The sequence below is a fragment of the Sarcophilus harrisii genome, chromosome 3 (genome assembly GCF_902635505.1).
Source record: "Sarcophilus harrisii chromosome 3, mSarHar1.11, whole genome shotgun sequence".
NCBI classification, from domain to species: Eukaryota; Metazoa; Chordata; class Mammalia; order Dasyuromorphia; family Dasyuridae; genus Sarcophilus; species Sarcophilus harrisii.
The window spans coordinates 301,142,455-301,376,730 of NC_045428.1; the positions used below are offsets into that span (position 1 = coordinate 301,142,455).

Here is a 234,276-nt window from a genome sequence, read left to right on the forward strand (position 1 = left end):
AAAGTAAGGGTATTGGACTAAATGACAGTTTTCTTCTACCTCTAAAATCCCATGAACTGGCATTTGCTTTCGAATATTTTCACGAATTGTAAACTCATTGCCTCATAACAGGACCCACTCCATTTTTCAATAGTTCTAATTGCTAAAAAAAATTCTCTTTCCTATCAAGTTGAAATTTGCTGTCCAGTGCTTTCCTCCCATGATCTTAGTTTTGCCCTCTAGAGTTACAAAGAATAAGTCTGCTTGCTTTTAGTTGTCATTCTTTCAACTGGTTGAAGACAGCTCTCATATTCCTTCTTTGTCTTTTCTCCATGATAAAAATCCCCAGTTCCTTCTACTGTTCCTCATATGTACTCCTCCAAATTCACTGTAATTTGCTATCATTCCTTTCAGAATGTTCTATTTAGATCTCAAATAATATTTGAATATATACATACACATATAATATTATATATGTAATTTGTTGAACTGAATGCTAATTTCAATTAGTGAAACCTGAGATGGCATTTATTGTTGCAGCTATATCATGCTATTAAATTTTATTGGCTCACAAAATTTAGAGCTAGACAGATCATCTAGTTAAAATTCTTCCTTTTACCAATATGGAAACAGAGACCCAGACAAGTTAAGTGACATGTTCTAGATTACACAGGTAGAAAATGGGAAAGCTAGAATTTGAATTCAGCTCTTCTGATTCTACAGTGTTTTCCATATTGCCCAGTTCTTCATTAAACTTTTGATTAACTAAAATTCTTATTTCTCTTCCTCATGAAAAGTCCTGTCTCCTTCATTCCTGGATTATTATAGTTGAATTTTTGAAACTAATTATAATTTATCCCCATTACATTTCATTTTGTTCTTAAGTTGTTTTTCAGTTGTGTCTGACTCTTTGTGAACCAGTTTAAGGTTTTCTTGGCAAAGATCCTGAAGTGATTTGCCATGTCCTTCTCCAGCTCACTTTACAAATGAGGAAACTAAGCCAAACAAGTTTAAGTGACTTACTTAGGGTCATACAGCTAGTGTCTGAGATCAGATTTGAACTCAAGAAGAGGAAGCTTTCCAACTTCAGCTTTATGCTTTACTGAGCTCATCAGTTCTTATAGCACACTAGCATTGCATCATGAATGTATACCATAACTTGTTCAGGAATCCCTTAATTGATGGTCATCCCCACAATTTCCAGTTGTCACTACAAAAAGATCTCCTATAAATATTTTAGAACATATAGCTTCCTTTCCTTTTTCCCTAATCACCTCTGGAATTAGAACTAGTAGTGGTATTGCTGAGTATTTTATGCATTTAAAAACATAATTATAAGAAGGGGATTATAGCTGTCAAAGGGTTTCATGACACAAAAAGAATAGATCTCCCACTCTGTCATGCTACTCACCAATTGCTTACTATTCATCTATGGGACACGAGGGTCCCAGGCTTTATTTATAGCTAAGGTCTGACTCCCTTCCCTCCAAATGTTGATTTTGTAATGAACACACATAGTAAGTAACAAAAATCCATTCATCTAATTCAAGTGAAATACAAATGAGAGAAAGTATACAAAGGAAAATATTTATCAGACAATTCAGTGAAGGAATTCTCCCATTAGGAGTGATTTAAATTGAATCACATCCCATTCAAGAGAGAATCCTAGATCTCATGAACAGGAAAATTCCCCAAACTCTCAAGTGTAACAATCTGGGAATAGTAATATGATAGATACTGCCTGCTTCTGTCATATCAGCTTCTTCCCAGAGTCTTATTCTCCCTTCAGCAACCTGAAGAGGAGTTAGCATTGTCCATCTTCCCTCTTGAAAGTGGATACTAGGGAGAGATCTAAGATGGTGGAGAAAAACCAGGAAGTTGCCTGACCTCTCCCCAGTTTCCCTCAGAAACAACCTTAAATTAAGCCCCTAAACAGATTCTGAAGTAGCAGAACCTAGAAAGAAACAGACTGAAATAATTTTCCAGCTTAAGATAGCTTTCAAGGACTTCAGGAAACATCAATCTCACTCGGTTGGCTATAGAAATTCATTTTATCCTATAGGAAAGTAAGAGGAGAAAGGGGAAAGAAAAGGAAGTGGATAAGTACAAGAGAGAGAAGAAGGAGAAGGGGAAAGGGGGGGGGGGGAGAAAAGAAGGTGGTAGCAAGAAGGGCAGATTAAGGGTGGGGTGAGTCAGAAAGCAAAATACTGGTGAGAAAGAACAAGATGAAAAGAGAAAAAAGTGTAAACAGTCGAGAAAATAGGATAGAGGGAAATACATAATTGGTAACCATAACTGTGATGTGAATGGGATGAACTGTCCACATTTGAAACAGAATGATTCTACATACAGACTAAAGGTAGACGACTGGAGCAGAATATATTATGCTTCAGCTGAAGTAAAAAAAAAAAAAAAAAATCAGGGATAGCAATCCTGATCTCAGGCAAAGGAGAAACAAAAATAGATCTAATTAAAAGAGAGGAAGGAAATTACATCTTCTTAAAAAAGGCCATAGATGAATTAATATCAATACAACTAATATCAATAAATATATATGCACAAAATGATATAGCATCCAAATTTTTAGAGACGTTAAGCATTCCAGGAAGAAATAAGACAGCAAAATTATACTAGTGGGAGACTTCAATTTCCCTGTCTCAGAACTAGATAAATCAAAATAAACAAAACTGAAGTTAAGGAGGTAAATAGAATTTTTTGAAAAGTTAGATATGATGGACTTGACAAAATTGAATATTATACAAACGAATATACCTTTTCTCAATAATAGATAGTACCTACACAAAAATTGGCCATTATTAGGGCAGAAAAATGTCACTATCAAATGCAGAAAGGCAGAAATATTAAATGCTTTCTTTTCAGATCCCAATGGAATAAAAATTACATGTAATAAAGGATCAGGGAGAGATACTAAAAACTAATTGGAAATTTAAAAACAGAATCTTAAAGAATGAGTGCATCAAGTAACAAATCAGAAACAATCAAAAATTTCATTCAAGAGAATGACAGTAATAAGACAATGTACCAAAAACAGTCAAAGCTGTTCTTAGGGGAAATCTTATATTGTTAAATGCTTATATGAACAAAACAGAGAAGGAAATAAATAAATTGGGTATACAACTTTAAAAAGCTAGGAAAAAAAAGAAATTAAAAACCCTTAATTACATACCTAATTAGAAATTCTGAAAATCAGAGGAAATAAGTAAAATTGAAAGTAAGAAAATTGAATTAATAATATTTTTTAAAAACCAAGCTGGTTTTATAAGAAAAAAAACAACCTCAATAAAATGAATATATCTTTGGCTAATTAGATTTTTAAAAGAAAGAAGAAAACCCAAATTATCAATACCACAAATGAAAAGAGTAATTTCATCACCAATGAAGAAAAAATTAAAACAATAATTAAGAGCTATTTTTCCCAATTGTATGCCAACAAATCTGACAACCTGAGCAAAATAGAGGAATAGAAATAATATTTACATATTACAAAAATACAAATCACCCAGATTAATAGAAGAGGAAATAAAATATTTAAATAATTATTTTTTAAAAAAAGAAACTTTGATGGCTTGTTAAATAGAAATTACATGCAATAAAGGGCTATAGAAAAATAGACTAAAAACTAATTGAAAATTAATCTATATGTAATGATCAATTCTGATGGACATAGCTCTTTTTAACAATGAGGTGATTCAGGCCAATACTAATAGACTTGTGATGAGAGATGCATCTGCATCCAGAAGGAGGATTGTAGAGACTGAATGTGAATCATAGCATAGCATTTTCACCTATATTGTTGTTTGCTTGATTTTTTTCCCACTCTCTCATTTTTTTCCTTTTTGGTCTGGGATTTTTTGTTTGTTTGTACGTGGGAGATGTGGAGGTGTGTGTGGAGAAGTTGCATGTGTTTGGCATGTATCGGATTGATTACTCTCTGGGGGAAGAGATGAGGGAAGTAGAGGGAAAAGAAGTTTGGAGCACAGGGTTTTGCAGGGGTGAGTGTTGAAAACTATCTTTGCATGTGTTTTGAAGATAAAAAACTATTATTAAAAAAGAAGAAAATTAAACAATCTAATCCTAAAGAATGAGTGTGTCAAACAACAAATCACAAACAATCACTAATTTCATCCAAGAGAATAACAATAATGAGACAACATATCAAAATCTATGAAAGCCAAAGCAGTTCTTAAGGATAATCTCTTTGATAATATTTTATTTACAATTTTTATCAATATTCATTAGAGAGATTGGTACGTAGTTTTATTTTTATATTTTGGCTTTTCCTGGTATAGATATCAGCATTATATTTGTGTAATGATATAATTTGGTAAGACTCCTTCACCTATTTTTTCAAATCGTTTATATTTCCTCTTCTTTTATATATAATGGGGATAAGCTAGTATCTTCCTAGTAAGATAAGGGGTGAAGCAAGAATTCTCATTATCATCACTATTATTCAATATAATATTAGAAATGTTAGCTTTAATATGAAAAGAAAATGGAATTTGAATAGGCAATGAGGAAATAAAACTTTTGCAGATGACATGATAGTATACTTAGAGAATTTTAGAGAATCAACTAAAAAACTATTTGAAATAATTAACAACTTTAGCAAAGTTTCAGAATATAAAATAAATCCACATAAATCATGAGCATTTCTATATGTTACTGACAAGTCCAGCAGTAAGAGAAAGAAAGAGAAATTCCATTTAAAATAAATATAGACAATATAAATTATTTGGGAATCTACCTGCCAAGACAAAGTCAGGAACTATATGAATACTATTACAAAACACCTTCTACTCAAATAAAGTTAGATCTAATCAATTGGAAAAATATCATGTGCTGATGGGGAGGCTGAACTAATATAATAAAATGACAATACTACCTAAATTAATCTACTTATTCAGTGACATACCAATCAAACTCCCTAGAAATTATTTTACAGATCTAGAAAAAAATAATAATAAAATTCATCTGGAAGTACAAAAGGTCAAGAATTTCAAGGGAATTAATAGAAATAATGCAAATGAAGTTGCCTAGGTATGCCAGATTTAAAATTATATTATAAAGCAGTGATCATCAAAACCATTTGGTACAGGCTAAGAAACAGAGTAGTCGATCAGTGGAATAGGTTAGGCTCACAGGATAAAATAGTCAATGATTATAGAAATCTAGTATTTGACAAACCCAAAGATCCCAGCTTTTGGGAGAAGAACTCTCTATTTGACAAAAACCGCTGGGAAAATTGGAAATTAATATATCAGAAACTAGGAATGGACTCACCAAACACCATATACCAAGATAAGGTTGAAATGGGTTCATGACTACACATAAAGGGTGATACTATAAGCAAATTAGAAGAACAAAGGATTGTCTATCTCTCAGATCTGTGGAAAATAGGAATTTAAGGCCAGAGAAGAAATAGAGTACATTATGAAATGCAAAATGGATAACTTTGATAATATTAAGTTAAAAAGTTTTTATACAAACAAAATCAATGTAGACAAGATTAGAAGGGAAGCAGAAAACTGGGAAGGAAATTTAACATCCAAGAGTTTTGATAAAGGACTCATTTCTAAAATATATAGAGAATTGACTCAAATTTGTAAGAATACAAGGCATTCTCCAATTGATAAATGGTCAAAGGATATGAATAGACAATTTTCAGATGACGCTATTAAGTCATTTCTAATCATATGGAACATGCTCTAAATCACTATTGATTAGGGAAATGCAAATTAAAATAATTCTGAAGTACCACTAAACAACTATCAGATTAATTAAGTTGACTGAAAAAGATAATGATCATTGTTGTAGAGGATGTGGGAAAATTGGGACACTAATAGATTATTGGTGGAGTTGTGAAATGATCTAGCCATTCTGAAGCAGTTTGGAACTATACTTAAAGGGTTATCAAATTGTGCATACCCTTTGATCCAGCAGTCTTACTACAGCAGTCTGTATCCCAGATAAATTGTAAAGGAGGGAAAAGGACCACCTGTCCAAAAATGTTTGTACAGCTCTTTTTGTGGTGGCAGGGAATTGGAAATTGAGTGAATACAATTTTGGAGAATGGCTGAATAAGTTATGATATATGAAGGTAATGGAACATTATTATTCTATAAGAAATGATGAACAGTCTGACTTCAGAAAAGCCTGGGAAGACTAAGATGAAAATGATACTAAGTGAAGCGACTAGAACCAAGAGAATATTGTACAATGTTATGTGATATTCAGCTGTGATGGACTTGGCTCTTTTCAACAATGAGGTGATTCAAGGCAATTCCAATAGACGTGATGGAAAGAGCCATCCACATCCTGAGAGAGGACTATGGAGACTGAATGTGGATCAAAGCCCAGTATTTTCACTTTTTGTTATTTGTTTTCTTGGGTTTTTTCCTTTCTCATATTTTTTCCTCTTTTGATCTGATTTTTTTTTTTTGCTCAACATGACAAATATGGATATATATTTAGAAGAATTTCACATTAAAGCTATATCAGATTGTTTGCTGTCTTGGGAATTGGAGAGGGGGAGGAGGGGAAGAAAATTTTGGAACATAAGGTTTTGCAAAGGCAAATGTTGAAAACTATCTTTGCATATATTTGGAAAAATAAAATACTGTTGGGTTTTTTTTCAAGAAAAGAAATGAGAAACAGGCCAATTTCAGAAAAATCCCCAAAACATTACGTGAAATGATGCTGAGTGAAGTAAGCAGAATCAACGGAACATTAAACATAGTAAAAGTAATGTTGATGATCAAGGTTGATATACTTTATTTTTCTTGGCAACAGAGTGATTTAAGACTCATACTGGAAAATGGTATCCACATCTGGAAAAAAAAAAGACTATGAAGTCTAAATGCTGATTGAAAAACATTATTTTCACTTTTTTGTTGCTTTTTTCTTTCTCTTGGTTTTCCCCTTTTGTTTTGATTCTTCTTTCACAACGTGACTATGGACATGTGTATACCTATATTAGATTGCTTACAGTCTTGAGGGGGAGGGAAAGGAGGAAAAAGTAGAAATAAAAATATTATAAAAGTAAATGTTGATAACTATCCTTACATATAATTAGAAAAATAAAATATTTAAAGTAATTTACTGTAAGTAAAATGCTGTAAAAGGAGGGAAGGGAGGAAAGAAAATGGAATCCAGAAGTCTAAAAGCAGGTGAACAAATCAAAGAGACTCCAGAGACTCCAAAAAAGTCAAAGAGATTGAACATCTCCTCTCTCCCATGCTTGCTAACTCCAACTCTCACCTTACAGCAATGTGAGCATTGATTTCCACCAATGTGAAGAGTCCAATGGTCTTTGGAACTCATATTACAATAGGAAACCGTAACTACCTATGAATTTTTCACAACTCTGTTTTCTGGGCTTAACTCTTTCTGATCCTGTTCTTTTATTTTTCAATCCAAACCCCTTATTTTATTTCAACATTCATTTTTTATGAGAGTTTTTGTTCCAAATTTTATCAAACACTAGATTACTATAGTCATTGACTACTGTATCTTTTTTAAAAAACATGTTAAAATACATAATTAAATCCAATATATATATATATATACAATTTATTTATAATATTATATCTATATAATTATCATGCTGCACAAGAAAAATCTGATCAAAAAGGAAAAAAAATGAGAAAGAAAACAACTTGCAAGCAAACAACAAAAAGAGTGAAAATGCTATGTTATGATTCACACTCAGTTCCCACAGTCCCTTCTCTGGGTGTAGATGGTTCTCTTCATCACAAAATCATTGGAACTGGCCTGAATCACCTCATTGTTGAAAAGAGCCACGTCCAACAGAATTGATCTTCATATAATCTTGTTGCCCTTTTCAATGATCTCTGGGTTCTACTCATTTCACTCAACATCAATTCATGTAAGTCTCTCCAGGCCTCTCTGAAATCTTCCTGCTGATATTTTCTTATAGAACAATAATGTTCTATAACATTCATAACATAACTTATTTTGGCACTACCTTTTAGAGCAAACAGAAGCTAACAATAGCATTTTTTCCCACCTGGTTACCAAAATTACATCACTTCTCCCGTAATTTTATGCATCTTGGGCTTTTCTCCATTATTTCCCCCACACTCCTACTCTGTGATCATACAGTGGTTTGTAGGGTTATTTCCAGGTTCTAGATGGTCAAGGGTCTGAGCATCTTCTTTTGATTCACAGTTTCTACTAACTTCTCTTGTTTTCTCAGCTTTCCTCTTCCACAAAAGAGATGTATATTTCCCTTTAGTCTATTACTCCCTGAGATCTTCACAGTCCATTAGTTTTTTCTTCTTCAGATCAATTAATAAGCATTTATTAATACATACTATGCACTAAGAATTATCTTGGTTTAGGGTATTAGGAGTTGGTCAATGCCTAGTTTCTGCCATACTATTTTCCAATTTCCCCAGCAATTTTTGTCAGATAGTGTGTTCTTATCCCAGAATCTGGGGTCCTTGGGTTTATCTTCCTCCTCAAGACAGCAAGCAGTCTGATATAGGTTAGACATGAGTAATCCTTTTAAACATATTTCCATAATCCAACATACTTCCAAAAAAGTAATGGATTGTGGAGATCACAGGGAATAACAGACTAAAGGGAAACATACATCTCCTTTGTGAAGATGGAAAACCAAGAAAACAAGAGAAGTTAGTAGAAACTGTGAATCAAAAGATGATCAGACCCTTGACCATCTGGAAACTGGAAATAACCCTACAAACCACTGCATGATCACAGAATAGGAGTAATGGGGAAATAGAGGAGAAAAGTCCAAGATGCATAAAATTATGGGAGAAGTGATGTAATTTTGCTGACCAGGGTTGGAAAAAATGCTATTGTTAGCTTCTGTTTGCTCTAAAAGATAGTGCCAAAACCAAGAAATGTGGAAGAAATGACAGAGAAAGGAGAGAAGACACCAGGAACAAGGAAGGAGGAAAGAATAAAAGAAGAGGAGAGGAAAGATGAGAGTAGTAAAAGTATTTTAAGTTGATAGCAAAGGTTTCAGACAGTAATAGTAATACCTAACATTTATATGGGCTTAAAAATTAGCAAAATACTTTACATAGATATCACATTGATCCTCACAACAACCCCAGGAGGTAGGTATTATTATAACCATCTACATTTAGCAGATGAGGAAATTGAGGCACTGAGAAACCACATAGCTAGTACGTTATCTGATACAAGGCTTGAACTTTTATCTTCCTAACTCTAAATCTGGCTCTCTATAAACAACACCAGCTAGATGCCTAGAAAGTAAAAGGAATGGCAGAGACTAGAGGCAGTCATGACACTGCCTCTTTTTTTGATAATAGTGATAATTAGCAGACAAATATAGGCAGACATATATTTAGGTTAAATTTATTATACAATGAATATTAAAGTATGGAAATATTTAATATAAGAATATATAATATCTATAAAGAACATGATATTTAAATAATATAAATGCTAGGCATTACTATCAGTGTCTGACACCTTTGTTACCACCTTAGAACACTTCTATTGCTCTCATCTCTTTCCTTTCCTCTCCATTTATTTTTCTCTCTTTTTCACCTCATACATGGGCACTCAGAAAAACTATCTCAGCATCAAGGCACTCTATGAGTTAGCACCTATTCAAAACCATAGCTAATAAGCTCTCACCAATGTGTTTACTTGTATCAATCAACCAGTGGTATATTAGTTAAAAACAAAAGTTAACTATTCAAATAACATAGCACATAAAGTGACAGGAAGAGATCACCCCACACATACACGGGATATACTTTCATATATGGGGAAAGGCAGGTGCATAGAGAACGTTTATGACTCAAGAACAAACACACATGGAGGAACATGTTTCCAAGGCACCTACATGGCTGAAGCATCATCCACTTCTGATACTGTCAGTGTTCTCTGACAATGTCATCATACTACCACCAACTGGATATCACATCTCTGCTTTCTCTGTTGAGTCCATGTCCCCAACTTTTACTTTTATGTCTACTAGGCATTGCATTGTCTCTACCGAGCATCTCTGGTCTGCAAGCTTCTATTTTCTGCTACCTAGAGGGTTTCAGCCCTTTTACACTATTATTAATTCTCTATGCTCCCAACTTCTAAGGTACAGAGGCTAGAAAGCCTCTCCCTGACAAAGGCAACTTGATCTCCTTTAGTATAAATATACCGAAAACCAAGCAGCCAACAAAAATTACTAGAGTATTTCAGGCTTAGATTGTGCTTTTAATTATGTGTTTCTGGCATTGATCCCTGGTACCAGACAAATGACATAGAAAATTCCTGGTAAGTACTCTTCAATCCTTCATGGGAATGTTGTACCCTTCCAATAAATAAATAAATAAATAAACCACAAAACTGATTTCAAAGTTTATGCCAAAAAAAAAAAATCCAACTTACAGGAGCTATGTAGAGACTGGTACTATAAACTCACTTCACTTTCAAGATTCTCTAAGCTTGTGATGCAAATGAAGTTGAGCACAAAGAAAAACTAAGTAAAAAAGGAATTGACCTCCACTTTCCTGTTCCACATTTCTTTGTCATAGATATCTTTGATTTTTACACTACCTGATTATCTCACACAAAACCTATTTGTATCTATATATTTAAACAATATTTTCAACTTTTTTTAAAATTAAAAATAAAACTAGTTCAAGGTTCTAATATGATGCTGTTTTTTCAAAAACTAAGTCACAGATTCTGACAAATCATACCAGGTCCCTCCAGCAATAACTTACTTCAAATACAATGCAACACTAGGTCCAAATCAGATCAAAAATTAATTGGGAAATATTTTTAAAAATAAAGAAAAATACAATAGATCACAAGTAATGTTAATATGTGGTTTTCTAAGTCAATATGTTATGTCAGGAATCCTTGTTTATAATGTTTCTTTTTAAGTCTGACACTACTGATTTAAATGTTTGCCATCCAAGGAAAAGTCTAATTAAACTCAGACAAGCTGATTTTCAGAACACTGGACACCAGATGATGATTTTGGATTTGGGGTCTTTTGTTTGTTTTGCAGTGGTATCTCATTGGGGTCAGGTAGATAGTGCAATGGATAAAACTCTGAGTCTGACACCAAAAAGACTTGAGTTCAAATATGACCTCAGATACTTATTAATGGGGTGACCCTGAACAAGTCATTTAAGCCTATTTGCCTCAGTGTCCTTATCTGCCAAATGAGCTAACCCCAAATGGGCTCATGAAGAGTCAGGCATGAGTGAAATGACTCAACAACAAAACTATTTCCATATCATTAAACTTTTTTTTAAGAATTGGGAAAGCTTTTGTGCTGTTAGTAGATCAAGTACACATACCAATAAAATCAGAAAGCTTCCAAGGCATTGGGTGATTAAAGGGTTAACTCCCAATCACACATGTCTTGTCCAGATGTTTCTTAATCATGCTGGATTTTTTTTTTCTTTTTTTCTTTTTGTTTGGACCTATAATTACATTGGTATACTGAGGTTTCAGGTGGAAATTCCCTCTGCCTAAGTAGATCTGAAATTTATGGTCTTACAGAATATCCTGGGGGCATTGAAAGGTTAAGTGACTTGCCCTAATTACACAGCCAATATGTATGAGAAGGGATTGAACCCTAGGTTGCCCTGACTACATAGTGATTTTTTTTTTTAAGGCAATTGGGGGTAAGAGTCTTGCCACCATCACATATCTTGGCTATATGAGCTCACTCTCCTTCCCTCCTTTCTTTCTTATCTCTATGCTTTATGTAGAATATAAGCACCATGAGGTCATGGACTATCTATCTTGCTTCTTCTTCTTCATTTTAGTATCTCCAATACATAGGACAATGCTTGTATACTTTTGGTGAAAGAATAATTGGATAAGCATAAATTCTCCAGCACTATGGGAAAAAATAACATGAAGCATAAAGAAAGATAGTAACATGCTCATGGGTACTTTGTAATGGAAAACCAACTTTGGAAATGATGAACTTGATGATCTTACAAAACATGGATAGACTGGCTGGAAATAATGAAAAACAAAATGAACTGAACCAAGGGAATGTTGTATATAGTAATAGCAATATTGTTTTAAGAACCACTTTGAACAATAAACCATTTCATTTTGTCTATTATCAATATTCAAATTAACTACAAAGGACCTAGGAAGGAAGATGCTATCTGCATCCAGAGAAAGAACTGATAAATAGAGGTTATTTACAGAATTTGTGTGTGTGTGTGTGTGTGTGTGTGTGTGTGTGCACATATATATTTGTATCTAATGGAAGCCATTTGGAGGAGAAAGAAAAAAAAGGGAAAAAATTTACAAGATAACTTTATTATATATTTTAAAAGGAATAGCAAGTTGTACATTATAGTTTTGCAGTTTCATGTGCAATAATTTTTTTTAATCACACTATGTTATGGGAAGGCATGTTTTATTCCACAAGTTACAAATAAAATAAAATAAACAAAAATTTAAAAAAAAATTTTGTTTGGCCCCAGTACTTCTGTTACTGTTGTCTTTTACCCACTTTGAAATTAAGTTCTGGAACTGTAAAATGGGCATAACAGTACTCTTGCTATCTGTTTCACTATTTGTCCTCAGAACTATTTTTAGATAGAAACACTTTTGGTAAACAGTGAAGCACCTAAAAATGAAATTTTTTTTTGAAATATCAAAAACAAAGAAAAGACAAACAGTAGAACGATGGTTTTTGTTGTTGTTGTTGTTGTTTTATAAATGAGTAAATTAGTGATGAATCCTTTTGTGAAGAGTCCTTTTAAAATGTTAAAAATCATTATCAGGCTTAACATCAATTTCAATTTTCTTAAAGTTTATTTTCTTAGCTTGAAGTACATCTATAAATTCTGCAGCTTATACATCATAACTCTCATTGATATATTTCAATCCTCCCCACTTCCTATGGGGGTAGATAGCAGAATTACAGAATCTCAGAAGTCATCTAGTGAAGTCCAGGCCTTTCCAGAATAGTAATCCCTTTCAAAACTTCCCCACTTGAAGGAGATGCTTTTAAGGTAGTCCATTCAACTTTGGGATGATTCAGACTGTTAAGAGAGGTTTTGTTTTTGTTTTTTTGACATATGTCTTGGCAATGTCTACCCATTGCTCCTCATTTTGCCTTCTGCAAGCAAGTTGAAAAGGTCTACTTTCTCTTCCAAATGGAGAGAAATACTGAAAATACTTGAAGATGACTATCTCCAAACAAAATATCCCCATTTTCTTCAACTGATCTCGATACGGTATGATCTTGAGTCCCCTTACCTATTGTCATAGTCATATCTAAAATGAGGGACCCAGAACCTAACTTTATATTCTAGACATTATTTAACTAGGGCAAAGTGCAAAGAACTGGACATCATGCTTCTCTTAATGTGGCCTAGGATTATAATGGCTTTTTTGGATGCTATAATCCATTACTGACTCCCCTAGAATGTTAAGTTTCAAACTCCATATTCCTTTCCCCAGAACTATTATCTGGGCTATGTCTCTAATCATTTGTACTTGTGAAAGTGTGTCTTTTTTTAACCCAAGGATGGGACTTTGAATTTATTCCTAATGCATTTCACTTTATTAGAAATCACCCATGGTTCTAGCATAGGGCAGGTAGGTGATGCAGTGGATAGAGTGCTGGTCCTAGAGTCAGGAAACCCTGAATTCAAACATGGCCTCAGATACTTAGTAGTTGTGTGACCCCAGACAAGTCACTTCACCCTGCTTGTCTCAATTCCCTCATCTGTAAAATGAGCTGGAGAAGGAAACAGCAAAGTACTAAAGTATCATTGCCAGGAAAACCCCAAATGGGGGGTCACCAAGACTTAGATGCAACTGAAATAATTCTACTTTCAAGAGGGAAGACAGACAATTCTAATTCCTCTTCTGGTTACTAAAGGGAAAATAAGATGTTGGGAAGAAGCTGACATGACAGGAGCAGGAAGTATTCATCATGTCACTATTCCCAGATTGCTACATTTGAGACTTTGGGGCATTTTCTGTCCCAAGTCTATTGGAATGAACCTGAATCACCTCATTGTTGAAAAGAGCCATGTCCAGCACAGTTCATCATCTCATAATCTTGTTGTTACTGTATGCAATATTTTTTAATTTCAGCTCACTTCACTTAGCATCAATTCATGTGAGTCTCTCCAAGCTTCTCTGAAATCATCCTGCTGATTGTTTCTTATAGAATAATAATATTCCATTATATTCATATACCATGACTCTAACCGATTGGCATCCACTCAATTTCTGCTTCCTTGCCATCACAAAAAGAACTGCTACAAACATTTTTGCACATGTGGGTTCTTTTCCCTCTTGTGTGATCTTTTTGGGAAACACACAGACCCAATAATGACACTGCTGGATCAAAGGATATGTGCAGTTTTATAGCAACTTGGGCATAGTTCAAATCCTATTATTACAAGCTTATGCCATACTTCTATTTGCCCAATACATCACTCTTTTTTATTTTAAATTTTATTTTTATTATAGCTTTTTATATACAAAACATATTCATGGGTAATTTTTCAACAATGACCTCTGCAAAACCTTCTCTTCCAACTTTTCCCTTCCTTCCCCCCATTCCCTCCCTTAGATGGCAGGTAGTCCCATACATGTTAAATATGTTAAAGTATATGTTAAATACAATATATGTATACATAGTTATACAGTTATCTTGTTGCACAGGAAAGATTGGATTTAGAAAGAAGGTAAAAATAACCTGAGAAGAAAAAAACAAAAATGCAAGCAAACATTAACAGAAAGAATGGAAATGTTATGTTGTGGGCCATACTCATTTCCCAGTGTTTTTTCTCTGGTTTTAGCTGGTTCTGTTCATTACAGATCAATTGGAACTGATTTGGATCCTCTCATTGTTGAAGAGCCGCGTCCATCAGAATTGATCATCATGTAGCCATACTTCACTCTTTCTGTATTTTGTATGGGCCCTATTAAAGTCTAGTTTCATTTGATAGCTAGCTCCCCGAAGTGCTTTCTTTAAATGTCCCATTCTTTCATTTCTCATTAGAGTAACTTGTATGACCAGAATACTATTCTAGAAAACTTCCCATCTCTCTTTTACCATTATCCTTTTAAGATTTACTTATCATGGGATCATACTTATCTCTGAAATCCCTTTGCAGCATAACATAAGGGAAAGCATACGAACCATGAGTCCTCACATCCAAATTCAGATCCAACTTTTGACATTAGCTATGTGATCATGGGGCAGGTAGTGAATAGCAGTGAATAGGGCTGGGCCTAGAGTCAGGAATTCAAAGGCTCAAATATGTAGTAGCTATGTAATGCTGGGCAACTCACTGTTTCTCTTCTGAAAAATAAACTGGAGAAGAAAATTACCACTCACCCCCCCCAAAAAAAGCAAAAAATAAAACAAAAAAAAAACACCCAAATGAGGTTACAAGGACTCTGAAAATGTCATGGGCAAGTCACCTAACCAATTTTTGAAATCTGTTCTTCTAAAGTTTAGGACTGATATCTATAACTAATATTTTTTTTTCTTGCCTATTTTGAACACTAAGATGACAAGACCATCTTCTGCCAAGATTCCTATCATTTCCCTTCAATACTAAGTTCTTTGTTGCTTAAAATTAAATCTAGATAAATAGATCCCATGCCCACCCTGATATGCTCTTCAAGCAGCACTGGGATGAAATGGCCAACAAGGTTCAAAGCAAATCAAAAATGTAGCAAGTACTCTGCTTTTAAATTTATTAAGTGCTCTGCTTTTAAAAGACCTTATGATACTTTGAGATCTGCATTAGAAAGCATCATAGATATAATACTTTATGGATAATTAGTCTGTGATATATCACTACAATGTCATTTCTATATCCCTCTCCAAATATTTATCATTCTTTTACCCTAGATTATAAGATCAAAGCATAATTTTGAATCGCAGATTTAGAGTTAGTCTAATCATTTTACTGAGGCCTAAAGGAGTTAAATGACTTCCCCAAGATCAAAGAGCTACTTGATTTGTGGGGCTACTTTGCTATTGCTTTTGCCAAACTTTTTTTTTAAACAGTACCTATTTTATTTTCAAAGGACTAACTAATTAGAGAATGGGATTCTTCATGATAGCCAGTTACAAAGATTTTCTCCAACACAGCTAACTATATATTATCTCCTTTCATGCTCTCTCTGACTATACTCCCTAATTCAGATCCTTTCTGCAGCTGGCCTTCTATGGTTGTACAGAACGTACTACAACTTGGGTAGCAACAGCACTGGGAAAATCTCCCACACCTGTCCAATAGATCATGTTGTGGCATGTGCCTCTCACTCCAATGCAGAGGCTGATGAAATCAAACTCCATCTCTCCCATTTGGTATTTGGTGGGACTGAGGGAGATGCCTTGGATGAGCAGATAAGGGTGGGTTTCACTCTGCCTACCAGATATTATATTATCTTTCTCTCTAAATTCATCACTATTCTGAATGTCTCTATTTCAGTCAAGGGCATCACTATTCTACCAAATTCCTTAGGTTCTCAATTTCCTTTTCAACACTGACTACTCAGTCAACTGAAACAATCTTCTTAAAGTTATTAATTATCTCTTTAATTTTTTCAAATTCAATTTAAATCTAATGGCCTTTTCTCAGTTCTCATCCTTTTAGACATCTATACATTTGATACTACTGACCACCTTCTTCTCTTGAAAATGATGTAAATATGACATTTATAAAAATATTCATTTCTGCAAATTAAAAAAAAAACCCTTGGAAACAGAATTTTCTAACCTGTTTTAAATTTTCCATTTGAAGTATTTTGGGGTTTGAGGCTATTTTTAAAAACATAAAGATGAAATGCCTTCTAATTAGTTTTCAAAAACACTTGTTTGGCATCTGGGAATATGAGGTATTAGAAAATGAGGATCAGAATGTAGTAAATACAATCAATAACTAATTACTTCTTTTAAGATCTACACATCTCTATGAAGTTTAGCTATCACAACCATTAAAACTACTATTAAAATAAACCATTAAAAAGAAGTATCCAAATAAACTGAATTTCAAAGCGGAGCTTCAAGTTACTACATCACAAAGTGCATCCATTGCCTTTTCCCTCTACTTTTATAACTGCCCCTTTTTTTCCATTGGTATGTTTCCCCAGAACTTCCATTTTTGAGGAATTGCCGAGGTCAGCCATCCCTTCTCCCTTCTCATCCATCACCACATTTTCCCCTTTTCCTGTCCCTTTTCTATGTTTTTTCTATGTTAGAAAGTGAGCAATTTAAGAGCAGAAATTGCCTTTCTTTTTATTTATATTTTTATCTCCAGGCTTAACAAAGTACTTAGTAGAGTAAGTGCTTAATAAATGCTTGTGGCTTGTTGACTTGACTTGTTCAACCTAGATTTTAAAAAATAATGAAGTATATCCAATTACATTGATTTTTTCACTAATATTATTATTAAGATTTATTGAGAGTTTTTATACTGTTTTGAGAAAATATTTTAAAGCATTATTTCATCTTTATCATATCTTTTTATGTTCTATTTTTGCATGTTTAATAATGCAAATAATTATTACTAAGTAGAATATATACATAGCTTCTAAATCAGTAAATATACAAACACATATGTATGTATGTATAATATTAGAGTGGATGCTCACAAATTCATTCGTTTATTGCTGATAGGAATACACGTTCAAAAACTTCTTTGCAGCCTACTGACTGATTTAATTAGACTCTTGGCCTTCTAGGTCCCTTCCCTACTCTTTCTATCCACTTATGAAACTCTGCCCACAAATCACTTTTTTCTATGTGAATCAAAAAATCTAATTATGCATTTAGAGTTAGAAGAGAATTTGAAGTTGATTTAATCCAAACCCTTCATCTAATAGATAAAGAAATGAAAGTCCAAAGAAGTAAGGTAACTAATTGGCCCAAAGTCACAGAGGTGGCAAGGATTAGGGTTCAATCCAAGTCTTCTAATTACAAATCCAACACTGTAAAGCAAGTATACAAAAGCATAAAGTGTAAGATTCTCCAAATTGCATGCAATTCCTCCCTGGATAAGATACCCATTCTTTTCTTAGCAGGCAAGCTACAATTCAGAGGGACATAGTTCAGTGCTCAATTCCATTATCTCCCACTGCTTCAGGGAAGGCATCAGCTACTCATGGAGTCTCATAGATACTCAAGATGCCCAAGGTCCTGGCTGCATCTTTTTCTATTATAGTTTTATTTTGCTTCCTATTCTGCTTATTTTACTCCAGACATTTTTCTTGAGTCTAACTTGGCTTTACATGAATTCCCTGTTTGCCCTTGGCTCTAACTCATGATCTTCCCACCATCCCTCTTATTTCCCTTTCCAAAACAACCTTCTCAGGTCAGTTCTCTCTTATACTTAGTATCTTTTCTTGTTAGAATGTTACATCCTTGAGATCAGGCTAATTTGTGTCCCCAGCACTTAGTGGGTGCCAAGTATATAGTATGCACTAAAGTAATGTTTTTTTAACATTAATTCATTTTTCAATTAACCAAAGGGTACTGGTTGGAGAGTAACTCTGGCTTCAAACTGAAATTTTGTTTCTCCCCTATTCATCTTAAAAAAGTCCTGGTGTTGACCACACCTTCTGCATAAGCATGTTCTGTCAGTTGGGGAAGTAGGGAGTGAGAGAGAGGAGAGGAGTCATTCTATACACTTGTAGTTCTTTGTATAAACTCTAATTAATAAAAGATGTCAAGTTCACTGGGAGAAAGATCCAGTATTCACTAAGAAATAAACTTTCTTTTCCTCCCTCCCTCCTTTCCTTCCTTCCTTTTTTCCTTCTTTCTCTTCCTTCCTTCCTTCCTCCCTTCCTCCCTCCCTCTTTTTTCTTTCTTTCTTTCTTCCTTTTCTTCCTTTTTTCTTTCTTTCTCTTTCCTTCCTTCCTTCTTTCCTTTCTTTCTTTCTTTTTTCTTCCTTCCTTCCTTTCTTTATCTCCTTGCATCTTTCTTTCTCTTTCCTTCTTTCTTTCTCTCCTTCCTTCTTCCCTTCCTTCCTCCCTCCCTTCCTCCCTTCCTTTTTCCCTCCTTTCCTCCCTCTATTCTTCCCGCCTCCCTCCGTCTCTCCCTTCCTCCTTCCTTCCTTTCTTCCTTCCTTCCTCCCTTCCTACCTCCCTCTCTCCTTCCTTCCTTCCTTCCTCTTCCTTCCTTTCTTCTTTCAGCATGAAGCACAGTGCCTGACCCATAGTAAATACTTTGTAAATGTTTTTTGATTGATTGACATATCTAAACATATCTGGCTCATCCATATCATAACTCATTCATGGAGTTGATCTGGGCCTTTGCCTTGTGATGTGAGGGTATAGAAATAATATTTATTTACCAGGGTCTTCCTTTCCATGTAGATATTAGTCCATATTTTCCCTAAAAGGCAAAGTAATTATCCCCTGAGGCTAAATTGGTCCAAAGGGCCTGAGCTATTGATCCTTCACTGATGAACAGATACATTGCCTTGTGGTAATGAAGAAGATGGAATTTATTTGAACCAATGCTGAATTCTTGCCGAGTACCCTTTCCAGCTATGGCTCAGTAAACATTTTGTTAACTGTTAAATGATCTATAAGCATCTCATTACATTCTAGCATTGAAACAAGCACCAGCTTGCCCCAAATCAGGCCTGATATAGAGATTTCTTTATTTTTCATTTTTGCATCCAGTTCCCTTTTACTAAGCCTTAATAAGAACAAGAAGGAAACTTTGCTCTTTGAAGAAGAATATGTCTGTAAACAATGCTAGTTTAAAAGCCAGCAATTTGTGATTGTAGAGAATTCTAAGGGATTCTTTTTAAAAACACTCAAAATCTCAGGGGTCTTTCAGGAGGAGAGCGTCACTTGGTTTTCAGGAGAAAAATAATAAAGACACTGCAATCTTTTCTGAACTCATCCCTTTTTAGAACTAAGCAAGAAGGAGAAGAGCTTTGAAAGCAGAAAATCTCTTACAGATCACATGGGGAGGGCAGGAGTTGGCAAGGCAAACATTGAGTAGTTTGTTATGAGAAAAAGTTTTGGGTGAATTGGTAGGGGGGGACAGTGGGAGAAAACATACATGTGTTTTCATCCTGTCCCTATCTCCAAGCTAAGAAAAGCTCTTTACTGTTCACTGATACATGTCATGAATATGGTCTTGGGAAGAGACTCCTGAGAAAATGTTTCTGGAATCACATAAAACTTCCCAGTAAAAGCCCTAGGGAGGACATAACTATTTAGCATTTACCAGTATGTACAACTCTTCTTTGAAGACTGTGGTTTTAAGTTAGAATACAAATAAGTATCTTTAAAGGGCAACAGAGAGGTGTATAGTGGCTGTGGGTAGGCTGCAACCCATAGCAAATAAGGAACTCTGGAGAAAAGCAAGAGTAAAGGATGTCATACAAGTAGTATATGATCTAAAAAGATGAGAAGTACTATGGTGATAAGAAGAAGTAATCAGTGGAGAATCTAAGAACTCCAATGATGTGCTTTTGCATCCAGTTCCAGTTTTTGATGTTGAAAAAAAAGGAAGCAGGCCCTCAGGATGTTGAATAGGCCATCTGTGGTAAATAAAATGGAAAGAAATATATTTGTTGTTTAGTATGTGCCAGGCTAAGCACTGGGAATACAAATATAAAAAAAAATAGCTCTTGCCCTCAAGGAGCTTACATTCTAATGTGAGGAAGGCTTGACATCACATATTCAGGAGTGGTGTCCAGGGAAGGATATTTGGTTTGGAAAGTCACAGGGCAGTTAATTAAGACATTCTTTCTGGAATAACTGCTATCAGAATACCAAGAAGGAAAGTAGAATGGAAGGTGTGGATAAGTATGACCCCTGGGAATTCAGAACCCAATAATTCAGTAGCCTGAGTGAAGAAGCATCAGACCTGAGTGATTTAGTTCCACAAAGACACCAGGTCTATTCTGGAAGGTAGAGCAACAGTAGTGAGATGACTGGTGAATAAATGGGAACATGGAAGAGACATAGGCTTATTAGGTTGCAATCTATCTTGTTGGAGAGAGTATCCACAATGATGTAATCACACATAGTTCCTTTTGTCATAGAATCATTTAGGGTTGTGCTTTTATGACTGCTCTTCAATTCTAGGAAGAAGTTTATAATACAAGTTTTCTTAGTGAGGAAGTTGAGTTCCCAATTGGTGATGGCCAAGGTCATAACTGATTAAAGAATTCAACCTATTGCTTAGTCCATTGAACCACAGATTTTCAAAAGAACATATCATAAAATGTTAGATATGGAAAGGGCCAGCAGAAACCATCTAGTCCAACCTCCTTATTTTATAGATGTGGAAACTGTGGCCCAGAGAGCTCAAGTACCTTCATGGTGAGCAAAAAGTTAATCAGTAGCAGAACCAGGATCTGAAGCCATGTTAAGGCTATTCAGATTTCCAGCTCTCACCATCTAACCAAAGCAAGTTATAGTCTTCATGCTTTTCTACCTGTGCAATATATCTCCTGACCTCTCATCAATTCCTTGCCTACCTTCTCCTTCCAACAAGTTCTTCCATTAGTTGGTGTTTATTGCAAAGGGACATCGAATCACCCAATCCACAATGTTACAATTACAAAAAAGTCATCAGCATAGAGAGTATATTCATAACCAAAAAGCAAGATTGGCTAAGCAGAAATAGAGAGGAAATTCGGTAAAGGAAGGGGGAGAAAGCAGGATAAAGGTGAAGCTAATGGTAGACAGAAATGGCCCCTATTGGTGCACAGAAATGTAGGACTTCCTGGTGTTCCTCTGGGACCTCCAGTTTCCCTTAGTTAGTGGCCCATAAACTGTGGTTTCAACACTTCAGCGATTAACTTCCCTCTAAGGACTGGGTTTGTCCTTCCCTCCCACCCACTGGCCCCTGATATATCTATATTTAATTTGCCATCTGAATGTGAATATCCTGACTGTGATTATCACTTGGTCTAACGTTGAACTTACATCTTTCAGGAGGCAGTTTTAAAATTGGGAATCTTTTTGAGCCACTCTGGGTCACTTCCACCATGAGTGAATTGTTTTCCCATCATGTAGTTCAGGTTTCACTTCTAAGACTCCTCTTTGGGTTTCTACCTGATACAGACAATATCTATCTCTTTCCTAGATTTTCTATGCCCTATTTGGGGGAAGTAGCAGGGGGAAAAAGGATAGGACTTCCTTCCTCCCCAAAAGTAAATAATTTCTTTCAAACTTTTGTTTGAAAAGAGTTTGTTACTGTCAAAGTATTTTGGAGATGCTCTGTTTCTGAGAGGCTGTGCCCTGAGTTTGACATAACAATAACCTTTTGCATCCTGGAATCATCTCTGGCAAAATATATTGCTTGAACCAGCACTAGATATTCACCAAGAAATTTAGCTACCCTTAGTAATTGATTAATACTTATTGATTGAAAGACTGAATGATATAGATCTTTGATTCATTTTGTACATATAAATGTTGTCTATAACTCTTAGAGGGAAGAATGTGAAATATATTTGTCAGAATATATAATGTCATAAATATATCTGTCTTATCAGAAGTCCCTTTTCATTCATATCTTCCTTGACTTTCAAAACTTGTAGTACCCTGTCTTTTACTTATCTCACATCCTAGGGGCATTTAATATCATGTCATCCTTTCCCTTTAATCAGAAAGTGTCTCCCTTCTTTTATTTCTGTCCCCTGTCATTTTGACAATAAATATCTTATACTTTCTAATATCAAATATGTGTGCTAATAGCACACATTGGGGTAAAAGGTAAAGGTGTGAGAGGCCAGAATTAGTAACTCTTAGCTGGTCTCCACCCTTAGACATGAGGTGCCCTATGATCCCAATACTTGCCTCCAGATAATGACTTTTTCTATGAATACTCCTGCTTCTGCTCCTTGAAAGGATAGGTTTCTTTAGCAAATGAATCAAATCTGTCTGGGGTAACTATCCTCAAAGCAAATGCTAGTTCTTCCCCCACAGAAACTATCATAAGGCTCAGTTACACCTAGATTTCTTTTGGTCTAGATCCAACTGATCTTTCTCAATGTTTGGAAGGTTATAAAATACTAATGAATAAAATCTCTTTTCAGGCCAGCTTTGAGGCCCCCTGTTTGAATGGAAAATTCTCAGCAATATGGAGGTTGTTGGGGAGCCCAACTTTCTACATGTACTCCAGCAAAATAAAACTGAAGACTAACATAAGTTCATCTGATCAGTTGAAATTGCATAAAATGATGGCCAGAACACAGAGGAATTTGGGAGAGAGTTTATGCTAGAGAATTTAGTCCAAGTCAAAGTAAAAGACTAAAAATGTTCTACTACCAAAAAGTAGTTATGCCTGGAGGGAAATGAATTAATCATAAGAAAACACTACCAACCAGAGACCAAATATGAGTTAAACATAAGAAATCACCACCAAAAGTAAAGAAAATGTATGGATTAAGAGAATTCCAGGTAATTCCAGAGAAGAATAACTAACTCCTTAGTAGATATGAGCAAAGTTGTGGAGAAAAACAAATTACTTAGTTTCAAGGACTTTAGGAGTGGCTGGGGAAAAAATGATGCAAGAGAAAATTATAATTAAGAACAATGGAAAAAAAATTAGGAGAATGATAACTTAAAATAACATGTTCTTTTTATAAGAAGCATAATCAAACCCAGGATTTATAAAGGATTAAAATAAGGGATGGACACAAAATTTATTATTTAGACCTATTTTTCAAAAGCTGGAGTTAGTAAAAGAAGCATTTTCAGGTGTCAATTATGTGCTAGGCTCTGCACTAAGTGTTAAGGATAAAAATTAAAAGACCTGCTTTCAAGGAACACACAATGAAATGGGGAAGAAAAATAAACAAACAAATATGTACAAACTAAACAGGAAATTATCAGTAGAAATTATTAGTAGAAGGAAAGAACTAGAATTAAGATGGGTTGAGAATGACTTCCTGTAGAGGGTGGGACTTTAGTTTAATTTAGAAGAGAAGTCAGGGAAAGTAGGAAGTTAGGGGTGGGGGGAGAAAGGGCATTCAGGCATGAAAAGACAACTGGAGAAAATGACCAAAACCAAGAATTGAAGTGTCCTTTCTTGTGGCAAGGTAAGGACACCAGTGTCACTGAATCAAAGAGTACATTCAGTTTTAGGGGTGATGTAAGGTTGATGCGATTAGTGGCAGTGTACAGAGTTAAGGTGTGAGAATCCCCTTCTGGTCGCCATAGGTTGAACGTGAAAGAATTCATGAACCCGAAATATTAGTGGCAAAAAAGGAAGTCTTTTTGGTACTGAGAAGTCAGACTTCTTAGTGCCAAGGTCCTGGCAGAGAAAAAACAAGGGTTATTGCTGAGAATTCTTCACAGCGGGCAGGAGTCCTGGCAGGCAGCTGTGCCAAGAACAGAAGTTCCTTGACAAGGCATAATCCTGCTTTGGACATTCTGCAAAGAAATGAGTTTAAAATTGCCCTTTAATAGGAAATCTAAGGCTGAAGTTCCCAGTTGAAAAGAAAGCCAATGCCCCCAGGCCTAGATACTTATTGATATCAGGCCCAGATCTCCCAAATGAATGAAAATCATTTTGAAGGCTTTTTCAGCCTCAATGAGGGATCTGGTTTCCCAAAAAGATCAATGGGTGGGGGGAGGAGGAGGGTGATTTATCTTAGAAAGGTCCACCCTAGAAAGTATGCTTTCTCCTTGATTCTTTGGAGCCTAGGAGACCCCAATCTCTCTTCTTTTGCAGCTCAAAGGGGACATAATTTAGCATTATTTTACACAATTTTTACAGTTCACCTACGTCATGGTGATACAGATCTACTAGAACCAGAGGCAATTAGACCTGAAAATATTTGTACCTTTGTCTTTATATCAGCTACATTTCCTGACTTGTTTTATTTTTTTTTTTAATAGAAGAGGACCCTAAACCCCAGAGAGAATCAGTGACTTTCAAAAGTCATATAGAGGTAGTAAGTATCAAAAAGTGAGTTTTGATCCCTAGCTCTCTATTCAGCACCAGTGTATCACACAGCCTGCTTCACACATTAGTATATTCAAAAGATGTCCAGATTTGTTTACCCATACATGAGTGCATTTGAAAAACTTAATCGTTTTGCTTCTTTTCTCTGAGCATGAGAACAGTTAACTAGACTGCAGTTGCCTGGAGCTCAAGGACTTTGCCTCTTTAGGTATCCCCAGTGCTTAGCATAATGCCTGGCACAAAGAAGGTACTTAATATTTATTGAATGTTTTATTGATTATCTCTAATCCTTGGGTTGCCCCTTAGACCCAGTCTGTAGTTTAGGACTGACCAGATTTTCTTGGAACTCCTACATGCACTGTTTTGTCTCTCAGGGACTAGAATATACATCTGAGAAACTAATAAAATTAAAGGTACCCTTACTGAAGTAGGGTATCTGCCACCCTTAAAAAAAAAACTTTTTTGGTGCTAATTTTGGTACTAGATTAAGGAGTATGGATTCTGTGTTTCTGTTCCATATGTCTAGAATTAGACTAACTCAATCTAACATATTTCCCTGCCTTAGCAAATAAATTATATTAAACAAATTTTCTACAAGGGGATCATTAGCTCAAGGAATTTACTTCACCCATACAGATGGACAAGTATTTTAAAATTTATTTATAGTCTTAAAAAATTTCTTTGGATGCTAAAATGCATCTGGATTAAAGCCACAATGTGTCAGAGACTGCACTTGAACCCAGTTCTGTCTGATTTTTAGGAGAGCCCTCAATCCATTTCTTCAAGTTGCCTCTCTTTTCCACTGTGAACCCAAATTATTGCTACTACAATCAGGGACTTACCATTGAGGTATTGAGGTTACCAAAGGTGGATGAGAAGTCTTCACACCAGAGGTGCTAGTCCTTAATGAACACTTCATACATCCCACTGAACTTCAATGACTCTGGAAAAGAGAAGTGGAATATTTTATGTAGCTCTGCCTCACTTAAATACAATTCACACAAGAGTCAAGACAACACCCATGATGTCACTGATTCTCTTCCAAGAAGGAACAATGTTGAGGTATTTAAGGCTCAATTTGCACTTGAACTCAATAGCTCTAGATTTAAGCAACATTCTAGGTACTGGCTCTTGTTCTTTCATCTCATCCATTGAGACCCTTTTGTCCTTCACTGTGAATTCTTGAGAATACTGAGGGGGTTCTGCTTCTCTCTCTCCCCTTCTCGGCCATTCATCTTCCATTATCCTGTTGTACTCTTGAGTAGAACTAAAGGTTCCCCGGGGAAAACAAATAGTCAAGTCTTAGTCTTAGGTGTAATATAATAGAAAGTCAAATTGGCACTTTGTAGGTGAAGAGAGGTGGCAGCTGTACTCCCTCCTCATAGAGCAGAAGGTTTGAGTTTTGTGACAGCTATATTTATCCCAGCTCACACTAGAATGGTCATTTTTTTTCTTACTTCCAGGATAAGTTTCTTTTCTAGATGGTTAAGGCGGCCAGATGCTTAATTTCTGGGTACATGAAATGTTACAATACATTTACACATAGATTTCTACTATCATTCAACTACATGTAATATTGCAACTGTTTCTGAACAACATCAATCAAGGAATAAACACACTATATTCCAAATATTGCACTAGCCTCTAGAGAAAAAGATAGATAACAGATAGAATAAGAGGCAGAGGGAGAGAGACAGAGAGAAACAGAGAGTCCTTGACTTCAAGGAGTTTACAGCCTATCAAGGGAAATAATATATTTGTGTTTTTGTGTGTGTATATACATATGAATATATACATACATGCATATAAATATATACATATATATGTGATATATAACTTTATGGGTACTGGGTAAATGGGCACTTGAAATTTCATTGCATAGAGAATTGATTTTTTTTCTATGTAATTTCATCATTTTATTAATAAGGTCAGCATATTATTAATAAAAGATGATCATTTGGCCCTCTCCCTTAAATCAACAACAATCACACTGATGGGCTCTGGGGTTATATGTTCTTTTGGAAGAGGAGTGGCAATTCAATTCTAATTGAGGTATGACCCTCCTACAATGGGAGGTGGGCTCTATTAAAATAAGGGCCCAAAACTGGACAGAGAAACTATCTTTTTTGTTTTGTTTTGTTTTGGTTTTTTTGTTTTGTTTGTTTGTTTGTTTTTGCTGAGGCAATTCAGGTTAAGTGACTTGCACAGGATCACACAGCTAGGAAGTGTTAAGTGTCTGAGGCTAGATTTGAACTCAGGTCCTCCTGACTTCAGGGCTGGTGCTCCATCTACTGTAGTACCACCTAGCTACCCCAGAGAAATTATCTTTAGTACAGAAAATTCTCTATGAGGAAATTTCTCCTTCCAAATTATTTGGAATAATTATTTTCTGGCTGTTCTATTATGTCCTACTCTTCCCAACACCATTTGGGGTTTTCTTGGTAAAGATATGAAGTACAGAAGCATAGATTTCCTTCTCTTCTCTTGTTCATTTTACAGATGAGAAAACTTAGGCAAATGAGATTAAGTGATTTATTCAATATCCCATAATTATCTGAAGCCATATTGGGACTCAGGCATTCCTGATTCCAAGTCCAGCACTCTAGCCACTGTGTTATGCCACAGTTCTCTTTTATTGTCCAGACTCAGTTTCCCTAATTGTTCTGCCTCAGTTTATAATTGTTCTGCTCAGTCCTGCAAAACCTCCCCTCCTTCTTAATCAGAATATTTGAGAAGGATAAAAGATCTTATATTTTAGAATATCAGAATGCCTTTCCCCATCCCAAGCTATTAGAATATCAGATACCATCTTATCAAGCTGCCTCTCCCCATCTCTGGGGTTCCTCCCCCATTATGTCATCCCCATTTCCAGAGGCTCACCCCATCCTGTCAGAGTCCCGTTCCCGCTCTCAGCACCCTGACTCCGCCCCTGACTCGATCTACCCCCTGTGTCTGAGCCACAGGTATATAAGTCATTGAGAACTTACATTGTTTGCTGGATTCTTGGAGATGATAGTCTCATTCAGCCCTGGGACCAAACCATGGATCCATTTGGTCCCAGTAAATCTTCCCCTTTCAAATAAATTATTAAATACTCTCTAATCTCTATCTTGCCTCAGTTTCACTGGCATTACAACTGTACCACATAGCTGGCCATTCTTACTCTCTTACAAATCATAACTTCTCTACAACTTATTATCTTACAGAGGTACCAGAGGATGCTAAGTAAGAGACTTAAGTCATATAGCTATGAATGAAGTGAGCTGTGAAAGCTGTCTCACATGATGGAGACAGTGTTCTAAAGCCTGAGTGAAGGTCAGCTGTGCCCCAGGACCAGGTTTCTTTCTTCAGAAATCATGTGGTTTACAGGGAGGGGGATCTTTTTCTTTGTGAGATTGAGTTAGGGCCACCTTGGCATTGAAACTCCCATAGAAGGTAATTTGTAATCCTAAAGATGAGGTGGGGCTAGAAGTTTTTCCTCATTTATGACTTCAAATGTGAGGTCATTTGTCCTGACTAATCGGGGCAAAGATCCAGCCTATAGGGAGTGTTAGTCCAGGCCCCTCTATAATTCTTGTCTGTTAACTGAGCCTTGCCTCTCCTTGTCTATCTGCTTATGTGGGGAAGGAAGCTCCCTTTCTCACGAGATCGTAATAAAATTCCTTTCTGCTTTTGCCTTGAGAAATCTCCTTGATTTATTTGAACTGGTGGTCTTGTCACATACAGTTAGTATATGTAAGAGGCAGAACTTGAATCCAGCTCCTACTGATTACTACGCTGACCTGCTTAGCATTTAAAACATATATAAAATAAATTTATTTTTGAAACATATGATTAAATAGCCAGTAACATAGTAAGAGTCAATCAGTAGTCTTCCGGCCTTTTGAGTCTAAATTAATCAGTATCTAAGAGGCCATGCATTTCACAGGTAGTTGGTTAATGCAATGCAAAGATTATTTATTGCAGATTCTTAGGTTTAGAAATGGAAGATCAGTCAGCCAATAAACATTTATTAAGTGACTACTGTATGCCAGACATTATACTAAGGAAGGAGGATACAAGGAGAGGCAAAAAATAACAGTACAACACCTTTGTTAGAATGAGGGAGGGACTAACATAGTTATGTTTTAGACAAATTAAAAATAGAAGGAGCCAGACAATAAGCATTTATTAAGTACCTAATTAAAGAGACAGAAATTTGGAGAGATTAAATTGAGTAGGTTACACAGGTAGCAAAGACCCCAAGAACCAACCAAATAGAATTTGAATCCAATTTTTACAGCACAACATTTACAACTTTTCCTACTGTACTATGATATTATTGATAGGCAAAGGGAAAATGTGATAGCAGTAAGCTGAAACCAGGGGAGTTAGAGAGACAGTGTTGATCCTTTATATAAGGCTGGCAGAAAGTGGGAGTTGGCTGCCTGGCTCTCTGTGCAGCTTGTCTCTTCCTGGGAACCTACTTCACCCAGAGAAGGAGGCTAAGTTCAATACTGCAGAGACAATGAAATCTTGCACCCAATTACTCAAGGAGGGCCCAATTGCCACAGCGGGTGACATGGGTGCAGACCTTATTTATGGTTCAGTGGAGTTGGTAGAAGCAACAGATCACACGAATGTGATGCTGCTGTGGCTTATACTTTCATCATTCTAGGGTTATTGTTTGAGTGAATATTCAGAAACCAATGACTTTGGCCCTTCTAATATCTCTGAAATAATTAATCTTGCTTTGTTTGAGTCCAATTTGAGTTCTATTTTCACTGATTAGGAAAGAAATGGGTATATTTATACAGGAAAAAAAATCTAATTAAAAACTATCAGATGATTTTGGCCATTGCTTCAACACCTCCCCCCATTTTTGTGTGTGAGGAGGGGGTGTTCTGCATAGTTTGCAAAACTGTTCTATTTGTTTATATCCTGGGGTGAGAATAACAGGAAGAAGTAAAGCACCTTGGGCAGAGTGCCCTTCAGTTGGCTGGTCTTTGACTTCCTCTCAGAAAAGGAAGGAATAGATATATGAGACCTTGATAAGTATCATCTTCTCCATACTGTTTTAGGTTCTGCTGGGAATACTCCCAGAAGTTCAAGGGAATCATATTTGAACATATATGTTCCTGATGGGAAGAGAAGCTGTGTGTCCTCTGCCCAGGGGTAGAAGGTTGGGAGGAGTGGGAATATCTGGTTTCCCAAACAGACTTGCCACTGAGAGATGAGCATGGTGGGGAAGGGGAAAGGCACAAAGTGGCTATAAAGGAAGCTGCTTGCCATAGGCTTGTTCTGGCTACAGGAAAAACTTGTAGGCATTTCTTGCATGGCAATCCAGTGAGGTGCCTGTCACTTATCTCTGAGTCACCTGTACTTTCTAAGCATATACCCCATAATTTCTAAGATTGATAACTCCGACAAGACACATTCACAATTATTCCCAGAATACAGGGTAGAAGAGGTGAGAACTATAGCAGAGCTCACTGTTTGGTCTGAAGACAGTTGTAGGCATGAAGTATGAAAGCTTATCCATTTGCAGATGGTTAGATGAACCATTTAGAAACAGTCAGAACATTTAATTCTGACTTAAGCCAGACAAAAATAAACAAACCACTGTTTTGTTTAAATATATATATAAAATTGAAATCTTTTGTTTTTACATCTTACCTTTTACAGAAAAGCCTTCCTCAACCCTTCTTAAATCTGGTGCCTCATGTTTAATATATATTGGATTACTTGCTATCTAGGGGAGGGAGTGGGGAGATAGGAGAGAAAAATTTTAGAACATAAGATTTTGTAAGCGTGAATGTTAAAAATTATCCATGTATATATTTTGAAAATCAAAAGCTCTAATTAAAAAAAAAACCTAGTACCTTCCCTCTGTTGATTATTTCCTATTTATCCTGCATATAGCTTGCTTTGTATAGATTTATTTGCATATTGTCTTCCCCATTATATCATGAGTTCCTTGTAGGACTCCTGTCTTTTGCCTCCTTTTATATCCCCAGTGCTTAACACAATACCCAGTATGTAGTTTATTGATTAATTGATATTACTTAAATTTCTCCCATATCTGTTCTCTTCTCTTTCCCAAAGAATCATCCCTTCTAATGAAATTGTTTTTCAACAGAGGAAGAGAAAAAAAATTCAGAAAAACTGACCAACATATTGAAAAATATATGATATATGCAATATTCCAGGCCTGTGACTTCATCCCCTGGAAAGGAGGGAAAGGGAAATTATCATTTCCTATCTCTTCCCTAGGAAGACTTTTTAGGGTTTGTTTGTTTGTTTGTTTTTAACAATTTCTAAAGATTCAGTTTTGATTGTCTTATGTTGGCTGTTCTTTCCATTTATAGTGTTGTCATTATTGACATATTGTTTTCCTGGTTCTGCTTTGCATCAGTCAGCTTTTGCCTTTCTGTGTTTCTCTCTAGTCATCACACACATAATTTCTTACAACACTGTAATATTCTATTACATTTGTGTATCACACTTTGTTTATCCAATGGGCATCTACTCTGCTTCCAGTTTTTTGTTAGTATAGAGAGTGCTCTTACAAACATTTTGCTGTATATGGGAATTTAAAAAGAAAAAAAAAATTTTTTGTCATTGACCTCTGTGGAGAACAAATTGTTGTTAGGCTATTTTAAAAAAAATCTTTCTCTAGTTTTATTTTTTTAATAATTAAAAAAAATTTTAAATAAATTTTTATGGATATCTTTTTTCCTATCCTCCCAGGGAACCATCCCTTATAATAGAGGATTTTTAAAAAGAGGAAGAAAAGGGGTAGGTACTTGATGAGAAAGCACAGGTCTTGGAGTCAGGAGGACCTGAGTTCAAAATCAACCTCAGCTACTTAATAAGTGTCCTGGGCAAATCACTTAAGCCCAATTGCCTCCAAAATTAAAAAAAAAAAATAGAAGAAAAAAGATTTTTTATCAGAGATTTGATACAGTACATTAGATACCTCTTTTACCTAGTTACACTGATTCTGTAACAGTAAGGGGTCTCAGTGGAAAGACAGCCAGACTTGGAGTCAGAAGGAACTCTCTGCCCTTCAAATTCTGCTTCAGACATTTATTAGTTCTGTGACCATGGGAAAAATCACAACCTTTCTGAATTTCCCCAGTTGTAAATTAGGGATAACAGCAGCACCTATGTTCCTTCGTTATTGAGAAAAATGAAATAACATATATAAAGAACGTTGTAAATCTTCAAGTATATTTAAGTACTAGCTCTTATTATTTTTTCTCACCCAGCCTATCCCTGAGGTCCTCTACTGAAGGGGGAACCCACTTCCTCAAATACAGGAAGAGATGGGTTAAAATCTTGCCTCTGTTGTATACTAGTGGCCCTGGAGTAGTCACTTAACCTCTAAAAGTTCTGTGCACCTCCCAAGACTATAAATTGCAGAGAATTCAGTCAATAAATATTTATCAAGCAGGCACTCAGCATCAATTCATGTCTTTCCAGACTTTTCTGAAATCAGCCTGCTCATCATTTTTTATGGAAAATAGTATTCCATTATATTCATATACCATAACTTATTCAACCATTCATTCCCCAGTTGATGGGCATCTTGCTCAATTTCCAATGCCTTGCCACCACAAAAAGAGTTCCTACAAACATTTGTGCATATGTGGATCCTTTTCCTTTTATAATCTCTTAAGAATGTAGACCCAGTAGTAATATTGGTAGATGAAAGAATATACACAATTTTATAGCCCTCTGTGCATAAGAATATTTTTAAATGCATAAAACAAACTTCATATGATTACAAAAAGAACCAAAGTTAATATAAAATAAAGATGTAATTTTTTTCCCCATCCAAGTTCATAGATACCCTGACATTTATCTGTGGACTCCCAGGTCAAGAATCTCTGCTTGTAAGGCCTGAGCCATCATTATCCAGTCCCCCATTAGAAAATATGAGGGAAGCCAATTTGCTTGTTTGAGATCACCCCAAAACAATGTTCTTTTCAATGCACCAAAATATCTTCTAAGCTGGTTTCATTCATCCCCGTATTTTACATATATTAGGAGTCTGTTTCAACCTAAGGCAAAGAACCACAGCTAGTATTCACAGGGTACCTGCTTAGCTCTAATTTATTGATATACAAAGGATATCAGGAAGATTTGTACAAATGTGTGAGATAGCCAACTACTTGGATTCCTCTTGTTCAGTGCTGTTGACATCTCATTGAATCTTGATTCTGCCATCCAGTGTATTGTTTCTCCCAGCTTTTTATTATCTACAAATCTGACAAACATTTCATCTAGACCTTTTTCCAATACACATTTTTGGGGGTTCATTCATTCAGTCACTTTCAAAATCCCATATTCTCACTATCTTTGCTCATGTCTCTCCATTTTGTCCTCAAATATAGAACTGGGGCCCCAGTCTAACCTTCACTACTCAGTGTCTCTGGGAACGTTGATTTCCTTATCTGTAAACACAGTAATTTCTTTGCTACCTATCTCTCAAGTAGGGAAAATCCTTGTGATCTATTAAAGGTGGCATAAATACAGATTTTATTATAGCTCAAAGAAACATTAGAAATAATCTTTTCTAAGCTCCTTATGTTAAAATCAAAGAAACTGAGGCATGGAGAAGTGGGATGAATTAGTGACAAAATTGGAGGTAGTCCTGGAACTTTTCAAGTTCAGTGTTCTTTCCATTAAATCAGGTTCCTCATTTATGACTTGATGGATTCTAAGGAAGAAAAATCAGACAATTTGGTATTTGTATCACTCATAATCCTTTTTCAAATGTATGTTAACAGTTTCACTGTTTTTTAAATAGGGAAATACAAGTAAATAATGGGGAGACATGGCTAGACAGCTGTTTTTCTGAGGAAAAAAAAAAGAAATTTGTGGTTTGTAAACTCAACTCAACTTTTTTTTTCTCTCCCATCACCCTGAATCAGCAGCTTGGTGTAGTAGGCAGAAAAAACTATGGAATCATGGGCTGTAGTAATGAGGATTTCACCTCTCAGGCTCCCAAGCAATGCCCCAAGACCATATGCTTCAGAGTAGGGGACAACCTGCAATGTTGGAGGGAGTTTCCTGATGGGGAATTCCCTGTGCCAATGAAACCAGTCAATAAGCATTGACTAAAGTCCTGCTCTCTTCCAGGAATTATACTAGTGCCTGGGGATAAAAAGACAAAATAACCAGTCCCAACTCTCCAAGAGTTTAAGTGGAGTTGAAGAAAAGAGCACACAAATATAAAGAAATAAAAGATAATTGGGGGTCATAAATCATTAGCAATTGTGGGGTGGAGGCTGAGGAAAACCCCATGTAGAAAGATAGTGGTACATGTACTCAGTTTTGAAAGAAACTAAAGATTTTTGAGCAGTTGAATTCAGTTTTAGGCACAATATTTCAAAAAGGATGTTGATAAGCTAAAAATGGAAGAAGAGGGATGGTAGAATAATGTATTTAGAACTAGAAGGAGAACTCAGAGGCATTCTAAATCCAATTCCCTTATCTCGCTTAGGTAAGCAAATAAAGAGATTTAGTGATTTACCCAGTCACATAGCATGGGATTTTAACTTAGATTCTCTCACTGTCCAAATCAATGTTCTTTCCACTTAAACTTTACTTGTACTCAAGGACCTTGAGTCTACATCATAGAAAGATTGGTCAAAGAACCTGGAGATGTTTAGATAAAGAAAAGACTTAGAAGGAACAGGTTATTAGATATATTATTGTAGATTCATTTCAGGTGAGATTTCTAGTAATGGTATACACAGGTCTGTCCCTAGGTGGTGTAGTGGATAGAGTACTGGGGTTAGGTAAGGAAAACCTGAGTTCAATCTAAATTTAGATACTTCCTAGCTCTGTCATTCTGTCTGCTTCATTTTCCTTAACTATAAAATGGAAATAACAATAGCACTAATCTCACAGGGCTGTTGTGAGGCTCAAATGAAATATTTGTAAAAGTGATGAGCTCATTGGTTGGTCTTGATAGACACCTAATAATTCTTATTCCTTCTTCTCCCTTCTAGCCATGGATATGCTGGAGCCAGCTTGTGAAAGCCAATTATTCAATTATCTGTATGAGTACTGACATCTCAGAAACTGGAAAACCCTACAAATCTGAATTTAATTTATTGCTTTGTTGACTGGCCAGACTTAAAGTGAAGAAGGAAATATTAACAATACAATGATACAGATTAAAATTGATTGTGTATACATACATTCCTCCTGACCCCAGAGCCAGCTGTTGAACATTTATCATCATGCTCCTATTTCCAATTCTAAAAATTCCTGTGATTGGGAATACTTGCTGCAAAGAAACTCCCTTCACCCAAGGCAGGACCAAGGCAGGTAGACCCCAACACTACAGAGTAAGTAAATAAGTCAGTCGTAGGCACATAGTAAATAAGTTATTTGAGTCATAAGAATAGTGAGCTATCAGAGGCTTGTCTTGAAGCCAAGTCTTTCTGACTCCATGTTTGGCATTCAATGCACATAATAATATATTTATTAATTTAATTTAAATTAATTTAATATTTTCAATTAACAAGCATTTTTTTTCTCTCCCATCACCCTTCCCTCAATCAAAAAAGAAAGAAAGAAAGAAAGAAAGAAAGAAAGAAAGAAAGAAAGAAAGAAAGAAAGAAATGAGAAAAACTCTTGTGACTCATATAACTAAGCCAAATCCATTTTTGGCCATGTTTAAAAATGTATGTTTTATCCCACAGTTCAAGTTTATTACTTTTCCTTTAGAAGATGGATAACATGCTTCATGATTAATTCCTTGAAATGGTAGTTGTCATTGCATTAAGTCTTTCAAAATTGCTTATGTTTACATTGTCATATAAATTGTTCCCCCAGTTCTGGTTACTTTACTCTGCATCAGTTTAGAGTCTTCCCAGGTTTCTCTGAAATTATTCCTTTTGGCACAAATGGTATTCCATTACATTCACTTCTTTTCTATTTTTTTTTTACAGTTCTAAATTTTACTCTTGCCTTAGATAGATCTTATCTAGCTTTCTGAACATAGGTGAGAGCTCTAGCTGCTGAAAATGGATAGATTTCTCTGAATTTGGGTAGAAACATATATAACACTACTCTTCTCAAGATCCTTCCCTGTGGTTTTCTGGCTCCCTCCTGAAACCCCCTGGGCCATTGACAGCCACTCTTTATACTGCCCCTGAATTTTATGTTAGTAAAAAGAACACAATCATTTTCAATAGCTGAAAAATATTACTATAAAAATCCTACTCAACTCAACACTCCTCAAAAAACCATTTTAAAATATTTACTATGTTTTAAGACACTGAACTCAAAAGGGTATGTGTATGCAAACCTCTATGACAACTTGTCATGGAAGATGAGAGGAAAGAGAAAAAGAACTTGGTAAATATCCTAGGCAAGCAAACCCTGGCATGCTAATAACCAATTGCAATGACACTGAAGATGGAATATCTTGAAAGGCTTAACTATGGGCTAGAGAGCCCCTGCTTCCCTCTTCCTTGCTCCCCTGGATTCTATGCTGTCATCATTCAAACTTCTCAACCCTCAGATACAGTACAGACCATTGCAGTATAGATCTTGGGTCCGTTTAAGCATGTCTAGCTCAAGGTCTAGCTCAAGGTCTAACCCAGAAAGCTCAGTGCTTTCAAGTAATACAGGGAAGTGGATAAAACTGTATAAAAACATGTCTACCCACTTCATAAAACTTCACTGAAACTCAATAACAAGAAATTGATATTAAGATACCAATGGAAAATTCTGAGCCAGAGTTTTTAACTTGGGAATATATGGAGAAATTTGGGGTTGGGTTGAGGAGAGGTGGTTCATGAATTTGAATGGGAAATAGTTTATATCTTTATTTTCACTAAAACTTCTAATTGAAATTTATCATTGCCTTCAATTATTTAAAATCATTTTTTCTGAGAAGGGCCCTTAGGTTTCATCAGACTTTGGCAGACTGCCAAAGACTCAGAGAGCTTAAGAACCTCTTGTCCTAAATTACATTCAACTCACTCTATCCACTCTATTCTCTCTGTTTACATTCTCAAATCACACTTAAAGTTGCAGAAGCTCCAGGGGACGGATAACTACCTTATACTTCAATTTGAGGATTGAAGATGGAGAGTGCTAATAATACCTGCTAACTTCTGGGGAAAAGCTAAAAGACAAAAGAGTTCTCTTTCTCTGTAGGCATGATGATTTCATTTTTTTTTTTTTACTTTACATGCCTCATGCCTAGCATAGTACCTGGGACATAGCAGGTACCTAATAAATGCTTATAGCATTTGACTGATTGTGATTCAAAAAGTAAAAGCTAAGAAAATTTTGTCCCTTCCTGCAAAAAACGTGGATAAAAAGAGACAATGTGAAATAAAGGATGATTAAAGAAGCAAACCAGCCAAACCCTGGGGCTGGTGAAAGAAATAAAGATATACTATAGGGAGAGAGAGTGGAAGCAAGAGATCTTTCTAGAGGTTTAAGAAATACTGGCAAGGAATCTCCACATGACTTTCTCCTTTCTATTTCTATTGTTTCCTAGGTAAAACTGGCCCATCTATTCTCATTTCAGAGCTATTATCTGCCGGGGCCAATATCAAGAATATCTTTTTTGGCTTGTGCCATGATGGAACATTCTAATGTTTTGAGACTCTATGCCCAAAATTACACATTTGCCCGTGTGTCATCTGGGAGCTACCAAAAACAAAAGAAAACTCTTCCCAAAACATATGTAGACTGGATTATAACTGACCTTATAAAATGGGTTTGAAATGTGTAGATTATTCCCAGTCACAATGACATGAGGGGATATGATGGGGGACTCTGGTTCACTTTTTTTTTTTTAAGGGCTGTGATTTCACTGATATGGGGAACTCCCAGTGTGGTAACTTCCTTTATCAAAGCAGATCAGCATGTGCTCTGCAAAATAGTTTTAGAGAATTTCATGCTTGCATCACTGAAAGGGTTAAGTGACTTGTCAAGGTTAATACAGCCAGTACACATCAAAAGGCAAGATTTGAATGCAAGTTTTCCTGGCTCTGATAGCGATTCTCTATGCTGGGCTTTCTTCAAGCAAATTGAGCTGAAACAATTTAGGAGAAAAGACAGAAGAGCTGTGGGGAGAGGAAAGGGGAGAGGAAAGGGAAGAGGAAGCTGGGAGGAAAATTGTCAAAATAAGAAGCAGAAAGTTGTTGAAGAGGAAAGAAGGGCTGTTTTGCAAAATATGTAAAAAAAAATTCTGTGCTCTATATTTAGGTAAAAGATAGACTGGATTAAGAAAATTTCTGTAAGAAAGTGGGACTGGCCTAGGGGCTGCCTGGAGTCCATCCTGGCTTGAATGGAGGGAGGCAGGAAGGCTGAGAGAAATGAGACAGAAAGGACCTAGTGACCAATAGTGCCAGAGTGAAAGGGAAAGTCCTGGCTTGAACTAAGGGAAAAAGGAAAAAGAGGAACTGGGAAGGAGAACTAAAGATGCCTGTAAAACCCTGTTTTGTGTCAAGTTGTTGCAAATGAGTCATGAGATACCTTGTTCCAGTAACTTACTAGGTGTGGTGCTCTGTACCCTGAGATGGAGGGAAAGTTGTTTTGTACTTAAGATGATTGAGCAGGGCCTTAAAGGGAAGAATATTGCAGAAGAAAAGACGAGAAAGATACCTTTGAGCACTTGAAAAGGGGACTCTGGAGAATAAATCCTCCACAAATAAATGTGTATATAGAATAGTTTATTTTCTTCAAATCATAGAATCTTGGTGATATGAATAGGTAAACTGCAGATATACCGTGTAGTGATAAGATCAATTTTTATTCAGTTTAATAATGTCTAATTAATATCTCTTTCTTCTCTTCCTTCTTCTCCTCTTCTTCCTCCTCCTCCTCCTCCTCCTTCTTCTCTCTCTCTCTCTCTTTCTTCCTTCTCTTTCTCTTCTTCTCTCTCCCTCTTTCCCTCACTCTCTATCTTTTTGTCTTCTCTCTCTTTTTGTCTTTCTCTGTCTCTGTCTTTCTGTCTCTCTTTGTCTCTGTCTCTTTCTGTCTTTCTCTGTCTCTCTCATTTGACCTCAACTTGCTTTATTACAATACAGTGTTCTTTCTGGGAGTCTGACCTGCAGAGAAATTAGGAGCAAGAGTGTCTGGTGTGCCCAATAAATGATATGTCATGGTTCCAACTTAGAACTGAAAAAAAAAGTAAAAGGCTGCAAGTTTGAATGGAGTTCACTTTTCCTAGTGTTCCTCAGTAATGATTGCATCTTTTTCTTAGCTGGTTGGTACTGTGGAACCCTGCAATGAAGCTTAAGTATCTCTTGTCTCTTTTGCCTTCACAATGTTGTGGCAGAGTAAACATAGTTCTAAACTTGGAATCAGGAGACCTGAGATCAAAGCCTATCTTAGACACTTAGCTAGCTCTGTGACAATGGGCAAATTGCTTCACTTTATCTTTAAAGTAAAAATAATAATTCCTGAAGTACCTACCTAGCTTTAATTATAATGAAGAAAGCACTTAGCAAACCTTAAAACACTGATTTATAAAATCTGACTTATTATTTTTCTTTGATGTTATCAATTGCTGGTACTAGAACCACTGATAGTCAACACTGAAAATTCTTTGCCTTAGTCAATGAAATCTCCGAGCTGTTATGACCAAAAAAAGAAGAAAAAATTCATTGCCTGTTGGCCACTGACTCCTTGTCCTCCGTCTGCAAATCTTTCCAAACAAAGCTAGGGTAACACTATAGACCAAGATGTTCCCATAAATCATTTCAAACATTCTCTAAATTCTGCATGTCCTGACTTTCCCTTCTCATTCTCTAATCTTTCTGGAAATTCTAGGGTCTCAAAAATGCTTTGCAGGTACAAATGAGAGATCCCCTGCTGGGATTTCTGCACAAGAACCAGCACCAGGATCTGGAGAGTCTTGATCTCTGGACATGGGGTCAACTTATCTCTCATTCCCCAAATGATAATAATTAATAATAGCTAGCACTTTCCTAGAACTTTAAAATTGATAAAATATTTTACAAATATTATCTTATTTCATCTCTCACCAACTCTGGGAGGTAGATGCTATTATTATCTCCATTTTACAGATGGGAGAACAGAGGCAGATAGGTTAAGTGTCTTGCCCAAAGTTACACAGCATGTAAGTGAGGATTTAAACTCTGGTTTTCTTGACTACAAATTCAACTACTCCATCTCCTAGTGCAACTTTGTTGCCAAACTCAAACCGAATTGAATACAAAGAACTAATCTCAGAGCCACTATGTTTATACCAATGACCAAAGTGGGTTCCATAGCAAGAGAGTCTTGCTTTCTTCTGACACTCACTATTATAAATGCATTCAACCCATGATTCACACCATTCACACTTTCCCTGTGTTTCCCTCTCCATGTCACCACTTGTATAACCACTTGGGTTGATTTGCCAGGCTCATCCAGCAGCTGAGAAATATCCTGACCACTCCTTAATAGCTAAAGTGAAAATAGTAGGATGCCTTTCTAAATTGGTAGAACAGGCCAGATATCTTGTTCTATTGATGTAACTTTTCAGAATACAGGATCACCCTCACATAAAGAGGAGCTAGAATTTTATGTTAGTAAAAAGAACACAATCATTTTCAATAGCTGAAAAATATTACTATAAAAATCCTACTTAACTCAACACTCCTCAAAAAACCATTTTAAAATATCTACTATGTTTTAAGACACGGAACTCAAATTAAAAGGGTATGTGTATACAAATCTCTACAACAGACATCCTATTTGCTAATAGCTGGAGAGTTTATTTGCTATTCTTCAGCCCTCTGGATACATGATGGACCCTATAGGAGGCAATGACACAAGTTAGAAAAAAGTAGACTCATAATTTGATTCATCTTTTACTTCCCCCTTTCTTCCACATTTAATCATATTCCTACAACTGTGGATTCTTAATAAGTCATTTTTATATAGTATTTTAAAGTTTACCCCCACAGTAGTCCTATGAAGTAGTTAATGCAAGTTTAATTATATCCATTTTATAACTGAGGGAACTGAGGCTCAGAGAGAATTAATTATTTGCTCATCATAGCCCACCTACAAAGTTTAAGAATCTGGAGATGAATCCAGGCCTTCTATTTCTAAGATTAGTTCTTTTTTAACTATATCACACCAATTTCACAGTGCATCCTGGATTGTTTCCTGCATTTTCATTCCTGTTGAAATCCTTCCTAGATCTTTTGGTCTCACTTCTGTAGCCTCATTATTAGTCCCCTAATTAGTTATCTTATCTTCACTTTCTTTTCCCTTTAATTAATACTAGATTTACTGGTGCAAACTTTTGAAAGTATCAGTTTAATCATGACACTTTATTGCTCAGAAGCCTTCAATGGCTCCCTATTATCTTCTCCCAATAATGTCAAACTTCTCACCCTTAATTATGGATACCACAAAATTATACCACCCTTTCTTTCCATCCTTATCTCCCTCTACTACCATATATGATTTCTATATTCCACCTAAATTGGACAACTTGTCATGCTCTGAAATATGCTATACTACTTTTAAGGTCTTTGATAATGTAATTTCCTGTCTCATCCTGCCCCATCTTTGACCATCAAACATTTTTCCTATACTTCAAGTCTCAACTCAAATGCCACCTTTTCCATAAAGATTTCCCTCACCAAAAAAAAAGAAAGAAAAAAATTATAGCCAGTATTTCCTATAAAGGTCTTATTTCTAAAATATATAAAGAACTGTGTCAAATTTATAAGAATACAAAACATTCTTAAATTGATTAATAGTCAGAGCCTATAAACAATTTTCAGATAAGGAAATTAAAGCCATCTATAGTCATATGAAAAATTACTTTAAATCACTATTGATTGGAGAAATGTAAATTAAAACACTTCATACCTCTCAGATTGGCTAAAATGATAGGAAAAGATAATGATAAATGTGGGAAAACTGAGATATTAATGCATTGCTGATGGAGTTGTGAACTGATTCAACTATTCTGGAGAGCAATTTGGAACTGTGCTCAAAGGACTAAAAAATTGTGCATATCCTTTGATTCATCAGTGCCACCCTTGGGCCTGTATCCCAAAGAATCAAAAAAGAGGGAAAAGGACCCACGTGCACAAAAAATATTTGTAGCAGCTCTTTTTGTGCTAGCAAAGAATTGGAAAATGAGTAGATGCCCATCAGTTGGGGAATGGCTGAATAAGTTATGATATATGAAAGTAATAGAATTTTATTGTTCTGTAAAAAATTATGAACAAGATGATTTTAGAAACACCTAGAAAGATTTACATGAATTAATGCTGAGCAAAACAAGCAGAACTAGAAAAACATTGTACACAGCAACAGCAAGATTGTGCGATGATCAATTATAATGGACTTGCTTCTTCTCAGAGGTTCAGTGATCCAATGCAATTCCAATAAACTTGGATTGGAAAACACCATCCAAATATAGAGAGAACTATGGAGACTGAACGTAACTCAACACATGCTATATTCACTTTTTTTTCCTTCTGTTTTTTTTCCTTCTCATGGTTTTTCCCTTTTCTTATGATTTTTCTCTCCCAACATGATTCATAAGGAAATATATTTTTAAAAAATGAATGTACATGAATAATTTTTAAATTGTTTCTATATATAACTGGGGAAAATTAAAAATTAAAAAAAATTTCCCTGACCATACCAGATGAAAATAATCCTCCCCTCCATTGAACACCTATATAACATCTTGTTTTTACCATTTATAAGATTCATCACATATGAACTCATACTAATCATTTGTGCTTATATTTGATGCTTCTCTAAAAGCTCTATTAAAGGTGATTCTTTCTATATTCTATAGTAGTTTGAATATAGGAAATTCTTAATATATGTCTATTAAATGGATGAACAATCAGCCAGTATTTGAATCAGATTTGGAATACATGTTTTGGGCATATATTGAAGAAATTCATATATATATATAACAATGGCTACCCACATGTGCTATGATCATTTCTGAAACCCAGGTTTGGCAAACATGTGACAAAAATAATACCAGTATGGCCAGACTGGGACATTATATGAAGCAGGGGGAGTTTTTCTTTGGTGTACTTTGTCTGCTCGTATATAACTGTGATTCCACTGTCCACAACCTTAATTACATCTCACCATCTTATTATAGAATCCCATTGTCTCACTTTAATTGGTGGCAGTGGTTTTAAGGGATGGACATATAAGTGAAGCCTTGAACTCTCTAATATGAGAGGGAAAGGACTAAGCAGCCTTGACCTTTTCCCACTATCCCTACTCTCTCCCTCTAGCAAGTTCAACACTTCTCTCTTCACTCCACTACAGGGCCCAATCTTTGATCAAGCTCGCCTTTCATTGTGAAGAATGTTCAGATTGTATTCCTGATAGCACCTGAAATTTATGACATCATAGATCAGTGCTTTCTTACTCTCCATCTGTCTTCTGACCAAAACTAAGCCACACAAATGGAACTTTGCCCCTAGGTGCCGAAATTTAGAGGACAGTTTCAGATCTTATACTGTTTAAAAACTAATTTTAACAAGTAGTTAACTTAGTTAACAAGAATAATTGGTTAAAATATGAAGCAATCCTGTTGGTAGCTTCTCCTCCTAGCAGATACACTTCACTTTAGTTCCTAACTAGCCTAATTCTGCTTCCTTATCAATGGAGGCCTCATTTTATGCTGCTCCTTTCTCCCTGACTCCTACCCTGAATTGTAGGTAGCGCATTAAATAGATTGCCAGGCCTGGAATTCAGAAAACCTAAATTTGAATGTAGTGTCAGATACTCCCTAGCTGTGCAACTCTGGCTAAGTAACTTAATCACTGCCTCAGTTTCATCAACTGTAAAATGAAGAAAATAAAATATGATTCCCTTCTAAAATATATTTAAGTCACTGAAGATTGCACTGTTTAATAACTAAAATGCAAAGGAAAAAAAAGGATTAAGAGGAGTACCCTAAAAAAGTGTATTCCTGCTGGAGTTTAAAATGTTCTGAGAATAAAATAAACAGTGAAATTTTTAAAAAAATAGCAGTTTCCTCCCAGGGGAAGATCAAATGATATAATATTTATAAAGCACTTTGCAAAGCATGTTGTGGTCATTCAGTCATATTTGACTTTTCATGACCCTGTTTAGTATTTTCTTGGCAAAGATACAGGAATGATTTGTCATTTCCTTCTCTAGTGGTAAGTTTACGTGACTTGCTCAGAATCATAACTAGTAAGTGTCTGAAGCTGGATTTGAATTCAAATCTTCCTGGCTTATCTTCATGCTCTAGCCACAGAGCCACCTAGCTGCTTCTATATAATGGTTGTTTATAAATGCTTATTTACCTTCTTCCATCCCTTTCTAAATCAAAAAATCATAACAGCTTAGACCTTACAGAGATCTTGGGGATAAACTTGTCCAAACCATTTGTTTTATTGTTTGGCCTGGAAAGATTAGGTGATTTGCACAAAGTTAGACAGCAAGACATAATGAATCAGGACTTCTTAGACAAATGAATTACATGGTAGCTTCTAGGCATTTTAATTAAATGACCCAGAGGGAATGAGTGGGAAAATACAAAATGGCACACGTCGAGATCACTGTGGTGTCACACAGGTGCAGAAGTCTTATGTGTCCCAAAGACAGGTGCTTGTGAGAAACCTGGTGCATGAGAATTCAGGAGATCAAGTTCATTGGAGGCCTCCTTGTGAATACAAGCTTGTGCAGAGTGGGACTGGTCATCGCAACAGGAGTTACCAGTTGATTCCTAAAGTTCAGGGGTGTGTGTTGGAGCCAAAGGAGCCTGTCCCTTTGAGCATTTGGCTTTAATGTAAGGATGACTGCTAAGAGGACTTCCAGAAGCTGGAGAGAGAGAGAGAGAGAGAGAAAGAGAGAGAGAGAGAGAGAGAGAGAGAATTCAGAATTCTTTTAATGCTATGAATACCCCATAAAAAAAAAAGAGAAAAAAAATTAGACTTTTCCGATGTGAAGGGAGGGGCATAAAAATTTACTTGGATTTTTCCAGATCTCAGGGTACCATGTCATAACCCCCATGATGTAGAATGAATAATTGTACTTGATTTAACTTTGCATAAATGATGCCTCTAGTTAGTAAAATGGCTCAAAAATAATAAACTAAAAGAATTAGTTTCAAATCCTATGGTACTGAGAATTTGTTGTTGTTCCTACTAAGGAATAGATATTTGGACTGCACAGTAAACTTGGGTTGTCTGAATGCTAATTATCCATTTTTAGCTTGCCTAGGTTTCTCACTTTTGCTTCTCCAATATTTTTGGCAAATTATCTACAGTAAAATGGAGTAGGGTGGCTAGATTTTCCAGTAACAACTCAGGCTTTTCCAAACTGAACTTCATCTTTCCCCTAAAAGTTTTTCTATCTGACTTCCCTATTTCAATTAATGGTACTATCATCTTCTTAACTAGGCTAGAAATCTTCAGAGTCATCTTTGATTTTTTTAATGTCACCTCTCCAATTAGCCATCAAATTCTCCAATTAGCCACAGGGGATATTCTATCCCCCCACCTCCCCTTTACTCATTATAGAAAGCATTGTGATCTGGGTTGGAACATAGGCTAGCAATTGGAAGCACTTATAGAATACTGGATGAACCATGAACCAGAAGCCTTGAAGTTCAAATCCAGTCTCAGATGCTTAATAATACTGTGACCCTGGACAAATCATTTAACTCCCCCAAGCCTCAATTTCCTCAACTTTAATAGCTGTATAATCCTAGTCAAGTAAATCCTCTATACTCGATGTCAGTTTCCTCATCTGTAAAATGGGAATAATAATAGCACATACCTTCCAGGATCGTTGTGACAATCAAATTAGATAACATTTGTAGAGCACTTTGCAAACCTTAAATAAATATTACATAAGTGCTATTATAGTTATTACTATGGGATAATGGGCATTCTTTTATATATATTTTCCCCCATGAAGATAGGCCAAATTTTTTTGACCTTATTTAGGATTGTACCGCAATATTCTGGGGCTGAAAGTAATTAATCTGATATCTGCATGTGCATGCATATACACACATATATATATATGAACAGATATAAATATATTATATCATATCATCTCATTAAATATACACACATATATATCTATATATGTATACATAGACATATATTGATAAATATATATCACAAATATAATACACACATAAATGTGTATATGTGTGTATATGTATGTATACAGCAATACATGCATTGATTAATGTATTAGTTATAGAATAATTACTATAATATAGAGACATGTATATATGTATATAATAGATATATTTTAACATATACATATCTTTGTGTTTGAGTCAAGATTGACTCAAATTGAATGTAAATAGCAATCATTTCTGCTTTGACCAGAAACCCTGAGGATCTTCCCCATCTAAATTTGTTTATTTATTTATTTAAATTGTGGGGTTTTTTTGGACTACATGAAAGAGATTTTTTGTTTCAATTGCTACCTAGCCTTAATCACTGAATGGGTGCTGCCTTAGTCTGAGACCTATTGAAGATCTTAGCTTAAGAAGGCCCAGGGCCTTCTTCAGAAGTCCTGATCTGGACCCAGATGTCTCTGGAAGGAAAAGGGGGGCAGATGACCATGTCCAGCTCCATTTTGCCCCAGTTGCATGCCATGGGATCACTTCCTGATGTCATGTTCTCTTTAAGAACAAACGACAAACAATAATACAAACACACACACATGCACAATATATCTTTTATGTATATCTTTGTCTTAAATTCAAAGAATATTAAAGTATATGGTGATTTAATTTGAAGAGTCTTATTGGTCTCCTTCTCACGGGTAGTGATTCACACTGGACTTCCCATATTTGTGTACTAACAAAGAAAGCTCAAAACTTGAATAAAATTGCCAAAAATACCATTAGCAGCTTGCTATTCAACTTCAGTTTCCTTAAATGTAACATGAAGGAATAAGACACTATGATTTCTGAAGTCCCTTCAAGTGCTGAAGTTCTGAATTTTGTTTTGTAGATACCAGAAGAATGTATATCATATAGCAGTGTATGTCCCTAGAGCTACATGTTGTAGATCTTCTTCTGAAGTTATTAAAAAAGATAAATAGGGAAGAGAAAATTTTATACAGGACAACATTAATGAGAGGGCAGGACTGGGGACTTTGAAGCTTTGTTTTAGAAACCTTAGTCGATGTCAGGGAGTCCTAAATATTCCTAAGTTTGAATCAACTGTAAAATGATCCTAACAGGTGCAGGATGATTGGGAATCCCAGTCACCAGGGGAGGGGGACATTCCAAGGTCACTAGATCATATTTAGTGACATGAAGAACAGCACGTAGTAATGGAGAAAAACCCTGTGCTAGCCCAAGTTCAGCCATTGAATGAATCACTATAAGAAACAGAAAAGTCACTTAATTATTCTGTGTATTTGCTCTTATAAAAATGAAGTAATTATAATAGTATGTTATATGAATAGTACATATCATATTAATAGTTTATAATATCACAGCAATAGTGATACATTATTTTAATAGCATATTAATAATATAATGTATTATGCTAATAACATATTAACATATAATATATTATGTTGCTAGCATATGAATAATATATAATATCATGTTAATGATTATAGTACTAATATTGTTGTGTTGATAGTATATCAATACTATATTAGTAGCACACTGATATATAATATTGTAATAAGAATATTATATATTATATCAATAGCATGTATTTAGTACTTTAAGGTTTATAAAGCACTTTATACATATAATCTCATTCGATTCCCTAAAGAAGCCTGTGAGATGAACTCTGTTATTATCCCCATTTTAAAGATAAGGAAATTAAGATTAAGAGTGATTAAATAATTTGCCTAATGTCATACAGCTGGTAAATGTCTGAGGTAGGATTTGAATTCACATCTTCCCAGTTCCAACATTCCATTACCCAGAAGTCTCTATGATCTCTATCCCTTACCACTTCAAAGGGATATTTGAATTTTAGAATTGAAGAAGTCTTGAGAAACTAACTAATTTGGCATCCTTATACTCAAAAGGAAAACCCTGAAACCTTAAGAAAGTATGACTCTTAAAAAAAAAAAATGGCAACAACTAGGTGGTATAATAGATAGAGGGCTAGCACTGGAATCAGGAAGAATGGGTCTAAATCAGCTGCAAACACTTGATACCTAGCTCTGTGATCCTGGGCAAGTCACTTAACTCTGATTTCCTTGCCCAAAGAGGAAAAAAAAATTAAAAATAAATAAAAGACTTGCTCAAATCCACATAGTTGGAATTGCCAGAGCTTTTCTTTTGTTTTCCTGATTCTAATTTAGTGTTCTTTCTATTTCATCTTTCTTGGTTTTAAAAACATGGTCACCACAGAAGGGTAATGGAGAAAAACAATAAGAAATATTGAGCATGAACAGAATGGGAGGATGAGAGAAAAAGCATCTGAGTGGGTTTCTAAGGTGGTCATCGAAGTAACATAAGCTTCAGGACTTGTTATTTAACTAAATCTATTGCATCTAGCTCTTTTGTAGTATATACTATTTTGATAAAGGCATTTTATATCAAAAAACAAAATTTGTCATTTTAAGGAACTTCAAAAATCACCTTGTCCAAAACCCTCATTTTGCCAATGAATCAAAAAGGTTAAGTTATTTGCCTGAGGTCTCACAGATATTAAGTAGCCAGATTGAGACTTGAATTCAAGCCCTACATCTCCAGACTTTATCCCAGTTTTTCACTCTGTCTCTCCTCTATAATTCTCCTGCTCATTCTACAATAATTAACTGTTACAGTGATCATTATGCAAAAAGTATCACATTGCTCTCATTTTGAAATCTTGCATCAAAGGAAACAGAGCAGAGACTTCTGAGCAGAAAAGCAGGGGGACAGAATTTTTATAACTGGAGGGGAGAGTATTTAAGTAAGGAGAAATGAGAGAGTGAAAGGACAGAAGTGAGATGGCCTTGACCATCCCACCCTGATCAGAGTGAAAGATGTATGCTGGCAATTGATGGAAAATGAGGTTGGAGGGGCAGGATGGAGTTAGCTAATGGAGAGCTTTTAGAGCTGGGTAGAGAAACTTATTTAGACAAGACAGTAGTAAGCAGTATTATGCTAGAGTGGGATGTGAGAGCTCAAAAGAGCTGACAAAGTTTCCACGTGAGCATTTTATACCTTAGAAATTGGTGAATGCTACCAATCAGGGCTTGATTTATTGTTTTGTGGATTTTATTGTCTGTTCTTAAGAAGGTGATGGAAAATGTTAGTAATGGCAATTAAACTTAAAAATATATCTTGCTTTCTGAGGTCCATTTCCTTCCTAGTTCTCCCCCAGCTGATTGTTAAACATTCACCAAGACACCCTTATCAATAGGCAATGAGGAGTGCTATGTGACCCTGGACCAATTTTAATAACCTCAGTTTCCTCATTATTAATATGAGAGGGCTGGACTAGATAGTCAGCAAAGTCTCCTCTAGCACTCTGTAATTCTACATTTGCTCAAAAATGCCTTCCCGGGAGATGTTCGTTCTCTGCATCAAATGCAATGGGATTTTCCTCAGGAGGAGCCAGGCAAGGTCTGGGCAAGATTAGGTAGAGTCCCTTAGGGAAGTATGGGAGTCTTGTGAGAGACCACTGTGGGAAAATATGCCAGCAAGTCTCTGGAATTCATTCATCAAGAGCTTTTTGGGCGCTGACCGACTAGGAGAAGAAATCCCATGAGCATCCCCAGGCACTAGGAGATTCATTTAAGGAAGTGCACTCGGGCCACCTTTTTAAGTGTGGTTTTCTGGGGGAATGCCGTCTTCTGGCATATCTCAATCAGCTAACTAGAGGATCTCATCAGGGGGATGTCTGCTTCCTTCCGGAGGGCAGAGCTCAGTCTTTGACAGTAAATTAGTCCAGCGTTTTGGATCCTTTGTGGGATGGGCATTTCCCAACTACAGAGAGCACCTACATCCTCCCAGCCCCAGGGGACTTTTAGCATATTTCCAGCCTCCTCTAACAGCCAATAACACAATCAGCCTAAAACTAATGTTGTCCCCTTTTTTGATGTGAACGCCACAAATGAAACAGCTAACGGCAGTATCTACTGTGTAGCACAACTTTGAAAGCCAGCCCACACAAGTGAACCCATAAACATAGGGCTGGGAGAACAGCACCAGTAATTTTAGTGGTGTAAAGATGAGGAAACCCCCTCTACCCATGCAGGTCAAAAATATAGTCTTGATGACCTAAAGAACTTGGAGGTTCTTGATTAGGTGACTTAATGAAGGTGACTTGATTAGGATCACAATTAGAGACAGGCCTTAAACCAGGTCTTCCTAGCTGCAGGACTTGATCTACTACATCACATTATAGATTACATACACATACATGTATATTTTACATGCAAATAACATGTGTGTACATGCATATAAATATACACATATACATGAATTATGTGCACATAATAATTATGCATGTGCACATAGAAATAGATTTATAATATTATACCATATAAATCATAAAGACATGCATATTTTACATACAAATAACATATAATTTAATATACATGTGTATGTGTGTGATAGATGATATAAATCACATGCATCTGCATGCATGCAAATTACTCAATACGGATTACATAAATTATGTATGTATACATAGAAACAGATTTACAACACTACATAACACTATAAATTACATACATATACACATGTTCTAGATACACACATAAATATTATACATATCTATAAATCAGAAACATAAGACTATGGAAAGTGTATTATAAATATGTATGTTTATAGATAAATGTGTACACTTGACATACTATCTACATTACACATATATATACATATTTGCATGCACACATTTACATGCATAAGCATACAAATTACACACATACAAAATATACAATGTGTTATGTATGTATATGTAAATAGATTTCGTTTTTTAAGGAAGACAAAGTTAGTGAATATCCACATAGCATACATTATGAGTATATTACTATATGCAAAATTGGGTTAGGGTCTCTTAATTAGGGTGTCTATTTTGAAACTGGCATCTCTAAGGAAAAGGACTTTTTTAGATCATTTGGGCTTGGTCCTTGAAAGCAAAATTAATGCTAAGCTCTTCATAGATGCATGCACCAGCCATCTGCAAACCACAGGCATGATTAGGAGTGCCCTCTTCCTTGGGCGGGCATGTACTTACACGGGGGTCTTAAACCAGATGGCTGTGCCCTTGTTAGAACTTCCCTCATCTCATATACTCCCCTTCACTCCCATAATCCATAAAGGATCCTGGCAACTCTGCAAAATCTTCCAACACAAGACTGGTAGAGTCCTCACCCAAGTTATCACTGCCAAGCCGAGACGCCCTGGCTGGGGCGGGAGGTGCAGTTGGGGCAGCAGAGACAGGAGAAGAGGGGAGGGAGGGAGCTTTCTGCACCCCCACAGACAGAGGGTGAGGAGGGAGGGCGGGCTCCTTGCTATCCTCGATCTCCTTCTCAGCTTCAGGCTCTGAGGAAGAGGAAGCAGGACCTAGGACATGATAGAGGCTGGGAAGGCGGATGTCAAAACGCAAGCCGAACTTGGCAAAGAGCTTGTCATTGAGGGCGTACAGCTTCTCTGAGATGTCGTAGCCAAGGAGGGCTGAAAACAGGCGGGAGATGTAGCGCTCTTTGTCCAAGAGGTGGTAGAGGGGCTTCCGTGGCCAGGAGACGTAGGTGCAGTCGTTCTCAGCAGTCAGAGTGACCTGAGGGAGGGTATTGCAAGAAGAGAACATTAGGCTGGGAATTTCCTGGTGCGACTGACAAATTATTTTAGATGAAGATGATGTGTGCTGAATTAATCTCCCCATTGTTTTAAAATTTATTAAGTGCCTACTATGTGACAGGAAGTATTCAAAGTAGTGGGGATGCAAAAGAGACAAGAGACAGGATCTGCCCTCAGAAAACTCATAATCTAATAGGAGAGGCAACATGTAAATAAATATATAGAATGTTTTCTGACACTATTGCAGTGACATCACACCTGGACTATTGCAATAGACTCCGGGTTGGTCTTCTTGCTACAAGTCTCTCCCCACTCCAATCCATCCTCCACTCAGCTGCCAAAGTGATCTTCCTAAAATGCAGGCCTGACCATGTCACTGCCCTATTCAATAACTCCAAAGGTTGCCTATTACCTCCAGGATCAACAAGAAAATTCTCTTTTAATATTTTTCATAAGTGATTCGTTCATATTTTTCCAGTCTTCTATCTTACTGCCCTCAAATTTCTCTGCAATTCAGTGATTCTAACTCCAGACTATTCTTCACAAACATATCATGCCACTTCCTGACTCCAGGTATTTTCCTTTTGTCCATTATGCTGTTCCCTTTTCATCTCTTCCTCCTACCTTGCTTTAAATGCCAGCTAAAATCCCACTTTCTACAAGAAGCCTTTCCTTAATCCCCCTTAATACTAGAGCCTTCCCTCCAATTACCACCTCTAATTAATCTTGTATGTAGATTATTTGTACAAAGTTGTTTGCATGGTGTCTCCCCAGGAGATTGTACTTTGTCTTTCTTTGTATTTCTAGCAATCAACTCTGCCTGGCACAGAATAGGCAATATATTCCTGGTGAAGTGGGGGGAATAATTAGTATTTATACAGTGCCTATTATGTGCCTGACTTGATTTTTAAAATCAAGTCACATGTATTAAAGTGAAAAAAATTCAAAGCTTTTACTGGGAAACTCAGTGGATTGAGCCTGATCCCAAGAGACTCATCTTTCTGAGTTCAAAACTGGCTTCAGACACTAAATGTGTAACCCTGGACAAGTTATTTAACCTTGTTTGCCCTTATTTCCTCATCTGTAAAATGAGCTGGAGAAGGAAATGAAAAACCACACCAATAATTTTGCCAAGGAAACCCCAAATGGGCTGAGTTGGACATGATAAAACGATTGAACAACAAAAACATTTTAAACCTTGTCTGGGGTACTAAACATTCTTTGTCCTAGGAACTGCCTGTAGTGCTTCTTAGTCTGTTTGCAAATATGTGTCATCATGGAAAGCAGAGGCATTGATCCAAGAACATAACTTTAGGCCATCTTCTAAAGCTTGAACTTACAAAAAAAAAACTTTTTAAACATCTTTTAAAAAATATTTTATCTTTCCCCAATTACACATAAAAACAATTTTTTATATTTTTTTGTTCTAAATTTTCTACTTCCTTCTTCTACCCCCAATATTGAGAAGGCAAGCAATTTGATATAGGTTATACATATACAGTCATGCAAAATATATTTTCATATTCCAAATTTGAAAATCTACATATAGTAGATATGTACATTTAAAATAGCTCATATGTTAGAATACTTCATGTTTTATAGAAGACTTTCTTAACAACAACAGCCTTAAGGCAAATAGCATGGAAATTATTTTCATTTTACAAATCAATCAACAGACATTTATAAAGAGTTTATTATGATTATGATTATACACTATGCTAGGTATTGGGGTCACAATGAGAAAAAAATAAACCCTGATTTCAAAGAGTTTATATTCTAAGGAGATAAGACATGTGTATGAAAACATGTATACTCTTCTATAATAGATAAAACAAGGTAGTTTGGGGGAGGAAGGCACTAGCAGGTGCATGGTTGGCAAGAGATCAGGAAAGACTTTATGTAGAATGTAAATTAATTTTAAAAAGAAACATGAAATAGATGCAGTAAAGATAAAAACAATGAAAGTTGGCAACTGATTGGGAATGTGGAAGGCCAGGATAACTATGAGATTGTGAATCTGCAGACTCTAAGGATAGCCTGGTACACCCCAATACAAAGGGGAAATTGGGCAACTCTGAGGCTCTATCTCACACCCATAATTCTAAATAATCTCACACTCTATACTCTAAAGACAAAGAAAGAAAATAGCATCAATATGGTAAGCCTTCCATAAGGGGGGAGGAGAGAGGGAAACAGCAGGCTGTTTAAAGAGAACCAAGTTACCTAGGCCATAAATAGACCATGTCAAACCAGTATTGGAATTAGGCCTGTGAGTAGCCATTGTTCTTTAAGCCTGGGTAAGATGAGAAATGAATTCTCTCTTTCTTTTTTTTAATATTTAAAATTTAAAAATTTAATTTTAAAAATTAAAAAAAATGTTTATTGCACAAACAGCTTGATTATATTTATTAAGGAGACAATATAAAAAAGTGTTGGAGAGAGTGCTTTCAGTTGAATTATACAACAGGAAAACATTTCACAAGGTGTTGGGAAAGAGAGAGTTGAGGGAGAAGAGAGGAAGGGAAGTAATGAGAATAACCAACTTTTTCTAGGAATTTAATTGTGAAAAGGAGAAACAAGATATTAATTTGATAGACAAGGAAATCATAATTTACGGAGATTAAGTGACTTAATCAGGGTTATATAGTATGAGAAAGCCAGGAGACTAAGCCAGGTCTTCTGACTGTAAGACCAGAGTATACCACACTTTTTCACTTATAAAATAATTTCCTCAAGCTATCTCCATCTGTTACCTCTACTCCTTTCACTTCTTTTTAAACCTTGTAAGGTCAGTAATACAAACACTGTCACCCCCATTTTACAGATAAGAAAACTAAGTTTCAGAGAGGCTAAACCCAGAATCATGGCAGAGTAAGGGGCAGATCTGGCACCCAAACTCAACTTTTTTTTATTCCAAGTCCAGTAAAACTTCCTCTATACATTGTTTCTTACATTCACAGAGTAAACATTAATACTTAATAAATGTTTGCTGAATGAGTGAGCTTTATGACAGTCAGTTATTGCTCATATAAACCCCACTCTTTTCCTACATGACAGGGACCTAGGGGTTATCTGTGAAGAAGATGGTTCCATGTCTGTCAATATCTCTGATGTCCACTGTGTTCCTCAGTTTCTTCAGCCAACCAACCCACTGTCCCCTTCACTGGTTTTGAAAGAACAAAAAAGTCTGCTCCAGCATCACTAGTCATAGGAGTTAGGTGGCAAGTAAATCGAGCACTAAATTGTAAGAAAGACCTGAGTTCAAATCTTTCTCACATCTGAGCAAGTCAGTTTATCTTACAGAACTCCATCTATAAAATGTAGATAATAATAGCTACTGCTTCCCAGACTTGTTGTGAAGACCAAATGAGACAGAAGTGCTATCTGATGGAAAGTGCCATCTGCATCTAGAGAGAGAACTATGGAGACAGAGTGTGGATTAAAGCATAGCATTTCATCCTTTTTGGGGGTGGTAATTGCTGTTTGTTTGCTTGGGTTTTTTTTCTTTCTTGTGAAATTTTTTCCCTTTGGATCTGATTTGTCTTGGACAGCATAATGAATGTGGAAATATGGGAATTTAGAAGAATTGCACATTCAATAAAAAGGCTCTTGTACATGAAATTGCAAATCTCCTATGTCTTTCCAATATATAACAAAATTATCATGTAATTCCTTTTTTCTTTTTCCCCTACCTCTTACCCTAGAGATAGCTACCATTAGACACAAATAGGTATAAATATACATACATACACACACACATAACATATATACCATATAAATATATAAACATATAAATGTATCTTTTCTATATGATTTTTCATTTCAATAATTTTGGCCTGATTCATTGCCATTCTGTATTCATATCTTCTCTATCATTGTTATTGTTGACACATGACCAATATGATTCATTAAAGTTAAGTTCACCATGAAAAATAGTTGTCTAGTTAAGTAGTTTACTCATTTTTGATATAGTTATGCTTGTGTCTTCCTTGAAATTTTCCCAAAATACAGTTTGTAGGATAATCAATGTATATTTTGAATACCATTCTCAATAAATATACTGTATTGCTCATAAAAAAAAGAACTGCACATTAACCTATATTGGATTATATGCTCTCTTGGAGCTGAATGAAGGACGGAAGGAGAAAAATTTGGAACACAAGGTTTTGCAAAGCCTTAGCATGCATTTGGAAAAATAAAATATTATTGGGGAAAAAAGAAATGTTATTTGAGAAGATGAGGGTTAAGTCTTAATTATCTTTATATCAGTCAACAAGCATATATTAAGCATCTACTATTTGCCAAGCATCACATTAGATGCACGGAATATAAAATAAAAATGAAACAAGGAACTTATATTCCATTAATGAAAAAATACACAGAGCTATAAGTTGTATACAAAAAAAAAAAAAAAAAAAAAAAAGGTAATTGTGGGGAATGAATGGGAAGAAGAAAAGCTTTCTGTAGAAGGTAGTATCTAAGATTTACAAAACACTTCACAAACATCTCATTTGATCCTCACAAGAATCCTGGGATGTCAGGGCTAGGTGCTGTTATTATCTCCATTTTATAAGATGAGGAAACTGAGGCACAGAAAGGTTAAATGAGGTATTTTTTTTTTTTTACTGGTCTTCAAGTCCAACACACTTTTCACTGCAGCTCCCAATAACATAATATTTGTCTGTGTTTCTCTCATCCTCATGTGTGAGGTCACACAGATATTGAGCATCTAAGGCAGGATTGGACCCTAAGTGTTCATGACTCCAAATGCTCTATGCAGTACACTATGCAGCCTCTTTAGTAAATGCTTAACAAGTGCTCTTTCATTCATTCGTTCATTCATCTGTTCTTCATTCAAACAACCAATCAGCCAATCTAAAGTTTAATTTAGGCTATTCCATAGCAACCATTCCAATAGGCCTTCAACTTACCTGGAATATCCCTTCCTCAGAGGGTTGCAATGATTCCCACTCTGGGGAGTCCATGAACTGGTAGGGGAAGATATAATGCAGAAACTGCCCATCCTGGCTCACACGAATCCTGAAGAATGGAGAGAACATAGGGATTAAGAAATCCAGATTCTAGTCCCAGACAACTAGTTGAACAACTTTGGGCAATTCACTTAAACTTCAGTTCTGTCATTTGTAAAAATTCCAAAGGAAAGGAAAAATAGATGATAGCTAACATTTTTTAGTGTTTTGAAATTTGCAAAATATTCTTCATTCTTATTTCATTTGAACCTTCCCACAAACTTTTGGGAATATATTATCGTCCTTATTTTATTATTAGAAAATTAGCCTCAAGAAAGGTAAGAGTACTTCCCTATGATGACTCAGAATAAGTGTTTCGAGCAATATCCAAATTCAGCACCACATCTACTTATTATGCCTCATGTCCAAATCTCCATGACCCTATGTACTAACAAGCACTAATATTATCCTTGGATTTTCTTGGCAAATATACTGAAGTGTTTTGCTATTTCCTTCTGTAGCAGATTAAGGAAAATAGTTTGGTTAATTGACTTGCCCAAAATCATACAGCTAGTAAGTGTCTGAGGCTAGGTTTGAATTCAGATCTTCCTACCTTCAGGCCCACCCCTCTATCCACTGAGCCACCTAACTGTCTCTTACACTACATAAGGTCTTTTCCATATTTTATAATCTAGAATTAGCCACCTTCCAGTGGAGACAATCCAGTCTTGACCCTATGGTTGAACAATTCAACATCCTTCATTAAAAAGTCCTTCTTGGTCCCTTGTCCTCTCATTGCTCAAGCCTTGCCAAGCCTTGCCCTGGATGACTCTCACCATCAGCCTCCTCTTCCTCTCTCTGACATGGGGCTGAATGCATCTGGAGAAAATCACACAATTAGGCTGACTGGATCCATTACAAAATTATGTGTGACCCACCTTTTAAAAATCTGCCAAATGGCTTTGAAACAGAACAAAAGGAGATAAGAACATCAAGGTTGTCTACTGTTTGCTTTCCCAGATTTTCCAAGAGGATTTCATATTTTTCCTGAGGGGAAACTATACAGAATGTCTTTGATTCCAAGCTTGGGAGAATGTTGGTCAAAGGGGTAGAAAGTAAACCAAGCAAGTGAAATACCAGGAAACAAAAAGGCAAAAATAAATAAATAAATAAAAATAAGAAGAGAAAGCAAATGATACGGTGAGTACATGGAAGGCTGAGAGTGACCCACAGGAGTCCTAAGCTAGGGCAATGCAATTAGGAACCATGTTTGGAATGAACTCTGTGCTACTGTTCCCATCTGACTTGGAGATGGTGACCAAGGACCTTCTCCATCCTCTTACTTCCATGTCTTGTGGAACATGGCCTCCAATTTTAGAACTACTGCTTCTATAAAAGATATTCCTTCAGGGGTTTTGCATATGTGTCACGATGAATGAAAATTCAGATGGCCCCTTGAATTTCTGCCAATTCTGTTTGTTTGAATGCTAAGAGTAAAATCAGGAATGGAGAAAGGATGACGGAAAGGAACACAAATTTAAAGTATTAAAGTTTAATATATTTTATTTAAAGCTTTATTTATTTATTTATTTTGTTTTAGAGCTTATTATTTTATTTATTTAAAGTTTTATAAATCCAGTATGGATTTTGCAAATTAAAGTTTTGAATAACACATTTTTAAATACATCTTTTTATTTTCAAAATATATGCAAAGATAGTTTTCAACATTTACCCTTGTAAAACCTTGTATTCCAAATTTTTCTCCCTCCTTTATCCCCAGTCTCTTCCCTAGACATCAAATAATCTAATATATGCTAAACATAGGCAATTTTGAATAACATATTTAATAGCAAATATGACATAATAAAGGGAGAAATAAAATATTTAGGGCCATAGTCCCTCTGAGACATGAGCCAGTAAGCAAGTGCCCTAGTACCCTAAGGGAGCAAGTAATCTTACTTTTATTTTCAAATCAGTGGTGGGCATCTGCTCTAGGATTTTAAAAATAAAAATCTGTTCTTGGGTAGGAATAAGTTAAGAAACAGTCATTCTTCCATGAAAGATGGAGAGAAAGTTTCTCCCCCCACCCCACCCAAAGACTGGCATGTCAACCTGATATGTTCACTAGACTCAAATCCAGTGATCCAGAAGACTTGTATATACATTCACCTAATCTCAATTGTTATTGTTGTTGAATCATTCCAATCATTTCTAACTCTTCATGACCCCATTGGCAGAGATATAGGGTGGTTTTCCATGACTTTTTCATTTTATAGATGGAGAAACTGAGGCAAACAGGGTTAAGTGACTTGCCCGGGGTCACACAGCTAGGAAATGTCTAAAGCCCCTGATTTGAATTCAGGAAGTTAAGTCTCACAAAAGCAAAGCAATCCTTTACTGTTCCTTATAGAGGCTGTTCAAAATGTTCTCTTCTTTCTTCAAGTTTCCCTTCTTCCAACCTCTCACTTGAAGAAGTTGCCTACACTTTACTAAGAAAATAGAGGCCAATCTCACTGAGCTACTATTTTTCACCTCTCTATATTTCAAAACTTTTTGACATCATCCTTCATCTCTCCTCCATTACTCTCTTGATTTAAAAAAAAATAGGTCTCCATTTTTACCCTTGAACACTTACAACAGTTTGTCCCCTCAAATCACTTTCTGTCTCTAGCATTCATTCTCTCTCTGTTTAGTGCCTCATTACCTATAGCCTACAAACAGGTCTCCTCAATTCTTTATAAAGCAATAACAATGGGGTAGTCAGGTGGTGAAATAAGTAGAGCACCAGTCCTGAAGTCAGGAGAATGTGAGTTCAAATTTGACCTTAGACATTTATTTGCCACGTGACCCTGACCAAGTTATTTTACCTCAATTACCTCCAGACAAAAAAAAAAAACCCAAAATAACAATAAGCAAATGTTATTTTACATATGAAATAAACTGGAGATGATTAACAGAGGGAAGGGAATCAGCATTAAGGGGGCTCAGCAAAGGCATTCTCATGGAAGATGAGATTTTAATTGAGACTTGAAGGAAGCTGGAGGAATCAAGAGGTAGAGATGAGGAAGAAGAGTATTTCAGGAATGGAGAGGAATCACTGAAGATGAACAGATTCTGGAGATGGAGGTAAGGCAGGTAGGGAGAAAATAAGAAAGAGAAAGATGGCATGGAAATATAGAGAAAGAGAATTCACAGGAGAGGGTAGTTAACGACTGAGAAAAAGCCACCAGATTTAGGAATCGAGAGCTCTTTGGAGAAAAAACAGTTTCAGTTGAGTGACGAGATTACAGGCTAAATTGTCAGGGGCTGGGAAAGTAATGAAAGAGTAGAGGCAATGGATGAAAGTAGCTTTGTCTAGGAGTTTGGCTAAAAAAGGAGAGACAATAGTTTGAGAGGATGGTATGATAAAATAGCATTTGATTGAATAGTGCCTTCTATATAGTAGCCATTTTAAAAAAATATCATTTATTTATTTTTATTTAGCATTCTTTTGTTTTTTAAATTTTGAATTCCAAATCCTCTTTCCTTCCTCCCCTGCCCATTGAAAAGGAAACAATAGAATATCAATTAATTATAAATGTGAAATCATGCAAAACATTTCCATATGAACTATGTTGAAAACAAAAGCAAGAAAAATAAGGTGAAAAAAAAATCCTGCTTCAACCTGTACTGAGAGTTCATCAGTTCTCTATCTAGAGAGAGAATTTTACATCACAAGTCCTTTGGAATTGTCTTTTATAATTGTATTGCTCATAGTGGATAGCTATAGTAAAGTGCCAGGCCTGCACTCAGTAATACTCATCTTTCTAAAGTCAAATTTGGCTGTGGACATTTCCTAGCTGTATCAACCTGGATAAGTCACTTAACTTTTATTGCCTCAGTTTCTTTATCTGTAAAATGAGTTGTAGAAGGAAATGGAAAATCTTAGTCTAATAGTATTCCATCACAATCATATTGTACCACAACTTTTTCAATAATTTCCCAACTGATGAGCATCCCCTCAATTTCTAATTCTTTGTCACCATAAAGAGTTGTTATATTTTTTGTACATATAAGAACTTTTCCTTTTTTCCTTTTATTTTTTATTCAATAGTATTTTATTTTTCCAATTACAAGTAAAGATAACTTTCAACATTCATTTTTGTACGATTTTGAGTTCCAAATTTTCTTTTCTTCCTCCCTCTTTTATCTCCTCCTCCCCAAGACAGCAATTCAATAAAGGTTATACATGTACAATCATTTTAAAACATATTTCTATATTATCATTGTGAAAGAAAAATCAAACAAAATGGAAAAGACCACAAGAAAGAAAAAGCAAGCAAATAAAAAAGGTGAAAATAGCATGCTTTGATCTGCATTCAGTATCGACAGTTTTCTCTCTGGATGCAGACAGCACTTTCCATCCCAAGTCTATCGGAATTGTCTTGGATCACTGTATTGCTGAGAATCATAACTGATGATCACATAATTTTGCTGTTACTGTGTACATTGTTCTCCTGGTTCTGCTCACTTCTTTCAGCATAAACCTTTCCAGGCTTTTCTGAAATCACTTATAGAACAATAATATTCCATTATATTCTTATATCTTAACTTATTCATCTATTCCTCAACTGATAGAAATCCATTTACTTTCCAGTTCCTTTCCACTACAAAAGAGCTGCTACAATTTTTTAATTTTAAAAACAAAGATGTATTTTTTCCATCCAAGCTCATAGATTTCTTAAAATCTATCCATAAACATTTCCTCCTTCCCTTTCCTCATCCTAAGGAATTGTTGTCCCATACAGTGTAAGCTTTAGAGAGGGACTGTTTCCTTAATGTTTTTTAATTCTCCAGTGTCTAGAATAGCAACTGGCAAACAGTGGCTGTTGTTGTTTGGTCATTTTTTGTGACTCCATTTGGGGTTTTCTCACAAAGATACTGGGGTGGTTTTGTCATTTCCTTCTTCTCATGTTACAGATGAGAACACCGAAGCAAACAGGGTAGAAGAACTTGCCCAGGGTCAACAGCTAGTAGACATCTGAGTCCAGATTTGAAATTAAGAAAATGAGTCTTCCTAACTCCAGATCTGGTATTGTAATCCTCTTCATTACCTAGCTGTCTTCTGGCAAACAGGAGGCATTTAATTAATGCTTGTTAGTTGACTGGCTTATTTTGCATTCTCAGATAGAGGGTAGGAGATAATGTGAGACATGACTGAATGAAGATAGGTTTCAGAAAGAATATTGATTCTAAGTGTTCCCAGATCTTCCCCCTCCTACATGAGGGGACCACTTCCCCACCTTCGGAAACCCAACCAGCTATTTTAGGATGCCCATATTTTACAAAAGCTTATGTTTTTATTTTCCAGTCTTTAAGCAGGGTACTTGTGAAGAGGAGTTTATTTGTTGGTTTTGTTTTGTTTTTGGTAACCACCAGTATTCTGACTCAACACAAATGACAAATTTAGACTTACTCTCCCTCCCACTGATGACCACCTGCTCAGATTTTGCAATACAGGCTTGAAAATAAACCTATTAATTGTGTCATTTTCTGTAAATGCTTATGTGACTGGGATCAAGTAGAACACAGAACATGGATTGTGTAACCTTAATTCATTTGTTAAAAGAATGAAGCAAGGATGAAGGTAATTTTCTGTGAGGAGGCAGTAGGAGACGGGTGAGACAGGAAAGACTTCACATAGGAGATAATGTTTGAACTGAACTTTGAAAGACACTAAGGATTCTAAGAGGCAAAGGTGAAGAATAAGTGCCAGTCAGGCTTGGGGGCACAGCTCTCATGGGCAAAGATATGGGGATGGGAAATGGAATTTCATGTGTAATCTATAGCAAGAAGATCAGTTTGGCTGGACTAAAGAGTATATGAAGGGCAATAACATCTAACAAGATTGAAAAGATAGATTGGAGCCAGAAGTTTGGTTCTTGCAGCCCAGCAGGGCAAATCTCATACCACATCTCCCCTCATTTCCTTGACTCTGCTAATCATTCTGAACTGGTTCTCTCTCCAGCTGCTTTAGGAGTGGGAGTTGGAACCAAAACATCCCAAAGCCTGTTACACTTTATTAATGATATCTTACATTACATGTGAACAGAGTTATAATTGGATATTTTTAATACCTAGTACTCAGGGTAATCATGAAGGAAATATGTAGGGCTGTTTATCTGGAGTGGTCAAGCACTTGGGGATGCCAATTATCTGATAGCTTCTATTCAGATTGATTATTCTTTTGGGGAGGGGAGTGAGGAGATAATTGGAGTTAAGATACTTGCCCACGATTATAAACTACTCATTGTCTGAAGCCAAATGTGAAGTCAGGTCCTCCTGACTTCAGAGCTGGTGCTCTATCCCCTGTGCCACCCAACTGCCCAGAAATTGATTATTCTTGATAATTAGATATTAAGTTCAGTGGTTTCAAGTACTATTAGCAGCCCCCAAATTTGAGTGCTCTAATGTGAATTCTGGTTTCCGCACCCTAGTAGTAAACAGGCACAGTTATACAATAAAGCACATACATATGACAGATAAAAATACAAAATTCAGAGCATTTATACTAAAAGGGATGTTGGGTCCAACTCCTCTTTTATTCTTATAACTTGAAGACACAATACTATATTAAACACTTCATTATTTCAAAATATCTGTAATGTCTTCAATGTAAGTATTCCCTCCATTCCAGGGGATGTTAGTTCCTCTATGCCTTAGTAGCCCATTAATTTCAGGAGTTTTATAACCCAATTAATTCTTCACTCATGGAAATGACTTTGTGGTCTCAAAAAGGGGAAATTTGGTTTGCTTCCTTTATGGAAACCCTAAGCATGATTCATTTTTCAAATCAAATATTTATGCTTATGAAATATAGTAGTTTCTAATATGCTAATAAAAAATACTTCACTACCACCAAATAAGACACATGAAGGGGGAAAAAAAAACCCAGAACAGAAATTCTTATAGACTGCTAAGCCATCAAATAGGACACATGAAGGGGAAAAAAAATTCAGGCAAGAAATACTTATAGACTGCTAAGTTTGAGGTAGTTTTACTAAACAACTATGAGTGATGGGGTTCTTTCCCTTTAATTAGCTCCAAGAGCAAATTAAACTAGGATTTTTTTTTCCTACCTTGGGAATTTAGATAAAGAGGGAAGATGATTAACATTAAAATGCATGAAATCATAGGTCCAAAGAGAAAGAACTTTAGAAACAAGCTAGGATAAGCTGCTCATTTTACAAAGAGGATTAAAACTCAGATCCTGTGACTCCAAGTTCATTACTCTTTATACTGCACCATAGTTGTGTTTTGCTTTAGTATGGGCTTTTGTACATTGGTCTGGAAATCTAATTATAATTGTGAAATTGCTAATAAAATTGTTAATGAATTGTCTTAATTATTAATTGTCATTTGTATGGAGGGAAAGTTCCAAACAATTGATTTACAAATACAAGTTTTCAGGATCTCAGTTTAACTCTTTTAATGGAGCATGTAAATTGCTTGCTTCATTTTGATTTTTCTTAAAACTCGATCCTATCATTACATGTACAGAATAGGATGCTTATAGTTACAAGTAGTGAATTTGGATTTGTGTTTGTTTACTTACAAGAGCACTATTTTATGCATATCTTCTGTACTCTTTCTATCAAAATAATTATTTGGTGACTTTATGGGACTGTTAGGGAAGTAATTGTGGGGGAAAGAGCCCTCAGTGCAAGGAAACTTGGGTTAACTACTTCCTAGCTATGTGACCCTTGGAAGTCACTTAGTCTCACTGTATTTTGAGGATTCCTATTTCTGAATTATCTACCTCATGGTGTAGTTCTACATAAAGTATTTCATAAATTGTACAATGCTCTGGGATCCACAGCATAGTAGATAGGGAGCTAGCTTCAGAGACGGGAAGATGGGAGGGTAAGCCCTACCTCTATCCATGCTGGCTGTGAGACTCTCAAATTAGCTTCTCATTCTGCCAGGCAATTCTCTCAGATCATAAAATAAAAATTAATTGCCAATCTGCACCATCACAGGGAATTTTTTTGTTAGAAGTTCCATATACCAGCAGTGTTAAAATCAAATAGAAGAGGGGGGTTATTAAACCATAGAAAAGAATCACTGGTGAACAAATATTGATTTAGTTTTAAAATGTGAAAATTATCATGTTTTATTGTATTTTTAATTTATTTTATCATGTATTTCCTAATTACATTTTAATCTGATTTGAGCAGTAGTTTGGGGAGTATTATGAGTCATGAATTTGATACTTTTGCCCTACACCAACAAAAAGAGAAGAAAACTATGAACCAATCCTTCCCATCCCCACCCTATATGTGCCTATCTCCATCAAACTGGAAGGCTCCTTGGAGCAATTTTTATTTGTCTTTTCATCCCATTTTAGTGCCATAGTAGATGGTGTATGATCAATATATGTTTATTAATGATGAAGTCATATCTAACTGTGAAATAGCTCAATCTTCCAATTGATAAAAGACCACAGAGTTTTCCATCTCTAAATCAATTATGGATATTACTTCTGATTGACCCTGACAAAAAGCCATTTCTAAGCAGTTTGTTTAAAGGCCTACAATTTAATGAGCTAGGTATTTTCATTAAACTCCCAGTGGGGACAGCTGTGACTTTTTCCTCTTCTCTCTAAGAATCACGAAATTCATACAATTATGGAGGGAAGGGGGAACTCAGAGACCATGCAGTCCAACTCCTTTATTTTGAGAGATAAGGAAAATGAGGCTCAGTGATTTGTGCAGGTCATACAACTCAACATTTCAACTCAACAAACATTGTTGAAGCACCTACTTACTATATATGGATCCTTAAACTAAGTACTGTGTATACAAAGGCAAAAAATGAAATGGTCCTTGAACTCAAGAAATTTAGTCTCCTGAAAAGATACAACATGTAAATGCAGAGGGATTGAGGGGGAAAAAGTATTGTGAATTGAGGAAAGTCCTGAAAGCTTTGTGAAGGCCGTAGAGGCAAGATAAAGGGGGAAAAAGGAAGATAAGGATGCTGAGAGGGTAAGATCCCTTCAAAATTAGAGTAGTAAGAGATAAAATCCACACTTAGAACAAAGACAATGGAACTTTATTAGTACAGAAACAGGAAAAGGGGGATTTTTTGTGGAGAGAAGGGAAAAAAAAATTCAGATCTATGATTTCAACAATGAAATTAGATAACTTATGTAAATGATCAACATGTGTAAATGATACGTAAAGGACATTAGAGTCTTATCTGCTAGTTAGGAGTAGCAGCAATAGTAGTTATTTTGTTGGTTTTGAGATTTCCTAGAAAGTAAATGCTCTCTATTACGTTTCCTGCTTGGATTTCTAGATCACTACTTATTTGGCCAAGTTGGGCATGTAGGTGGCACAGCAGATAGAGTACTTGGTTTCTGAGTGCAAATCTAATCTCTTGTTAGCTTGTATACTGTTAGCTGTATAATCCTGGGCAAGTCACTTTACCCTATATACCTTAGTTTCCTCATCTGGAAATGGCAAATCATTTCAATATTTTTGCCAAGAAAACCCCCAAAGGGGTCATGAAGCATCAGACACAACTGAAAACAACTAAACAACAAAAACACTTAGTCAGGTACACTTCCTAGACCTTTTTGAAATAGTTATTGAGAGGACTCAATATGTACTGCTTCTTCCCATTACTCTTCTACATTAGAATCTCTCCTCTAGAAATCCCTTTACCAGTGCAGATCTGAAATTGTCTTACAATTTATAATTTTAGGGAGTTGCCTAGGACACCAAGAAGGTAAATGATTTGCCCATAATCACACAGACAGTATATGTTGGACCCAGCTTTTCCAGAATCCAAGGCCTGTTCTGTGTTTTATGCCAGACCTACTTTCAATCCATTGTTATTGTTCATTTTTTCTTAAAATTGACATTATCATTAGTATTTGTTTTCTTAACTAAAATGTATATAGTCTACTATCTTTGAAACCCTGGTCCCTTTATCTGCCTTTCATTCTTATCTTGATAATCTTTCATTTCAGATCATCCTACTCTCTGTCTTAATAAAAACTCCTGCTTCTGGCATGTTGCTGAACATGGGAAGAAGTCATTCAATAGAATTGTCTGGGAATACTTCAAATTCATCTCAACTGGACTCTTCTGTTTGGCAAAACTTTGTTTCCTGATTGACTTATTCTCCTCTTCCCCATAACAACTTCTATAAAATTTCCCCACTCTCCTTTCTCCTTGACTCCCACACCTTTGTTCTTCACTTAGTGACCTCTTCATCTCCTCTCCTGAGAATGGTTTCCATTGAAGCCATAGGTTATAAATCCCTTATTCCATACTTCAAAAGTATTCTGTATATTCATCTATCTTTGTTCCATTCTCTGAGGAAGTCCCTTCTCTTCCTGAAGCTTGGGACATCCATCATTCCATCTCTCTCTTTCATCCTATATATCTCTCCTTCAACTGACTCCTTTTTGCTATCTACAAACATCCCCAAGTTTTCCTTGGCATTCAAAAAACCCTTGTTTATCTATGTCATCTTCTTCAAGATATCATCATGTCTGTCACTTTCATTTCATTCCCAAACTCCTAAAAAAGACTTGTCTCCTTTATGCCTTTATTTTTTCATCATCCCATCACTTCTCAACTCCCTGTAATTCGGTTTTCAGCCCTACCACTAAAACTGCTGTTGGCCAATCTCTTATTTACCAAATACAGAGACTTTGTTGTGGTTTGAGGGAGGGTAAGGAGTCAGCAATGATACCAAAGTTGTGGGTCTGAATGACCAGGAGAGTGGTCCCTTAAACTAAAAGTAGGGAAGTTTAGAAGAGGGATAGGTTTGGGAGTAAAAGGGACGATAATGAGCTCTAATTTTGACATGCTGAGTTTGTGATACTTGTTGGACATCCAATAATCCTAAGTGATCAATAGGCAGTTGATCATGCAGGACAAGAATTCAGAGACACAGAAAATAGAGCTATAGATAGTCTCCTTGACCCCTCTGCCGATTTTGAAACAGCAGATCAGGTCTGAATACTCTCTGCTCCCTTGGATTCCATGAAATTATGAGCTCTTGGCCTTGGTCCTACCAGTTTGACTAGTCCTGTATTTCTTTTGTTGGGTCATAGATCTAGAGTTGAAAGATTGCCCTCCCAGTGGTCATCACCTTCCTTTTTTTGCAAATGAGGAAACTGAGGCTCAAGAAAGTTAAGTCAAATTCCTCAGGTTCACAGAGGTAGCAAGTTGTCAAAAGCAGGATCTGAACATCTCACCAAGCTATCACCACTACACAAATGATTCACAAATCTAAATATCCAGCCTTAGTTTTTCTCTTTCACTTCTACTATGCCTTTAGAACATCTCCATCAGAGGAGCAGTGAGGTGGTGCAGTGGATTCCAGCTCTGGAATTAGGAAGAGCTGAGTCCAAATTTGGCCTTAGCTGTATGGCCCTAGGCAAGTCACTTATCCTGAATGCCTCAAAAGAAAAAAAAAAAAAACGTTTCTACTAGGATATCCCAGGGATGTCTCAAATTCAACCTGTTGACCTGGTTTTATCACCTTGAACTTCCCTCTCCCTTACTTCCCATATCCAATAAGCTGCCAAGTCTTATTGATTCTACCTTCATAATACATCAGATCTACAAATACTTTTCTCTCCCTTTACTGGACCCTTGTATTAATCCAGGACCTTATCCCTTACATTACTATGGGGGAAGCATTTTGTTACAGAGGGAGGAGTTCTGGTTCTGGAGTTAGAAAACCTGGGTTCAAATCCTGGTTTATTAATTTTATGATCTTAAATGAGTTGCTTATTTGAAGCTATGCCCAAAGGGCTACCAAACTGTGCATATCCTTTGATCCAGGAGTGTCTCTACTGGGTCTGTATACCGCAGAGATCCTAAAGGAGGGAAAGGGACCCTCATGTTCAAAAAGGTTTGTGGCAGCCCTTTTTGTAGTAACAAGAAACTGGAAACTGAATGGATGCCCATCAGTTGGAGAATGCCTGAATAAATTATGGTACATGAATGCTATGGAATATGCAATATGGAAAGAAACAACCAGAAAGGTGATTTTAGAGAGGCCTGGAGAGAGTTACATGAACTGATGTAAAATGAAGTGAGCAGAATCAGTAGATCATTAAACATGGCAACAAGAAGACTAAATGATGATCATTTCTGGTGGACATGGCTCTCTTCAACAATGAGATGATTCAAACCAGTGCCACTTGTGCAGTAATGAAGAGAGCCATTTACACCCAGAGAGAGAATTGTGGGAACTGAATGTGGATCACAATATAGCATTCTCACTCTTTCTGTTGTTGTTTGTTTGCATTTTGTTTTCTTTCTCAATTTTTTTCTTCCTTCTTGATCTGATTTTTCTTGTGCTGCAAGATAACTGTATAAATATGTATACACATATTGGATTCAACATATATTTTAACATATTTAACATGTATTGGACTACCTGCCAGCTAGGGAAGAGAGTGGGGGGAAGGAGGGGAAAATTTGGAACAAAAAGTTTTGCAAGGATCAATGTTGAAAAATTACCCATGCGAATGTTTTGTAAATAAAAACTTTAATTAAAAAAAAAAAAGAAAGAAATGAGGGTAGGAAAGAGTTAAAATATAGGTAAGCAATATTTAAGGAAAGAAATTCTTAGTACTGGAGAGCCACAATGTTGTTGATAGGCAAATAAAAAGGGGTCAATAAAGAGGGAAAGATTGATGACCAAAAAAAAAAAAAAAAGTTTAACCTTTTACATGAAGTCTTTCCTGGTTCCTTCAGTTGTTAGTATGTTCTCTGTCTCCAAATCACCTTGCACTTGCTTATCTGTATGATGCTGTTAAATCTGCTCTTGTATCCCTCAGAAATATATGTGAAGCACTTTGCAAACCCTAAAGTGCTATATAAATATAAACTACTATTATTATTCCTATAAGCTCTTTGAAAGTGGAGACTATCATTTTTGTCCTTATAGCCTAAGAACATAGAAGCAGAGCACAGGGAATATAGGAGTACTTACTAAGTGTTTCTTGCTTTCACTGAATTTTTCATAATCACATAGAGTAATTAAATAGTCAATATGGGATGCAAACCTAGGTCCTTTGCCTCCAAATTCAATGTTTTTCCTATGATTCCAGATTCTGCTTCTTGCTCTTCACAGGAAAGGGGTTCTGAAGTCTGGCTAGGGAAAGGAATTAGGATGAAAAAACAGACTTACCTCCCTTCAAGCAACAGAGAAAGGCGGTTGATAGGTGTCTCACCTTCCACGGCATAAGTCTGCTCAGTAGCTAGCGACAAGACTCTCTCCTCACAGCAGCGGACAATTTCTTTGTATGTTTGCAGGGGTACCTGCAGAGGCAGGTACAGGGTCTTGTAGAGGTAGTCAAACTCTCCCACGTAGTTATTCTGCCGCAGTTGGAATATCAAATGAGCCAGCTGGATCAGGCAGATCATGACCAGAAGGAAACTCCAGATAAAGATGTCTAGCCCGCAGGCAAAAAACCAGCCCCACAATGCATAGCACAAGAAACCAATTGCTAGGAAGCTGAAAATATAGAAGCAACCATAGACACCACTTCCCCCCATGAAGCCCAGGAGTACAAAGCAATTGGCGAGGTGATAAAGTGCCCCTTCCGAATCGTGCCGCCATCGTCCGCACAGGGGGACTTGCCAAAGGAGTTGGTCCAAGATCGTAGCATTATGACCCATCTTTCAAAGGGGTATTTGGCTTAAAACTGCCCTGACATGGGAAATCAAAAAAATATAGGAATCTACTCAAAAGACTTGAAAAACCTTCTCACCTTTTGGCAACTTGCTGGCCCAATTGAGACTGACTTCTTCAGGGGAAAGTTTCAGCACAATTTTGGAGAGATTCCAAAGCTTGGAGAGTTAAGGGGCTTTTTCCCTGTTGGAACTTGCCAGTCCTTCCCACTGTGGCCCTAGTAAGTCTGTTTGGCTACAAGCCCCTCCCTGGCAACGACATCCAACTGCTAGAATTGGAAGAAAAAAAAGAACACCAAAAAATATTGGAAGGAAAAATAACAACAAAAATTTGCATTAGGAAAAAAATATATATAGCCTGTGACTAGAATTTCTCCAGGTTATTGAAGAAAGCAGGTCTCAGGCTATTCACTGCTTCACAGGAGGGGAAAGAGAGCAAGAGCACGTCCACGTGTTTCACTTGGAATGCCTATCTCTTGGCCACCGAAATAGGAGTGACCCTACATGGATACCATGTTTGGAATTAGAATGCAAGGAGCAGGGACAGTGAGAAAAAGCAGGAACCTGTCAGACAGACAGGCAGGCAGGCATGCAAAGGTCACTTAACATAGCTCAGGGGAATTAGATAAGCCCATCGCCTAAGTGAGGGAAGAAAGCCTTAGAAGCCAGTTGAAGTAACCCCTTTATTTAGAAAATAGTAAAGCAAAACTCCTCTTCATCAAGATTTCTTTGTCTTTAACTACTGAGGTTAATGAAAGTTTAAGTTAAAATTTTCTTGAGCTTGTATGGATATCTTAATATGATAATATTCCAAAATATTATATAATTTTAATTGATAGTTTTTGGTTTAGGGGTTGAGAAATCACCTTTTATGATAATACTGTTCAGAGTCCCCTTGAGGATGATTGAATCCCTCTTCTGATATAATAATATAGACAAATTAAATAGAATATAATATTTCCAACACATTGCAAAAAATGAGATTATTGTAGGAAAAAACCATTGTGTTGTCCATGTGCAATCTACCAAGCTCTGTTAAATTCTACCTCCATTAAATGTCAGCATCACTGACAAATATTTATTCACGGGGTAGAGGATAATAGGAATATAGGATTAAAGCTGGCAGTGGTGTTAGAAGTAATATATCTAGTCTGATCCCCTCTTTTTCTCATATCCTGGCCAGAATCATGGTCCAAGGTCCTCCTTTTTGAGGAAACCCAGTCTGTTTGCTTCAGTTTGCTCATCTGTAGCTCCCCTGAGCTAAAGAAGGAAATGGCAAACTGCTCCAGTATCTATGCCAAGAAAGCTCTGAATGAGGTTATAAAGAGCTAGACATGACTGAAAAACAATTGAATAGCAACAAATAAAAAAGCAAGAGAAGTGATATGACCGAAGTCATACAGAAAGTAACAAAAGAGCCAGGATTTGAATCTAGGTTCTCTGTCTCTAAATCACAATTCTTTCTATTGCATTACTTCCATTTTGCAAAACAAAATGACCAGAAGCAAAGTTTTCAAACCAGGCTGATTTCTAAGGACCATCTAACATATTTTGGAAAGAACATTTGAACCACAAGTCTTAATTCTTAAAGACTGGTCCTGGTTCTAGGACCAGCACTGCCCCCTTCACTAGCTGTCTGATGTTAGGCAAGGCAATAACCTCTACATAACCTCTAAGGTCTCTTTTCAGCCTTAAAATCTGGGATCCAATGAACCACCATGGATCACTAGTCCTCTTTTTCAAAATATGGCAAAAACAATATGGGCTGAGCCCCATAGATGCAGTACTTTGTAAATCCCCAGATACTACATAAATATCAATTTTTGTTCAGTAATTTTTCAGTCATGTATGATTTTTTGTGATCCTATTTGGAGTTTTCTTGACAAAGATACTGGAGTTGTCTGCTATTTCCTTCTCCAAATCATTATACAGATAAGGAAATGATTTGAACTTAGGTTTTCCATACTTCAGGTCCAGTGCTCTATCCTCTGAGCCACCAGCTACCTTGTAAATGCCAGTGTCATTATTGTTATTATTATTATTATTATTATTACTATTACTGCTTCTGAAGTCAAGCATCAGAGTTACAAAAGTGATGGGACTGCCCCAGCCAAATCCTTTTCCCTTATTTTCCACTATGTCTGTATTCCAAATCAAAAGCAGAGCATAAACAGATGTTTTGGTTTTGATGTTTGCAAAGATTCTGTTTCGACTTATATGAACTGATGTTGAGTGAAATGAGCAGGACCAGAAGATCATTACAACTTCAATAACAATACTATATGATGATCAATTCTGATGGACGTGGCTCTCTTAAACAATGAGATGAACCAAATCAGCTCCATTTGTTCAATAATGAATAGAACCAGCTACACCCAGCAAAATAACTCTGGGAAATGAGTGTGAACCACAACATAGCATTTCCAATCCCTCTGTTTTTGTCCACTTGCATTTTTTATTTCCTTCACAGGTTAATTGTACATTATTTCAAAGTCCGATTCTTCTTGTGCAGCAAAATAACTGTATAGACATATATACATATATTGTATTTAACATATACTTTAACATATTTAACATATACTGGTCTACCTGCCATCTGGGGGAGGGGATGGAGGGAAGGAGGGGAAATATTGGAACAAAAGGTTTTGCAATTGTCAATGCTGAAAAATTACCTGTGCCTCAAATTTCTCACCCACAAAATAGATCTTTTGATGCTTTGATTATCCTCATTAGGAATAGATGAAGATGATGTCCAGTGATATGGTTAATAATAATAATAGCCAGTGGGCAGCTAGATGGTGCATTGGATAGAGCACCAGGCCTGTAGTCAAGAAAAGTTGAATTCAAATCTAGTTTCAGACACACACTATTTGTGTGACCCGTCATTTAACATGGTTTGCCTCAATTTCCTCATCTGTAACATTAGCTGGAAAAATAAATGACAAACCATTCCTGTATCTTTGGCAAGAAACTTCCAATTAGGACATAAAGAGTCAGACACTACTAGAAATGATTAAATAAGAACAATAGGTAGCACTGTTGTAGTGCCTACTGTGTGCCAGGCATTGTACAAATATTTTCTCATTTTCTCAACAACCCAGGGAAATAAGTGCTCTTATAACCCATTTTACAGATGAAAAAAACTGAGGTAAACAGAAATTAAGCAATTTGTCCAGTATTATATTGTTAGTAAGTGTCTAAGAAATTTAAACTCAAGTCTTACTGACTTCAGGCCTACAGCTCTATTGCAACCACTTAATCACTCCTATTTTGCTGGATTCTTATTTATTTTGTTATAACCACTTGAATATAGAGCATTTCCAAGTAGGAGCTTCCAATATCATCCACAAGACCATATCACATTCACTGGAAGATAGTGCTATGATGAGTAACTAAAGGCAAAAGGAAAGCTTTTAAGGAGATTGTAAAAGCAGAATAAGAGAATTCAGAGAAGGAAATTGCACTTTGAGAATTGAGAGGTGAACAGACTCTGATGAACAGCATGATGAAGTCCAAGATGTAGCCATGTTGATAGCTGGCTAAAGCATAGGAGAGGTGCAGAAATTATGAGACATCTTTAAGAGTCATTTACATAGATTTTAAAATCTCCAAGGACAAAAGAGAGGGAAACCATAAACCAGGGAGTAAAGATATAGGGAAGATCGCCCAAATTCTGAATTCACAGGATCTAAAATGATGAGAATTTACTGCATTATAATGTGAAAGAAGATAATAAAACCTTCACATGTGCCAGGCAAGAGATGGCTTTCTTTTCTTTTTTTCCATTTTCAGATAATTCTTTTTATTAGTTTTTTATTTAAAAAAAAAGATTAGTTTTCAGTATTTGCTTTTACAAGATTTTGATCTACATCATATTTTTGTAATCATATTATGTTATATTATACATGTACAATCATATTAAACATATTTCCACATTAGTCATTTAGTGAAAGATGATTTTCTTTAAAAACACACACATACACACATATACACACACACCCTCTCTGTTCGCCATCCCACGGGGCTTTAAGGTACTATTAATGATGCAAAGATGAAAAAATGCAACATTAAAATGGAGAAAGGAATATGTCCCCAGAAAAGAAAGGCTAGGGCAAAAGGACAATGTCCCCTCCTTCTGGCAATAGATCACAAGCTGTAATTTCAGTGGTTAAACCAGGGGATTTCCACTTCTTTCCTTTTATATCCCACATCTGATATCCCTTTAAGAAACAATTATAATCTTCCACTCTATTCACAAACATCTGGGGTTGTTGAAAATTTTTTTTTTTTTACTGCATGGGAGGCATGTAAGGGAGTCATCAAAATTGTGAAACGCCATAAGTCTCTGCATGAGATAGAATTTCAAAGTAGGTCATCTTTCTGGGCTAAATTCCCAGTTAGCATACCTGACATACTATTGTTGCTGGCATTGGTCCTTTAAAGAAACATCAGCAATTTGTGGCTGTTTACTGACCATTCACCTGTTCTCCCATCTATTCATTCAGTCTCTCTTTCCAAATCCTGTGTCTTTTTAGATTTCTACCCACCCACTGTTTGGAGCTTGTAAATGTCTATGGATATGCCTATTTCTACACATGGTACTATGGCAATTGGGAGTCTGCTTTGTAATCTCCAATTTGAGATACCAGTGAGTTACTAGCCGGAATAATATCCCATCGTCAACTTAGTTAAATTAATATTTAATAAATGCCTACTATGTGCAAAGCACTAATGCTACCTACTAGGGATACAGAAATGAAAAATGGTACCACCTTCAAAGAACTTACAATGTGATAGGGCAAGTGTAGAGTATCTATATTAATATATATGATCTAAAGCAGTTAGGTAACCCAGTGAATTAAGTCCTGAACCTGAGTCAGAAAGACTGGAGTTCAATGACTTAAGCACTGTCTGCCTCGATTTCCTCAAATGCAAGATGGGGATAATAATACTATTACCTCACCTACAACACCAGGGTTGTTGTGAGGCTAAAATAAGATATTTGTTAAATTCTTGGCAAAGCTTAAGAGTATTGTGATGATGATGATATGAAAAAGGTAGAAAAGAAAGTTAAGGTCTTTTTCAGAAAATTTAAGAAGGTAGAGACTCCTTTTAGCTTTAGGATAGAGGACATTAAGGAAAATTTCATGGGGAAAAGTGGTATATGAGTTTCCTAAAAGTAGAGATTTTAATTCATGGAGAAGAAAAGAGAAAATGCATGGGGGTGGGAAAGGAAAGAACAAGATCAGAAAACAGTTGGCAGGTTTTTCTAGACTGGAAGTAACACAAAATAAGGCTGAAAAGGTAGGTTGTAATCACATTGTGGATCCTCCTTTAATCATCTTTGAAGGTGATGTGGTTCTTTTCCTTACCCAGAAAGACACTTTTTATTATTTTTGTACTTGATCTCATTTCTTCCTATCTCTCCCAAGTTTGTATCCACAATAATTCTTTCTCTCCTTCCGTATCCCTCTCTTTTTCTGTTTTCCCCCCTTCCCTCCCTTTACTTTCTCTCCTTTTTTCAATGTCTATAAATGCTCAACTCTGCCCTGTCCTTAGGTAATCTCCCTTCAAGCATCCTGAGCATTATTTGTTAATATTCCCTCCAACAGAATGTTTCTTAACTACTTTTCTCAACAGGAAGGTGTCATGTTTTCTCACCAGTTCTTGCTCAACAGAACCAAACTTAATTCCCAAACAATCCCATTAACAGTTGCCCCATTAACAATTCTAGAATGGACCAATGTTTCATGCAAATAACCTGACCTAGACACTCAAAAATCTTAAATGGATCTCCATTGCCTATGAGGAAAAATACATCCCGCCTTGACATTTAAAATTCTTCAGTTTGACTCCCATTTACCTACCCAACCTTATTTCATACTATTCATACCATTTCTTTTCATGTGTTCTATATTCTGTTCAAACTGAACTACCAGCCATTTATTCCCCCAAATACTCCCATTTCTTGCTTCTTCATGTATTTACAGTGTTCCTCATGCTTGAAAGTGTGCTCCTCTCCATCACTTCTGGGAAATCTTAGAAATCTTCAAAACTTTACTCATGTGCTACATTTTCAGGAAAGCCTTTCCTTGTAATATTCTCCTCTAAAATGTAATATTCTCTGGGAGCAGGTTTCTTGGGGGGCTTCTGGGAGCAGCCTTCATTTCAGCTCAGTGATCTCCCCAAATGCAGCCAGGAGTTAAAGTCCAAATCCTTTATTGTTTTCTTCAAAGTCTTGTCTCTTTTCCTGGGGCCCAGTTAGCTTTAATAGAGGCCTCTCTCTCTCTCCTTGTTTCCAAGAGCTCCTGTCACTAGCCCTCTGCCTCTGCCAACTTCAGCCTCCAGCCAGCACAAAGGTGTAAGATGGAATGAATCTATCTCCTCCTTGGAGAGCTTCTAGTGGGCTTCTGTGTCTGGCCCTGAGAGCTTCTTGCTTATATGCTGTACACTGAGTATACCCATCAATCATTGTATCACTAGGAAATCATTATTTGCTGTAGCACTGTAATCAGTGCTAAACTAGATTTAACCACTGTCTCCTCAATTCCACTTAGTACCTTGTTTCAAATTCTGGCCCATAATATCTCCTTGTAGGATCAGATCAATCATTCTGTGTTGGAATCTTTACAAAGTGTTAAGCCATTGGAGTTGATTTGATCTTAGAAAGAGATATTTTGGGCCAGAACTTGAAACAAAGTACTAAGTGGAACTGATAGAAAACAATGCTTGAGTTCACACTTTTAGAGAGCTCATAAGTATCTAAGTACTCAATGGAGTTCACATGTTTGGGAGAATACAAGGCTGGCTTAGTCTGAATTCACACCTCCCTTGAAGTTCTTAGGACCAGAGAGCACTCTGGGAGATAACCCATAATCCCTGCCTCGAGAAGGAGGAGTTGACCTTTGGGAGATGACATATATGGAGGAAACTCTTAAAGCTAAGTAGAATTACTCTGGAACATCGACGGGGGTCGGAGACAGACACTCTGGAAGAAAGCCTTACAAGCCCACAGACACTCTGGAAGAAAGCCTTACAAGCCCTATCTTCCAGGCAGGAGAGATTCATTGCATCTTCCAACTTGGTACTGGCTGGAGGCTGAAGAAAGCAGAGGCAGAAGCCAAGGACAAAGCTGTAAGAGCTCAAGCAGAGAGATAGATCTCTGAACTAACCGGGCTAATTTGGAAGGAGAAATAAACGTTTGCATTTTTACCAGCCTGATGGATTTTGGAGTAATTATTGATTGTAACTGAAACTAAGTTTGCCCCCGGGAAAACCACCACAATACTGAAATATGCTAAATTAGATAAATATTGTCTCTATCAATTCCACTGTCTTAGTACCTTGTAAGAATCCTAACATTTCCTAATGCCCCAAACGTTAACTACCCTCTAACTCAATTTTCCTTACACTATACTTACTATCCTGTTTTATACTAAGTAGAATTTTTTCTCATATTGCCTTTATTATTTTTCTTTGAAACATGGGATTAGAAAAGCCATTTCTCTAACTGTTAACAGACTGCACATAAAACTGCAAATCTACCATATACAATTTGCTACCTTTTAAAAAGAAGTTATATATATATAATATAGAATAAAATTATGTCCTTTTTTCTTCTCTCCCTTAATGCTAGAAATGGCTATCATTAGATACAAATAGTGTATGTATATACACATACATATATACACACATAACATACATGCATGCATTGTACAAATAAAATATTCTATACATATTTCTATTTACCATTTCTTTCTCTGGATAGTATCTTTCTTTGTATGTCCTTCATATTTAATTTGGGACTTAGTCACTCAGTCACTCTTAAAACAATTCTGCTATTACTTTATATAACATTCTCTTGGTTCTGCTCATTTAGCTCATTATTTTGTGCGTCTTTCCATGCTTTTCTAAGATCATTGGGTTTGTTATTTCTTATTGCAGAGTACCATTCTATCACAACCATGTACCACAACTTGTTGATGGTCATTCCTACAATTTCCTGTTACTTGCCACCACAAATACAACTGCTATAAACATTTGGAAAAAGACTTAGCGGTATCACTGGTTCAAAGGATATAGGCAGCTTAATAATTCCTGGGACATAATTCCAGATTGCTATTGAAGTTGATTGGATCAATTTTCAATTCCTGTGGCAGAATTTAAGGTCACTGAAGCAGAAACCATTTCATTTTGTCTGTATCTTCCAAGAAAATAAGTGTCTTGCATACAAATAGGAAATATAAGCTGGGCAAAAGATGAGCGGGGCCTGAACTAGGGCTGTTGGCAGTATGAACAGAAAGGATAAAAAGACATCCTGAAGATAGAAAAGGCAAACCTTAGCATTAATGCTATTATGCTGTCTTTAGTGTGGCATGATGGTGACCTAGAATTTTAAAGGCTATTCTAATAAAATGCAATCTCTTAAGATTATCTTACCAACCTAAAAAGTTTACAAAAGTGTGGTACACCGAAATGTATTGGTTTGTAGTTACAGGGCCTGGTTTTGAATCCTGACTAGATATGATCAAAATAGTCAAGTTGTAAAGGGCAGGATGGGTTTGGGGGAAAAGGAAAGGTTAAAAAAAAAAGTATTGTTATGTATATACTAAGTTTAAACTGCTAATGAGGTAGTGATTAGTAGACAACTATGGATGTGGGACTGCAGTTCAGAACATATTTGACAATCTATCCTATGCACTGGGATAATTATTTTTTAAAAATATTTCCCCAAATCCACAGTTCTTCCAATGTAGATAGTTTTGTAAAAGACACCAGCAGTGGCAAAAATCCAAAACAGAAATCTTGTTTAGTTTTTGCCTTTATTAACTACTCCAATATTTTAATGATGTGTTTTTCCTTATTATGTACTCTTTTTACCAAAACTGATCATAAATATGCCTTTTAGGTAAAGGTTTTCACAAGATGTTGTGGCCAAAAAAACGCAAAAAAAATTCAGTGGCAAATCCTCTAGTGATAAAAGATCCTCATCCCTTTCATTTTACAGAATGAAGGGTTGGAAAGATCAAGGGCCTTGCTCGAGGTTACAACCCCAATATTCTACAGCTGGGATTCATAACACAGACTTTGACTCCACATGCATAAAGGTTCAACTCCCACCCATACAACCATTAAAAGTTTGGTGGGATCTCCAGGATCAAACTACCACAGTTTTTAAAATTCCACAATTACTTCCATGCCACATAAGGAAACTTCACTTAGAAATGCTAGCAGAAAAATTAGTAAAATTAGTAACAATTCAAGGTCTGCAGGAGAGTGATGTCAAAAACTTTTTTAATCTGTGGAAGGGCCCACCTCCTAAGAAGTCTTAGAACGTCTTCTGAAAAGTGTAGGCCCTTACTAAAAATTTCCAGATGTCTCCTCTACCTCCCCCAAAAGCAGCATGTGACATGAATACTTTTAAGAAAAAAGGTGCAATATATACCCAAATAAACATTTCACCAAATGCATATATAGATTTTATTTTTTAAAGAAATTATAAATATTCAACGACATAAGAATTTTATTCTTCAAAGCCCCCAAATAATTTAATCTTATATTCATTCCTTAGGAACTATTCTTCCAACGATAGACAACCTAAGGGGAAAAAAAGATATTTTAGAAAATTAAAACTTCAAAAAAACGTATTGTTTACTCTGACATCAATTAAAAATACTTGTAATGTCTTCCCTGAGAAACTTCAACAGCTCCCCTAATATAAATAAAATTATATTAAAGATAAAATTTTTAATGTTGCTAGTTTCACTTAACTTTAAAATACACACTGAAGTAAAATTTTCAAAACAAAATAGGGTTATATCAAATAACTTGATCTCAGAAAGCCTTTGAACTAGGGTATGTATCTGTTTTCTTAAAAACATCTTCTCATAAAAGAAAAAATTATTTTGTTATTCTAAAACTACAAAGAACAGAGGGGCCTGCAGGGCATTTTGTTTGTGCAAGAGTGTTTGGCAAAGATAGGTGAAGTTGAAAGCTGCAAGGTCAGCTCAGTTCATCACTAACTTCCTGTGGAAAGTTCTTCAATGAGTACCTAATGTAAACTAGAAAATGCAGCTGCTAAGACCATTTTGAAATAACAAAAAAAAAAAAAAAAAAAAAAAAAAAAAAAGTACTGGTACAGATAATAACAAAAAAGAATAGTAAAAATAATAGGCTTCCTCTCCTATCAATGTTTAAAACCACTTAAGACTAAAAAGTATAAACACATCAGGCTGTTCTGGCTCCTCAAATTTCAGATTTCAAGAAAAAATGCCTCTCAATTCAGCTCTAACTAGAAAATTAACACTTTTGCTCAGCTCATCTTCTGAGAGATTTAATCATTTTTGAAAAAATATTTTATTATTACTTATTTTTTATTTATATTTATATTTTTATATTTTCATTTTCTAGTAATTCTTTAACCATCACAAAACGAGTCATGGCAGGAGGTGATTGTGTCCCCTAACTGTACCTACCAGAGTGTTCTGCCCATACCAGGGAGCAATAAAGACTTTTTGGATGCATACATAGCAAAAATAATGTTTCCATATACTCCCTTCTCTGGCTATTTTTTTTTTTAATTTGCAATTTTTCCTTATCTGCATATTGGCACATTCCACCCATTCTTAATGCTTGATTTAATTAAATAAGCATCTCAACACCTCCGCCTTTCCCCAACTGAAAACTCTAGGGCTCTAGGATTTATAAGGTTAATAAATGGCTATCAACTCACATTTTCCTTAGAATTCTCCCATTCAATAGGGAGATTGCTTACTACCACTGCATTTCTCTCAACCTTAAGTTTCTTAAACTATAAAAATATAGAGCTTAGACTAGATCTCACTATGGTCCCTTATAGACTGAAAATTCCATAATTTTCCAAAACTGGATCTGCTTCCTTGGAATCACACTGTTGTTCACTGACAAAATGAAAATGTTTGAATTTACTATGCTCTGTATTTTTCCTAATATATGTGTGGGAAAAGGTGAAGAACTTACAGATTCTAAAGTAGATCAAGCCTTATAGATCAGTTTTGGCTTCTCCGGAGTCATGCGAGTTTAGATAAGGCCTGGACTATATTCCATTGTCCAACGAAGGGAGTGGCCAAAGAAGCTGTGTATCACCTTGTCTACTACATTCCACTGACCAACTAGGGCAACAGTAGACTTACATGACCAATCACAACATACAGAGGGTGGGATTTTGGAAGTTCTTTGACAGAAATGTATAAAAGCTGTAAGCATTTTCAAAGCTCTGGCCCTATACTGCTGTGAAATTTTGCTCACAGAACAGGATGGGGTCCGCTTCTCAAGATTCTAATAAATAATACTGCCTTCTATGAGATCTCTATAGTAGTCAAATTGGGTAGGTCTTTTTGTCCCAAACATATAGAACTTAGCTTCTTAACTGCTTTATGCAAAGAAACTCCAGCTATATTAAATAATTGTATCAGCCTTGCTAAAAGTGCTTTCTTAGACTATTTTTCAAATATATTCAAATATTTCAAATATAAATGTGGGTATTCAAACACTATATATATTAGATAGTTGGCTCCTGGAGATCCCACCAAACTTTTAATGGTTGTATGCGTGGGAGTTGAATCTTTATGCATGTGAAATCAAAGTCTGAGCTATGAATCCCAGCTAAATCCAAAATAAAACCTTGATATTTCATAGAATTAAGGATTCTGTGAAGAAATACTGATGCTAGTGATAGACCTCCCTAAAATACTGAATAAAACAATTATGTGGAAGTTGCATACAGAAATTTTCCAGTATGAAAATTAAATCTAATCCTTTTATTTTGCTCCAAAATTTATTCTATCCCCCTTTATTCCAAGGATATTCTATGCCATCAATCAGCATTTATGGATTCTAATCTATCTATCCACTCTTACACCTACCTAATTACCCATCTATAAAATCTAAATGTGAACAACCTTAATTTTAAGCTACTTCACAAACTCCAAAAGGGAGAAAAATTAATAGTATAAGAGCTAGCTAATTAGCTTTATCCTCAGAGTTGTACAGTGAGTTCTGTACTAAATGTAATCTCATTTAGAAAGCTGTGACCTAGTTCACATTTATCCACCCTTTTTAGCAATGGAGCTTTATACTTAAGAGTTTTAAGGTTTATAACACAAAACCTACATATAAGCATTCTAGCAATAAAAACTTCCCTCAATAATAAGGTAGCCTTAAAAAAAAGCATCTAATTTGAAGAGTGAAAATCTGGATTATAGCTTTATCTGTATTATGAATTCACTTCTGTGACCTTGAACAACTTTAAATTTCTCATGCTCCAAGGCATACAGGAGGATTTTTAAAAAATACCTATTCCTATTTCATAAAGATTACAGAATCATAGATTTTATGCTAGAAGAGGCTCAGATGTCATCTGGTTGAAGACCTTCGTTTTACAGATGTAGGAACTGAAATGATTTGTCCAAAGTCATTCAGAGAGGAAGGAATACAGCCAAGAATTAGACTCAAGACCAATCACTGAAAATCTAGTACACATTTTCCACTAAACCATCCTACCCTCATAATATGAAACTATACCAATTTCTTGGAATGGTCTAAAATTCATGATGTAACTAGGATTATCAACATGCTTTGGGGAAATGAGACAAATTCCTTTTGCTCATCAGTGGACACTACATATAGAACAGAGACCCGCTGTAGTCAGCAATATAGTTCATTCTAAATTACTAATAAGTAGAGGAGGGAAGCGGCTTCTAATGTCAGAAGGCTAGGTTAAGTAAGATCCAAATTTAGTAAGCAAGAAAATTTTAGATCTTGAAGGTTAAAGACTAGAGGACTTCAAACTATTCAAAAATTTGGGATCACCAAACTAATTAGAGAGGAACTTGATATATAAAAGGACTCATTATGATTTAAGTAATTTAAGCCTAAGTTTATTGAAAATAATTTGATTTACATTTGCACTAATTTTGATTATATCTGTCATATAATGAATTTTAAAACTGGAAAAAAAACTAATAAATAATCTAGGTCAAACTCTTCAATTTATAGAGGAGGAAATAGGTCTGTTGGAAGTAACTTACCTAAGATCAAAAGGCTAATTAATAGTAGGTTAGACTAAGGCTTAGATATCTTTTCTCCAGCTCAGTGCTCAAGTTCCATTTCCTTGCCCTTCCTCTTTACAGCCCAGGGGGGCAGGAACAATCCTAGAACCCCTTGGAAGATAGAAAACAGGGGCATATATAAACGTGGGTATCCAGATTTGTGACTTTATTATCATTCAGTCACTCAGATATTTAAATTAGTAGTATAGTTTTGTGGAAAGAACACTGGAATAAAAAAATTAGGGGGAGTATTCTGGCAAGGTAGCAAAGCAGATCAGAAAATTTCAAGCTCTCCACATTAATCCCAGAGATAGATCAAATTCACACTTCAGGATGCAGACTTGGGGCAGAACAAGGTCTTGCTAGGACAACCCAAGATTAAAGAACCTTAGCACAGGGTTTAACCAGTGTGAAGTGCAACCATCTCCAGGCTACAACAAATGTGTTTTACTTGAAAGCTGTGATCAAATAAAGAATCTTGACAAAATAATGCAAGAAATGATCAAAGAAAATTGTTCTGGAGTGACAGATCATGAGGGGAGAGTAGAAATAGGGAAAAACAAAATCCAATCACTACCTCAAAGAGATCCTTTGTGGAAAACACAGGAATATTACTGCCAAATTTTTAAACCCCCAGATCAAAAAGAAAAGTCTGTGATAAACAAAACAAAACAAAAAAACCCAATTCAAATATACTGGGGATAATACAATTAGATTTGTACAGAATTTTTCAGCAGACACAATAAGACTGCATGTCCTGGAATAATATATACAATCAAAAGAACTAGTCTTGTGGCCAAAAATATCATATCCAATAAAATTATCTATAATATTGAATGGAAAAAAAAAAAAAAAAAAGACTTTCAATGAACTTGCAAATTTTCACAACTCTGTCTCAATTAACTCTGAACTTAATAGAAAATTTAACACAGAAGAGCCAATATCCAAGGTTAATTTCAAGGTACTCAATATGAATAAAGTTTAGGCTTTTTATATGGAAATGTATACCATATGTTTAAGAGATTGACTTCAATTATTAAGTAGTTGAAAAGAAAGACCGGGACAGAGTTCAATATGATCTGAGTCTAAAAAGTAAAACTGTTTAGGAAAAGATAAAAATAATAAACATGTTATACAAACAAATGAGATGCAAAGAAAGAAATGACAAGAAGCATTAAAGGAAGGGAAAAGGAGAAAAAAAAAGTTTGGGTTTTTTTGAAAACCTATTCACATCAGGAACGGATTAAATAGGTAACATTACATATATTATTAGGGGTATATCACCCTACAAAATTTAGAAAGAAATAAGGGGGGAGGGAATAAAATAAGCTGGAATATAGAAGGGTGTACAGAATAATTATAGTGGGTCAAGGAATGTAGATTAATGGGAAAAGGAAAAAGGGCAGGAAAAGGTGACATAGGATAAGGTGGGGGTACAGAAGGGTGTTTAGATTAACAGGAGTGGAACAAGGTGTATGATTAATGGGAATGGTTTAAAGAAGGAAGGAGGGGGAGAAGACAAGGGAGGGATGTATTGGTGAGGGGAAGTTAAGTAACAGCAAGGCAAGTTAAAGAACATAATTAAAATAGAAGAGTTAGCAGAGATAGAAAATAAGGGAGATACACAAACACTATAATAAGGACCAGAAGCAGAATTTATTAAGAAAAGTAGGATAGTTATCATTGATCTTAAAGTCAAACTTAAAGATGCAAGAGAGAAATTTACATTATGTCAACCATATTAATATTTGTCTTAGCTGTATATTTACATATGGATAAATATGGGTATATCTACCTGAGCACATGTGGGCATGTATACATGTAGGTGTATGTATAGATATATGTGTATTATGTATGTGGGGGGGGAGGGTGTGAGAGAATGTATGAGTGTATAAATATATCTGTGCTTAACTGTCGGCTGCTTGGGCAGGTGAAAGGGATGAAAGAGGAAAAAAATAAAGTAAAAAGTACACAACAGAGAACAAAAGAATAACCTACAAGGAAGCAAAGAAAAAAAAGACACTCCATAAATATAATCTGTTATCATACATGCTTTCTTGAAATGAAAATTTATTTTTATGTATTTTGAATACTCTGTAATGTTCTGCTGGGCACATGACAATGTTTTGTTTCATTTTATTTTCTGCTTCTGTCTTTCTTTTTCTATTTTTTTTCTTATTTTGCATTAAGTTCAATAAAAAGAAAAAATTAAGTTCTAGCCTTATCTTTGCCACTACCTATGTGACCTTAGAGTGACTTCTTATCTCCAAGTCTAAGATATTTGATTCTAATTCTAAATGATTCAAAATACTCCACTATGGCTCAGGTTTCAATTTAAAGAGGAACAAGTCTGAAATATCAGAGATCTCAAATAGGTTGTTAAAAGCTCAATTTAATTCCATTTTTTACCCAACAAATGCACTTCTGGGCCATCTAGTTCCTATCCCACAGTTTTTTCATGAGCTCAACAGCATTCAAGAATGGGAGTTGTACAGTTTCAATTGATCAAGGGTGGACAGAAGCAGCTACACCCAAAGAAAGAACACTGGGAAATGAATGTAAATTGCTTGCATTTTTGTTTTTCTTCCCAGGTTATTTTTACCTTCTGAATCCAATTCTTCCTGTGCAATAAGAGAACTTTTCAGTTCTACACACATATATTGTAGCTAGGTTACACTCTGACATATTTAACTTGTATAGGACTGCTTGCCATCTGGGGGAGGGGGTGGAGGGAAGGAGGGGAAAAATCAGAACAGAAGTGAGTGCAAGGGATAATGTGGTAAAAAAAATTACCCAGGCATGGGCTCTGTCAATAAAAAGTTATAATAAAAAAAAAAAGAATGGGAGTTGTAAAATAAGCTCTTCCCTTTTGTTCCTTCTAGGTCAGAATCTGATAAGTGCCAAGTCGCATTCTGGACATAATGTAATCCTACTTCTCATTATTAACCTACCAACTTCTATGAATCTGAATAACATCTCCTCCCCTCCTCCCTCTTTTAGTTACAATAACTAACCATCACTACTTTGTCTAAATGAATTAAAGTGTGAAGCTAAATGAACTAAAAGTTCCAATAAAATTAGTCAATCTGATTTTATTATTTTCTCCATCTTACCTCCCAATCTTTTCAAGATAGAGAAGTTATGCTTTCTATTTTTTGAAAGGAAACTGTTACATTCCAAACAATTGTTAATAAAAAAAATCTGGCTGGCAATTAGCTAACATTTAAGACTTTCTTTATTCAAAAAATGTTTTATTTGACTTGTTGAAAAATTACATTAATTCCTTTCTGTCAAAAGTTTAAATAAGCTACTGTCTAAAAGGTAAAACATCGATATTTTAAAAACTTCAAAGTAATACCTATATTCACTTTCACTTAGTACTCACCAGCCATCAACTTATTTCTTCTTTCATTCATATTTTGAATCCCAGGGCTCTCATACACTCCTTGTGAGCTTCAATTAGATGTCCACAGTGTTCTTCTCCTTTCTCAATGATGCTATAAAACACAGTTTAGTCATTATCCAGCAAAAGAGGCATTAAGCTTCTCAGGTAAAAAATATGGACATAACAGAAGGGAGTCAGTCAAGCTATAAAAACTTGTTATAAGAAATGCTGTTGCAGAGACTCTTATAATTACAATTATTTTGATGTCACAGATAATACAGATAACCTACATGTTTAAATTCTGTGTAACAAAATGATGGATTCAGCAAAATAAAAACAAAAATATCCCAAGAGCTGTACCAACATAATAGTCTTTTACTATATACTCATTTCTCCAGAGCATTTTAAAAATATTTTATTAGAAAGAGGCTAGAATTCAGAGATTTCTTCAGGTCTTTAGACTTGGTTTTCTAGCAATGCAATTAGTTAAATAAAATTCTACTGTAACAATAGTAAATTCACCTAAAAATTACCCCAATGTTTTGAGTTTGTCAAGAGTTTGGCATAAGGCTATTTGTGTGTTTCTTTAATATTTCCATGAGTGAAAAATATTTTTGAAGTTTTTTTGGCTTCACACTATTCTAGGGGCAAGAAGAGAAAGAAAAAATCTATTCCCAAAGTGAAAGACAGGCAATGGAATAGGAATAGAACTTAACGATTTCCCCAATTTTGTAAGTTTTGAAAGTGGCAAGTAAAAAGGCATCAAGATAACCCTCATCGTCCAATTCTAGAACCACTGACAAAGACATGTATTCCTGCTTATCTACTGTGCAGCATGTTATTTTTCCCCATGGAAAAGAATCCAAAAACACTGAGATACAAATATACACTAAAATATATTTAGTTCATGTATTCCAAGTGTATTTTGTATCTAGCCCAACACTAGAGCTCAAAGAAAAGTAAAAATAGTAACTCTTTGCCCTCTAAAAACAATATAATTGATATGGCAAGATATGTACATATGAAAACAGGCAATCATATATTGTTCTGAAAGTGTCAAAAGATACATGTTGACAGAGTCTCACGTATCATAGCACTGGACAAATGATTAAAAAAAATTACCCAAGGGAACAGGTAAACAGACCTTCCAGGTGGGGAGAAGGGAAACAATGAAAAAGGGGGATGTGGGAATTAAATACCAGTAATATTAATTGCAAATAAAAATAGTAAGAATAACTGACTTTCATATAGCACTTTAATGGTTGCAAAACATTCTACATACACGATCCTCACAGCTTTATGAGATGGGCACCATGTGTGCTGTCCCCATTTTACAGATGAGGAAACTGAAAAGCTCAGAGAAATGACTTGTCCATAGTTACACAGCTGGAAATGTGAAAGGGGGGAGGTTAAGCTAGATCTTCCTGACTGGAAACAAGAAAAGATCAAAGGTTAAGTAAATGAGAATAGTGGCAAAGATCAAAATAGTCACATGAGACCAGAGAGGGAGGAAAAAAAACAAAGACATTGATAACACCTTGAAAAAAGTACATAAAATGTGCCATGACAAGAACTAATGTGGGTAAATCTTTAAAACAAACTGTACAGTTGATGAAGCTACTGTTTTGTTAACTTGCTTGTGAATAGTACAGAAACGATAGCAGCAAGAATCAAACTCTGGACATGTCGGAATAATGAACCAAATATAACAAAAATACATTTTATAGGAATAAATTTGAAGCCTTTTATACTTAAAAAGAAAAATTACCCGTACAAGTATCAAACAAAGGAGAGCCGGTATTACAGCATTGCATGTAAAAAAAAGTCTAGTTTTAATTGATTTCAAGAGTAAAGTAATTACCAGAAAACTGAATATAGTCATGGATTGAACTAATAGAAGTAGTTATCAGAGCAAGAAAGACACAGCATTTACACTAGCCAGACATCTGGAGTACCAGGCTAAAATCCCCATTTTTGAAAGTTACTGTAAGTTTCCATGGTTCTAGAAACCATGTTACATAAGGATTGATTATTAATTAGAACTGAGGATTCTAAATTCATGAATTTAGCATTTGTTGCATAGATTTATTAGTTTTTTTTTTTTTTTTTTTGCTGAGACAATTTGGATTAAGTGACTTGCCCAGGGTCACACAGCTAGGAAGGGTTCAGTGTGTCAGGCCACATTTGAACTCGGGTCCTCCTAAGACTTCAGGACTGAAGGGCTGGTACCCTATCCAGTGCACCACGTAGCTGCCCCTTGTTGCATAGATTTTCTAAGTCAATTCTCATTTTAGAAATAAGGTAACTGAAGCACAGATGTTAACTAAATTCACAAATCCATGAACTTAAGTCATTGAGAGAACTTAAGTCTGAGTACAAGATTAAGGTATAATTTTATTTATTTTTTTGCCTTTTTTTTTTTTGGCAACATGGCTAATATGGAAATGTGTTTTGCATGATATGACATGTCTAACTGATAATATTGCTTACCGTTCTCAATAAATAGAGGAGGGACTGGGAGGAAAAGAACTCTTAATATGGGGGAAAAAACTTTAAATGAATGTTAAAAATAAAATTTAAGAACAGAAGTTCATTTTTAAAAATGATTTTTTTAAATCATCATAAAATGAGATATAGTTTAGTGTGGCAGATAGAAAACTTGTCTAAAAGGTAGGAAGGACCCAAGTTCAAGTTCTGCCTGTGACAAATGATGGCTTGTGATCCTGCACAAATATAACCTCTCAGAATTCTAGGTAATTCTCCAAAACTCAAAGTTAGAGCGGTGTTCACTTGCATGGGAAGGGAATTCTCTACACTAAAGATATCCAAAACTGAGCTACAGAGGTACAAGCACTCCCAATATGTAACCAGGAAATGTTTGACAAGACAAATACTTTAGAACATAAGATTGTTGATGTGTTTCTAAGTCGATATTCTGCCTTCGAGGATCTTTATGAACGGTTTGATGGTAGTTGGTCACCATAGTTCCAACTGAAACAGATCAAAGGTCCAGTCCCTCCTCTCCCTAGCCCTAAAGTATAACAGATATATAAAATGAGGATATCAGCCACTCGGGGTTATTAAAAATTGGGGAAAAAAAAAAGGAGAGCTGAAAGCTTTTTTTTTTTTTTTTTTTTTTAATTAAACGCCTTCATTCTAAAGAAGAGACATGAAGATTAGAGAAGTGAGCATCTGTCACAAAGGTGAAGGGGCAGGACCGTGACAGGTCCCCTTTGAACCTCCGCCTGCACCACGTGGTCTGGCGCTTCCTAGGCAGTAAGAAAAGTTCGTAGCTCGGGGGAAGCCCCGTCTCCACGGCTTCCTGGAAAACGGGGAAGTTGGTCTAGATTGGAGGTTCTTCACTTGGGGGAGAGGAGAGAGTCTGTAATTACTTTTCAGGGCAATCGTTCTCCTTTGTAACCCTATTTGTTTTATGCTCGGGGAAAACGTGGTTATGGGGGGAGGCTCCTGCGCGCAGGCCGGACGCCACTCACCAAGCATCCCGGGCTTTCTTGGTCTCCGGGCATGCGCAGCACGGTTTCAGCGGCTTCTTCTCCTCGACCTTTCCGGAGGAGTCCGAGTCGCAGCTGGCGGCCGCCAGGGTGGACATCTCCAGAGTAGCTGCACAGGACGGCTTCCTACGCACCCGGAACAACGGGGGTCATTTATCACCCGGAACCCAGCTCCTCTGCCCTCCCTCTCCCCCGCCCGCGGGATTTCCCTAGTCCCTGCACCTAGAGGCGGGGAAGGTCCCCTCTCGTGAATCTCCCACTCGATAGGAACAGAACCGGATCTCACCTCCAAGAACTCAATTCGGGAACTATTTTCCGCACCCCTCCGGAAGTTGGGGAGAAAAAAGAGGAACCGGAAGTCCCGCCTACCCCGCCGGAGCGGCTCTTCCACGGGACAAGCCGAGGAGGATCAGGCTTGCGTCGTACGGAAGGCGGCGGAACCGGAAGTGTACTTAGTGGTGAAGGACGCGACGGGACGGGATGAGACAGGCATTTTAGGGCTTTCACCAAACTACCTTTTTTCTTTTTTCTTTTTTTTTTTTTTTTAATCTTCTTGTATAGTCACGGATGATGAAAGCAGTAAGAATCTAGAAAATGGGTTTTTCCAACTGAGATGATTTTACAAAACAATAAGTCTGCGTGTTTTTCTTGGAGGAAATCAGGGTGAGCTGATGCAGCTGCTCATGTATCCTCCCTCCCTCCTTCCGTGGCAACTTGGTAGAGCAGAACGCTGAATTACACTTGGTGGGACGCTGGAGTGAGGAAGATTTCCGCTGTGTCACCCTCGAGAGCCTCGGTTTTCTTAACTGTAAAATGGGGATAACACCTACCTCCTAGGATTGTTATGTGAATCCAACAAAATAATACTTGCAAAATTGATGAGGTCCTTAATGGTGTGTTGGACCAAAACTGAAGAATTGCAGTCTGATGGAGATCATGATGTTCAGCTTCGGGGCTCCACTTCCTGGGGAGGTTTTCCAGTCTCAAATCCAAGTTACATCAGATCCCCGAGACTCACCCTTTGGAGAGGAATGGAGCACTTTCACCTTGCCATGCCCTACCAGAAATCCCAAGCATGTTCCTGACGTTAAATTTTCCCTATGAAATCCACTTGTGGCCCATCCCACGGCTGCTACCCTCCTTTGGGTCAGTCGGGCACTGCACTCTGTTCTTAGTCTCTTTTGTCTTTCCCCTCTCCCAAACCACCGTGGTATTTTCCCCAAACTCCACTATGCTTCTCAACCCCATTTCTCCTCCTTAACAGCTAACTAACTTTTGGGGGTACTAAGTCCCTTTCAGGATTTAGCTTGCCAGATGGGGGCATGCCCCAACCTCATGGGGTGCTCCCTTTCCAGTAGGAAATTGTGAATTCCACTGAAGAACTTGTCTTTCACATTCTATTTTATATTTACCATTCCTGGTGTCTATTGTAGCCCTTCATTTTGTCTGTAACCTTTTCCCTAAATAAATCTAATTTTTGTCCCTTGTGAATTCTTCATGGGACCAAACGCCAACTTTTGGTGGCTATCATCATCTGATTTCTACATCAACCACATCAAAAATGCTGGAGAAGAGAAAAATCAAGGAGGATATTAAGCAAATTAGGAGTGAAGAACCGATTTCTAAGAATTTTTATTCAGCTGTGTTAGATTCTTTGTGACTCCATTTGGGATTTTCTTGGCAAAGATTCTGGGAGTAGCTTGCCATTTCCTTCTCTAGCTCATTCCTCAGATGAGGAAACTGAGGAAAACATCATTAAATAATTGTGCCAGGATCACACAGCTACTAAATGTCCAAAGTTGAATTTTAATTGACGTCTTGCAGACTCCTGGCATGGCAGTTTATCCATTGCACCATGTAGATGCTCTTTCAAAGAATTTAAGCTATTTGAAAGCAGAATAGGCTGAATTAAGGGGTAAGGAGTTCCCTCTCTTGGGAGGTATTTAAAAATAGACTTGTCAGGAATGTTGTAAAGATTTGGGGTTTTTTTGTTAGATTATTCTAGTAATAGAATATACTAGTATAGAATACTCTATTGCCTCTGCTATCTAACACCTTTGTGACCCTGGGAAAGGCCTTTAGCTTCTTGAGACTCCACATCTGCAAAATGAGAAAATTAGATGAGGTTCTTTTCAGCTTCAGATCTTACAATTGATTTTTTTCCTGCCAGCTGTTCTTATTCCTATTTTAACAGTAGTTATTTGAAAATGAAACATTCTATACTCCAAGAAAAGATTGTATGTTGGTACTGATTATTCCTAGGTTCTTGCCTAGCTAGATGGGTGTTCAGAGAGTTTAAATTACTTTAAACAATTTGGAAGCCTCACTACTTCCTGAGGCAAGCATGGATTATCACTGATCAAATTATAAGTGGATTCTGATTAGGCCTTTTGTTCAAGTGGATTTTTATTACAATCTTACCCCAGGTTAAATTCTTACTATAACTCTACAGTTATTGTATCCAGTCAGAAGGTCAAGTTATGATGTCAGCCCCAGAGGTGGTATTTTCCCCAAAAAAGTACTGTACCTCACTAATTCAATAACTCCTTTTTAGGGTTAATCCACCAGTCAGTGGTGTAATCCACTACTAACCTCTAAACTCCCATCTCTTGGAATAGAATTCATTTAGTAATTTGCCACAACTTAAATGGATTCTTCCTCCTCAATGGTGTCTTTCCCCTGGTTATTTGTGAGTTTCTGCTGGGAAACTTAGCCTTTGTCTTTCCCACTGTTAATCACTAAAACCCCTTTCTTTGCTAAAAACCCTATCTGGATTTAACCAGCTATTAACAGCATAAGACATTTGCCCCTTGATCTAAAATCTAACCCTACACATTTTTTTGAGACAATCCATGACATTGATAGCCCCAATATATTTTTGAAATCCATAACCCCCACTCCCTAATATTTGGGTGGCTAATCCCAACAGTACTAAAAAATACTCTTCCAAAAGGAAATAAAGACTCACATAAGAGATGTATTTTATTTCAGTTACTTTTATTCAGCAAAAATTTTCAAATTTCTACATTATTTTTCCCTAGTATTGCTTAATGAATAATGAATTCAGAATACACCCTTTTTTTTCCCATTAGATATTCCTTTAAAATTTCTGGAAGAAAAATTAATTAAATTTTAAATTTTTTAATTAAAAATTTTAAATTTTAATTTAAAATTAAAAAAACTTATTTTTAATGACTGATTTCAGATAATTTATTTTTGTTTAATGATTATGCCATTTAATCTAGGGAATAAATTCTTAGATTTTAAAGAAAAATTTCAGTTTTTAAAATGTCAAATAATTTGTGTTCCCATCTCTCTCTCTCTCTCTTTTTTTTTTTAATTCAACAATTTGTTAACTATACAGTACAGTACAACAAACTGGGAAAGAAACAAATAATTTAAGAATTTTTTGTTTGTTTTAATCCAATTCATATGAGTTAGTGCTAGACAATGGGGAGGAAGAAGGGATTAACAACTAAATTCATTAAAAAAAAAGTATCCTGTATAAAATGGCAGATGAACCAAGTATTTTTTTTTTTGGATAAAAATTTCTTTACAACATTATCCCTTGCACTCACTTCTGTTCGGGCTTTTTTTTTTCCCTCCCTCCCTCCACCCCCTCCCCCAGATGGCAAGCAGTTCTATACATGTTAAATATGTCACAGTATATTCTAGATACAATATATGTGTGCAGAGCCGAACAGTTCTCTTGTTGTATAGGAAGAATTGGATTCAGAAGGTAAAAATAACCCGGGAAGAAAAAGAAAAATACAAACACCATATCTCTCTTAAAACCTTAACAATCCCAACATATCTCCCGGAATTCTTCAAAAAAAAAACAAAAAACCCAAATGTCAAAGAGTAGAAAAAATATTAACCTTTTGGGGGATGTGTGAGGGGAGCAGAATTCACTTGATTGTAATGACAAATGATGGTATACTCTTATTATATAAACCTCTTTTGTATGTCCACTTTGCTAATTAGTATGCCTTCACTACCACTTTTACATATACTTACCATTCACACTTCAAATTTTTAACCAGAAACATTTTCTCATATGAAAGAATATAAATCTTTGGGCTCTTTGTTTTGTAATAGCTGCCCCAGTGTCATCTTTATCATGATAGCAACAAGTTCTTACGTGATTAAATTTTTTCATAGTATACTAGTTGGTAGAAGTTCCCTGTCAAGGGAATTTTTTCCTAATAGATGATTTGGCCAATAAAGTGAATACCCTGTTAATATGGTAATTCTTGTTCATTTCTTGTTTATACTTTAGTACTTACTAAATGGATAACATGATTTTCTTCAGTGGTACACCTAAAACCCATTCATGTTTGTTCATTCTGAACAACTCTTTATCCACGTTCCCCTATAACTTCTCTAAAGGAGGACAATCTAACATTCTAGGGACTTTTTTTTTTTTTTTTTTTTTTTTTTTAACGTGCCCTCAGGACCAATGTATCAGTAGGTGATTCATCTTTTATTTCTCTCTTCAGAGCCATAATTCTCTACAAAGGCAAGAAGCTTGTTCTAGATTCAACAGAGAAAATGGTTGTGGACCCTCTAAGGCTCTCTATAAATACTGCTAAGAAAGTCATAGGTGGAGTGCAGAATAGGGTGTATATGAAAAGCAAGAATGTGTTCTTTGGTAGCTTCCTATTTAGATTATTGTTACTAATTAATTAAAAGACTTAGTTGTTTCTAGCTTTTGGAAGATTGTAATTGCTATCAAGACATTTAAAAAATTTCAGCCCCACCCTACTCATAGCTTCTGCCTGGTACTCACTACATGACTTACTTATTTCCTTTTCAAGTCACATTTATCTTTATAATGCTTACTCTTCCTCTTGTATGCAAATTTTGCATTCAACTTGCATCTCCTTATTTTCCTTGGGAGACTTAAAATTAGCTTTTCCAGAAATGTGATATTCCATGTTTCATAATCATTTGACATCATCTGATGAATAATAGTTTTAAAGAGGTAGATTTTTATTTCAAGGAAAAGTTTTGAAAGCATTGTACTATTTCTTCAATATAAACTACCCCATTCTCTGACTTCATTTTGAGCCCAGACCATTGTCTATTTGTCATATCTGTCAAATCTACCAATACTGATTTTTTTTTTTTTTGATCTAGCACTAAATATAGAACCTTTCCTATACTCTGTGGAGTAGGAGTGACACCATATGCTGAGACAGAAGAATTACAGTGTTATTTTTGAATCTTGTTTCCCTGAGTAACTGTTTCAATTTTATATTTCTGTTGCCTCCTTTCTACTACAACCTTTCTACCTCTTAAAATGAAATCTTCAAATATTTCAGAGCCCATGAGAGGCAGTGGGGTATAGTAGAAAGAACACTCAATTACAGTCAGAGGTTCTCGACTTGAATCCTTGCCATTTCTTATTTTGTGAGCTTGGACAAGTCATTGCTTTAAGACTTATATTCCTCCTTTTAGTAGATGGTAAGACCTCTTTTTGCTTTAATAATTCATGCTTAACTCATTCTTAACTAAGTAGAATTCATGATTTTTAAAAATCTAGATTCTATAAATCTTGAATATCTGAGCTATCAAATCTTTACTATACATAATTAAACTATGAAGCACATCAGTATCAACAGAGGCTGCAAGGAAACTGGGTGAAGAGAAATAAAACCTGGATTTACCTCCAAAGCCAATCAATTATTGTCTCTATTGTCTTTCAGGGAAAATATAGCCTAATCCACTTGGATTTAAGAGGGTAGGGGGAAGGAGGTGCCCTGGTTAAAAAAAAAAAAAATCTCATAATAAATATTTAAGTGCCTGCTATGTGTCAATCATTGTGCTGAGCTCTGAGAAAACAAAAACAGCTTACAATCAGTGGGAAACAACATGCAAACAAATAAGTGTGTGAGTGTGTGTATCTCAAGCTATATACTAGAAAAACAGGAAATAATTAACAGAGGAAAAGCACTAGAATTAATGGGGATTGGGGAAGGCTTCTTAAAAGAATCCAGAGAACAACCAGGGGAACAGTTAGAGTAAATGCCTGGAGCAGATAGGTGAGTGTCTTATTTGTGGAATAGGAAATAAGCAAACAAGTCACTAGGTCAGAGTACATATTGGAGTAATATGTAAAAAGAGTGGAAAGATTGAAGGGAACTATCTTATGAGTGGCTTTGAAATTCAAATAGTGCCAATAGGAGGTACTGGATTTTATTGATTGGGAAGGTGACATGATCACTTTAGAAAAATCACTTTAGTGGCTAAATAGAATATAATTTGAGTCAGGAAAGTCTTGAGGCAGGCAGGCCCATGAGCAGGATATTACAATAATCCAGGCATTAATTGATAAGGACTTGCACCAGAATGGTAGAAGAATCAAAAGAGCGAAAGGGAGTATTGGTGACAAATCTGAAAACAAATGCCAGTTTATGCAGCTGTTCTTAATTTTGAAAATACTAACTGCTCACACAGTTAATTCTAAAAAAGTAAAGCTATATATATTCTAACAGTGGTAATAAGCAAAAATCTTTTAGTTGAAAGAAACTAGACTTGTGTTGAGTGTCTAATAGGAGACCCACTTTAGTGTGGGCAAATCTCAATACATATACTAATAGGCTACATAGTGAGTTGTAACCCTGACATTGAGGGGGTGATAGCAACATGGGACAAGTCTGATTCACAGCAGGGCTTCATAACTGGAATATGGATCTTTCAGGTACTTGTCTGAGCTCAGGGACCATCTGGGGCTAGTGTTAATCAATTCTGGGATTTTGTTGTAATTGAATTCATCCAGAGGGTTATTGCTAAGTATTCTTTATAATGTTCCGGCAAGTTTTCTGGAGATCCTCTGGAAGGGCTTTGGTCTCAGCAGGATAGAGTCCAATGTTTTTATTGTCTCTTACAGTCTTATCTGTCATAGTCTGACCCAGTCTCCTCCAGCAGTCTGCCGGTTTGAACCAGTCTCCATCTGAGTCTGACTTTGTCCCCAGTTTAAATATGCTATTATAATTACACTATTACAATATACTGAATATGTGTGAACTAGAGAACCATTATATCACCATGCTAAGTACTAAGTATATGTGAACTAGAGAACCATTGTCTCATCAATTCCACTGAGTTAACACCTTGTTTCAAATATACTTCTCCACAGTTCTGGCTTTCTACAATTCTTGTTATGCCAGGCTCAGGTCATAGCTTGCTCCCTAAGTCTTAACTTTGGAAAACAGGTAACTTCTGGAAAAAAGAAAAATCCTAATAGTTTAAAAAAAAAAAAGAATCTAAAGAGACGGGTGGTCTTGATTGGGGATCCTGATATCGAAGAGATGTTTCACAGGTGAAATCAACAGGCCTCAGCAACACCTTGGATAAGAGATAGAGAAAGGTCCACAGTAACTCTTAGTTTGTAAGTTGGAGAGGCATGGAAGTTAATGTTGCTCTCTACAATAAGAAAGCTAGGAGAGAGATAAGGTTTAGCAGGGTGGATAAGCAGATCAGTTTTGGACATATTATTGAATTTAAGATGATCACCTGGCAGGATAAGATGCCAGACACTGAAATCTTTTCTCAAACTAAACTTCCAAGCATTCATACTCTACTTCAGGGAACACAACTCCATTGGGCTGGCCAATGTTCAAATGCCAAATATATAATTGCCAAAAAGATATTTTATGGAGAACTCACACAGGGTGAATGCTCACAAGGTGGTCAAAAAAAGTGATATATAGATACTCTCAAAATGTCTCTTAAGAATTTTAGAAATTGTGTGACATGGGAAACACTGACACACAACTTGGCAAATGATTTAACATGGGATAGGGTCTCTCAAGTTACTGCCAGTAAGATTCTTGCCAAAGTCCTCCTTAATACACTGAACTATACCTGAAAGAAAGTAAACTACCAGAGAACCAGTATGGCTTCAGAAAGGGCCAAATAACAGTCAATATGGTGTTTACTATTCAACAACTTCAGGAGAAATGCCAGAAGCAGAAGAGAGGTTTGTATACAACATTTGTAGATCTGACCAAAGTCTTTGGTACTATTAAATCTCCAGAACTTATGGAAAATGTCAAAATTTGATTGCTCAGACAAGTTCATCAATATAGTGCTAAATTAAAGATAAGAACTAGCAAGATAGCCCTATGTGATACCAGATTCTAGACTCCAACAATTATAGTTTAAATGGGATATAAAGATGTAAATCCAATAAAATTTATGAGATTTAATAGGATTGCAGTATAGATTGGATATAAGAGCTTTCAGGATTAGAATGGCAGTCACTGACAGAAGAGGGAAGAAGGGACATTGTTAAGTTTATAGGATCGTGATCTAGAGCTGGAAGGGATCTCCTCAGAGAGCTATTCTAATTTCTTTTTTTCACAGAGGAAACAGGCCCAAAAAGTATAAGTAACTTTGACTAAGATCACATAGCTAGTGTCAGAGGTGAGATTAGAACCCAGATGCTCTGACTAGAGGTAGAAACTAAGGCCCAGGGTTAAGGAATTTGCTCAGGGTCATCCCAAATACAATTCTTTCCGCTGCAGTTATGGTTGAGTCTTCTAAGCAGGAACATCTTCATTTTCTGATGACAGCTGGAAGTGAGAATAACTAGAGTTCTGATTACAGGTCAAGGAGATGGAGATTTTAGAATTTTTGACATTAGAGGCATTGAAACCCCGAGAATGGTAGAAATCACAGGACACAGAAAATCACAGTAAAGAAAGGCTCCCGGCTCTGTGCGAGTTGAGGGGGAAATGCTGACTAAAAATAAGCCATTGGCATAGCTCCAGGTTATCATCAAAGAAGAGGGAATCTATTATCATTTAAAGACCTTTCTACCTTGTTCTGGACTGGAAAGTCATGATTTTCCAGTCAAAGGATTTGCTGCTGCCCGAGAGAATGGGGCCAGGCACTTAGCTGACTACCTAGATCTCAGTTTCCTCATTTATAAAATTAATAAAACCTCCAAATTTCAAGACAACCGACCCCATCCTGCCCCCCGCGTGTTTGCCACGGCGGGGACTGGGGGTCCGCGGCAGAGGTGACCGCACACTTCCGTGCACTGAGTAAAATCAGAACTTCCTGTTAGGGTTTTTCCGACTAATAATTACAATTTCCCGGATTCAATCTGCAACCCACCTGGGTTTTTTCCGCGGAGCGCTCTAACCACGCCCCGGGAAGGTAGCGCAAGAGCCGGCGGATGGGAGGGGGCGGGGGCGGGAGCGGGGGCGGGTCCCTCCCTTGCCTTTCCCCCAGATGCGCCTGCGCGGCGGTTGCCTTAGCGACGCCGCCCAACAATCTGTAGGCCTAGGCTGGCTAGGCTTGACTGAACGTAAAGGCTGCCACCATGAGCCGAGCGGTGACCATCGAGCAAGCCCCTCCTCAGCGTCCCCGGTTCCGGCTGAGGACAGGGCTAGGGAGCTCTGTCGCCAGCGGGCGACTGTATGATTACCTGTACGGTAAGGATGGGACCCACGCGCTTCCGGCCTCCCACCAACTCCCAAAGTGGGCGGGAACTCTGTCTTCCGGTTGTGAGAGAGGAGGCATGTGCTGGTTAGAGCCAAATTTCAGCGCCGTGTCTGCGCAGGCACGGGGTGTTTCGGGGATTCGGGATCGCGCGCCTTTGGGATGCGCGGTTGGGATGCTCCCTCCTCGCCTTGCACCCCATCCGCTCCTCACTGCGCAGGCGCGGTCTTGATTGCACACTTCCGAGTGCGAGAACCCCAGGGACCCTCCTGGAGTCGAGGCACCTTCTGTTCAATGAAACCGACCTTTATTAAGCGCTTACTGTGTGTGTGGCACCCAGTGCCAGGGCGTGGGGGTGCAAAGACAAAAACAACACAGACCCCGCCCTCAGGCAACTAAAGTTCCTCGGGGGTGGCAGGGGCTTCAAGCATTTATTTAGCTTTTCGGTGTGCTAGGTGCTCCAGGAGACTTTGGGGGTACAAAGAACGGGAGATTAGCAAAATCAAGGAGACTAGGAGGATCCCAGCTTTTCGGGAACCTATATCTAATGGGGGAGACGCTATGCAAACAAGATAATTAGAAGAAAGAGGCTTTCGTTAAGGGGGAATCTGCAAAGACTGCTTGCAGAAAGCGGGATTTTGACTGAGAACTATGTTCAAAAATGTACACACACACACACACACATACCCACTCCAGTGATGACCCAATGAAAAAGTGTATTCACTGCTATGAAGATCAGGAAGTGGTTTTAGATAGATACTAGTTATCATTTTAAGAAATGATTCCTGTGTTTTCTAGTGTTTTTAATAGGCATGGATATTGTATTTTGTTGATATAATCATATAATTTTGTCAGGTTTTGTTATTGATATGGTTAATTATGCTTATAGTTTTCCTAATTTTGAACTACATTTGTATTCTTAGTATAAATCCAACGTGGTCATAGTTATGTTACTTATTTGATATATTGCTATATCTTTGCTAGTATTTTGTTTAAATTTTTTTCATCATTATTCATTAGGGAAATTGGTCTATGGTTTCCTTTTTCTATTTTAACTCTCCTTTCTTTAGGTAGCAAAACTCTTTTATTTGTGTTCTAGAAGAAATTTGGTAGAGTCGACTCCTTCTTCACCTATTTTTCCAAAGACTTTATGTAATATTGGAATTAATTGTTGTTTTTTAAGTGTTTGGTAGAATTTTCTTATAAATTCATCTAGTTCTTTTTTTTCTTTAAGGAAGTTCATTTATGGCTTATTAAATTACTTTTTTTTAAAAAATAGGATTATTTAAGTATTCTGTTTCCTGTTCTGTTAATGCAGGTTCTTTATATTCATGTGAATATTCATCCATTTTATTTAGATTTGTAGATTTTATTGGCATGTAGTTGGGCAAAAGTGCTCCTAGAAATTGCTTTAATTTCATTTTCATTGGTTTATACATCCACTCTTTTAATTTTCGATATTGGTTATTTGGTAGTTTTCAAAAAATCAACTTAGCCAATGGTTATTTACTTTATTGTTTCCCCCATAAAACCAGTACTTTGTCTGTTTCTTTGTTCAATGTTTTTCTTAAACTTTCAATTTTATTTTTTTCTTCAATATTCAAGACTTTTAATTTGATATTTAATCGAGGATTCTTAATTTGGCACCAAATTGAAATCCTGAAATGTTCTATTTATCTCTTTTAATGAAGTAAATGTTTAGAAATATTAAATTTTCATACAGACTGCTTTGGATGCACTCCACAAATTTTGTTCTGTTGTCTCATGTTTTCATTATTTTAAAAGAAATTATTCTTTCTATGATTTTTATTTTTTGCTGAGGCAATTGGGATTAAGTGACTTGTCCAGGGTCACATAGCTAATATCTGAGGCTGGATATGAACTAGGGTCCTCCTGACTTCAGGACCAGCACTCTATTTACTCTACCAACTAGCTGCCCCTTCTATGAGTTATTTTTCAACCCATTCATTCTTTTGGGTATAATTAGTTTCTCATGATTAAAAAAAAAATCTATTCTTTCAGTGCCCTTTTAAAAATGTAATTTTAATTACATTATGGTCTGAAAAGGATGCATTTAGTATTTCTGCTTTTCTGCATTTTTGTGAGGTTTTTAGGTCCTAATATGTGGTCAGTTTTTGCAAAGGTGCCATGTACAGTTGAGAAGAGGCATACTCCTTTCTATTCTCACTCACTATTCTCCAGAGATCTATTATAACTAACTTTTCCAAAATTTTATTTATATTCCTTATTTATTCTTTTCAAAATTATTTTTTGATTAGATCTCTGAGGGGTAACTTGTAACCCATTTAACTTTTTCTTCAAAAATTTGAATATAATGTCATTTGGTACATATGTTTGTATTAATATTACTTCAGTGTCTATAGTGCCTTTTTAAAAAAAATATCATTTCTCTGAATGTCTTTTAATTATATATATTTTTGCTTTTGCTTTATCAAAAATCATGATTAGTTTGCCAACTATTTACTCTAATGATTCATTTAACTTTTTCTTCAAGAATTTGAATATTATGCCTTATGATGCATATATGTTTGTACTGATATTACATCATTATCTACAGTATCTTTTGTTAGAGAAAATGTAATTTCTCTGAATACCTTTTAATTAGATCTATTTATACTTTTGTTTTATCTAAAATCATGATTACCACACTTCACCTTTTTTTTACTTCAGTTGAAGCATAATAGATTCTGTTCTAGCTTTTTATTTTAACTCTGTGTTTTTGTTTCAAGTTTGTTTCTTGTAAACAACATACTGTTGGATTCTAGTTTCCAATCCATTATGCTATCTTTCATTTTATGGGTGATTTTATCCCATTTACATTCACAGTTATGATTAATTTCCTCTATCCTGTTCTTTTATTTATCCTTCTCTTTTTTCTTTTAACCTCACCCTTCCTCAAAAATATGTTTAGCTTTTGATCACTGCTTCCCTTGATCTTCCCTCCCTTTTGCTATCTCTTCTACCCCTTCTCTTAGCCTTTTAGTCTTCTACTCCCATAGTGGATAAGATGAATTTCTAAACCCAACTCTGGGTGTGTGTGTGTGTGTGTGTGTGTGTGTGTATTATTCCATCTTTGAATCAGCTCAGATGTCATTTCCTGTCCTTCCCTCACATTTTCCCCTGTGTACCTCTTTTATTAGATATTTTTTTCCAGTCTTTCCCATTCCTTCTTCTCCCAGTGCATTCCTCTTTCTTACCCTTCCATTCTTTTATTGTGTGTGAGATTATCCCAATATATAGACTAACATTCTATCTGGGTAGACTCCCTTTAATTTCCCTAATATTGACAAAAATTCTTAGGCATTACATGAATCATCTTTCCCTACAGAAATGTAAATAATTAACTGTCCTTTATGATTTCTCATTTGTGTTTCTTTTTTTTTTATGCTCTTTTTTAGTCTTGTGTTTGAATATCAGATTTTTTATTCAGCTCTAGTCTTTTCATTAGACTTGAAAGTCTTCTATTTCATTAAATGTATATTCCCCCCTCCATAGAATTATATTTAGTTTTAGGAGATAGGATATTATTGGTTATAATCCTGATTTCTTTGCCTTCTAGAATATATCTAAGTCCTCTGCTCCTTTATAATAGTGGTAGCTGCTGAATCTTATTATGGTATTGATTGTTGCTGCATATTTAATTTCTTTCTTTTTTGGCTACTTGTAGTATTTTTCCCTTGAACTGGGAGCCCTAAAATCTGGCTATAATATTCTTTCTTTCTTTCTTTCTTTCTTTCTTTCTTTCTTTCTTTCTTTCTTTCTTTCTTTCTTTCTTTCCTTCCTTCTTCCTTCCTTCCTTCCTTCCTTCCTTCCTTCCTTCCTTCCTTCCTTCCTTCTTTCCTTCCTTCCTTCCTTCCTTCCTTCCTTCCTTCCTTCCTTCCTTTCTTTCTTTCTTTCTTTCTTTCTTTCTTCCTTCCTTCCTTCCTTCCTTCCTTCCTTCCTTCCTTCCTTCCTTTCTTTCTTTCTTTCTTTCGTTCTCTCTTTTGTTCTTTCTTTCTTTCTTTCTTTCTTTTCTTTCTTCCTTCTTTCCTTCCTTCCTTCCTTCCTTCTCTCCTTCCTTCCTTCCTTCCTTTTTTCTTCCTTTCCTTTTTACCTTTTTCTCTTTTCTTCTTTTTAAAAAAATAGTATTTTATTTTTTCTAATTGCCTGCAAATATAATTTTCAGCATTATTTTCTATAAAATGTCTTCCCTCTTTCCCTCCCCTTAATCCTCCCTCCCCAAGAAAACGTCCAATCTGATATGTTATACATGTGCAATCATGTAAATATATTTTTCCACATTAGCTATGTTGTGAAAGAAGAAACAGAACAAAAGGAAAATTCACCAGGGAACCCCAAAAGTGAATATGGTATGCTTTGTTCTCAATTCAGATTCCATCATTCTTTCTCTGGATGTGGATAGCATTTTTCTATCATGAGTTTGGAATTGTCTCAGATTGTTGTATTGCTGAGAAGAGCTAAGTCAATCATAGTTGATACTGTTACTGAGTACTATGTTCTTCTGGTTCTGCTCATTTCACTTGTGTAATTCTTTCCACATTTTTCTGAAATCCACCTCCTTATTTTTTATAGCATAATAATATTCCATTACGTTCATATATTAAAACTTCTTCAGCCATTCCCTAATTGATGGGTATCCTTTCAATTTCCAATTCTTTGCCACCATACAAAGCTGCTATAAATATTTTTGTACATGTCAGTCCTTTTCCATTTTCTGTGATATCTCTGGGATATAGACCTAGTATTGGTATTGCTGGGTCAAAGGGTATCTAGGCAGTTTTTCTTGATAATTTCTTGAAATATAATGTTTAGGCTCTTTTTTTAAATCATGGTCTTTAGAAAGCTGAATAATTCTTAAATTATCTTTTCTCAATCTGTTTTATAGATCAGTTGTTTTTTCTGAGATATGTCACATATTCTCCTAATATTTCATTCTTTTTACTTTGTTTATTGTTTCTTGATATCTCAAATCATCATTAGCTTCCACTTACTCATTATGCTTTTTAAGGAATTATTTTCTTTAGTGAAGTCTGGTACCTCTTTTGCCATTTGCCCTATTCTGCTTTTATAAGGCCTTATTTTCTTCAGTTTTGGTTATGCTTCTTACCAAGCTTTTACCATAATTTTCTTCCATTATTCTCTTTTCTTTTTCGTTTAGAAGGCTTTCAAAATTTGGTTAATTTGCTTAGGGTCATAAGTTAAGTGTGGGGTCAGATTTGAACTTAGGACTTCTCCTGACTAAAGGGCCAATGCCCTATCCATTGTGGCACTTTGCTGCTTATTAATTTTTTCCTCTATCATTTCTCTCTCTCTCTCTCTCTCTCTCTCTCTCTCTCTCTCTCTCTCTCTCTCTCTTTTTAAGCTTTTTCAGGAATTTTTGTTGGGTTTATGCCCAATTTGCAAATTTTTTTCTTTGAGACTTTGCTTGTAGGGTTTTTTTCCCCACATTTTTATCTTCTGAGATTGTGTCTTGATCTTTTTATCATCTTTATTCAAGTACTTTTTATTGTTTCTCATTTTCCCAACTTATTTCTTGACTTCAAACTTTGTTAAAGTTGGGCATTATTCACTTGATAGTGGGGGAATTGTTCCAAGTTTCAGTCTTTTTTGAGCTGGTGCTATTTTTACAGCTACATCTGGGAATCTCTAAATTTTTGTTACCTCTAAGCAGGTGTTATCTGAGGAGTATGGTCACTAATTTCCTAGTCTGCCCTCTGATCTTTATCCAGGAAGGGACCACATTTGTGAGACTATAAGTGCTCCTCTCTGAACTAGAATGTGACCTGGAACTGTATTAGGCCAGTAGATTGGCAAAACAGTGCCCTGTTTTGTGCCCAGTGCCAGTATAGGGGTCCCCTGTAATCTCTTTCTCACCAGATTCTTAGTCCCCTTATTTATTGTCTTTGGGCTGCTGGAAGTGCATAGGCAGGCTTAAAGATTTACAAAGTCTTTTCCCTCAATACAGCCTTGTAAATTAGAGTATATAACATTGCCATTTTGCCAATTAGGCAACTGACATTAAGGAGTATTAAGTGACTTGTTGCAGATATATAATTTATAATTGGCAAAGTTGAATGTCCATTTCCAGGTTTTCTAACTCTTAATAGCACTAATTTCACTATACTGCCTCCTTGAAGTCTGAAAAAGAGCCAGAAGCTTAGAGATAACATTCTTCTTAATTGTAGAAAGGGCAGAGTTGCTAATATCATCAATGCTTTCTCCTCCTTCTTATCTGTCTTTTGTCTGTGTTCTAACTTGACCAAAGTTAAAAGAGAGAAAAAAAAATTTTTCTGAAGATAAAAAGTTTTTGGTTGATTAGGTCTAATTTTTAAAAATAGATTGAATAACAAACACAGATAACATGATATAAAAACATGTAAAAATCAGATTGTTTCTGGCCAAGTTTAAGAGGCACACAGTTATATTATTCCTGTCTTCTCCAACCCCTTTTAAAATGTGAATTGCCCATTATCTTTCTTGGGGTGGAACCAGGAGCCCCCTTTGAAGAAGAAAATTCCTCAAGAATTCAGTTTCCCATATTTTTACAGTCAAAGGTTCTGATAAAGGCCTCATTTCCAAAATATATAGAGAATTAACTCTAATTTATAAAAAATCAAGCCATTCTCCAATTGAAAAATGGTCAAAGGATATGAACAGACAATTCTCAGATGAAGAAATTGAAACTATTTCTAGTCATATGAAAAGATGCTCCAAGTCATTATTAATCAGAGAAATGCAAATTAAGACAACTCTAAGATACCACTACACACCTGTCAGATTGGCTAAGATGACAGGAAAAATAATGATGATTGTTGGAGGGATGCGGGAAAACTGGGACATTGATGCATTGTTGGTGGAGTTGTGAGAGAATCCAACCATTTTGGAGAGTAGTTTGGAACTATGCTCAAAAAGTTATCAAACTGTGCATACCCTTTGATCCAGCAGTGTTACTACTGGGATTATATCCCAAAGAGATTATAAAGAAGGGAAAGGGACCTGTATGTGCACGAATGTTTGTGGCTAAAAACTGGAAACTGAATGGATGTCCATCAGTTGGAGAATGGCTGAATAAATTGTGGTATATGAAAATTATGGAATATTACTGTTCTGTAAGAAATGACCAACAGGATAATTTCAGAAAGGCCTGGAGAGACTTACATGAACTGATGCTGAGTGAAATGAGCAGGACCAGGAGATCATTATATACTTCATCAACAATACTATATGATGACCAGTTCTGATGGACCAGGCCATCCTCAGCAACGAGATCAACCAAATCATTTCTAATGGAGCAGTAATGAACTGAACTAGCTATGCCCAGAAAAAGAACTCTGGGAGATGACTAAAAACCATTACATTGAATTCCCAATCCCTATATTTATGCACACCTGCATTTTTGATTTCCTTCACAAGCTAATTGTACAATATTTCAGAGTCTGATTCTTTTTGTACAACAAAATAACGTTTTGGTCAGGTATACTTATTGTGTATCTAATTTATATTTTAATATATTTAACATCTACTGGTCATCCTGCCATCTAGGGAGGGGTAAGAGGTGAAAAATTGGAACAAGAGGTTTGGCAATTGTTAATGCTGTAAAGTTACCCATGTATATATCTTGTAAATAAAAGGCTATTAAATTAAAAAAAAAGAAATATATATATATATATATATATATATATATATATATATATATATATATATAAAAGAATTCAGTTTCCCTAACAACTTGAATGGGGAGCCTTCTTCAAGGAGAATAATTTTCTTGAAATTCAGTATTGATGTCCCAGGGTTGATTTCTTAGGGGGATTTCCTAAGTTTTATATTACTAATTATTACCAAGTACTCACACTTTTCAAATAGTACATCAAGACAGATAAATAGTTATAACTTTTCCAACAACATGGGGTCTTTCATTGGGTTGAGACTGAGAGGGGTTAGTCAAGTATTTGGTGCTATCTCCTTTGAAAAAATTCTTCAGGGTAAAATTTCCCTGAAACACTCAAGGATTTCTCTAGGAAAATGCTTCAAGGACCAGCTTTCCTTCCCTATTGCCTTTGTGGTTGACATTTGTTATAATTAAAATTAAGATAAACTGAGGAACAAAGTTTTGAGCTTCTTTCAATTTATTGGTAAGACTGGCAATTACCAATAAAAGGAGTCTCTTAGCTCCTTAGCAAACAAATTCACATCCCTCCTTCACTTAAGTTGCATGTCATTGCATAACCTCCCTGATTGTCATGGTCCTCTTCCAGAACAAAGGACAAATAATAACAACAATAAGCTAAAAGAACTTGAGATGAGGTGAGCTAGCCTTTTTGTAGTTTGTTTTTTGTTTTTCTGGGAAGCAGAGAAACTTCATAGATAGAATTTCTCTGTCAGGAAACAAGCTATGATTGCTTACAAAGCCTAAAGAAAATGTGATTTGGTAGCATTTTAGATGTGGGGACATCATGATTGGCTAGAAATCAGGAACCCCTTTTTGTTCTTAAGGAATACGAATTGATTTGTGGATCCCATCTTGCAACCTACAGGGTTTGTTAGTAGAATAGAGATAACAGACTTTCTGATGTCTGCAATCTTGTAAGACTTGTTACTGAGATATCAAGTTTCCCTGTGCATGGGCAGTAAGATGTATAGAGAAAACATATTTCTTGGAATAAAGGTGATTCGTGAGAAACCTTAGCTCTGAGATGATGACTGAGCTTCTGAATCTATGAACTTAATGAATTTTTTTTGCTTTGAAAAATTTTTTAAATTAAAGCTTTTTTATTTACAAAACATATGCATGGGTAATTTTTCAACAATGACCCTTGCAAAACCCTGTGTTCCAAATTTTCCCCTCCTTCCCCTCACCCCCTCTCCTAGATGGCAGGTAATCCATATTAAATATGTTAAAATATATTGAACTTCTGAATTTAAAGACAAAGAAACATGATTTAAGTAGTATACAACATGTAGAATCAATTGCAAAAAAATGGAGACACAATCAATTTGATTTTCTCAATATTCTCTTCATTGATGCACATCAAAACAATTTCATGTCTTTCGATCTTGTACAATTAAGTTTACGTTCTTCCATGGATCTTTCACAGAGGGTCTACCTAACATTTTGGGTACCTTCCCCAGTTCACTTTTAATTACATGGATATCATTAAATGCATATGCTGTTCTTTCTTTGCTTTTGCTATGTTACTCATATATACATATGTGTGTATATAATATACATATATATTGGTGATGTTCACATGATGATACCACTTAGGTGGCATTGTGTATTTGTTAATAAGAGGTTAGGTTATAGTAATATAATAAGGATGCATCCTAACAGACCTATCAGATATCACTAATGTCATGGGATAAAGTGGCTTTTATTGCACTTGGGCTTTTGATGAACTCTCAAATGCTCCTGTGCTGGGATTCCTGCTCCCAGTTAGCCCAAACCCTGCTCAGTCTTCAGAGATTCAGTTAACTTCAGATCAATTGCTTTTTAAGGGCAGGTACTATTTGATTCAGTTATCTCTTTCTTGGAATTTCTTCACTAGACTATTCTTAAAGTGCTGCTAAAGGCTATAAAAGTATTTGATTGATTCATTCAACACTGACCTGTTTTTGTTGTTGTTTTTTAATCATTTCATGCAATATTTTAGAATAAATGATTTTTTAAGAATAATATTGACCAGTCAAGTCAGTGAACTCTGAAGAAGACTTGGCCTTTGTGTGTGTGTGTGTGTGTGTGTGTGTGTGTGAAGATGGAGACTACTTAAATGATATTACCCCCACTTAAATGGGAACTACACAAGCAGCAAAATGTTCAAAATACATGTTCAATATCAAAATGTGAGTTATTTTGCACATGGAGAACTCGCCCAAAACACCACTCAGTCCATAAGCATTTATCAAGTACCTACTTAATGTTCTAAGCTTTGATGGAAATCTTTCTAAAATTAGGTTTATATACTTTTGTCTCTGAAATAGCAAATGAGGAATGCAATATAATCTTACTTGACTGAGTTATAACAGAAATACACTCTGGTTGTTAAATATAAGCTTATTCCCCCCACACCTAATGGTCCTAATGTGGCTGTACTTTTTGGGTTCTCATATCTGTTTTTCATTGTTGTTTTTTCTTTCTTCTCTCGCAAAGCTGTCACTTTTCCTTACTGATTCAGTACCAGTTTCTAGTCAGATTTCACTTACCACACTTTTCCCTAATTTGATGTTTTTAATTAGCTAGTATAATCTGATAAACTAGATTTTTTTTGCAATGTGCATAAAATAAGAGTAGGTTCTCTGTGAAGACTTGATGAGTTTTCCTATGAATAAAATTAATGAGCTTTATTATTGCTTAGGTTTTATTACCTTTCAAGTGCTCAGAGACTGTTTTAAATTCTTGGTTGTCTTGTGAATGATTGAATTTGTAGTGATTTCATGATAGAAAGGATGCTTTGTAACCATAAGGTGATGTGTAAATATAAACTATTATTAATCCTAATAAATTTTTCTACAGATGTAAAGGATTAATTTCTACTTTAGATATTATACCAAATCATTCTTTCTGAGCTCTAGGTATTCTGTCTCCCATTGCTCTAACATTTTCTCTGTTCCAGCTACTGACTTGGGTTCCTTTAAATTCCAACTAAAATATAATCTTTTACTGGAAGTCTTCTCCAAGATCTCTCAAATCTAATTAATTCCCTGTTAATTATGTCTCAGTTATCCTGCTTATAGCTTACTTTTTATGTATTTGTCAAATGTTTCTTCTGTTAGATTGTAAGCCCTTGAGGGCAGGAACTGTGTTTTGCCTCCTTTTGTATCCCCAGCACTTAATACATTGCCTGACACATAGTAGGCGCTTAATAAATGTTTTTTGATGGTTCCTAAACACAAAATGAGCATTCATAAAAATTTCTGAATTAAATATAAGGATTAGGCTTATGCTTTACCCTGATCTTTTGAGGAAAAATTACTCCTTAACTCTTTTATTTGCACATGGGCAAAGTGGGCATCCATGACTCTTCTTGGATACTTGGCACTTCCTAGGCTATATAACCTCCAAGAAATGCAACTTAGTTTGTGTATGTGTGTAGGATTTCTGATGTTAAAGGAGGGAAAGTTGGGAACCTGTTATAAGTTTTCCATTTTCATTACTTTTTTTAAGCTGGTTTTGGAATACAAATTTGTATGTAGCTGTTTTTTGATTATTGAGTAATGAGGATTTGACCTGCTTTTAGTATCGGGCATTCTTGTAGGTTTTCTATTTCGTTCTCTAACTGAGAAATTATGTTGTTTTGACATTTTTTCCTTAGCTCATGAATAGATTTGCTATGTTCTTATTCTTCTGCTTATGTTCTTGTTGCAGATCCATTGTTTATAGTGTCAAGTGCAAAGGACCATGCACAGGCTAATATCCAGGCTACTGTGATGAGAAACCAAGTGGTAGGCCATTTCATCTTCCCTCATTTATTCAGGCAATTTTAAAGGCTTGAATCAGACCTGAATTATCTTGTTGACTGTGTACATTGATCATATAAATTGAATGACTGCCAGATCCTCCCCAGACTTTGTATTGTAATGACACAATTACTCAGAACAAGACAGTCGTCCACTTGTTGAGTCTTTATGAGGGTTAATGAAGTACTGTGATTAGTGGTTAAAATGTTTTTAAAATTTGATCATATTACTTCCTCCATTTTTTCCTGTTTTACTTCTATTAGAAAAAAGTTCCCAGGTTTAGAAATATGTTTAGTAACCTGCAGAATTATCCAAGATACTTCATGTATTTGAACCCCTCACATCCTGTCCCAGTATTTATTGATCGAGAATGGCGAGGATGGGCGGAGCAACGTAAAGAAGCTCTCCAGAAATTTGCAGCGTAAGTTCCAGGTGACTTCAGCTTTCAAAAACTCTACTCACACTGTTGTTTTCCTTTTGCTAGTCACCTTATAGTTTCAATTCAAATTATTCTGCCTTTAAAGAAATAGATTTCTAAAATGCATGTAATTGTAGTACCTAGACCAGTTGTCCCCACCAGACTTTCTTCCCCAATCTCCTTTGACACTTGATAACATTTTGCATTTGCCTCAACATGTTAAACCAGTAACAGTGGTCATAGATGACTGAATAAAGGAGTCTGACCGGGGGTCAGAACAGTGCATATGCCTACCAATGAAAATAAGAAAGCCCGGAGGCTTTGTGGACTTGGAGCTTAACTTAAATATTTCAGATTTCCTGAGGAAAAATTTTAAACAGCTAGAATATTTCTTGTCACTTTATGGTATCTTCTTTACAGATTGTAGTTAGTGCATTTTTAGCAAAAAAACCTAATTCTGGAGATCCTTTCTTTTTTGTTTATCTATAAATTCATCCTTAGTAAACACTTTTTGATAGTAATGATAGGTATCTTGAGACCCAAAATCAAGTAGTGTTTTAAAACATTTTTAATGTTTGGCATTTAGAGACTGGAGCACTTATGTGGGTTAGATACCGTATGTGTAAGTGTCTGCTCCCTAACCTAAGTGTGGCTACAGAAACTTCCATTTCTTCTTCACTGTCACTCCTTGAAGTTTCTTTCTTTCTCTTTTCTTCTGAAGATGTTATGTTACCTGGGAATGCCTTCTTACCAGTGTTTCCTCCTCCATGCATATGCAGAGAAATTCCTCAGAACTCGGATCAATCCTGAGCTGGATCTTGACTGACAAGGGACAAGGGCAGCCATTTCTCTAGTCCTTGCATTGGACTCTGCCCTTCACCTCACTGGCTGAGGGCTCCATTCCCTAGCTGCCATCTAGCTCCTATTATAGAATACTTGGAATAACATATGCTGAGTCTTTCTTTGCATATAAAGTTTTTCTCTATAAAGTATAGGTAAATTTTCAATTATTTATTTACCCAAAGATTTCCAGTTAATCCAATAGATCACCTGTATGACCTGTAAGTGAAAAAAGAGAAAGGATTGCCAAGGAAAATAGAAGAAATCTGTCCTATATCCTCTTGTTTCCAGAAGTAAAAATTCTCAGAAAACTTCCAAAAGGCAGTGTACATGTTTGAAAGACAGGAGAATTTTAGGTATAAAATGGGAACTTGTGTTTTTCCTGCAGTTCATTTGGGGAACCCTCCTCCCATTTTTCATTCCCCCCAAAAGATATTACAGGTTCACGATACTTAGTCAATCTTTAGGCCCTCAAAAATACAGCTCATAAGCTTCCTCTCCCAAGGGTATTTGTTTTTACTAGTAAGCCAGAGGACATAACAGGTTCAAAGCAAAAGCATCTAATAAAAAAGCAAAGAAAAGTGGTAATAGAATGATTTCATTCCTAAATCCAGGGTATACTTTCACACAAATAATTCTCACCATCAGTGGAAAAAGTGGCTACATATAAGAATTACACATCCATGTGGCCTTGGCATATGTATGAGCTCCACAGATGAATTAATAAGTAACTCAGTTTTTTGACATTGCGGGGCCACTGATGGCTTCTATTATTTTTCTCTCTTTCCTGTGCTGAGCCTGCCCTGTCCTGCTTTCTCTTGGGTCTGCTCATGACTGGACACTGTATCACCTTGTAAGTCTTATGTCCAGTCTCTACTGCTTCCCATCAGTTGTGTTTAAGCTGACCTATTCTTGCTGCTTCCATTTATTCAGCCTCAACCACAACCTTCTGCTGCGGAATCTTGAATAGAAATGCTGTTTCTTCCCCATAAGAGTAGAAATTATCTTTGTCATTGCTGTGTTCAAAACCCAGAGGATAAGCTTCAGTTCTTTTGGTGAGAAAGATTCAATCATTGCACTACATAAAAGCACTTTTTTTTCTCTATAAGGATGGAGGTCTTTTAGTAAGCTGATTTTTAACCCTCGGGGACTAATAAACTCTTTTGTAGTAAATACCTACCATTTAGCTATTTAGAACCTAATTAGACATTTAGTTGGTCTTTCTCCTATTAGTAGAATAATGAGTTTGTATCAAGCCTCTGACTTTTAGTTATCCCTTTTTGGGAATACTGTGCCTTCAAAACCACATTAAGGGGTTCTGTTCATAAAATACAGGCTGCTTCTTTTTAAACTAACGATATATATGTATTTAGGGCCAATATGACATAGTGCTGGACTTGGGAAATCACATTAGTTGTGTGAGCTAGGAAGCTCAACTCTCAAGGCTGTTTTAGTAATTAGCTGAAAAGGAATGCAAGCAAGCATAAAAAAACTAAGTTAAAAGCAGCAGGATCTTAGTCCTCCACCCTCCAGGCCCACAATCTTCCTTTACTTTTATAAAAGTTACTGGAAATAAATTTCTCAGAGTAGGGGCTTTCCTAGAGGTGGGCCAGTCTCTGGAGGTAAGGAAGGACATGATTGGCAATAAGCTGAGGAAGAAGAAATCTTTCCAGAAACTTACACTAGTTGGACCCTTTAAGCTCCTCATTTTCATACTTTCTAGTGCCCCACACTGCAACTCTGCTACAAATTATCATTTAGGACTCACTAATATTGATCTGGAATTGACTGAGTTCTTACTTGGGCTACAAAAACAGAATACCCCAAATTCCAGGTTGTACTGGGGAATGCATTTCCCCATAAAAACATTGTTGCATAGGAGTTAGAGTTACTATTAGTAGAGTGCACTATTTCAAATATATTTATATAGGTGAAGGATCTTTTATTTTGTGAGTTGGCAAGTATATTATGAATTAAATTTTTTTTGTGTATGAACCTGGTATTTCATCACTTTATAACATTGGGAATATGGGTATATATGTTTAAATCCATAAAAACAACTTAAAGACTTTTGGAAATCTCATTCATAATTAATTAATGATATATTAATATTTGAGACTGATGTGATATAGTGGATAGAATGATGGACTTGGGAGATAGCAAGAGCAGGGTCTGAATTCTGCCTTAAGCACTTATAGCCATGTGACTCTTAACTTCTCTGAACCTCTTTCCTCATCAATATTTACAGGATTTCTTATACTTTTTTTTAGACTTCTTTACGCTTAAGAAATTTTTACATGACTCCAGATATATATAAGGTTTAGATTTAGGGAACCAAAATAAGATTAGGGTTCTTTCTGGTGGTCAAGGAGTTAAATGATAAGGTCTAGTGGCAGGTTTGGGGTTCAGGGAACCAAATGGAGAGGTTTGGCTTCCCTGCAACCCCTCGGGATTTGGTGCAAGGGTAGGGAGTTTTGGAGACTCCCTTTTGGTGGTGCAGAGGTTCTCTGTAAAAGAATTTACAGACCCGAAAACCTAGATTGATAAAAGAGGTTTATTATGGGGATTGGAAGTAAGGTTAGAAATCCTGACAGAGAGGCATAAAATCTTGTTAGAAAATAGGTGAGGTTAAAGAAGAGTTTGGCACTAGAAAGAATATTCCAGTGGACAAGGCCCTTGGCATTCCAAGCGTGGCATAGCATGGCATGTTTGGAACCTCGGCAAAGAGAGGGTTTAGTTTGGCTCTTTTATAATGGGAGCTTTAGATGAAGGGAACTTGTGGGTGGAGTCCCAAGTTGGCTCATTGCTGGGTTTCAGCTTGACCTGGAATTTGAATTGGATTCAATGAGTTTCAGGACTGAGCCACCCCACCTAGATAACAAGGATGAAACTGTTTTGTCCCTTGGGGCAGGGTCCCTCACTGACGCAGAGTTGAAGGAGATTTTCTTCTTTAAGAATTTTTAGAATTTTGGGGTCCCCTCTTCATATAGATATATAAAATAGGTATACAAATCACATGTTTACTGATAATTTTGCAACTTCCACATTCAGTTATAAGACCCCATATGACATTGCAACCCACAGTTGAAGAAGCTTTGGTCTATAAAAATAGGGATAATTTTAATACCACCTATTTTACAGAGTTGTTAGGGTTAATGTGAATCAAGCCATGGAGGCATGAAAACTGTTTGGGGCAGAGATTTATCCAGATTTCCTTGAGTGCACAGAGTTAGTGAGTCTGTGATAGGCTTTGCATTCTAGGCAGAAGAATTTATTGGGAAACTATCTCAGTTGTTCAAGTTGATAGTAATGAGAGAGGTGAAAATTACAGCAATAACAGTAAGAAACAAAGAATATTAGATAGCTTCAAGATGTGATTCAGAGATGGACTTGATTAGAACCTAATTATTAATGAGCTATCAAGGGTGAAGGAGAGAACAGAGTCAAAACATTTTTGTAAGTTTACACGTGTGAAAGACTAGATAAATAGTGGTGTCAAAGAGAAACAGTGAAGGTAGAAGGAGAGGGGCAAGTTTATGGAAGAGATAATGAGCTCAGGTTTTGAATTGATGAGCTTAAGGTAGTGCTTGCATATCCAAGCAGAGATCATAAAATTATGATTTTAGAGTTGAAAGGGGTCAAAGCTACCCAATAAAATGGGAAAGTCCCCTAGCTCTTAAATACTACATTCTTCCCAATATACCATGTTATTTCCAGTGTCCTTTGAGGTGTTGGAAATCAGATCTGGAATTCAAAAAAGAGGTTTAGGTGAGGAGACATTTAGATATTTAGAAGTCACTGATTTGAGAAGAAGTAATTAAAGCTGTAGGAATGAAGAGGATTGTCAAGTAAGAGTATAACGAGACAAGACTGTCCATTTCTTTCCTTTTCCCAGGTATAATATATGAGCAAAAGTATGATGGGGAGGACATTATCAAATTCCTGTTATTCTATTTTATTTCTAGTATCCTGTACAATAGGAGGAGCACTGGATTTGAATGAAAAGACTGTGATTTGAATCCTAGTTCTGCATTTTTTTTGACAAAGGGACCAATTACTTAACTTCTTTGGGATTCAGCTTCCTTATTTGTAAATGGAAGAAATTAGATGCTTCTAACAGTTCTAGCTATTACCGTAAATGCTCAGACTTCCTAGAATTGTTTAACATTGTGGTTTCTAACTTTTCTGCATAAGGATATACCTTTGTATTATTAAAATATTTCTAGAACCTTAGCATGAATAGTTATATTCAAAAAAATACTCAAATAATCAAGTAAAAATACATGATGACAGAAAACTTTTAGGAAATCATTAATGTTTCAAGATATTTTTATCATATTAATAATTATCAACATAAGTTTTAAAAGAGTAATATATTTGCAAGATATAATTTATTGAGCCTACTGATGATATGTTTCATTGTTGTACGAAGTCATACTTTGTATTTTGTAAATAAATATCAAAATTACATTTGCTATGTATTTGGATAGTAACTAGGTTAAAAGCCATGTGGCTAACCTTGTGGTATGTGATGGAGTTTAAACATTATTTCCCCTTGTTTATAACTCTGTCTTAAAGGTAAGTTAGGCCAATTCCAAGATTTGCTTTCTTGGTCCTTGCCATTAATACCTTCTATATGTTATCCATTTTAAACTAGTGGTTCTTTTAGTAGAGCTTCTTTATTAGAGATTCTTTTATTACTTAAGTTTCTTCACCTTCCAGACATCTTTACTTCCCATTTATTTATAGAAATCTTTCCTGTAATAGTTGAAACAGTCTTATAGTTCTAAAGCATTTTCTGTTCTGAAAACTCTCAAAATTTATTAATTCCTCCAGCTGTGGGACATAATATATTTCTTCTTCTCTGCTCATCTATTACATAATAATATTGCCCTATTAGTTCATTGACTGCCAAGAATGGTCATACTATAGTAGTACATAACCATCACTTATTTGTAGAATTACCAAATCTTAACTGTAGAATGTTTCACTTAGATATTAACAGCTGTAATCTGAAGTGCCTGTGACTGGTAGTAGTCATGGTTTCCAGAGGCACATCAGGAACATCAGGTCAAGAACTGTCTGGCCTATTGTTCTCATATAACTTTGAGTGTGGTAGTTTTTAATGTTAAATCATGTGACTCTCTTAACTTTATATGAATTATTTTTGGAAGCTAAAATATCATGCAGGATATCAGGAAAACCAAATATCACCTCAAGACACATGCATAATAACATAATTTACCTACAAAAAGTTTGAAATAGGTATCTGAACATGAAAAAATGTGTGTGTGTGTGTGTATATATATATATATATATATATACACACACATACACATATATACACATGGGAAATGTATGGAATACTGGTAGAATATAAACTGATTAAGGGCAGTAGTTATTTTGTTTTTGTCTTTGAATCCCATAGGACCTGGCATATAATGATGTAATAAAGCTAATTGATTGATAGAATGGTGAAGAAATAATCTCTTAGAATAAGACATTATAAAAGTTAAATACCAAATAGTATTCTTATTCTAGGCTTGAATGTTGTTTTCTTGCTTCATTTTAGGGCTGACCCTTCTTTTAAGATGCCTAAAGAAGTTTTTGAAGATCCTCAGGTTACAGGAAAGAATCGTTATAAATATTTTGAATGGTAAGAAGCCAACATTAATGGTGAATAAACCTTACCTGACAATTAAAATCCATTGGAACATGTGTACTTAGAATGAGAAGAAGGAATTTTCTTTAATCACATTAAGTTCAGTAATTTAGGCAGATGAAAAATGAAATAGGATACAGAATGGTGTAGGAATCTAGATAATGAAGATGCAAAAATATCAGAATGAACTGGAAAGTGGTATACATAGGCTTTTTATGAGTATGAACAATCCAAATAGTACTAAGAGATTCAGTCTGTCAATTTCCCATAACTCGAATAGGTAACCATAAATTGATTATTGTGTAATTCAGTTGAATCAAAAGATGCATTTGAGTTACCTGTAGAATACGTTCAGGGACAGAAATGAAATCTTGACTCTAAGATAACTAAGGTCCCTTGAGAAAGTAAATATCTCATAATTATTGTTATTTATAAGCAGCCTTTTCCCTTGAAACTCAGTTGCAACTGGGGATGGATGGTCTTTCAAGATCCCTTTCACTGCCAAACATTCTAGACTTTAATGAAGAGTTATAAAATTCTTTATAGATATGAGCTTCCTATGTGGAAGGGAGCAAGCTTTGTAATTTCACAAAAACATAGCCCAGTAAAGATGAGCTTTGGGATGGAATATGAAATGGCATGTAGAAGGCCTTATTTAAGAAATTGCCCCCAAGATATTGGGGAGAGCCAGGGTTACATGTGAATCATAACATTTTAGAATTGGAAGGAATCTTAGGAATTAAATCATCAATCTTCATCAAGTCATGAATCCCATTTAATTATATTGCCTCATTTTCCCCTCAGGCCTTTCCTTCCATTTTACAAGCAGATGCCACTTAATGTTATTCTTGCAACACAAAAGTAAGTAACAAAGACTTGAAATGTGTTTTCCAGTTAATTTTATTTCTTCATTATTAGAGATGCAGATTGTTTACTTTGGTATATTTGATTTAAAAATAAATTTATCTAAATAGTTTTGCTCTTCTGATATATTTGTTGCTTGATGCTGTGACTTAGCAATTTGTCGCAGTAACCAATTGATAAATATTCTGTGAATCCTCCATTTTTCTAATACTGTCCTGCTTTAGTGTAATTTGTCAATACTATCAAAGGTGGGAGGTGAAAGATGGGGTATGAGAAAGAATAAATGGATCAGTTTGTCTGGAATGTTGAGAGTGCAATGGAGGAATCACAGAATTAAGTCTGGGGAAAAAAGATTGACTCCATCTCTTAAAGAGCTTAATTGCAAAACAGAGTGTTTTATCCTTGAGATGAAAGAGAATGATAGCAGCTTCTTGGGGATGACATGGCCAAACATGTGCTTTAGAAAGATTCCTTGGCAACCAGGGGGAGGATAGATTGGAGAGGGGTAAGACTGGAGGCAGGGAGACCCCATTAGGAATCTTTTACAGTAAGTCAGGGGATAAGGACCTCACCTAATTTGGTGACAGTCAAGTAGAAGGAAGAATGTTAATGAGATATGTTGAGGAGAGAGCAACAGGACAACATGGCAATTAATTGGATGTAGGGAATAACAGAAAAGCCCCCAAAATGAGTTTGAAGATATAGTACCTGCTCTTGACAGAAGCAGGGAAATTACAAATAAAGACTGATGGATTTGGAGGAGGGGAAGAAAATGAGTTCTTTCTTGGACATGTTGAGTTTGAAATACCTGTGGTATACAAGATTAGAGCTGTCCAACAGATAGTAGATAATGAAGGACTAAGAGACGAGACCTAGGTTTATACCCTTAAGAAGGGCACATAAGAAGAAAATGTGAGTCAAAAATGTAAAGCTTTCATGTTCAGGTGGAGTGAAGTTAGCTCAGGTGATAAATGTGACAGATGTATATAGAACTTACATGTCTTATGGTAAAAAAGGATGAGTTGAACCCTCAAATAAAAACCATTGCATTTACTAGCTTTTTTTCTTTCTTTCTTTCTTTCTTTCTTTCTTTCTTTCTTTCTTTCTTTCTTTCTTTCTTTCTTTCTTTCTTTCTTTCTTTCTTTTAAATTAAAGCAGCTTTTTATTTTTCAAAACATATGCATGGATAATTCTTTGACATTAACCCTTGTAAAACCTTATGTTCCAATTCCCCCACCCATTTCCCTACTCCCTTCCCTAGATAGAAAGTAGTCCAATATATGTTAAACATGGTAGAAATAGATGTTAAATCCCATATATGTATACATATTTACACAGTTATCTTGCTGCACCAGAAAAATCTAATCAAACTGGAAAAAAATTAAAAAGAAAATAAAATGCAAGCAAACAACAACAAAAAGAGATTCACTGGCTTTTCAAGAAGTTCCTTCTTTCATGAATTTGTGGAAGTTGTAGGGATTGGGAGAGCAAAGCCAGAAGATAATGGGCAGAGTAAACCATTAGCCAAATCTATTATTACCAAATTTTATTATTATCTATTATTACCAAATCTAAAGTTAATAGACAGGCAAAGGTTGGACCAGAAAAGGGAACAATAGCAGCAGCAGCAGCAACAGCAAGGGTTTCAAGAAATAACAGAGATCAAGCTGAGCAAGAAGCCAGATGGGCAGAATATTGCCCTTTTTAGATCTCCTGACTCTTTTTTTAAAATATAGTATTTTATTTTTTCAAATACATGCAAAGATAGTTTTTGGCACCCCCACTTGCAAAACCCTGTTCCACATCTCCCTCTCTCTCCTCTCCTCCTCTCCTGATTCATCCCCAAGACAGCAAGCAATGTATTATAGGTTAAACATGTTCAATTCCTCCAAGCACACTTCATATTTGGCATGCTGAGCCAAAAAAATTTTGATCAAAAAGAAAAAAAAACACAAGAAAGGAAAAAAAAAAGACAAACAAACTACAAAAGGTGAAAACACTGTAGCCTGATCCACATTCAATCTCCATAGTTCTCTCCTTGGACGTCGATGGCACCCTTCATCACAAGTCCATTGGAATTGCCCTGAATCACCCTACTGCTGAAAAAGAGCCAAGTCCATCACAATTGACCATCACACAATCCTGTTACTGTGCACACTGCTCTTCTGGCTCAGCTCACCCTACTCAGCACCAGTTCATGAAAGTCCTTCCAGGCTCCCTGAAATCAGCCTCACCTAATCCCTCCCACAGAACAATATTCTACCACACTCACATACTACAACCCAGTCAGGCCCTCCCCAACCCAGGGGCATCCATCCAATCTTCAGTTCCCTGCCCCGACAAAAAGGGCTTCCTTCCTCTCTTATATGCCATAATTGACCTATAATTTAGCCCTTTGGTCATGGCTGACTTACAGAATTTATTTGGCTAGGATCATGAGATAGGGAAAGAAAGGGAAAAACTTGGAAGAAACTGTACTACCAAACCAGTGTGTTATCTAGCTCTTAATTCTTCCTCCTCCAAAAACCTCCCAGAATAAGAAAATGGAACAATTTAGTAGTTAAGGTAAGTTGCTGAGAAGGTGGACAAAAAAGGAAGAGTGTTTATCATATTATTATGGATATATCACAGTAGTTATATTTGGTATCTGTCAGATCTTTTGGAATCTAATTGATGGATCATACATTAGGAATCTAAACTTGAGGAATCCATTAAGTTCTTATATAATCATCTTTTGCATGTTTTAATGAGATTTCTTGCCCAAATATGTATTATTCTAGATGGAAAAATAAAAGCCACTCTTTTGATTCTTCCTGGTAGTTTGACAGTATAATGAATGTCATATATGTATGTATCTGTATGTGTACACACATATATACATATATGAAAAGTCATCTGTCTTGTACCATATAAGGTAAAGAGTAGCTTTAAAGTGCACTAAAACTTTTGGATCACAAACTATATGACATCTGCCATTCGCTTTAGATAACTATGGCTTATATTCTATAATTATCCCAATTCTCTACTACCTAGAGGAAAAAATAGGTTTCTATAAAAAGCAGATTATATCCTCCCTTCTCTATCCTTGAATTGGGTGGGGGGTGGGGGAAATCAGCTAAATTGGGGAACTTGGGGGATATGACCATGGAACAAAAGATAAGCTAGAGATCATATAGCTTGAGGAATTATACTATACTTTTAAGATTTTCCTGTGGCACCCAGAATCCACATTTTATATTCATAAATTACTTCCTTTCAACTTTCTTTTCCCCTCTTTTCTTCCTTTCTGATGTCCCTCAATTCAATATATGGGGAAGTAACTTTTTTCAGTTGTTAGACAGATGTGGAGAGAAAAAGGAAATTTTTCAAGGATATTTGGACAGAACCCTAGGCATACTAAAGAATCTGAAAGAGAAACAGAAAGGGTTTTCTCCCTGCCAGGGGTGGCTGGGCACATTACTTTATGTCTCTTTGAATTGAAGGGTAAATAGACTAATATGTGCTCAAAGTTTGATTTTTTAACTCATATTTATACTTGTTGGGTATTCTAAAGGATGCTAGCATGATTTAATTTTTTTTTCTTTTTCACCTTTCAGACAAGATATATACAATTATATTTCAGCCACTAAAAAGCAGCCCCAAATTGCTTTGGTGCATACTCAAGGCACCCAGACAGATTATCGGGATAGTGAGACTCAAACAGATCCATATACTCCAGAATACGTAGTATGCCAGGATACCATCCCTGAGATCTTGACCTTGGCTACTCTCACTTGGGGTAAGTTGTCCAATGTGTTTTTAATGATTGGAGCTGACTACTGTTGTTAATGGATAATTATATGATCAGATGTAGGGTCCTAGAAACGACCCTTTATGTGATCCATTGTTCTTTCTCCATTATTGGTTCATGAAACCTGCCTTTGATTACATTGCAATTGCTATTTGAAGAGTTTTATTCTTTGTAGCTACTTCTGAAATTGTCTTTTCATAGGAATTTGTTTAAAGTTTGCCATCTTGCTCATGAATGTTTGTTCATCTGTTCTTAATGCTTTTTGGCAGTCAAAAATGAATTTTCACAAACATACTTTGGTTGTTTTGCTTACTATTCTTTCTCACATATTCATTCATTCTCTAAACCATCACTTTCTTATTTGGGTTTTTCCTATCCAGAGTCTTAGTGTCTCCTGTTTACTAGTTCACATACCCTCTATGAATCAAAAATATTTTAAGTATATATTCATGTGTGTATAATAAATCAAGTCAATAAACCTTTATAGAGGACCTGCTGTGATCTAGGAACTATGCTTCAGAAAGGCAAAATAATAACAAAAGTAAAACAATAATCTCTATTCTCAAGAAGCTCAATTTCATGAGAGAGATAACATGTTAAAAGATAAATTTTAAATAGTCAAAAGAAGGAAAGTGCTAGTGTTAAGAGGAATCTGGAAAGTCTTCTTGCAGAAGGTGGGATTATTTTAGCTGGGACTTGAGGGAAGTGAGGGAAGGTAGAAGGCAAGGATAAAAAGGGAGAGCAGCCAGTGAAAATGTCTGGAGTCACAAAATGGTGGGCTTTGTACAGCAAGTGGCCAATTACTTTTCATTGAATGTTGATTGAAGAGTGTGTGGGGATGAATCAGGTATAAGAATACTGGAGTGGTAAAAGAGAAATTTAAATACTAACAGAGGATTTTATATTTTATTCTGGAGGTAATAGAGAGCAATTGTAGTTTATTGAACGGGAGGGAAATGGTGACATGGTAATATCTTTATTTTAAGAACATTAATTTGACAATTAAGTGGAAGGACTGATGTGAAAAGGCTTTTTTTTTTTTAAGACAAAAAAAAAGAATAGGAAAAATCACTAAATTAGATCAGTAGATTGAAAAAAGTCTAACATTCTGTCACATTTAATATTTAATGTACTGAACATTGAAAGAACCCCCATGTCTGCAGAAAAATGGAAAAGATATCTTCTCATGTCTCTTCTCTGGAATGAGGAATGCTTATTATTTCTCATTTTTGCCACATTCATTTTCAGTCGTTTTGCAGTAGTATTTCATTTATATTGTTGAATTTGTGTATATTGTTATTTTGGCTTTGTGCCTCAGTTCATGTATGTTTTTCCATGTTTTTCTGCATTCATTATATTTGTTGTTTCTTATAGCATGTAATTCTTATAGCACAATTAGTTTTTAGCTTTTCTTCAATTGATGGGCATCTCCTTTATTTCTAGTTCTCTGTTGCCCACAAAAGGCTGCTGTAAATCCTTTGGCATATATGGAGCAATAAAAATTTTAGTGTTAAAATTTTAAAAGGAAGGATTTAACTTTAATATAGGAAAGTTAGGAGAGAATATACTATAGAGTGTAATGGAGCCACAAGGAAAGACTAGGACTTGGAAAGAAACTGGAAAGCTTACCTGAAGTTTTGCTTCCTTTTTGGAATTTGTTTCTGCTGGGGGCTTGGAGGTACTGTTAATCCCTCAGAAGTTTCGATATATATCTAATAGCCATAGCAATTCAGCAGGGGATATATTTTTAGCTAGATTGTAATAATTGTGACCAGAGTTCATGACATGATCCAAATTAAGTCAAGGAGTGAGTGTGACCTGTGGGACAAAGAGAAGAATATTCCATGTAGAAGTTGGCTCAGTTCCTCAGTTACTGAATTTGAATAGAAATAGGAAGCTCTGATGAAGAATAAGAACATCATCAAAGCCTTCTAACCCCAACATTTATACTCATCACTTTCACATATAACCAATACAGATTTGATAAAGACTGTTCAACTTTAAATATTAGAAGAAAAGGATCATTGGGTGTGTGTATGTTGGAGAAGGAAGAATATATCTAGACATCATATGTTATAAAAAAGTATCAATAAAACTTTTAAAAGTTTAAACCTCATTAAAAAGTTACTCAGGTACAGTTAATCTAAATAGCTATTATGCCAGAAAGTTCATTTTAAATGTAATGATGCAAAATGATACATAGAGTTCTTACTCAAACATGATTTGTTCTACATATATAAGTAGAGCAGTGCTAGTATACTATATATATAGTATAAGCCTGAGACATGGACATTTTTAAATAGAATTAACATTATAATGGCATTTGTTAACATATATTTGAGTGGGAGAAGGATATAAGTAAAATGTATAAAAAGTATTTTTGCTTCATGATATGTTGTAATATTTTTTGGTAAAGTATTGTTGTTGTTTTATCTTGAAGGTCGGGGACTTCCAGCAGGACTTGCTGAAATAGAGATGATTGAACGTGCCAGAGAGAAACGTGCTTGGGAAGCCACTCTTCCACCTCTGAGTGATGATGAATTATTCAATAAAAGGAGGAAAATGATGAATGACATGGAAAGGAAAGAATGGGCCTTTAGAGAACATGAAATTGAAAAGTAGGTACTTGATCAATCATCAGTACTATTATTCCTTCATTCATATGTCCTATATATCTTATCACAGCAGACTTTTTTCTTTTTTTCACACATCAAAGTATGTTCAGTTTATATTTATACTATTCTTGTTCTTAAGCTAAAAATCAACATGTGGAGAAGCATCAATCAGTTCAACTGTTAAATACTTAACTATATAGAGACCTAGTTAGTAGCTCCTAAAACTAGGGATCATCATTAACCTGCATAAGAGAAAAAGAGAGACAGAGAGAGAGAGAGAGAGGAGAGAGAGAGAGAGAGAGAGAGAGAGAGAGAGATGATGGACCACAGTAGGTAATATCCTACTAGAGGATATTACCAGAGTACTGCAGAATAGCTCTGTGGGGAGTATGAGAGGTATTAGTTGGCCTTGTCATATGTGATGACACAGGATTCTAGGTGATCCTGATGTGTGTGCTCTCTCGCAGTGTGCCCTGGTCATTTGGGCTCCTGGCATGGGCTCTTCCAGGTACATTTCCTGCCTGTTTTCCTTCCACATATGTTCTTTGATTATGTGTATTCTTTTTGTTTATACACTCTCGTGTGGTATGCTACTTGTGGAAGAGTATAGTTTATCTGAACTTGAGAAATTTTTTTATCTTATTTTTTCAAAACTGAGTAAGGCAAAAAGATTCCTTCTTTCTACAATTATTTCATATAGTTACAAAAATGTTAGTCTCAGCAATATGGCAAGAGAAAGCATTAAAGACACATTTGCTATACTGCTTACTTAATGTCTGGCATTCCCTAATTGACAAAAGTTAAGACATCAGTAGGGGCTTATTTGACCCACAGGGTACCTCAAACAAATGGATAGCTTTTCTTGGAGACTCTCTGAGAGGTAGGTATTGATAAATTAAAAATGTTTCTCAAATCACCCTTTCCCTCTATTCCTACAGCTTGATGGACTCAAGTTTATGCCCTACATACCTCACATTTTGCCTTTCATCTCTATAAATTGAATTTCTTTCTACCTAAATTTATCCTTCTACCAGGCTAATCTTAAAAATACTCTGAAGCTTTCATGTTATCTGTCCTTTGCTTAAAAACCTATAGGGCCTTTACATTGCAATACAGGTAAAGTATGAACCCTATGATCTAGTTCCTCCTATCCAACCAGCCTTTGTTCCTTATTTGCTCTCTTCTCCATTCAGGCCAGTTTCTTTGACGTCCCTCGCCTTCCATGTTCATTTTTTCCCCCTTTCCTCAAACTGTTCTCTTCATCTAAAATGTTTTCTTCAGTCCTCCTGGCCTATCAAAAATTCCCAGCCTACCTTGTCAAAGCCCATCTTTGTCATGGATTCTTCCCTCATCTCATCTCTCCTCTCTCAGCGCCTCAGCAGCATTTGTGGCCCCTGTGACATTTAGACCTCTGTTATTCTACACTCTTCTCTCATTGCTTGGTATTTCTGATGTCCCTAACTAGGTTGTAAATGACTTGCTAAGATCCCAGATTTAAGACTAGAAGGGACTTAGAGATCTAGTTGGGCTAGAACCGAACTCTCTAATTTTGAAAATGAGGGAATTGACCCTGACACCCCCGAAGCCCCTTGACCAAGGTGAGCAGAGCTGACATTTAGAACCAGATCTCTTGGCTCGAAATTCTGCCCTTTTTCCCCTAGAAATTTGTTTCTCTTGATAGGAGCTACTACATGTGCCTCTTAACGATCAGCTGCGCCGAAACTTTCAAGTCCATATTTTTGGGGTCCTTCTAGATATGTCTTCTGCTTGAGTACGTTTGCCGATTCTGTCGCACTGGGGCCCTTGAGTCAACAAGTCTGTTGTTTAATTAGCTGCTGTGTTTTGGGCTCAGGGTTAAAGTACGGGGACACAGAGGCCAAAGTGAAGTCTTGTAGCTGTGTCGGTGTGGACAAGACGGCGGCTGACTGGCTGGTTGCCCTTCTTTCTTCAAGAGGACCCGCCTGTCAGAGCCCACCCTGAGCTCGGAGTGCCGGGCCACGGCTCGGACCCAAGCAGTCCCGGGCACGCTGCGGGAGGGATGGGGGGGGCGGGGGGGGGGGGCTCTCCCTTTGCGCATGCCCCGTTCCGAGCCAGCGCCGTTCTGCTCTGCGCGCCGAGCGCGGCTAGAGGGCGCCGCAGCGCACGAGGACTTCTCAGGAGATCGAACCCGGCCCGGGACGCTTCCCAGCGGCGTGAGCCTGGCCCAGGCAGTCAGTCCTGTCCGCCTCCGTTCCCCCTCTGTGAGCTGGAGAAGGGGACGGCGACCGCTCCAGCGTCTGGCCGAGAAAGCTTCACCTAGGCTCGACCCCCCCCCCCCCATAGACGGCGCCTCTGGGGGAGCGCGGGAGGAGCTGGGCCATTGGGGAAGTCCCTAGTGGTCGCTGCTGGCGCTTCACGCTGCGCCCGGAGGAACCGGGGACTCCCGGAGGCAGAAACGGTGCAGAAAGGCACGCCGGGCATGGGGACTGCCGGGCCAGCCCGCGGAGACAGCCCCTGGCGGCCGCGCAGATTTACAGATGACCGCCGTGGCCGCGGAGCGCGGGGCACAAGGACCGGAGGCAGCGGTCCTGATGGGCAAACGCTGGGGCGCACCCCGCGGCAAGTCCCCGGGCCAGGGGCGCGCGGCTTTCTCTACGCACGTAGCCGAACCTTGCTTCTTTTCCTTTCGAGTGGACTTGCTTTCATTCATCGAGGAGACGCGTAGTGAGGAAACCCCACCTGCCAGAGCCTGTTTGCTTGGGGTGGGGGATGGCTGGGACGCGTGGGGAGGGGGCAGCGAGAGGCCTGTGGCTTGCCCAGTGTCACACAGTCAGGATATGCCGGAGGTGACACTGATCCCGAGTCTTCTCTGACGCGCACAGCCTCTCGTCTACTTCAAAATAAAATCTACTTCCAATAAAATACTTTTGGGGAGGGGGGGCGGGGAATGGAATGCTTGTCTTCTGAATTTTGCTAGGAAATGCCTCTGGATATGTCATCTCTTAGAACTGGGTTTTTTAACTTGGAGTCCATGAACTTGTTTTCTAATAAAACATTTTTGCTAACTTTTTCAATATCATGGTTTTCCTTTGTAGTTCTTTGGATTTTATTTTGTGCATTAAAAACACTCCGAGGAGGAATCCTTTAGACTCCAGCAAACTGCCAGAAGGTTTTATTGAGACACCAAAGTTAGAATGCCTTCTAACTTACAGCAAATTTTATCCTTTTGTAGTAGACAGTGCAAAATTAGAGATATTTGGCCACTGAAATGAAATGGTTAACAATTTTGGAGACAGTCATTAAACAAGCAAATAGATTTTGTTACTCTAAGGCCCCTTAATGTTCTCAAGGAACATTTTTCTATTGTATATCAGTGAACGAAAGCAGATAAAAACTTTGATCATGGATTTTGACTCCAAACAAGTAAGGTCAGAAGATAAGGTTTTGTAAGCAATGAAAGTTTCTGAATAGTAGAAATAACAGTTAATTTTGGTATAGATAGGGGATTATAAAATATAGAAATCTTGGTGTACAGTATGGGGAGACAGACAGTATGGTACAGCATACAGGTGGATAGCTCTTTACTGCTTTATGGCCAACAGCAGTGGGGATTTTGGAACTAGTGAAAAAACCTTCAATGTTTCCTACAGATTTAAATCAGTCACTAGTGTTCTAAGAAACTGTTCTGACAGTGAAGTTACAAAAGACCAAGAAATAACAAACAAAATATAAAGAATGAAAAAATAGAACAGAATGTGAAACATCTTATAAAGGAAACAGATTTGGAGAAAAGATCAAAAAGAAACAATATAAGAATAATTGGACTACCTGAAAGTTGCAATCAAAGAAAGAATCTTGTCACAATCATGCAAGAAATTATCCAAGAAAATTGTCACAAAGTGATAGAACGTGAGGGGAAAGTAGAAATAGGAAAAATTCACTGATAACAAATTAGGCAAGATTGACCACAGAATTTCTTATCATTTGGATAAGGAGTCAACCAGAATGGGTGGCATTCAAATAATACCTTTACATGTTCCAGTGTCTAACAATGAACATCCTCAAAAATAGGTAGGGTTCCACCTGGTAAACTTCACCCCTAGCTAAAAAATCATACCAATACTTAACTCGTGGAAGGAGTTTGAGTAGGTTCCATTTCGGCTTTTTCAGTTTATTGACTAGAAGTCCACAAAGTTATTTTTCATATTATTCCTGACTCATTGAATGGCAGCTTTGCAGCTTTACAGACTGGAATGTTTGGTTTACAAAAGTGACTCTTCCTCAGTATAGAAGAGAGAGTTATTTTTGACAGTGTCTGAAAGGTGACCTGTTTTAGTTTGACCAGATGAGTGGATCCATGTTTAAGCTTAAATTACAAGGTACTGTAAAGTGGTTACAAGAGAAGGTTGTGCAGGGATAAGATGTGCTAGGAAGGAACACTGGATCAAGTAGAAATCAGCAATCTTCTGGTCCATCCTTGCCAACTTAAAAAAAAAAAAAATAGCTCCCAATAGAGTTAGTCTGGGACCTGTGATCTTTTTTTGTGGTTGCTGCTAAGTCCTGTACAATTCTAATTGTAACTCCAGCATATTTAAATCGGTTTTTTTTTCTTGTTTTTTGCAAAATTTTCTCATTGATCTGGGAGTTTAAAAATTAGGCAATAACATTTCTATGGGTTTTCCACAAAGGATCGCTTTGAGATGGTGATTAGTGAATTTTTTCTGTTTCTATCATGCCCTCATGTTCTTCACTCCAGGACAATTTTCTTGGATTATTTCCTGTATTGTTGTGTCAAGGTTCTTTTTTAGTTGCAATTTTCAAGTAGTCCAATTCTTATATTTTCTCTTCTTGATCTGTTGGTTTTTATAAGATGTTTCACATTCTGTTTTTTTCATTCTTTATATTTTATTTTGTTATTTCTTGCTCTTTTTTTCTAGCTTCACTGGCTTACACTTGCCCAGTTCTAATTTTCAAAGAATTATTTTCTTCTTTTAAAAATCCTTATCTACTTTTCAAATTGGTTAACTTTTTTTCCCTATAATTTTCTTGGTTTTCTTAGATGGTTTTTATTTTTTTCTCTTTTCCTCAATGTCTCTTATTTGATTTTTAAAGTCTTTTTTGAGTTCTTCTATAAATTCTTTGTGAGCAGGGAGTCATTAAATGTTATTTTTGGAGATATAAGAGGGTTTTGTTTTGTTTTATTTTTTTACTTTACTGTCCTCCTCTGAAGATTAAACCCTGGTCTTCCCTATTTCCATAGAAAGTTTCTTTGGTTCTTTCTTTTTGCCTATTTTTTAAAAATGAGAAGTATTAATGTAAGTACCTCTAATTGTGGGGTAGTGATGGTACCCCTAGCTTCATTTCAGCTCTCCCTTCTGACCTAGAACCCAAATCAAAAACTTCCCGCTCTCCTTTGCAACCAGCAATGTCCTTTCCCCACTGTTTTTGCACTCATTGAGTAGTGGTTCCTTCTTTCCCCAGGGCTGTGTTTCTGAAGCACAGCTGAGCCTGGCATTCCTAATCAGTCAAAATTCCTTCAGTCTTCCCTGACTCCTAACTCCTCACACAATGTGGGAGGTGAAAGTTCCTATGGCTCCTGCTGAGATTCCAGACAAATTCAGCTACTCCTATGGTTCCCCACTTGTTATTTCTATGGAGCTAGCCTGGATAGTTGGCACTTCATATGGGTTAATCCCCAACCTGGGGTCTTCAGAACTTCTCCAGGAGGGCCCTGTGTTGCCACAAGTCTTCTGATTTTTCAGAATCTATGTTCACTTGGAGATGCAAATTTGGTCTGTGGGAGAAATCTGGAGAACTTGAAATTTACTGAACTACTCTACCATCTTCCCAGAATCCTCCTTCTGCATTCCCATTTTTAAAAAGCATTTTTAAAAGTCTTGTTTTATAAACATTTATCCTCCTAAGCTTATACACGCCACCCCAACAAACAAGTTTTTTAACTCTCAAAATGAAAGGGCATAGTTTAGCAAAACAATTTGTGTGTTGATCAGGACCAAGAATCCATGTGTCATTCTGGATTTTAACTCCACTATCTCTTTGGCAAGAGGGAGATGTTGTTTATCATTATTCTAAGATGAAATATTGCGTATGTTGGCCTTGTACAGGACATCTGCAGGGTGTAGGAAGGATATCAGAGCTAGAGGAAGATGATCCTGAGGAACAGAAAAGCCATAAATAAGATAGTTGCTTATTTTATTTCTATAGAGGTCAGAGAGAGTCTGGAGCAGGATTCCAAAGTGATATGTGCCTTCCATCTTGCTCATTATGGAGCCTGCTATAGCATATATGCTTACAGTTGTTGGAATCACTGAAGTAAAGTTGTGAAAACATATTTGGAAAAAGTGATGATGGTGTGTGGGGACATGATTATTAATCTCAGAAAAAGAAAACAAAACATCACAATCCAAAGATTTACAGATATTTTCTTTGTCGTTTTGACAATATTGCTAAAAAATTCACTGAAAAAAAGTAGAAACAGATGGAATTGTATAAGTATTTTTTCCACATCTTGTAGATTTAAAAAAAAAAAAAAAACCTTGAGGCAGCAAACCATTACAAGTGGCACATCATTTTCCAGTGTTTCAGGAGTTTGGTTAAATATTTCAGGCATTTGTGGCTCCTGGTTCTAGGAAAAAGATTAAAAACCTTCAAACAGACAAAGACTCCTATCTCTCCTATAAGTTCATGCATAAGCACTTCAGCATATGCAATGACAAGTTAAATGTTTATCATGATGACGTTAAGCTAACGTAGAGACTCCAAAATGACCAAAAAATCATCCGAAGGTATCATTGGTCAAATGAGAAAGGATGTTTGTGCTTCTGAATGGCAGCTTGTATATCAATATCATTAAGTAGTTGGGTAACAGTGGGTGGTACAGTCAGGAGGGACTGAGAGTTGAACCTAAAGTCAGAAAGAACTGAATTCAGAACCTGCCTTATCTACATCACATCCATGCTTGTATGATCCTAGTCAAGTCATATATCCTGTTTCAGTCTCAGTATCCTCAGATATAAAGTAATACTGGCTCCTCTTACATAGAGTTGTCTGGATTAGATGAGGAAAAATGTAAAGTAAACATTAGACTGCTCTTTCTCCTCCCTCTCCCACCTCTCTCTCTCTGTATGTCTCTGTCTCTCTCTCTTTTCTCTCCCTCCCTCTCCATTTTCATCTTCCTGTCTTTCTCCCCACCCTGATTTTTCTTACACTGCATGATGAATTTGGAAATATGTTTAGAAAAAAATGCACATATTTAATCTATATCAGGTTGCTTTCTTTCTAAGGGAGGAGGGAGGGAGGAGGAAGGGAGGAGAGGAGGAGAAAAAATCTGGAACATAAGGTTTTACAAAGGTGAATGTTGAAAATTATATCTTTGCATATATATAGAAAAATAAAATATTATTTGAAGAAGAAATATGGACAGCCAAGCAATACAGATCCCTTCTTGGAAACTTAAAAATAAACGGACATAAAAAGAACTTCCAATCAAACACTAAACACAGTTCCTAAACTGTCCCCTGTTACATGTACCACATGTCCATTATCTTTGATTGACCTTTAGAACTGTCAGGAAAGAAATTACAAGAGAATTCTTAAATTGAAATGTAACAAGTTTAGAGCGATCATGTTGTTCTGCTGGAGTTTAGGGATGGACCTGCAATTCCATTAACAGAGGAACCTGCCAGGTGAAGAAATTCTCTAGAATGCATTTAGAGAATGTTGTGACCCCAACGTTCTCTTTGTGACCACCTCTTGTCTGAAGAAGACGTGGTTGTTGATAGCTTGGATTTCTTCCTCTGAAAATTACCCATTCATGTCCTTAGACCAGTTTATCAATTGGGGAATTGTTCTTAATTTCACAAAATTGAAATAGTTCTCTATATGTCTTAGAAATGAAAGCCTTATCAGAGGAACTTGCTACAGAAATTTTTTTCCATATTTCTTCCACATCAAAATCTTTTCTAATTTTAGCTGCATTGGTTTTGTTTGTGTAAAAATTTTAAATTTTAAATAATTTGACAATTCTAAATTTCACAGGCTTGAGGGATTAAAAAGATACTTTATCAAAGAATCATAGAATTGGAATTGGGAGGGACCTCAAAGGCTATCTTTCCAAAATTTCAAATAATCTAAGTAAAGTCGTTTAATGCCTTGTTATGTCTTGGGAAAAGTTTGTAGTTTTACTGGAAATAATGCTTTAAACAAGATTGTTGTCAAACATGAGGCACTCATGCATTTTCACAATTTGGAGAGACAGATGCCCTATTACAAAAAGATTGAAAATGCAGAGAGGCATCTGGTTAGTGTGGAGAACACAGTTCCTATAAAATGAAAAACTTGTCAAGACAGTCGACTGTTTCTTACGGATCTGTCTCCAACTACCATCTCCATTAAATGATGCAGTCAGAAAGACCTCTCTGCTGTCAGAGAATTACTCTTGTTTAGAGTTTTTACCTTGTTGAATTTAAACCTGGGAGAAAGTAGAGGGTGCTTTACAATAAGTAGCACATATTTTCCAAAAGAATTGAAAATCATTTAGCTACAAAACATGCAAAAACGTTCTCAAATGATCTGCTTTTTTTTTTTTTTTTTTTTTTTGCAGCAGTAAAACCTCTTAGAAGGCATTTCAAATGGATTTAAAATATTAAAATTAGAAAAAATTACACATAAATATGTATCATTTGAATGTTTCTAATTTTGATTGTCATCATAAATTTTTATTTTACTTAATTTACCCTATTCCTTCCCAGAAATTCATAGTGGCAGGTATGCTCCTTCCTCTTATCCTCATAACAATATTCATAGCAGTGGCATGAAAGAAGCTTGTTTGGCATGCTTATTACATTTTCAGATGATATAAAGCTACTCTCAGATGACTAAGAGATGGAAGAAACAAAATTTTAAAAGTTTTAATAGGCTGAAGCTAATAAGGTTAAATGTAATGAGTATAATAACAGCCCATATTTAGATTAAAGAAATCAACTGTACAGCTACAGGATAGGAGAAATGAGGTTAGGCAACAGTTCATATGAAAAAATTGAGGGGTTTTAGTGGACTCAAAGCTCAGAATGAGTTAGCATTATGATATAGCAGTCTCCAGAGCTAACACAATCTGAGGATGTGTACTAAGAAAGAGAAACAGAATGTCTAGAACTAGGGAGGTCATAGTCCCTGTAGGGGATGGGCCTGGGCCGGACACAGCTGAAACAGTATGTTCCGATCAAGGGATACAGTTTTAGAAAAGACTTTGACAAGCTAGAGTGTATCAATAGGAGGATGACCAGGTTGGACATGAATCTATAAGCTGTGTCCTGTAAAGATAATTTGAAGAATCCACTGAGCCATCTAGCTGCCCCTGTTTGGGCTTTTCTTGATAGAGATACTGCAATTGTTTGGCAGTTCATTTTGCAGACATGGAAATTGAGGCAAACAGGATTAAACAGAAATGACATATTTGCTATCTTCAAGTACTTGAAGGGATTAGATGTGTTTTTCTTAGATCTTGAGAATAGAATTAGGGAGTAATAAAGACACAGATTTAGTTTTGACATTTAAACATTTTTTCTAATTTTTCAGATGGTAATTGACTCTTCTCATGAGAAATTTTCAAATAGAGACTAGATAATGAGTTGTTTAGGATAATAATATTGAGGAGAACTTTTCTCTCTTGGGTGGGAAAGAGGCTAAATGATGTCTTTGTTGTTTAGTCATTTTTCAGTCATGTCCGATTCTTTATGATCCCATTTGGGGATTTCTGCGCAAATATACTGGAATGGTTTGTCTCTTCCCTTAAGTGTTAAGTACAGGGATATTCCTAGGTAAATGTATGCTTAGACTCAAATTTCTCTCTTGAATTGAATTTCCTGACCCAAGGCCCTCAGTCTTATTGTCAGAGACTTCATTGAAATTTGTGGAGAGCTTTTTCTTTTTGTTGTTCAGTGATCACAGTTGTGTTCAACTCTTTATGATCCCATTTGGGGTTTTCTTGGCAAAGATACTGGAGTGGTTTGCTATTTCCTCCTTCAACTCATTTTACAGATAAGTAAACTTAGGCAAATAGGATTAAGTGACTTGCTCAAGGTCACACAGCTAGAAAATATCTGAGGTTGTATTTGAACTCAGGAAGGTGATTCCTCTTGACTCCAGGCCCAGCACTCTATCCACTGTGCCACCTAGCTGTCCTAATAAATGAACTCTAGAGGCCTTTATATCTCTGAGATTCTAAGCTATATGAGTAGGTTAAAAGACAAAAAGGTGCAAGCAACGAACAGAATACAGATATGAATTCATACATCTTTGGTCTTACTCTCCCATTCTAACTGGTGGTTATAATCATTTATTTTGTACTAAAGGCATATTATTTTGCCACTTAAATGGCCTTTCAACATGCACTTATTTGCTAATTAATCCATATCTATATTTGAATGTCAGTCATCCTTGAAAATGACTGTGGCAATTAATGCCACACAGTGGACTTTAGGTTACATACACTAGAAAACAAAAACAAGATACTTTTCAAAGGGATTTGTGGTAGATCCTGAATTTAAAAAGCTAAGGACATGTCAGAGCCTTTTGTATTACTTGGAATCCTTAATAGATAACAGGAAGGGAGATAGAGAAGTTTAGAATCAGAGGGAACCATTGGGATAGGCACGCCAGTAAATTCCTACTGATTGGTTGATTTAAATAATGACCTGTAACATGTTAAGAGGGTAAAAAGGGAGCAGCAATGATTTGTCACCTGTGAAAATTATTTTTTGTGGTTTTCATAAACATCTTCTTAACCTGATTTGTTGATGTAACTAAACCCTGCCACTTGTAAAAAAAAAAAAAAAAGTATGACTTTAATTAGATTAATACTTCATAGATTTAGAGTACAGATTTAGGCTTTATTCCCTGAAAATATCACGTAATAAAATAAATAATTGACAAATAAGCACCAACCAGAATAAAGATTAGAATTTTTGGTAGAGACCATTTTGTACTTTATTGGAGGATTTTTATTTGAAATTCATATGTTTGCATATTTGTCATTTAAAGACTGCAGGAACTTCAACTAGAGGTCCTCAAACAGCTACTGAAGAAGCGTGAAGATGACCAAAATGAATTGAACATAAAGCGTTTGAATGCCCAGTGGTCTCAACTTCAGGGAGAAAAGGAAGAGAAATTGGCAAGAATTAGAAATGTGCATGTAAAAGGTAATTTTTGTCATAGGAGAGATTATGGAAATGGAACAATTGGGTTGAAGTAAGCTCTCAAGTAGACAATGTAATTAAAAATGCTGAATATTTTGTTTGTTTTTGTTGAGCAGTTGGGGTTAAGTGACTTGCCCAGGTTCACACAGCCAGGAACTAAATGTCTGAGGTCGAATTTGAACTCAGGTCCTCCTGACTTCAGGGCTGGTGCTCTATTACACCAACTAGCTGCCCCCAAAATGCTGAATTTTTTAAAAAATCATCTTATTGTACACAGTCAGAAGTGAGAAAAGGAAAGTGATATATTGTTAAAAGCCAGAAAGGAGAAACATTAAAAAGTGAATTCTAGAAAAATCCAGCGATTATTGCCTAGAAATCAGGTTATTTAAATTAGGAAGAAGGAGCATAGTGGACAGATCTCTACCAGAGGGTTTCCCTTATTTGGGGATACTGTAGTTCTAAATAATAGGACTTAAAAAGTGTTAAGACCTGAAATAGAATTTGGATAATAAAGTAAAAATAGCCAGTGTGAGTCTTAGATATATTTTAAATATTTATGGCAGTAATTTTCTCCTATCTATAAAGCAATTCTAAAAACATGCAGCTGGGGCATTCATTCTTTAATTTATCCTGAGACTATTCAAGAATGGTCTTCTTTCCATTTTTTTTAGGTTATCTCATCTTCTCTCAGGAAAGGATTTAAGCTCAGTATTGAAATTGATTTTGTGTTCAGCTACTTCTGAAGCTTTTGGTATGGGATCAGACTAAGAAATGTACAACTATTAACAGTTTTAATAATTCATAAAACCCAGGAAGCTTTATATAGGCATAAATTCTAGTGAAAGGGAAGAGTCCCTAAGACTTTGATTTTTTGTATTTCTAGTGTGTGGAACTCATGAGAAACAAAAATGTTTCTTGAATTCAACTTTCACTATGTGAATACACTAGAAGTCAGACTTCAGTTAGTTTCCCATGTAATCATATGGTTTTGAACACCATGTATATGGATACATGATTTTCAATATAGCATTGCAAAAAATACCAAACTCAAACATCAATGTTCCTCAACATTAAAATGTATTTCTAAAGAAAAAGAGAAGTAGCTGAGATTAGTGTTGGAATTAAATATAACTCTGAACATAACTTAGGTTAGTTTGGAAGCTGACCTTTGGCTAAATTTAGATATGGTTTGTTAAGTAACTTCACCCTTTAGAACAATACTTTTGAGACAATTTATCATGTGGTTGTATTACATTTCAGAAATAAGAAAACTGGTGACGAGAGCAAAAAATGTGGAGGGGAAATTTGAGAGAAGAAACATCATTAGAGACTATAATAATTTTGCATCTCAAGTCTATGGACCTCTTTCTCGACTGGGTCGTTTTCCAGACAATAAATCAGAGCGTTTTGTTGTCAAAAACCACTTTCTTAACACCTATGAAGGTAAGTCATCATGAAAAATTCAAGCATATAGGTGTAACAAAGTATAATAGGTATTAATCTGATAAACAAAAAACAGGGGATAACACATTTAATAGAAGCCCAATATAAGAAAAGCATGATTATGGAAAGAATAAACTAGGGAAATTATTCTTGTAAATATAGAGTTATTTTGAAAAACAGAAACTTCTTTTCAGGAAGAACTTATGAAATATATGCATCAGGTATTCTAATAGGTTATCCAAGGGGGTTGCCCAGTAATTGGTTGACAAGAAGTAAGAGATAGAAAAAAATTACTACAGAACTGGAACTGGGCATCAGACAAGGAAAGATTGATTATAGGAAAACCAAGGATGAACCTATCATTTTAGAAAATGAAATCTCTCCCTTCTCATCTCTGCCATCTGGTTTCCTTCAAGTCTTAGCTGATAATTCACCTTCTACAAGGATCCAATTTCTTGTTACTGCTTCTGTCTTCCCTCTGAGATTGTCTGTAATTCATCTTGTACACATCTTGTTTGTACAGTTGTTTGCTTGTTGTCTCTCTTTTTAGACTATGAGATCCTTAAGAATAAGGGCTGCCTTTCGCCTTTTTTTTTTTTTTTTAATCCCTAGCACTTAACACAATGCCTGAAACATATTGTGTTCTTAACAAATACTTATCTGACTGACTGTTTAGCTTTTGGGAGAGTGACTTCCAATAAAGACTAGAATATGCCTTGAAAATAATTTCAAACTCTATGCTCAAAAAAGTTATCAGACTGTGCATACTCTTTGATCCAGCAGTGTTACTACTGGGCTTATATCCCAAAGAAATCTTAAAGAAGGGAAAGGGGCCTGCATGTGCATAAATGTTGGTGGCAGGTCTCTTTGTAGTGGCCAGAAACTGGAAACTGAGTGGATGCCCATCAATTAGAGAATGGCTGAATAAGTTGTGGTATATGAATATTATGGAATATTATTGTTCTGTAAGAAATAACCAGCAGGATGATTTCAGAAAGGCCTGGAGAGACTTACATGAACTGATGTTGAGTGAAATGAGCAGGACCAGGAGATCATTATATACTTCAGCAATACCATATGATGATCAATTCTGATGGACGTGGCCATCTTCAACAATGAGATGAACCAAATCAGTTCCAATGGAGCAGGAATGAATTGAACCAGCTACAGCCAGCAAAAGAACTCTGGGGGATGACTATGAACCACTTCATAGAATTCCCAGTCCCTCTATTTTTGTCCATCTGCATTTTTTATTTCCTTCACAGGTTAATTGTACACTATTTCAAAGTCTGATTCTTTTTGTACAGCAAAATAACTGTATGGACATATATAGATATATTGTATTTAACTTATACTTTAACATATTTAATATGAATTGGTCAACCTGACATCTGGGGGAGGGGGAGGGGGGAAGGAGGGGAAAAATTGGAACAAAAGATTTTGCAATTGTCAATGATGAAAAATTACCCATGCACATATCTTGTAAATAAAAAAATTTCAAACTATGAGTAATTAGCATGTAGCAACTAAAAGAATGTAAATGTCAAGTATTTAGAAAATGCTTACTTTCAGGGCCAAATCCTTTTGGTCTAGGCCATCTCTCCAGCTTTGGCTTCATTTTTCTATACCCAACCTTGACTCCATCGTTGGCTTTTATAATACTAGTTAGCTGCTTCCATCAAATCATAGGATCATAGATTTAGGGCCAGAAGAGATAATGGTCCTTCAAACTGCTTCCTTGCTACCTTTCTGTTTCAGCAAAGTATTTTTTGGCTTTCTTCCTTGAATTACTAATTTGAGCTTAATTTAAAAAGACCAAAGTTTCCCTCTGCAGCCAGGGCCATCTGCAATAGTCCTGATCTTTATCTGACTATTGGCCAGAGGGGAAAATGAAGCAGGTAACCTTGCCCAGCCCTCCCTCACTTAAATCCAGTTCACCTACATGTCATGGCATCACTTCCCTGATATCACGGTCCTCTTTGAGAACAAAAGACAAGCAGCAACAACAATAACAACAATAACAATAGCCTTGAGCTGTTCTTCAAAACGTCATAACAAGTGGTGGGTGGGTGGTAGAGAAAGGGAGGGAAGAAAATCTGTACCCTCTCTTTCCCATCCCAAAAAGAGAAGAGCGATTGGTTCTTACAGGTCACTTGTTTAGCTCATTTACTCACTCCTGAATGTTTAGTGTTTAGTAAGCTAATTTTTAAAAAATGGCCATAAACATGACCAGTTTTTTGAGTGTTAGTGACTTATTAGCCCATCAAAATTTCATAATTTCTGTTTACTTCTTTACTTTCTTTATACTTAGTTTAACACTTTCTTAATTTTGCTTACTTCCCAAATTGGGAGAAAATCAATTGGTCATTGTGATAGGTGCAAAATCCTAAAGGCCTGTAGTATTGTAGGTTAAACTAGTTTTTCTTTACACGGTATCATAACTGTCCTCAAGATTCCAGTAATATGTATTCTGGATGGCCTAAGTACAAAAATCCCAGATCTGAAAAAAATCAGCAACAACTCCTTCATCCATTTGACCAGATGTCAGGGACAATATAGTGGCAAAGAGGCTATATTGACTTGAATTAAAGCTACATACTTGCTAAATAATTATTCTTTCTCTGTCCTGAATATTCTTCCCCTGCTATGGATAAGTAAATATCTTTTTGTTAATTGTCAGATGTTCTAGGTATTTCTATTTTCAAACTTGAACTCTACCTGGCCTATCACAGTTGGGGTACAACTTTCTTCCCTTATTTCCCCTCTTCACTTTTACATTTAAAACTGTTTTTTTTTTTTTTTTTTTTTTTGGCTCCTTAGTTCCTAGGATAGTGGGAGATGCACAGAAGGTATTAGTTAATAAACATTAATTCAATGAATGTTTTATCAAATACTTTCTTTTTCATGTCTTTGGTTCTCCTAGGGTTACTTGAACTTGAGGCCTCCCTCCCAGATTTTGTAACACAGCCTCGAATCAAAACTCCAAAACCCAAAGAGCTCACCACAAAGAATAAATTTCTTAAAAAATCAGCAAGACTGGATCTTGAGTTAGCTGAGGTTCACCAGGTATAAAGCAGTCATACTTTCTTTTCTTACAAATGACTCTTAGCTGTCCATAGAGCTAGACAATGGTCTGTCTGGCTTGTGTAGTTCATGCATTTAGAACAAATTACTAACAATGACACCACACTCTAGTAAGATTTGAATGTGATAACTCCCACAATGGAATATGAAGCCAGTGATCAACTGTAATGCAGCTAAAGTTATGCTATATTTCCCACGGGAGGTAGGAAAAGGGAGGGGAGGAAGATGCTACACTTGCAAAGTAGAATTTCTGAAGGATCAGGCAGTTGGGGTTAAATGACATACAGTCATAGTTAGGAAGTGTCAAGTGTCTGAGGCTGGATCTGAACTCAGATCCTCTGACTCCAGGGCCAGTGCTCTATCTACTACATCATTTAGCTGCTCCACTAAACCCTTCATTTTACAAAAGAGAAACTGAGGCCCTGAGAAGTGAAGTCCATAATTCAAGGTTACCCAGACAAGTGTAGTAAGCAGGGGAGCCAGGATCCTTGTTTCTTTGGAAAGAAAGGTTACTGTTTTGTTGACTGTTGATTTTCTCTCCACAAAATTACAGTAGATTTTTCAAGGAAAACAAGAAGGAAAACAGAGAAATTTGAATATGACATATATATATATATATATGTCATATTCTAATTTCTCTACATTCCTATATATTTCTATATATTCTCTATATCTATATATAAATAAGCATGGGCCATGAACCCAAAATTATCTACTCAGTAAAACTTTAGTATGCTATATGAAGGTAAGAGATGGAATGTCAAGAAGAACGTAAACTTTAAAGAGAGACATGTATAATTCATTGAGTCTTTGAACAACAATCAATCATCCAAGCCAAAAAGAGAAGTATTTGAAACAATCTGTTGCTAATCAGATCCATGTAAATCAGTTGCTAACAAAATGTTAGCCAACTTCAGTTGATTACTACTATTGATCCACTGTCAGTTGGATTTTTTTTGAGTTGTTTTTTTCAGTAGTGGTAATAAATTTGTATAGATTTCTTTATAGTTTTGGTTTTGTTTGGCTAAAGTACTCAGTGGTATAGAGTGCTGTTTCAAGTAGACCAAAAGCAAAGTGAGATAATGTCACATTCAGCATGGTACTCAGTGGAAGGAGATCTGGAGTTGGAAAACATGGGGTCTGATCTCATCTTTGATAGTTATTAATACTCATGGAAACTTGAACAAGTTACTATACTTCTCAGCCTCAGTTTCCTCAGCTGTAAAAATGGGGAAATGGACTGGATGACTTTGTAGGTCTCTTCCACCTCTAGATCTGTGATTCTAAAATAAGAAATCTAAATTAGAGTAAGTTGAAAAGAATTTTGTTGAGCTTAGTTTCCTTAAGTTTGGATTAATAGCAGGAATAATAAGAATAAAAAGGTTTGTGGTCACTTTAAATAAGTTCCATAACAGTACCAAAAAAGTGATAGAAAAAATCTAATTATTTTAATGATAAATAAAAATGTACAGAAATCTTTAATAAAAGAGAATGACAAAGAATTTTAAAATGAATTCTAGTAATTTTTATAGGAGTCCATTTTGATAAGAATTTGTAGGATTTTCTTTCTAAGTAGCTTAGAATGGTCATATTTATTCCAATTAAGGAATAAAAACATTGCTTGGATATAGTTATATCAAAAAAGGAGTAAAATAAATATAAAAGTATGTGTTTTATTTCAGGCACTGTTGGATAAGAAGAAGAAAAGTCCCGAACCAAAGAAAAAACTTTTTTTCCTTCAGAAAAGAGTAATACCACCACCTCGATTGCCAACACCAACCTTGGAAATGTGTACTTCTGTAAGTTAGAAATGCTTGCTCGTAATTAGAAATTCAACAATGTCATCTTAAATGGAAAACTGCCCCCTTCTTCCTTTACTGCTATATTCCAGCTCCCATTTAATTAACACTTTCATTCTTGTTAATGGTTAAATTAGCCAGAATTTTCAAGAATGAATAAATGAAAAATACATCTAAGAAAACGGGAATTTTTGGTGGGCAACTTTCATTTAGTCTTCTCCTCCCCTTCCCCCCCCAAGGTAATTGGGGTTAAATGACTTGCCCAGGGTCACACAGCTAGGACAGGTCAAATTTGAACTCAATCCTCCTGACTTCAGGGCTGGTGCTCTATCCACTACGCCACCTAGCTGCTCCTTCATTTAGTCTTAATACAGGAAGACTGATAGGTGACTTAATTACAGTTTTCAGAGATATGAAACAGAACAAGAACCAGTAGCAGACTTATTCTTTTATTTAAATCATATCTGGCTCTTCATGACTCCTTGTGAGGTTTTCTTGGCAAAGATACTAGAGTGATTTGTCATTTCCTTCTCCAGCCCATTTTATAGATGAGGAAACTGAGGCAATAGGGTAAAGTGACTTGCTCAGGGTCACACAGCTAATAAGTGTCTGAGGCCTGATTTGAATTCAGGAAGAGAAGTGTTCCTGACTTCAGTCCCATCCCTCTATTCACTGTCCTGTTCAGCTTCTCTAGCAGACTACTGGCAGCTATATGAAGGTCTGAGTTCAAATTGGCCTCAGATGTTTATTAGTTGTATGATTCTGGGCAAGTCACTTAATCCTCTTTATCTCAGTTTCCTCATTTGTAAAATGATCTGGAAAAGGAAATAACAAAACTAATCTACTATTTTTGCCAAAAAACCCCAAAAATCCCAAATGGGGTCATAAAGCCCGTAATAATTGAATCACAGCAAACATAGTAACAGACTATTTTCAGTGAGGACAAAAGAAACTACAAACTAAAAGGAAGCTGTAAACTATGTTTTTAGCTGTAAGAAAAGATTTACTGACAGTTCAGCCCAATTCAACAAGCATTTTCTCAGTGCCTCTTGTATACAAGGCACTGGAGACTAATTCAGAATAAGCCTGGGAGAGTAAACATAGTACCAGATTGTAAAAGTCTTTCTTTGTCAAGTTGAACCATTTATATTTTACCTTAGAGGTTATTGGGAACCATTGAAGATTCTTGAGCAAGGGAGTAATATAGTAAGATGTATTTCAGGAAGATTATTTTGTCATTGTATGATATGGAATGGGTAGAGAACAATCAAAGTTTAGGTATAGCCCAGGAGGGAGATAATATGGGCCTAAACTCAGATAGTATCTGGGTAAATGCAGAGAAGGGACCAACATGAGGAATTTGTGGAAGTCACATTGACAAGATTTGGTAGCTGTTTGGGAAAGAGTGAGAAGAGTTGAGGATGACTTGGAAGTTGTGAACCTAGGTGACTAAAAGGGTGAGGGTTGCAACAATAAAAATAGAAACAGTTGAAGGAGGAAGAAGTTTGTGATAAAATTTAAATGAGTTGTATCTGGACATGTTGAGTTTTGGATACTTGTAAGCTATCCAGCTGGAGCTTTTTCTATCAGGTGTGGGTCTGGAACTCAAGAGGCTGGTTGTAGAAATCTGGAGGTCATCTTCAGAGAGGAGGTGATCGAATCCACGGAAACCAAAGAGATGACCAGGAGGGAGGGAGATGGAGGGGGAAGAGAAGAGAATCCAGAATAAAGGCTTGAGAGAGAAGACTCACAGATAGGAAATCGAAAGGTCGCTGATGATCTCATCAAGGGGATGGAGCAACAGGTCGATATGAGAAAGACGAGAAGAGACCAGAGTCACACAAGCAAAAGAAACAGACAGGGCAGCATGGTCAACAGTGTCATAAACTAGAGAGGGTGAGAAGGATGAGGACTGAGGCTGACTCACTGAGCCCTTAAAAGGGACTGTGGGTCATCTTAAGGAGAACAGTTTCAGTATTAAGATTGTGAAAGGGTTTGATTAAAAGTGAAGAGAAATGTAAGAATAGGGTGAAGGCATTACAAGATCAAGTGAAGGTCTGCGGGCATGGAGTTTATTTAAAGACCAGAGAACCCTGGGCATGTTTGCAGGTGGCTGGGAAAGAATCAATAGGTAAGGAGAAGTGAAAGATAAAGAGAACATACAGACGGAATCTGAGAATAGAGGGGATGCTCAGTACTGTCAGCTGTCCTGAGAATTGGGGTACAGCTACATTGGGATTTTGTTTGCTCCAGGGTAGCCAAGGCATTAATATGCTCTAATTCAGGTGCATGAATTCATGAATAATCTCTCAAATTCCCTTCAGACATTATGATTCTAGAGTTAAGTAGAGTATGGGGAAATTATATAAGAAATACCTAGCATTTATTTTTATTTAATGCAAACTTTAAAATATTCCTGCTTTTGTATGAGATAAATTTTTAAAAATTAACAGCATATGTATTTAAGATATACATATTTGGTCAAAAATACTAGCTGATATATTATGTTTACTCATTGTCTTACATTTACACTTAGTTTATTTGGCAGTGCTATTTTATTTCTGATTTCTGTTTTATTGAAGGTATTTTCTACGTGCTTGATAGAATGTCAATGTAAATCACTCTTTCATCCTGCCTTATTCCTCTGGAAATCAATATACATCAACAATATAGAAAAGAAAAAGTTAGATTGGTTATATTATATGTGGAGTCATCCCCAGATTAAAAATGGGTTATGTAGTAAAGGTTTTTGAAAAGTCTATTGTTTGAAATTCTGGAAGGATTTTTCTATAAAAACAGTGCATGTTCCTGTCATAGTGGGTAGGCTATCAGGCTGAACCATTAGACTCATACTGTGTTTGAATTTCCCATTCTAATAGGATAGGGACTAGAGTCATGGTCATTGGTATAAGGCACTGAGTGAGGAAGCTCCCTCACCAAAGCTGGTCACCACTTTCTCTGCAGCTTATATAGTCTTAAGAGAGTTGCCTAGAACATATATATCAGATACTTAAGCAGATGAAAATGTCATTGGGAAGCATTTAGTAAAATAAATAAAAATGTAGTAGAACATAGTTAATGTTAATATGCAATGTATTAAGGTAGTTTGCAGCCCATGTAGTTTAGTGGCTTCTATTTTTATTGGAGACACCTCTGGTCCAGAGCCCTGAGAGACTAAGGGTGCAAGGTCATGTAGGGAGGTATAACTTAAATTTAGGTCTTCCAGGTACCGCCTTCCTGGCCCTACACTAAGAATCTTTTCAAATCTAATCATCCTTTATAACATTGTTTTTCTTGGAAGATATCTTTTAACTTGTGTGTCTGCTTTCCAAATATCTATCTTTACTTTCCTAGGGAGTAGTAGGATTATATACACAGCTAAAAAGAAACTTGCCAAAAAAAGAGAGGGGGGATTTGCCATGCTCCAGACCTTGGCCAGGGGTTCCTGTGCTCTTAGGAAAATGTCAAAGCAAGGCAGGGGTGTTGTGGTGGGGTGTGAAGTGCAGAGATCTGGAAGCTTTAAACTGCATGTAAGGCTAGGATCCTTATGCAAACCCTGCTGGACTGTGCTCTCCCCTAATAGATTCCTTAGTCAATCCTGTTCTTTTTAACTCGAGGTTCTGGGAATTGGTCTGCTTGTTTTCCCTTTCAAAATGCTAAAGCCTATTACTCCTGATCAAGGTTGTTACTTTCCCCAGAAGTTAGCTTTATAATCTTTTGGAAGTTTTCAAAGGTTTCCAACAAAGGGGGACCGAGGAAGTATAAAACTCTTTTCTTTATTCCTCCCCAAATGTACTAAGCATTTACTTTTTTTCACATAGAACATAAAGCGGGAAAAGCAAGTGGAACATAGGTAAATAAATGGCAAGGCTTTAATAGATTATGATTTAGATGAATTAAAGTTTTTCTACACCCTAGAAGAAAACTTCATTTGAAATATCCTGGGCTTCTTCATAGGAGTTAGGATGTTATAAGGATTTAGAGCTGAGGAGCAGGCTGGCTGATTGACTGAGGGCTGATGACAGAATGGAGGTTGCCTGTGCTTCCATTTGGGGCCAAGTGAGTCAGGAGCAGTGGGATTTTTAGGAAAGGGAGATTTGGAAGAAAGAACAGCTCTAGGGGTTTTATTCTCTCCTTCCCTCTCATCACTACCAGCATTATCACTGCAGATCCTTTCCAGGAGAGGCTCTAGAAAGAGTAATAATTGATGATAATGTGGGGTCTGGGGTCTCCTAGGTGATGGAGGTAGAGGGAGGAGTAAGGAGAGTAGGGGAGTAAAATTTCACATGGCTGCAGTGATGATGGCCTAATTGTCAATGAGAAACCTACCATCTAGACCATATTGGAAATGTTAAGTCTTCCTGAGCATCCTCCACATTCCTTCAGAGGTTTTTTCATTTCAGTCTAATTTGTGTAGTCTCTTTTCTGTACCCCAGGAGGTCCTGCTGCAGGCTAGTGACCTTGCATTTTAATCTCTTCGCATTTTCATCCTTTTCAGGAAGAAGAGGAGATTGAAATGGCCGTGGTCTACTTACAAAAGTTACTTCGGGGAAGAGTCATCCAGAACATGGTACTCAGTCTCTCTCACTTCCCTACAAATGTCCTTCCTGTGTGCAGTGTGGTTTGATTTCGGCCAGTGAAATCTTTGTCCTGAACTCCACTCCCCACTTACTCCTTTTTAAAGCAGAATGCCCTTGTTTTCCCAAGCTTGAACCAACCACTCATTTCTGATAAGAAGCTGGTTCTACTGGTGGGTTATTACTGCCCTTGCCCCAGCGGGGCAATTTAGCGGAACAGGAAGGCCATTATGAAAGTGGCAGCAAGAGAACCTTTTCCTTTTTTTTTTTTTTTTTAAATTCTGAATGGAAGCATTTCCTTCACCTGGGAATCAACATAAATTGGTATATAACAGAAATATAAATTGAGCTTATTTCCTAACTTATCAAATCCCTCATTCAGAACACTTGTCTAATTTTCCATACATCAAGGGATGCCTGTATTCTAAAAGAGAGAACAAAAGCAGCTGAAGTATCAAGGCACTTCTTCCAAAAATGGTTGGGAAATTCTGTTGTCATAGCTTCTTTAGAGAAAGGTTGGGGAGTCCAAGTGAGCAGAGAGTATGCCATCCTATTAACGTATTGCCAATATTTCCTTGAGGAGGCCACCCTTCTGAGCATAGACAAGAGAATGTATACTGAAGACTAGTGGTGGCAGCCTTAGAAAATGAATGAAGATAATGTATTTTAGAAAAGAAGGCACCCATTTTTCAAAGGACAGAGAAGAAAAGTAGTCTTTTTTTGGGAGTGGGGGAAGGAATACTGTTACCTTAGCCCAGTTTCCTGCTATAAGAAGGAAGAGAGGGGATTTGGAATGAAAACCCCATCTTTACATTCAGAGCTCACCAGTGGGCACTCCTTATTCAGGGATAAGGGATTAGGCATCTGTGTAATTCAGAAAGACAACTTTTGGCAGAATCTCATCCCTCCCATTCTAGGGCATGCCATGTATGGGTCCTGAAAGCATCATGGTTCATAACCCCAAACAGACACAGGTATCTGTGAAGGTTCTCTTCTCCACCCCCCCCCCCACCATCACAGTGCATCATCATGAAACAAATGTCAGCAACAGGCACCCCACAATTATGTCATTTCTCCTAGGCTCGGCTGCTCTTCTTTGCAGCATCACACATCCCACTCCCCATGACATCTGACTCAGCCCAATCATCAGCCCCATTCCCACTCTTTGAATCTCCTAAATCCCCCCTGCACATGTCTGTGCTCCAGCTCCACTTATCTGTCTGCCAGAGTCCTGGCACAGGAGTGATATTTTAAGGAAAAGTTTCTACCTTCTGGATCATCTCGGCTTCCTTTAAGATCATTCTTCTTGTTCTGCAGATATACTTTTTTTAAAATAAGCAATAAAATATATTTGTTTAATTAGACAATATAGTTTCAAAGCAATAAGAGTACATTTTTCTTTTTTTTCCCAAGGTCAGTCAGTGCCTCGAGAGCATTCTCGAGGTAGGCCAGTTATACCAACCACTTACACAACATTAGAGACTCTGCAGGAGGAATGTTCTTTTCCATGTATTGTTTTTTTTAAATACTGTTTCAATATGTTTAAAGACATATCCTGACATTTGGTCTCATTTATTTGACAGTCCAGGTATGCTAGTGGATTCCCGCTCTTTGAGAAGAGTAGCAGATGTTCCATCAGCAAGTTCTTGTATAGACTGATGGTTTTTAATGGCTTCAGCACTCTAAAGGGATAGGGGTATGGGGCAGTATGACAACTTGGACTGCTTCTTGGAGAAACACATTGTTTTATCCCCATGAACAGGATGGTGTGGGTGGGAATTACCTGGGCTAAGTAGTTCTTAGCATTTTAAGACAAATTTCAGTGTTAAGAACAAAGCTCCATCTGTTCTCAGAACTCCTGACTCACACTTTCTCTGTGTACTTTGATTAAGATGTTTGAAGGAAAAGAAAAGCGTCTAGAGTTGATCAATGAATTGCGGACTACCCATTCACTGCAAGAAGATGACAGACTGGTGAAGAAACTAGAGAAGCAGGTGACTCTGGCCTTGCAAAGGCAGAGGAACTTGCATGAAGAGAAGGTCTGTTAATCATTTTGTAAAGGACATTATCAAAAAATTTTTCAAACATGGTAGCAAACGATCATGCATGCTGTGAGGACAGTTTATTTTGACAGATATCTGGGCTATAGATTACTGTGTGGTTAAATGGGAAAAAAATTTACCCAGCTGGGGCTGAGGAGCCCAGCCTGTTCTGCTGATTAGTCACATGGCCTTGGATGAGCCGCTTTTGCCTCATAGACCTCAGTTTCCTTATTATTAAAATCAAGGATGTTGGAATCAGTCTTTCCAAGAGCCCTTCTAGCTTCTCACCTTGTGTGTTCTGTGTTAAACAAGTAATTTGACACAGATTTAGTAACAAGCATAATTTCTGTTGTGCTACATTTTATTGGGCATCAGTGGTATTCAGTATGGATGATCCATAATTAATGCAACTTTGATACAAGTACAGTGCCCATAGGTCTTGGGCTCCTCAGGTGACAGATCCTGTGCTAAAGGGATCTGGCAGTCAGTGTCCCAGCAGGAGCAGCAAAGTGCAGAGTTGGAGTCATTGGGGCCCACTTTTGGTATAGCAGCAGGACTAGATACAGATACATGGCACAAGGTAGCCAAATTCTGCAGTAGGTAGGGATGTATTGCCTTCCTGCTAACAGCCCAGCTGTGGAAGGAGGGAGTCTCAGGACTTCAGTGTTTGATTCTGCTAAGTAAAGTGGCTTTGGCCATGGAGGAAGGACTCCTTACGGATGTAGAGCAAGGGGGCACTCTCTGTGCTATGGGTTGTGACAGTGACCGAGTGTCCAGCGTGATGCGCCAGTGTCAGAAAGTGCCAGAGCAGGAGCCAGTATGTAGGCATGACAACGGCCCAGCCAGTTGCTGGGAGGTATTGCTGGTAATTCCTTCCTAGAGCTGGTAATTGAAAGCAGGACTGTGCTGCATAAGATGTTATCAAGCTGCTTCAGAGCTTAAGACCAACCATCTTGGTTCTGAGGAAGATAAAGGGAGCATAAAGAGCCTCTGATGTGGAATATTCCTGGCCCAGACCAAGATCAGGATGTGGAGCTCAAACACACAGACAAGTCTGGTTTTCCAGTCCTGTTTGTTTTTGTGCATGAATTAGTATGACCAGGAATCTGCTGTTTTCCAGAATTGCTTGAAAATGCCAGGTGTTTTAAAATAAAGCAGTATTTTACCCCACATTGAAGGGAATCATGTTTGATTAAAGTTTTGTTGAATTCTTAGGAAAATCTCTGCTTGAGTCCAGCCCTCAAGCCTGAGGCCTGGAAATTCATCTCTCTCACCCTATAATAGAATAGTATGACTAGAGAAACTTGCATTAAGGACACTTGAAATGACATCTTACCTAGAAATCACATGAATAATTTGATATTAAAAATAAATCATGGCCAGAAAATGGCCAGGCAGACAGGAATTTTAGATACTCTAATTTACACAGCAGTCCTTTGTAGTGATAAATCAAACTATCTAAGATTCCTTTTTTAAAAATTGTTTTTCAGATGGCAATGATTGAAAATCACTTGGGTGGACTGGAAGGAAAGGCATTAGTAGACATGTTTGACTTCCTCTCCAAAGAACTCATTCGACTGCAAGAGGAGAGGAGGATCCATGCCTTTGCCATGCTTGCCGAGAGGCAGAGGCGGATTCGAGAAGCCGAGGAGAGTGGCCGTCGCCAGGTGGAGCAGAGGCGCCAGCGTGAAGAGGATCAGATATTTAAAGAGGCGAGTAGAACATGGATGCCACTGGCAACACAGAGCAGTGAGGTTATCTCTTTGACTCTTAAGACACCAGTGAATCAACATTGCTCTGAGGGCAGGAGGATGGGAAGGAAGCTTCTTTTGGGAAAGTGGCTGTTATGCCCTTTAAAATTCACAAGATATTGTTTGAGCTATGAATCTCATTCTTGAATGATGTGCCATCCATTATCACAGATTGGTAAGGAAACAACTTTTATCCAGTTTGAATGTCACAGTCAACATGCCCCTTATATTTTTAATATGTTAAGTTGAATTATTCTGGGACATTTATGTTATCTCTCCATACATGACACAATTTATTGAAATTTGAGTTGGCAATTTGAAAACTTTTATCAAATACATTTTATTTTAAGGTGGCAGACTAAGCCAGAAGCCTATCAGTACATCTTCCAGTAATTAATATATTTGGTCAAAATAAGCCAAGTATAACCAGAGTTGAAATCATCAAATATGAATGGCTGAGTAGTTAAAATAAAAGTCACTTTAATCAGTAGTAGAATAGGTCATTTGAATATGAACCAAATAAAATGAATGTTTGACATTAAATAAAGTTAAAGAGAACTATATCTTCAGACCTCTTTTAGAGATTGGGAAACTCTAGGATTAAAATGTTAATTAATTTCATTAATGAACCAAATTTAAGGCTTTTCCACTTAGCATTAACTTTGAAGAGACATAGTGGTTTAGTAGAAAGAATCAATCAGAAGAGGGTTAAAACCCTTACCTGTGTAGGCATGAACTAGTATCTTTAACTGCTCTGGGGCTGTTTCCTTATCTGAAAAATGAGATAGAAGGCCTCTAAGATATCTTTTGGCTATAATTGTATGAGCCTCTAAGGTCACTGGGAATCAGAAGAGAAGGGTTTTCTTTCTGTTTCAGGCCATGTCATTTATGCACTTTAATGCATTCATTAAGTATCAAACAACTGCTCTGTGCAAAAGAAATGTGAAAGCGTTTGTCATCAAATAGGGAATCAAGATGACTTAGGGGTCGTGCCCTCAGGTAGGTCATTCTCACTGAGAGAGACAGTGCATCAAGGAAAGTCTGTTGCAGAGTGAATGGAAGATCCAGTGGTTCAAGGGGTGCAGTGTTAGGTAGACAAGTCTGGCCCCCACGTCCTCCATCAATATCCATCAGGATTCTCTAGTTGGGGATTCTTTGCTGATTGGATTCATGTGAGTGACTGTGTCTGCTTTGTACTTGGGGGGTGTGGGCCCACAGCCATGGGGAAAGGAAAGGACTGAGGGCAGAAATGGAAAATGTGCTTCAAGCTACTCCCATGGGATTTGGGAATGAGGAATGGCACATGTAGGCCGCTGGCAACCTGGATCTAGAGAAAAAGGAAAATTTAGCCCCAAAGCTTAGGGTAGATCTCCAAATTGATTAAAATCCAAATTTTGCCCTCTGTCTACATTCATTTTCTGAGGCAAAAAAAATCATGTCCATTTGCATGTTAGAGGACTTAAAAAGTATTCTATTATTCAGGTACTGTCCTATGGGTGATTTGTCTTGATTTTGCTAATTGATTTGTGATTCCTGTATGGTCTGAGAATAGAAAGTATTGCTCTGTTGGGAGTTCAAGCTGTCATGTGTATGACTGTCATCCTAAAGTTCCTTATACTGAACCTGAGAAGTAGTTTATGAGTCCTTGAATTGTGCAATAATTATGAAAATAGTGTTGACCTTGGAGATCCCCAGGTGCCCCTAGACCACACTTTAAGAGCTACTGCCTTTTACTTAATTATTCTAACACTTTATACCTATACTATACTTGGATAGTAGCCTATACTTTTGAATCTCATGATTGTTTTTCAAGGTTCATAGAACTAGCACAGGGCTCAGAGTCTGGAATAAATAGCTTTAGGGAATGGACAGATAATAATCAAAGTTAACTTTCAGAGGTGCAAGTCATGAATCCTCCTTCTCTGATGCTTCATAGTATTGTTGAGTTCACCCAGAGTTTGTAAGGATTGCCCTGCCAAGCACAAATTATAGTAGGTTCTCTTGTTCTCAATAGGCTTTGTGTATAGTCTTGATTTTAGATTGTTTGTTTTCTAAGGGCCAGCCTAGCTGAGTACAGATAGACTCCTCACCAGGAAGCTGACTGCTCAGTGAGGAACTCTTTGGGCTTCAAGCCTAATAAGACAAAGAAAATATAAAAATAATTTTCAGTGCTAGACATCCTCCCTCTTCCCCTTTTGTAATAATATGGCTAAAAATCATGGTATTTTAGAAAACATCTCTAAATATTAATTTGGCTTTTGGTATATATTATACATATGAGATTCTTGTTTAGTGACAAATAAGCAAACACCCCCTGGGAAGATCTGAATCTTGACATCTTCAAGAGCTTGTAGACACAAGAAGGTTTCCACTAAATGACAACAGAATGGCTTGCAGCTTCTCCTTGGGGAGGTATCCAGAGGAAGCAAAAACATCTTGTTATCAGATATTTGTTCATCTTCTTTGGGACTACTCACGAGAATTATTTGCAAAAGGAACGCAAAAATAATGCAGCTTATGTCCTTACATTTTTCATTGCAAAGGATAAAGAGACAAAAGGTGAGAGTAGTAAATTGTGAGAGCAAAAATGAAAATTGGTTCTAAACTTGAAGAATAAAACTGAGGGGGAAAAGTTAGATTATACAACAATAACAACTCTTTAACTATTTAAAGAAGTTACTGATATTGAAAACTAAGAAATGGATGGAGGAAAAAAAGAGATACTGATCATAATAGTATCATACAGAAATTTAATCAATATAAATCAGTTGTCATAACAAGGAGACCAAAATGTTAGAAACTGCCTCACCAGTAGACATTTCTTCTCATTGCCAGGTGGAGAGTTGTAGCAACCAAGGGAAATTCCAGTTTATAACATAAACTCATTTGTAAAAATCTTATAGATGATGATGAAAAATTAAGAGTAAAGTCATTTCATCTTTGTTTGCCTCAATCTTCCCATCTGTGAAATGGAATTAATAATAGTATTTAACCTCCCTGAGTTGTTATGAGGATCAGATGAGATAATAAATTGTAAAGTGCTTAGCACAGTGCCTTGTACATAGTAAGTGCTATATAAATATCAATTATTGTTATTATTATTATTAGAAAGTTGGTGAAAGACCAAACTAAACAAAATTATCCCAAAATCCTTTAAGATGTCCTCAAAGGAGGGCAACAAATAGGTGAAAACTGGGACAGATGTGTAAAAATATTTTTGCAAGCTTGTTTCATCACTGAGGTATATCACCACATCTGAACCCCTCATATTATAGTTCTGGATGTGCTCCTTGAGGAAGAAATGGACATGGCACTGAAGGAATTAAACATGAGAATATCAGTAAGATTTTCCTTTTTAGGGGTGACCCAGTTTTGAAGGCACTGAGAAATCACTTCCAAAAAAGGTAGGAAAAACTCCAGTTTTATCATTACCAAAAAAGGGATGTCACTACTAACTGATGTACCTTTTTTCTCATCTGTGCAATACTTGTAGGAGATTAATTTACACATGCACAGAGGGCATTCTTAATGAGGGTAACAGAAGGGGGCAGGAGCAGGCAACTGCATATTGGATGACAAAGTATAGGGAATATAAGATCCCAATGTGGTTATTGTTTGCTGAGTATAGAGAATATGTTTGATTCAGTAGAGAAAAGTACTTCCTGAAGCCTCTGCACCCATAAGATGGCTTCCATATACCGTGCACATGCCAAAATCATACAAGATGTACAAAGGGTAACAGAAGTAATTTTGTCCAGTGATCCTCTGATTATTAATATCAACCGAGGCAGGACACTGGAAGACACGCTTTCTCTCAAGACTCTGGTGTCTCAGGGAGAAAGCAAAGCTGATGACTTTGTGCAGCTCTACCTCACTTAAATCCAGTTCACCGGGAAGCCAGCACGTAACAACAACAATGCAGAGCTCTAATTAAAGAGGAGGAGCTCCTCCCTGTGCTCCTGTTGAAGGATGACATGCTGAAACAATCCAGGGCTTCTTAAACAAGATAATCTTTCAAAAGCTTGTTCACACAGGACCTATGGATGGATCCCAGTAGATGAAGAATATACTTTTTTTCCAGACTATGATTACCCAAAGAGATATGTGATGGGCATAAGCAACACATTGTGAAAGAGTTCTGCGGATGAAGGGGTGTGAAGGATGTTATCAGAGGAGTATAAAACCAGAAAAAAAATTGGGGTTCATCACCTAAGGGAGATAACTTTGTTAAGTGAATCAGCAGCAGCCAAGGACAAGAGTATGTTGCCCATTTGCTGCTTTGGTATGCCTACAGTATCAGAAAATGACAATGAAGGCCTTTGAGTACATGGGATGGACCCTGGGGTATGTTTGTGGAAGGGCATGAATGTGAATCATCCAGGATAGGTTGCAATATGCATTATTGAAATGGTTGTCCACATCAACATCACCAATCCTTCAGAGTGTGCCAACAAAGCCTTTCGTTACATACCCATCAGCAGATGTCATTTTAGGACTTTGATAATGCTTCTCTAACCACTAGCTATCTAATATATAAATAGTGACTTGTGTGCTGAAATAGTGGCTGCTTCCTTGAGGGTATCCCATTTTTAACTACCAAAGAAAAATAGACATGTAGATATCAATATATAAAAATATATAAATGTGGAAGCAGCAAGGAAGTACAGTAGGTTAGAGTTCTGGACCTGTAGTCGAGAAGATCTTCATTTAAAACCAGCCTTAGACACTAACTAGCAGTCTAGCTGGGCAAATGACTTAATTTCCACCTGCCTCAATTTTATCATCTGAAAAAAAAATCAGATAATAATAGCACTTAACTCCCAGAGAGTTGAGGATAAAATTGCAAACCTTAAAGCACTATTATAAATGCTAGCTAATATTGTCATTATTATTAAATAGAAAAGATGGACTTTTTAATCATTACTCAACCATTTCTATTGCTATATAGTGTAGTGGTATCAAAATCAATTCAAACATTTATTAAATATCTACTATGTGCTGTAGTACTGACCTAGGCAGTACAGATGAAAAGATAATGAAGAGTCTCTGATCTTGAGGAATTGATATTCTCCAGAGTTGGAGGTTAAAGGGAGAAGAGGTAAAACGGTTGATTATGGGATGCAGTGGAAGGAGCCAGAGATTTGGATTCACAATTTTTGAGTTCAACCATTTAGGAGAGCAATTTGGAACTATTCCCAAAAGGCTGTAAACCTGTGCAGACCCTTTGACTTTTTATTTGCTATTAGGGATACTTTGCAAAGAGGTCAAAGAAAAGGGGAAATGATTTATATGTACAAAAATACTTAAAGCAGTGCATTTTGTGTTGGTAAAGAATTGAAAATTGAGGAGATGCTCCTCAATCGGGAAATGGAAGGGCAAGTTGTGATTTATAATTATGATGGAAGACTATTGGGCTAAAAGAAATGATGAGGGGCTGCTTATATGAACTGATCCAAATGAACAGAACCAGGAGAACATTATACATATTAATGGCAATATGGCAGCGATAATCAACTGTGAAAGACTTAGCTGCTCTGCTGAAAACAATGATCCAGGACAATTCCAAATGAATCATGATAAAAAATGTTAATTCTCCCCTGCTACTTCCAGAGAGAGAAATGATGATCAGATCAAAGCATGAGTTGAATAAAATATGATATATGTGTATTGTTTTAAAAAAAAACAAATATATAATGTATCAAGAAATGCAGTAAAGTCTACATTGACTAAAATTACATTTAAAAAAGAAGGTAAAATCTGTATTAAGAAGAACACAAAGATTCAGAAGGGTTCAAAGGAAATGTCTTATTTTTAAATTTCAGTATTAAAAAGAAATTACTTTAAAAGTAATGCAATCTAAAGTTTAGAGCTTAATATGGAAAGTTATTTAAAATTTGGTTTGATTTTTAATTAGCATTTACTATAAGCTCTTAATTTAACATATATTTATTAAGTGCCAATAGTGTGCATTAGACCTAATGCTGAAATGGATACATCTTGAACGTCCCAGCCATCATTTATCTGGTGTAATTAAGCAGGATATTTTATGTTTGATACAGGTAATTAAAATTCACCAAAGTACTGTTACCTCCTATCTAGAAGACATCATACTAAATTCAGAGGAAAATACAGCAGAAGAACAAGCCCGGGAAGAAATTCAGAAGATGGCTGAGGAAATCAATAACATTGCTTATGAAATAGAAGATCGGTATGTACTCAAAGAATAGAACACAAGATGAACAAGTCTGTTCATTGCCAACCTGAATTACTTTTCTGTGAAAGAAGTCTTTACAATGCAGAACTTAGGTCTTAGGAAGCCTCTGTCATTGAACATTTGTGAATTTTGCTTTCTTATGTACTATACAAAGCATGAAGAAAACACAAATGAGGTTTTGTGCCTAGTGACAAAATTTCAGATAGCATTAGAAGATTGTTCCAAAGTTTTAGACGTTTGTGCCACAAACCCTGTCTCATACAGCCTTTTCCCCAACAGAGGCATTGATTCAAATAGAACGAAACTTCCTGGATCCTGTAACCTTCTTATAACCCCTCTGGATTTATATTTTATAAAATTCTCAGTGCAGACTCATTCAGACCAAGGTTATCATCCACAGAAGAAGGGCCTTAATGCAAGAAGGTAACGAAACTATAGCAAAAAGATTTTAATCCCCTTGATTTTATCATTTAGTCGAACTCATCTTCAGTCAGAAGAGATTGTTGCAGAGTTGGTTTATGGTTTCCTGATTCCAGAAGTGCAGAAAACATTTGTGAAGGAGAAAGGTAAGATGTGGAAACACTTCATTTCCACCTTTATTCAAAAAATAATATTCTGTTTTGTTAAAACAACAGGGATGGACATCAGGATAGACTGTGCCCCTAGGATCAAGTCAGAGGATAAGTACTCTTGGCTACCAGGAGCACTCAAATTCAGGAACAGCAAATCCAACAACAACAACAATAGCTAAGATTTTTACATACTACTTACTATGTGCCAGGCATCTTTACTATTATTATCTCATTTGATCCTCACAACAACCCTGGGAGGTAGGTGCTATTATGATTCTCATTTTACAGATTGAGCAGGGCATTCCCAGGGTCGCAGACAGGTAGTAAGTCCTTTGGGACATTTAGCTTCCTCTTTCTCCTTTAAGGTGGTAAGAAGCACCTCCCACCCTAAGTCTCTATATACAATTTTGAAACTATCTCAGATTTTGTCCTATATGATATTGGATCCAATTACAATCACAGCAGAAACAGCAGTGGAGAAGACCCTGCAGGAAGAGCCCATGTCCAGAACTATCACACACACACACACACACACACACACATATATATATCATATATCTTTTTTTTTTTTTTTTTTTTTGCTGAGGCAGTTGGGGTTAAGTGACTTGCCCAGGGTCACATAGCCAGGAAGTGTTAAATGTCTGAGATTAGATTTGAACTCAGGTCCTTCTGACTTCAGAGCTGGTGCTATATCCACTGTGCCACCTAGCTGCCTCCTAATATTTGTTTAATAAATACTTGCATTTGAACATGTCTCCTAGGATAGAATGTAAGCTCTTTGAGGGCAAGGACTTTCAGTCATTTTTGTTTTTGTATTCATAGCACCTGACACATAGTAAGTGCCTGACATTGTGCCTGACACAGTGTAAATGCACAATAAATGTTTACTGATTTAATTGATGTACACATTTTAAAACAAAAACATTTTCATAGCTATCTTTTCCAAATACCTTTGGAACATATTTGTAGAATAAGTTTTCAGAGTAAAAGCATTTCTTTCCTTTTGCTCCAGTGAAGAATTTACAAAAGAAGCACATTCTTGCAGCTCATCAGATTATCCACCAAAATACCGAAAATGCCTTGCGTCGGCCTCCACCTGAGGAGTCCTCCACCCCCAGGCAGAGACCACTCACAGAGATTGACAAGATGTTTGCTAAAATTCAGGCCAAGAAAGACAAAAAGTCGGATTAAGGTGAGTTTGATTTTCTGTAGTTTGCTTTTTTGTTGTTTTTTTTAACACCTGGTGCATAGCCAGAGGTCACCTGTAGAATTAAAAGAGCTGTGTACCAACTATTATGTCTTTTATGTTCATTGAAGACAAAAGATGCTTCTTTTAGGAGGTTCCCTCAGTCCTTAAAGAGGCTATGGAGGGTAGCCATCAGCCCAGGACAGAACCAGAGGAACCTAGATAAACAGAATGATGGATTATTAATCAATTTAGCCTTTGCATTTGGTTGGGAGTTGTTGCTTTTGGACTTCAGAATTTCCCCTTCTGGTAGAGGAAGGAAGGGTTCATAAAGAGCAAAGCCTAGAATCCGGGTACCCGCAAGCAAGAGGTCAGGAGGAAAAGACTGAACAAAAAGGCAGTTGTGGAATACTAGCCCTTTATTTAGTTCCTTCTCAAGACCAGTTAGGATGTGGAGAGAGGGGGTGGAGGAGTGTTCTATGTAAGGAAGAGCAGGAAAATCAGCTTCACTCAGCCATAAACGTGTTAAAGATAGGAATATGTGATGAGGCAAAGAGGATTGTTAAATCCTGATTGTTAAAGAGTTTATAAAACAAACAGAAGGGGTTATATTTTAACTTAGAATAAGGGTTCTTAACACCAAGGGTCCATGGATTTGTTATTTTTTAATCTTTAAAAAAATTTAATAGTATTTAATTTTTCCAAATACATGCAAAAATAGGTTTTAACATTTACCTTTGCAAAACCTTGTGTTCCAAATTTTTCTCCCCCACCTCCTCTGCATTCAGCAAGCAATCTGATATAGGTTAAACATGTGCATTTCTTCTAAACATATTTCCATATTCATCAACCTGTGCAAAAAAAAAAAAAAAAAAACCCAAACAGATCAAAAGGGAAAAAACCAAGCAACAAACAACAGCAACAAAAAGATGAAAATACTTTGCTTTGATCCACACTCAGTCTCTTTTTTAAATCTTATAGAAACTATTTCAGTATAATTGATTTCCTTGATCATTCTGAATATTTTATGCATTGAGGTACATAATTCTGAGAAGGGGACTCTAAAGACTCCCTTTCACAAAAAAAGTGAACAGCCCCAGAGCTAGTTTCAGGAGGCCCCCAGGTCTGTTGTAACAGGATCACACCTGTGCTTGAGGAGTCTCAAGTTTGGCAGCTGAGTGCAAGAGAGGAGAATGTTTTAAGACCGAGAGAATTAGGTTGTAATAAAAGTAGTAGCTAGGATGTCGAGTTTTCTTTGAGGTTTGCAAAGTGCTGTGCTTATATGATCATGATAAGTGCTATTATTTTCCCCATTTTTCAGAGGAGGAAACTGAAGCTGACAGAGGTCTTACAACTTAGGTTTACCCAGCTGACCGTCTCTGAGGAAAGATTTGAACCTTAGGTCTTCCTATCTCCAGGGGCCAACATTCTCCTCAAGAGGTGATGAGAGTCGGAACTCAGATGAGTGGAGAGAGCTCATGGAGGTAGTCAGTGAGAAAGGGTGGCAACAGACTGATTTGTGGGCTCGCCTGCATCTCTAGGAGGAGGAAGGGTGATGGGGAGCTCTATAGGAACAGAAAAGTTAGGAAGAGAGAAAGAGGGGAGCTTTCCCTTGGGACAGGACAAGCCTGAGATGCCTCTGAGACATCCACTTGGCATGTCCACCAGGTACCTGGCGACTGCCCCTGGAGATAAGAAGGCCCTGGGGTTAAAGACCAGGAGCTACAGGACTCACCCCACTGACCCAGAAAAGCGGGCTCAGAGGTTAGGACCACAAGGATCAGAGTGACCAGGTGGGCTTTGGTGGGCTCCCTGCTTAGGGAGTCCATTTAGCAATCCTCCAGTTCTCTGTTTTCATAGGGCAATTTGACAGTTGTAGAGGCCCAGGAGTGGGATTAATCTGCCAGTGGCCACTGCAGGGACCCACACTGGTGCGGAGAAGTAGGTCATGGCAGAGGGTTACAGTGAATGTCTGTGACACAGTGCTTCAGTTCAGTGAAAGTGGGTGTCAGTATAAATAGAGTATAAGTTACTATATACACCATATATACTATGTCAGAAATTAGTATCAGGACAGACTTAGATTCAGAAGAGACTCTTCTTGGTTGTGTAATCATGAGTGTTGATCATCCATTGAAAGATTATGTGTAGAGTGCTTTGCAGACCTTATAGCATCATATAAATGTTAGCTGTTGATTTATTTAACCCCTCAGCCTTGGTGACCTCATTTGTAAAATAGGGAGAATAATGCTTTTTTTGGAGTTTCCTCTTGGGACTGTTGTGAGGGTCAGATGGAGTAAAGTGCCTTGCAAATCTCAAAGTGCTATATAAATAGTAGTTATTAAATTGTTTTATATGGTGACTTGTTATTGTCTAACCACTTTGTGAATGATTGTGTCAAAGAATTAATTTGATCCTATTTTATTCCAGTCAGTATTATTCAGTTTAGAGTGATTCTCTAGGAATAGAGATTATTTATGTTAGATTTGTCTGCTAATATGCATTTAATCAGTCTGTTCATCAATATTAGTATATATCTTATATCGATAAGATTAGATAGATTCTTTCTTATATTAAGCCCCTGAACTTTAAACTGCAAGTTATAAGTTCCCTTGCTTGTTATACAGTTCAGTTGCTTAACCACAGGAAGTCATCCAGATCCCAACTTTTTAAAATTGTAGATCATGGATCATTTTATGAGATCTCGTTACTAAATGTATGAGTCGTGGAATTATGATTTCTTATCAATCAATGTTTGATTTGTATACATATTTTATATACTTATATATACTAGAGGTCATGTAAAAATTTCTCTGGTGAAAAGGGGTCATGAGTGGGAAAAGGTTTAAGAAGCCCTGGTCTGGAGGATCTCCACTTTTATTCTATATTAAGTAATTAAGCTCGGTTTGGTGGAGATGATCTAATGAAGTGGAGAGTCTTTCAGATTATTTTTGTTCCTCTGCCCTTCAGCATCCCTCCCTATTGCCCAATATGAGAAAGTAGCCATGCGCACTTGGCCAGCAACTAAATCTGTCTACCAGCCCTCTTTAGCCCTCCTGTAGGGAGAAAGTATAGATGCCCGTCAACCAGTGAAATCCTATATTTTTACTTGATATAATTTTTATATCATTTTATCAAAGGGTTTAAAACCAAGGTTCTGGAGAGAGGGGACATCTTGGTTCATGAGGAACAGCTGAGGTCTTGTTCCTTAAAGGGGGCCAAATCCCTTTAATAGATGGTTATTGACTCAGAGCTTTGCCTCAGGGAGTTTTCTTGTGAATTGGATATTTGGGATCCACATGACTCCTCTGACTAAGTACCATCTACATCCAGTAGGACTAAGGCATACTGTATTAAAAGGACTCAGAGCTAACATGGATTTGTCACCTTGAAATTTACAGAGTGATAAGATTAACTTTCCAAATGCTGTGAGAATCTTCCATACTGGGTCTTCCGTTTTATATCAAGTATTCAACATTAGCTAGCACTTTTGAGGGTTGATACCCCTGATAACAAAATCAACCCTATAATTGTTATCCAGAAGACAAAAAAACCTACTTACTTAAAGGTTTGTATGGAAGTATTATTTATTATTGCAATAATTATAACCTGTAATCAACCTAAATGTCATAACAGGGGAACAATTTAATAAATTGTGGTAACCTAATATTATGGAATTCTCTAGTGTAATTCATGTCAACCAGTGTAAGGAATGCAAAAAACCTGGGAGGATCTTTTTTAAATCAATCAAAGTGGAAAAAAAAAATAGCCTCCTGAAGAACAGAGTATTGTCCACGCTAGCAACACCCATATAGGAGAAAAATTAAAGGTAATGAACAAAGAAATTTGACGGATATTTGAAGCCTTAGTTTTGGAGCCAGAAGACCAAGGTTATGATCAGACCTTCTTCCATATGCCTCTGGGAAAGCCATTTAAGTTCCTGTCCCCTTGCTTTCACCATCTGTAAATGAGGAGAAGTGGCTAGATGACCTTAGAGCTGCAATTCTGTGACCTCTGTCTGGATAGGATGTATTTCAAAGTAGAAAGAACAGAAAGTTTTATAATATTTTGTGCGTTGATATTTATGTAAATAGTTACAAAGAAAATTTAATTGGTTACATTGACATATTATAAGATTTTGTTTGACATTTATCAGCCTTGACAATAAAAATATAAATAAAAACATAATTCATGAATTTGTTAGGTGGTGTTTCCTGTTGGTTTCTATCCAAGCATAATAGTTTTTAATGATCTTTGCTAAATTAAACTTCTTAAGAAAAATTTCTCTTTTATTTGGTTTTATTTGACTTTGAGAAGAGCGGGATATAAACTTTTCAGGCTATGATCTAACATTTTATTCTATCTGTATGTATTTTCATCTATCATTTATATAGATATATAAAAATCTACAAAACCATTGAGTTTGAATTTGGTTTCTTTCTTGGAAACACATTGTCTCTACCTACATAGGTTGTATTTTAATTTACTGAGAAGGTGGAGCTAGGAAACAAGTAGCCAGTCAATCCTTCCCTCCCCCCCTCCACACCAAGGTGTAACATCCAAGGGATTCATGATATCTTAAGAATCAATGGCGCTAGATGGGGCACTGGATTCTGGAGGAGTTGGATTCAAATGCTGCCTCTGACACTTACAAACTGAGTAGACCCCATGGGCCTGTTAAATCCAGCCTCAGGCACTTCCTAGCTGTGTGACCCAAGCAATCCATTTAACCTCTGTATGCCTCAGGTTCTACATCTGTAAAATGGGGCTAATAATAGAAGCCATCTACCAAGATTGTTGGGAGGAGAAAATGAAATGATATTTGCATCTGAATCTGAAAGTAAATGCTAGCTATTAGTATTAGTTGTGTGACCCAGACAAGTCACTCCTCTCTGCCTCAATTCCTCATCTGGGAAATGGGATTACAGCATTCAATCTACAATCCCACCATCAGGAACAATAATTTCATTAATCAGGTGATTGTATTTATAAAGAACCAAAAATTATATTAAAACTAATTGTTTGATTACTGAGGAGCCATGTGGTGAGGAGCTCCAGAATGCTTCGTCACTTCTGTTCCCCGAAAGATGCCCCCACTGGGAGGTTCATTATTCTTCACTTGTATCAGGACTGCTGGTTCGCTGGTTAGAGATACTGTAATATCTTATGATTGTTCACCCCTTACCCACATTTACCTTTCCAGTTTCTTCACTAACCCCACATCTAAATTTACCCAAATTGTTGTCTCACTCACTATTCATCAAAATAAACAATCTTTCCTTTCATTCTGATAAGACAGAAGTTAGTTTTCTCCAGGAAAAAAAAATCTTTCTTGAAGACAGCAGCTGAATTTAGCTACTGTTTGCATTCAGTAAGGCACTGTCAAGAATCTGCTAATGGCACATAAACACACCTGAGCCAGCAGCCTCTGAATGGGATAATATGGAAAAGTTCTATCAAACAGGTGGGAAAAGCTGATTATATTTTAGTGGTTACCAAGTAGCTGCTGCCTCCTAATCCAAAAGATATACCCCACCGAGTAGAGGGTTCAGGACACTTTTCATAAGTTTCTGTATCTTGAGATGATTCTCAAAAAATAACTGGTGAGCAGCTAGGTGGCACAGTGGACAGAGCACTAGCTCTGAAGTCAGGAGGATCTGAGTTCAAATGTGACCTCAGACAATTAATACTTCCTGTTGTGTGACCTTGGGCAAGTCACTTAACTCTTGAAAACAAAAACAAAAAACCCAGAGAAGAAATAACTGATGACCCAAGACTGTAGTTTCCATAGAGCAGTAAAGGATGTTACTCCAGATTTCAGAATCTTAGGAAGTGAATCAGTGGTGGGAAAATAGAGACAGGGGGCATAAGTCACTTGTTCAGAGAAGTTTGAATAGAAGAAATGGGATTAACAGAGTCTGGTGGTTCACATATTTAATTTCATTTGTAAAAATTGCCAAGAAGAAAGCATGTTTGTAACATCTTCATAATATTCTTCAGTCCATAGACATATTCAGTATTTGTGAGAGTCACAAAAATAGGGGGAAAATATTTTTTTTAAATTAAATCAAAATCTTTTAATAGCTTCAAAATTTTTACTCTGGTTTTAGTGATGCTTGCATTCTTTTGAGAAATATAAAATGGGTAAAACAAATCTAGGAATGTTTCTAAGTGAGTACTGAGTTGTGTTATAAATTTTATTAAAATGCAGACATTTGCATATGGGTCTTTTTTGTGTTTTGTTTTTTTGCCAGATGATGAATGTTGTAAAGAAGATGTTCATATCAGCAAGAAGAATTCCAAGCATCTTTGCTTCTTCCAGCTTATGATACACATGAGATTTTTGTCATTGTGTGATTCATGAGGAAAAGAAGAATGGTCTTTGGGAGACTTTTATCTTTATTAAACATACAGTAATTTCAAATAATTTTTAGTAATAGAGACCAAATGTAGGAATTTAATTTTTTGCTTAGACTTCTTCCAGAGCCACTTAAATGTTGGGAACCTTGGCTTATCGGTCCAAGAACTAACTCCTTGACCTTCTTTCAGCTGATGCCTTCCACATCCCAGATTAATTTATTTTTTTTATCATTAAATTTTATTGAAAAACCCACCAAATGCTAAGCATCCCTTAAACAAACAAACCTTTCCAATAAACAAACAAAAGAACAGCAATACACTAAAAACATATGTCTGAAAGCTATTATTGGTTTTCTGTTTGGGACTTCTTTTTTTTGTCACAGAAACAGGAATATACCTATGCAAAGGCTCAGAATAAGCTGTCTTTTTAAAATGAAAAGCTAATGATCAATAAATTTCATCAGTGTCTTAAAAAAGTGGATTTTGTTCATGAACTATCTAGAAAAATAATTTACAGTGGAATAGCCATTATTGTTGTATTGTTTTGTCCTCTTAATGTACTTTGACAAATTTGCTCATTTAATCCTCCTAAGGGGCGGGGGAGAGAAAACGAGGTAGATTAGTCAAAAGGTACCTCCTTTTTATAAACGAAAAACTTGGGTACTGATTTTTCTACCATTTAAAAGGATTTGTGGTAGGAAAACACTTTGTATAGACTCTGTACGTGGTTAAAGTGCTGGTTTTGGAGTCATAAAGACTTAGGCCATGTCTTTACTGTGATAACATGTTAGTAGTATGATTATGGACAAGTACCTTAAGTTCTCATTGCTTCAAGATGTCTAAAACTAAAAATTAAAGAAGGATTATATTCCCTAGGATACAGAGAGTTTCCATGTGGGAGTTAGCCACATTCATTCATTTATAGGTTCAAGTCCGCTTTGCCCCTAAAAAACTTTGAGTTTTAAAGGGAAATACTATAGAACAGGTTTTTCCCAATCTGGCAATTAGGAAGCCCGAGTTCAAAATTGAGGGGCAGCAGGTAACTTATTTGCTGCATACAGGGTATTAGCATTTCAGGAGGAGAGGAGGGGAAGGATGCAGCACATGGTACTGCTAGAAACTGTTGCTCCCTTTATAAAGTTTGTGAAAGCATTTCAAGTAAGAAGGGAGCTTTGGGCACAGTGGCAGCTTCCACTTGAAAGGCCGGGCCGCATTTGGCTAGAGATGTCCTTGCATATACACATACTCTTCCCAGGATTAGTTCTGCATAGTAATAAATTGTCCAACAAGACGGGACTGTCCCAATTACCTTCCACTCCACCCCACTTCATCACAGATCTTACTATCAATATCAAGGATTCAAGGAAATGAAATCTTCACAAATAATTGCGTATACCCCAAAATGAAGATCTTGTTTTCTCCGAGACTGAATTGTGGTGATGGGTTTAGATAAAACAGATGCAATAGTAATTAGATTAATTTGGACATGGATAAATAAGAAAAGAAAGAATATGCTACTCAATATATGAACCTATTTTTCTTTGAAAAAACATATGTGTATTTGTAATTGGTTCTCTAATTGCACAAAATTTGGTTATTTTGTTTTCCAGGAAATGAGCTTTTTAAAGAAGCATTTTTTTATTTAAAAAAATTTATTATTTGTTCATTTTAAATATTCTTTTAAGTTTTGAGTTCCAGATTTTCTCCCTCCCACAACTATCTCCATCCACCAAGAAGGCCAGCAATATGATATCATTTATACTTGTGAAGTCATTCAAATCATATTGCTATATTAATCATATTTCCAAAAAAGCAAGAAAAATAAAATGAGAAAATTATGTTTCAGTTTGCATTCAGAGTTCATCAGTTGTCCCCTTTGGAAATGGAGAACATTTTTTCATCATGAATCCTTTAGAATTGTCTTGGATCATTGTACTGATCAGAATAGCCAATTCACTCATCATTACTCATCATTTCTGTGCATAGTCATCTCTCATTTCTTACTTCACTTTGCATCAGTTCATATGTCTTGCCATGTTTTTCTGAAATCACCTCATGTATGATTTCCCAGAGCATAATCATGTCACAACTTATTCAGAAGTTGTGATGAATATCCCCTCAGTTTTCAATTCTTTGCCACAACAAAAAGAGCTATTGTAAATATTTTTGTATGTACAGATCCTTTTCCTTTTCCTTTTTATTCATTCTCTTCAAGATACATAACTACTAATGGTATTACTGGGTAAAAATATATGTACAATTTTATAGCCCTTTGAGCTCACCTAGTTCCAAATTGCTCTCCAGACTGGAGTTTATTAGTATGCCTATTTTTCCCTTATCTTCTCTAGCATCTGTAATGTGAGGTAATACCTCAGAATTGTTTTAATTTGCTTTTCACTAATCAATAGTGATTTAGAGCTTTTTTTTTTTTTTTCCCTGACTATATACATAACTTGGATTTCTTCTAATGGAAACTGTTTATATCCTTGCCACTACAGTAGCTTTTTATGGTCAATTTTGTTGTTGTTGTTTGTTTTTGAGAGGCAGTCAGGGTTAAGTGACCTGCTTAAAATCGCATAGCTAGTTAAGTGTCCAGTGTCACACTCTGGATTTGAACACAGGTCCTTGTGATTCCAGGCTAGGTACTCTATCCACTGTACCACCTAACTTCCCCCTCCTCCCATTTCTTTTTTGTTGTTTGCTCATTTTTCCAACCTATTTCTTGACTTTGAACTTTATCTTAAAACTGGGCTCTGCTCTCCTGGCATTTTTTGTGCTGCTGTTTTCAGAGCTAGTTCTGGAGAGGTATAGTCACTGCTTTCCTGGGCTGCACTCTGGCCTTTACCCACAAGGGCCACAGTCCCCTAGAACCACAAGCACAAGGACTGCCCTTGCTTTGGAACCGCAATCAGGGGCCCCTGCTCCCTTTGGACCAACTCTCAATCCCCTTCTTATGCCCTGGAACTGTGACTCAGAACTATACATGGACAACAGAGTTGCCAGCTAGTGTCAGCTGAATCCAGTGACACTATATCCCCTCTAATGTCTTTCTAACCAATTGATTTACCCTTTTACTGTTTGTGGGCTGAGGGTTTTCAAAGCTACTGCTATTGCTGTGGCCACTATTGCTGCCATTGTGGATTCTGGACAGACTTCTGCCTCCATATCTCAAACTTCCTACTGACCTCCTAAGTTTTTTAGGCCAGAAAAATGTCTCATCCTGATCTTTTTTTTTTTTTTTTTTTTTGCCTCTGACACTCCAAATTTGATTTGGGGAGTTATTTTAAAAGTTTGGTTCCTAAATCATTCACAGAGTTATTTTTTTTCTTTCGTCAGTAATCATTACCACCTTTTATTTTATTTTATTTTTTAACATTCATATCTTTCCATTTGGTAGCTGAAATGATGGATGTAGACTAGCTTTAATAACTTAATACCCACCTGATCCATTATATTTTACCAGATTTTTCTTGCCATTTAATATTTTTTTGTTGGGGGGAGGGTAAGTATATATGTTCTTTGTGTTGGCTCAGTTTCTTTGGTTCTTTTCTTGAATTTGTCCTTTTTCATGTAAATCTCTTCCTATTCTTAATTTTTCACATTCCTTATAACATAATATACCAAAAATTGTCCACTCGGTATATTCATAAATTTTCCACTCTAGTTTCTTCTTGTTTTTTTTCCCCTCAATAGTATTTTATTTTCTCAATTACATGTAAAAATAGTTTTCAACATCCATTTTTATGATTCTACATCTCTCCTTTTTGCTCCACAGCCATCCCCAAAATAGCAAAAAAAAAAAAAATCAGTTATTTTTTAAAAAGAAAATGGCGGTACTAAGAAACAAAAGCTCCTAAGTATGCTTCTATCTAACCGTTCTAAGTATATTTTGATATCTTAATTATTAGCTTTGTTTTTTAAATATTCATTGTGAAGAAGCAGGAAAATTGAAGTCTCAATCTTATACTAATGTGGAATTAAAAGCCCTTACCACTGGAACTAACATAATTGGGTCATAAACTCCTTGAAAAGCTTTTACTTTTCTTCACAGAGAAACATCCTCTTAGTGCACTTTGTCCCTTGGCTCCAGCAGAAAGGCAAAGGTCCCATCCTCAGTGAAGATCTCTGACAGGTGGGCTTGCTCAAGGCGCCTTCATTCAGAGAGTCACTTTGTCTCTTTGGATGCTGGTCTCTAATATCCCCTATTATGTTGATTAAAAAAAAAGCCACCAAAATCAGGTTTATGGAACTCTCCAGTCCAAGGAGATTTCCTCAGCAGAATGCTCCTTATATCAGGAAAAAGATCCTCATCATGTCCTTCCAAGCTGGAAGACTGAGGTCATGTCTTGGAGATTAGGAGGTGGGGAGTTTGCTAATCCGTTCCTTGTTATCAGTGTGAGCTGCTTGGAGAGCATTTTGTTCACTAGCCTCCAAAGCCACCTTCAGGCGAATGCGGTAGGAAGTCCGATGGATTACCTGAGTACTTTATATTTCTGTGTTTGTTCATGGTCTCCTGAAGTCATCGGAGTTTATGCATTTTATGTGTGTGATGGGTGAAATTAAAAGCTGCTCCATACTCAGTATGTGTATTATGTCCATCAGTTGCCTGTGTGAGAGTTGGGGACCATATGACACACTTCTGGGGAAGCATTGATATAAACCACATAATATAAGACAGAATAGAATATAAGACAAAGAAAAAATTACCTTGTGAGTTAGGCCCCCAGCACCGGACCTCAGACACCTATCAGGTCTGTGTGAGCTCAGTGTCTTCATGGGCCCTGGGCCTTGAGTGTTATATACATTAACTTATTGGATCCTCATAATATCTGTAAGGTAAGTATAGTCATACAATTGTCCCCATTTTGCAGATGAGAAAGCTAAGTCTTTAGAAGAGTTTCATTGATTTACCCATGGGCACACAGCACAGACTCCCATTCAGGAACAATCCTTTAAAAAAAAGGTGTCACCCAGACATTAAAGAGAGTGTAAGCTGTCCAGGAAAGAAAAGGAAAAAAAATCCAAAAGTGAGAATAAGAATGAGACTGAAGCTCAGACTTTGCAGACAGAGAATTTTTACAGTAAAGCTGGAAGCAGCCAGTCTAGCTTTTCTCTTTAGAGGTGGAAGAATACTTTAAAACCTGGGGACAGTTCACACTTCCTAATTATATGACTCTGGGCAAGTCACTTAACTGCAATTGCTTCACAAAAAGAAATGTTAATAACAAAAACAAGTCTGTGAAGTAAAATTAATTTGTGTATCAGAGACATACAGATAAAAATGTAACAATTGATCATTAGATTTGTGGTTCCAGGTACCTGGGTTCCCATCACGGCTCTCCCACTTTTTCATTCTCAGTACTTCCAAAATCAATATTCATGCTAAACATTTTATTTTCCCACTTACTGTGGGATCTTAGGCAGCTGTTTTAGACCTAATTTCCTCATCTATAAAATGACTGTCATTGTGCTCGATGACTTCAAAGATCCCTTCCCCTCTAAATCTATGAGTTGATCACCCAGCCCAAAGCAATTGCAGTTTATAGGATCCCAGGTTTTGACTTGGAGGGGACCTTAAAGCCCATCTCCTTCATTTTATAGATAAGAAAAATGAACCCCAAGGTCACACAAATAAAGGTGTTGGTGCTGTTCAGTCACTTTCCCATTGGTCTGACTCTTTTTGACCCCCTTTGGAATTTTCTAGGCAGAAAGACTGGAGCAGTTTGCCATTTCCTTCCCTGTTCATTTTACAGATGAGGAAACTGAGGCAGCCAGGGTCACATAGCTAGTGAGTGTCCCGGCCTGGATGTGAACTCATGAATGTGAATCTGACTTCAGGCCTAGGTCTCTCTCCCCGGGACCACTGAGCTGCCCTAAGTAGAGGTAACAGAGATGCAATTTGAGTTCATTCTTGGGTTCTAAATCCAGTACACTACATCACCCCACATTGCCTGCGGCTGGATCTCCTATCCGGGAGCCTCTACTCTTCTGGGAGCAGAAAAGACAAAATGACCCTCAATGGCAGGTTTGAACACGGGTCGTTCACACAAGCCTACCCAGCCGGATAACACAGACATGGCAGGACCGGACTGGGGTAAGGTCTGGCTGCTGTGCTTAAGCCCCAAGCCTGTAATTCCAGTAGAATTTTACTAGCTGACTCCTGAGTGCAGAGTGCCATTTCCCACCTCCGTACCTTTGCAAATCTGTCCCACCTACCTCTTAATTCACATCTCCCTCACTTCCACCCCCTTGATTCCTGAATATCCTTAATAGTCTCTATGGGGATCCTTTTCTGATACCTCTATCTGTTGATATTTCCTCCCTTCTCAAATTATCTGGTGTTTATATATTTTATCCCTTTTTCCCCTACTAGAATGTAAGGTCCTTAAGGAAAGGGAGTTTTCCATTTTTGCCTTGTATCCCCAGTATGGTGCTTTGTACATACGAGTGTAAACTAAATGCTTATTCAATTGGATTCAAATTTGAGTAAACTTAAAATAGACAAAATAAAGGCAGAGAGAATCACCTTAGATATCAAAAATCTTGGAATCAGCCATTTTATAAACTCTTCTTCCCCCATTGTTACTGTAAATAATTCACTGTTTTTCACTGTTAAGATAAGACTAGGACTCTGTGGGAGAGAAGAGATTTGAGATGACGAAATACCTGCATAGCAAGTATGACCCATGGACTCCTGGCAAGCCACTCTAGAGAGCAGAGTTCATGTTCCTTTTCCTGGAAATAATTGGGGCCTTCTTGCTCTAGAATAAACCTTAGACTTTTTTCATCTTGGGAATAAACTTTCCTAGGAAAAAAAATTCTCTTATTCAGTCTTCCCTTCTCCAGAGGCAATCACTGCTCTCCCAAAGAAAGCAATCCTTGTTTTATTCATTGGTTTTTTAATTAGGAATCACTGCGTTCCCAAAATCACAACAATCTTGCCTTCTTATTCTGGGCTCGGGCAAGGCAACCTTCCCCATCCTCTTCCATCCCCATTTCTTTTCCACCCAGCTGACCCAGAATCTCACTTTTTTGTGTATTCTGGATAGCTTTCCTAATTCCAAAAGATGCGTTTGAGGTTCAGGACCAAATAATGAGATTGATGTAAGGTGTCCATTGTTGGGGTTTGGTCATGAAGAATTCACAGTGGCCATTCTCTTGGCAAAAGGTAGGTTTATTTAGGAGCAAAAAAAGAACAATAGCCATCAGGAATGGTAAATAGGAAATAATTTGGGAGACTATGTAGTTAGACAAGGAAATGGTTTTAGCAATTAATAATGAAAGAGAGAAGTTCCCCAGTGGAACTCACAATTAACCAGGACAAAGGAAATACTCCATTTGAGGATATACTCTTAATTGGCAGGCTAAATCCATAGAAGAGTTTTTCACCTCTAAAAAAAAAAGTTAGCTACAAGGAGAAACATCATGGATACCACGGGGCAGAATTCTTGGGCTTATCCCAAAAAAGGGGTTTGGCAAAGATGTTGGGCCATGGACACATTTTTAAGGGGAAATTTAACCTCTTGGATTTCTGACTGGACACCGCAAGCTCCCTGCTTGCCTCAAGGAGTAATTTTATCAGTATTTCAGATCTCTCTCTGCCAATCCCTTCTAGTGACCCAGAACCTCATCAATAAGGAATTATAGCAGTTTAGAAAATCTTGGATTTTCTCATCCTCTCATTTTATTACCTGCTCCAAAAGGAGCATTCTCTCCTGGACTGGAATTAGATATCAAACTTTCTTCCTCATTATTTCTATGCTCAGCTCAAACTTTTCTCCCAAAATTTAATTCTTCCTCATGTTGATGAATTGTGAATTTCAGGTGCTTTCTATTCATAGCTGAAAACACCTGTAACTTTTAAAAAAAGAGAGACATCACATTTGGAAACCTCACTAAAAAAAAGGGGCTTGTGCTCTGTTGGGATCACAGGATCTAAGTAGCTGGCAATGAACCACTGCAGAAAACTCAATTTTCTGCAGCCAAGTGTAAGTGTGTGTGGAGGGAGCAGTAGGTGACCTTGACTCAGAGGACTCTGAAAAGCGAGGGAAGGCATGGCAGGAGAGGCAAGAGGAAGGGAAGGCAGGCTCATAAAAACTTAGGGAACACCCACAGGTGTTGGAAAGAGTTTTCTGACCTGAGTTCTGTGAGAGATCAGGGAGTACAGCCCTCCTCCCTCCCATGAGGTCTGCAAAAAGGATGCATGGGGATCAAAAACTGAGGAGCCAGACTGAAAGGGAAGGAAATTTATTAAACTACTTCCCAGTAGCAGCTTCATTTTTTAGGACACAGAGTGCATTTTCATATAGCTTTTTAGGCTCATTTGGTGCCTATTAAATGAGATAATATTTATCAAGTGCTTAGCATAATAATGGCACATCTGCCTTATAAATGCTAGCTATTGTAGAGATGGCTGATAGCACAGTCCTAAGACCTAGAATTGGGAAGCCCTTGAGTTCAAATCCAGCCTCAGACACTTAACATTCTGACCCAGGGCAAGACACTTAATCTCTTAAGGTTTTTTGACTTCTTTCAGTTTTTCAACTGTAAAATGGGGACCATAACAGCATTTGCCTTGCAGGATTGTTGTGAGGTTCAGATGAGATATTTATAAATGTGCTTAGCATAGTGTCTTGCATATAGGAAGCACTAAATAAATACTTATTCCTTTCTCTTTCCCAATTAGAGTATAAAGCCAATCAATCTGTGGCAAAATGGAAATAGGGGAAGTTTGTGGACCTGGAGGTCACTAGGCTCAAGTTTGTCCTTAGGAGAAAACGCATTTCTTTCTTAATAGTGAGCCTTAGCAGAATATCTTATATTGGTACCAAGTCTCTAAGGTGGTGGAAACCTCCTTCAAGACAGGCTCATCCTACTGGTGCTCGTAAGGAGAAAAAAGTGAAGCCAGTCTCTGTTAAGACAACCATAGGGCTCTGTTTCTTTGTTCTCTGAAGTTACTTTCTCTGGGGTGAAGATGCTTTGTCACACAGTATTCATATTCATCCATTGCCTCAAACAGGCTTGTATCCATTTAGGGAATATTGACCCCAAGAAAATAGTTTAGAAATAAGATGAAATAAGAGATAAAAAAACTTTTAGAGCTCATTGGAAAATTAAACTCACAATGCTAAGCCAGTCTGGGGGAGGAGGGGGGAAGAAGCAAAAAACAACACAAAATCTGTGGCCCATTAACAAAACTGTGGGATAAAATTCATTTAGGAAGCTCTTTAGGAGATTATCAATAAAGAATCAAATAATGGCTCAGCCCCCATCCAAACCTCAAATCCTGAGACTTTCTGGGTAGCTGAATATGACAATACCAACTTCTCCCTAAAAATATTCAGGTCTCCAGTAATCATCAAACCAACATAGCATGGAATGTAAAAATAAGTTTATTAAAATGCATATAAAGGAGCACCAGCCCTGAAGTCAGGAGGACCTGAGTTCAAATCTGATCTCAGACACTTAACACTTCCTGGCTGTGTGACCCTGGGCAAGTCACTTAACCCCAATTGTCTCAGGGAAAAAAATGCATATAAAGAACAAAGAAGGGACAAATATTCTAGCCCATTTAGCAAAACAACTGTTACATCCTATCTTCCCATAGGAGTCTTCAAAGGACTGAATTTAGCATTTCCTCTGCTATTGCAAGTCAAACCACCCCAGGGTCAGCTGTACTCTGCCTTTTTTCTGAGACTTTTTTGCTCTAGAATCTGCTGCCTTATCCCAGCCCCTGGCTGCCACCATATACCCCAATGTAGTTACTGTAGTTCCCACTTTAGTTTCACAGTAGCTGACTGACTTCTTGAGAACCATTCAGATGTCCCAGCCATCTTCACTTCTCTGATTGATACTGAGTCTACTCCTTGGCTCTCTGTCTTCCCAGCAGACTGCACGAGTCCTTTATTCGTATGAGTCATATGGCTTTTGTAGATGAAGTAAAAAAAATAGAACTTCTTCAGAATTACTCATCCTTTCAGTTTGAATCACTTCTTCACACACCTGTTACATTTCTGTAGTTATACATTCGTTTTCCCCACCAGAAATTTCCCATTCCAAGTTGAGAGGGAAAAAAAAAACTGGGGAAAATGATAAGTATTTTTCCTGTATAATTTCCATGTCAAGCTTTTTCTTTTTTCTGCTTTGAAATAGTAACATGGGCTTCCACCTTTAAATATATCTCAATCATCATTTAGAACCCAAAGAATCCAAGGGCTAAGAGACAGTGGTCTACTTCCCATTGACTAAAATGGAGTAAAAGAAGAAGATTTACTTTTTTCCTGCCCAATTTCTCCTCTACTCACTCCCTCCTACTTCTGCCTCTTCTCACCCTAGAGATGTTGGTTGTTGACCTTGGACAGAAACAAACTGGTAAGTTCTTCCAAAAATGTAGAGATACCTTGCTGCATATCTCCAACCTCCTGGAAGGTGATGAAGCAGGAAAAAAAATTTACTGGGTTTCGTCTTTCTGTCTCTGAATTAAAACTGCTAAAGCCTCAAACCTGAAACTTGAAAGGAAAGGAAATCCTAAATATGAATTTATCTTTTCAATTTCTTTGAAATCATCCCCATTGGCTCAAGTATAGGCGCTGCCATTTTCCTTATTAGAAATGTTTTCCCTCTTAAATACCACTTATTAGGAATATATTTGAGACAAGTAAAATGAGGAAGATTATGAGATATTTAGATATTTTAAATTTGTTGTGAATTGTTGTATAGCCTTATCCCAAATAAGAAGGTTAAAAAATAATAATACAGTTTTGGGGCAGGGGCAGGAAAGGAGGGGATTAGGAATAATGGCAGCCATTGAACACTCAGATGCTGACAGAATTCCTTCTGCTCCTCATGATTTTGGAATGAAAACATCATGAGAGGGAGGATTAACGAGAGCAAATACGGTAACATGTCCATTTGCTTCGTAAAAAGCCACTGGACTTGGGACTCAGGCGTGCCAGACACAAACTGCTAAAAGCTATAGCAAGGAAGGGTGTGAGACAGGATTGGCTCACACCCTGGAGAATGACCTGGGAATAGGTTCAAAGGAGAAAGTGTTGCCTTTATTCTGACTTGGAGCAGGAAGATTCTGGGAGAACAGAAGAGCTAAACTAGAAGATTGTCTTAGGATGTCTTTAGTTTAGCTCATTTCTACAGCTGTTCACTTGTGTTTTTCCAAAGTGACTTCTTCATCCCTGAGGAGAGAAGTGGGACTAAACCAGGTGTCAGTACACAGGTAGGATTCCGTTCTTCTTTTCCTGGTTGAGGAAGTGTTGAGCTCTATCCCACTAGGATGATGTGAGAGAAGAAATCTCTCTGTGTGTATTTAAAGGCTGGGAAACTATACTGACTGGTTTCATTTTATAGACATAGGGAATAATAACTTAGATTTTTATTTCAAGATTTCTAAGGAGGATGGTCCGGGTCAACTTGTGAAACAGCTGAAGCTGTATCTTTTGGGGTTTCTCTTTTCCCCGGTCCTTGTCCCTCTCTCCTCAAATTGATTCTTTGTTTCTTAAGTATTCAGTAAATTTGTTTCTAACTGCCTAGAGATCTCCACTCAGATTTGCTTCCCAAAGGGAAGTCAAGGAGTAGGTAGCGTTCCTCATTATTAATTCTCTGGAATCATGCTTGATCATTGTGATGATCAGTTATAAGGAGGGAACTGTTGTCTTAACAACACCTGGGGTGGTCTTAACTCTTCCTTACTTTTACAAAGTACTGTGGAAGCCTGGCTTCCTGAGCAGAGTTTGCATGGTTCCATAGAAGCAGAACTGGATTTGAAGTTTGGAAAATCTGAGCTCAAATCCTCTCTTTTCCACCATCTAGGTGACTCTGGGCAAGTTCTTTTGCTCTCTAAAGTTGTGATCTTATTGGTCAGAACTGTCATCCCCTCTTGGTCCCCTCCTTAGTCATCTCTCACTCTTCATTCTCATCTCCACAAATTTCCTGGTTGTTCTCAGGTGAGGGGATCTCTTAGGGCAGAGTGTAGCCACATGATCCCACACCTTCCCTCCAATGTTGCCAAGGTATTCCTCCATAGTAACTACCACGTGGAAGGGGAGGAAAGGGAAGGAACAAAGTATAATGGTTATTCCTCTGAATCTGGAGTCAAAAAGAGTTAAATTCAGCTGTGTGACCCAAGCAAGTCACTTAATCTTTGCCTCAATTTTTTCAACTGTAAAATAAGCTCATAGTGGCACCTTCCTTACGGTGTTACTGGGAGATAATATTTGTAATATGCTTGGCACAGTGCCTGGCACATGGTGGGTACTTAATAAATACTAGTTACCTGGTACTAAGTGAAATGAGTAGAATCAAGAGAACATTGTACACGACCACAACAAGATTATACAGTGATCAACTCTGAGGACGTGGCTTTTTTCAACAATGAGGTGAATCTAACTCCAATAGACTTGTGATGGAAAGAGCCATCTGCATCTAGAGAGAGGACTGTGGGGACTGAATGTGGATCATAACACAGCATTTTCACCTTTTTTGGTTATTGTTTGCTTGTTTTTTGTTTTCTTTCTCATTTTTCCCATTTTGATCCATTTTTTTGGTGTTACATGATAAATGTGGAAATATGTATTGATGAATTGCACATGTTTAACATATATTGGATTACTTGCTGTCTAGGGGAAGGGGTAAGAGAAAGGGAGGGAAGAAAATTTGAAACACAGAGTTTTACAAGGGTGAGTGTTGAAAACTATCTTTTCATATATTTTGAAAATTAAAACTTATTTTAAAATATCAGAAGAAAAGCAAATAAATGTAAAGAGATAAAAAAATAAAATGCTAGTTCTCTTCCCTCCCTATTAAATGTTTCTCAATTTCCTTATTTGCAATAGAGACATTGGATTCAATGTCTTCTAAGGCTCTAAATCTTTCATTTTAAGATGTTAAATCTATTTGTAAATATTTTAAATCTATAAAGTGCTAAATATATCCTTTTAGAATAAAGTTCTTAAAATAGCAACAAATTTAGGCTAATGATATTGCCCCCATGGTCATTGCTGTACAGTAAATAGCAGAGGGAGAATTTGAGCACAGGTCACTCCACAGGACTCCAAGGCCACCACCTTATCCTTTCTACCATGACTCTCAGCAAAACTATAAGTAACAATACACATAATCAGGCAAAACAGATTCTGACATTGGCCATATACAAAAACATGTTTCATCCTGTTTTTTACTTTTTGAAAGACTTAACTCTGATCAACACAATGATCAAGCATGATTGCAGAACATTAATAATGTGGAATGCTCCCTACTCCTTGCCATTCCCTTTGGGAAGCAGGTTTGAAAGGGGAGTCAGAAACGAATTTACTGAGATTTAAGAAAAAGGAATCAATTAAGGAGGGAAAGGAACAAGAACAGGGGAGTAGAATGCTGCAAGAGATCCAGCTTCAGCTGCTTCACAAGTTGACTTAGATCATTCTCCATAAAAAATATACAAGCAGGCTCATAGCAAGGATTCCATGATTGAAGGTTCCTCAACAGATTCTTGCAATCTCCAGTAAATTTCTCACCAACTCATTTTCCCTTCATTGCTGTGTACTTGCCTGGCAGAAACTTCCCTAGGCCTTGCTGAATTCTTATTCTAGTACCCTTTGTACTGAAAGTACAGTCCCCAGGTGGACCAATCAGCCCTCTCCTATCCTAATAAGATATTATCCTAATAATAGGTCACAAAGTGTACCCTTCAGCTTGGCTCATCTAGTAATAAATATAGATGCCTGATCACAAAAGAGTTTGGGGGGAAACTGTGCTTAGCACATAATAAGTGTTCAATAAATGGTTGGAATGTAGGAAAAATGACTCAAAACAAATGTTTGCATATGATCCTTTAAAAATAACTAGGTTCAAATTACCAGTTTCAAAAATGAAAAGGGTAAATTTACCACCAATGAAGAGGAAATTAAAGCAATAATTAGGAGCTATTTTGCCCAATTGTATGATAATAAATCTGATAATCTAAATGAAATGGATGAATATTTACAAAAATATAAATTAGTTAGATTAACAGAGAGGAAATAAATTACTTAAATAGTCCCATTTTAGAAAAAAAAATACTGAACAAATTATTAATGAACCCCCTAAGAAAAAATCTCCAGGGCCAGATGGATTTACAAGTGAATTCTACCAAACATTTTAAGGACAATTAATTCCAACACTATGCAAATTATTTGGTAAAATAGGGGAAGAAGGAGTTTTACCAAATTTCTTTTATGACAAAAATATGGGGCTGATACCTAAACCAAGAAGGACCAAAACAGAGAAAGAAAATTATAGACCACTTTCCTTAATGAATATTGATGCAAAAATTTTAAATAAAATATTAGCAAAGAGATTAGAGCAACTTATCACCAGGATAGTACACTATGACCAAGTAGGATTTATACCAGAAATGCTGGGCTGGTTCAATATTAGGAAAACTATTAGCATAATTGATTATATCAATAACCACACTAACAAAAATCATATGATTATATCAATAGATGCAGAAAAAGCATTTAACAAAATACAACACCCATTCCTATTAAAAACACTGGAGAGCATGAGGAATAAATGTAGTTTATAAGTAGCATCTATCTAAAATCATCAACAAGCATTATATATAATGGGGATAAACTAAAAGTATTCCCAATATGATCAGGAAGAGTCTATTCAATATTGTACTAGAAATGTTAGCTTTAGCAACAAGAAAAGAAAGAAAATGAAGGAATGAGAGTAGGTAATGAGGGAAAAAATTATCACTTTTTGCAAATGATATGATGGTATACTCAGAGAACCCTAAAGAATCAACTAAAAACCTATTCGAAACAATTAACAACTTCAGCAAAATTTCAGGATATAAAATAAGCCCATATAAAGTCATCAGAATTTCTATATCTTACCAACAAAATCCAGGATCAAGAGATAGAAAGAAAAATCACATTTAAAATAATTGTAGATAATATAAAGTATTTGGGAGTCAACCTGCCAAGACAACCCAGGAACACAATCACAAAATATTTTTCACACCAAGTTAGACCTAAACAACTGGAAGAATATCAAATGCTCATGGGTAGACTGGGCTAATATAATAAAAAATGACAATTCTACCTAAATTAATCTATTTATTTAGTGTCACACCAATCAAACTTCCAAAAAATTACTTTATAGAGCTAGAAAAAAATAGCAAAATTCATCTGGAAGGAGAACAAAAGGTCAAGAATTTCAAGGGAATTAATTTTTTAAAAATGCAAATGAAGGTGGCTTAACTGTACCAGACTTAAAACCATGTTCTAAAGCAGTAGTCATCAAAACCATTTGATACTGGCTAAGAAATAGAAGAACAGATCAGTGGAATAGGTTAGGTTCAGAAAACACAATAGTCAATGCTAATAGTAAACTAGTGTTTGATAAACCCAAAGACTCTCTCTTCTGGGATAAGAACTCACTATTTGACAAAAATTGCTGAGAATACTGGAAAATAGTATGGCAGAAACTAGACATTGACCAACATCTAACACCATCTACAAAGATAAGGTCAAAATGGGTTCATGATTTAGACATAAAGGATAAAACGGTAAGCAAATTAGGAGAACAAGGGATAGTCTACCTCTCAGATCTGTGGAGAAGGGAGGCATTTATGGCCAAAGAAGAACTAAAGAACATTATGAAATACAAATTTTGAATCTAATCATTCTGAAGAGCAATTTGGAACTACACACAAAGGGCTACCAGACTGTGCATACCCTTTGATCCAGCAGTGTCTCTACTAGGTCTGTATCCCAAGGAGATCATAAAAAAGGGAAAAGGATCCACATGTGCAAAAGTATTTGTAGTAGCATTTTTTGTAGTGCCAAAGAGCTAGAAACTCAGTGGATGCCCATCAGCTGGAGAATGTCTGGATAAGTTATGGTATATGAATGTAATGGAATATTATTGTTCTATAAGAAATGATCAGCAGGGTGATTTCAGAAAACCCTGGACTTATATGAACAGATGCTAAGTGAAGTGAGTAGAATCAAGAAAACATTGTATACAACAAAAAGACTGTGAGATGATCAACTATGCCATCATAGTTGGCTCTTTTCAACAATGTGGTGTCTCAAGGCATTTCTAACAGACTTGTGATGGAAAGAGCTATCCTCATCCAGAGAAAGGATTGTGGGGACTGAATATGGAGCACAATATAGTATTTTCACCTTTTTGGTCGTTGTTTGTTTGCTTTGTTTTTATCTTTCTCATTTTCCCCCTTTTGATCCGATTTTTCTTTTGCAGCATGATAAATGTAGAAATATCTGTAGAAGAACTGTATGTATTTAATCTATATTGTATTACTTGTCTAGGGGAGTTGGGGGAAGGAAGGAGAAAAATTTGGAACACAAGGTTTTACAAGGGTGAATGTCTAAAACCATCTTTGCATGTATTTTGAAAAAATAAAATGCTATTATTAAATAAAGATAGCTAGATTCAACCATAAAAACAGTGAATTAGACAATTGAAAGAGTTGACTCCTTTCTACTTGGGGGTTATTCTCTCCTCTCTGGATTTTCATGATACTGGTCTTTCTACCTTTTCTCTTTATTTTTCTGAGTGCTTTTATCCATTTCACATATAGAGTCACAGGTGTGGGTATCCACAGTTAGTAAATATCACAAAACATAATTTATCTGTATCTCAGTTCCTTTATTTGTAAAATGAGTTACCAGGCTTACTTTAGAAGTATTATAGGAAAAAAATCAAATGTGAAAATACTTTAAAAATACAAATGCAAAAATACTGTAGAAGAAAAAGATAATACCAACACCCCATTTTATATGAAGGATCATACTCTTACTTTTTAAGAAAGAATTTCAGTTAATGTCTTAGATTTTCATAAAGAAACTAATGAATATTTCTTAGTAGTGATCTCCAGAGATACGTGGTTAAATCCTTCAAATAATATGGTTATAAGATTGTGAATTTCCTAATCTCTAGAAGGATTCAAATTAAGATTGGACAATGATTTGTCATGGTTAGAGAAAACTTAATATTTTGATCAAGGTTTAGATTAGATGACCTGTGACCCTGACATTCTAGAAATCTATTCAAAATTCCTTTCCTGGACTTCTCCATATCCCTGGGGTCCTTCTAGCTTTCACTGGGATCCAGGTGATAAAGCCCAAGGAAAGAAGTGTGTGAAGAGATGGGTGATTGAAATCAGAGATGACCTTAGAGTCAGTGAAGAATAATACCCCTGAACTTATGACTTGAATTGGTGCCAAAGGACAACATTGCTTCTCCCTTTGTACACTCCCTGACCTCTTAAATTTGGTGATCAGCTCAATTGCAGCCTGGAAGACCAACATTCATTTATGGCATCGTGGAGATAACCAATGTGTTATTTCAGTTATCTTAAACTCATTGAACAGAACAAAGGTTATATTGAAAACACAACTCTCTGTCTTGAAGCTGACTCAATCTCCTATAAAATTTTGAAAAAGGAGAGATAGCACTCTCTAAGAGAAAGATGTGGGGAGACAGAAGCACTTGGTCTCCTGATATTCATAACTAAATCTTTCTTGTTAGCCAAGAGTAGAGTGGGAAAAGGGTGAGCAAACTACAGGAATAAAAAGGTTATGAGATCTTGTTAAAAAAGAAAGAGGAAGGAGGAAAGACAAAGAATCCAAATCTGTAGCTAAAGATTGGCAGGGCAGGACTGATGAAATTTACAAAGAGAGGAGTCAAAAAAAGAAATTACTATGAAGAATATCTAACTATTCTGAAAGGAGTTTACTCATCCTTGTAACTGTTGCCATATTTCCCAGATTAGGAAAGCTTCAGTTCTTACCATGGCATAAACTGAAAAGATGGTATTTCCACTTTATGCTTAACAAATTCCATTCTTTGCTGACCACAAAACTGATTAATTCTACTCAGAAAGCCTGTTGGCACATGCTTCCATATAAACATATTTCAATCCAGGCTCTTTAAATTCAGTACAATGACCATTCAACAAACATTAAGTGCCTACCTTGTCCTTAGCACTATTTTAGGTCCTGAAGAGAGACAAAATTTAAGAAACACTCCCTGCTTTCATGAAACTTGTCTAGTCAGGGGGAATATGATATCCACTAAGGACTACAATACAAGATAAGTAATATTAGATGTCATTTTTAAAGTTTGCAAAGCACTTACAATCCCTGCATTTATCTTCACAGCAACTGGTAGGGGAGGGAATGCTATCATCCTGTTTTGTGGATGAGGAAACGGAAAGTCAAAGTTGTTGAGTAACTTGCCTACGTTCATATCGCTACTGAATATCTGTGAGAAGATTTGAATTCAGGTCTTGATTCAAAGTCCAGTATAATTACTATGCCACCTTGCTATCCTATCCAAGGAATGAAAGCAGTGGGCTATGTGAAGTTTTACAAAAGGAGGACAGATAGATTCCTGGCAATGTATCCCTGGGGAAGATTGGCATTTGATTTGATTTTAAGAATGGCTAGGTACAAAACAAACAGCTGGAAAGAGAAAGAGGGTGAGAGGTATAAAGACCAATAGTCCTTTTGCCTAGAATAGAATTTAGGGAAGTTAGGAGTAAGAGAAGACCAGGAAAGTCGAATGATGTCCTACTCATGTAGAGTCTCAAAAACCAGACTATATGACCTTTTATCTAGAAAGAACTAGGAAGTCACTGAAGAGTTTATATGAGCAAAGTCCCTAGATCTGTATTACAGTGTGAGTTTTCTAAATTTCTGAGGGCACTGGATATTAGTAGACAATTTCTAAGGCCTTAACTCTAAATCCCATGATCTTTGGTGTTCTAATTTTTTTTTTTTTTTGGTGAGGCAACTGGGTTAAGTGACTTGCCTAGGATCACACAGATCCTAGTGTTAAGTGTTAAGTGTCTGAGGCCATATTTGAACTCAGGTCCTCCTGACTTCAGGGCTGGTGCTCTATCCACTGTACCAACTAGCTGCCCTGACATTCTAATTTTTTATGATATGATCTTTAACATCCTGATCACATATCTATTTTGGCTTTGTTATGATATGTGGTGTACAATGGTGGCCTAAACCTAATTTCTCCCAGGCTGCCTTCCATTTTTCTAGTAATTCTTGTCAGATAGGGATCATTTTCATCATCATCAAGCATTTATTAGGTGCTTACTATGTACAAAGATACAAAGAAAGACAAAAAGAAGGTCCCTTCTTTCACAGAATGTACATTCTACTGGGGGAGACAACATACTTACAAATCCATTCACACAAGAGATATATACTATAAATAGGAGGCAATCTCAGAACTAAGGTACTGGGGAAGGAAAAAGAAAGAGATGAGAGTGTGTCTCCCATCTTCTAGTCCAACATGCAACAAAGGACACTGAGGTACTCCAAGCATTTTCAAGATATTAGGAAATGTGTGTGGGGTCCCTATTTAATTGGATTCAAATCTTCCTCAAAAATACAATTTCATAGTTAACACCAGAAGCAATGAAAATTCTATGACTGGTTGAGGGATGTGTCTGCCTCACCAGAAAAAAAAAAAAAAGAAAAGAAAAAGAAAAAAAGAAAGAAATTACTCTCTTCTATATTCAACTCAAGACAAGCTTGTTGTGCATAATTAAATTGACTCAAGTCTTCTAATATCAAAACTTTCAGTCAAGGTAGTGCCTCCAAACCTGGGATCTATAATGTCAGAAAACTGAGAGTAGAAATCTTCATCCTTTTTGTTGAGTCATGGCAGTCTTTGGTAGTCTGCACCCTCTCAGAATAATGACTTTTAAATAATGCAGAAAATAAAATACACAGAAGCTAAAGGTGTGAATTTGTTTTTCTATTCAAGTTCATGGACCCTCAGAAATCTACTGATGAATTTCTTTGGAGTCGATCAACCCCAAAAGAAACCACTGTTTGGAAAATTTATCATTCTATATTGCCCTTCCAGGCTTTCAGACACATTATAAGCACTATAACTCCACAGTGCTCATAAATACAGATAAGTACTTATAATTCAGCACTGAATATATTGTAAAATAATTAGGGTTTACACTTCTCCTTAGGAGAATGCCGAGGGAGGCTTATGATAAGTGTAAATGGTTGTGGCCCACCTGTCGAGATTCTGCAGGATGGCTCCGCTCCCAAAACAGCCTAGAGCATTCTCTCTTTCACCCTGTGCCAAGTTCCATTCAATAAATGTTTTTAAGTGGGAAGTAATTGGTGCCTCAGTGCCCTCTGGCATGGGATTAAGCACAGGTATATATTAACACCATCAGGTGAAGCTTCAGAACTAAGAATTTATTTATTTAACAAAGGCCTTCAAAATTCAAACATTTAATGAGCTCACATTCTGTTAAGAGGCTTTCACTAAAATCCTATTCCATGCCCCTTTGGGGTTCACAGTCTATCTTAGTCAAATGGAATCTTTGGCAGCACCTGTAAGATGGAAAGGCTTCCAATATGGACCCATGATCTGTGTATCTGTCCTTACATAAGGATGTAAGTATGGGAGAATCATTACTATGGGCTGATCATCAAGGAAGAAATTTCGTTTACTTCAGCAACTCATTTAACCATCATTTAACTAGTGACATCAGGAGGGGGATGTCTTGACTTGAAAGTGAATTGGATTTAAGTGAGGCAGGGCTGGGCAAAGTCACCAGCCTCATTCTCTCCTCCTGAGTCATCAGAATGCTGTGGCAAGATGTAGGTCAGATCGACTGGCAATGGCAATCAAAATACCGTGGGAGACCTTGACATGTTTAAGCACCCACTTTTTTATTAAAGCTTTGCATTTTCAAAACATATGTATGGATAATTTTTCTTTTTTTTTTTATTTAATAGCCTTTTATTTACAGGATATATACATGGGTAACTTTACAGCATTAACAATTGCCAAACCTCTTGTTCCAATTTTTCACCTCTTACCCCCCCACCCCCTCCCCTAGATGGCAGGATGACCAGTAGATGTTAAATATATTAAAATATAAATTAGATACACAATAAGTATACCTGACCAAAACGTTATTTTGCTGTAGAAAAAGAATCAGACTCTGAAATATTGTACAATTAGCTTGTGAAGGAAATAAAAAATGCAGGTGTGCATAAATATAGGGATTGGGAATTCAATGTAATGGTTTTTAGTCATCTCCCAGAGTTCTTTTTCTGGGCATAGCTAGTTCAGTTCATTACTGCTCCATTAGAAATGATTTGGTTGATCTCGTTGCTGAGGATGGCCTGATCCATCAGAACTGGTCATCATGTAGTATTGTTGTTGAAGTATATAATGATCTCTTGGTCCTGCTCATTTCACTCAGCATCAGTTCATGTAAGTCTCTCCAGGCCTTTCTGAAATTAGTATGGATAATTTTTCAACATTGACCCTTACAAAAATTTGTGTTCCAAATTTCCCCCTGCCCCCACCCGTTCCTCTAGATGACAAGTAATCCAATATTTATTAAAACATGTGCAATTCTTCTATACATATTTCTACAATTATTATAAGCACCCACTTTTAAAAACTACTCACTTTGTTTCCAGTTCATAAAAAGTGTTGCTAGGATTGAATCTTTATTTCTGTCTTTCTGATCTCCTTGGCGTATATACTCAGCAATGGGATGCCTAGGTCAAAGGGCATGAAATTTTGACCACTTTTTTACATAATTTCAAATTGTGTTCTATAATGTTTGGATCAATTCAAAGTTTCATCAATCATAACTTGTGACCAGTTTTCCTTTGAAGAATGGTTCTTGGTTTTATAATCTCCTCTATTCCTTGTTTGGTTATGATTTCTTAGGAAAAACATATGATAAAGGCAATCACAAAAGAGAAAATAAATAATTTCAATTACCATGAAATTGAAAAGCTACAACAAAATTGACACAAATAAGATAAGAAGGGAAGTAATTGATTGAAAAAGAAGCATTTACATTAAATATCTCTAATAAGGATTCTCATATTCAATTCACATTGGAAATGAATACAAATATATAAGACCTTGAGGCATAAATGAAGTTTTCAAAAGAATTGCAAACTATGAATGATTATTTGAAAACATGCTCAAAATCACTAATAAGAAAAATTAGAAGAGATAAAAAATATTGAGGAAATACATGAACACTCATGCACTATTGATGGAGCTGTGAATTGGTCTAATCATTCTGGAAAGCAATTTGAAATTATACTAAAAAACTGATTGAAATGATTATATCCTTTGATCAAGTGATCCTATTGCTAAGCATATACTTCTTAAGAAAGCCAATGATAAGGAGGGGAAAAAGGCAAACCAAAATATTTATAGCATTAGTAGTAGCAAACATTTGAAAACAAAGTAAGTGATTGTTAATTAGGAAAACATTTTAGATTATTAAATTAAAATTTAATTTAATTTTAAAAATTGGATTATCAAATTAGGCTAAAAATTAGCTAAACAAATTATAGTATGCAATGTAATAGTATATTATTGTGCTGTAATAAATGATGAATATGATGAATCAGGGAAGCCTGGAAAACTTATATGAACTAATGCAAATAGAAGTAGACGGAATCAAGAAAACAATATATGCATTGACTATAATAACATATAAAAATGGGGTTACATAGTGGACAGAATGCCATGCCTGGAGTCAGGAAGACTCATCTCCCGAGTTCATATCTGGCCTCAGATACTTAACTAGCTGTGTGACCCTGGGTAAGTCATTGACCCTGTCTGCTCAGTTTCCTCATTAATAAAATGAGCTGGAAAAGGAAATGGCAAACCACTCCAGTATCTTTGCTAAGAAAATATCAAATATAGTCATGAAGAGTCAGACATGACTTAAAAGTAAACAGCAAAATCATCTCACCCCATTTCAACTTTGATACTTTAATTACGCATCCATGAACCTTAGACTAAGTGATAAAAGGCCTAGAGTAATCTAAAAGAAGAATGTACCAGGTATTGAATTTGGATTGGCCAAGGAAACTTGGTCCCTCCTTAGGGAACACTTATAAATTATCAAGTGAAGGAAGGAATTTCAATAAATTGGAGCTTTCAGCACAAGTGGCCAGCTTTGCTCCCCTTTCCCTACTTTGGCTGGAAGAGAACTTTTCAAGCTTTGAAGAGCCCAGAGGATATTGGGATCATCTTGGCCACATCCTTGGATCAGCTGATGATGGCATCTGCATTGGGAGCCAGGGACAGTTTGGATTCATGGCTCTAGAAAAAACTCATCAAAGAAACTACACTATTCCCAAAGGAAATTTCTTGGGCATCCCCAAATGGGAATCGTGTTTTTCTAGCAGTCAGGACTGTGAGTTACCCTTTTGCCATATGTATGTGGTCCCTAAGTCTGAGCCCACTTTTTCTTGAACTTTATATCTGCTTGTGGGAGATAGTGTTGCTGACTTTTGGGGGTGAGGGAAGATATTTTGTACCAACTGTTCTTATTGGATTACTTTAGTAAACACTCATCTAAAAGTATATAAAGCTGATTAAATTGATCCTTAACTGAGAGTCTTGGAAGGATAGAGATTAATTAAGAATCTATTATAATAGTCTGGGTAAGAGCTGATTAGGGGGCCTGAATAAAGGTGGTAGCTGTGACAGTGGAAAGATGGGAATTTACATGACAGATATTGTAGAGATAGAAAAGTTGAGATTTCAGCTGTTTAGAATATAGGATGTGAAGAAGAGGGAAGATTCAAGAATTACTGAGGTTGAAACTGGGAGACAAAGATAGAAGTATCTAATCATAAACGAGGAAGGGAAGGGGAGAGGGAAAGATATAAAGTAGTATCCTACAAAGGTCACTGAAATAAACTGAGGATATTTATCTTGGAGAGAAGAGTTAGGGCTACTGGCATTTGTCTGCAAGTATGTAAAATATTATCATGTAAAAGAAAGGTGAGACTTACTCTGCTGGTCCTAGTATATATCAACAATAATGGAAGAATTTGCAGCAAGACTGATTTCATCTCTTAGAGGAAAAATATTTCCTAACAGTACTATTCAAAAATGCAAAGATTTTCTTGAGGTCTTCAAGGTGAATTGACCATTTCTCAAAGCATTGAAGAGAAATCATCTATTCCTTTTCTAAAAATAATATTATGTTTTTCCAACTACATGTAAGGACAAGTTAAAACTTTCTTAAATTTTGAGTCCAAATTTTCTCCCTGCCCTCCCCCTTCCCTAAGACAGTAAGCAATTTGATATAGGTTTTGTCTGTGCAATCATGTAAAACATATTTTCATATTAGTCATGTTGTAAAAGAAGAAAGAGACCAAAAGGGGAAAAAACATACAAAAAAGAAAGTCCATATAGTATGCTTTGATCTGCATTCAGACTCCATAATTTTTTCCTCTGGAATAGTGTTTTTCCTCAGGAGTACTTTGGAATTGTCTTGGGAAATCATCTATTTCAACCTTCTCATTTTGCAGATAAAGAAACTGAGTCTCAGACAAGTGAAGCGAGTTTCCTAAATTCCCTTAGCTTAATAAGTAACAGAACTGGGATTTGAGCCCAGATCTTCTAACTCCAAATAAAGAGCCTTTTCAATTAAATCAAAAGTCCTACAGATTTCTGTTTGTCTGGACTACATGCCCTCTAAAGTTCCCTGCCCACTCTGGAATTCTAATCTTGTGAGCTAGGTAGCATGGGATTCTAACCTAAATTTGACATTGTCCTCGGATCTACTTGAATTATTGATTTTTCTTTACCCCTAGACCAGAATGATGAAGGTGATGATATAAGCTAATAGTGACATTATTGACAATGCAGAAGGATTTAAGTTGAAATGTGGCCTCAGACACAATTTAGCTGTGTAACCCTGGACAAGTCACTTAATCTTGTTTAGCTCAATTCCTCATCTGTAAAATTAGCTGGAGAACAAAATGGCAAACTACTACAGCAGCAAATCCCTTTCTGCCCAGAATAAAACAAAGTAAAAAGTAGTGCATGATTGAAATCTCAGTGACAATAAAAACATTGTTGGTACATGGTCCACGCTCAGGATGCTGTTTCCTCTCTCATTAGGAGTCTTGTTTCTCAATTCCCATAGACATGGGATGGAAAATGCTAGTCACATCCAAACAGAGAACTATAGAGAATGAATGTGAATTGAAATATACTACTTCACCTCTATTTATTTGTTTGCATTTTTTTCTGGTGTTTTTTTCTCTCTTGTTCTGTTTTTTTCTCACAGCATGACAAATATGAAAAAATGTTTTAAATGATTGTACATGTATAATCTATATCAAATTGCTTGCTGAAGAGGGGACAAGTAAGAAAGGGAGGGAGAAAAATTTAGAACTCAAAATCTTACAAAAATAAATGTTGAAAACTATCTTTACATGTAATCGGAAAAATAAAATATTAATGAGGCAGGGAGAAAGGAGTATAGTCTCTGAATAATGCCATTTTCCCATGCCATAAATGAGGGAGTATGCACTAATTCTGAGTCAAACTACCTCCCATTGCCTTGGAAATTTGGATTTTTTCCTTCCTTGTATGGACAGTGGTTTGGGGATCAGATAGAGATGTTTGTTACCATACCAACTCTATAGAGTTCAAAAAATAATAATGAAATTAATCTGAGGAACAAAAGGTCTAGAATTTCAGGAGAAATGATGGAAGGAAAGGGGCCTAGCAGTATTAGATTTCAAACTATTCAATCTGGTAATCATCAAAACAATTTGGTAGTGATTAAAAAATAGAGAGGTGATTAATGAAACTGACACATTTGGTGAGCTCAGTTATCTGGCAATATAAATTGCCATTTGGAGGACAGGGAGTCATTATTTGACAAAAATTTCTGCATGAACTAAAAAGCTATTAGGCAGAAACTGGAAAACTTCTGGAAAGATAGGAAAGCAGTCTGCCAGAAATGAGATTTAAATTAATATTTCACAACAAACACTAAGATAAACTCCAAATGAATTATATACTATATATATTATATATAAATGTAATTTAAACATAAAAGGTAACATCATAAACAAATTACAGGAGTGAGGAAGTAATTACCTTTCAGATCTATAGAGAAAAGAACTCATGACCAGAAAACAGAAAGAATAAAATTGGCCGTTTTTGATTTTTATGAAATTTAAAATTTTTTGTAGAAAGAAAACCATTGCAACTAAAATTAGGAGGAAAGCAGTTAAGTAGGGAGGGAGTCTTTTCAGAAGGTTTCTCTGATAAAGGTCTGATTTTCAAGCTATATAGGGAATTGATTCAAATTTATAAGAATAAGAAACATTTTCCATTTCATAAATGGTTAAAGGATATGAATGCGCAACTTTCAGAGGAAAGCACCTAAGTTGTCAATCATATGAAAAATTCTTTAAATCACTAATAATTAGAAAAATGTAAATTAAAGCAACCTTAAGGTTCTATCTTCCACCCATCAGATTGGCAAAGTTAACAAAAAGAAAATGACAAATGTTAGAGGAGTTGAGGAAAAATTGATACATTAATGTCCTAGTGGTGAAGCTGTGAATTGGTCCAGCCTTTCTAGAAAGCAATTTGAAACTATACCCCAAAGGTTAAGTATATCCTTTAATCCAGCAATACCACTGCTATGTCTCCAGCCCAAAAGAGAGCAAAGAGAGAAAAAAAGGACACATACATATAAACACATTTATAAGCAGTTCTTTTTTTTGGGGGGGGGACCATCAAAGACCTAGAAACTAAGCAGATACCCATCAATTTGTGAATGGCTGAAAAAATTAGGGTATATAAATGTAATGTAATTCTATGGTCCTGTAAGAAATGATGAAAGAGATAGTTTCAGAGAAACATGGAAAGACTTGTATGAACTGATGAGCATAAGCAGGAGAAAAAATTATGTGATAATAACACTGTGAAGACAACACTTCAAAAGACTTAAGAACTTTGATTAATACAATTACCAATTATAATTTTAAAGGGCTTACGATGAAACATGCTACCTTCATTTTGAGAGAGAGATTATGTACTCAAGGTGCAGATTGAGACATATATTTACTGAACATGGCCAATTTGGGAATTTGTTTTGTTTGAACATTTATTTATTGTGATGATTTCCCCCCCCCCCCTCATTTCAATGTGAAGAGTTAGAGCTAAAAGAGAGAGAACAAAGATTTTTGTCAATAAAAAAAATAAAACTAAGTAACCAGATGGTAGAGTAGGACGAACTGAAGCAGGGAAGACTCTGTTGTGCTATAGTAGATAGAAAAAAAAGAGGGACTATATGGGTGATATGCTGTGGCCATGACATGCAAGTGAATTGGATTAGTGAGGGAGGGCTTTGTAAGGTGACCTGCCTCCCTTTCCCCTCCAGAACCCTGTGGGTCCAGTGGCCAGATATAGGTCAGGCGGACTGGGGATGACCTTGGACACAGTAGGAGACTGTGGCTTTTTTAAACTAAAGTTTTCAACAGGTCTCAGTTTGCCTGAGATGTACCTGTTCGGTGATTAAGCCTGGACAGCACATGAGGCAAAGAAGGCAGTATTTCCCCAAACATCAAGCCCTGATATCAGCCCCAATACCAACCAGATGAAATTTGTCTTTCATGTTGGCTGCTGAGACTAAGCTAAGAAGGAATATAGAACAGCCTGCAGTTTTTCTCAACTTTATTACCCTTAACTTAAAAAAAAGTGTCTTGGATTGTGGCCCTTAGAGTCTTTCCATGATTTGTGGGTACAAGAGCAATTTGGAAAGTTGACTGGACAATGAGCTTCATAGAATGGAGTGCTTTGCGGCTTTGTTATGTTTGATAAACCACATGGCCAAAGGTAAAAAGTTGGTTTTTGTATGATAGTAACATAAAGTAAGGTTTCTTAAACTTTCTTGAATTTAGCAATGTTTTGTTGCCTCTATCTGTAATTTAAGGAAATGTTAAATTTCAGTGAGAACTTGGTTTAAAAAAAAAAAAAAAAAGATGTAATTTTTTCCCCCATCCAAATTCCTGGACCCTCTGAAATCTATGCAGATTAAGATTTGCTAATACAAAGAATCAAAATTGATGGGGAAATTTCATAAATGTTGTCTAGAGGTAAATATTTACATGAATTAGTAATGATGAGCCATATTTCATAATATACACTGGATTTATTCAGAATTTAAGACATCAAAGATTTCTTTCTTGCTGGATCTTTTGAGGCTGGCAACTGGAAGAGTTGCGCTATGGGCATTTTCAAGAAATTAGAGAAAAGATATATATGCATAAACATTTCTACACGCATATACATATATACATACTATATACACATATACATACATACATACACATATATGTCCAAGGGACCTTGATGTAATCACTGGGCTAGTGGCTGGAGGAGCACTCCATCTGGTGGGCAAAATTGTGAACAACTTGCCTTTGCCTGGTAATAGCAAAGTGCAATCCTGGCTTTTTGGAAGCCTGAGGAAGAAAGCACACAAGCCAGGGAGGGGTACTGCGACTACAGCATCTTAAATGTCACCTAGCCTACTTGCCAAGTGCTCCTGCGGCCCGTGCCCATAGCACATATATTATTATTATTGTTCTACAGATGAAGAAGTGAATAGTGGCTACCATGGCACAGTGACTAGCATGGCACAGTGGATGCCATGGCACAGTGATTAGCATGATACAGTGCCTAGCATGACACAGTGACTAGCATGACACAGTGGCTACCATGGCACAGTGACTAGCATGGCACAGTGGCTAGCATGACACAGTGGCTACCATGGCACAGTGACTAGCATGGCACAGTGGCTACCATGGCACAGTGATTAGCATGATACAGTGCCTAGCATGGCACAGTGCCTAGCATGGCACAGTGACTAGCATGGCACAGTGACTAGCATGGCACAGTGGCTAGCATGGCACAGTGGCTACCATGGCACAGTGATTAGCATGATACAGTGCCTAGCATGGCACAGTGACTAGCATGGCACAGTGGCTACCATGGCACAGTGACTACCATGGCACAGTGACTAGCATGGCACAGTGGCTACCATGGCACAGTGAGTAGCATGGCACAGTGGCTACCATGGCATAGTGACTAGCATGGCACAGTGGCTACCATGGCACAGTGACTAGCATGACACAGTGGCTACCATGGCACAGTGACTAGCATGACACAGTGGCTAGCATGGCACAGTGGATAGCATGCCAGATCTGGAGTCAGGAAGACTCCCAGAGTTCAAATCCAGCCTTAGACACTTATTAGTTGGATGCTTGCCTCAGTTTCCTCATCTGTAAAATAAACTGAATCCTAAAAAAACTCTAAACCAGCCCAGTATCTTGGGCAAGAAAACCCCACCAAAATCCAAAAAGAGTTGGACATAATTGAAAAGAGCAGGTGAAGAAACTGAAACATAGAAACATTAAATAAACATCAAGAGCTAGGATTTTGTTTTGTATACACCCTGTGTCAGCTCATATTTTTCAAGCATTCACACTGTATGTGCAACACAAAAATCCTACTCCTATAAGCCATTTCCTTTGTAGGCAACAAATTTGCCTTTTTCATTCATCCAGTTCCTCTTCTTTGGGAACCCCTTATAGGCTACAATCCCCATGTTGTAAGGGAGGTTTGTGTAAGATACAGTGTAGCCTTTAAGCTGTGCTTCTTCCTCAGGGCTGTATTTCATTTGCACCTTCGTGGCTTCCACTTCTCACCACTTTTCACTCCTAGTACCCTTCTTCCATTTCTTTTAAGCTCCATGTACCTTTTCTTCTATATTTCTATTTACGGCAGGTTCATCATTGTTATTTTTCCCTTTCCTTCTCTGCAGACTTCAGACACAGCCGTCTCTTTGGATGTGAGCTTTCTGTCTCATTTCCTCTGCAAGGGGCTGCCATCTCCCAGCTGTTTTCTTGCTGTACCTCTTGTTAGACCCTAACTTATTCATGTTTTCTTCCCCCCACACACCCTGAGATCTGTCTTCTTTATTTCCCCTCCTTTCTTCCTGAAGGCCCTTGTCAGTGCCTTTCTTCCTTTTACAGCCTCCCTGGTTTAGTTGCATTTACCTGAACAGATATTACCAGTTTCCTTGTTTCTCTTCCCCCTTTCATTCTGGGTCCCTGAAGCTCTCTTACCAATGTCTGTCTTTCTCTTATTATGAAATGCTCTTTGGCAGTTTGCATCTACACCACATTTTTCAATGTAGAAAGTTCTACACAAATCATTTTTAATAGGCAGCTCTGCTGTGCCCTTATTATCCACACCTAAAACATTTTTCCTGACTACGAATTATGTTCAAAATATTTTGAGCTTCGTCTGTAAGATTATCTGGTTGCTCTTTTCTTTCCCCTTCCCGCCCCAACCTTTCCTTGTATTTAAGTGAAAGGCACCTGGCAGGAGGTTAACTCCATGGCTGTATTACCACAGAGTTCTAGTCCACACTTATAATTTCCAAACCTGCCTGCTACTTTTATAGAAACTATTATTATGTAGGAATATCTTTCATAACAGGTCACAAAATTCCTACTGTCCACTATGCTACTGTCCAGAAGACAATGAAAAGTCTTTAGTCTCAACCTACCAATTAGAATCACTACAAAATTCTCCTACTTTTGCTAATATTCATGAAAAGAGCCCAAGAGTATTTATTTCACTGATCAGGGCTGTTATTCAGTCATTTTTCAGTTATGTCCAATTTTTGGTGATCTCACTGGGGTTTTCTTGGCAAAGATACTGGCAGGGTTTGCCCTTTCCTTCTCCAGTTTATTTTGTAGATGAGGAAACTGAGGTAAACGGGTTCACACAGCTACTATCAGGAAGAGGAGTCTCTCTGACTCCACATCTGGCACTTTATCCACTGTGCCACCTTTACTGCTTTATTTTTTCCTTACATTCTTTGGGGAAATTTTAGTTTTTATGCTGCTCTGAAGCTCATGCCAAAATTCCTGCTTCCCAAGTACTGCAATTGTGGCTGAAATAATGACTGCAATATATCCCATGATGCTCCAAACACGAATAATCGGAGTCTGCATTACATAATCTACTACTTTCTAGATACTTGAATTTTCAGAAATTTCAGAGGAATTTCCACCACTTAGCATGTTGCTTGACACATAAGAGGGCTGTTCCCTTACTGACTGACTGACTTGATTCTCACATTGAATCTTGACTTAAAGGAACCCTCTAATTATTTTACTCTAATTATTGATTATAATTACTCATCTCAACAAAGCTTTTCTCTCCCTCTGGACTTCTCCTATACCCCTTCTGGAAGATAAAACAGACCACACTTGCCCTCAAGGCTTGCTTTATTTTTCTTTCTGTCTCCCTCCTCTCCTCTCTTCTTCTACTCCTTTATCCTGCTTTAGTTCTTTGCCCCTTTTCTTCTTTCCTCTTCTTAAAGTTCTTGTTGGCCACTGACCACTGATTTTCCTAGCCATATTCCTAGCTGATGCTAGGAGAGAATGAATTGCAATCCTGCTGGATTTCTCTTGTTGGTGTTGCCTTGCAGACTAGTTTGACTCGGGCTAAAGCCATGTTAGCTCTGTCTTGTACCCCACATCCCCCATCACAGACATGTCTTTTTTTGCCACATATTTACAGCTGTTTATTCTTAGTCTTCTCCCTCAAAATGAAGACTCCTAGGACCATGATATTTTCTTTATAGTACTCCTTATTGGCTGGCAGGGGAAACATATTTTATTCTCCCTTATAGAATAAACTCCCTGTAGCAGTGGATGGAAGGACCTTATGTAGCAAGGGAATGTGGTTTGAGGCCATGCTATGATTTTATAGTAGAATTTGAGACTACATCTTAGGGGTCCTAAGTCTTGGTCCACCAACTCAAAGCTTCTTAAACTGTAGTTTGCTATCCTCATATGTATACATGTCCATACAGTTATTTTGCTGTACAAAAAGAATCGAACTCTGAAATAGTGTATTATTAGCCTGTGAAGGAAATCAAAAATGTAGGCAGACAAAAATAAAGGGATTGGGAATTCAATGTAATGGTTCATAGTTATCTCCCAGAGTTCTTTCGCTGGGTGTAGCTGGTTCAGTTCATTACTGCTCCATTGGAACTGATTTGATTCATCTCATTGTTGAGGATGGCCAGGTCTATTAGAATTGATCATTATATAGTATTGTTGTTGAAGTATATAAGGATCTCCTGACCCTGCTCGTTTCACTCAGCATCAGTTCGTGTAAGTCTCTCCAGGCCTTTCTGAAATCCTCCTGCTGGTCATTTCTTACAGAACAATAATATTCCATAATATTCATATACCACAATTTATTCAGCCATTCTCCAATTGAGGGGCATCCACTCAGTTTCTGGCCACTACAAACAGGGCTGCCACAAACATTCTTGTCCCTTTCCCTTCTTTATGATCTCTTTGGGATATAAGCCCAGTAGTAGCACTGCTGGATCAAAGGGTATGCACACTTTGATAACTTTTTGAGCATAGTCCCAAATCCCTCTCCAGAATGGCTGGATATATTCACAATTCCATCACCAATGTATCGGTATGACCACAGTTTCATCACATCTTAATCTCTCAATATGGTCATATATCAGTAGTTTCTGAAACAGCGTGTGATATTGGACCAATACACACAGTCATGAATGTTCCAGCACACTACAATGACCCATCTGGAGACAGACTTTGGACCAAACGCCATAGGCAATGAGTCACACATGTCTCCCCTCCATTTCCTCTACTTATTTGCTTCACAGATTCCATTTACCAGCATTTATAGATTTGGTTGAGCCCTGTTAAAACAGTTCTCTTCTCAGTAGAAACTGTTGGGGGTAGATACAAGATGGTAGAGTGAAGTAAGCATTTTTTCCAAATTCTCCCAACTGAGTTGTAAAAGCAACAGAACCTTATAAAAATAGGAACTCAGGCAAGACTCCCCCTCTCCTACTTCCAGAGATGAGCAAAATCCAATTCTACCATAAAGTCCAAAGTCATGAAATAGGCTAGAAAAATAAGCAAGCAGTAAAAACAACAGAATAATCTGACCATAAAAAACAACTATGGTGACAAGGAAGTTCAAAACACAAACTCAGAGGAAGACAATAACTTGAAAATATCCATAAGCAAAACCTCAGAGAAAAATGTAGATTAGACACAAACTCAACAAGAATTTTTTTAAATAAAAGCTAAAGAAAGAATAAAAAAAAGTTCTACATTTATTTTTTAAATCAAATAAGAGCAGTAGAGGGAAGGAGGGGAAAGAAATGCAAGCAATTGAAGAAAATTATGAAAACAGAATTTACAGAGGCACAAAAACTTCTGAAGAAAATAATTCCTTAAAATTTAGAAGTAGTGAAATGAAAGCTAATGACATGAATGAGCCATCAAGAAACAATAAAACAAAGTCAGAAATGTAAAACGTCTCATAGGAAAAATAACTGACCTAGAAAATAGATCAAGGAGTGATATATCAAGTATTACCTGAAATATAAACTATTATAAACTATAGACTCTTACTGAGAATATAGTCCCTTTTTCACATGACCTTGCTTCCCTATTCTCTATTTAGAAAGTGATTTTTTAAAAACTCTGACATAAAAATTTATATTTATTCCTATAAATTTTATCTAATTAGAGTAGGCCCAGTTTTCCAGTCTGTCTAAATATTTTTGAATTCTGCATTTGTCATTAAGTGGATCAACTATTTCCACTATTACGATATCACCTGAAAATTTAATAAGCATGGTATCTGCAGTCTGAAGTATTAAGGAAACAGGAGCTAGCACAGAGACTTAGGGAATTCCAGAGGACTTCTTTCTTTCCAAGTTGACAGCTAATCGTTAATATCTATTCTTTGAGTTCAGCCATCTAACATCTAAATGCACTATCATCTAGTCCACAGAATAGTATGTAATTGTACGTCAGATGTTTTACTAAAATAAAATTTAATATTATATAATAAATATCAAATAAGTATTTAATATATCTAAATAATTCACCTGATCTAGCAATTTGATAATGGACCAAAATAAATAAATATCAAATAAGTATTTAATATATCTAAATAATTCACCTGATCTACCAGTTTAATAACTGACCAAAAAGAAAATTAGGTTAGTCAGATTCAACCTGTTCTTGATGAAGCACGCTGGTTCTTTGTGACTATCGCTTCCTTTTCCACATGTTCATTACCCATCCCTTTAAAAATAGATTCTACAGTTTAGCCAAGAATGAGGTTGTTGCCAACCTATAGTTTGCATATTCAGGGACAGAGGCTGGCAGAGAAGCATGACAAATAACTAGTTTTCCCTCATTATGTAGTTCTGTCTTTGCCAACTCTGATTAGTTTCTGCCAAGCTGCTACATATTAACTACTGTGTTAGGATAAGCATCTAATTAGTAGTGAATTTTCTACCTATAAAGAACAGCTGAGAACTAGGGTTTAAAAAAATTTTTTTAAACAAATACACAGAAAGTTTACAAGTATTAATAGTTATATGCCCTATAAAAGGTGAAATAAAGTTTCTAGGGACTGTATATAGGTCCTTGCTTGAAATCTGTATTCTGGTAGTAAGTAAAATTCTGAGATTTTCTGTCTTTGAAATCAAGGAGAAAGATTAAGGCAACAAATCTGGGAATAATCCAGAGATTTCAATAAAAAGCAGCTGAATAATTAAAGTGGTAGAAAAGAAGTCTCAATTTACATTTTCTATTTCTTTATGAATTAGGACTCCATTTCTCATCTCCTTGCTGTAGAGAATTATTTATGAATATGCATGTCAATGTTTTAAAAAGTAAAATAATTTTCTAATTGTCTTTAGAAAAAGCAAATTCTGCCCTGGAGTGGACATTTCTGGAACTCTTAGTTACTAAGACTGGGATCTGGGGGTCTTAGCCATCTAATCAAGAAGCTGCCCTGTCCTAGTTTGGGAATCTGAGTAGCATCTAGACAATCAAGGCAGGAAGCAGTTTCTTCCCTTTCAGCAGGTAAGTCTAAACAATTCAGCTCTTAATCCATGTCAACCAATAGTCATTCTTCCAAAAAGACATAAATAGTAACTTATTTTCTTACAAGAGAAAGCGGAAAGACATGCAAGTTGGATCTCCTCTTGAACAGAGTGCACAGGGGGCCAATGATGCAGGCAGGGCCTTGGGATCGCCACATCTGGCAATCAGCACAAAGTACAAAAAACATAGGGTGAGACACAACTGGGTTGTGTATTCTATAGAGGGAGAAAACTCATTGATTGTTCATTGAATACAGCTTCCCAATCTCTCTTCTGGCCAGACAGCAATTTAACTCGGGCATCTTGGTCTATGGGACTTCACCTAGTTTTTCTTCCCATAAATCTTAAATTGCAATTATTCCTTGCACATAGTGATTTTCTTCATCGTGATTTCGATATATCATAGGCCGGCATAAGAAATTAAATGAGAATTTTTTTAATTAAAGCTTTTTATTTTTTTAAACATATGCATGGATAATTCTGCGACATTAACCCTTGTAAAACCTTGTGTTCCAATTTCGCCCCCTTCGCCCACCCCCTTCCCTTGATGGCAAGTAGTTCAACATATGTTAAACATGGTAGAAATATATGTTAAATACAATATATGCTTATATATTTATACAATTATTAAATGGGAATTTTGGAGGAATTTTGCAGAGACTTCAGAGGATACTCAAAGTTCAGCAGATGGCACAGAAAATGTTTAGTAACTCAGAAATGCATAAAATGTATTATTATATAATATCAACATATTTTGTCTTTTAATGCCATAATAATTCCGACTTTTTCTCTGGTACAAAGGGAGGGCCAAAGTATTTTCAGCAGATTTTCCATATTACCCTGGAGCTGCAAGTATTGGGGACAGTATACCCCTAATGCCCCCTTTTCTCTGTTTTCACCCTACCCTTCCTTCTTCCCCTTTCCTGCCCCCATCATGTGAAAGGGAGAACTAGTCTCCCTGTTTCCTGGGCAGGCAGCTTTAACCTCAGTTCCCCTAGTATCATTACTACTATCGTTAAAATCTACTTTTTCTCACATATGAGTGTTTTGAGTGTTCTCATGGCAACAACCCACAAAAAACTTGGGAGTTATGGAATAAATCTTTGCAGACAAAAACAATTGATACACCTGGGCTGGGAAAAAGTTTTGTGCTTTGACTCCCATCCTTGTTTATCCTTCTAGTTTCCAAGGCTCAGGAGTCACCCTGGAGGAGAGACACAGAGAGAGCTGGAGTCATGTTAGCCTTCTGGAAGGAGAAAAAGAAGCTGGGTCGGGGCTCAGCAGTAACGACCCCTCCACCGAAGAAGATGATGGGGAGCCCAAAGTCTGCCGTGTGTGTGGAGACAGGGCCACCGGTTACCACTTCAATGTTATGACCTGTGAAGGGTGCAAGGGATTTTTCAGGTAGAGTGAATGTCCCCACCCCAGTGACTATCCTTTCACCCCTGAAGCAACCAAGTTCTGGGTATCTATGCCAAAAACCTATCCTATGATCCCATCTCAAATGGATGTAATCTATGAAGAAAAAACAATAGAGGAAAAATGCTTTGAATAATTAAAAGTTTATAATATGGCAGAAACTAGGCATTGATCCATACTTAACGCCGTACACCAAGATAAGGTCAAAATGGGTTCATGACCTAGGCATAAAGAATGAAATTATTAATAAATTAGAGGAACATAGGATAGTTTACCTCTCAGTCCTGTGGAAGGGGAAGGTCTTTATGACCAAAGCAGAACTAGAGATCATTACTGATCACAAAATAGAAAATTTCGATTATACCAAACTGAAAAGTTTTTGTACAAACAAAACTAATGCAGACAAGATTAGAAGGGAAGCAATAAACTGGGAAAATATTTTTACAGTCAAAGGTCCTGATAAAGGCCTCATTTCCAAAATATATAGAGAATTAACTCTAATTTATAAAAAATCAAGCCATTCTCCAATTGAAAAATGGTCAAAGGATATGAACAGACAATTCTCAGATGAAGAAATTGAAACTATTTCTACTCATATGAAAAGATGCTCCAAGTCATTATTAATCAGAGAAATGCAAATTAAGACAACTCTAAGATACCACTACACACCTGTCAGATTGGCTAAGATGACAGGAAAAAATAATGATGATTGTTGGAGGGGATGCGGGAAAACTGGGACATTGATGCATTGTTGGTGGAGTTGTGAACGAATCCAACCATTTTGAGAGTAATTTGGAACTATGCTCAAAAGTTATCAAACTGTGCATACCCTTTGATCCAGCAGTGTTACTACTGGGATTATATCCCAAAGAGATTATAAAGAAGGGAAAGGGACCTGTATGTGCACGAATGTTTGTGGCAGCCCTTTTTGTAGTGGCTAAAAACTGGAAACTGAATGATGTCCATCAGTTGGAGAATGGTTGAATAAATTGTGGTATATGAAAATTATGGAATATTACTGTTCTGTAAGAAATGACCAACAGGATAATTTCAGAAAGGCCTGAGAGACTTACATGAACTGATGTTGAGTGAAATGAGCAGGACCAGGAGATCATTATATACTTCAACAACAATACTACATGATGACCAGTTCTGATGGATCAGGCCATCCTCAGCAACGAGATCAACCAAATCATTTCTAATGGAGCAGTAATGAACTGAACTAGCTATGCCCAGAAAAAGAACTCTGGGAGATGACTAAAACCATTACATTGAATTCCCAATCCCTATATTTATGCACGCCTGCATTTTTGATTTCCTTCACAAGCTAATTGTACAATATTTCAGAGTATGATTCTTTTTCTACAGCAAAATAACGTTTTGGTCGGGTATACTTATTGTGTATCTCATTTATATTTTAATATATTTAACATCTACTGGTCATCCTGCCATCTAGGGAGGGTGGGGGGTAAGAGGTGAAAAATTGGAACAAGAGGTTTGGCAATTGTTAATGCTGTAAAGTTACCCATGTTTATATCCTGTAAATAAAAGGCTATTAAATAAAAAAAAAATTAATTAAAAGTTTAGACATCTCAAAAATAAAAATATTATTAAAAGTGTATTAATGGGACGCAGCTAGAAGGTGCAGTGGGTAGAATACCAGCCCTGAAGTCAGGAGGACCTGAGTTCAAATCTGACATCAGACACTTAACATATCCTAGCTGTGTGACCTCGGCAAGTCACTTTACTCCAATTGCCTCAGGGGGGGAAAAGTGTATTAATGTAAACTCATAGATCTAAGGACTATTAAAAAATCTGGGTTAAGAGCAAGTGGGGCTGATCCTAGGGTCTGTCACACGAAAAGTCATTTCCTTTCTCTTTTGGGGTTTTATTGCCTGTATACAGTTAATTCCAGGAAAATATCCAAATATATCTTATCTCTTGCTTATATTTTCCTGAAATAAATAACAGGGTCTCCTATATAAGCACTAAAGGCAACAAATCCTTATGAGGGGAAGAGGGCATTTCTTTTTAGCCCACTGCAAAGGACATAGAGGATGCAAAGGAAAGACATTCACAACAGTTCACAGAAAGCTGGATCTGGGGTCACAAAAGTCTAAGTGAAAATCCCTGATGCCGATACTAGCCGTGTGACTTGCTCACTGTGGCTCTGCTCCCTCCTCTGAAATGAGGGGGTTGAAATCTGAGATCCTGTGACCCCTAAGAAGGATCTGAACTTGTAGCTGCCCTTGAACCCATCAGAGGCAGCTCTCCAGTAGAATGGATGGAGAGCTGGGCCTGAAGCCAGGAAGTTCAGAGTTCAAATCTGGTCTCACATACTTACTAGCTCTATAACCCTGAGCAAGTCACTCTGTTAAAGTGACTCTGCAAGTCATTTAACCCCCATTTCCTTATCTGTAATATGAGGCTGAAATTGTATCTATCTTGAGGGCCATTGGAGGCTCAAAGAGAAAATGTTACTTAGCACAGAGTCTGGCACATAGTAGGCACTTAATAAATGCTTGTTCCCATCTGGTGATTTCATGATTCCCCCAAAAAACTTATACAGTCCCCTCAAGTATTGTAGTAAATCCTGCGGTTTGGATTCTCCAACAAGCCTTGGATGAGACGAGCATCCTTGATTCCATAAGACCTGCTCTGTCCAAAAAACTCACCATGATTGTGGGAGCTTTAACCCTTCCTGCTTCTTTCACTAGAGAGTCATGGAGGGGATCTTTTTTCTTCCTAAAGGGATGTTGTTCTCTCATCTCCTGGAAAGTTCCAAAAATCTTACCCTTGGCGCCTTTCAAGGACTGACTGAAAGGCAGAAGGAAGGAAGGAAGGAAGGAAGGAAGGAAGGAAGGAAGGAAGGAAGGAAGGAAGGAAGGAAGGAAGGAAGGAAGGAAGGAAGGAAGAGAGAGGGAGAGAAGAGAGAAGGAGGGAGGGTTTCATGCTAAAGTGGAAATTAAAATTTCCTTCTCTATCAATCAATGTAAAAGAATTTGTAATGCACCTACTATGTGGCCCACACTTTGCTAGATGTCAGGGATACTCCCAAAATGAAATATTCTCTATTCTCAAAAATCTTACATTCTAATGTAGGGGTACAAGTACATATATGTAAATACGCACAAAATAAATGTAAAGAAAATAATATAAAGTAGGTAGGGTAGACAGGCAGAAATAGTCTTAGCAATTGAATTAGTCTCATTTAGAAGGTGATACTTAGGCTGCATCTTGAAGAGAGAGAGGGATTCTGGAAGGGAAGGGAGGTGAGGAAGAAGTGATTTCCAGGTGTGAAAGCCAGCTAATGCAAAGTCCTAGAATTGAGATATAAAATCTAAGTGAAGTATACTTTAGCTGGATCCTAGAATGTGGGAAGGGGATAAATAGCCAATTAACCTGGAAAGATAGTTTGGGCTCAGTTTGTGAAGGACTTTAAAAACTAAATAGAAAGATGTCTGTTTTAACACAGAGACATCAAGAAGCCATGAAAGTTTACTGGGTACAGTGGTGACGTGGTCAGATCTCTGCTTTAGAAAAAATCATCCTGGCAGCTCAATGGCGGGAAACTAATTGTGATATTGCAATAATCTAGATGAGAGGTGATGAGGGTCTGAACTTGAGTCTTGGATGTACAAATGAGAAACATGTTCAGATATGAGGAATGGTGTGGAGATAGGAATGACAAGGTTTGACCATTGACTGGATAATGTTAAGAGGTCCCTTGGATTTATCTTTTTGAGTTGCCATATTTTCCTTAAGCACAGGACCCAGAACAGGCAAAAGTCCTTGAATGTATCCATGAGCTGACATAATGTGCTGTTTGCATCTCAAACTGGACTCTGTGTGTCCTTCATAGTCAAGACTAGTACCAGTCAATCTGCACCAGACTGAGAAATTGCTTGGGCAGCTGGATGATTGTAGATAATCAGACCATCCTATCTTCATAATTCAGTAGTTCCCAAGGGAAAAGAACATGGCTTTTGCCATCAGTTAGCTCCTCCCATTAGGCAGAGATTTTGTCCTTTTTCTGTCTTTACTGTGCCTTTCCTCCTCTCATGCCACATCCTTTTAAGTGGAGATTCCTGGCATTTCCTTCTCCCTTTGTTCTACTATTATAAAAATGCAAATTTCTGTGTAACTCTTTGGGTTCTACATGTGTGTTCATTTCTTTTGTAATAAACCTAATTTTCACATAAGTTTTGTGACACTATGATTGTAGACAATATATGGAGTAAGAAGAATGAATTGTTAAAAATAATATCAAAATTATAGCCTGGGAGATTAGAAAAATGGTGATACCTTCACAAAAAATAGTTGCACCGGGGAAAGGGAAGATAATGATTTTTATTTTGTATATGTTGAGGTTTAAATGTTTTGAAATGTCCAATAGGCAGTTGGTGATACAAGACCCAAAATTAGCTTTGAAGAATCCCCACATTCTCCAAATGTGTGATATGAATGATGAGCCAGCAAAGGAAACACAGGGGACCAAAGAGAGCAATATTTCAAAAACTCATAGAGAAGAGATTATCTAGGAAGAGAGGTTAGTCAATGGCATCAAATGCAGCAGATAGGTAAAAGGATGAGGACCTGGGAAAAGATAGCAGATTTGGCAATAAAGAAAACACTGATAACTTTGTAGACAATACTTTTAGTTGAGTTATTAGGGTAAAAGCCATACTGCAAAGTGGAGGAAGAAGCCAGTAATCAATAAGGGCTAGTAGATTGAAAAGCATTAGAGAAAGAAGTTCAGAATGAAAACAAATTTAGTCACTTTGGAATGTGAATTTCAGCAGGCATGGTGGAAGGGATGGGCAGGCTTGGAGAGGGGAGATGGATGCAATAGCATTAAGAGGAATAGAGACAAGAGAATAAGAAGCGAGGTTTGAGAATAGTTTGTTCCTATGTGGTCATTGATTCATTAATATAGGTAATAGGCAAGAGTTAAAGGTGGTGGAATTCTTTAGTTATAGGGGTAGTAGTTGGTAGCTGACGACAATGCTCACAGTAGTTGTTTTTTCCCAAAGTCCAATATCCCTTTGCTTTCATTTCCTTGTTCTCATTTTAGGAAAGAGTGTTCTCATTTGACTTATATTCTCATTTAAACAATGACAATAATAACAACATTTGCCTCATTTCTTCTGGGAATTCTAAATGATTTTTTGACCAAAATGTATTTTCTTTAAGGTTTTGTTTGTAGATCTTTTGGAGGTGCTCTCTTCTGGGTTTGTGGCTTGGACAAGCAATCCTTTTTTATTTACTTATTCTTCCAGTCTTAGTTCCCAAACTAGGGCTTTGTTTTGTGACTAGGCTCTATAAACGTCTAGTAAAATTTCTGGTTATGGGACCTGTTATTTTGACATACTGTAGATATCCACAAATTTAAAGTCATCTCAAAGTCCTAGGTATTCTAGCTGTTCTTTCAACTCTAGTAACGGTAATCAATCACTTAGCTTCTTCCTAACTGCAATAAGACAGGAGAATCCTGTTAGGCTAATATATGAGTATGCTAAAGGTAGTGAAGAATAGTGGGGTTTCTTTCCCTTATCTCCCTTGATAATTCTACCATAATCCCCATTCCTTCATGGGACAATTCACATGGAATTGTCCCCTTTTTAGGATTCAGATTGAAGCTTTCTTTCCAAGCACTTCTTTAGAAGAAACTATTCTCCATCTCCATGGAAACACTGCCTCCAGGGCCATTCTTACAAGGAAATGGAACGACATTGCTTGGCAATAATTGGAGAAGGAGGGAAGGAAGAAAGGAGGAAAGGGGAAGACAACCTTGCTTTAAGGAGCCATCCTGGAGAGAAGATGGGCTGGGTTGTAGAGCAAACAATTACAAAAATGTGCCCATTTTCCTGAGTGGAAGAATTATGAAACTTAATGAGTCAAACAATGAATAAGTGAATTAAAGGATGGAAAGATTGTTCTTTTTTTTTTTTTTAAGTTTCCAATATTCATTTTTTGTAAGATTTTGTGTTCCAAATTTTTCTCCCTTTGTCCCTTACTTCCCTCCTCCTCAAGACAGGAAACAATCTGATATGAATTAAACATGCACAATCCTTTTAAACATATTTCCATATTTGTCATGTTGTACAAGAAAAATCAGACCAATAGGGAAAAAATCTGAGAAAGAAAAAGCAAGCAAACAAACAAAGGTGAAAGTGGTATACCTCAATCAACATTCATTTCTCCCTCTGGTTGTGGATGTGGACGGTATTTTCCATCTCAAGTCTATTGGAATTATCTTGGATCATCACATTGCTGAAAAGAGCCATGTCCATCACAATTGTTCATCACTAAATCTTCTTGTAACTGTGTACAATGTTCTCTTGATTCTGCTCACTTCACTCAGCATCAGTTCATATAAGTCTTTCCAGGCTTTTCTGAAATCAGACTGCTCATCTTTTCTTTTAGAAAGATAAAATTTCATTACATTCATATGCCATGACTTATTCAGTCATTCCTCAATTGATGGGCATCCATTCAGTTTCCAATTCCTTGCCACTACAAAAAGGGTTACAAATATTTTTCATGTGGGTTCTTTTTTTGCACATAGGGTCTTTTCCCTGAAAGATTTGTTCTTAAAGAGTTTTCTTATTCTTCTTATATGGTTCTAGAGGGAAAGGAAATTCAATGATAAGAGATGAAACTGTTTTTTTCCCACAATTTATTTTTTTCCTACAAAATATAAGAGATCAGTAGAGGTAGAAGACAATATGTAAACAAGACTCAAATCTGAACTCTGTTATTTAAGCAATTCATTCTGTGACTGTGGGTTACTTTTTTTGTCCTTTTTATTGATACTTTTTATTTTTGTAATCTAGTCATTCGGGGTAAAATATACCTATTGCCACCATACAACTAAGCAGAAATCAAAACAAACTTGATTCAGTAAGCTAATATGGTTGAATTCATTCCCCTCTCTGCCATGAGGATGACACTCAAATTGGTGTTCATAATTACTCAGAGTTCAGCTCTTTTAGTCAGTTATTCTTTGACATTATTGTATGCATCATATTGCATCATATTTTGTTCTTCTGGTTCCGATTACATCTTCCATGTCACGTCAAGTGAGTCTTACTATATTATTTTATTACCTTTGTAATAAGAGAAATTCATTTTTATATGTTCTGCTTTGGAAGAAATGGGCTGCCCTGGGAGGCAGGAAGTTCCTCCTCCCTGGAGGGCTTCAAGCAAGGACTAGATGACCATTTGTTAAGTATGTGATAGAAAAGATTCAGCTCTGACAATTTTCCAACTTCTTTACAGTCGTGATTCTGTGATTTCCCTTTCTATTATTGCTTCTCAGTTTTTGTTATCATGCAGTCATTATGTAGAAATGGATTTAACTTTTGAAGTTTTATTTTGGAATCGACAACTTTGCTGAAGTTGTTGTCTCTTAGTATCTTTGCTGGTTCCCTAGGATTTTTCAAGTAAACCATTATATCATGAGCAAATGGGGATAATTTTCAGTCTACTTATTGTTACGTCTTTCATTTCTTTCTTTTGTCTTATTGCTATTGCTAACATTCTCAAAACTCTATCAAATAACAGTGGTGAGAGTGGGCACTTGTATTGCTTATATTTATTGGGAAGTTCTAGTGAATCCCTGTTGCACATCGTACTCATTTTTTATTTTAAACTTCTTTTTACAATATTAAAAACATTCCTCTTTGCCTGTACTATGGAGGGTTTGGTTTATTTGTTTTTGAACCAAATCTCAAAGGAAAACCAGAGATTCCCCAGAGATTCCTGTGAGATGGGAGTACGTTCCTGGCTACCTAGAGCCCAGCTTCTTAAATCGTGATTCGCAGTCCCATATGGAGTCTAGTAACTGAATGTGGGGGGATCCCACCTTCCTGCTAGATCTCTGGAAAGGCAGGGCTGGAGTTACGCCAGCAGTCAGGTTATCCTCCATTTTCCTTTCCCGCAACTGTTTTTTGCCACAGATAAGAATATTCCCAATTAAGGCTCTGCAGGAAGGACGGCTGGCTGATCTGGCCTTCCTGGGACCCAGAGCCCCATGGGAACTGGTGGGATGGAGTCCAAGTTCACTCTCCTAGTCTGGTGCCAACCCTTCTCTTTCTTTCCCTACAGGCGAGTCATGAAACGTAACATTCGGCTGAGATGCCCCTTCCGGAAGGGCACTTGTGAAATCACCCAGAAGACCCGGAGGCAGTGCCAGGCTTGCCGGCTTCGCAAGTGTCTGGATAGTGGAATGAAGAAGGAAAGTAAGCCCTGGACCAATAAGAGCTTTTTTTTTTTTTTTTTTTTTTTTTCCTCTGAGGCAGTTGGAGTTAAGTGACTTGCCCAGAGTCACACATCTAGGAAGTGTTAAGGGTCTGAGGCCAGATTTGAATTCAGGTCCTCCTGACTTCAGGGCTGGTGCTCTATCCACTGCCCCCTCAATAAGGGCTTTTTAAGGAGGTCTTTGATGGTCATTCCAATTTTTTTTAATCTAGGGAAAGGTAGCCTATGGGCCTACATTCATCTGGGGATTTATTTGGTCTTTACTGTCCATTCCCTTCTATTTCTTGACCTCCCTCTTTCACTTGCCTCCTTCCTCTCCTCCCATATTATTCCCCCTCTGAGCACTCAACTCATTTACTTGGGGCTGTTTTAACTCTCTGGAGATAGGAGAAAAATGGTTTGATTGCCTGAGCTGTCTAGTTGCTTTCTGAGAGCCAAAGAGTGCTTACTTTCCCCTTCTGATGATGAGTTGATGGGCTCTATCCTAAAGAAGTTGGTCTTGATCATTTGATTATTCAAGTTCCACTGCAGGTTCTCAGGCAGGCCTGACTCTGGCCCACTAAATCATCTCTGTAAAGAGGACCTCCTTGGATTTTTTTAAAGAACAATGTTACTGTTGGTAGTTTCTAGTCTGTATTAACAGATTCTTCCTGGTTTTTTAGTTTATCTCAGTATATCTCGGTTTATTTATTTTAGTTTATCTATTTTTAGTTTATCTCAGAGTATCTAGCTCTCCCTGGACAGAAGGGGAAAAGAATAGAAGGGAAGAGTGGAAGAAGATATGGGAAGAGAAAAGACTGAGAATCAAACAATGCAAAATTTTTAGTACACCAGCAATATGAACACACCCCCTTATCCTCTTCCATTATAGATTCATTCATTCTTCAAGGATTTAGTCCTTACATATGGAACCTTAGAAAACTACTGTTGGTTGGATATACTTTGTGTAGCCATTCAAAATCAGAGCTCACAATCCCCCACCAATATGTTCATCTTTAGCAGGCCAACCAAAGAACATGTTTAATTAACCAGCATAATAACAATAGTGACAAGAAAGATCTGCCCCCCATATACAAGGGGTAACCTAGGAGACATCTGTGTGGCCAGGGACTACACTAAGCCAGACATACCCACAGAGAACATCTTTGACTACAGACCCATGGCTAGGAAGACTCATAGCTCTGACATTGTAGGGTCCCTGAAGCCCCTAGGGATGTCATCAAACTGCTTTCTTCTGGTCCCTGAGCTGTGCTCTGCCAGACTTTCCTGCTGAGTTGCTGCAGTTCTTTGCAATTGCTGGCCATAGCTGTGAGGTGACTTCCTAGTTGACTTGTCCTTGTGGGGTTTCAACTATGATAGATTTTTCTTTCTCAGCTTCTTGCTCTGCTGTTATCCCCAGAGCTGCCGCCCTCATGGATTTTCTTCTTCTTAGAAGCAATCTTTAGCTCTTTTGTGATGGGAATCCCAACTGTACCCACTCATCTCCAGCTAAAGAAGCCTTGAGAAATTTTGTCATTTGAACCCCATTTCTTCTGTCTCATTGTCCCTGAGTTTAGACTTTAGTTGTGGTTTAAAATTCTTCCTAACTCCCATCATGTCCCTTGGTTGCTAAGATCCCTTTAAATCATCTCAGTGACTCCACTTAGCAAAACCGCAAAGGAGATGAATGAAAGTGGGGTGGGAAAATTCTTCTCTGCTGTTGCCCACCATATTTCTTATTTGAAATCAAAACAAGTGGTGCCATGATTTTTGTCCTATTTTCTTCAAGCAATCAAGCTTGTTAAACTCTCAACAGGTTCAGTCAACCAACAGATATTTATTGAGCGTTTATATGTACAAAGTACTGTACCAGGCATTGAAGTGGTCTGAATATATCAGCTTGTTGCCCCGTGCAGTGCAGACCCAATGGATCTGAACACAGCAGAGAATGACCAAGGTCCACAGTCTTGCAAAACAAGGCATGGGTTTGGGTGGGCTGTAACTCACATCTCTCTTTGGTGGGCCATTGTGGGACTATGCTGAGAACTGTGGAACTCAGGAAAATACTAGTGGAAGTTCTTAGAGGTCAACATCTTTATGGCCATTGGGATTCAGAACAGAAAATGTTTCCAAGCCAGAAATCGATAGAGGAACTTTCTTGTACTCTTATTTTTCTATAGGTAGGCCCAGTTCTTCTATTTTTCTTCATTTCCCACCCTAGACTCAAGTCACCATCTATAGTTCCCTCTTGTTCAAGTAGCTGAGGTAAATTCAATTTTCCCCTATAGGTTTAGAAGAGGGTGAGCTAGTGATAATATGAAGTAATTCCTGGGTTTAATACATGTTTAACACAAAGATGGCCTGGGGAAAAGGGAATGATCCTGAGCTCAACAGTTCAGGGTTAATAGTCCGAGAGCTAAGGGCATAGATTTTCACTAAACTGGCTACTCTTCCCTACTATGTGCAGTGATCATGTCTGATGCAGCAGTAGAGCAGAGGAGAGCTCTGATCAAAAGAAAGAAGAGAGAACAATTGGGGACTCAGGCTCCAGAAGTGAAAGGATTAACAGAGGAGCAGCAGAAGATGATCCTGGAACTCATGGATGCTCAGACAAAAACCTTTGACACCACATTCTCCCATTTCAAGGATTTCTGGGTAAGAGAATTAAGTACTTTGGTGCTTCAAAATCTCATTCTTCATTGTACTATTTGCAAACCTGCCTCCTCACCTCCCAATTCAGGCAAATGATATGGAACTGAGTCTAAGCTGAAATGAAGTGAAAATCAAAAGAAGTCCCATCCTCCTGCTCCCTTAGGGTTATGGGTATGTGAAATGCTTAATGTATTGTCAGGCTTCTCACCATCTGTAAGACTGAGAAGCTACCGGCTTCCCTATGGTTTGTTTCTCTGCTCTGAGACCATGGCAATGTGTGGTCCAGAGTGACAGCCCCATGTTCAGAAGCTTACCTCCCTGTCCCATTGTGGGGGCTAAGAAGCAAGAAGTAAAGGGATCTTAGAGACCATTTTAGAATCCAATCTCCTCATTTTACAGATCATGAAAATGAGACTCAAGGACACAAAATGATGATGATGATAAATGTTGATGTAGTGCTTTAACATTTAGAAATCATTTTCATGGGTTAGGTCTCATTTGATCCATACAACAACCTTGAGAAGTAGGTGCTTTTATTAAAGATGAGGGAATTGTGGCAGTGAGAATTTGACTTGCTTAGGATTACACAGCTAGTTTATGTCTGAGTCTATTTTGAACTCAGTTCTTCCCCATTCCAAGTCATCTAGTTGCCTATATAGCTATTAGCCATGGAAATGTAATCCCAGACATGTATACTTATTTTGTATTTAATTTATACTTTAACATATTTAACATGTATTGGACAACCTGCCATCTAGGGGAGGGAGTGGAGGGAAAGAGGGGAAAAATTGGAACAAAAGGTATGACAATTGTCAATGCTGTAAAATTACCCATGCATATAACTTGTAAATAAAAAACTGTAATAATAAAAAAAAAAGAAATTTAATCCCAGGTTTTGGGATTTTCAGTCAAAAGCACCTTGGACTGCACCATATTCTTCTTCCTACACAGAAATAGCTTCATACAGTAGATGTACAATACATGTATACCCATCTAGAGCCATCTTGGTACTAGCAGCTGACATTAATATGATTGGTATGTCTGCATAATGTGACTGATGGGCATAAATGTCCCTGCTTTCTTTCCTTTGTTTCCTCTCCTTCCATACTTCCTTTCTCTTCCCTTTTCCTTCCATGCTTCCCTTCCTTTCCCTTCTACTCTAATGATGTTTCTCAGCTGCCAGGGGTACAGAGAAGTCACCCTGAGATTCCCAAGCCCATTGCTGCCAGTTCAGAGGAAGAAACGGCCAAGTGGAACAGCATCACCAAAGAGTTCTACCCCATCTCTCTACGGCTGCAGGGGGAAGATGGCAGCATTTGGAACTACAAGCCCTCAGCAGATAGGTCAGGGAAAGGGATCATTTCCTTGTTGCCCCACATGGCTGACTTGTCAACCTACATGTTCAAAGGCATCATCAATTTTGCCAAAGTCATCTCCTACTTCCGGTAGGATATGGGGATTTACTGGGGAAAAGCAGTATTAGAAGGAGCAAAAAATGGCATTGTCAGGTGGTCAATAAATATTTATTAAGTACTTACTATGTGTCAGGTACTATATGACTGTGCTAAGAGCTAAAGAAATTAAGGACAGAGATTTAAGGGCTTTAAGATGGTCTTCCTTCCCCTGAATGTGGATGAGGTATCAGTATCCTAAAGCTCTCTCCTTAGTTTTAGTCAGACAGGATTCATTTTCCCCATGAAGAGGAAGGAAACAGGTGAACATTTGGTGTCATTTGGAGAAGATATAGAAGAGATTTGGAATGGAGTTCTGAGCAGGGTGACCCCATAACAAAGGATGACAGTCTGCTTGTCCCTAAGGGAAGCTTGGGAAGGGATGGGCCGGCAAGTGTTGATGACCCTAGCTTTGAGCAACCTTCCCTCAGGTATACTGAACTCATATGATGTTGCCACCAATATCTTGATTAGCCTCCCGAGTCAGCCAATGGATGGGGGCATGAGATTAGGGAGAAGGCTCCAAAACAACTTAGTTTATGGACCATTAAAAAAGGTTACTTGAGAAATCATCTAACCTACTCCCTGATCATCCAAGTGAGGCTGAGTCCCTCGCCCACGGAATTAAGTATCAGAGTTAGGATATGGATCCAGTTCTTCCAATTCCAAATCCAGGACTCTGTTCTAGTAATGGGGGCAACAAGCTCCTGAAGTTGGGATGAACCTCAGAGACACTGGCACTTTGCTGGGGAATAATGAGAACCTGGTGGTCTCTTTCCATCACTCTGCAGGGGAGATACTGTTTGACAATGGATATTAAGGCTATGGATGGCTGCTTGATTTTCTTATACTTGAATAGCAGGGTTGTTGTAGTTGAATGAAAAAGGCTTTAACTTTAATAGAAACAGATTCTATTCAGGATCTCCCAATAATCCATTTTCTATCCTGTCCCATAAATCTACCTTTTAGGTCTCTTGTCACTGTCTTGGGTATCTATGGGTAACAGGTGATATGCATATGCCCAGGGGTCAGGTATGCAGATGGATCAATGGAAATGGAAGTTTACTTGAATTGTGCTCCTTTGGTGGTCTGGGAATTTCCCTCTTTTGCTGGTTGTTGGGTATAGGAAGAGAGGACACTAAGCTGGTCTAGTTTGGGCTGAGCTGGGCCAGACTTATTCCCTGTATTTCTACCATCTTTGCCAGTTTCCTCAAACAGATGCTCAGAAACGATCAGGAGAGGAGAATCCCTGCTCAGCAAATGAGAGGAGGGGACGAGGCAGGGAACTGGTTGGACACTAGATGAGGCTGTCAAACCAAAGAGATGGGCGAGGATTGCCCCAGGGATACTGGCAATTTTCTTCTTTAAGCATTGGTTCTACACCAGAGAACCATATACGCTGTCTACATAGCCTAATGAATCAACCACCGTTTGGGCTGAATTAACAAAGTTGAGCTAATGTGACTGATTTTTCTCCTTATGGAATGGATTACAGATGCTCACAAAGGATGGGGAGATGAAAATCCCTGCTCAGTGAATGGGAGGCAGGGCAGGGAACTGGTTGGACACTGGATGAGTTTTCCAATAAAAGAGATGGGAGAAGATCGTTCCAGAGACACTGGCTCCACACTAGAGAGTCACATTAGCTATGTCTACAAAGCCCTGTTGGATCAAGCTCCTTTTGGGCTGAATTGGCAAAGCCCAGCTAATTTATATGCTGATTTCTCTTATGGCACTGACTAGTCACTTGGCCATGTGTTCTTACATGCCAAGGTGGTAGTGAGTGCCAGTCATTGAAGCACTTCAGGCAGAAGCTAGATGAGCGTTCGGGGAGATGCTGTAGAGAAAAACTAGATTATGACCTCTGAGGGCCCTTCCAACCCTGGGAATCCATGCTCAAAGATCAGCGCCAGTGGAGGTCTGGACTTGGTCCAGAGAGCAGAAGATATCATTAGTCAGGCTATCACTGAGGAAATTTTGGGAACTTCCAGAGCTGGGATTCCCTCCCAACACCCCCCTCCCCTTTCCTGCCTCCTTTTCACTCCAGAACCCTTTTAGGGCTTTCCAGAACAGAAGCCTTGGTCCAAGAACAGCTTCTCCAAAGGACCCCTGATCTGGAAGCTCCCAGTGGCCTGGAGCCTCACCCTCACCCCCAGAGGTCCACTGGGGCCCTCCTGTGTCATTGAACTTCATCACTTCCTTGTGTGAGCCTCATTCCACAAATGGGGCAGTACCTCCGTGGTAGTCAACAGGGTTAATGAAAGGGATACGTTCTAGGGAAAATTTATTGTCAAAGGAAGAAATGATAGAGGAGAGATTCCAGAGTAAACCCCTACCCCCCAGAGCTTCCCGACAGGGTACTTCCTATATGGCGCACCAGGAGGGGTGGAAGGGTACCCTTAGCTTCTTCAGGGTAGCCCCACACGGTTATAAGCTACCTCCCTTAGTCTCAGGGATGCAGGCCATCGGGGCTCCTCATCCCAGTGATGCCATCTTCTCTGAGGGGCCACAGCCCCCAAAAGAAGGCCACAGTCTGTGTCACTGGAAATAACCATTTAATTTAGAGAGGAGGAAATGATGGAGTCATAATAATAATTACTACTATTTACAAAATACCGTGTGCCAGGCACTGTGCTAAAATCTTTACAGTTATTTCATTTGTTGTTCACAATAATTTTGGGAGATAAGGGATATTGCTATTCCCATTTTATAGCTGGGGAAACTGAGACAGACCAAGGTTAAGTAACTTGACCAGGATTGCACAGCTAATAAGTGTCTTAGGTCAGATTTGAATTCAAGTCATCCTGACTCTGGGTGCAGCACTCCATCCAACAGGTTGGGGTAGAAAGGGCTGCCTACATATGAGAAAGGTTTAATTAATCAACAAACAATTGCTTCTAGATTATATTATTATGTTTGTAAACTAGGTTTCTGTGGCTCGGTACCCAGCAGATAGTAAGAAATGTTTTATAATATTGACCTCCCACCCTTTTTTAAGCCTCTGGGTTCTACAGTAGGTACACAAAAGTGTGTATACTTCAAAGAGCTGACAATCTAGTTGGGTTATACAGGTGGGAACCCAGGCCGGTAGCTGATATTTTTCCATTACTGCATGTTGCAACAGTTAATGGGCTACTCTCTCCCTTCTCTCAGAGAATTGCCTATTGAGGACCAGATTTCGCTCCTGAAAGGGGGCACGTTCGAGCTGTGCCTCCTGCGCTTCAACACGGTGTTCAACGCAGAGACGGGGTCCTGGGATTGTGGTCGGCTCTCCTACTACTTAGAAGACCCCGCAGGCACGTGACTGGACTTCTCCCACCGTTACACGAGCGGCCGAAAGTAGATCTTTTTGCTCTCAGGGAAAGTAGCAGCAAACAAATGAGGGGGCCGGCGGTGTGATGGGTATCCCCAAATGTTAATGGGGAGGCCGCTGGAGGGTTGGGGGTGGAAGGGCACTCTTGGGGCACCGCTCTCCGGCACACCTTCCACAGGCTCAAACTCCAACAATAATTTCTCATAGGGGGCTTGCAGCAACTTCTCCTACAGCCCGTGCTGAAATTCCACTACATGCTGAAGAAGCTGCAGCTGCATAACGAAGAGTACGTGCTGATGCAGGCCATCTCCCTGTTCTCCCCAGGTAGGCGCTCCCCGGCCGGCCTCGGCCTTCCGGACTCTGCAGGGCCGGTTCAGCTGGGGAGCTGGGGCAGGACCTGTTAGCCTGCCCCGTAGCTCTCCTTCCTGGCTTGTCTCTGCCTTTTATCCCTGTCTACCTGCCTATTGTATATTATATAAACACACACACATATATATAAAAATAGAATTTTTCTGTCTTTCCTCTTTTAATTTCTTTCTTTTTCTCTGTCTCTGTCTCTCCATACAGATATAGAGCTCTAATGAAAAACCTATATAAATAGAGATTATATATGTATATGTGTTATATACATTATATATACATATATACATTCTACTTGTATAGATGTGTATATGTACATTATTTGTATGCATTGTATATATATGTATATATGTGTATATATAAATATATATACCTTATGTACATCATCTGTATGCATTGTGTATATATAGGTATATGTGTATATATACTATATATACATTATATACTATATATACATTATATACTATATATATATATATATATAGTATATAATGTATATATAGTATATAATGGTATAGTATATATAACTATATATATATATATAGTATGTATGTATATATATTCAATCAATCCCATTACATGTTAGGGCTGAATATCTCTCCTCTCTCTCCCCTCTCTCCATGTATGTACCCACAAACACCATGATACACACATGCAGACATACATGTGTCCCAGAAGACCTCACCTGCATGTACGCAGCAGAAAGATACCACACGTACAAATATTTAAGGCTGTCTCTGCTCTCGCTGATACACACATATTTCATACCACTCTGGGCTGCCTGTGTCAGAGCCCCCTAGCCAGACAGCCCTGGAGCTGTGGCCACCTGCAGTCCCCAGTGGTGCGCAAGGAAGTTCCCTGTGCTTGGGTTTCCCAAGAGCGGGGCTCCTTGGGAGGGGGCTGAAGAGATTCATCCCTGAGCTTCCTTCCTCAAAGTCAGAGGGTGATGGGAGACAGTCTGCCTCTCCCTCCACCCACCCCAGAGCCCATCATTTCCCAAACTTGGGTCAGGGCGGATGGTGCCGGGGGAAAGGGGCAGTTTCTCCATCTTGATGCCCCAGGGATTCCCCTGCTCCTGTTCCTTCCTTAGATCGGCCCGGTGTGGTCCAGCGCTGTGTGGTGGATCAGCTGCAGGAGAGATTCACCATGGCGCTCAAAGCCTACATCGAATGCAAGCGGCCTCAGCCGGCTCACCGGTGAGTGAGGGCCGCCCGCCGGGGCCTCCAGCAGAAAAGGCCCCCAGAGGGAGGGGTCCAGCTTCATTTCGGGGCAGTGGGTTAGATCCTGCTTCACAACGGATATTGTTCTTTGTGACTATGGGGGAAAGTTACAAGGGATTGACTGGGAGAAATCAATCAAGCAGAAAGCATTTATTAAACACAAATTATTATTTATTAAATTTGTGCTACAAATACATGTACATAGAATGAAACAATCCCAATTTCAAAGAGCTTGCATTCCACTGGGGGCTGTCACAAGTACATATAGAAGTATATACAGAATGAATACAAAGCATTGTAAGTAAATACAAGGTAATTAGGGAGGGACTTTGGCAGTTGTGTCAGATAGGCCTGAGTGGGGGGAGACTGGAGGCAAGGAGATCAAATAGGAGGATGTAGCAAAAATCCAGACAGGAATGATGAGAGCTTGAACTGAGTTAATAGCCATGTGAATGAGGAGAGTAGGTGAGATGTGAGAGTTTGGGTTTTTGCTGATCAGATCCTTCTGCCCTCTTCTTTCTAGATTTTCTAAACACAGCTTCCTCCTGGTTGTCTGACCACTCCTTTGTAGGCTGGTCAGACAGTGACCAAGGATGGCAATCCAGGTCATGTCCACTAATGGGATGCCCCCCAAGATGCTTCTTTTCTCCTCCATATTATTTCTCTTGGTGATCTCATCAGGTCCCAGGGATTCAATTATCATCTCCCTGCTTGTGATCTTCTGATTTACTTATCCAACCTTAAACTCTCTCCCAAACTTCTAAACAGTGTCTCAAACTGGATATCTTTAATCCTACATATCCCAAACCAAACTCACCATCTTTTCCTTCAAACCCTCCCTTCTTCCTAAATTTCCCATTATTATAAAGGGTACCACAGTCTTACAGGCTCACAACCTAGATATCCTCCTCAACTTCTCTCTCCCTCGCTCCCCATCCCATATCCAGTCTATTGCCACGTCCTGTCCATTTTGTAAATCTCTCATATAGCATCTTTCTCTCCTCCGGCACTAGTATCATCCCTACAGGGGTCACCTCATCACCTCCTGCAGGGACTATTGTCCTGCTGGTGGGGAAGGCACAAGCTTTCCCCAATTCTACTTCATCCTTCACTCAGTCATCAAGTGGATTCCTAAAGCACCCATCTGACCCATTACACTCCCTCTTCAACAAACTCCAATAGTTCCCTAGTGTCTGCAGCATCAAATCTCGATTCCTGTGTTTGTCATTCAAAGTCCTCTGGAACCTGACTCTTTCCTACTTGACTCTCATGTACTCTTCAACCCAGTGACACTGGCTACTTTGCTGTTCCTTGCAGAAGGCACTATACTTCTTAACTCTGGGAATTTTCACTGGTTGTCCCCCATGTCTGGAGTTTTCTCTCTTCTTATTTCTGCCTCCTGTCTTTCTTGATTTTTTCCAAGTACCAGCTAAAAAACTCACCTTTGGCAAGAAGTCTTTCTTGATTCCCCTTAATGCTAGTATCTTCTCTCTGTAAGTTTCTCCATCTTATCCTTTATTCTCTCTCTGTCTCTGTGTGTGTGTGTGTCTCTCTCTGTCTCTCTCTCAGTCTCTTTCTGTCTCTCTATCTCTCTCTCTGTCTGTCTCCTCTCTCTCTCTCTCTCTCTCTCTCTCTCTCTCTCTCTCTCTCTCTGTATATATATGTGTGTGTGGGTGTGGGTGTACACAAATGTATGTATGTTTGTATTTTTTATATCTATTTGTGTGTATATGTTTCTATATATCTATATCTTATTTTTACTTGGTTATTTGCATATTGTTTCTCCCATCAGACTGTAGCTCCTTGTGAATAGGGATTATCTTTTGCCTTTCTCTGTATCCCCAAGAGGACAGCACCTGACATAGTAGGCATTTGATAAATGTTTAGTGACTAGCTGAGGATTGGGACCCAAGGGAGTTATAAGGATTGAGGGAGCTGAGCAAAACCTGGAGAATTTGTTCATTGAGGGGTGTGGATGTTGCAGTCGATGCACCGGGAGCAAGGAAAGGACGTGGGTTTGTGAGAACAATCACTCCTCTAATCTGGGCTGCTCTTAGTTCTTTTTCATTCATGTGAAAGCCAATACTGAACAAGATGAGCCTGGAATCTTGCAGGAGATGGAAACTGAAAACAGTTGGCTGAGTGTGAAGACATGGAATCAAATATAGGTCTCTGGCAAAGACATAATCCTAACAGGATAAGAATGTTTGGTGTTTGGTTACTTAGGTTCATATGGATTCAATGAAGTAGTAGGTATTAAATCACTAGACTTGAAGCCATGAATATCTGGATTCAAATCTTGCCTAAGATATTTATTAGTTATTTGCCCCTAGGCAAGACACTGAATTTCTCTGGAGTGTCTTCATCTATAAAAATCAGAGAATTAGACTTCATGATCTCTAAATCAATGATCTTGTACTAAAAAGTCATTGAATGATTAACAAAATGAAGTTAACTCTGATCTCCCATTCCCCCTCCCATCTAAATATGGAAATGTTTTGGTCATCAGCGGTAAAGGACATGGTGATTGTCTCAAGCAATCTTCAGAAATCCACCATGTTCCATGGCCCTAGGTTCCAAGTGGCTGGGAATTTTATGTCCTTCAATGGCCAGATACCAGCAAAGATGGGGCCATTTGGTCCCATGGGCAGCTTGGTCTTCTTTTTCTAGCCTCCCATGTCATAGATGGAAGGAAAGAAGCTGCCCTGGGAAACAGCCGGTCTTATAGCAATGTGTGACATGCAAAAGGCATAGAACCTCTCCTAGCTATTCAAGTTGTCAAACCATACCAAGCTAGGTCCGTGCTAACTGCATTCTCAACACTGTACTAAGTGCTGTACCAAGACAGACAAGAAACTTGACCTTAAGAAGCTTATACTCTTGTTGGAGAGGCAAGACTAACGTAAAAAACAAAAAGAAGCAATGTAAAATGATTAGTGTAAATTGTGTATTCTGTGGTAAGTCAAAAGCTAGGAAGGTCTTGACTCCTCCAGGAGTCAAGAATGTGTCCTGGTCAACTCTGGAAGACGAAGAGGAGTTAGATGGGCAGTAAAGAGAAGAGGAGGAATTTCAGGTGAACAAAGAACAGGGGCACAGCAGTCAAGAAATGTAAGGACACATAAGGGTGACTTATTTCTGGGACAATGAGAAGACTGGAGCAGAGGGAACATGCTGGGGAAACAGTGGAAAGATGGCAGAGCTAGGGCAGGACCAGATATGGAGGCCACTAAAGTTAAATGAAAGATTTAGATTTGATTTGAATCATCAGAGATTTCTGTGTCCCATTATGGCATGAAGGGTATTTGGGGTTCTTGGAAGCTGAGCCAGTGGAATGTAGGCTCAGCCAGGCTTTGTCATCTTTGAAGAGGTCCAGTGAGGGATTGTCTTTCATGGACCAGTGGACCAGACTGAGAGGTCTGGCCTTAGCAATTCATATAACTGTCCACTAAAGTGAAAATGGATTAGGACCTGCATTCATGGCGAGTCTCCTCTCACAGATGAAATCACAGATTTTGGAAATACTGAATTATGGAGTTTTACTCTTAACGTAATAGTTTGTCAAATTCAGTAACAAATCATAGGATCATAGAATTAGAGCTAATTGGGACCATAAAGGTTAAGTCCAATCCCTCCATTCCACAGCCAAAAGTGGTTTCAGTGACTTGCCAAGGACCACACAGCTAGTAAATGTCTAAGGTGGGATGGAACCCAGCCCTTCCTGACCCCTAAATCTGTCATACATGTTGCCCTTCATTATCTACCTGTTGTCCAGGTTTCATTCAGCTTCCAGAAACAAGTGATGGCCAGGTTAGGGAGGTGCTTGCATGGATGTCCTGTGGGCTATGTCTTGGCTACTGCTTCAAGCTTAAAGGATTTCAATCATCTTGTTTATTGTATTGTTATGGAAATGCTTGTTTTATTCTATAAGTTAAAAGTAAAATAAATTAAAAAAACCAGAATCTCCCTGGGCTTACCCTAAAGGAAAGGATAAGGATGTTCTTGGAAGCTGAATTCTGATTTTTAATCCCTAAAGGTCTTGCCCTATTTATTACAACTTGCAAGAATAGCCCAGTAATGAGCCACAGGAAGAGCTGTGCAGCCCCTCAACTATAATCAGTGACACTTGACTATTCCTCAGAGAAATGAAACCTTCCCTATGACATGCGTTCCTCACCACAACCTAGCCTCAAGGCAGGTACCCAGAGTACCACTGGACCACTAAGAAAAAGGATGAGGGTGGATGGGGAAGAAAAAAAGCAACCACAAATTCCACAGCATTTCCTAATTTTTTCCATCTACGTTTCTTTTTTCAACACTGTTATTCTCTTTCTTCCTTTTCCTGGCCCCTTGACCACCCTACAGTTTCCTGTTTCTGAAGATCATAGCCATCCTCACGGAACTCCGAAGCATCAACGCCCAGCACACCAAGCAACTGCTGCAGATTGAGAACATCCATCCCTTTGCCACCCCTCTCATGCGGGAGTTATTTAGCATAATAGACAGCTGAATGGCCCCCTCACTTTGAAGGCTGCCCGTCACCGAGCAGGCAGAATACCTTTGACAGCAGCAAGGCTCTGGCTGTCAGCCCTTGGATGGACAGAAATCAGCAAGAGTCGAGATCTCTCCGTGATCTGACCTGCAGGGTCCAGCTTTAGCCTCTTGGATTGGTCCTGGAGGCCGTTCAGGGCTCACTCCCATCTGACTTTCCTGGAGAAAAGTGATTGTTTTCCTCTCAGTCTGTAACTCTACCTCACCCTTCATTTGTAGATAATGAAGCAGTTGGCATAGTAACTCCCTGGCTTATGAGTGCTGCAGTAGGGCGGAACAGAAGAGATGCTGCTGGTCCAGAGATGGAACCAGTGAGACATGTAGTGATGCCCTATGAGCAGGAGATGGGCAGATTCAAGGCTCAGCCTTGGGTCTGCAGGACGACACCTATGTTCATTAGTACCTCATTCATTACTTTCCATTCTTGGTCCCAATTCTCCCTACATAAACCCAGCCTCCACCTTTTCCCATCTACTTGTCCAGATTATTTTGCGAGGATTTAGCAATCAAAATTACATTCCTTTGGATGGAGCATACAGGTAAGGGCATGTGGACACGAGTGAAGGGAATGGGAAGAGGAAAGGAAAGGAGAGGAAAAGAGAGGAGAGGAGAGGAGAGGAAAAAGGAAAAAGGAAAGAAAAGGAAAGAAAGGAAAGGAAAAGAAGGGAGAGGAGAGGAAAAAGGAGAAAGGAAAGGAAAGGAAAGGAAAGGAGAAAGGAGAAAGGAGAAAGGAGAAAGAAAGGAGAAAGGAGAAAGGAGAAAGGAGAAAGGAGAAAGGAGAAAGGAGAAAGGAAAGGAAAGGAAAAAGGAGAAAGGGAAGGAAAGGAAGGGAAAGGAAAAGGGAAAGGAAAGAAAAGGAAAAGGAAAAAGAGAGGAGAGGGAGAAAGGAGAAAGGAAAAAGAAAGAGAAAGGAGAAAGGAGGAAGAAGAAAGGAGATAGGGAAAAGAAGAAGCCAAATTTCCCAACTGTCCAATTCCAAATGGGTCCTCACTGGGGCATCTCCTCCTCCTATATGTTATAGCTATAGAACTAGAAAAGACCTTTGAAGCTATCTAGCCCAATTCCTTCATTTCATATATAGACAGGGAAATTTGGATAGAGAGATGATGTGGACCACCCTGGTCACACAGCAAGATAATGGAAGAGCTAAGATTTCAATTCAAGTCTCCTGATTTCTTAGGCCATTATTTCCCCTTCTACTCTATCATGCTACTTAGTTTCCTCCTTTTTCTTCTGGGGGAATGGTACTAATAGAAAAAGGAAAATTGAAATTCATGCAATATTTTTTTATCCTTTGTAAATTTAAAAGTCACTATTGTTTTAAGAACATAAAAATGTATCATGTATGTTTTGGCTTGTTCATAAAATGACAATATACCTGCTTGGGATATTAAACTGAAATTCTAGTCTATTCAGATAGTAGTTATGAATTTTCTAATTGAATTTACTTCTATGATTTTTTTTTGTTTGTTTCTAATTTTTGTGACAATGGAAGAGAGAAACTGCTAAAGATGTGCCATCTCTTAGTTTTTGTCAGTTGCAAAGAAGGGACAAATATGTGAGAAATAAATGACAGATTTCATTATAAGAAAAGGAAATTACATTATAAGAAAGGTTTTTTGGATTAGTTTTCTTCAGAAAGATGCACAGATTTCAGAGAGTCTAGGGGTTACAAACACAGAAAACACCCTTTCAGAGAAGCAATAATAAAAGGTTCCCACCCCAAACCATGGAGTGTAACTTCTGCTCCATGAAATACTGTCAAATCTATCTCCTTTGGAAATGCATTTGTCATTGGACAGTATTTGCAGATCCTGTGGGTTCCTCCCCATTCCCTTCCCCACCCCCAAACGAACAAATCTAGAGAAATTTCCACTTCTTCCATTCAAGAAAGAAAGTATATGTTCTTGGTCCTTTTTAGATTTCACTCATGGGAACAAAAGACCTCGGGTTATAACTTTGCTTCTTCCTCTCCAGCCATTAGATTTGTTCTAACTCTTTTGCCTTCTGTGTAAAGACATGAGAGCTTCTTGTTTTAAATCTCTGCAGGTAGAAATGAATGCTACTCTGCCAAAATACACTCCCAGATCTCCTTAGGACAATAATTTCTCCAACACTGTTTTAATTTGGAAGTTTTCAAATTTTTTAATATTAATAATTTTAATAATATCTTGTGGCCTGATGAATAGTGACCTTTCTCAGAATGATATTTTTAAATGCATAAAGTAAAATACATTAAATCCCAAAGGAAAGCCAATTACATTGAAAAAAGATGTCCTAGGTCAAAACTCAACAGTAGAAATGACATAATGAGGTAAGCCTCTAAGTAAACGTTTGATACAGAGAGAAAGCAGGTTCAAGCCCAGCGTCCCCAACCTTCTCCTTCTAATTTTTTTTATCTTGAAGTAGAATTATAAGAATATAAGACTTAAAACTGGAGATATCCTGCCTTGCTCTCATGAGGAAATTGAGTCCCAGAGAGTTCAAGTGTGAAATGTTGGATTCTACAGTTCCAAGTTCTTTGATTCTAAATTTAATGTTCTTTTCAATTCTAGCCTTGAGGGATGGACGAAGTGTCAATGGTACAGTCATAAATATGGGCCTGATGTCGTCCCTGCCATCAGGTCTCCTCCCCACAGGAATGAACAAGAGCTGGAAGTATTGGCTAAAATAGGGAGGGCTCAAACTGGCTGAAGAATAGTGTATGGTTCAGGGATGGAAGAGATGGGAAATGCATCTGAAGGAACTTACACTATGTGGCTGTCCAATCCAAAGCCTAGTTTTTCTTAGAAGAGGAGCTGTAATCATGGGGTATTAGGGACAACGGGGAATATTCATACAAATGAATTTCCAGATTTTTTTGTGGTGAGGAACTATTCTCTCTCCTTGGAAGGCTCAAAAGAGGTGGTTGAAGGTGATAACTTCTAAGGTCTTTTCTAGCCTTCAAAGTCTCTTATTCCATGATTCTAATCACATGGGGGAAGATAGAAGGAGGTTAAAGCCCACATCCCTGAGTATACGCCTAAGTTCTTGAGCCCTGCATCTTGGAGGCAGCCTGACAGGAGCTTCCTAATGTTATGATAGCCATTCCCTAGTAGATAAATGGTCCAATAGATAAATGAAAAAGTAATGTTCAGAAGAAAGCTATCAACAGTCATATGAAAAAGTGCTCTAAGTCATTAATAATTAGACAAAATCATATTTTAAAGAAATACTCTGAAGTTCTCTAAAAATGACAAAGATGACAAAAAAAGGAAAATGACAATTAATGGAAGAGTTACAGAAAGGAGGCACATTATTACTGCTGATGGAACTGTGAATTGGTATATCTAGAAAGCAATTTGCAATTATCACCCCCAAATCACTAACCTGTGCACATACCCTTTGATTCAGTGATACTATTACTAGATCTATAATTCAGCACTTTCTGTTGTATTAAGCAATTGATGGCAAATACCCATCAATTAAAGAATGACCAAACAAATAATAACATATGAATTAAATGTACCTCCTAATGACTGATAAGGAAGCATGCTGCCCATCCCCTGAGAGAAGTCTTGGACTAAAGATATAAAATGAGACATACATTTTTGGATAGAGCAAATATATGTATTGGTTTTGTTTGATTATAATTACTACAATTCTATTTTTTTTCTTGTGTTGGAGGGAGAAAGAATGATTAGCTGGGGGGTGTCAACAGAAAAGGGGAAAAAAGGAAAATAGGTTATTGCAGAATGAAGAGAAACTGGAGAAAGTTCAAAAGGAAACAAACAGGAAGGGTAGCTTTGAACTGAATATTAGACTTATTACATATTAAAACACAATCAAGTTGCATGTAATATAAATTCCCCTTTCCCCCTGTTTTTTTTAATATGCAGACAATTCTCATTAATTGTGTTAATTATGTTCAATATAGTTGATGTGAATTCTGAATTCACAAATTACTTCTATTTAATTTAATTAGCAAATTAGCACAAATGCTCCTAGGGGAAATGCAGAGTTAGATTCCTGTGGGCGTCCATTCACACATTTCCATTAACAATATTTCAAAAGATAACCTTGTTTTATGTATGTGTCTGCTTAAAGGCACCCTATTTATAAATGTATACATATATTTTTACAAATGATTATACATAGCATTTCTTTATAATAAACATACAATAAATGTCAATTATGACATTTTTGTGTGGTATATTGTCCTGCACTATGATTGTATTACTTTAAGTCTATTAATTTGTCATGTATATACATATACACAATCCACATATATAATACTGACATGCAATAAATATATATGGTACAGTGGACACATATTAGATATTGTATATACTAATGCAAATAAATTCCTATGAACATAAAATGATGACTAAACATTTTTATAAAAGGTATTAATTAAAATCTTATTTCTGATGGAGCCACAGGATGTATGATGGGCAGTATGCTGTATGGCTAAACTAGTAGATCTTATCATAGAGGTTAAACATATATATATATTATATATACACATACAGACACATATGTACATATATGTATACTTATGCATATATACATATAATTAAAAAATAATAGCCTATGAAAACCAAACAGGAGATTGGTGGAATTTGTTCTATAGAAGATGTTGATGAGGGTAGTATGTTCTACCTTAGGAGTTTGACTTCTGTGACTTGTTGACTCTTTTTGCAATTTTCTGTCCTGAACTTGTTTAATAAACTATAATAGTCTGGTTAGCTTTTTACCTCAAATCTTTAAGTATCTCAGTATTAGGAGCAAATGCAGTGTAAAGTAGGAGCTCATGTCTGAAGCCAGACTTGAACTCAGGTCTTCCTGATATCTAGGGGAGAGGAATTGGGGGAAGAAAGGGAGAAAAATTTCAAACATAAGATTTTGCAAGGGTGAATATTGTATTTTGAAAATAAAAAGCTATTATTATTTTTTTTTAAAGAAATATTATGCTGTTCTACTAGGTAGGTGACTCAGTTGTAAGGCTAGCTTCTTTGCCTTCCAGAACATCATATTCTATGCCCTCTGACCTTTAATGTAGAAGTTCCTAAATCCTATGTAATCCTAACTGTGACTTCATGAATTTGAATTGTTTTCTTCTGGCAGCTTGCAAATATTTTCTCCTTGACCTGGGAGTTCTGGTATTTGGTTACAATGTTCTTGGGATTTCTTTTCATTTTGAGATCTCTTTCAGGAGGTGATTAATGGACTCTTTCAATGCCTATTTTACTCTCTGATATCAGGTCTGTCTTCTTTGAAAATTTCTTGAAATGTAATGTTTGGGAACTTTTTTTGATCATGGCTTCCAGGTAGTTGAATAATTCTTCAATTATCTCTCCTAGACCTATTTTCCAGGTTACTTGTTTTTCTAATGAGAATATTTCACTTTTTTTTATTTCTTCATTTTTTAAAATTTTGTTTGATTGATTCTTGATGTCTCATGAAGTTATTAGCTTCCACTTATCTAAAACTTATTTTTAAGGAGTTATTTTTAGTTAGTTTTTGTATCTTTTTAAAATTTATTTGTGCTGCCCTTATTAAGCTGCTGACTGTTTTTGATTCTCTTGCACCATTCTTATTAAATTTCATAATTTTTCTTCTACTTCTCTTATTTGATTTTTAAAGTACTTTTTGATTTCTTTCAGGAGTTCTTTTTGGGCCTGAAGTCAATTCACATTTTAATTTGAGGCTTTGCATGTGGATGTTTGACATCGCTGTTCTCTTTTGAGTTTGTGTCTTGATCTTCTCTATCATCATAGTAACTTTGTATGATCAGGTTCTTTTTGTTGTCGTTGTTGCTCCTCTTTTCCAGCCTATTTTGTAATTTTTAAAGTTGAGCTCTGCTTCTTAGGTGGAAGGGGCATTGTTCCAAGCTTCTTGTGCTGGGGGCTGTAGGCGTTGATGTTGGTTTGGCCACTTGCGTGGTCCTGTGCTGAGGCTTGCGGGTCATAGGGGACATGAGGAGAGATGATGCTGTGCCAGGCCTGTGGATCTTGGTCACTAATATATGCTGGAACTTAGGGCTTCCTGCTAGCTTGCTGTGGCAGGCCTTTTGCTGGCTTGCTGAGATGCCATGAGTCTGCATTTTCCCTAAGTGGGATAGACCTTTTTTGCCGACTTTCCAAATTGTCTTAGAGTGAAAAATTGTTTCACCCTATATTTTTGTTGGTTCTAACGTTCCAGAATTCATTTTGAAGTCTATTTTATAGTTATTTAAAGATGAATTTGGGAGAGAGACAATTTCTTGCTTACTCTGCCATCTTGGCTCCTGGAAGATGAGTTTTGTTTTTTAAATAGAAGTATAACATTAAAAAAATAGGGAAACATATGAGTCACATCATCATATTGGATGAGATCTAGCAGAATCCAAGGGGAAAAGGAAATGCCAATAGATAGTTAAGTCCTCAAGATGTTCTGTATGTGTGTGTATGTGTGTATGTATGTGTGTGTGTGTGTGTGTGTGTGTGTGTGCACTGAATGCATCAAGTACCAGGACATTGCAGAGCCCTCTGAATAGAATCCATAATTACACAAGAGTTCAGTCTAACTCAGGAGTTCTCAATTTGGAGTCTTAACAGGGGGCAGCCCTGGATGGATCTTTGAGGCAAGAGGGAGGATCCAAGCAGAGCCCACCCTCAGAGAGGTTCCAGAATCCTTTGAAAGAGAAACCTTTTTACTCACTACAGTCAGGATCAACCAAGGCCTGCTTACTCCATCTAGAAATGAAAGAGTGGAGCCTGTTCTTAGCTCTCAATCTAAACACTGAGGCTGCTGAGATAAGAAAACCACGGACAATACCAAATCCTTTGAATAAATATCTTATACTAAGATACTCAGGGTTTAATATCCAAGAAAGAGAGTGATCTCAGAAATCCAATTAAAACCTCACAGGAAAAAATGGCCTTTATGGCCATAAAGACTATAAGAATACCTGGAAGAAAAAAATATTTCAAGTTTCAAAGAGAACTCAAAATGAAGGCGCGAAATAGTAAGGATCACACAAGATCTGGCAGCTGCCAAATAAAGAAAAGGGGAGCTTGGAATCAAATATGTCAAAAGGCAAAAGATAAAAGCTTAGAACCAAGAATAACCTACCCAGAAAAACTGAGTATAATCTGATAGGGGAAAAGTGAACCTTAGGGAAGTAGATTTCCAAAAATTCCTGATGAAATGGCCAGAATTGATTAGATCTTTTGAAACAGAAATTCAGGAGTCAAGAGAAACATAAAAAAGTAAAATTGTTTTGTTTAAATGTTAAAAGGAGGTAAGAACAAATGTCTTCTCTGCAATTCAATACCTTTAGGGATCATAGAGAAAGGTAAATAATAAGACTATAGGACTATGGGTTGACCCAAATGTCAGAAAGAATACCACTATTCTTTCAATGATGCTATATTGTAAATCATGGAACACTTGAAATTGGGAGTCACCACAAGGGCATTAGAAAGTAATACATTGAGAACAAAGCAACAGCAAGGCTTTGTATAAAAGAAATGGTATAACTGATATCATCAGAGAGATGTAGGACAGAAAGGCAGGTAGCTTGGTCACATAGAAAAGGAGAGATAACTAGAGAACTTATGTTCTCTATTGGTATCCACACAATGTCAAAAGATCTAAAGGAAGGCTCCTACCACATTGGTAGAATACTTCATGAAGTATTCTGTGGTGTTCTCTTCTTTTTCTATAATATATGATGGTTCTCTAGGAGCAGGTTTCTTGGGGAGGTTTTCTGGAGGCAGCCTTAGTTTCAGTTCCGTGTAATAATCACTTCAAACGCAGCCAGCTGATAAAATCTAAACGTTTATTTTCTCCACCAAGTCTTATCTCTTTCCTTGGGCCCAGTTAGCTTTAATAGAGACCTATCTCTCTCCTTGGTTCTAAGAGCTCTCTCCTAATGTCTCCAAATCCAAAGGTTTGTCCTTCAGCCTCCAGCCAGCACAAAGGTGGAAAATGGAATGAATCTGACTCTGCCTCCAAGAGTGGGCATGTGGGCTTCTGTATCTCCCAGAGTGCTCTTTGTCCCTAAGAGCTTCTTGTTTATATGTTGTTCACTGAGTACACACCAATCATTATATCACTGGGAAACCATTATTTGTTGTAGGATTAAATCAATTCTAAATTAGATTTAAACATTGTCTCCTCAATTCCACTTAGTACCTTGTTTCAAGTTCTGGCCCATAACATCTCCTTGTAGGATCAGATCAATCATACTGAACCATGCTAAATTAGAGAATTATTGTCTCTATCAATTCTAATGACTTAACACTTTGTAAGGAATACAACAGTATTCATACAACAGACAAGAATCATATTGGATGACAGAATGTGCACAAGTTTTGAGGTTCACCACTGGGTGAATTAGCAGCACTATAGAGCTGTCAAAGTGTGGAAGTTATTATATTTGGTACATTGTCCAAATCTACAAAGATCTTATTGAAATTTAATTCTGTTCCCAATGTGTTTATAGCTATCATTCAAATTTGATAAGTGTGCCATATTTGTCTTCTTCCATGGCACTGATTAAAATGATATGTAACTGAGGATAAACTATAGCTTTCCTTGGTCTTTTCTTTAGAGGCTTTTGACTGACAATATTTTGGATCTGGTCATTTGTAATCAATCAACAAGTATTCATGAAATGCCTGCTATGAGTCAGGCACTGATCTAGGAGTAGGAGATATAAACATAAAGAATGAGACAATTTCTTCTGTCAATGATAGAATCTATATAATTGTTTGGTAATTATCCAAATCACTCTCTATAAAGCTATCATGAGAAACTTTGTCAAATATTCTGCTAAAATCTAGTCAAACTATGTTTACATCTTTTCTCTGATTTACCAGTTCATGAATTCTAGCATAGAAGCAAATGATTTTAATCTGTCAAGTTCTATTGATGAATGAACTGTACTTCATTGTATAGATAAAGAAAGGGGATATACTACTACTACTAATAGCATTTTTATAGTCTTTAAGGTATGCAAAGGATCTCAGAAATACTATCTAATTTTATCCCTATGACAACTCTAGGATGTAGGTGCCTTTAATATCCCCACTTCACAGTTAAGGAAACTGAAACAGAGAAATTAAATGATTTGCTCAGGGTCACCCAGATCAGAAGAATCTGAGATCATATTTTAATTTAGATTTTGGTGATTCTAGGCCTAGCATTCTATCCACTGTGTCACCTAGTGCCTTGCTCATTGAGCCTGAGTTGAAAGCGACTCAGTCATTTCATCCAATTTCCATGCTTCATCATGAGTCCTTCTACAATTATTCTAAAGAGTTTTTGAACCTTCATTTAAAGATTTCTAGTGAGTTGCTTAAGGGGCTGTGAGGCAGTGAAGAGTTCCAAATAAGAAGAATAGTATTCCTACGTACAAAACATTTATAGTGACAATGTACCTATCAACTGGGAAATGGTTGAAATGAATTTAGTGGAATATTACTGTGGCACATGAAATGGGTTCAGAGAAACTTGAAACTTAAGAAGGCTTATATATTGATAAGAGCGAAGTGTGAAAAACCTGCAGAATAATTTACATGTTAACAATAACACAATAAAAACAAATAACTTTGAAAGACTCTGATCACGGCAATATTCAACTGTGACTGGAGAAGTCAGAAGTGTGCTACCCATCTCTTGATAGAAGCTGATAGATTTACTTAAGATGAAGAATGAGACATATTGTAAGACTGAAACAATGTGAGAATGTATTTTGTTTGGTTATGCACGCTTATTTTTTTTCTTTTTTCATTTGCGTGAAACAGTGGGATAAAGAAAATGAACACACACACATAAATATATGTAAGTGAAAAAAGAATTCTACTGATGTATAACCTACTACACACCTCTTGAGTCAGCTCATTCAATATTTAGCCTGATAGTAAAAACAAGTTTCAATCACTGTAGCTAGTTCTGCCCCCTGAGGCTAGGCAGCTGGATTCATCTTCCATACAACCACAACAGCCTTTCCAAAATCATGAAACTATAAGTTTAATTGGGCCTTTACTGAGCCAAAGCAGTAGCTTCCTGATTTTGCTATCCCATTCACCACAACAGCTTTTCTAAACCTTTATCTTCTCTCCTCAAGAATCTCCTTAACAGAGAATTTTGTCTCATAATTTCTCTGAAAAAAAAAAAATGGACAATTTACCAAGAATTCCCCTTTCCTCAGATGAACTGTGATCCTTTTCTTTGCCAAGGCTGACCTTTCTAAATGCATGAGTGATTCCATGTCTTCTCTAACACACTCACACATCCCGATTTTGGCATTAATTTTCCACTACTAAATGTACTCATGGCAGAGAATATCCCCGCTAGCTAATCTCCTATAGCATCCCTCCCTTTTGGGGGTTAAATCACTGAGAAGGGCATCCACACAAGGGTACTTCCTTTCCTCTCACCCTCTTAACTTGATATAGCCTAGCTTCTGACTTCATCATTCAACCCAAACTGCTCTTCACAAAATTATTAATGAACTCTTAATTGCTAAATCTGATGACCTTTTCTCATTCCTCATCCTTCTTGCCATTGACACTGTTGATCACT

At 37.0% G+C, this 234,276-nt stretch overlaps 4 protein-coding genes across 11 annotated transcripts; 2 read left to right on the forward strand and 2 right to left on the reverse strand.

Annotated features, from left to right (window-relative positions):
- Nucleotides 1–44,381: 44,381 nt before the first annotated feature.
- On the reverse strand, nt 44,382–71,079 carry POPDC2 (popeye domain containing 2). 2 transcript variants are annotated; one of them, XM_003766588.4, is made up of 4 exons: nt 69,833–71,078; nt 56,594–56,702; nt 51,237–51,642; nt 44,382–44,749 (listed from the first exon to the last, which is right to left on the reverse strand). In XM_003766588.4, exons 1-4 carry the CDS (start codon nt 70,321–70,323, stop codon nt 44,655–44,657), a joined length of 1,101 nt encoding a protein of 366 aa, XP_003766636.1. In that variant the 5' UTR covers nt 70,324–71,078; the 3' UTR covers nt 44,382–44,654. The 2 variants fall into 2 exon arrangements, with proteins under 2 accessions (XP_003766636.1, XP_012402432.1); XM_012546978.3 differs by having other exon boundaries at nt 44,413–44,749; nt 51,100–51,642; nt 69,833–71,079.
- An 8,708-nt stretch (nt 71,080–79,787) lies between these two features.
- Nucleotides 79,788–90,714, reverse strand: LOC100919403 (cytochrome c oxidase copper chaperone). 2 transcript variants are annotated; one of them, XM_012544536.3, is made up of 4 exons: nt 90,543–90,629; nt 90,303–90,446; nt 86,809–86,920; nt 79,788–79,932 (listed from the first exon to the last, which is right to left on the reverse strand). In XM_012544536.3, the coding sequence occupies exons 2-3, from the start codon at nt 90,416–90,418 to the stop codon at nt 86,836–86,838; spliced, it is 201 nt and encodes a 66-aa protein (XP_012399990.1). In that variant the 5' UTR covers nt 90,419–90,446; nt 90,543–90,629; the 3' UTR covers nt 79,788–79,932; nt 86,809–86,835. The 2 variants fall into 2 exon arrangements, with proteins under 2 accessions (XP_012399990.1, XP_012399989.1); XM_012544535.3 differs by having other exon boundaries at nt 79,792–79,932; nt 90,607–90,714.
- Nucleotides 90,715–99,576: 8,862 nt separating this feature from the next.
- On the forward strand, nt 99,577–166,142 carry MAATS1 (MYCBP associated and testis expressed 1). Of its 6 annotated transcripts, none has more exons than XR_004232989.1 (18): nt 99,577–99,766; nt 111,157–111,233; nt 111,512–111,669; nt 118,079–118,162; nt 118,973–119,029; nt 122,629–122,810; nt 125,263–125,440; nt 136,478–136,635; nt 137,893–138,075; nt 140,999–141,141; nt 142,842–142,958; nt 147,457–147,528; nt 149,428–149,574; nt 151,068–151,289; nt 157,388–157,536; nt 158,017–158,108; nt 159,132–159,306; nt 165,555–166,142. XR_004232989.1 is itself a non-coding variant. In XM_031959698.1 (18 exons), the coding sequence occupies exons 1-17, from the start codon at nt 99,655–99,657 to the stop codon at nt 159,303–159,305; spliced, it is 2,277 nt and encodes a 758-aa protein (XP_031815558.1). In that variant the 5' UTR covers nt 99,577–99,654; the 3' UTR covers nt 159,306; nt 165,555–166,142. The 6 variants fall into 6 exon arrangements, 5 of the variants coding, with proteins under 5 accessions (XP_031815558.1, XP_031815557.1, XP_023354818.1 ...); XM_031959698.1 differs by having other exon boundaries at nt 159,160–159,306; XM_031959697.1 differs by having other exon boundaries at nt 99,578–99,766; nt 159,127–159,306; nt 165,555–166,141.
- Nucleotides 166,143–200,601: 34,459 nt separating this feature from the next.
- Nucleotides 200,602–224,358, forward strand: NR1I2 (nuclear receptor subfamily 1 group I member 2). Its single transcript, XM_031961283.1, has 9 exons — nt 200,602–200,693; nt 201,701–201,922; nt 210,047–210,180; nt 212,646–212,833; nt 214,007–214,275; nt 217,435–217,577; nt 217,802–217,918; nt 219,045–219,150; nt 223,537–224,358. Exons 1-9 carry the CDS (start codon nt 200,602–200,604, stop codon nt 223,679–223,681), a joined length of 1,416 nt encoding a protein of 471 aa, XP_031817143.1. The 3' UTR covers nt 223,682–224,358.
- The last annotated feature ends 9,918 nt before the right edge of the window (nt 224,359–234,276 follow it).

Bases quoted from the DNA above. Each gene is read 5' to 3' on its own strand.
- POPDC2 (XM_003766588.4), bottom strand. From the start codon at position 70,323: ATGGGTCATAATGCTACGATCTTGGACCAACTCCTTTGGCAAGTCCCC. The intron at 51,643-56,593 runs GTAAGTTGAAGG...ACCCTCCCTCAG, and splicing joins CTGAGGAAGGGATATTCCAG to GTCACTCTGACTGCTGAGAA. The intron at 44,750-51,236 runs GTGAGGACTCTA...CTCTCTCTCCAG, and splicing joins GCTTGGCAGTGATAACTTGG to CTTCTGGAAGTCCTCTTAGC.
- LOC100919403 (XM_012544536.3), bottom strand. From the start codon at position 90,418: ATGTCCACCCTGGCGGCCGCCAGCTGCGACTCGGACTCCTCCGGAAAG. The intron at 86,921-90,302 runs GTGAGTGGCGTC...TGTGTTTTATAG, and splicing joins AAGAAAGCCCGGGATGCTTG to CATCATTGAGAAAGGAGAAG.
- MAATS1 (XM_031959697.1), top strand. From the start codon at position 99,655: ATGAGCCGAGCGGTGACCATCGAGCAAGCCCCTCCTCAGCGTCCCCGG. The intron at 99,767-111,156 runs GTAAGGATGGGA...TTCTTGTTGCAG, and splicing joins ACTGTATGATTACCTGTACG to ATCCATTGTTTATAGTGTCA. The intron at 141,142-142,841 runs GTATAAAGCAGT...GTTTTATTTCAG, and splicing joins AGTTAGCTGAGGTTCACCAG to GCACTGTTGGATAAGAAGAA.
- NR1I2 (XM_031961283.1), top strand. From the start codon at position 200,602: ATGCAAGTTGGATCTCCTCTTGAACAGAGTGCACAGGGGGCCAATGAT. The intron at 200,694-201,700 runs GTACAAAAAACA...TTATCCTTCTAG, and splicing joins CATCTGGCAATCAGCACAAA to TTTCCAAGGCTCAGGAGTCA. The intron at 217,919-219,044 runs GTAGGCGCTCCC...TTCCTTCCTTAG, and splicing joins CATCTCCCTGTTCTCCCCAG to ATCGGCCCGGTGTGGTCCAG.